The sequence below is a fragment of the Dipodomys merriami genome, unplaced genomic scaffold, assembly GCF_024711535.1.
Source record: "Dipodomys merriami isolate MVZ:Mamm:240054 unplaced genomic scaffold, mDipMer1.0.p SCAF_1, whole genome shotgun sequence".
NCBI classification, from domain to species: Eukaryota; Metazoa; Chordata; class Mammalia; order Rodentia; family Heteromyidae; genus Dipodomys; species Dipodomys merriami.
The window spans coordinates 131349655-131595463 of record NW_027202270.1 but is presented as its reverse complement, the minus strand read 5'-3'; the positions used below and the strand labels follow the sequence as shown (position 1 = coordinate 131595463).

The 245809-nt window shown below is 44.1% G+C and overlaps 4 protein-coding genes and 1 long non-coding RNA gene across 8 annotated transcripts; 2 read left to right on the top strand and 3 right to left on the bottom strand.

Moving 5' to 3' along the window:
- Window positions 1–4190: 4190 nt before the first annotated feature.
- Window positions 4191–13505, bottom strand: Ccdc177 (coiled-coil domain containing 177). The gene is made up of 2 exons (XM_070031288.1): window positions 13192–13505; window positions 4191–12302 (listed from the first exon to the last, which is right to left on the bottom strand). Exon 2 carries the CDS (start codon window positions 12272–12274, stop codon window positions 10130–10132), a length of 2145 nt encoding a protein of 714 aa, XP_069887389.1. The 5' UTR covers window positions 12275–12302; window positions 13192–13505; the 3' UTR covers window positions 4191–10129.
- Window positions 11265–140242, top strand: Susd6 (sushi domain containing 6). Of its 2 annotated transcripts, none has more exons than XM_070031311.1 (6): window positions 11265–11357; window positions 87555–87756; window positions 128610–128807; window positions 129788–129926; window positions 133468–133895; window positions 136239–140242. In XM_070031311.1, exons 2-6 carry the CDS (start codon window positions 87636–87638, stop codon window positions 136262–136264), a joined length of 912 nt encoding a protein of 303 aa, XP_069887412.1. In that variant the 5' UTR covers window positions 11265–11357; window positions 87555–87635; the 3' UTR covers window positions 136265–140242. The 2 variants fall into 2 exon arrangements, with proteins under 2 accessions (XP_069887412.1, XP_069887402.1); XM_070031301.1 differs by lacking the exon at window positions 11265–11357 and adding an exon at window positions 35789–35981.
- Window positions 140243–170141: 29899 nt separating this feature from the next.
- On the bottom strand, window positions 170142–176250 carry LOC138832964 (uncharacterized). Its single transcript, XR_011373750.1, has 3 exons — window positions 176103–176250; window positions 173815–173899; window positions 170142–170475 (listed from the first exon to the last, which is right to left on the bottom strand). It is a non-coding gene; the product is annotated as an uncharacterized lncRNA (long non-coding RNA).
- Window positions 176251–176282: 32 nt separating this feature from the next.
- On the top strand, window positions 176283–181085 carry Srsf5 (serine and arginine rich splicing factor 5). 3 transcript variants are annotated; one of them, XM_070031268.1, is made up of 8 exons: window positions 176283–176396; window positions 177257–177401; window positions 177713–177783; window positions 177903–178001; window positions 178264–178333; window positions 179562–179635; window positions 180075–180185; window positions 180291–181085. In XM_070031268.1, exons 2-8 carry the CDS (start codon window positions 177276–177278, stop codon window positions 180559–180561), a joined length of 822 nt encoding a protein of 273 aa, XP_069887369.1. In that variant the 5' UTR covers window positions 176283–176396; window positions 177257–177275; the 3' UTR covers window positions 180562–181085. The 3 variants fall into 3 exon arrangements, with proteins under 3 accessions (XP_069887369.1, XP_069887351.1, XP_069887359.1); XM_070031250.1 differs by having other exon boundaries at window positions 176285–176396; window positions 180288–181085; XM_070031258.1 differs by lacking the exon at window positions 176283–176396 and adding an exon at window positions 176940–177020 and having other exon boundaries at window positions 180288–181085.
- Window positions 181086–184522: 3437 nt separating this feature from the next.
- Slc10a1 (solute carrier family 10 member 1) lies at window positions 184523–200721 on the bottom strand. The gene is made up of 5 exons (XM_070031236.1): window positions 200224–200721; window positions 192546–192756; window positions 189629–189807; window positions 187527–187723; window positions 184523–184906 (listed from the first exon to the last, which is right to left on the bottom strand). The coding sequence occupies exons 1-5, from the start codon at window positions 200577–200579 to the stop codon at window positions 184806–184808; spliced, it is 1044 nt and encodes a 347-aa protein (XP_069887337.1). The 5' UTR covers window positions 200580–200721; the 3' UTR covers window positions 184523–184805.
- Between the last annotated feature and the right edge of the window lie 45088 nt (window positions 200722–245809).

The following is a 245809-nucleotide window of genomic DNA, read 5'->3' as shown; positions in this document are numbered from 1 at the left end:
TACTACAGATTTTGCTCCTTTCTTTCTCTTTTGTTTCTCCCCCTAGGACTTCCCCAGGCAGTACCATCAGAATGCATGGAGCATCGGGAGTGGGACCCAGAGCACAATGTTGGTCAGAGGAGAGGCTCATTTGTAACATTCAAATGGATAGATAAGTAGATGGTGTCTAACTACTTGTTGTTGTTGTTGTTGTTGTTGTTGTTTTTTGGGGGGGGTCCAGTCGTGGGGCCTGAGCTCTGGGCCTGGGCGCTATCCCTCAGCTCTTCAGCTCAAGGCTAACACTCTACCACTTGAGCCACAGCACCACTTCCGGCTTTTTTCTTTTTGCTTATGTGATGCCGAGGAATCGAACCCAGGGCCTCATGCATGCAAGGTAAGTGTTCTACCACTGAGCCACCTTCCCAGCTCCTACCCTTTGAGTTCTAAAATAGCATGGTCTAGTAGCCTAGAAAATTGTATAATGGAAATGATTGTACCCACCTCATAGTGATCTTGTGAAAACTAAGTACTTAAAAATGTTACCTACAAGCTACTCAGGTGGCTAAGTTTGGGAGGATCTCAGTTTGAGGAGAACATAGGCTGAAAAGTTCACAAGACATCTTCTCAATAGAGGGCTGGGGACATGGTGGCATTCACCTGTTATCCTACCTATATGGGATGTCTAATAGTAGATTCTACCCAAGACAGCCATTGGAAAGGAAGCAAGACCCTATCTCAAAAAATAACCAGCAAAATTGAGGCCAAAGGTGTAGCTCAGTGGTAAGAGCAACTGTTTAGCAAGCACAAGTTCACAGGTCAAACCTCAGTGCTAAAAATCACCTGCACAGTGTAAGAACCTAGTAAACATTAGCTATCATCAACCCCTGAAACCCTAGCTTTAGCAATTTATTCCCTTCTGCTATCCATTTTGCTTACCCAGGGAATTCTTTTCAAACTAGCAGATGTTCCTGAGAGGCACATTCTGATTATTTTATTTTGCTGAAGACTCTAGAGGACTCTGTGGCCCAAAGGGATTTCCTTCTAGGGCATCCAAGGGCAGATGAAAGGTGACAAAGTAGGAATATACTGGCAGCTTTCCCCCAGTTGTTTTTTTTTTATCCTCACTGTCCCCATGTGCAGCAAGCGCTAGCACAGCACAGCACACCGTTGTGCATCCCCATACTAGGCTTCTAGACAGTCCTGACACCAACCTCTACACAAAGTACACAGGGGTTGGGAGCCAGGGAAGGAGACTGGGAACATTTGCTGAAGTCTCTTAGAGAAAGACATTTGCTAGGGATGGGTCAAGATAATGGAGCGGGATGAGAAAGGTGATGTACTGAACATCTCCTGCTCTAGTGCTTTCATCAACATCCAACCAGATTGAGCTGGTTCCAGACCCACATCCTCATTCTATGTGGCTATAGGAGAGATGGCTCCATATACCAGAATTCCTGCTAGGTGCCACCACATCTAGAAGTGCCACAACCTCCAAAACAGTGGTTCTTCCCTATCTCTTCCACTTGGTCCTGCGAGGGTGCTATCATAGGATCTGCTTATCACCAAAGACAGTGGCACACCTTCCTTTGCTTCAGAAAAATACAAACATTTTAAAAGCATTATGCCAGCAGAGCACTATTGGCTCACGCCTGTAATCCTAGCTACTCTGGAGGCTGGGATCTGAGGATCAAAGCCAGCCTGGGCAGGAAAGTCCATGACACTCTGATCTCCAATAAACCACCAGAAAACCAGAAGTGGTGGTGCTGTGGTTTAAACTGGTAGAGCACTAGCCTTGAGCTGAAGAGCTGAGGGGCAGCTCCCAGACCCAGAATTCAAGCCCCACAACTGACAAAAATAAATAAACAAACAAATAAATAAACAAAAAAGCATTATGCCACTTTAGTCATCGTTGAGGAAACCATAAAACAAAATGTCCTAAATTATCACCAGATGACAATTTTATTGCCACATAAACAAGACAATGTCCTCCCCCACAGCCACCAATCAAAGACAGCTGCGTATTTCTAGGGCAACCATTATTTTCAGGACCCTTCTTATGGTATGTTTGAGGTTTTCTACACAATGAAGGAAGCAGACAATCCCATAAGGGCTACCATCCAAACCTGGCATCTACCAGCACTACCTGGCTTAAGCTCAACCTACTTCTTTTCTTCTTTCCTTCCAAGTTAAGATCACAGGGTTCATGAATTGAGTGTCACTTGCTTTGTAAGTATTGGCTGACTTCACAGATCCTACCAAGTAGGATCTATTGTCCCCATTTTACAGATGACAAAAGATAATATGGAAGAGTAAAGAATTGGCTAAATCAAGTTATTAGGCCCTTTGGCAAACTCTTTGCTCTGGAGGTGTGGTAATCATGGGGACTGGATATTCAGAGCTTTGTGGGTGTCATTCTGTTACAGAGATGGTCAACCTCTCCTAGTGAGAGAACACATTGGAAAGGTGGAGTGAAGCAGCAACATGAAAATCCTTTGTCACCCATAAGGCTCACTACTGACTGAACAGACACCAAGCTTATATTATAGCTTTCATCCAAAGGCTGCTTCAGGCTATCAGCCTGCTGGAGATGGGGTAAGCCACAGACCCTCATCAAAGGGAGGCTCAATTTCCCTAGAGCTTCTGTTCCCTAGGATAGGAAGATGACAATAGATTCAATCCCTCTACAGGATGCTGATGCTGGAATTGGCAGGGAGTGAGTGCACACCCATGTGTGCTCGGTCGCAGTAGACATGCACTGTCATGAAAGTCCCATGAATTGTGCAAGTATCAGAGCAAAAACATGCTATCACTAATGTCCTAACAAAGAGGACTTTGAAATGAGAGCTAATTTAAAAACCACCCTGGATCATGTTATGTGATCATGAGGGACATGATTGAATAAGTGGAAAATATTAAGCTTCCAAACAGTAATGTGATCCCCAGAAAGAAACAATCCCATGCCCCACATCCCTATACCCGTAACTAACTCTAGCCTTGGTTCTAGCTCTGACCAACTGGAAAGCAAAGCAGCATCAGAGAAGGGCTGGGGCTCACTGGAGAGCAGTTCAAGTAGAAGAACACCTAGCAAGTACAAAGATTTGAGTTCAAACTCCAGTACCCCCCACAGTCCATATAGCTAAGAATAATTAAAGCAAAACCAGGACAGAGAGGGGAAGGTTGCATCCAGGAGCTTTAATAACAGCACACATCGGAGTCAAGGAGGTGTAAACACACAGAACCCAAAGCACATGGTCAGGTGTAATACTCAGGCATATGCTAGACAACCAAAGCCAAATGTGCTACACAGAAAGCTTCAAGAGTTCTAGAACCAAGAGTTGTCTGCTGCTATGTCCCCAAAAGCTTTTTCAAAAAGAATCAAGAATGCCAAGTTCTGCTGAGAGTAGTGGTGAACACTGATAATCCCAGCACTCAGGAGGCCGAGGCACGGAGATGTTTGAGGCTGGCTTGGACTACAACTGATATTTTTGTCTCAAAAATTAAAATAAAAAATAAAAGAGGAAGGAAGGAAAATAAAAAATCAGGAAAAAAAATCAGGCTGAAAGTATGACTCATGTGGGTAGAGTTCTTGCCTACTAAGTGCAAGACCAAGAGTTTAAACCTCAGTATCACCAAAATAGTTATTAGGCTGGCTTCTGTGGTTCACATATGTAATCCTAGCTCCTTTGGAGGCAGATATCAGGAGGATTGTGATGCAAGGCCAGCACAGGTAAAAATGTTAGCAAGATCTCATCTCACCATTAGAGCTGTGTGTGTGTGTGTGTGTGTGTGTGTGTGTGTGTGTGTGTGTGTGTGTGTGTGTGTGTGTGTTAATATATATCTATCATCCCAGCTATGCAGGAGGCCTGAATAGTATGATGAAGATTCAGGCCTGCTGGGTCATAAATTCAAAACTTATTCAAAAGATAACTGAAACAAAAAGGTCTGGGAGTGTAACTTGTGGTTACCTATCTAGCAAGAGCAAGACCTTGAGTTCAAATCCCAATACTTAGCCGGGCGCCAATGGCTCACGCCTGTAATCCTAGCTACTCAGGAGGCTGAGATCTGAAGATCATGGTTCAAAGCCAGCTCAGGCAGGAAAGTCCATGAGACTCTTATCTCCAATAAACCACTAGAAAACTGGAAGTGGTGCTGTGGCTCAAGCAGTAGAGTGCTCGCCTTGAGCTGAAGAGCTGAGGGACAGTGTGCCCAGGCCCAGAGTTCAAGCCCCACAACTGACAATAAAAAGGGAGGGGAGGGAAGAAACATGAAGTTTCCTCATATCCCTCTGCCTAATATTCTTTTAGGACCACAGAGTGGAAACAGTCACATGATCTACATAGCAATCTGTGAGTAACTTTGATAACTTAGAAGCCTAAGAATGGGATATTATGGCTCACTAAACTTCATCAGCTCAGTATTAACCAGAATTTTCTTGGGGGGGGGGGACTTTTTAAAGTTGAAAATGCTTATGAAATGTTGACTTTCTCCTCTCACCAGGAGCAGCTGAATGAGTCTGGAGGCTGTTTGGTGAACTGGGACTCTGCATGCCTGAGGTTGTTCTCTAGGTTTGTGGTCATTATTTAGGTTGCCTCTCTAAAAGGAGGGCAGATAAAAGCCTTGGAAAGTGAATAATGTTGCTCCTTCCTCCCCACTTCACTAATTGAAAGTTGGTCACGTGTGTGACAGTACATATTTGACTTGATCAAGGTTCCTCTGGAGGACAAAGGGCAACAATGACCAGTTGGTGGCTAATTGGCAGATGGCTTGCTACCAGGAGACACCAAAAAGACTTGAATTTAGTGCAAGGGACAACTAGGTCTGCCTAAAAATAGGTACCAGACAGGAAGGTAGTTGAATCCAATATCGGCTCATGACATTTCAGTGAAAGTGATATCCTGAGTCAAAGGTCAATGAGATTCAATTTTACTAATAGTGCCTGGCATGTTGTAGATGCTCAGCGAAAATGTGTTGAACAAATAGTGACCTCCCTATCTGATGTGTTCTATAAAGATTTCCTCTGGTTATCATTCATTTGTCCATCATCCATATGCCCATCCTTTCCACCCAGGAATTATGTACTTACTGTATATGAGGTGCTAAATCATGGCCACAGGGGATTCAATGGTAAGCAAGATTCAGTCCTCGTGTAATCACCTGTTTCAAGGAACTGTCAAGAGGAGAGGGGTGAAGAGGTAGACTTTACAGTATAGCTTAGACACAGACTGTATTCTTTGCTAAGACTAGGATATGATTTGTACCCCCAAATGTTCATGTGCTGGAAGTTTGGTTTCCAGGATAATGGTGTTGAGGTGGCAGAGTCTTTAAATAAGAGGGCAGGCCCCTAACGGAAGGTAATTAGGTCATGGGTCTCCACCCTTACGGATGGACTAACTAGTCTTTCAGAATGGGTTGGCTTTCTATAGGAGTGGATGAGTTCAAGAGTAGGTTGTTATGAAGGTGTTTCTCCCCCTGCTCCCAGCACTTCCCACCCCAATCTCTCCCTTTCTATCTTGCCATGTGACTCTTCCTGTTGTACACCCCTCTGCTAGGTCAGGTCATCCCCCTTTGCAGTCCTCCCCAGAAGCCAAGATGCTAGTGTCATATTTTCATAGACCTCAGAACTATAAGCCCAATATATTTTCTTTTATTTCCCAATTATCCAGGCTTAAGTATTAGAGTAACGCAAAATGGTCTAAAATGTTCCTCTGTCTTCATTACTCCATAGGCTCTACTTCCATTAGTCTACCCATAGTTGGTGTGCTTCTTAAAGGAAATATCCATTTTCTAGTCCAAGTGAAGTGTAAACATTGGTCATTGCCTGAGTAGAACATTGGACTAGCTCTACTGATGATTTTATCTAAAGTGTTTTTATTTGGTCATGGGGCTTGAACTCTGGACCTGGGCACTGTCCCTCAGCTCTTCAGCTCAAGGTGAGCACTCTACCACTTGAGCCACAGTGCCACTTCTGGTTTTCTGAGTGGTTAATTGGAGATAAGAGTCTCACGGACTTTCCTGCCCGGACTGGCTCTGAACCATGATCCTCAGATCTCAGCCTCCTGAGTAGCTAGAATTACAGGTGTGAGCCACCGACGCCCAGCTCTCTAAAGTGGTTTTGTCCAGCTTACATCCTTGGTAACCAAACAGCATTACTTCTACCCCTTTTCCTACTTCACATTTTCTCTTTTCTGAATAAAGGGATGTTTCAAACAGTAAATGTGAAGGACTGTGGCCACCATTCAAGGCTGCAGTTCCAGTTCCTTGGATGGTAAGGAAACTTGCAACACGGTGCTCTGAGATCAATTCCAGGCACCTGGTCAAATGCTGTTTAGGGACAGTTCTTCCCAGCAGAATACATGGCAAGAAACAATCTCTATCCATCATCCTGGCCTCCTTCCAGTATTTCCTCTGTGTGCGTCTGTGTCTGTGTGTGTGTGTGTGTGTTTGTGACTGTGCGTCTGTGTGTCTGTGTAGGTCCTGGGGCCTGAACCTGGGCAATGTCCCTGAGATTTTTTTGCTCAAGGCTAGCATTCTACTGTTTGAGCCACAGCTCCATTTTGGCTTTTTTTTTTTTTTTTTTTTGTAGAGATAAGAGTCTCACAGGCTTTCCTGCCTAGGCTGGCCTTGAATTGTGATCCTCAGATCTCAGCCTCCTGAGCAGGGAGAATTACAGGAGTGAGCCACTGGCACCTGGCTGTGCTGGTGTTTTCTTAATGCATTTCAGAATAAAATTTTTTCCTCTGTTATTTCAAAGACAGTCATTTCATTTTTAAGAATATGGCTAGCTGGCACACACCTCTGATCCTGGCAGAAGGGTACTGAGTTCAAGGGCAGCCTATGCTACATAGTGAGATCCTGCCACAACTAAACAAAGCTGGGTGCTGGTGGCTTACATCTGTAATCCTAGGTACTCAGGAGACTGAGATCTGAGGATCATGGTTTGAAGCCAGCCTGGGCAGAAATGTCCTTGTGAGACTCTTATCTCCAATTAATAGCACAACACTGGAAGTGGTGCCATGGCTCAAAGTGGTAGAGCACTAGCCTTGAGCAAAAGGAGTTTAGGGACAGCACCTAGGCCCTGAGTTCAATTGACTGACTCCACGATTGACCCGTGTGTGTGTGTGTGTGTGTGTGTGTGTGTGTGTGTGTGTGTGTGTGTGTGTGTGTGTGTGTGTGTGTGTGTGTATATATGGACTTAACAAAGAACAGAATATACAGGTAGATCTATGTTCTAGTGGATGTTCTGGAACCTAGCAGAATCATTCCTTACTATCACTAGATTTGATTTCTGGTTTTGCTTTAATTATACTTAGCTATATGGATTTTGTGTATGTATGTATGTGTGTGGTTCTGGAGTTTGAACTCTAGTCTTTGCACTTGCTATGTGCTCTTCTACTTGAGCCATTCTGCTGGCTTTTTGTTGGATACTTTTCTTTTTATGTAGGGTCTGGCCAGCTTGGACTGTGATCCTCCTATTTGTGCTTTCTCACCATCACAGGGATGACAAGCACACCATGGCCAGCCATTGGAGTCTCAAACTTTTTCTTGTGGACCTGGGATGGCCTCTGATCTTTGTCTCCCAAGTAGCTCAACCAATGTTATTATACTTGGCTTTTTGGATTCTTTAAAAAGTGATTCATAAGCATTTGCATTTATGTTTTTACATAATTACTCTCAGTGCAAGTCTTTACAATTTGGTGACATTAAACCTTGGCTTTTGTCAAGTCATATATGACCCTATGATCTTCAATATGCTTTTCAAACTTACTCCTATATGACAGTATGGTCAGATGACCCTTCCTGTCTATGGTGAGTGTACCTGTGGTTCCAGAGTGATAGAACTTGGGAGTGTCACTTGTACATTTTCACAGTGTTTATATGAAAGGAGGTCAGGAATTATGACCTCCATTCCATAGGTGGGGGAAGTAAGACGTAGAAAGGTGATCTGCCAAAGTCACCAGGTAAATCAGAAAACAAACTTGGAAAAATCAGAAAACTTCCAGTGCCTTATCCTAAAAAGCAGATTGTCTCCTCAAGGAATATACATACTTGGAAGTAGTTCTGAGGGTGGAGCTTTCTATTAAAGCTTCAAAAAGAACTCAGAAACCACAAGGTAAAAGGACCAGAATCACATTAACTCTTTAGTTAAGTGCTCCTGACTCACAGACAATACCAATTGATACAGCTCACTGATAACCAGAAGAGAAAAATTCACCCATTCAAGAAAAAGCCTTTGTTCACAGCTCCTTTCCCGGTTTCACATCTCAAGTATAACATCTAACATGTAACATTCTTCTACACATCACTCCTTTTACATGTGTTAGTGATGGGATGGGGATAGACAAGGGCTGTGTGTATGCATGCATGTGCACACGTATGCATACATACACACACATACACATAAATAACCAGTCATGTTAGGGACAATTCTGTCCAGTGGAACACATATGAAATATGTATAATGTAGTTCTCTACCTTGATTTTGCTTTCTTTTTGGTAATTTAAAAATATCCTGACCTTGATTTAATGTCAAAAGTGATGTTCTTATCTTTTGATAAACATAGCTTGGGCTAACTTCTCTTCAAGGAAGAGAAGCCCTCTCAGGGTTAAAATTACCTGGTGATAGCTGAACCTTTTGGGACATGAGTAGCCTGGTATTACAAGTGCTTCCCTCCAGAGCTAAATGATCATCTGTGATGCACCGTATGTCCAATGCAGGATCCATATTCCCAGAAACAAACTGATAGCAGTCTACCTGCCTCCCAACTCCAGGTCAAGAAAGGCACAAAGAAGACCAAAAAGTAATACTGAAGTGGTGCTTTGGATCCAGGAGAACTTGAGGTACCAGAAAAGGAGTTCTAATGGGCCCATCTGGCAGATGGGAAAGTTGAGGCACCAAGAAACCACTTACATACTTTGTTATAGACGAGGGGGTCTGGGAATTTTAGGGAAAGACCTTCTTTTTTCTTGGGAAGGGGAAACACACTACCAGCAATAGCAAGCACAATTCTCAAGAGAAAATTCCAACCCTGTTAGCCACCACAAGCAAGCAGCCAAGGATCACTTAATCAGCCTCTGAGTGTGGAACTGATTCCTTCACAGAGGGAATCCTTTACTCCAAACTCTCTGGGGCCCACCCTCAAGACTGCATTGAGGGCTGGAGCTTGAGGCAAGAATGGCCTGGGCAGGCACATAAGGTAGCTCTTCACTGTCTATAGGAGCCAGCCCACACTGGAAGGTGAGCATCAGATACTGCCTCCTCTGAAATAAATCACCCTGCAAGGACGCTTCATGGGGTAGAACACTGCTGCCTAAAGAAACCACCACTCCAAAGTCTGTGACTTCCATTAAAGCTAAACAGTATCACCAAACCAATCCATTTCCTGTGCCACATGGAAGAATAGGAAAAAGGGGGAGGGAGGGAGAGAGAGGGAGGGAGGGAGGAAGGGGGGGAAGAGAGAGAGAGAGAGAGAGAGAGAGAGAGAGAGAGAGAGAGAGAGAGAGAGAGAGAGAGAGAGAGAGAGAGAGAGAGAGAGAGAGTGACCATTATCAGCAGATGATTGTCTACAAAACCAAGACACCTCAACTGGAAAACTATGGGAACTGGATAATTGCTCAGATGTCCGATTATTGGACAAGCATACAAAGCCAGTCGCCTTTTCCATCACTTGTGCATGGCCTGACATTTTTCAGGAGCTGTGCTTTTTTGGGAGGCCTCAGGCTTTGTACAATTTGTTCTATTTTGAAAGATGGAAGTGAGTCACAGAGATGGCCCCTCGGCTGCTACCACTCAAAGTTGTCTCAGACACCCAAATCCGAAAGATGCCAGGGGCAATCGCGAGCAGAGATTTTTTTCACCTCTGTGCTTTCTCCTGGGAAGCCCCTTCCTCCTCCAGAAACTCTTATTTCAACCCAAAGACGCATAGGGGAAGAGGGTTGGCAACGGTGGATGTTGGCAGATTGTCCCTCATCATCTCCAAATTTTGTTTTTTCTTTAAAAAAGGGGGCGGATTGAAAAGTTACTCCCTTTGCTTCATTGGTTAGAAGCCTAGAGAGTCCATGATGCTGTCCCTAAATTGGGCTCAAAGTGGTCAAAGTGGTCGGGAGGGCCCATCAAGGTTGTGTGTCCAGTCTGGCCGTCCCTCAGCGGTAGTCATTTGCGATCCAGGCTGGCATGTAGTTGGGCCTCCCGCACCATGCGGTCAAAGGAGCGCGTGTTGGTCTCCTCGCGCACCTTTTCGCGCACGTGGAAGGAGGCGCGGGCAGTGGAGCGTGCGCTCTCCAGCGCGCTGCGCCGTTCCCTCGACAGCTGCTCGCTGCGCTCCAGCTTGCGCCCAATGGCCTGGAGCAGCTCCCGCCGACGGCAGTCTTCATCCCTCTCCACTTTTTCCTTGTTGGCGCGCTGAGTCCGCTCTTTCTCCAGCCGGGTCTGGACCACGCGTCGAGCCTTCTGCTGCACGGCCTCTTCGGCCACCTGCGCTGCGTGCTGCAGTCGTCGCTCTCCCGCTCGGGCCAGCGCCTCGAGGTGCGCCTGATGCTCCCGCTCTTTGCGCTCCGCCGCTTCCTTGGCCCGTCGACTCTGCAGCTCCTCCCGCCGAGCCCTCTCTCGAAGCTCCCGGGTACGCTGCTCAACCAAATGCTCATAGTTCTCCTGCGCGCGGCCCAAGCTGGCCTCCAGGGAGCTCCGCAGACCCTCTCGCTCCTCGTGCTGCTGCCGTACTCGGCCCCGCAGCAGCGCCTCGTGGCGCGCCCTCTCGGCTCGACTCAGCTCTCGTTTCTCCCGCTGCACCTGGCCCTCCTGCCGCTGCTTGGCGCGGGCCGCGCGCTGGGCGCGCTCCCTGCGCACCTGCTCGGCCCGCTCGCGCCCTTCCTGCAGGCCCTCTTCTCGCTGCTTCAGGTTCTGCTCTTGATGCAGCTTGCGCAGTCGGTCCTCCCGGGCCGTGCGCTCGGCCCGCTCCCGCCGCAGCAAACCCTGGCGCTCCGCTAGCTCTCGTCGCCTCTCCTCGCTGCGCTCGCACTGCTGCTGTCGCCGCTGCGCAGCTTCGCGCTCTTCTCGGCCCCGGCGACCGCGCCGCTCTTCCACCTGCGCCGCCCAGGCTCGGCGGCCTAGCTCCAAGGCGCGCTGCTTCTCTCGCTCCTCGCGCTCCCGCCGCTGCTCGGCGCGCACGCGCTGCTGCTCCCACTGGCCGTGGGCCGCGGCGCGCTGCTCCAGCAACAGGCGCTCCTCCTGGTGCCGCGCCAGCATGAGCGCCGCGATCTTCCGGTCGCGCTCGGGCACCCCGCGTAGGCCGCGCTCGGCGCGCACTTGGCGGACGATGCGCTCCACATGCCGAGCGGTCTGCGGAGAGTGGCTCAGGTCACCGAGGCTGAAGCTGCGGCCGGTGAGTGGAACCAGGGTAAGGGCGGAAGGGCGGCCCAGAGGGTTGGGTGCGGAGGACGCTGAGCCCGCGGGGTAGCTGTTCCTGGCCGAGGCTCGCGGAGGCCAGCGAAGCTCCCGAAGGCTCTCTCCACTGTAGGAGGAGGACGATGCTCCGGACTCGGAGCTGAGGGCACCATCCCGCCGGCGGGAAAGGGAGTCCAGAGAGTGACTCTTCCTGCCTGTCCGGGACCCCGCGGGTGGAGGTTGGGTCCGTCCGGAGGAAGGATTTGGAGAGGTCTTTCGGGAGGCACGCGGCGCAGGCGAGGCCGGGAGGCTGGCGCTGCTGCAGCTACTGCTGCTGCCGCCGCCGCCGCCCGCGCTCGGGGCGGAAGCCGAGGCCGAGGCGGCGGCGGCGGCCGCGGAGGCTGCGGGGCCCAACGGCGTGAAGAGGCGCCGCTTCTCCTCGCGCACGATGCGCTCGCGCTCCGCCCGGCACTGTTGTAACTTGGCGCGGCGCTCCGCCTCGTACGCCTCGTACAGCCCGGTGGCCACCCGCATGGAGCGCCCGGGGGCCTCCCGCACCAGGTCGGCCAGCGCCCGCGGCAGCAACTCCACTGGCTTGACGGCACAGCGGGCACAGGCCTCCAGCGAGCGGGGACTGGTGAGCACGTAGCGGCTGCCCTCGGCCTCAGGGCAGTCGAAGTTGAAGAGGTCGAGGTGCAGCAGCGGGGACTGCTCCCGCCGCCCGCCGTCGGCAGCGGCAGCGCACGGGACTTCTGCCTTGCGAGGCACCCCCGCCGAGGCGGAGGCCGAGGCCGAGGAGGCCGCGGGCTGCTGGGCGTCCTGGGCATCGGGAGGCACAGACGCTGTGGCCCCATCCCCTTCCGAGCCACCCGGCTCGGCTCCCTCTTTCTCCTCTTCAGGCACCGGGTCCACCATAGTGGAGCCTCTTCCCTTGTTGGAGTCTCTGGGGATGACAAGGAGGGACATAGAGGAATCCATCTGAGTGCTCTTACCCCCCTTTTTCAGCCATCTTCATCCTCCCCAATTTAATCCTCTTTAGGATTAGGCCTGATGAAGCATAAATCCTAAAACAGACCCCCCCCCCATTCCCAACCCGGGTTGGGCGGTGGATGGAGGGGATATGGAGGCTTGGAGAGCAGCCTCCCATCTCCCTCAGTACTGGAATGCGGGGCCCGGCGTGAGGCTCCCACGGCGAATGGCCCGCTAGATGCACCCCCTCTTCCTATTGAAAAGATCTCGGTGCAGCCCGCAGCCGGGGAGGCCGGCGCTGGAGGATTCCCGGGAGGATTAGCGTGTTTGTTTGCAGCTTAGGCGGGCTCCCGAGGATGCAGCTGTTGGGGCGGAGGAGGGAGAGGAGGCCTGTTCATCTAAAAGGGCATTGCAGTGAGGACCCTATTTGGCCTAGAAAGAAGTTTATGGTTGATTTTCCCCCCCCACTGCCAAAAGGGACCGGGTGTGGGGCCCACGGGAGATGTAAAGGCTGAGAGGAGTCCCCGAAGGCCCTTCTGGGAGGGGTGATGGATTCTTGCTCCTGCCTCTCGGGCCGGGCTTGCTCTGAGCTCTGCCCGCCTCTTCCACATGCACCCCCCCCCTTCCCGCACCGGCTGTTTGCGGGGAATGCAGAAGGCGCCTAGATCTTCCTAGATGTATCCGATCTCCTTCAAATCTGAATTGCAATCTACCATCCACCCCAGTGAGGACTCGGACACCTGCCCCCAGATGCCCACCGGTTCCCTCACCGCATCTCATGGGGGCGAGGGGGCTCCTAGTGCTCATCCAGCCGGGCCTCGCCAGTGCCCGCAGCTGCTAGGTCTCCAAGTGGGTTCACTTACCCCAGGTCCAGAGCTTCGGCCCCACGCCCAGGGCTTTTGTTCGCTGCTCTCGCCCGTGCCTCTTCAATCCCTGCGCCGGCGGGGTCGGTTTACTGCCGGCTGCTGCAAGCGGGAATCCAACCCCAGCTGCCACCGCCAGCGTCTCTCCATGGGGTCTGCGAGCAGGGTGCACACACCCCAGACGCTACCTACAGGAGGGAGGGGGAGTGCGGCAAAGTCTCCCTAAAATAACGCAGCTTTGCTCCCTTTGCACGCACTGATTCTTAAAAAAGGAAGCCCGCTTCCATCCCGGCTGCATCCATCTCCACCTCTACGGTGAAGGTACCGCAGGTCTTTCGCTGCCCCTGGCGCCTCCTGGTGGACACTAAAGTGTGTTGGCCTGTTTGTTTAGAGGGCGATGTGAATAAATAAAAAAAATGCAACGGCTATCTATGATATTGATGTATATGTAACATTGAGGTACATGCACATATATCTTCTAACATGCATATCTGTGTGGATACTTACCATTAATAAAAGATCTTTCAGCACCTTAACTGGGTGAAATGAAGGGATTGCTCAGCATGTTTCTCTAGGACCCTGAGAAGCAAACAGACTTGATAGCAAATAATTGGGTAGAAATATATTAACTGATTTAAACTGTGACTTTGTTTTGAAGAAAACTGTAGTTTCATTTTAAACCTGTCTGAATGGTCAAACAGGTTTGAGGCAGGCAGAACATAGGTGACTAGTTAATGCAACATCTTATGATTTACTAGTTTGAGATAAAACTAAAACCATAAAGTGTTTTGAGACATATCCTCCTCCATTCCCCTCCACACCCCATTTTGAGTAGTAGTGGCCATAGGAGATGGATGGGAGGAATTCTCCAAGGAGAGGAAACAAGTGGGCATTGCCCTTAAAAAGCACGATGAGCTATGATGTTAAATTGCTTGACACTGTAGGGAAGCTGTGAGGAGCAAATGAAGAATTTTAAGCAAGAAACAGGCATGATTTTACTTATATTTTAGAAACATAACTAGCAATAATAGGCTAGGAACTAAGAAGAAGCAGAAAGCTCAGTTAGAAGCCTGGTACCAGTGACTCACAATTATAATCCTAGCCACTCAGGAAACAATGACCACAGTTTAAAGAAAAGAGAGGCTGAGAAGTCTGTGAGACTATTATCTTCAATTAACCAGCAAAAAGCCAGAAGTGGAGCTGTGGCTCAAGTGGTAGTATTCCAGTCTTGAGCGAAAAAGCCAAGCAAGAGTGCAAGGAAGGCCCTGAGTTCAAGCCTCAGTATCAAGACCAACTACAAAAAAAGTTAGAAAACCACTGCAGTTAACAAAGGCAGTGATGGGGCTGGGAAGGTGGCTCAGTGGTAGAGTGCTTGCCTTGCATGCGTGAGGCCCTGGGTTCGATTCCTCAGCACCACATAAGAAAAAAGCCGGAAGTGGCACTGTGGCTCAAGTGGTAGAGCGCTTGCCTTGAGCTGAAGAGCTGAGGGACAGTGCCCAGGCCCAGAGTTCAGGCCCCACGACTGGACCCAAACAAACAAACAAACAAACAAAAACAAAAAAACAAAGGCAGTGATGATTGGCACCAGATCAGGGCAGAAAGGATTGGGACCAGTTAGGGAGCTATAGTATAAATAAACGGATTGGGAGGGGAGGGGCATGGAGTTTAGAAATACAGCAAAAGAAGCAGTACTCCAGAATATCTTGGCTCTGGGATATGAGGAAGGGTCAAGGATAGCCACCTAGAAGAATGAGATAGCTATGTTTACCCTACACAGATCTAGGAGGAAGGATTAAGTTGTGGCACCAGGGATAGACAGGTTACTTTTTTTTTTTTCATTGTGGGATAGGGCTGCTTAACAGGTTTCTGGGTAAGTTGTGTCAGTTCTGAACTAGAGCTAGGATTTAGGGCATTATCCAATGTAAGGTTCCTAAGACTGTGTGTGAGATCACCCAGGGAGGAAAAATAGAATGGTAAGAAAGGCTGCAGGACATGGATGGGGCTGCTGAGGGGTAAGGAGTCAATGGAGGATAGCAATAAGGAGGGAGAGGAAAGTGGCCTTGTGTAAGCAGAGCACTTCAGGAGATTTGCCCTATCAAATGGCTTTATATCCACTTAACGGTTAGGAGGATGGGCTTAAGAGTCTATAAATCAGAGTTCAAATCCCAGCCTGTTTGCGAGCTAGCTGTATGATCTAAGGTATTCAACTTCTCTGAATTGCTACTTGTTTGCTATAAAATGGATACAGTACATGTCTCTGAAGATTGTTGAGTGAATCCTTTTATTTCTTTTTTTCTTTTTTTTTGTCGGTCATGGGGCCTGAACTCTGGGCTTGGGTGCTGTCCCTCAGCTCTTCAGCTCAAGGCTGGTGCTCTACCATTTGAGCCACAGTGTCACTTCTGGCTCTTTCTGCTTATGTGGTGCTAAGGAATCGAACCCAGGGCCTCATGCATGCAAGGCAAGCACTGTACCACTGAGCCACCTTCCCAGCCTCTTATTTCTTAACTGGTCCCAATCCTCTCTGCCCTTATCTGGTCCCAATCATCATGGCCTTTGTTAACTTCCGTGGTTTTGTAAATTTTTGTTGTTGGTCCTGATAATGGGACTTGAACTCAGGGCCTTCCTTGTACTCTTTTTCCACTCAAGATTGGAGATTGAATTAAGTGAGTTGAAACATGTCCAACTCATAGTACATTGTACCATTTATCTAGCACTATCATGGAAAGGAGATACTGTTAACTAAATTTCAGGGAAATGAAGAACAAGTCCAAGCTTTCTTCTGGTTGGATTCCTTTGTGCTTATAGATCATGTGTCTCTAACTGGGAGTTAAGTTCCTCTGCTCAACTTGAAAACATTGCCTTCTATTTTTCCATTTGCCCCTGGGAATCAGAGGGTTTCCCTTATACTTAGCTCTTTCATAGAACTGAATAGGAACAAGGATTATTTTCTCCACCAAAGGCATATATTTTGAAGGGCACTCAATGTTCATTCTACACTCCCACCTCCAGGTGGCGCCACAGCTCTGCTCATCTACACATAGTTCTGGGGTCAGGCCTGGAACAACGAATCAAAATTTTAATCCCCAGAAGATTGTAGAGCACAATAAAGGAACTCTAAAAAAAGTTGTTGTCATAGTTTCCTAAGGAGATGGGGGTGTCCAGTTGATGTTTCTGCAGGTGCCACTTTCCAGGCAATACACTGCCCCATGCTCTCTTGCCACCCTAATTTCTTCCTTTGTCAAAACTCAGCTCCAGTGTCACCTCCTTGGTGGAGCCTTCCTTGGTTGACTTTTCAGTTTGTGCTGGATACCTCTCCACTATGCACAGAATTTGGGTAGAACTGCAACATGTAACTTTATTATTTGTGTTCTTGCATGCGTGCATGAGTGGGTATGATGGTACGTGTGCATGTGTGTGCATGTGCTGGTCCTAGGACTTGAGCTCAGGATCTGGACTCTGACCCTGAGCTTGTTTTGCTCAAGAACAGCACTCTACCACTTGACCCACAGCTCTACTTCTGGCTCTTTGGTGGTTAATTGGAGACAACATTCTTATAGACTATCCTGTCCCAGCTGGCTTTGAACCGCAGTCCTCAGATCTCAGCCTCCCGAGTAGCTAGGATTACAGGTGTGAGCCACTGGCACCTTGCTAAGTTTTTAGTGTTTCATTATAGGGAACTTCAGACATAAAAATAGAGTAATCCAATAACTTTCCACAATATCAGTCTGGCTAAACTAGAATTTTCTACCTCTTACCTGTTCACTTGGTAGATAGTGGTCTCCATAAGGAGAGGAAACACATTTGATGACATTTTGTCTGTAGCTCTTGTATAGGGTGTAGGTAAAGATTTGAGGTAAAGAATGGAGGTATATTAATCCCATTTCTCCACTTATGCTTTTCTCCCTCTTCTTCTTTTCATCTATGCCTTAGTCTTTAAGAGGAGACAGTTGTGGGGACCCAGCTACGCTAAGGAACAAGGGAAGCTTACTAGGATGCTGTCTTCCCCCAAAGCTCTGGGTGTTAGAAATAGTGTGAGCTGTGGCTCAAAGTGGTAAAGTACTAGCCTGGAGCAAAAGGGCTCAGAGACAGTGCACAGGCTCTGAGTTCAAGCCCCACGACTGACCAAAAAGAAAAGATATAGTGTGACCCCCCCCACATACAGCTCTTCCCCTCCTCTCCTCACCCCTCTACTCCTTTTATCTCTCCCTCTTCCTCTCTCCCCATTCTCCTCTCTCTTCTCTTTTTTTGAAGTTATTTAACGTCTCTGAGTCTCAAATGTATTGTCCATCAAAATAGGAATTAATTTGCTTTGCAGAGTAGTGGTAAAAAATCACAAACATCTCAGTTGCTTGGTATGCAGTAGGGGTCACAAACATCTCAGTTGCTTGGTATGCAGTAGGATACTAGTTTCCTTTCCTGTGGGTTTTATGTTGATTTCAAAGAATTTACTTCATCCCAGGGGAGGAAAGCTATTACTCTGTACAGCTGGGACAGTGCTGTGGGTCTTTGGGAAACATCAGCTTCCTCTGACCTGGAAGAAGAACTAGATATCACCCTTGCCATATCCAAGCTGTCTGTATATGATGACAGGCCATATTGAAATGAGACAGGGATACAGTGCCCCTATCCTGTCCCGTGCCTCTCAATCTACTTATCCACTCTTCTAGTCACTTGTCCCTTCATGTCCGACTCCATGTGTTTGAAGGCCTACTGAATAGCTCCAAAATCACTTTTTTGTTGTTGTTCTGCTTCTAGAGATGGTGCAGCCCCTACTCTTCCCCCTCTCCCGCCCTGCACTGGGGTTTGAATTCAATGCTTCCTACTTGCTAGGTTGGTGCTCTACTTCTGAGCCAGGCCTCCAGCCATTTTTGCTGGGTTTTTTTTGTTTGTTTGTTTGTTTTTTAGAATAGTATCTTGCTTCTTGCCCAGGCTTGTGCCTGGACTTTGATAGGCTTGTTATTATTTCTGAGTTTGTCCCTCCACATCCAATTTGAGAGGGAACCTATCAGACTTCTCTGTCTGGGCTAGCCTGACACCACAATCCTCCCAATTTTAGCGTTCCACACAGCTTACGGTGACAGGCATGTGCCACTGTGCCCAGTTTTGGGTGAGAAGGGGTCTTATGAGCTTTTTTGCCTGAGGCTAAGTTGGAACTATGATCCTCTGTATCACAGCCTCCTAAGTAGCTAGGGTTACAGGTGTGTGAGTCACCTGTAACAGGTTACAACTTTCACTTGTTAAAATTTTAAAAATGATATACTTAAATATGTCTTGCCCTTTACACTTAGTAAATATTCAAGACATTTCCTATCATTCCCAGCCACTTTAATGGCTGTATAGTACTTCTTGTCAGGGACAGACAGTAATTTAGCTAAGGATTTTAATGATGTTTGATGCATACCACTGATATGTTTAACAGAATCAAGCTCTGATTTATACTATTCCTCTGTAACTCGGCTAAATCAGAATTGAAACCTAGCATGGCTCGAAGCTATGCTTATCTCTGCAGAGATATTCAAAGACTATATAACAGTCTTTGCTTTGGGAAGGGAACCAATTGCTAGAGGACATCCCCTAAAGTCTTCTAGAGAAGATCTGACTGAACATGTTCAGATAGAAGCATCCTCCACAACAGGTTCTTGTGAGTGTGTGAGGTGTAGGGCAAGGCAGAATGGAGGGAGCCATGGCTGGATGACTGAAATGCTCTTTCTAATGACAGTCATGTTCCAACACATTACCACAGCACTGTGCAGACACCAGGCTGATACCTTAAGATAGCAAAGAGATCACTGCATGCATATAGCTGGCTAGGTAAGTAGTTGTGATCTTTGCTGAGCCCTGAGTATCTATCTCTTGCAAGGATGCTTTCTGTAAGTCTTTCAGGTGAGGCATAGAGAGGAAGAAGCTCCTTGCCAAAGTAATGAGGAGAGGTGTGGGCCCATAGGGAGACTTCCTGAGGTTCTGAGGACATCTTGATCAGAGCTGGCTTCAGGGACTCCGCCCCACCTCCAGACTGCAGTTTCATGTGACTCTAGAGTTTGGTAGACTGTTTAGAGTATATGCAACATAGGATTTCTTTACAAATTAAGTTCATCCATAGTGCACTTAAAAATATATTTGTAAGCCAGGCACTGGTATCTCCTGTCTATAATCCTAGCTACTCAGAAGATTGAGAGCTGGAGATCAAGTCTCAAAGCCAACCCAGCCTGAAAAGTCCATAAGACTTCCATCTCCAGTTAATCAGCAAAAAAAGCTGGACTGGAGGTATGACTCAAGTTGTAGAAAACTAGCCATGAACAAAAGAACCAAGCAAAAGTATGAGGCCTTGAGTTCGAGCTCTGGAACAGGTGTGCACATATGTGCTCCCACACAATGTTTTATGAAGCTTCGTTTTAAATGCAACTTCTGTAAAGGAGACCTCAGGCACTCTTACACTGTTTTAACAGGGCTCTGGGAACTGGCTTAGTAAGTTTGTTTTCCATAATCCTCGTCCCACTGTACATTCACCTTTGAGTTAGAAAACACAATAAAGCCGGGCGCTGGTGGCTCACGCCTGTAATCCTAGCTACTCAGGAGGCTGAGATCTGAGGATCGCGGTTCAAAGCCAGCCCAGGCAGGAGAGACCGTGAGACTCCTATCTCCAATAAACCACCAGAAAACCGGAAGTGGCGCTGTAGCTCAAGTGGTAGAGCGCTCGCCTTGAGCTGAAGAGCTGAGGGACAGCGCCCAGGCCCAGAGTTCAAGCCCCATGACCGACAAAAAAAAAAAAAAAAAGAAAACACAATAGAAAACCATTGCTTTTTTTCTACATAAAATGGAGATACGGTGCCATGATTTCCTATCAATAACTGTAAAATCCCAGAAGTCCTAAAAACTGAAAGTTACCTGTCTCAGGCAAGTGTGTGAGGCCTGGCATTCAATCCCCAGTCCCACAAACAAAACAAACAAACAAACAAAAAACAGAGACAAAAGTACAAAAAGGTGTACTTATGGGATATTTGTGCCTAGTAGGAAGGAATGAGCTGGCCACCCTTCAGCTTTCCTTGCCATAGGAAAGAAGTACTCAGAAGCTTCATTAGTGACCATTTTCCACCCAATGATGCCAATTTCAGAGAGATGAGGCCTCTAGGAAGTGGTTTAAGAACCCAGGAGGAGCCAGGTGCTGGTGGCTCACGCCTGTAATCCTAGCTACTCAGGAGGCTGAGATCTGAGGATCATGGTTCAAAGCCAGCCCGGGCAGGAGAGACCATGAGACTCCTATCTCCAATAAACCACCAGAAAACCGGAAGTGGCGCTGTAGCTCAAGTGGTAGAGCGCTCGCCTTGAGCTGAAGAGCTGAGGGACAGCGCCCAGGCCCAGAGTTCAAGCCCCACGACCGACAAAAAAAAAAAAAAAAAAAAAAAAAAACCCCAAAGAACCCAGGAGGAACATGAGATTTCATCTCACTCCAGCATTGTGAGTTCTAACAACAAATGATGGTGGGGATGTGGGGACAAAGAACCCTATTGCACTGTTCGTGGGAATGTAAACTAGTACAACCACTCTAGGCAGCAATCTGGAGGTTCCACAAAAAAACTAAACGTATATCTTCCCTATGACTCAACCATACCACTCTTGGGAATCTGTCTGCCCAGAACATCACAAGCCAGGATACTGTAAAGACGCTTGCACATCCATGTTCATTGCTGTACTAGTTACAATAGCCAAGTTGTGGAAACAGCTCTGATGCCCTACAATAGATGAGTAGATTTAAAAATGTGGTACTTATATGCAATGGAATTTTACCCAGCCATTAAACAGAATAATATGTCATTAGCAGAGAAATGAATGGACCTAGGTAGGACAAATCATGTTAAGTGAGGTAAGCCAAGCTCAGAGACCCAAACAGCTCATGTTTTCTCTCATTTGTGGAAGCTAGGCTAGATTTAAAAATATAATGGGACATGATAAATCATACAAAACTCTAGTCATTCACATACAAAACTCTAGTCATTCACATGCAGTGAGACCAAAGGAGGATACTCACAGGGGAGGAGTACAAAGGCCCCGTGCCTCTATGCCTCTGATCATATATTTATCAAAATGAACTATAAGAAATGGGAACAAGGGGCTGGGAAGGTGGCTCAGTGGTAGAGTGCTTGCCTTGCAATGCATGAGGCCCTGGGTTTGATTCCTCAGCACCACATAAACAAAAGAAATGGGAACAAGTTTTTTTTTGTCTTGTTTGTTCTTTTATCTGTCTTTGGGAAGGTAAGGAGGGTACAGAAATGGAGCGACAAAGGGTGAACAAATAGCAGTGGTACTCACTAGACATTATGTTGAAAATGAACTATATAACACGTGGGTGGGGATAGGAAGGAAAACTGGGAGAGTGAAGGAAGGGGTGACAGTGTCCAAAAAAATGTACTCATTATCCGACTTATCTAACTGTACCCCTCTGTACATTACCTTTATGATAACAATAAAAATATTAAAAAAAAAAAAAAACAGGAGAGGCCAGGCATCAGTGGCTTATGCCTGTAATTCTAGCTATTTAGAAGGCTGAGGTCCACAGGATTAAGGTTCTAAGTTAACTAGGCAAAAAGTCTGTGAGACTCTATCTGCAAAATAACCAGCAAAAAGACTGCCTGGAGGTGTGGCTCGAGTGGTAGTGTACTATCTGAGCAAGAAAGCTAAGGATGAGGTCCTGAGTTCAAACCTTGGTGCTAAAAAAAAAAAAAAAAGTTCAGGTGTTCTGGAGAATTTGCAAAAGCAACCAGAAGTGATAGCCTTTCATCTGCTCCTGCTCTTGAACCCAGTAAAAGAGCCAGTCTTACAAGAGTTGGGAAGGAGTTTGTGGGGGGTCAGAGAGCTTTGGCTTTGAGGGGTTCTGGAGAGAACTGGACATATAGAAGGCTAGGAACAGAGGACCAAGCCTCGAGCTGGCTTTAGGAATGTGTGGTAGGAGAAGCCTGAGGGGTCCTAGGAGAGTTTCACAGCGTGAACCCTCAGGGTTTCTACAAGGGTCCCAGGTCCACTGGGGACAAGTGTGAGTATCCTCCTGATGGAGGCTTCTGAGGCCCAAGTGACCTAAGGGAACTTGGATCCCTGAATTTTATGGGGTTCAGGACTCACTGAATTGTTAATTACATAGTCTTTCTCTGCAGTACTGCTGTGAGTTTTGCCAAATTACTTCTTGTGTTTGTTTTTCTCCATACTGGGGATGGAGCCCAGGGCCCTGTAGGCAAATGCAGTACCACTGAGCCAGATTCTTCTTGTTTTTGAGCATTCATGTCATCAATAATCACAAAACCCATGTCCTTTTCTTAGGTATTTATAGAGCAGTAATTTAGAATAATCTGTGATAAATCCAGACTATAGTACTATAGAAATAGTGTCTTGGTTACTACGATCACAAAATATTTAAATGCCCAATAAATTAGATGAAAAAGATACCTTCGTGGACACTCCCTAACACCAAAAGATATCAAGGTGCATTTCTAGGCACCCTCCCCTTAACTCCAAATTCCACAATATACCGCTAGAATTGAGGACAATTTCTGCCTGAGGGTGAGTATCAAAGTTGAATGTTGAGTATGTAAATCAAATCTGTCAGCTCTTTAAGCTGTGCATTCTTCCATGCCTGGTGGAAGGGCTTGGGCTGGAGCAAGTGTGTGCAGGCCTTCCTTTCTTCCCGTCTTCATTCCTCTTCTCTCCATTCACAGCCCTTCCCCCAGCAACATGGAGATCAAAGTCACTCCTTGGGCCATACAAAGCCTCTGCTGGAAAAGCCACAGAAATGCTGCAGCTCTTGCTGGCTGGGGCTGGGAGTGGTGCCAGGCCAAAGACTGGGGAAGGGAAACTTTCCCAATGCTGGCTTAAGCCTCTGGAACAGATGTTGCTGTGGATTGACAGCATTCAGAGAGCTGGGTGGGCATTAGGCATGGACTGGGGGATTGGAAGACTCCAGAAGCTCTTGAACAAAGACGTGTAGACACTGCACCAATGGAGAGACTGAGGAAGGGTCAGCTGTCAAGGATTCCCAGGGGAATTGCTTTGTTTCCCCTCCTCCTCCCTACCAGGAATTCTAGTGAGTCCTTTCAAATATGAAAGAAAGGGCTCATAACAAGGAGATTGGGGGATCATCTCCCTGGCATCTCACCCACAGAGTGCTGGCTACAGAATCCTTCCTCTTCCAGCTTTGCACTCAGTCTTCTCATTTTTAGAATGGAGTTTGTGAAGGAATCAGGATTTGAGTCACGGTAGAAATAACGTAGGCACCAGACCACAAACCACATCTGCATAAAAGCCTACCTGCTCAGGTGTCTTTTCAAACAGGTGATTTGAGAGACCAGGGAGAAACTTCTTTCCCCACAGGCATGCCTGAAGTGCTGCCTCTGACAATCTGAACCTCTAGGTTGCTGAGATGGAGCAAAGAAGAGAGTAAAAAGGTTAAGACTCTGGTATAGTGCACGATGAGCATGTGGGCAGTACACAGTCCAGTCCCAGCACTAGGATACTATCAGTTAATTGATGATAGATAGATTAGGTATGTAGATAGATAGATGCATACATACATAGAAACTAGGAGACTGGAAAAGACATGAAGAAATGGCCAATTTGTGATTACACTGATCTGCTGAAGGGCAGTTTTAGGGAAAAGGCACATTATTCCATAGTATAGAGAAAAGAGTTCAGATTTGCCATCAGGCAGATGTGGGTTTGAATCCTGGCTCTGACACTTTCTAGCTGGTGACTTTGAGCCTCTTGTTTGACATTTCTGAGCCTCTGTGTCCCATTGCTAAAGTAGAGCTAATGATTCCTGCCACACGGGGTTGTTACCCATGCGGATCTGCTCTTTTAACTGAGACCTTGTGTGTGCACATGTGCCATTTGTTAGACTTCTATGGCCCCAGAGCCCTCACTGATAGTGTGTCTGGGGCCTGGGTGTTGTATTTGCTGAGCCATTTCTCTTTGCTGCCGTTGTTCTTCTCAGCTCAACAGCCAGGCTCCTTCTTGGGCAGTGACTTCAGAAGCTGCAGTGACATTCCCGGAGAGTTGTGGAAAGACTTGAGGTTCATTGAAGGCTTCAAACAGGACCAGCATTTTGAGGCCAGTTTCTCTATCATGTTGTTTCCATTTATTCTTGGCCTTTGAGAGAAGCCTTTTCATCTTTCTAGTTCCTCTGAAATTAATTTTTTTTTCTCGGAAAAGATTTCTTACCACCAAAGAAGGGCTGGGCTGGGGCCCCCAGGCCGCCTTCATGTGCGCAGAGGGAAAAAGGTTGGAGTAAAGACGGGAAACACATCCCTGGGACAGCAGCAGTCACAGGGCGCTACTGGCTACAGGTGAGGGGCCTCATAAGGGTCATGTCCTAAACAATGGGATCAGCAGTCCCTGTGGATGGGCTTTTGGTGACAACAGGGTGCAGAGCAGGCAGCTGTGTGCCATCTGGGTAGGGAGGGGATGCCTCTTAGATCTGAAAATAGACATGTTTTCTCTTCTGGCTTCCCTTCATGCCTCCTGCCCCTTCCAGAGGCCAGTAGATTCTTGGAGTAACAACTATTCTCAGTAAGCCCCTACCTCCTTCTCCTGCACTGCCTGTTATTGCCCAGTACAGGGCCAGCTGCCTGGCATGTGATCTACACAGTTGTAGATCTTGTGATTAGAAGGACGTTGCCTTGGTTTAGTGCCTTCTCATCTTGAAACTTATTTTTTTTTCCTTTTCATACAATGTCTCATGTAGCCCAGACAGACCTCAAAGTCTAGATTTTTTTTCTGCCTCAGCCTCCTAAGTGTTGAGATTACAAGGTAAATACTATAACCATTTGGTCTCTGAACCTGTGTTTTTTGTTGTTTCGTTTTTTTTTTTTTTTTTTTTGTCCAGGTCCTGAGTTTTTGCTCAAGGCTAGTGCTCTACCATTTTGAACCATAACTCCATTTCAGACTTTAGTGTTTAATTGGAGATGAGTCTCTCTGACTCTCCTCCATGGGCTGGCTTTGTACTGTGATCCTCATATCTCAGCCTCCTGAGTAGTTAGAACGTAGGTTTGAGCCACCAATGCATGGCTGAACTTGTGTTTGATAAGTAAAATCCAGTAGATCAACTTTGGGTGTGGGAAGTGAAGATAAGACCATCAGTGATGGCCACGGGGCGGTCAGGGCAGGTACCCAGGGCTTGGTGGTTCAGAGTATACACATATGACTGAGGCACTCTGGAGCACTGGACTCAGATTGGTGTTATCCTCAGAACAACAGCAACAATGACATCAGAGCGAAGGAGCTACATAAGGGGATGGTGCTGGGTCTCCCAGTGGGAAGACTTCTTCCTTGTTCCTAGCTGTAAAAAATAATAAGAGGTCTAAATTTGAGGACAGGAAAAATTAAAAAGTTCATTGTAATCCATGGAAAAGAATGTTTTCATAAGCTTCTGTTAAACAAGTTATTAACAAGCAAGACAATTTCAAAATTAATTTTCTTCACTTGAGAACACAATGAAACAATGGCTAAATAGATGTTCAAATTATGCACAGTAGCTGAAGCCACTTTTAGTTTCCTATATCCTCTAGAAATTATAGGAAATATCAGAAGAAGCCCTAAAAGGCCATTGTGTGCCTGACACAGTTGGCTTACGCTTGTAATCCTAGCTATTCAGGAGGAGGCTGAGATCTGAGGATTGTGGTTGGAAGCCAGCTCAGGCAGGAAAGTCTGTGAGACTCTTACCTACAATTAACCACCAAAAAGCTGGAAGTAGAAGTATGGCTCAAGTAGTTGAGCACCAGCCTTGAGTGAAAAAGCTAAGGGACAGACTACATAGGAGGCTGAGATAGGAAGATCACTTGAGACCAGTAGCTTTTGTTGGGCAACATGGTGAGAAGCTGCCTGTAATCCTAGCTATGTAGGGCTCTAAGATCTAGGGGATTGAGGTTTAAGGCCAGTCCCAGGCAGAAAAGTCTGTAATATTCCATCTTCAAAATAACCAGCAAAGAGCAGGGCTAAAGCCACGCCTCAAGTGGTAGAACCTCAGCTGAATAGTAAGCTTAGTATGAGGCCCCAAGTTCAAGCTTCAGTTCTGTCAAAACAAAAAACAATAAAAAAAGATTGTTAGGTGCATGGCTTAAGTGGTGGAGTATTTGATTTCAAACTTCAGTACCAAGAACAAAAAAAATAGACAAACCAGAGAGGGAGAGGAAGAGGATGAAAGGAAGAAAAGAGTAAGGAGAAAGAGAAAGCTGGATAGAGCCTTTGGCTAGTGTGTGTGAGGCCCTGGGTTCCATCCTCAGCACCAGAATGGGAGGGGTAAGACTAGCATAAAACTAGTTTATGTCTAGAATTAAATTTGTTTGGAAAAATAGTTTCATGAGATTCATTGATTCTAAATGCATTAAAATTTATATTTGGAAGTGATTTATCAAGTTTTTGGAATGATTTATAAGTATTCCAAGATTGTTTTAGTCCATAGAACATCAGCAACAAAAGTTTAGTAGCAGAAAATGCCTTCACAAAATTAAAACTTATTTGTGCTCTTGCATTTGTCAAGAACAATTGACATTGCTTCCAACTAATTGAAAGTAAGTTCACTAAAATGATAAATTGTGATGACCTAATAACATAAATGTGCAGAAAAATCAACCATAAAAATATTTTAATCACTGGGTACCAGTGGCTCATGCCTGTAATCCTCATGCCTGTAATTGGGAGGCTGAGTCTGAGGATCATGGTTCGAAGCCAGCCCCGACAGCAAGGTCCCTGTGAGACTCTTATCTCCAATTAACCACATAATTAACAGGAGGTGGAGCTGTGGCTCAAAGTGATAGAACACTAGCCTTGAGCAAAAGAGCTCAGGGTAATGCCCAGGTCCCCCCCTCCCCCATGACTGACCCCTCCTCCCCCCAACCCTCCCCAAACATGCTCAGCATGTTTGCGTTTGCTGAAGGAGGAAGAAGTAAGGAAGAAGTAAGGAAGAAGGAAGAGAAGAGGAGGAATGGAGGAGAAAAAGAAGTAGGACCAAGAATAAAGAAGTACTTGTAGTCTATTCCCAATCATAACTCCTCCTCAAGTTAAATATGATCCTGACTTCTAAAGCCTTAAGTTTGCTTGTTTTTAAGCTTGACATAAACAGTAATATAAAAATGAAAATGGCTACTGAACAGTCAAAAAGAGTAAAAAAATCCCTTTTCTAATTTTTCTGGTTTTTGCCACACAGACATCATGTCTGGAACTGAAACTGTCAGAGGGAACAATTTTCTGGAATCTAGCAATGTTTTGCAAGGTTTGAGAAATTCTAGATTAGCCAAATTGCCCCTGGACTTAGACATTCCAACAGTCTTTGCAACCATCCTGGCTCCCGGGGGAACTTACCTCAATCCTGTTTATCTTCTCCAAACAATGTTCTTTGTCTTGAAAGCCTCAGTCTTTCTTATCTTCTGTGGATACTCACCTGCTCTCTTACTTGAGCAGGTGTTCCCAATTTGCAAATCTATTCTGTACCCCGGTTTTGCTTTTATTTTAGCCCCTTCTATGATTTCTTTATGTACAGTGGAAACATACAGTACATGCTTTATTTCGTGTCTGTCTTCTTTCAATCAAAATTCTGTTTATGCAAGGTGTAGTAGTATATGCCTATAATCTTAGCTCTACTGAGTCAAGAGGATCACTGGTTTGAGGCAGGAAGAACATGTGTTTGAGGGCTAGATTGGGCTATAGAGAGAGAGACCAAGTCTCAAAACAGGACTGGGTATGGAGGCTCAAAGGAGTCGAGGTCTGAGGTCTATCACAGGCAAAAATGATGACCTTATAAAAAAGGATTTAGGGGCATAGTTCAAGTGGTAGAATAGCAAGAGGCACTGAATATAAACCCCAGTACTGCCTGCCAAATTCTATTTGGGGAGATTTCCCACATTATGTGAATTGGAAGTTTGCACATTTTTGCCTGCTGTGTAATATTTTACCATATTAATACGCACAGACTGTGTATCGATTCTTCCATTGGTAGACATTTGGGTTGTCTTTTTTGGCTTTAGTGAGTTATAGTGTTATAAACAAAACACTATTGTCTTTTGATGAAGATATACATGCATTTGTTTATTTTCTGCCATTAGTGTATGGGCAGATTCTGTTACCTAAGATCTTCATTTCATGGTAGTAAAGAATGCAGTTAGTAAGGGGATGTTTGTAAATGCTTGCTATCCGAAGGGGCCATAGGTTCTGAGGCTCTCTGGTTTGAATGAAGTGCTTCTTTCCATGGTCCATTTATCTGTCTTAGAAGATTTTTTCCCTGTTGCCCTGTGTGCTGTGCTGGGGATCTTGTGGTTGTGCTCTGTGGGGGAGAGGGTTTGACAATCTTGCCAGTCTAAAGAGCAGAGGCCTGCATTCTCACTCTCACCACTAGAGGTCAGGCATTCACAAAGGCTGAGGACCAACTCCTCACTTCAAGCAGTCTTCTCTCAGACTTCTACACCTTTATCTCCTTTGATAACTAGAGATTCAACTCCATGGAGGAAAAGACAGAAACAAAGAAAGTGCAGGCAGGACTGGCTGCTGTTCAGTAATGGTGGCCTGAGCCCTATCTTTAATTTTCCTGAACTTTAGTTTCCTCATGTACAAAATGGAAGTAATAGATTACTGTAAGGTTTGAAAGCATCAGCAGCAGGGCGCTTGGCAGGCAGTATACATTTAATCCATGAAGCTTCTCTGTGTGGTGTTGACTAACACAGCTGGGGTAAAGCTACACTTTGGATTTCATCCTCAGCACCTTTAAAATAGCTGAGGTTATAGCCTGACTGTCTTAGCCTGTGACCAGCCAAAAAAGGGGCCTGTTCCTTGAGTGCCAGCCAACAGGATCTGGAGCCAAGAGCTAGGCTAGCAAGAGCCTCACCACCAGGCCCTGCTTTCCACCAAATATTGGAGGAGAAGGCCACCCTATTCCTCCGTTCCTCCCACCACCTCCTCTTACAGGAAAATGAGACACTAGGGCCATCTCTTGGACGACAGGCACCACGAGGATGCATTGTCACATAACTGGAAGCAGTATGGGGTATGGGCTTTACTGCCTGGCTTATACTGCCTGGCTTTGAACCACAATCCTCAGATCTCAGCCTCAGCCTGCGTAGCTAGGATTATAGACATTAGCCATGGGTACCTGCTTCTCTTTTCTGAGACAAGGTTTCACTCTGTTGCCCAGTCTATTGGTTGTTTGGATTTTCTGGTGTAAAAAGTGGTTGGAGCTGGGCACAGAGCCCATGCCTGTAATTCTAGCTACTCAGGAGGCTGAGATCTGAGGATTGTGGTTCAAAGCCAACCCAGGCAGAAAAGTCTGTGAGACTCTTATCTCAATTAACCACCGGAAAACCGGAAGTGGCGCTATGGCTCAAGTAGTAGAGCGCTAGCCTTGAGCTGAAGAGCTGAGGGACAGCACCCAGGCCCAGAGTTCAAGCCCCAGGACCGACCAAAAAAAAAAAAAAGAGGTTGGGGGTGGGCAGAGAGGGGAAGGGCTGAGGGTATGCTGGTATGCTTGTTAGGAAAAATGGAGGAGAAAGGAAGGAAACAGGCCGGACTTGATCTTCCACAGGTGAGGACTGTTTATTGAAATATAGCAGTGAGAGGGCAGCAACCCATGGGATCATGGGTATGCAGGCGGTGGAGCCTGAATTGGGCTTTTTATGGGGTCTGAGCAAGGAGGCAGAGATGAATGAAAAAGCCATTAGGTCTAGGGAGGTGGGGGGCTTTTGGTTGGGCCCACAGTGGAATGTTTACAGCCAGGCTTAGGTGGATTGTCCTGCCTGCAGGACAAGCCTGTCCATGCATGCCAGGGCTTTTGCCCGGCCTCCTTATGTGCCTGGGATACTAGGGTGGGGGTCAATCCTTCATATTCCATGTTTAGATACATAAAACATTTGGGCCAAGAGGAGAGAGGCAAGTCCTTTATATAGGGTCTTTGGATACATAAAAAGATTAGGCCAAGAAGCAAGTCCTTCAATGCTCAAGTGATAGAATATATGAAGCCCTGGGGTAAAGTACTGGGAAAAAAAAAAGGCAACGCTGTTACCTAGCTTACCTAGTGTGTATTATGAATGAAAATACTGCCACAGTGTTTATTGCTTCTGAACAGTGTGAGGGAAGGTTGCCCACATTGGCTTGGCTAGGCAGCCTCTAGTGCACATCCAGGGCTGGGATCATAGTTGCTGGTTTGGGCAGGTGCCTTTCTCAGCTCTGACCTCTGCAAAGCCCCCCCCCCCCCCCCGACCAGGGGCCTATGCAGTTTGGGAACTTGGCTCTCCTAGGCCCCCAGAAAGCTCTAAGGAGGAGTGTCCACTGATGGTGAAGGTTCATGTACTCAAACAGCTAGTTCAGCTCAGGATCTTCCTCTTCTAGAATGGGAGTGGCCCATAGCTTAGGCCTTAGAGTCAGTGTGTCTGGCCTTCCTGTGTGGACTTTGACTTTCTGTGCCACTTGAGGGTGGCAGGAAACATCCACCTCACCTGAGTTTACTTTCTTGGGCATTGAAGGCTGCCCAGGAATCTTGAATTAAAACATGAAACCAGACTAATTCCTGTGTGAGACTAGATAAGCAAACATGCTGAGGGACCTTAACTTCCTTATAGGTAAAATTTTTATAGGGCTGTTGTGAGAAGAAAATTCTGGATGTACAAAGAAGCACTTTGAGACAGATCAAGAGAAATGTAGAGACATTTTTGCTATTCTTGTTGGGGGTAGGAAGCACCACATGATTTGTTGGAAAAATTTGACCTTTGGAACAAGCAAGAATGAATTCTGGTTTTACAACATACCTGCTATGTGGTTTTGATGTCATAAATATCTCTCCAAACTGCCTGTGTAAGTGGTGTTGATGATCCAGGACTTGAAGGATTGTTGCCAGAATTAGAGGTTATAAGGATAAAGCTCCTAACAAGCACCTGACACACAGTAGTGGCTGTCATTATTGCTCTTAAATGTAATAACCATGGCAACATAGACACTGTGGACTTATTCTGAGCCTTCACTCTGATGGATCAAGCTTCTCTGCCCTGATACTGGCAAAAGCACACACTCCAAGAGCAATATCTGCCTACTGACTCTTTTCAAAGGAGGGACCAGTTCATCCCACTTTGTCTAGGACTGTCCTAGGTTAAGCTCTGGAAGCGCCATGTGTGAGTAACCCTCTCAGCCCCAGGCAAACAGGGATGGTTGGCATCTCTGCTTGACACTCTCTGGGGTTAGTCGAACCCTGCTGACATTTGCCAGAGCTTTGTTTTGGGGGCTGCAGGTGTAGCTCAGTGATAGTTCTGTCTTAGCCTGCTTGTAGACTCTAGATTCTATCTTCAGCACAGCCTCTCCCCCAGAAAAAAAGAAAAAGATTGTGAAATCTAGGAAGACCCAGCCATAAGCAATATTGGCTGGAAGAACCACCATAAATCCATTTAGAATAAGGCAGGGTCTAAATAAATGAAAAAATAGCCTTTAAATTAAAATTTATTAGGTTGGATGTAAGAAACCAAAAAAATCAGTCATAAAGACTATATATTGAACAATTCCATTTATATGAAGTTTTTAGAATAAGCAAATACAGAGAGACAAAAAGTAGGTTATTGGTTGCTAAGGGCAGAAGATTTGGGAGGACCCCCAGAAGTAACTGTATATAAAAGTGGCTGTGGTAATGGTTTTGCAATGTTTTGAATATATAATTAGATCTTAAATTGTACAAATTAAGTGTATAACTGTATATTTAAACTGCAAATTAGTGGGAGTTATATCTCAAAATTTTGTGGCAATATTAAGGTTGAATTAAAAAAATCATTAAATTTTTAGAAATATTGTCAGGCATGGTGGCTCATGCCTGTAATCCTAGCTAATTAGGAGGTGGGGATCAGGAACATGGCTGTTCAAAACCAGTTATATTAAAAAGTTAGAGATTCTATCCCAGCAAAAAAGCTGGGCATACATGCTTGTCATTCCAGCTATTTGGGAAGTATAGTAAGTAGGCTTGCCATCCAGTCCAGCTCAGGCAAAACAAAAAACAAAAAATAAGCAAACAAAAAAAAAACAAAAACCAAAATTGCAAGACCCTTCTTGAAAAACGACTAGCACAAAAATGGCTGGAGGTATGGCTCAAATAGTAGAGCACCTGCCTAACAAGCATTAGACCCTGAGTTCAAACCTCAGTAACACACAGAAAGAAAAGAAAGAAGGGAGAAAGGAAGGAAAGGAAGGAAGAAAAAAACGTTTTTAAACAATTTTTTTTAAAAATTAAAAACAACTAGGGTGGGTTGAGAAGGTTGAGTGGCAATGCTGGGAGGAGTGACGTTGCTCAACATGCACTGCATTCACAAACTGCTTTTTTTTTTTTTTTTTGTCGGTCGTGGGGCTTGAACTCTGGGCCTGGGCGTTGTCCCTCAGCTCTTCAGCTCAAGGCGAGCGCTCTACCACTTGAGCTACAGCGCCACTTCCGGTTTTCTGGTGGTTTATTGGAGATAGGAGTCTCACGGTCTCTCCTGCCCGGGCTGGCTTTGAACCGCGATCCTCAGATCTCAGCCTCCTGAGTAGCTAGGATTACAGGCGTGAGCCACCAGCGCCCGGCTTCACAAACTGCTTTGTACAACTTACGGGTAATTTTTTTAAATTGGTAATGCTGGGTACTGGTGGCTAGTTACTTAGGAGGCTGAGATCTGAGGGTTGTGATTTGAAGCCAGCCAGAGCAGGAAAATCCATGAGAAGTGAAGCTATGGCTCAAAGTGGTAGAGCAGTAGCCTTGAAGAACAAGCTAAAGGACAGTGCCCAGGTCCTGAGTTCAAGCCCCAGTACCAACACACACACACACACACACACACACACACACACACACACACACATACACACACACACACTTGGCAAGATGTGAGAGTGCATGCCTGCAATCCTAGCATTCAGGAGGTAGAGGTAGGAGGATCTTGGCTAGCCTGGGCCAAATAGCAAGACTAAATCTGTCAGGTGGGGGATATAGCTCAGTCATAGATCATTTGCCTATCACATAGTGCTCTGAGTTTGAGACTCAGTGGCATTACAAAATAACAAACCAAATAACAAAAAGCTAATGTTTCCTTCTATTTGAGCATCTGCAAGTCTAAATTATTCTTAACCGCCATCTTTGGGATATCACTTTAGTGACATAAAAATATCACTTACCCTGAGCAATGGAGGATAAATCCTATTTTTTTATGTTAGAAGACCAAGGCCCATATGCAGATTAATAGGGGGCTTGGCCAGGTCTATAAGGAGAGCAGGAGGACTAAGGAAGGGAGGGGAGAGGCTTGTGATCCGACATTTGCCAAGGTAGAAATGTACCCTGGTGCTGGCAATGCAGAGAAGGAGGAAATAAATATTGAACAGAGAAGCTCAAGTCACACAGAAGGGCAGAAGGAAAAGTCCTAGAGAGGTTGTGTGAAGGCCAGGCACTGGTGGTTCACACCTGTAATCCTAGCTACTTAAGGGGCTGGAATCCAAGGATTAATGTTTGAGGCCAGCCTGTGCAAAAAAGTCTGTGAAACTCTTTATCTCTAGTTAACCAGCAAAAAGCTGGAAATGGAAGTGTGGGTCAAGTGATAGAGGAACAATTTTGAGCAAAAAAGCCAAATGAGAGCTTGAGGTCCTGAGTTCAAACAGTACACACTCTCCTCTCTCTCTCTCTCTCTCTCTCTCTCTCTCTCTCTCTCTCTCTCTCTCTCACACCTTGTGTGAAGGTTTAAGTAGGGTAGGACATTGCAGATAGAAGGAAGAGCAGGCATAGGCTGCGACATGACTGCCATGGCTTGTTAGAGTTCATCAAGAAGGATGGGGAGACTGAACAGGAGGCTATGTGGAGGGGTAGAGATTTGAGTACTGGGTGTAGTCACAGTGGGGAGATTGTTTTCTTTCTGAGGACTCAGGAGTGATTAGCAGAACCAAGTAGGGTGCCAGATTCTTTTGTGAGCTGGGGGCTCACCTGCCTTTTCAGATGATCTGACCAGTACTTATGCTTTTCTACCCTTCTATCCATTTGTCTTCTTCCAATTCTTTTTGTACTCTTTTCCCTTGCTCCCTTTCCTTTTGTTCTTCCTGAACCTTACATCTGCTTTGGGGAGCTACTGCCAGGGTTACAGGTTTTACTAAGCTTTTCTGCAGAGCCAGGCAGTTCTCTTGTTTATCAACCCTCTTAAGGTCTGAGCAGTGCAACCCACGTAGGTCCCGTCTCCTCCTCCCCCCCTCTCCCCCCTCCCCCCTCCCCCCCCCCCCCCCCGCCAGAGGGGGGAAATAAGCTGGAAGGCAGGGAAGGCAAGGAAGAAAAAGCAAAAAGACAAGGCAAGGATAGGCTTGTGGAAAAAGCAGCAATAAGCTGTGGGGTCTAGTAGGGGGAGGACTTTCTTGGTGATCAGTGTGTTTATTGGTGAGGGGGGAAGGTAAAGATCTAGGTGGGGCGGGGGGGGGGGGAACTATTCCTATTCTGTTTGCTGCTTATTTAACATGCTCTGTTAATTCATAGCACTTTTCCCCAATGCCCGGTAGAACTCGAAGTCCTGAGGGAATGTAGTCTTATCAAAAGAAGAAAGAAAAAAATTTCGAGTGAAAAGCTCATGTAGTATGCATGAGTTAGGTAGGCCCTGGTTCAGTCCCCAGCACCAAAAAAAGCATCTGGTAAAACAAGCCCACCTGGTAGGATGACGCCCCCTATCCCACCCCTAGCCGCAGGAGCACTTGAACAAATAAATGTTCGGGTTTATCTCGGAGACAAAGTACAAGGGCCTGGGGCACAAAGATAAAACGCCACAGAGAAACATCACCAGTAAATGACGTAACCATCCAATGAACAAAGTGCTCGCATAAGATATGCTGGAAAGTAGTCCCAGGGAGGCAGAGTTCAGGATGGGAACAGAGCGAGGAACTTGGCCGGGATCTGGCTCCAGAATGGAACTTCAGTTGTTTCAACCTTAAGTGTCCCGAAATAAGACTTCCGAAGACTAGTTAAAATAGAGAGAGGCAGACCCCTGCTTTGGTGGGACTCCAGATCTGCATTTCCACGCTCAGACCTCCGTTAGGGGCAATTTTGAGGTAGGCAGGCTAGGCACCATAATATTGCTTCTTAAGGATGTCAACCTGCGTCTGCGACAGGTCGGAAAGAGCTAACAGGGGAGTCGTGGGCGGAAGAGCACAGCTGTCCACTTCTTTGCAAATGACAGTATTCCAAATAATATCCAAGTGACAATAATGGCCAAAGAACCGACGAACGTACAGAAGACATCTTGGCGAAAAGCCTCAAGTCGGCAACACTGCGGGACCTCACCAGCTCGGTCAGCGCGACTGTCTCTTTAAGGACCCTCCCCATGTCTTCTCCTTCCGCAGGACGTCCGACTAGACCTGCGGCGCGCATGCGCCTGGGGCCTCCCTTTCGGGAGGTCAGCCCCCTCCCCCCTCCCCCCCCTCGGCGGCTCAACGCTGGCGTTTGTGGCGTGCGCGCAGGGCCCCGCCCCTCTCCCCGCCCCTTCCCCTCCTCCATCTACAGGAGGGGCCTCCCCCGCCCGCGCTGTACAGCTGGGCTAGTGACGCTGGCGCCGCCGCCGAGTTCTATTCTCTGAAGCGGGCGACTGCCTCGCCGCCCCGCCGCCCGCCCGCCCGCCCGCCCGCCCGCCTCCTTCCCTCCTTCCCTCCCTCCCTCCCGTTCGCCTCCCGCTCCTCTCCCAGCGCCGACCAGCGCGAGCCAGACAAGGGCAGGCGGGGGCTCGTCCGAGACCCCAGAGGATCGCGAGCGGGCGCGCGCCGCGGCGGAGCGCCCCCCTTCCCGGAGGTCCCCGCGCGGCTCCCTGGTGAGTTGTCACCGAGGCCCGGGGCCAGCGGGGCCGGCTTTGTGTCACCCGCGCGCCGGGTCGGCTGTCAGGGCGAGGGTCAGGCTGAGGGACGCCGGCCCGAGCCCAGCCGTCCTTGCTCCCCGCTCCGGCCCGTGTCATCCGGTCACCAGCGGCGCAGCCCGGAACCCTGAGCGGAGCTACCCCGGCCCGGCGGCCGGAGGGGCCGGCGCCCCGGGGGAGGAGGCCGAGGACTTGAAGGTGTCCGGGCAGAGCCGGGCGGTGCGCGGGGCGGTCGCGGCCGTCCGTGTGGCCGCCGTTCTTGCCTGTCTGCGATGCGAGGGAAGCTGCGGGTCCCGGGCCGGGCCGGGCCGGGCGGTCTCGGGCGGGGGCGGAATTTCCTGAGGAAACCTGGCCGCCGCGGGCGCTGTGCGGGAGCTTTCGGGTGTCCCGCGCCTCCTCCGCTCTGCAGTCTCAACAACTTATTTTCTGAGCCGAAACTTAGGCAAACCACTTCCTGTTTTGTGTCTTTTAATATGCATGTGCATATAGACTTTTTTGACGCCTTTTTAAAAAGAGAAACTTCAAATAGTAGTCCCAGTCTGACTCTTCTGCACAGTTGTGGTTAAGTCCCCCGTAACGGTATTGGAAGGGAAGGGCAGGTAGTGATGGGGACGGCAGGGACTCCAGGAGAGCAGAGGCTGCTCACCGGGAACTTGGGCTGATTATACTGAACTTCAGGTGGCTAAAGAGAGGCCTACTGCTGCTGTTGCTACAGAATTGTTTCTGGGTGACAGACAATGTGCTGGGCTTTGTTACTCTTGCTGAGGTTTTGTGTGCTTGCTCTAGCTACCCAAATACATTTATAACTCCCTTCCTAGATCTGCAGATCGACAATGTCTTTACACTCTCCACAGTGACTAATTCACTTCTTACTGTTTGGATCCCTTTGGCTTTAAAAAAAAAAAGTATAATGCACAACACACATACACTCATACACTCACACACTTTTTTTCTGCTTTGGGAATTCCATACCCAATTGTCACCATTTAGTTGAGGCTAGTAGAGACATGCCCTCCGCACTTAGTTCTGGGTTTTCTGAGCTTTGTATTTTTTTTTAGATGCATATTTAAGCAGAAACAGTTTTTTTTCCCCCAGTGTTAGGGGGACTATCATTACACCTCAGTAATAAAATAATTTGGTAGAGCAAAAATAATAATAATATGGAAATGTTCTTGGTTTACTATGTGCCAAGGTTGTGCCAAGAGTTCCACTTTTGAAAATCTCCCGTAACATTATCCCCGTTTTTCCAATTGAGACCAGCACTGCACAACCTGCCCAAAGTCACAAAGGTAGGTTCTAGAGTCTTCCTAGAATCTTTTCTTTCTTTTTTTTTTTTCTTCCTAGAATCTTTTCAAAGCCATTTCTCATGTTGTAAACATTATATCAAGTTTGCACGCTTGCTTTTTTCATTAATTCAGTTTTACAAATATTTGTGTGATACATAATGTCTTCTCAATACTGAAAAGTTTTGGAGATACTGTGAATAAGATAGAACCCAGTCAGGTCTTCATGATTTACAGTCTTCAATTTATTCTGGCTCATGTTGTTGGCTTTCATTGGTGGCCACTTACTGCTTAAGGAATTTATTATGCCCAGTAAGCAGAGGGACACAGAAGATACTGGTATGAAACTTGCAGATGGGATCCCTGTTTAAAGAGTGACTTTTGGGTACTTCAGTAGAGATGGTACATGAGGCAAATCCTTACCTGCTACATGGAGGGAGATGTCTGGGTGCTTAGCATTAATCCTGACAACAAACCACCATTTCATGACACAGTTGGACATACTTGCTAAGACTAACTTTCTCAAAGCCTAGAAATTGGGTGTATTCAAAGAAGAGTTAGAATGAGGTGCTACAGATGCAGGCTGGCAGGTGACAAGACCTCAGCACTTTGTGGTTTCCTGGCTAGGCTCCATGCTGTGGTGATTGAATTTTGTGCTCTTATGTAATGATGTGTCTTCTGTCTGGGGATTTCCTCCTTGGCTGTTGATGGGACAGCAGTTCCTGCTGCTTCTGCTTCCTCTACTCTTGCATACATACATCCTCCAAAGGTAGATTACTTCTTTCAAGTTCCTTGCTACTAAACAATGTTTCATTCCCTCCAAGCTTGTCTACTTCTCAGATAAAAATTTACCCTTGGCTGGGCTTGGTGGATTCTGCCTGGGATCCTAGCACTAAGGAAGGCTAAGGCAGGAGGATTGTATGTTAGGGTCTCTTTAGGTAGTCCATGGTTGACACAGTCTTAAAACAATCTCTCCCACCGCCCCCACCACCACCTCCACCCCCAATCCTTGACTTTTGTTTCAAACATTTCCTTATGCCTTTCCGTATCCTTAACTTTCATGACACCCAGATTGGTGGTGTGAGGAATATAATCTTTCTCATTTCAGTACTCAAACAGATAAACTGGGAAAATGAAGCAGAACTGGCAGTGCTGGCAGTGAGAGAGCCAGGGAGCCTAGGTCTTTCCCCTTTAACTCCTCATTTACCAAGAGAAAATTCACTATAGGCAGTGGCAGGGTCACAAAGCCCACTTGAACATCCATTGAACTGGCTTGCAGAACTGCTATACATGAAGCATTTTACCATGTCTCTTCTGAGTTGACATGCGATCTCTTAAGCTGAAGATGACAAACAGGATTCATTTTCCCTCATCTATCTGGACTGTACAATTCTTACTTAGGGAATATTCTCTCAAACAGTAGGATGATGGGAAGGAGCAAATAGAAGAAAGAATCCTCTGTTTTGCTGATTACCAGGGCCTAGACTAAGCATCTTGTCTTTTGCTTGGCTTCATTGCTCACCACTGATGTTCTACCACTTGAATCACTGCCTCTAATCCAGCATTTTGCTGATTAATTGGAGAAGGAATATAAAGACTTTCTGTTGGACTGGCATTGAATGGCAATACCTAAGCTTTCTTAGCCTTCTGAATAGCTAGGGTTACAGGCATGAGCCACCAATGCCCACTGTTGTTGTTTTTAAACTTTGAAAGCAAATATTGCTCTGTTGCATACTTGCTATTGAAGATTAGAGCATTTGGGTTAAGGGTAAACATGAAGAAGTGCATATGTGGTACAAGAGTCCTCTAGGGCTGGGGATGTAGCTTAACAGTAGAGTGCTTACCTAGCATGCACAAAGCCTTGGGTTAGATTCCTCAGCACTACATAAACAGAAAAGGCTGGAAGTGGCACTGTGGCTCAGTTGTTAGAATGCTAGCCTTGAGCAAAAAGAAGCATTAGGGACAGTGCTCAGGCCCTGAGTTCAAGCCCCAGGATTGGCAAAAAAACAACAACAAAAAATTCCTCTGGTTTCTCTTTAAGATCACTTTCTTTTTATTTCCCCTGTTCTTGGGCTTGAACTCTGGCCTCACACTCCCATTCATCGTTTTCAGTTATAGCTGGTGCTCTACCACTTGAGCCAACCTTCTACTTCCAGCTTTTTTGCTCATTAATTGGAGATAAGAGTCTCAAGCCAAGAGCTTGACATCATCAGTATCCTAAATCATATTACAGTACAGGAAATCACCGGGTAAAAGGAGAAACCTTGATAGCTTGGATTTCTCTTCCTCTTCTTGTGAAGGAACTAATGCATCTTGGGGCCACACCCTGGTGACCTCATCTAATCCTAGTAACCTTTCAGTGCCCCCAGCTTCTGTCTCTACCTCCAAATAGCATTAAAATACAAATTTGAGGATTAAATTTCTAACATGAGCTTTTAGGAGACACATTTAAACCCTAGTAATCTTGGGAGGCAAAGCAGGAGGATCTATTCGCCCCTCCCCAAATAAGACATATCAGCTTCCTCAAAAATATCCCCTCCTAGTGAAGTTTTATGTAGTAGAATAGATTTCACAAAATACATATTCTGGGGCTGGGAAGGTGGCTCAGTGGTAGAGCGCTTGCCTTGCATGCATGAGGCCCTGGGTTCGATTCCCCAGCACCACATAAGCAAAAAGCCGGAAGTGGCGCTGTGGCTCAAGCGGTAGAGCGCTAGCCTTGAGCTGAAGAGCTGAGGGACAGCGCCCAGGCCCAGAGTTCAGGCCCCTCGACTGGATCCAAAAAAAACAAACAAACAAAATACATATTCTTAGAATACGTTGCAGCAGGGCACCAGTGGCTCACGCCTGTAATCCTAGCTACTCAGGAGGCTGAGATCTGAGGACTTCGGTTCAAAGCCAGCCCGGGCAGTAAAGTCTATGAGACTCTATCTCCAATAAACCACCAGAAAACCAGAAGTGTAGTTCAAATGGTAGAGAGTTAGCCTTGAGCTGAAGAGCTGAGGGACAGCGCCTAAGCCCAGAGTTCAAGCCCCATGATCCACAAAAAAAAAAAAAAAAAAGATTTTGCCACATTGCAATATACTTGGAAACTAGACAAATGAGAATTATTTTTATAATTTTTATTGTAGTTAACTGATTACATAAATTTCACAATATTGTGAGATAGTGACATTTAGTTAAAGTCACAACACATTCTAACCTTCACTAGGCAAATTGTCATTATCGTGGTCTATAAAGTGTGAATTCGGTGAGCTTTGACAATAACTATTTCTTCCACATTGGGTGATATGTACATTTCTTTCCTTTTGTTTATTGTAAGCTCTTCCCTCTTTCCTTCTCATTCCCTTCTTCCCATTGCTGCCCTTGAGTTGTTCGTTTTCATCAATGTTCAGTACAGCTGATGGACCCCTCTGTTGTATATTTTCCCGTTTCCCTCCTTTTTTGTGCCTTCCTAGCTTCCCTCAGATGTGTGCATATATATATATACCATATATGTGGTCAAGAACATGGGGTCATTTAGTAATGATACAACAAAATGAGTGGAGGTCCTTTGTTTTTCGAGTCCCTGTTTACTTTGTTGTATCTCCTTGCATTTTGGATTTAACATTCACATATCAGGGAAACCATGTGCTGTTTGTCTTTGCTCTTGGCTTACCTCTCTCAAAATGATTTTTTTCTAGTTCCATCCATTTCCCTGCGAATGTCATTATTTTATCCTTTCTAATGGCTGTATAATATTCCATTGTATGTAGGTACCACAAATTTTGGGTCCATTCATATGTAGTGGGCATCTGGGTTGTTTCCATGTCTTGGCTATTGTGCACTGTGAACAGTGAGAAATATTAATGTAATGTGGGAAAGTTATTCTCCTGTTAATAAAAGTGAAAGATGCAGCTGGTGGTTGAGAGGTCCATGCTTTGTGATTGGTATTTGAAGCTCTCAGCAGCTGGGATGGGAATCTGAGACCCAGGAAGCAGTCAGGCAAGCCATGGAGTAACTGACCTTGAGCATCAAGATATGTACTGTAGACCCCTCAGATTCAAGGTGACAGCCATTGTTCTCCTGGATGATTGTAAGTTTATGAGTATTTCTGTGTAAAAAACCTTTTATGTGAGAATGTAGAGGTTCTGGAAGGCATCAGTGTCTTCTTGCTTCTTGTGCTCATGTCAGTCTTGTGACTGACTGTATCTTTCTTCTTTCCCTTTTTTTTTTTTTTGTCTTAGAAATCATTAGTACTTCTCTATTTGCTTTCTTATCCTCTGGTTCTCACCTGGGTATGGAGGTCACTCCAGTCTGCTAGTAGTCCTGATAGTGGTACTAAGCTGGGTCACTGCAGCTGTGACACAGGCCAGCTGTGCTACTGTCAAGGCAAAGGGACAATTGAGCCTCTGTGAAGGTACTGGGTATAGAAGCAGCAGGGTGTATAATAGCCATAGTGAGAACTGAGCTGAGTTTCACAGACTCTGGTGTTGTCTGTGATGTGTGCTCCCATCCTAGCTCTTACATCTCTAAAAAGAAAAATAGCCACCCTGGAAACATCTGAAGGCCACATGCCAAGAATTCGTGCAGTACTCCCGAAACAGGATATTACCAAAGCATTTTTCTCAAGCAGAAACAGATGTAGTTGCCTATTACTGTTGCTGGTGTTAGTAGATCCTTTAGATTACCTGATAGCTGTGTACCCTAATGTACTATACCCCCTACACAAGCACACATTTGTATTTTTTGTGGAATCCCATTGCTTGATTTGGGGGCAGTTAGCCTGAGATTCCTAAAGACAGTAGATAGTGGGTAGGCAGACTGTAGAGGTGGTGACTGACAGTTACTTATTACTCAGAAGAGAAGCTTCTCTGGTGAAAAATTAAAATTAAGTGATTCAGGGCTTTCCTGTAGTTGGAGATTAGATATATGTTCCTCCTCCTTTAGAAAGTGATACAAAGGGAAAGAGTCTCTATTCACATTTCTTCTCTGGGGTTTTATTTCTAATCTGCCATTCAGTCCATTGTCAGAATAGCTTGCCTGCACTTTCAGAAGTTTAAAATTAGAGTATGGAATTGCTCTTTACATCGATGACTTTGCTGAGGTTTTCTTTGGCTGGAATAGGCTTTGGCTTCTGACAAGGCCAATAAAATGAAAGTGGCTTCTGGGAATGGGATAGGAGCCTGTTTATCCTATTCTTCCTTCTTTGGGCTGTTTTCAGTTGCTATCAATAAACTAAGTGGGTGGAAATCTGAAAAAGAGAATAAGATGGTTTTGCTTATTTTACATTTTAAATTATAGTAATCTCTGCAAAAAGTTTGAGGGAAGATAGAGAGAGAACTTTTTCTTAGTTGCCCATGTAATGGGAAAAAATTACAGGGATCTTGGATTATAGAAGGGCAAACAATTTTCATGATTCTGCTACACTAACACATTCTTTTTAAGAATTCTGTCTTTTCCATCTTTTTATGCTAATCTGTGCACATTAATTTTATATTTTTTTCACTTAACATTATTTTAGGGACATTGTCTGTTATATCCTTTATATAGCTATTTTAATTGGCTTTAGTATTCCATTAAATAAATGAGCTATGATTCAACTATTTTCATTTATATGTCAACATAATTTCTAAGTTTATTCAAGATTTTTGTGAGGAATTTGCTGTTTTCTTTTGTTACACGGGCCTTCAAAAAAAATGAACCCGCTTTGTTGACATGATTTACATATCATAAAATGTATCCATTCTTTTATACAGTCTGGTGAGAAGTGGCTCAAACCTGTAATCCTATCTACTTGAGAGGCAGATGTCAGCGGATTGTAGTTCAAGGCCAGCCCTGGCAAACGCAAAAAAACTTCATGAGACTCCCATCATATCCAATGACTGTGTGTGGTGATTTATACCTATTGTCCTAATGAAAAAGGCCAGAGGAATGCTCAATTTATAGATCACCTGCTGAGCAAACCTAAGACTTGAGTTCAAGTCCCAGACTGCCAAAAAATAGTGCATGGAGTAACTTTTTTTAGCATATTTTATAGAGTTGTATGACATCATCATATCTGATTTTAGAATACTCTCATCCATACCAGTGAAACCCACAACCCTGGGCCACCTATATGTTTGCCTATTTGGACATCTTATGTTAATAAAATCATGACCTGTAGTCGTTAGGATTATTTTCTCTCTCTCTCTCTCTCTCTCTCTCTCTCTCTCTCTCTCTCTCTCTTTCTCTCTTTCTCTCTCTCTCTCGCTCTCTCTCTCTCTCTCTCTCTCTCTCTCTCTCTCTCACACACACACACACACACACAATGTACTGTAATTACTCATTTTATTGAGGAATATTCTTTGTATAGATATACCACATTTTTTGGGTTAAAATGTTGCCAAGAGCATACTGTGTAAGTTTTTGTGTGCCATGTATTACCATTTTTCAGGAAGATATTTTATTTGTTTTTTTTTTTGGGGGGGGGGTCTGGTCGTGGGGCCTGAATTCTGGGCCTGGGCGCTGTCCCTCAGCTCTTCAGCTCAAGGCTAGCACTCTACCACTTGAGCCACAGCGCCACTTCCGGCTTTTTTCTTTTTGCTTATCTGGTGCTGAGGAATCGAACCCAGGGCCTCAGGCATGCAAGGCAAGCACTCTACCACTGAGCCACCTATCCAGCCCCAGGAAGATATTTTAAAAGCTACACCTGTATTTCTACTTTGATGTTAATATTCTACTTGGCTATGCAGTTTGTTTGAGGAAGAACAGTACTAGAGCCAAGTCTTTTGGTCCTATCATGTTGAAGAATTGCACTGAATTCTTTGGGGGAAAACCTTATCTAGTTCAGCGTTTTTCAAAATAAAGAGGATAAAGAGGGTTTTTGATGTGAAACCTCAGTTCTAAATTGTGCCATTGTGAGTTTTCTGTTTTTGTGACTGTATGGGGACTTGGGCCAAGGTGCTTTCCCTTAGCTTTTTAGGTCAAGGTTGGGGCTGTACCACTTTAGCCAAAGCTTCACTTCTGACTTTTTGCTGGAGAGATAAGATTCTCAAAGACTTTCCTGTACCGGCTGGCTTTGAACTGAGACCCTGAATAGCTAGGGTTACAGGTTTGAGCCATTGGTGCCTGGCTCACCCATTGTTTTTTTGTGTATCTTGGGGCTTGAACTCGGGGACTGGGCACTGTCCCTGAATTCCTTTTGTTCAAGGCTAGCACTTTACCACTGGAGCTACAGCTTTACTTCTGTCTTTTTGGTAGTTTATTGGAAATAAGAGTCTTAAGGACTTTCCTGCTCAGGCTGGCTTTGAATCGTGATCCTCAGATCTCAGCCTCCTGAGTAGGATTTTAGGAGTTAGCCATCAGCTCCTGGGCTCTGTCCCTGAGCTTTTGTTTGCTTAAGGCCTAGTGCTCTGCCACTTGAGCTACAGCTCTGCTTCTGGCTTTTTGGTGGTTAATTGGAGATTCTTACTGGCTTTCCTACTTTGGCTTCAAACTGTAATCCTCAGATCTAAGCCTCCTGAGTAGCTAGGATTTCAAGCTTTGAGCTGTTGGTGCCCAGCAGCCATTATATTTTAAAGAGTGAATCTTACTTGTTTGCCATAGAGCTGTCCTTATCAAATGTAATTTGTAATTCTCAGAAGTGTCCTTGTGAAAAATTCTGTGCCTGGGCTCTATGTACCAGCTTCTGCTAATCCTATAAGTCATCCAGCAAGTTAAGGAGGACCTAGTAGGGAGTGCAATGAAAACGCATTATATAGCCACTCTATGTCTAAAGGATAATACTAGTTAGAACTGTATTTACAAGGCTCTTATGGTGGACCTTGGATATAGCTGAGGTTAAAAATACAGATCAGGCTAGACATCAGGAGCAGCAGATGGTGCTGCTGAGAGTGTCATTTCCTCTACAGGATCTATCCCTGGGTGGTTTTATCATCCCAGCCATCTTACTGAAATAATGCAACAGAGCGTCTCCTTTTGTCCTTGTCCTAATTAGAACTAGCATTTGTGATCAATAGCTGGTCTTGCAATCCCTGCTCCTAGAGTCTCTACTAAAAGCTCTTGAAAGTATACTTGTGCAGATTGTCTTTCATCAAAGACAAAACAAAGAACTTACCTGTCTCTGCATTTCTCTACCTAGAACCAAACCCAAAGATTAGTCCCTACAGGAAGTTTCCTCCTGTGTATATCTACATGTGCACGAAAATGTGTATGAATACAGCCATAATGTCCCTTGGAAAAATTCACTTTCTCAAGTTTTGGGATTTGGAGCAGGCCCTATGGGTTAACAGAATCTAGTCTCAGGTCCTAGGAGCTTTATAGGCTGAGGTGAGACTTTTATCTGAAGATTTAAGTTCTTGAATATAGGTATCTAGATGTTATCAAAAACTTTGTACAACAAAACAAAATATGTGAAGAGAGACTCTGACATTTCATGAGCCTACAGAGTCTCTCAGAGTGGGAAGAAAAGAATGAAAATCATCTTACTTTACTTCTCCATTTTGTAGGAAAGAAAAATGGGAAATGAATGCTCAAAGCTGAGCTTGAAAGGGCCCATGGCAAAGCGAGGCTCTTGATTCTGTCTAGTGCCTTTTCTATGCCAGTATGATCACTTTGTTTCTCCTCTTCCTTAGGCCTGTCCCAGGAAGTGGTCTGGGAGCCAGCAGGGTTTTTCCCTCCCTCCCTCCCTCCCTCCCTCCCTTCTTTCCCTCCCTCCCTCCCTCCCTCCCTCCCTCCCTTCCTTCCTTCCTCCCTTCCTTCCTTCCTTCCTTCCTTCCTTCCTTCCTTCCTTCCTACCTTCCTGGTACTTGAACTCAGGGCCTGGGCACTGTCCCTGAACTGCTTTTGCTGAAGGCTAGCACTTTACTACTTGAGCCACGGCTTTTTCTGTTTATGTGATATTGAACCCAGGGCTTCATGCATGCTAGTCAACACTCTACCATTAAGCCACATTCCTAGCCGTGTGTGTGTGTGTGTGTGTGTGTGTGTGTGTGTGTGTGCGCGCGCGCATGCACGCGCCCCCCTCCCCCCACGTGGCGCTACTGGGGCTTGAGCTCAGTATCTCACACCATTATTTGGCTTTTTCCACTCTAGGCTGGTGCTCTTGAGCCATACCTCCACTGCAGCTTTTGTTGTTGTTAATTGGAGACAAGTCTCCAGGGGTTGTCTGCCTAGGATGGCCTTGAACGTTGATCCTCAGATCTCAACTTCCTGAATAGCTAGGATTGCAGGGTATAAGCCACTGGTGCTTGTCTGTTCTGTGATTCTTTATAGTCAAAGAACATTATCTGACCCCAGTCCAGTGGAATGTCTTGTCATTTTTTCCTCTGGGCCTTCAAATGGGACAATGGCAGGTGCTGTTAGCTTCCTAGGCATAATAGGATTGCTTGAAGATCACTAATTTCACTCTTCCTCAGCATCCCATGAGTAGACCCAACCTTTTCACGGCTGTGAATTTGACTTCTTTATTTTTGTGGAATCTCTAACTATATGTTTCTAATGAGCTAGGAAGGAAACAGTTCATAAATGCTACCATTCCCCCATCCTAGTAAGCCAGTGAGCAGAATTTTGTGTTAAGTGGGTAATGAGGTTTCAGTTGGCATGCTCCGGACATTTCTAGAGAATGAACAAATGGTGTGTTGGCAGGTGCACACCTTTATCAATCTTTGATTTTCCATCTGCCTCTAGGTAGAAACTCTGCCGTGGGAAGGCTATCCACCTCCTTATTTTGCTTGTTACAGAGAAGGACAGCAAGAAAAACAGGCTCTGGTTTTCATAAGAGTTCATTGATCCTTTTTGTCCTATTTACACATACCCTCAAGTCATAATAATTTGTGAGCTGATAATCTGGTTAGGTTGAGACGCTGGGCTAGTGGGAGGTGGTAGGTAGTTGCTACCGAAACCAGAGGCAAGTAAATTTAGTCATTTGTTTGGCATATAGTGAATGCATACCTGTACTGGTTACTAGGTATATAATTGTAACAAAAGAGTGGGCACAGTAACTTGGAGTTTACAGTCTAGGGGATCCCAGGAGTTCATGTGGTATAACACCAAAGAACTCTGTTGTGGGCAGTAGACTCACTCTCTCAGGATAACCTCCATGGCTTTGTGAGTAACTTCTGTGCTCCTAAGCAGCAGTTACTCTGAGAAGAAGGGAGAGGAGGCTTGGAGAAGTATCCTTAGAGAGCTCCCTAGCAAGCAAGCAAGTTGCTTTTGTCTGTAGAGTGGACTAGGTCTAGACATTTCATCTGGTGTAAAGATTCCTGCTGTGATTTTAGACCCTGAATATTCCCTCCTTCCATTAAGAAAGAAGAGAAGGTGAGAGTTAAGTAGAAAGAAATTAGAAGCCAGGCACTGGTGGCTCATGCCTGTAATCCTATCTACTCAGGAGGCTGACATCTGAGGATCGCACTTCAAAGCCAGCCCAGGCAGGAAAGTCCACAAGACTCTTAATTCCAGTTAACCACCAGAAAGCCGGAAGTGGCGATGTGGCTCAAGTGGTAGCGCACTCACCTTGAGCTGAAGAGCTGAGGGCCAGTGCCCAGGTCCAGAGTTCAAAACCCATAACAGACAAAAAAAAAAAAAAAAAAGAAAAGAAAGAAAAAGAAAGAAAGAAAAAATAAATTAGGAGAAGGAAGTACATAGGATCAGTGATGTGAATACCTTAGGGAATCTTTCTTCCTTTTCTCATTGTCCCCACACTTCAATTTTAGAAATGTTGGAGGTATTGATCTTTTTTCAGTACTAGGGATTGAATTCTGATTGATGGCAGCTAGAGCTCTTCCACTGAACTACATCCCCAGAATTTTTGTTTGTACCTACCCCAACTGAAAACTCAACTGGTCCTCCTGAACAATTATAATGTCTGGTTAGAAATGTTGATTTGTAAGATTTCCTTTCTTAATACTGTGTATCTGTGGCTATGTAACTCAGAACAGTTAAAGATTCAAGTTCCCATATATTTTACCTCTGACTAGTTATTTCTGGGCATGCCCAGGTTCTAGGCTGGCATTGGAAATTCCCTGAAACTAATGACTGCCTCATCACCTACTCTTAGTTAGATCAGTTGGCTAATAATTGACAGACCAGATGTAGAAGGTTAAAATATAAAAACTATGGTTTTGGTATGGTGTTGCAGACCTTTAATCTCAGTACATTAGACTACGAGCCAGGAGGATGGCCATTTCAAGGCTAGCTTTGGTTATGTAACAAGACCCTGTCTCAAAAAATAACAACAGAAAAAGTGTGATGTGTGATGGAGGGGTAGGGGAGTGGGGCAAAGTGACATTGAGTCCCTGAACCTTAATGACTAAGAATGAAACAATATTATGAAATTTTAAAATCAAGACGTGTGGTAAGACTTGGTTTGATTGAAAAACAAATGTAAACAAGTTCACACCCAGACTGGTAGCAGAGAAAGAAGACAACTCAAGAACTGTGGTGGCGGGAGGCAAAGGAAAAAAGGAATATTAGAAGTTCTCTAAAATGGTTAGCAAGGCTCAAACTACAGAACTATTTTAAGTGATAATAGTTGAAGACCAGAGAAGTATCTCTGCTTATTTTCAGGTAAATGTCTTTGCATCTAGAATCCTGTTGCTTTTATAAAAACTTTAGAAGACAGGAGTTAAAACTACCTTACATATTTGCCTCTGCAGTTTGGAGAAATAAATATATTTAATGTCCAGTATGAATTTAGTTGTAGACAAAGAAGTACTTAATACAGGATGACTTATTTCCCTCTTTATGTTCAGAATTGAACTTTATAGTGGCACTTTTATTATTTCTACAATTATAGAATAGAATTATGGGCCATCATGTTTTAAAAGCATATTTTGAAAAAAAGGGCTGCTCTGTTAAAATGTTGGTATGATTTTTCTAGGAATATAGATGAGCAGCGGTAGCATGAACAGATTTCAGAGCTGTTGGTATTGGTGTCACTGTGAATATGAAAGATTTTCATAGGGTGAAAGTAAGGTGACAAGGGGAGGAATTTTTTAAGTTGTGCATATGAATTCATTTGTTAATTGAACAGATATTTACTGAATACCCTCTGCCCTGTAGTTATCTCCACTCAGGGATTCTTTGTAACACACAGTTTACACAGTTTAACACTTAATGATGCATTTTTGGGGGGGAGGGGGGTTGTTCTCCATTGGTTGATTAGATTGGTTAAATTGGTTAGATTTTTCTTGTAGATTTCAGATTCCCTGAGGATGGATTATGAAGGCTGGATATACATAATAACAACAAGGATTTCTTTATTTTAAAAGTGATTTCACATAAGACACAATGAACCTTCCACATACTCTTGAGTTCTGATCTCTCTCTCTTTTTTTTGGAGTCCGGTTGTGGGGCCTGAACTCTGGGCCTGGGCGCTCTCCCTCAGCTCTTCAGCTCAAGGCTAACGCTCTACCATTTGAACCACAGCACCACTTCCGACTTTTTTCTTTTTGCTTATGTGGTGCTGAGGAATCGAACCCAGGGCCTCATGCATGCAAGGCAGGGCCTCATGCATGCAAGGCAAGCACTCTACCACTGAGCCACCTTCCCAGCCCATGATCTCTTTTTTCAGTACTGAGTTTGAATCTGTCCCTAGCTACCTTTGGATTCTGAATCTACATGGATAGAAATTTTTTTTGGCTGGTGGTGGGTTGGGGGAGGGAATTGTATCTGTGCTGAACTACATGTATCAACCTTCCTCCCCTGCCTACTGCCCCATTCCCTAAATGATGCAATGTAACAACAATTTGCGTTTACATTGTATTAGTCTTCCAAGTAATCTAGAGATGATTACACACACACACACACACACACACACACACACACACACACACACACACACACATACACACACACACACACACACACACACACACGGGAGTATGCATGTAGGTTATTTGTATATAAGGGACTTCAGCATCCTCAGGTTTTGTTTATCCATGGGATTCTTGGAAGCAATCCCTTTACAGATACCAAGGGGATCTGCACTATAAGGAAGATATTAAGTGGAAAGACAAGATTTTTGGCAACTACTAGGCATATAGCAACTATTGTAATTGTAAAATAGGAATGTTGAGTCAAGCTTGGGCCTCAAATCCTAAATCCAATATTGGTAGCTCATGCTAGGGAACCTCCAGAGATTGTAGACTTGACTTGCTGAGCAACAGCAGTAGAATAGTAGTATTTCATTTCATATCTCTACCCTGTCTCAACACTGTTACTTCAAGATTGTTATGTCTGTATGATTTTGTGTACTGATAGTATGAAAATATGTGTGTGTACCTAATTTTCTGAGGGAAAATGTTCCCATATAATACAAAGGTTTGTAGTTTTACTTTTTGGGGGGAGGTGGGTATTGCCTTAGGGATAACAACCCTACTATCTAGAAATCCATGCCAGTCATTAAATGGTCCAGGTTGAAATAAAGCAGAACAGAATTTTTTTTTTTTTGGTGGTGGTGGCACTGGAGTTTGAACTTGGGGTTGGACCCTAGGAACTTGTACATGCTAGGCAGGCATTCTACTGCTGAGTCATACCCCAGCTAAGACTCATTATTCTAAATACTTTCTGCAAGTATATTCTTACTCTAAGATGGAATGATCTCCTCTGAGATGTTCCCATGATGTTTCCAAAGGGAAACATTTTCATCTCAGAACTTATGAGGACTCCCGAGTTGCCTCCTCCTTTTTGCTGCTTCTAGGAAGAGTCCAGCATTTCCTGTAAGCCAGGTTTCTCTTCTCTGTCACCCTGCCCTTGTTTTCAGAGGCCAGAGATGAGCCTGTGTAGCAAGTAAAGTAGGTTAGAGGCTGAGATCCCACCTTACCCATGCCAGAGTAAAAGGAATATGAAGCAGTGCTAATGTTCTTGGGCAGAGATTTGCTTGCACAACCCATTTTTCCCATTTAGATGGGAAAGTGGAAGAGTAAGACTGTGGGCCAGGTACTGGCGCTTTGCTGTGTTCAGTGAAAATGAACAGTTGTTTTCAGAAGTAGGTACTTAGGTGAGGCAGTAGAGGGCAGTGGGCTTTGGGATCTGAATGGCCCTGCTTTCATTCTTGGCCCTGTTTTCATTCTCAGCTCTGCTACTTACCAGCTGTATGGCCTTTAGCAAATTTAACCTCTTTGATCCTCAGGTTGGTTGGTTGTTTTTGTAAAATGGAAATGATGTTACACTCCCTATCTTTGGAAAGTTTTGCTATGAAAATATTAATGAATACCTGGATAAGGCATTCTGAATCAGAAGGTAAAGGCAGCTATAACTTCTTATACTTCCTTTTTGTGTTATTTGAATTTTGCATTAGTGGTATGTATAATTTGAGTAGTTTATTAAGACTACTTTTAAAGATATCCCCTAGGGGCTGGGAAAGTGGCTCAGTGGTACAGCGCTTGCCTTGCATGCCTGAGGCCCTGGGTTCAATTCCTCAGCACCACATAAGCAAAAAGAAAAAAGCCGGAAGTGGCGCTATGGCTCAAGTGGTAGAGCGCTAGCCTTGAGCTGAAGAGCGCCCAGGCCCAGGGTTCAGGCCCCACGACCGGACCCAAAAAACAAAAACAAAAACAAAATATCCCCTAATAGAATTGTTATGAAAATCAAATGAAAGAAAATATTTAAAGCAGGAGGCATGGTCTGACAACTAGAAGATGTTAAGTTTGGGGAAGAAGTGTTGGGGTTTCTGTTGGTGCATGCCAGGGGTTTGTCTTTTCGCTAAGTCACAACTTCTTAAACTGAAAGTGGAGGATAACATGTACTATGTGCTTTTTTTTTTTTTTTTTTTTTTTGTCTTTTAGTCTTTTTGTGCCAGTCTTGAGTCTTGAACTCGGGGCATGGACACTGTTCCTAAGCATTTCTTTACTCAAGGCTGATGCTCTACTGAGCCACAAATTCACTTCTGGCTTTTCTGGTGGTTAATTGGAGATGAGTCTCATAGGTTTTCCTTCTTGGGCTAGTTTCAAACTGTGATCCTCAGATCTTAGCTTTCTGAGTAGCTAGGATTACAGGATTGAGTCACTGGTGCCCAGAGTACATGCATGGGTTTTGAGGAGTAAATAAGGTGGAATATGCAAGACCTGGTATTTGGCACCTAGTAAATATTCAGTAAGTACTAGTGTTTTCAGCTGTTCTCCTCACAGTTATGTTTGAGTGAGGAAGGAGTTATACTCACTTTAAACTTACTGAAAGTGAGGATCAGAGTGACTAGGTAACTTGTTTGTTTTTTTCATTTTGTGGGGCTTGAACTCAGGGACTTGGGCCCTGAGCTCTTTTGCTCAAGGCTAGTACTTTACAGCTTTGAGCCACTGCTCCACTTTAGGTTTTTGCATGATTAATTGGAGATAAGAGTCTTAGGGGGGCTTTTCTGCTTGGGCTGACTTCAAACCATGATCCTCATCTCAGCCTCCTGAGTAGCTAGGATTATAAGTGAGAGCCACTGGCACCTGGCCTTTTTTTTTTTTTTTTTGGAGACAGGGTCTCACTATATAGCCCAAGTTGTCCTTGAACTTGTGATCTTTCTGCCTCAGCCTCCTGAGTACTGATTACAAGCATGGGCTGTGCCTCACTTCATGCTTAGGTGCCTTTTCTTAAGGCCCCATGTGGATTACAACAGAAATTGGGTTTAAGACTGTCAAGAGTGGAAAACAGCCAATTGGAGGTCTCACTGATGTGCATATAGAAACACTGACCATGGACTTACGATGTAGCAGAGCACTGTTGATCTGATCAGAGAGGTTAACACTGGTCAGTTTGTTTGGTGGAACCTAGGCCAGCTACAGACCACATCCTTGCCCCACTTCCCATGGCAGATGGACCACATCCTGAGTGACTAAAGGGAGGAGCTTGTTTTCTTTTTCTTCTTTTCTTCTATATCTACCTGGCATGGTAAGTTGACAGCTTCCCTACCACTATCTTCATTGTTGTTCAAGTATATAATTGTGAGGTTCAGTCCATTAAGATCTAGCCTTCTCTGTGAAGCTGTCCCTGATGGTAAGGCTACTGTGACATCCATACTGCCCAAACCTGCACAATCTCTTTCTCCTCTATCCTGGCATGTGCAGCTTTTCTGGGGGAAGTTTTCTCTTGACATCCACTTTAATGGTCCCATGACAGTCTACCTGTTTGGGGTCCTGAATGGTGGAGTTGAAGCCATTCTTGGTATCAAATAGGTTCTGAGCTTTGCTGTGGCCTTCTGTTCCATGTATTTACATTTTGAGAAGAAAGAGCCCTTAACAATTTCTGCCCTATGACCGTTTTTAGAGAGCAATAAATTCTTGTCCCCAAGCTCAATCCTGAGGCCAAGAGCGGATTAAGCCCCTGAGCTTCCCACTTTAGGTTTTTACCATAAAATTCTCACCCTTCTTCTTTCCTTTCTCCTTATCAGACAGTTCCACATTTGCCCACTGTCTTCCTTCTTCACAGGGGTCATGAACATTTTACTGATTAGGAACAAATACAGACAGTGTAGTGCCAAAAGTTTTACCAGTCTAAGTATAGTAGACTCATAGAAGCAGTGTCTTTTTTGTTGTTGTTGGTGGTGGTTGTGGGGCTTGAACTCTGGGCCTAGGTGCTGTCCCTCAGCTCTTCAGCTCAAGGCAAGCACTCTACCACTTGAGAGCCACAGTGCCATTTCCAGTCTTCTGGTGGTTAATTGGAGATGCGAGTCTCACAGACTTTGGTGCCCGGTGTGGCTTTGAACTGTGATCCTTAGATCTCAGCTTCTTGAGTAGCTAGGATTACAGGCATGAGCCACTGATGCTTGGCAGCAGTGTCTTTTTATACCAAATTTTGCACTTGGTGATTTTCATATTGTTTACATTTCAAATGCACTTTTTTCCAAATTTTCATTTGGTGGTGGTTGGCAAACCACATAAGGTATTTTTGTTTGGAATAACTCCTTGCTCTGGGTACTGGGTTCCCCATTAATTATTCCCCTCCAGGGTTTGAAAAATATGACAGGCTACCCTTGAATCACACCATTTTTCATACTTAGTATCATCCAAGTACCCTCACCTCTTCAGACAAGTCTGTTCCCGCTTTTATTTTTTTTATGCTGGGCCTGGGACTTGAGCAAAAGAGCTCAGGGACAGTGCCCATGCCCTGAGTTCGACTAGTGTTCTACCACTTGTGCCACAGCTTCACTTACAGTTGTTTTTGTGGTTATCTAGAGATGAGTCTCACAGCCTTCCTGCCTGGGCTGGCTTCAAATCACTATTCTCTGATCTCAGCCTCCTGAGTAGCTAGGATTATAGACATGAGCTACTGGCACCCAACTTATTCTCATTCTTCTTGGTTTTCATTCTAGGAAAGATCTTAAAGACATCATAGAAAGGTACCTCTTATTCTTAGCTAATTACAAAATAGAATCTTCAGTGGAGAAGGTACCCTCTCTCCCCCTTTGTAAAAGTCTCTGAAAAACAAATTACTTAGGACCTTTATTGTGTTTCTCTAGTATTCATCTGGTTTTTGAAGATAGTCTTGCTTAACCTAATTCTGGTTTTATGGGTGATGATTGAAAGATTTAGAGAAGGTAATTTAAGAAGACCTGAGTTCTGGTTTTATTTTAAAGCTAATTGTGAGTTTGCAGGAGCAGCTTCAGGATATCAGGGGAGAGGAATGCCACCCTGCCATGAAGCTGTCATCAAGGATGGCACTTTTGGGAACTATATATTGAAGACAACCCCTGGCCTATGTAAAGTCATGCCTGAACCAGATTGTATTTCTTACAAAACCAGCAGATGTTCTTGCTGTGAGAATTAGTTTTAAAAATTTTTGTATGTAAATGTGGAATTAGGAGACATTTGCTTTTTACCTTATAGAGAGACTCAGTAACTCTTATCTTTTTACCTTATAGAGACTCAGTAACTCTTATCTCCTTTCTGATTACTTTTTCTTCCTAAATAGATCAGGTACAATGAACTAGTGTTGGTTGAAGATTCCTAATTGAAGCACATGCTGACTAGAGAGATACCATTGATGATAAAAGTGCTCATCATTTGGGTCACTCCGTTAGGTTAAGATTTTTGGATTTCGCAAATCTGATAACATGAAAAGAGTGACTATATTGAGTAGCCCAGGAAGAGAGAAAAGGCCCCTGGGAAGTTCGACATACAGGAAGTATTAAATGGGTAATACTGTTCTAGGTGCTTTGCCTTGGTGGGGTCTTTGTAGATTAGGACACCAAAGTAGACATATTAAGTACTGTAACGGGCTGTGTTGAAGATTGAACCAAAATTGGAGTGGTTCCAACAATTGCATTTCTTTCAAGGCAGATAGTAAGCATTAGGGAGATTAGAAAGTTGGGATAGGGGATGATGAGATGAGGAGACAGAATATGCCTAGAGAAAGGAAGAAGGGTTAGTAGGAATTACAGTGCAGTGGTGCTTGGGAGTGGGTTGTCTAGGTGAAGGATGTAGAGAGGAAAGGTCAGCAAAATTAAGCTAAATAGAAAAGAGATGTTGAAGCATATATGAGGGGGGTACTCTTCTCTAAGGGATGCTCCCTTGGATTTATTTGAGACCTGAAGCACCAAATCGGTTTTGTGTTTAGGCAGGTGTATTTGAGCCCCCACAGGAAGCATTTTAATCCCTGGTATTTATAGACTGGTCTGTGCTCTACTGAAAAGCAACTCCCATTTAGGAAGGCAGCATTATGTGCCTTTGAAATACCATATTTATGCATTTCCATTTGACCCACTGGGAGGCCTTGGGTAATACCCCATTATCCTTATTTCCTGCTGCTTCAAAGGTCATTTGAGCTGGGACAGTTTTGACATTTCTTTCTCAGTGACCTCTGGCTCTTCCCTTTCTTCTCATGGATGAGTTAGAGTCAGCCTGGGAAAGACAGTCCTCTTGTCTATGTTCTAGTTGACTAGCAGTACCCAGGAAACAGTATGATTCTGGCTATCCCTTAGCCTCTGACCACAAGTTGTTTTGTTTACAGATTGACTCTGTAGTCAGTCCAATTTAATGCGAATTTATTGAGTACCTGCTAGTACATGTGTGTTGGGATTGGTGTATAGAGTTGATGGAGACAGGTCTCAGATCTAATGAGAAAATGGTGTATAATCAGCTCCTCCAGTCTAGCTAGTTCTTTTTCCTTATTACAGGAAGTGTCTGTGAGCTTTTCAGTGTGGTCTAATTTATGTGGTTATTGTGAGGCTTATATGCAGTCAAAATGAATTAAACCTGCTTCAAAAAGCATAATGCTCTAAATGTATGTAAAACTTAGTATTGTAAGGTAGGCTGATAAAAAGGTTAGCATATATTTATTTGTTTCTTTTGAAATAAGAGTTTGGAAATAGAATCCAGGCTGGCCTCAGATTCCTGAGTGCTGGGATTATAGGCATGTATCACCATTCCCAAGTGTATTGAATGTTTTCTTTCTGGTAGCCACTTTCAGTCATGGGGCTTGAACTCAGGGCTTGGGCACTGTCCCTGAGCTCTTTTGCTCTCGAGGCTAGCACTCTACTCCTTTGAGCCACAGCTCATCTTCTGGTTTTCTGGTGGTTAATTGGAGGTAAGAATCTCAGAGACTTTCCTGCCCAGGCTGGTTTTGAACCTCGATTCCTAGATCTCAGCCTCCTGAGTAGTTAGGATTAAATGTATGAACCACCAGCACCTGGTATATGTGTTAATCCTGACAGCAACTTTGCAGAAGTTTTTTGTATCAATCTTACAGTTAAAAGAAGACTTAGAAATCTTATCTATATCACACAGCTGACAAATAGCAGAATCCGGCTGTTCGAACTCTTGACCACACACTGTGCCTCCTGTAATGACCTTATAGAAGTCAGGGAATTGAAATGGTCCCATCCCAAGGGGAGGCAGCAGTCAGGACTTAAGAGAAATCAGAAAGGAGCAGAGGAAGGTCAGCCTGGTGCCCAAGAAAGAATCATTATTTCTGTACCAAATAATTAAATTATTGGTACTGTTTCTTAGTTTGGAACCATCTTTCTTAGAAAGCAACGCAAATGAAATAAATAAGTTGAGCCACGGTGAAAAGACACAGTGAGTTCAAATATGTGGTGGATTTTAACTGATGGGGAGGCAAAAGTGAGGGCATGTTTACTCAGTTTATAAACAAGTGAGGAGACCCCAGCAAAATGCTTTGTCCTCTAGCAAAACCAAAACACCTCCTCTTCTGTCAATTGAGTTTTGAAGAATGACTGAATTTGATTATCAACATGCAATGAACCATCTGTGGCAGTTATTTTCCAGAGAATCCAGGCACATTGTGTGTGTGTGTGTGTGTGTGTGTGTGTGTGTGTATATACGTGTACGTGTACGTGTACGTGTACGTGTACGTGTACTAGGGCTTGAACTCAAGGCCTGCCTGTTGTCCCTTAGTTGTTTCATTCAAGGTTGGTGTTCTGCCAGTTGAGCCACAGCTTCACGTCTGGCTTTTTGGTGTGTAATTGGAGATGAGTCTTAATTGGGCTTTCCTGCCTAGGTTAACTTTGAATTGCTATCCTCAAATCTCATCGTCCTGAGCTTCTAGAATTAGAAGGATTAGTGGCATGAACCACTGGTGCTTGATCAGGCTCATTTTTTGAGGTAATTTCTAGCCACGGAATTTCAGAAGTGAAAGATTTTGCATAAACGTATATACAGACCATGGAAAAGGCAATCTCAGATGAAGGCTGTAAAGAGAGCACTGTGAATTCTGTTTTACTCCACTCCATTTTGTCAATGGCTTTCTTAACATGTGACATGTATTACTGAAAGTGATAGCAATTCAGGGGAATTACCCATCATCTACTGATCTATATTCTGAAGTCTTATGGTAGCTTTAGAAGTCTCCTAGAATGTCACAAAGCAGAATCTCTCAAGTGTGTTTTAACAATTTTCTGGTCAGGTGTGGTGATATGTGCTTAGACATTTGGCACTTAGGAAGTGGAGGGAAGTGGAGGCAAGGAGGATCCATGAGTTCCAGGTCAGCCTGAGCTACATAGTAAAAACCTGCCTCAAAACAAAACAAAACAAAAAAACAAAAATTAAACCAAAAGAAAAAAGCATCTAGCCCCATTGTAGACCTTCAGAATTAACCCTCTCCTGGATGTGGCCCTGGCATTTATATGTTCAGTAGGATTTCTTATGTTTGAATTCTGAAGCAGAGTTGGGAAGCCAAGTTCCCCCTCCCAGGTGCCCCACTCCCAGGGTGTATTGCTACAAACAGTGGGTTCACACCTATAATCCTAGCTACCCAGGAGGCTGAAATCTGAGGACTACAGTTCAAAGCCAGCCCTGGCAGGAAAGCTCATGAAACTCTTATCTCCAGCTAACTACCAAAAAAGCTGGATGCAGAGCTGTAGCTAATGTGGTGGAGTGCTTGTCTTGAACAAAAAAGCTCAGGGACAGTGCCTAAGCCCTGAGTTGAATGAAGCTCCAGGACTGGCATGCCTGCACGTGTGTGGGCACATGCACACGTACTCTCTCTCTCTCTCTCTTCCTTTTTTTTTTTTTTTGGTAGTGGGCTTGAACTCTGGGCCTGGGCGCTGTCCCTCAGCTCTTCATCTCAAGGCTAGTAGTGCTCTACCACTTGAGCCACAGCGCCACTTCTGGTTTTCCAGTGGTTTATTGGAGGTAAGTCTCATGGACTTTCCTCCCCAGGCTAGCTTTGAACTGTGGTCCTTAGATCTCAGCCTCCTAAATAGCTAGGATTGCAGGCATGAGCCACTGGCACCTGGCTTGTTTTCTTTTTAAAAAAATGTATTTTATTGTTGTCATAGAGGTGATATAAAGAGGGGTTAACCATTACATAAATGTGTTAATGGGTACATTTCTTTTGGGACCATGTCACCCCTTCCCTCACTCTTTTCCAGTTTTTCCCTCAACATTCCATTCCTCCTGACAAGTTATAGCATTCATTTTGTACATGGCATCTAGTGCCTGTTTTCTTTTTATGAGAGTGCCTCCTAGATTACAGTTTCTTCTGGTTAGTGTTAACATTTAAAATGCATTGCATTATATGATGTGGAGTAAATTTGTACCTCTAACAAGATTGCATGTTTTGGGTGAGACTGCTTGGTTTGAAATCTTGGTCTTACCACTTTCTGTGAGACTTTGGTTCCTTGCCTAAAAATGGAAATGATAGTAATGCCTTTTTAAGGTTATTGTAAGGATTAAATCAGATACTAGATGTGAAATTCTTAGATTCATGGCCAGTGAATAAGCACTCAAATATCAGTTAATAATAATGATGATGTGATTGCTGTCTGAGATTTTGTGTTACTGGGGTGGAATTTTTTTTAATTTTTTTGTTTTTGGGTCCGGTCGTGGGGCCTGAACTCTGGGCCTGGGTGCTGTCCCTTAGCTCTTCAGCTCAAGGCTAGCATTCTACCACTTGAGCCACAGCGCCACTTCCGGCTTTTTTCTTTTTTCTTATGTGGTGCTGAGGAATCGAACCCAGAGCCTCATGCATGCAAGGCAAGCGCTCTACCACTGAGCCACCTTCCCAGCCCCTGGGGTGGGATTTTGAGCACATCCTTCCCTCTGTTTGTACAACCAGGCCACAGACTTGTAAAGGTCTGTTTGCCATCTCTCAGAGGATTGATCCTTGGAAATGCTTGCAATCACAGATATTCTCAGGTTGCTTTTTAGTTCTAGTTTTCTGAGGCCCCTGTTTGGAAGGATACAGCATGACTTTCAGGAGTATCCAGAATATGTCACAGGTGGGAGGGAAGTACTTATTTTTAAAATGTCAGAGAACTCACCAACTTGTTATTACTAACAATATGTTCTTCATTCAGTCTGGCCTCTTTTTCCCTTATGCTTATTTATGGCTAGAAAAGAGGGCCAAACTGCACTTTTCCTCTGCAAAAATGTACATTTCAAATTTGTTCCTTCTAGGAACTGACTTAGAAGCAAAAAGAGAGAGAGGGAGGTATAGTCTTCCTATGTAGGTAGCCCAGTTTTGCCTCAAAATCACTATATAGCTCCTGTTGTCTTTGAATTCTTCCTGCCTCAACTTCTCTAGTGCTGGAATCACAAGTATGTGCCACCATGTTCACCTTTAGACTTGTTCCTTGATAAAAATAACTAGGAAAACACAGGTTAATCATTCCAGAGAAGGCCTTATTCACCCTGTCTTTGTGCTGCTATTTTCTCTGCTTTAGGAGGATCAAAGATGGCATTTTGGCCAGCTGGCCAGAGGGGCTGTATTTCTGGGAGCTAGGCTGGCCCTCCGGTGGCTCATAGCCTTTCATTACCAAAGCACCTACTTTTGGACAAGCAGTTGGCAATGTCCATGTAAGGACTACTTCCAGTGCTCAGGCTGAACTCTTGTCAGCCTCTTCCCTGCCTTTTACTAAATGCAGCTGGGATAGCACAGACTAGAAGGGAAAACACTTTCCGTGTAAGGATAGCATTTCTCTTATGCCTTTCAAAATGTAATGCTTCTTTTATCTGTTCTTTTCTTCCCAGAAGAGCTGGCAGTAAAACTATAGTACAGGACTCTTGAGATGTGTTTATCCCAGTGTGATGGACAGACAAATTGTCAGTGCCTCCTGTCCTTATCTTCCTATCGATCCCCTTGTAAATGGAAATTACAGGAAATCACAGCTAGCCCATAAAACCACAGTCAGATGGGAAGGATGGAATGTGTATTCCCCATTCCCAGAAACAAGCAGAATGCTGAACTGATTGACCTTAGTTATCACTTGGCACCTGCTGATCCAGACCATTGCATGAAAATACTGGTAGTTTTCTTGTGTTTCTTCTGAGCCTCTCAGTGACTAAATCTGGCTACTTCTGCAGCCTTGCTGACTGGACATTATTGTCCTGTCTGGCTTTCCAGGCTGCTTTTAGACTCTTCTTGCCAGGCTAATCTTCCTTTCACACAATGCTTATCTCAAGGGACTAAGTAAGACAATAAGGCCTATATGTAAAGTGTGGTGGCACTGCTGTCCCTTCTTATGGTGGGTGCTCTTCAGACGCCTCTAGTAGATGCTGTGGAATTGAATTATGTCAACATTATTGATCCTTATTGCCTAATACCCCCTTGGCTGAATTTCTCTGCCTGTGTATCATGGTTGTGTAAACTGTCCTTACTTAAAGGTTCAGCTAGATACTTAATACTTTGTGGATTAACCAGAGTCTGCTAGGTAGCAAAAACTAGAAAACCAGCAAGAACTGTCTTTTGCACTGAAAAATTTAAAAATGGAATTTCTTTTCTATTTGTCCTTGATCTTCCATGTAGTATGCATACTTAAGCATTCCTCCCACAGAAGGAATATTCTCTGTTTATAACCTCCCGCCCCACCCCCCACTTCTTCATACTTTTTCAGTCCTTCAAAGACTTTTAAGTCCAGCTTCATATCTTGCCTTTTAAAGATTTAATCAGTAAATTATCTCTGATTATCTTAATTCACATCAGCTTCTCTGGTCTCCTTTTTATTATTTTATCCACTGCCAGTTTATTCATATTATCTCATTATTTAGATCTCTTAATTCAATAACTATTGAAATAGTTATCTTGTCTTATTGTGTGTTTTGGCTATTTTTGTCTGGATAATACAGCCTTCGAGCCTCCAGAGGTAACAATGCTCGATAGGAAATGTACTCATTACCTTACTCATGTAACTGTAACCCCTCTGTATACTATTTTTACAATAAAAAATTTTTTTTAAAAAGCTCTGGTGGGGTAGGTGTCTCCTTACATTTTGCAAGCTGTATAAGTAGAAAACGGTTAGGAAATGACAAAACACAGGAAAAGGTAAACCATGTGCTTTCTAACATGGTTTTAGGTAGCCTAGAGCAGAGCAGGGGTTGGAGACGGAGTGCTACCGTGGGAACCAAGACCTGAGGGAAAAAACTAGAAAGGGCAGGCAGAGTCAGACATCTGCCCTAAGAGTTTGTCCAAGCTTGAGAGTCTCTTTGAAGTTGTATAGGCTTCACAGAAGAAATGTTTTTATCCTAGAAACTAGGATTTTTAGAGAATGGTGATAAGGACAGATGCTTCTGTTTGAACTGGGTTCTTTGGTGAATCACCCCAAATGGAAGTGTGAAATCTTTCTGGCCACAGGGGAACTTGTAGTTAATGGAATGGACATGTAGAGGCAACAGCGAACAGGCTTGTTAGACTGTTTTGCATTGATTTCTTTGGAGATTTGAATGTGTTCTGCAAATATAGTCATTTTTCTTTGCTTTTATCTTTCTGTCTGTCTGTGTCTTCTTGTCTCTTTTTGTCTCTCTTTAAAGTTCAAATCAGTACGGAGGCTTTGAACTCAGGGCTTCTCACTTTTTTTTTTTCTGCTCAAGGCTGTTGGTATTCTTACTACTTGAGCCATTCCTCTGCTTCTGGTTTTTACTGGTTAATTGGATATAAGAGTTTCACAGACTTTTCTGGCTTTTGAATTAAGATCCTTAGAGCTCAGCCTCTTGAGTGAGTAGTTAGTATTATAGGTGTCAGCTACCAGTGCCCCACCTTTTTTTGCTTCTTCACTGATGGGCTTATATATAGGGTTGTTGCCCCACTATTGTTCTGATGGCGGGATACAGTTACCAACACAAGCACAAATGGGTGATTTCCCAGGATTATGAGCCTTTGAAAAATGCTGTTTGTTTTTGTTTTTTGTTTTTGTCGGTCATGGGGCTTGAACTCTGGGCCTGGGTGCTGTCCTGAACTCTTCAGCTCAAGACTAGCACTCTACCACTTGAGCCACAGCACTACTTCCAGTTTTCTGGTGTTAATTGGAGATAAGATTCTCACAGACTCTCTTTCCCCTGCTGGCTTTGAACCGTGATCCTCAGATCTCAGCCTCCTAATTAGCTAGAATTATAGGTGTGAGCCACGGGTGCCCAGCTTGCTGTTGGTTTTTTAAAGCAATCTAGCCAGGCTACCTGTCTGAATATAGACACATAGTACAATTCTTCTTGGACAGTATCACCCCCTCCCCCTCTCATCCCTGACACAAATTTCATAGTTCATTTTTTATATAATATATATTGAATTCTAGACTCCATTTGTTAACCCTGCCTTCGTTCATTCCCATGCCTCCCATATGCCCCTTCTAAAAAGGCAACAAAAAAACCCAAAAATAAACACTAACAATAACAACAAAAACCTGTTTCCATTTCGTTGAATTCATTTTGATAAATAGTATTTTAGATGTTCAGAGGAGTTACACCTGTGGGATCCCCCCAAAGAGTATCTTCCTCCTTTGGTCTGTTTGGGTATAGATGCATAGAGCCTTGTATAAATTACCATGTCCAGTTGTATTTTAGTTCTAGCTTCTACATAAGGGAGAAAACACAAGTGCCATTTGTCTCTCTGAGCATGGCTTACTTCACTTAACATGATTTGTTCTAGGTCCATCCATTTCCCTGCAGGTGACATATGGATGAGTAAAATCCCATTGTGTATATATACTACATTTGTTGATCCACACATCTATTGTAGGGCATCTGGGCTGTTTCCATAATTTGGCTATTGTGAATAGTGAAACAACGAACATGGGTGTGCAAGTGTCTACCCAAAAGTGGTATGGCTGAATCATAGGGAAGTTCTGTGTTTCATTTTTTGAGGAACCTTCTCACTGCCATCTAGAGTAGTTATACTAGTTTATATTCCTACCAAGAGTGTAATAGGATTCCTTTTTCAGTTCTCAATCATGATGTTAGCCAATCTAACTGGAGTGAGATAGAATCTCAATGTTGTTGCATGGAAATCAGGGTGTTTTTGGTTACCATTTTTTAAAAAATTAGGCTATTATCTGTAGTCGAGGGGGCTGCATGCATGGCTCAAGGGGTAGAGTGCTTACCTTGCAAACTTGAGGCCCTAATTTCAAACTCCAGTACTGGGGGGGCGGGGGAAATGCTGCTCAGAAAGCAAGAAATTCTCTGGAAGTTGGTATTGCATTGCCTTCCGTAAGTCAAGTTCTGAAGTATTAGTATAGAGAAGGCAATCTGGATATAACCAGACTTTCTTCTCCCCTTTCCCCTTTCTCCTTCTGTCTCTCCCTATGATAGCTTTAAAAGAACTTACTTTTAGGATACAAGGTGCCTCTTCTGACTTTTGTATTAGACCAAACACATGGATTTTCAGCCCTTGAGTCAGTTTTTCTGACAGGCTACTTCCATGCCTTGGATATCCCAACCTGGTGTTGACCCTGAAGATCAGGGCCAAGCATTTGTGAAATATATTTTTTTCCTTATGATGCTGGGAATGGAATTCAGGACCTTGTGAATACTAATAATCAAGTGCTTTACCACTTCAGCCCCCATGGTCAGCCTTTGGTGATTGCACCAAAGAGAGAACAGTCAGAGGGAACAGAGGATAACATCTGAGGTCATTTTAGGCAGCAATGATTTCTGCTCATTAGGGTGTTTTCCTCACCCTTGCTTTAAGGTCTCAGAGCTGAGGACCAACAGGCAGGAAGTCGACTCATAAATGGACTTAGCCCTTAATGCTCCTTAGCTTTTTTCTGCAGTTTAATTAGCTAGCCAGGTGTTGACATGTTGCTTGGCTTTGTTATGAGCAGGAGGAATCCTGCAGGCATTCAACACAGTTGAATAATGGTCTTCTCTTAGATTCTATTGAAAGTTTTACTAGAAAAGCAAAGGAGTGCATTCTTCCACTTTGTACATGCTCTGATCCAGAGTGGGTAGCAGCCTTGAGTGCTAGGGCCTACAGTCGACCAAATGTTGTAGCCAGGGATTGAGGTGACTGTATAGACCTTAGGGCTGATGAGATTGACTGATGGCACCCATCCCTGAAGACTATACCAAGAGGATGCAGGCAACTTCTCAGAAGTGACTTGTACTCACAGCTAGGTTAGTGTAACCAGCCAGAGAAGGTGGGCCCTTGGGAGATAAGGTTGGAGAGTCTTAATTCAGTCTGCTTGGTTTGGCACACCTCAGACTTTCTGAACTGACAGATCATTTCTCCCAGCTCTCATGACACCCCATTTTGTTTCCAAGGGGAACTGATTTCTCACAATATTGTGTACACACACACACACACACACACACACACACACACACACACACACACACACACACACACACACACACACACACACACACACACACACACACACAGAGCATCTTGGGTACTGCTGTATGTACCTTCTGCTTCCTTCCCAAAGAGGCATGTAGCCACTGCTATTTTCTCATGATTCATTGCTGCCATTCTGGAGTTCCTGAGGCCAGTGCTGCTGACTTTGTCTGGGAAAAAGGCCTGAACAACAATCATTCCTAAGTTGCTCAGAGCAGAACTAGCCCAGTGAGAAGAGTGATGGGGCTACCACTTTGTCCAAGGGGATTAGTCAGAGATCTGGTCCTGATTGGAAGATAACTGAGAGAACTTTGTTCAATGAAAGGTAGAAGAACTGTGTTTTGATTCAGCCATTCATAAGCTTTGATTCTGTGGGCAAGTCTTGATACTCTCTAGGGCAACAGTTTCCTTTTCTAAAATTTGTTAGGAACCTCTGACATACCAGAATTTGTTCCTGGTAAGGGTGACAGAACTCTGTAGCAGAGTCTAGGCAGCATCTACTCTCTTCTGCTTCCTAGCTTTGACATGTGTAGTTTCACCTTGGATGCCCCCTACCTACCTCTTTCTTCTCTGCCCAGCAACCTTCCCAGGTTAAGTTCGAACTGCTGTGGAACTGTGTGTGGACGTGGGTGCCCTTCTTCTAGGCTGCCTTACTACCCTGTGCTTAGCACTTCCCCATTGCATGGCCATCTGTTTCCTTGTTCATCCCGACCTTACTGTGGAGCTTCCTGTGGATAGAGTGTCTTTTATCACCATTGTTTACCTAGCTGCTGGTGCAGTGCCTGGAATGTGGCATAGACATAGTACCAAATAAATGAATGAAAGACCCCTCCTAGGCTAGCACATCCCAGTGCAATCTGGGAGCTGTGTTGGGTCTTCCCCTCAACATCTGCTTCCTTACGCCTACCTAGGCTCTCCTTCTGAACGCTGGGTGCTACAGAACCATAAATGACGCAGAGCATTGTTGGCTGCACTGTTTTACTGGTACCAAGCGTCAGTGAATTTGCCACCCCAACCTTCCTCCAGGCCAGTCTTGCAAACCTAAGTGGGCCTTGACTCTGTCCTGCTTTTCTTAGTCTGCAGCGCTGGGGGAAGGGCCCACCGGCACTTACAGATTGCTGTGCTGTCAACTGCCTGGGGCTGGGCCATCTTTTGCCTGTGGCGAACAACTTGAGTGGGGCTAAAGTACGGGGTGAGCAGGGCATTGATTGCATGGCATGGTGCAGCCTCCTTACCCTGACTGTTTTCACTTGGAGTGCTCCACTATGTTTCACTTCTTTTTGGTCTTGGTTTTGTTGCAGCTGCTGCTCCCCACTACTTTGCTAGGAGAACCCTTGCTGTGGCTTATTGTTTACTCTGTGTGTGTGCTTTGCCCTTTTGTCCAGAACTCTTAAGAATCTTTATGTAATATAAGACAGCTGCAACAGAAGGGGTTGAGGAACAAAAACACAAACAAAAGAAAACAACAAAAAACTTTAGAAACTTTGGACTTCTATTGATCTCTGTTCAGATGCAAATGATGAGCCTCTTCCCATCAGAGATTATATCTGGGTTCACTGGGAGGTTTTTCATCTCATCTCTTGGAGGAGCTTTGAAACTGTAGGTGTGGGCTGAAATCACCTAAAGAGTTCTAATGGCCAGTGCTTCAAGGCTTACCTCTCTGGCCTTTCTGTGGACCATAGAAAGGTTCAAGGGGAATGTTAACTGTCCTCATTATTCTTGGTAACTAACTCTAGGTTTGGAGGTTCTCAGCTGGTAGCTGGTATGTTGGAGTAAATGCATATAAACGATGTAAAAATGTGGGATTAAGAGAGTTACGGACAGAATTGTAGAGTTTGAACTCAGGGCCTGAGTGCTGTCCCTGAGCTTTTTTTGCTCAAGGCCAATGTTCTACCACTTTGATCCACAGCTCCACTCTGGTTTTTAGGTGGTTCATTGGAGATAAAAGTCTCACAGCCTTTCTTTCCTGCCTGGGCAGGAAAAGAGCTGGAATGGAGCTGAAAGTTTGAATTTGGGGGCTTGCACTTGTCCTACCACCGTGCCAGCCTCCAGCCATTATTTGGTTTCATTTGCTTTTCAGATAAAAGACTTTTAAGTCTGGCCTTGGACTGTGGTACTCCTACCTTCATTCCTAGATAGCTAGGATTACATGTAGCTTCCATCATGCTTGCCTTGTCTTTGAGATAGAGGTCTGACTTTTTGTCTAGGTTGGTTTTGAACCTCAGTCCTCCTGTCTCTGCTTCCATGGTAGCTGGAATTATAGGTGTGAGCTACAACATTAGCTAGACAGATTTTTCTGTTTCTAGAGTTTAAACTTAGGGCCTTTGCATGGTTAGTATCCTACCACTTAGGCTACACCTCCAGCCTGGATTTTTGTTGTTGTTGTTGGCTTGTTTTTCTTTTTTTCTTTTTCTTTTTTCTTTTTGGTTGGTTGTGGGGCTTGGACGCTGGGCCTGGGTGCTGTCCCTCAGCTCTTCAGCTCAAGGCTAGTGCTCTACCACTTGAGCCACTGCACCACTTTGGCGTTTTCTGTTTATGTGGTACTGAGGAATTGAACTCAGGGCCTTAGGCATGTGAGGCAAGCACTCTGCTACTGAGCCTTCCCAGCCTTTGCTGGTTATTTTGGAGATAAAGTTGTATATATTTTCCTACCCAGACTAGATTTAAGATACAGGCTACCTGGATCCCATTTTCAGGATAGGGTCTTGCTTCTTCCCACCCAGGTACACACCGGTGCTGTAGGCTTTAGGCTTCTCCATAGTTGCTGGGATCAAAGAATGTACCATTACATCCACTTCCCTCTGTTGAGACCAAGTCTCCTGGACTTTTTCTGCATGTGCTGGGGCACAGTCCTATGTAGCTTGGGATGACAGGAACATGCTACTGCATCTAACTATGGGTTGAGAAAGGGTTTTATGAGTTTTTCCGCCCAGACTGGCTTCAAATCATGACTCTCCCCTTTCCCAGCCTCCCAAGTAGCTAAGCCACAGAACCTGGCTTCTTGAGATCTTCTTGCCTGAGGTCTTGGCTTTCTGCTCCCTTGCTTTCTTCAGTTTAAGTTCTATGTCCTTTGGAAGGGTGGTATGCATACTCACAGGACTGAATGCTGCTCCTTGTCTATGGTACATGGTAATAGATAAGACCAAATAAAAGTATTTATTTGTTTTCGGTCCTAGTTTGGGGGACTTTTAGTTTGTTTTTCAACTGTACTAGAATTTGAACCTAGGACCTTGTGCTTGCTAGGCTGGTACTTGAGCACACCTCCAGCCTGTTCTGTTATTGTTGTTTTTTGATTTTGCTTTCTGGGTTTTTTGTTTTTGGGGGGCTACTTTTTTTCCAGATAAGGTCTTGTGAACTTTTCTGCTTGGGCTGGCCTTGAACCTCAATTCTTCTACCCTTAGCTTTCCAAGTGTCTAGGATTACAGATGTGAGCCACTGGCATCTGGTAGTGCGGGGATTTGAACTCAGAGTCTTATACTTGCTAGGGAAGTGCTCTGTCATTTGAGCCACACCTTTAGCACTTTAAAAAAAAATGCTTGTATTAGGACTTAAACTTAGTACATGTTACCTGTTACTTAGGCTGATAATCTACCACTTGAGCTACAGCTTCATTTCTGGCCTTTTGCTGTTTGGTTGGAGATAAGAATCTCAAACTTTTTTGCTCCAACTGGCTTTGAATCTCAGTCCTCAGATCTCAGGCTCTTGAGTAGCTAGGATTATAGTTATGAGCTACCAGCACCTGGGCTTTGGTTCTTTTTTTGCTTTAGTTATTTTAAAGATAGGATCTTGTGCATTTTGCCCGGAACTACAATGTTCCTATCTATGTCTCTTACATAGCTAGGATTATAGGTGTATACCATCATGTATGGCTTATTTGTTGAGATGAGTCTCAACTTTTTGCTCAGGTTGGCCTCAAACTATGATTCTCTGGCTCTCTGCCTCCCAAGTAGCTAGAAGTACAGACATGTGCCAATTTACCCAGCCTAACCTAGCATTTATATAGCATTTTAGAGGTAGAAAAAACTTACATCATCTTTTCCAGTCCCCTGATATAGTAGAAAATAGGCTTAGAAAGTTTCATGATATGTCTAGAATCACAGCCAGCAGCAGCACTAGTGTAAAAAGTCGGATGTCTTCATTACCAAGCACTTCTCTCTAAGAGACTATAAACCCTAGGTAGTAAAAGCCAAAGGATCAAAATTTTGATTCCTGTGATGTGAGGAAAATTCTCAGTATGTATACCGGAGTAGATCTCCGATAACTGTCATTTAGCATTTATTCGTGTAGGTGAGTTCTCAACTATAGCACCGTTGACATTTTGGGAAAAGTAATAATTCTCTTAGTTAGCTGGCTGGTGGATGGTAGAATGTTTAGTCATACCTTTAACCTCTTAAATACCAGTGTCCCTCTGCCCTAAAGTAATCAGGACAAAAATTACCTATAGACATCACCAGTTTGGGGGAGCAAACCAATATTCACGAAACAGTGAATTGCCAACTTCATACTTCCTCCAGGAGTGGACCCCAGGCTGGACTTTGAAAAATGGGGTATCAGCCATTCATGGAGATATTTGGCTGCCTTGGGACGATTTGCAGAACTAAGAACTAAATAATTCTCATTCCGTCTTGACTTAGTCTTACCTGGTTCTGTGCAAGGAGGATTGTGTTCTGAAAAGATTTTATCTGAATTTGTAGAGGCTATACACATTAGACAACAAACAGGTATATTTAAAGAGAAAGAAGCCTTATTTCACTTGAGGCTGGTAGGTTACCAATTTTTTAAAAAATTTTACTTAATTTTGTTTTGTGATGGCCTGAATCTTCTGATAGACCTTTTCTAACTCTTTGCCAGTGTGTGAAGCATTATTGTTATAAGATGACAACAGGACTGTGGTCTGTAATATTCTGAGAACATGGGTAAATACCTTTAGTGTGAGCTAAAGAAAGGGACTTTATCTCTTCTCACTTCTCAGAGGATTCTGTGCTGGCAAATGTTTGCCACTGGAGCCATAGCCCTACTTACAGCTTTTTCTTTGATTAGTTGGACATAGGAGTCTCATGGGATTTCCTGCCCAGGAAGGCTTCAGACTATGATTCTTAGCTCAACCTCTGGAGTAGCTAGGATTACAGGTATGACCCACTGATGCCTGGCTTAACACTTTCATTTGTTTGTACAATGTTATTGATCAGTGTTACCTCTTACAATAAGTATTTTAAAGTCAGTTGAATTTTTATCTTGTGCTTAGTCCTAGATTTCCCTAAGAACTATTTGGATACACAAAGTTCAAGCCCCAAATTGATACATGGACACACACACATGCTAGTGCGTGCGCACACACACACACATACATATGCACACAGATACATACATTAGTGCTAGGTGCCAGTGGGTCAAGCCTATAAGCCTAGCTGTTCAGGAGGCTGAGATTTGAGGATTGAGATTCAGAGCTAGCTCAAGCAGGAAAGTCCATGAGACTCATCTCCAATTAATCATCAAAAAGCTGGAAGTAGAGCTTGTAGTTCAAGTGCTAGAGCACTAGCCTTGAGCAAAAAAGCTAGGGGATACTGCTCAGGCCCTGAATTCAAGCCCCAGGACTGTCATACACACACACTCACACACACAAAATACTAGTGATGGGGAGTAGAGCCTCTATTTCCTCCTGGCTTGTATTATTTGAAACAGTAAATCTACTATAATTCTTTGCTCCTCGTATCTTGTGTGTTTGCTTCTCATCCTTCAGTATCCCACAGCTGCTTTTATGGTTTTGCTTTTAGCATTAATGTTCAATACTTTGATTGTGTTCTTTTGTTTATTCTTGTGGTTTGATGAATATATCTAGTATGTATGGTTTTATAGTTTTCATCAATTTTTGAAAATCTTTTTTTTTAATGTTTTATCAAATTTTCCTGAACATATTTCTCTGCTTCCTTGCTTGCTCACTCTCTCATTAGCTCTTTTTTAAAATTTTATTTTTGGTGCTGGTCCTGAAGCTTCTCAGGGCCTAGGCATGAAATTTTTTTGTTCTTTTTTTTTGTTGTTCAAAACTACTGCTCTACCACTTGAGACACAGCTTAACTTCCCACTTTTCAATGTTTAATTGGAGAGAAGTCTCACAACTTTCCTGCCTGGGCTGCTTCTAACTGCTGAGATCTTAGTAGCTAGGATTACAAGGTGTGAGCCACCAGTACTCACTTATGTCTGGTTTGTTTTGTCTTTTTTTTTCCCCTGTGGGAATCATTTTGAATAGTGTCTATTGCTGCATTTTCTCTGTTTTTTTCTTCTGCATTGTCTTATCAGTCCCCTCCTATATACTTTTCATTTTAGATACTGTTTTTCCCTCTAGAATTTCAATTCAAATTTTCTTAATATCTTCCAATTTTCTCCCCATCATATTTATACCTTTTTCTTTTCTCTTGAATAGATATTTAAGAGTTTTGTTTGTTTTTGTGCCAGTACTGGTGTTTGAACTCAGTGCCTTATACTCTCACTTGGCTTTTTTGCTCTAAGCTGACCCTCTTCCACTTGACCCAAACTTTCACTTCCATTTTTTTTTTTCTCTGGTTAATTGGACATAAGAGTCTTAGGGACTTTTCTGCTCGCCCTCGCTTTGAACCATGCTCCTTAAGATCTTAGCCTCTGGGCTGGGAAGGTGGCTCAGTGGTAAAGCGCTTGTCTTGCATGCCTGAGGCCCTAGGTTCGATTCCTCAGCACCACATAAGCAAAAAGAAAAAAGCCAGAAGTGGCACTGTGGCTCAAGTGGTAGAGTGCTAGCCTTGAGCTGAAGAGCTGAGGGACAGTGCCCAGGCCCAGAGTTCAGGCCCCACGACCCGGGGGGTGGGGGGGGTGGGGATGGGAAAGATCTTAGCCTCTGAGTAGCTAGGATTACAGGTATGAGCCATTAGTTTCTATCTTTTTTTTTTTTTTTTTGTCAGTCGTGGGGCTTGAACTCTGGGCCTGAGTGCTGTCCCTCAGCTCTTCAGCTCAAGGATAGTGCTCTACCACTTGAGCTACAGCGCCACTTCCAGTTTTCTGGTAGTTTATTGGAGATAAGAGTTTCACGGACTTTATTGCCCGGGCTGGCTTTGAACCTCCATCCTCAGATCTCAGCCTCCAGAGCAGCTAGGATTACAGGTGTGAGCCACTGGCGCCCGGCCATCTGTTTGTTTTTGAGGCAGGGCCTAGCTGGTCTGGAACTCTGGATCCTCCTGTTTCTTGGGTGCTGGAATTAAATATGTATGTCCCTTTGTCTGGCTCTATAATAGAAGTTTTAAAAATCCTCTTTACTAGTTCTATGATCCTTGTAATTTCTTGATCTGTTTCGATTATTGATTGTTTTTCTAGTTTGGGATGATGTTTTTGTTTCTTTGTATACTTGTTTAATTTAGTTATTTAGCCAGTCCTGGGGCTTAAACTCAGAGACTGGGCACTGTCCCTGAGCTGCTTTTGCTCAAGGCTAGCACACTACCACATGAACCACAGTGCTACTTATGACTTTTTCTGTTTATGTGGTACTGAGGAATCGAACGCAGGGCTTCATGCATGCTAGGCAAGCACTCTACTGCTAAGCACATTCCCAGCCCTGCTTGCTAATTTTTTTATTGGGCACCAGAATAACTTTTATTTACCTTGGTGGGATCTGAAACTTTGTTTTGCTTTAGATATATACTTTAGGGAGGTTTTAAGTCAAGGCCTCAAGCTTGCTAGGCAGGTAGGTACTCTACCACTTGAGTCATGCTCCCAGTCCTGGCTTTGTTCTCATAAGCAGTTCACTTATTTGAATTCGTTTGAATTTCTTTCTCTCTCTTGTTCTTCCTTTCTTTTTTTAAAATAATAATTGTAAGAGACAGCAATAAGAGAAAATTATATTTGTGTTAGAAATATTGTGCTGGAGGATATGGTGAAAAGGACTAGGATAGAGGCAAGCACAAGACCCTGGGTTCAATCACCAGTACTAGGGTAGGGCACAAAGTTCTGTTAGAACAAATTAAAATCATTGATGCTAGTGAGACTAATATGCAAATGTATTATGAGGCAAAATAAACTTTCGGAGCAACTAATTTTATTTTCATTACCTGTTACAAGTATTCCACCTTTCTTAGGACTTATACATATAACCTCACTATGTCTAGACTATTACAATTTAAAATGTGTCTATAGGCAGCATATTATTGCAGCCTTAAAAACCTTCATTTCTTTTTTTAAAAGCTCACCTTTATGATTTGTTGAGGCTGGTACAGGACAGCATTTGATTTCCATTATGATGGTCCTGCTGCAAGGCAAAGTCTTTCTGAAGATTCTACCCAAGATTTTTCTGTTTTGGATAGTGAACCATTTCTGACTCTGAGTAAGCTTGGAAGTTGTGCTGCCCATTTCTTCCCAGTGGTTATTTCCCCAGCTTTGCTAGTTCCTCAGACACACAGATCTACACTCAGCCAAAATCCTTGTCAAAGTAATATAGGAATCTATGCACATCTCTTCAGCCTTTACTCTTTGAAGCTCCTTTCTCTTAGTTATTCTGCTTGGAAATTCTCGCTCTAGATTACTGACTCAACACAGAGAGATTGCTGAACTCTCAGGTCTTTCCTTCCCGATCTGGCATAGAACTCTGTAGATGCTCAGTATATGTGTTGAATAAAGTCAGTGAATTCCTTTAAAAAGTATGTTAAGAATGGGTCTAGAAGCCATGTCTGGAGGGAAATAACAGAATTCTTCACTAATTAATGGTGTTTCTTTCTCATTGGCTATTGCATCACAATGTCTCCCAACATCTTCCAGGATATTTCTGTAACTTTATGAAGAAAACAACAGCAACTCCTCCTCCTCTTCCTCTTCTCTACTCTCTTCTCTTGGAGGGTCTTGCTGTGTAGCCTAGACTGTCCTTGAACTGATCCTCCTGCCTCTTCCAAGTACAGATGAAGTTCTTTTGGTGTCTCTGCCTGAACTTTGACAAAGTTTTTCAAATTACATTTGGAGTCTCTATTTGAAGTTAATGGAGTATATCCCTTTGATGTATTAGGTTAATGGAATTTCTTCTCAGTTCTTGAATTTAGATCCTGTGTGGAGAGAAGTGGTAGTATGGTTGGGGCTAGAATGAACATGTACCCCTTGTTGGAAGACTTCATACTATTTGGGGGCAGGGACTTGGGAGTGATCAAAGAAAAGAACAATTGGCTAGTTCTTACTTTTTGCTTGGGCCTCACAATTACAGAGTTAATTTGAGAGGAAGAGGACAGGAGGAGTCATGGTTTGATTATAAATTAGGAGCATACTGAAACTCACACAAGGTAGAGAATTCTGGATGCCAGAAGATACAACTCTTGTCTGGCTTGAGTATGTGCCTTATTAAGGGCTTATTAAGCTTTGGTAGATGGAGTTCACAAAGGCCTGATCCTCAGGAGAAAATACTCTGGTGACATTTGAGTAGGAAGGAGGGAAATGGCAAGAACTGGGACCGTATTTGTAGAGAACTTTAACATCTGAGAGACGTTAGGGAGATCACTTCTTCAGGCTCTAGAAATTAGGTTGCAGAAGAGGTAGCAGTTTCAGAAAGAAGGTGTGATGTACTAGCTTTTTTCTGTTGCTGCTGAAAACGCCTCTTTTGGTATTGGTCCTGGGGTTTGCATTCAGGTTCTGGGCACTGTCCCTGAGCTTTTTTCTTCAGTTAGTGCTCTACCACTTGAGCCATAGCTCCACTTCCAGCTTTTTTTTTTGGTGGTTAACTGAAGAAAGAGTTTCATTTTTCCTAGGCTGGCTTCTCAGATCTCAATCTCCTGAACAGTCAGGATTATAGCTGGTGCCTGGTTGTTTTTGATATATTAAATATGGTCAGTTGTGGCAATAGAAAACAGACTAAAGTGCACTGTCCTATAACATTTGGTATGTCAAAGACACTGAATGAATGTATTATTGTATCTAAATTTAATTGCACGTAATACCTTGCCTTTGGTAAAGGTAAACACTCCTAATTATACTCTGTCTTTTGGGAATGTCATTGGATCTTGGGTTACATTAAAGTTGTATTAAGTAGACTTTTTTTTTTTAAAGGGGGGAGTACTGGTGCTTGAATTCAGAGCCTTGAGCTGTCATTCTACCACTTGAACCACACCTTTACTTCTAGCATTTTGCTGGTTAATTAGAGATAAGAGCTTCAAGGACTTTTCTTCTCCAGCTGGCTTCTAACCTCAATCCTCAGATCTCAGATCCTGAGTAGTTAGGATTATAGGTATGACCCACTATCCCACCAGCAGAGAGTTCCTTTAAACAAATAGTGGGATTACTCATGATTAAAAATGGGTGGATTGTCACTATGCTTTAACAGCTGCCTGAAGATGCTGGGGAAATCTTTAATGTAGTTAAATGTGAGCGTAGTTGTGTTGGTCCAGGAGTTGATGTTAGTGGCATTCATGGGAGTATGGATGCTACATTGTGGGTATACTTGTTACAGTTCTGTGGATTTACTGCAAGAAATGGGCAAGACCATCCATTGAGGAGCATTGATATGTTTTCTAATTGTCTCATACTACTTCTAAGGTTGAAGATGTATGTTTAACTATAATACTTTACCTAGTTTAATCTCCCTTTTCTTGTTCCCCACAGTTAGAGAAAGAGAAGGAAGGGATATTTAAAGAATCATAGGATTTGATGCCAGAGAAGTTCAAGTAAAGATCATCTGTCCTAACCCTATGTTTTCAGTGATGATGATTCAGTTTTGATGATTCAGTGTGTCAGGCAGTATACTGCTTGTGTACATTTCCCTGTACAGTACTTACAAAGCCCTGTGAAATGGGTATTTTAGTGCCATTTTACAGATAGGGGAACTGGAGGTTCAGGTAGATTGGATAACTACAGTGGAGTTCAAGGAATTCGTTTCTGTACTTACAGCCTGAAGCAGCTATTAGTGAAGAGTTAAAACAGTAGCTTGTTCAAAGTCAGTTTCTCTAGTTAGGAGGAAAAACACATAATCCCAGTCTCTTCCTTGAACTCAGTTTAGCTTTTTTTGACTTGATGATTCATTTTCTGTGGTCATTTTGTCTCATTCTTGTTCTTTGCCCCTTTTAATTTCAATGAAATTGATTGAAACAGAGGGGAGGGTGGTTTAGCGCTGTGGTTTTTGGTGACTAAAAAAGTTTATTTTTAAATAGGCATTCTTCCCAGGCTGACTGGGAATGTAACATAAGGCCTGAGAACCAGGAAGTGACACAGACCTGTTTATATTATCCCACTGGGGGCCTTTGGAAAGCTATCCACAGATGGTAAAAAGTAAACACAACTGTAGCATCTCTTTCCCTTGGGTTTGCTATTTTTGATTTGGAGAAGGTATTTCCTACACAGCTCCTGATATCTAGCTCCTAAGTATCCCCTCCATTGAAGTTATGTAGATATATTTATTCCTTGTTACCAGACAACAGCTTTTAGTGGTTCTATGCAGACAAAATGATCAGGTTCCTCCACCCACATCCTTTTTGGCGAATTGTTCTTTTGAATGTAACTCTTCATGCAAGAACACTGTCCTGGGAGTTCACTAGTGTGCATTGAGTTCAGGGTCAGCTCAAAGCTGTTTCCCTTCTTTATTGTTCCTATCGGAATTCTTTGTTCCTGACTCATTTGCTTTTTCACAACACTTAAAAAAATAAAACAAAACCACTTTAGGGCTCTAGTAACAATTTGAGTGTTACACAGATAAGTGTGTATTTACTCTCTTAATATATTGTGAATTCCTTGGGTATAAGAACTATTTTCCACTTCATCTCTGTGATCATCTTGCATTGAAGAATACAATCAATGGAAGCACAGATCCCTAAGAAGTCAAATAGAGCAAATCAGCTTCTTGTGTCATCGGACAGAGGTGAGGTTTAGTGAAGCTCCCCTTTAAATATAGGAACTCTTCACTTAGGGTTCTTGACGTCAGTTGCAAAATAAGAAATTTTGGACAAGTCACAATGGTAAGAAAACTTGGCAGAGCTTTATTAAGTAAACAAGCAAAGAAACAGACAAACACAAAAAAGCAGACAAATAGAAGAAGCAGAGTGTGGGTGCTCTCATAGTAACACAAAGACACACACACAGACTAGGAGACACCCAGAGAGATCCCAGTTCCTTGGGATGTTGGGTATTTATAGGGTAAAGGCAGGTGGTCTGACATTAAGCTATGCAAAGCTTAAGTGCTTTGTCTTTGCTTTATCTGAGTTTCCAGGTAAGAATGCATCCTGCCATAAAACAGATCCTTATCCTTGAAACAAGGAAACATCCTGCTATCTGCATTTTGGGGGCATCCAACCAGGCAGTTGTGAATCCTTGAACGAGAAATGCATCCCTCAGGAAAGAATGCATTCAGTTGTTCTTTGAAGCAAAGATAGCATTTCTAAGTTTTTAGATACCATATTTCTGAGTTGGCTACACCAGGCCTCAGTTTCCATAAGTTATCTTGCTTCATTTCCCCCAAAATGACTTTTGTTCCCATAATCTTAAGGGAAGTACATGAAGGAATATCTCCTGTATTTGCTATTAGCTGACCATACCTCATTTTTCCTAGTCTATCTGACTTCACGTGGACTTTATATGCAAAGTGGGTATTGAAGCCTGTTCCACTCAGTTCTGGCTAAAAACAAAGCAGAGGGTATGATGAAACATAAGGATGTATCATTGGGACCCAGAACCAATTACAGTCACTTCTGTTAAGCATCTGTTCTGCTACCTGCCAAAACTTTGAAAATTTATACTCTTTTCCCCTCCTGTTTTATATCTGCTGCTTCCTTGCCATATTGTGTTTTCTACATAAATTATCTCTCCTGGGTGTATATTTTCCCCCTTCATTCAACAAGTATTTGTTGAACATTGAATGAGGCATAGTTGGTGGTCTCTGTAGGCATTGGTTATCTGTAGTAAATCTTGTAGTAAATGCTCAGTAGCTTGAGTGTGCTTCATGGAAAGGATGTACTTGATTGTCCCAAGATAGAATTCAGCTTGATCTTTTATTTAGAGAACAAAAGAGCAGTGAAGCTCTTTTCAGCAGGGAAATGGGAAGGGGAAATGTCTAGGTCCTTTGAATGTCCATTTATTTGTAATATAATACAGATATTCTTATCTGTAATACCCGCTATTTAATGAAGTAATGAGTGTGTCTGTGTAGATATATTTCCTAGGTCCCTAGATACTAACAGATATTACTTCAGTCACCAACAGGTATTTATTTAATTTTGGGTGGAAAAAGGCAGTGCTTAAATACCTTAAAAATTTTTTGTAACTGGACACTGGTGGATTACACCTGTAATCTAGCTACTCAGGAGGCTTAGAGCTGGGAATGATAGAGTGGCTTAATAGTAGAGTGCTTGCCTAGCATGCATGAAGCCCTGGGTTTGATTCCTCAGTACCACATAAACAGAAAAAACCAGAAATGGCACTGTAGCTCAAGTGATTAAGTACTAGCCTTGAGCCAGAGAAGCTCAGAAACAGTGTCTAGTCCCTGAGTTCAAGCCCAGAACAGGCCAAAAATCAATTTAAAAAAGGAGATTGAGATTTGAGGATCACAATTTGAAGCCAGCCTACTACAGAAAAACCTGTGAGATTCTTATCTCCAATTAACCAGCAAAAAGCCAGATGTGTAGGTATAGCTCAAGTGAAACAGTGTCAGCCTTGAGCAAAAAAGCCAAACAAGAACATGAGGCCTTAAGTTCAAGGCCCAGTCCCAGCACTCCTGGTGCTGGTTTGTGCTTATGCTGATAGCCCTAGCTGCTTTAGAGGCAGAGATCTGGAGCGTCTGCAGGATCACAGTTCAACCAGAGAAATAGTTTATAATCCCAGCAACACAGAAAGTATAAGTAGGATCAACATGGTCCAATTGGAGCCTAAGCATAAATGTGAAATCCTACCTTAGAAATAACTGAAACACACACACACACACACACACACACACACACACACACACACACACACACACACACACACACACACACACACACACACACACACACACACACACACACACACACACACACACACACACACACACACACACACACACACACACACTTGCGCGCGCCCACAGGGTTGGTAATGTGGCTCAAGTGAAAGAGCACCTCCCTGGCAAGTGTAGGGCTCTAAGTTTAAATTCTAATACTACTAAAAAATAAAAGTTTTCAGAATGTGTTTGTAAAAACAAAAACTAGCAAGTGCACTTGTTTAACTTGTTGGCTGTTCTTTTGTCTGAAGTGACCTTGCGTTTTGAGCAGTCTCAAAGGGATATGTTTCCATACCAGCTTCAGGGGTGCCTAATGGGGATCAGCCCTAGACTGCTAGAACAGGAAGAAAGAGACTTCCCAGGCACTGATTTGAGTGTGCTCACAGGTTCAGATACCATTTATATTTCATGTTTATCTCTTTCCCACCTCACCCAGACCCAATGAGATTGGTATCATTTATCTAGTTTACAAATGGGAACTGAAACTAACTTGTGTTTAATAATATTTAAGCAGTCTAAAGATTCTGGTCCAGTTTGTCCTTCTGTGATCCCGACTTCCCTACTGAGCTGCTTTCTTTTATTACCAGAGGCATGGAAAGTAAAATGTTTGTTATAGGCCAGCCAGTCAGTCCATGGTGTTATTGAAGCTAGGCCAAGAGAACTACTTTCCTGCCTTCATGTTGGAAATTTATGGCAAGCCAAGTTCCTGCTTCCAGTTGCTATCTCCTTGTTCTTTTCCTGAGTCTTTCTTGTTTTGTTCTCTTCCACCCTTCACTCTTGTATATTCCCTTCTCTACTCTACCCTGCTTCTGCAGTACTGCAGTGATCCTTGTCTGTGGATGCTGGTGTTGTTTTTTTGTTTGTTTGTTTTGTTAGATGTTTGTTATTTTTGGAAAGTACTTTAGGAACACTGTGTACGGATGGCCCGTACAAATGTGCTGGTGGATTGATTAAGCTCTAAATGGGAAAGTGGATTTTGCTGCACTGCAGAGGAAGATGCTAGAGATTAGTCTTGGAAGATGAAAAAGGGAAAGGCTGCTTTTGTACATCAGTAACATTTCTTCCTTTTAGTTAGAACTTTTTTTGACTTATTTTCAGGAGAAATACTTTTGGGCCTCTCCTGTTTCCTAGAAGACTTTGAATTCCTTAGAACTGAAAGGGACTTTGAGAGTCCATCCAGGTTCATCCCTGAGCTGACTTGCTGAAAGCTAAACACTGCTCCATGGTGGAGCTGCTGTCTTCAGAGTTCAAAGCCCTGCTGTAGTGGTCTTACTGTTAGATTCTAGAAAGAACCTGAAGGTAGTAATGGAGGAATGTATGATACCCAGAGGGTATGGTGAACAATTCTGGGGAACAGTATAAGCATGTGGTAAGTATCGCCACAGTTCATGAAAACTTCTGACACCCTGTAGTAGCTTTCAGATGCTTTAAAAGCTGAGGTTAGTTTTGTAATTTGGAGGAGGCAAAAATCTCAACATGCCTATAATCCCAGTATTCAGGAGGTGAAACAGGAGTATATTCAAGGCCAGCCTGGGCTATATGGTGAGACTCTGTTGGTATTTGTGCCTTTTGGACTAGGATCTGGAGTCAAAGGAAAAAATAAAGTAATTTTATGCCCAGTAATCTCAATTCCAAAGAAGAATGTGTGGCTGTTTAATCACTCAGATATTAGTAGCACAGTGAAAATAGAGATAATATTCCACAGAGGGAAGAAAATAGACTGCATCTCCAAAACTTTAATTTTGGTCTTCTTAGAAGGGCACAACAGGAAGTATCTAGATGTCACCTTGATTGTTTCAGAGTGAGTGGGAGTAAAGAGGGAAGACATTCTCTAGACCTTGTGAAAAAAGATGAGGAGAACTTAGAAGGGCCTGGGGAGCTTAGCTATTTGTTAGTCATATTTCTTACCACTCCCCTCTGTCTTATCTGAAATGTAATTTCACACCTCTTATCTGAATGTAATTTGCTTGCTAAATTCTGTTTATACTTAAATAACTGATTTGTTTCCTACTATCACATGATAGCAAGTTAGTAAAGATGGTTGATCAAAGTTATAAACCTTCTTATATGAGACTAACCCCTTTACATTCCTCTTTTTCTAGCTTAATATGAAGCAAGAAAAGGATTCAAGTTGATTTTCACTTCCTAGGTTTCACTCCTAATAGATAGATTTGCTTTGGTTTAATAAATAATTTGTTCTAAAAATTACATGTCTGTTGAAGCTGACTGTCCACCAAGCATATGGAAACCAAATCTCAGTCCTTCCTCCTCTTGACTTGATGGAGGAGAACTCAATGTGGCATGACCTTGCACCTGCAGGACTGACATTCCCCACAGTGTAGGCCTAGACAGCTAAGGAAGAGGATGACTTAGCTGCATCCTCAGGCTAGGAGCCCATTTTGAAAGTGACTCTAAGGCACCTTTAATCTTAGCAGGCTCTTGAATTAATCTGGAAGCATCTGTAGCAACAGCAAGCAACCAAACCATATGAACTTTGGGCTTGATTTGCAGGTTCTCCCTAACAGCAAGAAGCCGTTTGTGCTTGGTATCATTTTTCAGGTAGCTCTCTGTTGTGCTGGTTTCTGGCTAAGATTGTAAATAGAAGCACTGGGTCTTACTAGTTATAGAGTTTTTTCTTGTCTTTTGTGGTGTATGAAATCTAGTTTCTGATCTTGCAGTGCTAACAGTCTAGCTCATAGGCCTTTCTGTACCTGCCCACAGTTGGAGCAACAGCTATGTTCATGAGAAAAACACAACAAAAAACCGGAAAGAGTAAATTCAGGTTTTCCATGTCTGTTCCTCATCTGTGTTTTAGAGTGGAAAATGGCTGCTTTAGGAAGACCTAAAGAGAAATCTAGAAGTGGTAGACAATTCTATGGCTGAGCCAATAGACCTTTGAGCCATTTTCAGAACTAGAAACAGAAGCAAAGGGAGTCTTTTTGACCAGCAAGCTGGCTGGTGTCAGAGGTGGAGCTTAACGTAGGCAGCTCAGACTCTTCTCTGGTCACCTTTAAGTTCAGATGTTATCTTCCCGTGAGACTAGTGAGTACTCACTTTGAAAAGGAAGCTTAGTTCTAATTTTCTTCAAAGACTTTTAAAAATACTGAATACTGAAATAAAATGCATTATACCCCCTTTTTGTACAAGTTTGAATATCATTATTTCTCTAAGATAATGAATACTCAGTCTTAATTTGTTCTGAAACATTTTTACTTCCCCTAAGTATGCTAATGCTACAACTTGCAGGGCTTAAAAAAATTATGTTCAAGCCAGGCGCCAGTGGTTTATGCCTGTAATCCTAGCTACTTAGGAGGCTGAGATCTGAGGATTGAGGTTCAAAACCAGCCTGGACAGGAAAGTCCATGAGACTCTTATCAATTAACCACCAGAAAACCAAAAGTAACGCTGTGGCTCAAGTGGTAGAGTGCTCACCTTGAGCTGAAGAGCTGAGGGACAGCGCCCAGACCCAGAATTCAAGCCCCACAACCAACCAAAAAATCTGTTCAAAACAGATTTCTAAAAATGATCAGGTTGCCGGGCGCCGGTGGCTCACGCCTGTAATCCTAGCTACTCAGGAGGCTGAGATCTGAGAATCGCGGTTCAAAGCCAGCCCGGGCAGGAAAGACCGTGAGACTCCTATCTCCAATAAACCACTAGAAAATCGGAAGTGGCGCTGTAGCTCAAGTGGTAGAGCGCTCGCCTTGAGCTGAAGAGCTGAGGGACAGCACCCAGGCCCAGAGTTCAAGCCCCACGACCGACAAAAAAAAAAAAAAGAAAAGAGAAAAAGATCAGGTTTATAGTATTATCCTTTTTGCACAGTAGTTGGGTTCTCTGGGGGGCTTGGAAGGTTGGCTTCCCTCTGTATTATTTCTGAACTTGTAACCCTTAGGGTGGCATTATATAAAGGCTCTTTTAACTATGCTCTATTTATCTTTTCTCTTTCCTTATGCACACTCTTCACTTCTGTCACTGTCCATTCTGTACTTGACCAGGTCCTAGGCTTCATGGTGGAATTAGTCCCTTGGCTAGGGTGTCTGCTTAAGCAGTAAGAGAGGAGTCATCTGTTTGTGTAACAAACCAAAACAAAACTCAGGAGATCGTATATGTACATCCTTTCCACAGTTCTGGCTCCTCCCACAGTATACATAAATTTGGCAAATATTTGTGACCTGCTTGTCAGGTGCCAGGCCTCATGCTAGCTGATGAAGATTCCAAATTGAATATTCACACCTTCAAGGAACTCTGGTGAAGTGAGGAAGATAAACAAATAGACTCTTAAAGGTGCAGTCATAGCAGGGTAATAACCTGTTAAAGGTGCAGTCATAGTAGGGTAGTAGAAGACTAGTTTTTCTGGGGGTGTGCATGGCAGGAAGTGTCAGGAAAAGGTTCCTCCCAGAGATGACCCTGATACTAGGCCCTTAAAGTGATCGTACTCCTGGCAGAGGGAGCAGTTAGGTTCTTGAGGTTTATTTAATGCCACTTTGTTTAGGGAACAGATAGGTTCTCTATAGAGAGGCCTGGTTATATTAGCTTGATTTATATATTTTTCTCTTTGAATTACTAATGTGGGTTTTGGCTTTTTTTGTTTGTTTGGTTGGTTGTGGGGCCTGAACTCTGGGCCTGGGCACTGTGTCCCTCTGCTCTTCAGCTCAAGGCCAAAGCTCTACCACTTGAGCCACAGCGCCACTACCAGCTTTTACTGCTTATGTGCTGCTGAGGAATCTCATGCATGCAAGGCAAGCACTCTACCACTGAGCCACCTTCCCAGCCCCTAATGTGGGTATTAAATATGGAGCTCAAGTGGATTAAGAGAATAAACAGTGAAAAATGTTTTTCTCCTATTAATAACTTGATTCCCTTTCCTAAAGGCAGTAGTTAGCATTTTCTTTATATCATTCCCAAAGTATTTGTCAGTGTATGCTTGTATTTGTTCAACATGTATCCTTTAAAAATATAAGCATGATGAGGGACAGTGCCCAAGCCCAGAGTAAGTTTAAAAAAAAAAGTCTATATATAGATATATGCATGAGTTCTCTATAGTGTTGAGCTCTGATAATCCTAGCACTTGGGAGGCTTGAGTTTGAAGTCAGCCTGGGCAGCACAGCAAGGTTGGGACCAGCTCAGAAAGTACCGCCCAGTTTTCAGGGTAATGTTTAAATCCTTCAACTTATCCCTGTCCCAAGACTCTATCCAGTAGTACTAGCTTGTACAGTCCTCTGTTCCATTTATATTTGGTACTTCCTCTCTCCCACCACTCCCTATAGTCCTATACATCCCTTAGGATTCAATCTAGCATAAGCCCTTCTGGAGTGTAGGTAGCCTTTCCTGACTACCTACACTTGTGCCCAAGACTCCTAAGCACAATTGGATGCTGCCTTATCTACTTGAGTATGTGCCGTGCATATGTTGTTCTTTTTTTTTTCCCCTGGTGCCAGTTCTGGGGCTTCAAAGCAGGGTTTTGTACTCTGCCTTAGCTTTTTCTCTTACTTGTATTGTTTAGAATACTGGTTATAACAGCTGGCACTCTATTACTTGAGGCACTCCTCCACTACCAGTTTTTTGCTAGCTAATTGGAGATAACCAGCAGGCCGACTTCAAACCTTAGTCCTCAGATCTTAGCCCCCAAAATAACTAAGATTTCAGGTATGAGCCATGAGTGCTTGGTACATGTGCTGTTCTGAGTTGTTGCCTTAGGAGGATAATGGATGCCTCATAGGCATTTCTAGTATGGCTGCATCTGAAAAGGCAGTACCATAGGCCGATTGCTAATGTCACTACTCAGCTGGAACCCTGGGCACATCCTTCAGCCTCTTTAGACTTGGGCTTCAGTATCTGTCAATTAGAAGTGTCCCTGTTGCTCAGGTCTTACTGGTAATTATAGTAATCGCAGCCAGGGATTACTGGGGATTCACATATTACATAGGGCCACTTTGTCAGGCATTTTTCCTGCCCTTAATCTTTACATCAATCCAATGAAAACCATATAGTTAATATCCAGAGTTCACAGATGAGGAAACTGGGGCTATGAGGTTCAGTGGCAGCCACAATTGTCTACAACAGAGAAGTATATTTGAATGTAAGCATTCTGACACTCCTATTCTCAGTCACATACACATCCTACACATTTATACATACAGTTTTGTGGACTGTTGGATCCCTCACAGGCTCCTCCTCCAGACCGCTCCCTGAATTAAAGGCTCAAGTTAGAGGGGGTAAAAGCTGGAGACAGGGCTGTGAAGGTGGCTCAGTGGTAGAGTGCCTTGCATGCATTAAGCCATGGGTTCAGTTCCTCAGCACCATATAAATAGAAAAAGCCAGAAGTAGCACTGTGGCTCAAGTAGTAGAGTGCTAGCCTTGAGCTGAAGAGCAGAGGGACAGTGCCCAGGCTGAGTTCAAACCCCACAACTGACAAAAAAAAAAGACCAAAAATAAAAAAAAAAGCTGGGGACAGAAGATGTTACAGTCACAGTTATCAAAGTTCTGACTAGTGTTCTTGGTTCCTGGATAATGCTTACTAAAGGCTCTTGTAGCTGTCCCTCCTTCCAACTGAGAAAACTCATATTGGTATTTGCAGTGGCTTTCTAGAACAGGATTTAAGCCTGAGTCAAGTCATTGGACTGATTAAAGTCAGGTCTTGGTGGTCCCAAGAGCATTCTTTATTAGGTGGCAGATGGCAGGTTCCCTTATGTGTGCATATAAAGCCGTCTTAGTAGAAAAGGAAGTATATGGGATTTTTAATATGGAAGTATGATATTATGTACAATACTGCCTATAAACTAGAATATATTAATAACTGGGAAATGAAGTCAAATAGGTTAACTAAAATATAGTAGACCACCATTGTAATGTATCATCAATCCAACCTTTCCCTAATGGCACATAGAAAATAATGTCTATTATTTGTCCATTTGTCCATTAATTGATTTTATTTTTATCTTATTTTATTTATTTATTTTTGTTAGTTGTGGAGCTTGAACTCTGTGCCTATGTGCTGTTCCTGAGCTCTACACTTGAGCCACAGTACCACTTCTGGTTCTCTGGTGGTTAATTGGAGATAAGAATATCATGGACTTTCCTGCCCAGTCTGGCTTTGAACCTCTATGCTGAGATCTCAGCCTCCTGAGTAGCTAGGATTACAGGTGTGAGCTACTGGTGCCTAGCTAGCTTGATTGATTGATTGATTGTCAGTCGTGGGGCCTGAGCTCTGGGCCTAGGAGCATCCCTCAGCTCTTCAGCTCAAGGCTAGCGTACCACCACTTGAGCCACAGTGCCACTTCCAGCTTTTTTTTCTGCTTATGTAGTGCTGAGGAATTGAACCCAGGGTCTCATGCATGCAAGGCAGGAACTCTACCACTGAGCCAACTTCCCAGCCCTTGATTTTATTTTTTTAAAGATAGTTTCTACTCTTCTGAAGTCAGACTGGGCTGGGTGCTGGTGACTTATGCCTGTAATTTTATCTGCTCAGGAAGTTGATCATAGTTGATCATGGTTCAAAGCCTGGCTGTGCAAGAAACTCCATGAGACTTTTATCTCCAATTAACTACCAAAAAGCCAAACGAAGAGCTATGGCTCAAGTGGTAGAATGCTAACAAGAAAGCTCTGGGACAGCATCCAGGCACTGAGTAAGAAGTCAGTCTGAACTAAAGTGGTAGGATTAATTACCAACCACAGTCTGTCCCATCATTGTCGGGATAGCCAGCAGAATGCTGCGCTTCTTGTCACAGGCTTGTCAGGTGAGCCTTGATTAATTAGTCCATTTTTGAAATTCATTGCTGTGGAGTCAGATCTTCAGAGACTCCTCCAGCCTCTGCCAGGTTAGCAGCAGGCTGTGTGGCCTTGGCTCCTGTGGTGCATTCCTTCTCTAGGTGGTGTATTTCTCCCTTTAAAGCACATGCTTTCTCTCTCCTCCCCACTCCTTTCTCTCTTTTTCCCCTTTGGGTTAGTTGAACTTGTTCTGAGTCCAAGTGGCAAAGGTAGAGCCTGTAGCAGCTCTGTCTCTGCTGGAACCACTGAAGCCAGCAGTGGGATAGAGCTTAAAAGTCTGAAAGTTCCACAATGCCTGACAGACATCAAGTTGACGTCCAGGTGAGCTGGAGCTGACTCCTGGCCCTATCGTAAGGATCTGTCTCCTGTACAGGACTCTGATGGTAGCTGACTGCAGACTTTTGCATTTCCCCAGGAGGCTAAAAAGCCACTTCTGTGCTTGTTTATTCTTTTGACAGCAGGGATTCAATTGTTACAATTCTTTCAACTTTGTGATTATGACTGCCTTACCAAAGTGCATGCTTCCAACTAAGTTCTGACTGAAGTTTTCTTTACTTACCTTCTTGTTTTTTTGTTTTGTTACAGGTGAATCTACTCCTTGGCTGACTTTGGAATTCTTCTGTACTTAAATTTTTTTCTTTAAAAAAAAACTTGGACGGATAAAAGATGTGCCATGGCAGGATAGCACCAAAGAGCAGCTCAGCATTTGCCGTGGCCTCTGTGGGACATGGAGTGTTCCTTCCACTGCTAATCCTTAGTACCCTGCTTGGAGACGGACTTGCCTCTGGTAAGTACAGATCTGTCTTCGGTGTATTGGAGAGAGGGCCTTAGATAGAGGACTCTTTGGCAAGGAGCTGTGGAGAAAGTAGAGGATGTGTGTTGGAGGTGAGGGTGGGGTGCTGTGGTATATAGCAGAGATTCAAGGGAGTTTTACCTCACAGTAGGTAAAGGTACCTGATGGTGATTACATTATTTTTCATTTCCTCAGCAGGCAAGGTCTGGGATCTGAGGCATGATATACAGTATTTGGAATCAGATTACCTGAATTCATAGTTTGTTCTTAGTCTTGTTCTGTTCTATGACCACCCTGAATAAGTCACTTTGTTCCCAAGAGCCTTTATCCTCCCCAGCTGTAGAGATAGTAAGTAGTAAGATAGTAATAGTACCTTCCTCATAGGGGAAGTACTATAGAGGTACTGAGATAATACAGTTAGTACTTAATGATGGTTCACCCTGTGTATGTGATGTGCATATGTGCTGGTCTTGGACTTGAATTTAGGATCTAGGCACTGTCCCTGAGCTTTTTTTGCTCAAGGCTAGCACTCTACCACATAAGCCACATTCCATTGTAGCTTGTTAGTTGGTTTCTTATCTTTCAGTCCTTTTCCTCAAACTAGGTAAATCATTGAGGTATGTGACTTAGTGAAACTAGGACCTGGTAACCAACACAAACATCTCAGGCAAGTCATAGGATGCTATGGTATAGTTTCATCTATCCGTTAATGAAAGGGTTGATCTGGACAAACTTGAAGCTACTTCAAACCCCCTTAGTCTGTACGTCCATGATTTTTAATGATTTGTGCTGTCTGTGCCTTTGACAATGCTCTAAAGACCCTTCTTACATATCTTCATGTGATCCTCCAGACCTGGCATCCTTTCTAAAAAGAATATACTTGGGTGTATCCAGTAGGCGTATGGGTGATATGCTAGAACTGCTTCTCTACCTATAAGTTCTGGTATGATCATATCACTGAGATCAACAGTAATGGTTGGTGCCTTTGCTAGACTTCATTAGAAAGGAGATGGCGATTTCTTGGAGCATGATCTTGGACCTAGATTCTGGAAGGAAACTTTCTTTAGTGGTATTGGTAATAAGGAGTGGCATGTTGTAACTATTGAGTCCCAATAGCTCAGCATTATTTCTTTCATTACCTTTCTGTCAACTTCTACCCACTTAATAGCACATACAGATAACAATGCAAAGCAATTTTTTTCTTCAGAATTATTGTGAGAAACAATAATTGATTTGTTATTGTCCTTTGATCATAGCATTTCCCATCATACACATGCCCGTTTCTTTCTCTGCTGCTTCTCCTAACCCATTCTGATATTAAACTTATACCTCCTTGTTAGGCATGAGGATCCCTAACACTCCTGGACCATGATGGTTAGGATCCCATAGTAATGGGGATCATGGTTGTATGAAGATTTCAAAGGAAAGAAAGACCAGACTATGTCAGTGCACATGTACAATATCAACAACATGAAGTAGGGCTTATATTAAATAGGCCATTTCAAAGCCAGAGAAGGCCTTTAGAAGTTGTAGTTACAGTATCACAGAGTGTAAAGTCTGTCTTTCTTACCATACTAACTCTATAGCAGAAGTTAGCAAACAGTGGTCTATGGGCCATATACTGCTTTTTTTGGGCGGGGGAGAGGGTGGGAGGCAGGTTATCTGCTTTTTAATTTTTTTTTAATTTAATTTTGTGTGTGTGTTAATACTAGGGCTTGAACTCAGAGCCTGGATGCTGTCTCTGAGCTTTTTTTTTTTTTTTGTCAGTTCTGGGGCTTGACCTCTGGGCCTGGGTGCTGTCCCTGCACTCTTGAGCTCAAGGCGAGCACTCTACCACATGAGCCACAGTGCCACTTCCGGTTTTCTAGTGGTTTATTGAAGATAAGAGTCTCATAGACTTTGTGCCCGGGCTGGCTTTGAACCACGATCCTCAGCTCTCAACCTCCTGAATAGTTAGGATTATAGGTGTGAGCCACCAGCTCTCTGAGCTTTTTTTTCTTAAGATGTCGTGCATGCGTGCATGCGTGCGTGTGTGCGTGTGTGTGTGTGTGTGTGTGTGTGTTTGTGTTTGTGTTTGTGTTTGTGTGTTGGGCCACGTAGTTCTTGACCACGGCACCATGATGATCTTTGGGGATTCCGTCCTCCAGAGCTAGACTTGGTGCTTCATGTCGAGAGACAGACTATCCAGCATAGTCCCTAGCATGGTACCTTCCCAAGTGAAGATGTTGAAGTAGGCCAGCATCTTTGGCTCTTGAGTGGTCAGCAGTTACTATAGTAGAGCTAGTATTATATGGGCTTGTGCCACCATGCCTGGTTTACCATCTGCTTTGTATATTTTTGCAGGCTATATATATATTTTTTTTTAATTTTTATTTTTTGCTAGTCCTGGGGCTTGAACTCAGGGCCTGGGTGCTGTCCATGAACTTCTTTTCTCAAGGCTGGCCCTCTACCACTTGAGTCATAGCACCAATTCTGTATGTGGTACTGAGGAATCGAACCCAGGGCTTCATGTATGGTAGGCAAGCACTCTACCACTGAGCCATATTCCCAGCCCTGTATTTTTAACTGAATAGAAAAATTAGAAGAGTACTATTTCATGACATGTGGAAATTATATAAAATTCAAATTTCAGTGTCCATAAATTAAGGTTGAGAGGAAACTAGCATGCTCATGACTATATTGCCCATCGCTACTTCTGTGCAACAGAGCTGAAAAGATATGACAAAGATGACATATCTTTCAAAATCTAAAATATTTAGGCCTTAAAATACTTTTTTTCTTTTTATAAAAGAGCACCCTTCCAATCCCCAGCCAGCGTAGAACAGTTGGTACTCAGTAGGTATGTGCATGAATGGAAGCATTATCAAAGTAGAAAGGAGAGGAGGAAGGACTTCTCAGAGCTATGTCAGACTTGAGGTTAGGTACTTGTTTAGGGCCTTAAGGTTAATGGTAGACTAGTTCCAGAACCTGGCCTAGTACCTGGCATACGGTTGAATCCTGCCTCTTCTAGGGCTCCTCTAGAGAAGCTGTCTTAGTATGTTAGGCAGCAGTATCAGTAGCAGAACATGAGAAGTCTTTAGCCTCTTTAGCTTCATTAAGCTGCTTTACATAGCCATCCTCTTTTTGTTTGTTTGTTTGTTTGAGACTGGGACTCAAACTTGGTATCAGGTAGGGTGCTTTCCTTCCATTCTCCACCCCATTTTTCATCTGCCCATACCTTTCCTACTTTCCACCCAAGGTCTGAAATCAATGATCAGGTTCCAGGCTAGCAGGTAAAGGGATTATTATTCTTTAATGTGGAAAAAAAAATGTATCTGCAGTGTAGGCTAAAACTGAGATGGGAAAGTTGGCTCTGTTGTGTTGTGTTTTCTTTCCCCTCCTCTATTGCAAATATTTCTCTTATCACCCCAACACCCAGGTCTTTTTTTATTCCCATAAAACATACTGGCATGAAGCAAAGTACAGGCAAGGAGAAGGGGATTCATTATTCACTACAGTGATGAGAATGTTTTTTCTTCTCTCTGGAGTGGTTTTCTGTGGGAGAGAGATACCTACCCTTCAGCCTAAAACCTGGACACACCTGTGTAATTGTGACTACCACAAGCAACATGCCAACCAAGCTTGCCAGGAAGCCAAGACTCTTACTGTGAAGGCACAAGGAAAGGCAGTTTCTTTCAGGAAAAGTCTCTTCTTCTCTTTCCTGCATTTCTTGCCTCTTCCTTTTGCTGCTCTTAAACACTCATTCAAGAGACATTTTTAACTGGTGCTTGTAACATACATGGCCTTATTACCAATGGCACTAGTAGACTCTAGACATGTTCATATGACATATAAATTCATGACTATGAGACTCCCACTGGACCATAGGTAAAATGAACTTCCCAGGGGCAATTTGCTGCCATTGTATCTCATCATAAATATCACAGTCACATTCCAGTGAGTCATGAGCTCAGATTGAATAGAAAAGAATCATGTATGAACAGACACTTGAGTGTTCTGGGGTAAAATTATATTATGTTTGGGTTTCAGTTAACATTCTTGTTTCTCCTCTCTCTTCTTCCTCTCCCTCCTCCTTTTTTGTGGGTTGTAGGGCTTGAATTCTGTCTTGAGCCTCTTTATGCTCAAGGCTAGTGCTCTACTATTTGAGCCATAGTGCTCCTTCTGGTTTTTGAGTGCTTTATTGGAGATAAGAGTTTCATAGGGACTTTTCTGCCCACGTTGGCTTTGAACTGTGATCCTCAGATCTTAGCCTTCTGAGTAACTAGGATTACAGGCATGAGCCATGGCACCCAGTGATCCCCTCCCATAGGGTCTCACCTTGTAACTCAGATTGGCCTTCCCAACATGCTAGGACTATCTGTATGCACTGCCACACTTGACTGGTTTTTCTTTCTTTTCTTTTCTTTTCTCTTTTCTTTTCTTTGCCATTTATGGGGCTTGAACTCAGGGCCTGGGCACTGTCCCTGAGCTTCTTTGGCTCAAGGCTAGCGCTCTACCACTTGAGCTATAGCACCACTCTGGCTTTTTCTGTGTATGTAGTACTGAGGAATCGAACCCAGGGCTTCATGTGTGCTAGGAAAGCACTCTACCACTGAGCCACATTCCCAGCCCTGGTTTTTCCCTCCCCTTCCCTTCCTCCTTCCCTCCCTCCCTCCTTCTCTTCCTGCCTCTCTCTCTCTCTCTCTCTCTCTTTCTTTCTCTCTCTCTCTCTCTTTCTTTCTTTCTCTCTCTCTCTCTCTCTCTCTTTCTTTCTTTCTTTCTTTCTTTCTTTCTTCTTTTTTGTGCCTGGGCATTGCCCCTCAGCTCTTTAGCACAAGGCTAGCGCTCTACCACTTGAGCCACAGTGCCACTTCCAGTTTTCTGGTGGTTTATTAGAGATAAAGAGTCTCATGGACTTCACTGCCTGGGCTGGCATTAAACTTCCATCCTCAGATCTTAGCACCTGAGTAGCTAGGATTACAGGCATGAGCCACTGGCACTCAATCATGGTTTTTCTTTCTACAGCTTGGGAATTAGAAGTGTTAGAGAAGCATTGGCCAAGGTTCTTCTTTTCTTGGTCTTTGGGGAGAAATACTAAAAAGATTTTTTTAGGAATAGCAAAAGGAAATATATCTTGTTCTTTATACTTAGTCTCATCATGTAGTGAGAAGATTAGAGTTAAAAATAAAATATTTGCACATGCTACCCAACTTGTCTTCCTAGGACTACCAAGGGACTAGGACCCAGCTGTGTAGCAGCCTCTCCCAGATTTCACAGCTATTTCCCTCTGCCTGTGATCTTAAGAAACCTGCTATATGACCTTAGGCAAATCATTTGACCTCTTCATGTCACCTGTTAAACAGAAAAACAATCCTTAAGAATGTTAGATTAGTGTTGTTGTGTAGACTAATAAAAATGATTGGCAGACATTTAGCAGATAAAACATGTGACGCAATTCTTATATAATAACTACAGAGTTGGTATGTGACCTACTGTTGAATCATGCTGTGCAAGAGACTTCATACAGATAATCTTTGCTGTCAATAAAAACACAAAACAGGAAGTATAAAGTTACTGTGAGTTATGGAGAAGAGATTTGGAAGCAGGTGTCAAATATGACCAGTGAGGAAGGAATGATTACTTCAGGAATTCCCTTTGCTTTCCAGAAAACTCTGTGTACATTGTTTGAGCATACCCAGCTGGCTTGCTGACTCATAAAAACCTTTTGCCTTCCGTCCTTTTCCCTTAAATTTATTAAACAAACTTGATAGTTTCCTTTTTTCTGATTTTTTCCATGTTGCCATGACACATTAGATCATGTGTAACCTCAGTCACTTAAAACAGTTTTAAAACAACAGGGAAATTAGCCAACTGTTTCCACACTACAGAGCAAGAAAGCCAGGTAATTTTTGTTAAAGATGGAAAATTTTGAGAACCAGGTTCTTTGGGAGATGATATGCCTTTGGCCTTTAGTATTGCTATGAAAGAGAAATGTCGTCAGGCGGCCTGGCTTACCTGGTCATCTCTGAAAGGACCTGGAGCTGGAGGGGAGAGGCTGATGGGAAACTGACACATGGGAGCATCATTTATGTGTCAGGCTCTGTGATGTTATCACATGTAAAACTCTCAAAACATGTAGGCAAAGTGAATGAGAAACTGAGGCAGAAAGATGTTAGATAGCTTACTTGGAGACCTGATTGTTAGTAGTAAAGCTGACAAGGATTTGTGCCCAGTCTGTCTGACTCTGCTTTGCTACCTGTGGTCTTTGCTAGAATCATATTACTTGTGCCCAGTTGCAGATGTCTCTGAGACCAATTTCCTGTGCTCTGACCAGTCTTCAGAGAATTATTATGACAGAGAAGTAAAGACATTGGCTGTGTTCTCTCTGTGTGGATAAAAAGGATACAGGAGTCATCGCTGGGTTACCCTTTTTCACTCTGTGGTGGTTTCTCATCCACAGTGGCCCTTGGTTGTTTGGTTCCAGTGGAGGCACAAGGTTGCCAAGGCAGCTAGTTCTATTCTTGGAAAGGAACAATAGGGACCATAGCAAAGTGTTTGCTAAATGAGGATGTAGTTCCAAAACATCCCTAAAGCATCTTCCTGTCAACTGCAATTCCTACTGACAAGTGATGTAATCTCTCCATTTTGTAATTACCTGTGACTATAAAAAGCTTTGGAGGTTGCCGCAGAAGGCTGGATGGGTCATTATTTGGCTTCTTGAGCCCTGGTGTCATGAAAAGACATTGAGAAGTTTCCATCTGCAGACTAATTGGTATGTCAGGTTTAGAAAATGGCAAGTATGTGGCACTGCCCTTGCACTGTAACTTTCTAACAAAAGATATCTGAACCAAACTGAACACTTACTTGGATCACACTTGTATTAAAACCATCTATAAATATAAACTCCCACTTGTTAAGCAATGAATGATATGCTCCATTACCCTGGCCTAACTTGCTAGCTTGGAAGTTACTCTTACCTGCTAACTCTTTCAGCAAAGGAGGATTGGGGCTGCTAAAAGAGCAAATTAGGGTCGATACTCAGTCTTTAATGCAGATGAACTCTGCATTACTTCCTTCACATTCTTCTGTGTTGCACAAGAGCATGAGGCTGCAGGAGATGTAAGCAACCTCCAATTCATATTTCCTGTGCTGATGTGGCTGATGTGACTTGGCCAGTGATCTTACCTACCTTATGGTTAGCTTTAGTGTCCAGAGGAACAGTGTTTCTGTTCTACAATGTATTGTGCACTGCTGACCAACTCCACTAAGCCAGTTTAACAAAAAGAATCTGAATTTTGAATTCACTGGAAGGTGATGGTAAGATTATAATTTTATTTTAAAGAATTGTCCTTAGAATTTGTTTATCTAGCTGTCTCTTGCTCTGTGGAATGAGATTCAATTCATATACACCTTAAAATAGCAAATACTACCTGCAGCTCTCATAGAGCCACTGAGATCTCTAATGTAGCACTGAATTTCATCTAGCTGTCACTTGGTTTCTTCTAACTTTTTTTTTTTCCGGTCCTGGGGCTTGAACTCAGGGACTAGGCTCTGTCCTTGAGCCTCCAGGTTTCAAGGTTAGCGCTCTACCACTTGAGCCACAATGCCACTTGTGGCTTTTTCTGTTTATGTGGAACAGAGGAATCGAACCCAGGGTTTCATGCATGCTAGGCAAACACTCTGCCACTAAGCCACATTCCCAGCCCCTATCTTGTTTTTGGAAAGGCATTGTAGTCTGATTTCAAAGCATGGCCTGTAGAGCCAGGATGTCTAGGTTTGATTGAGTACGGTCATTATTCCTTGGTATTATCCTTGAATAACTTAACTTTACCCTGCATTTCCCCAGAATGGTGATATAATGCAGCCTTCTTCATAAGATCATTGTGAAGGATTTAGTGAAATAACATATGTAATGCAGTTGGACCATTGCCTAGCATACAGAAAAGTAATCCCAGTTCAGACTATTAGAGTTCAGACCCTAATACCATTTTATACCATTCTACACTTCTGACTTTTGTTATGCCACAGCAAATAGGTTCAGACAGATGTGGGAATTAAAAGGCATTCCTTATTCCTTCTGTATCTTAAATTCTGCTTGACTCAATTCAGTAGAATACTGAGTAGAATTACTCTAGATTTTCATTTAGATGCCATGCTCTACATGTACATAAATAGAAAAGGACAGTTAATGCCTTTTTGAGATGTTGGTGCTTGAGTGAGCTAGGTGAGCTAACAGTAAGCCATTCTCTTCCATGAGGCTGTCTTGGTACTTCAGAACTGCTGCTTGTTAGAATTTGGAGAATTATTTTTGAAATGTTACTGAATTTGAGGATAACAAGCATAGTGACTGAAGGATTACATTGGAATTAAAGAAAAAAAGAAATCTCAGCCGGGCACCAGTGGCTCACGTCCGTAATTCTAGCTACTCAGAAGGCTGAGATCTAGGATCGATGTTCAAAGCCAGCCCTGGCAGGAACGTCTATGAAACTTTATCTCAAGTTAACCACAGAAAACCAGAAATGGCACTGTGGCTCAAGTGGTAGAGTACTAACCTTGAGCTGAAGAGCTCAGGGACAGCGCCTAGGCCCAGAATTCAAGACCCACAACTGACAAAAGAAAAGGAAAAAAAAGAAAAAAAAATCTCATCTGTTCTTTCCATTTTGGTTGTCCTTTTGCCTTTGCCCTCCCCCCTCCCCCGCCAACCCTCTCTTAAAAACAGGATCTTGTTACAAACCTAGACTGGCCTTGAACTGCCTCAGCCTCCTGAGTACTCCTGAAGAAGGAGTGCATTACCATACCCAGCTCTTACTACTTTCCTTAGCTATCTTTATCAACATTTCTTCTTTTATGAACTTTTCCTACTTGGATTCATTGGCATTTCCAAGATGGAGGGGTTTTTTCCCATTTCATTTAACTTTTTTGATTTGTTAGCATTGCCAGTAGCCGAATCTTTTTTTTTTTTTTTTTTTTTTGTCCGCTGTGGGGCTTGAACTCTGGGCCTGGGCGCTGTCCCTCAGCTCTTCAGCTCAAGGCAAGCACTCTACCACTTGAGCTATAGCACCACTTCCGGTTTTCTGGTGGTTTATTGGAGATAGGAGTCTCACGGTCTCTCCTGCCCAGGCTGGCTTTGAACCTCGATCCTCAGATTTCAGCCTCCTGAGTAGCTAGGATTACAGGTGTGAGCCACCAGCACCCGGCTAGCCGAATCTTTTAAAGTACAGTTCTTTAATTATTCAAAATTCTGGGTGGCAGTGCAGGAAAGGTAAACAGACTGTCTTTAAGATTTCTTCTTTGTAAAGGTCCATTTTGTCTTTTTAAATTCATGAAAGTATTTTTAGCATTGTAACCTGTAACCACACAGTGGGGGAAAATGGGTTTCAGAAAGTTATGACTGAGTACAAGCAGGGGTATAAAATTTCTGTTGTACCCTTTGTTATTCTGAGTAACAAGTGACACTGAAACACAAAGGTCAAGATCAATTCTTCACGTGTATGTGGACACATGTCTCCTTGGAAAAGGACAGGACCTGTATTTGTTGTCACTGGCTAGAACTCTTGACAGTTTGGCCTTGTTGACTGTGGAATGGCAAGAAGCTTAAGAGAATGTTGCTGAGATATTATGGATCAGACAAGGACCTTGCAAACATGAGAACTGATAGGGTTGCCTGAGCTCAGAGGTAGGCCTAGCACGTTTGGGGACAGATGGGAGAAAAGCCTGTCACTATGTATTGTTGAGTGAGATACACCAAATTCAAAAAGCCAAATAGTGTACAGTATGTTTTTTGTTCATATGTGGAAGCTAGACCTAAAAGATTCTCTCTCTCTCTCTCTCTCTCTCTCTCTCTCTCTCTCTCTCTCTCTCATGGACTGTTGAGCAGGAAAGGAAAAAAGACATAAGGATGAATAATTTTGAAATACATTAATTGCTTATGCCATCTACGTACCTAACTGCAGTTTCAAAGAGAGCTGTTGATCAATAGTTGATAGGGGGTGGGGAAAGAGAAAGCAATAGAGAGAGAGGGTTATTCTGATCTGAAATACCATGGTGAAACCAGCAGGAGGGGAGAAGCCTTGCAGAGAAGGTGAATGTGGAAGAATATTGTTAAAGTATCGTATTTGCATCTATGAAAAATAGAACAACAAAACCTACTGAAATTGTAAGAGGTAAGGATGAGAGAGTGATCAAGGAAGTACGTTTGATGTGTGTGTGGAAGTGTTACAACAAAACTCTACTTGTACAACTAATGTATACTAATTTTTTAAAAAAAGAAAACTGGGGGCTGGGAAGGTGGCTCAGTGGTAGAGCGCTTGCCTTCCATGCATGAGGCCCTGGGTTCAATTCCTCAGCACCACATAAGCAAAAAGAAAAAAGCCAGAAGTGGCACTGTGGCTCAAGTGGTAGAGCGCTCACTCGCCTTGAGCTGAAGAGCTGAGGGATAGCGCCTAGGCCCAGAGTTAAGGCTCTACAACCGGACCCACTGCCCCCCCGCCCCAAAAAAAAAGAAAGAAAGAAAACTGTGTCTCTGTTCATCTTACTATTCTGGAGTTTGTATTGCAAAGGACCCAGTAGTGTCTTGAGCCAGTATAGCCTACTAAAGGCTCTTTTTTTTTAATTTTTTAAATTTTTTTTGTCAGTCGTGGGGCTTGAACTCTGGGCCTGGGCGCTGTCCCTCAGCTCTTCAGCTCAAGGCGAGCGCTCTACCACTTGAGCTACAGCGCCACTTCCGGTTTTCTGGTGGTTTATTGGAGATAGGAGTCTCACGGTCTTTCATGCCCAGGCTGGCTTTGAACCACAATCCTCAGATCTCAGCCTCCTGAGTAGCTAGGATTACAGGCGTGAGCCACCAGCACCCGGCTGGGCTCTTTTTTTTAAAGCAAGGTATTTTCTTTTTATTATTTTATTTTATTTTATTTTATTTCATTGTTACTATAAAAGTGATATACACAGGGGTTATAGTTACATAAGGTAGGCAATGAGGTACATTTCTTTTTTTTTGGGTCCGGTCGTGGGGCCTGAACTCTGGGCCTGGGCGCTGTCCCTCAGCTCTTCAGCTCAAGGCTAGTGCTCTACCACTTGAGCCACAGCGTCACTTCGGGCTTTTTTTTTTCTGCTTATGTGGTGCTGAGGAATCGAACCCAGGGCCTCAGGCATGCAAGGCAAGTGCTCTACCACTGGGCCACCTTCCCCAGCCCTACATTTCTTTTTAAACTGTTACCTCTTACATGTTTTCTCCCAGTTTTTCCTTCCTGACCCCTCTCCCTCACAAGTTTTTTTTTTTTTTTTTTTTGGTCCAGTCGTGGAGCCTTAACTCTGGGTCTGGGCGCTGTCCCTCAGCTATTCAGCTCAAGGCTAGCGCTCTACCACTTGAGCCACAGTGCCACTTCTGGCTTTCTTATTCTTTTTGCTTATGTGGTGCTGGGGAATTGAACCCAGGGCCTCAGGCATGCAAGGCAAGCGCTCTACCACTGAGCCACCTTCCCAGCCCCACCAGAATCAATTCTAAATGTAAGGCCAGATACTATGAAAATATTACAGGAAGGGGCAGAAGAAATACTAAGGCTCCTGGGCTCAGGTTTAGGCTTTCTAAATAAAGATCCAGAATCCCAAATAAATCAAAGACTGGATAAATGGGATTACATCAAACTGAAGAAGAGTTTCTGCATGGCAAAGGAAAACCCACTAAGGCTCCTTGATAATGATACAGTCTTTCTCACTTGCTGATCCCTGGCCTATGAAGTTAAATTGGAGACTGCTATAGGCTATATGGCTTTTTGTCCTTACACAAGAGACCATGTTTGTATCTGATGTCTCTCAGTTCTGTTCTGTTCTTGTCTCTTAGTTCTATATGTGTTTACACATAAGGTTATTGAAGGTAGGACAGGCTATATTGCCTTTTGCTGTAACCAGATCAATAATTGTCCTCAGCAGACCCAACAGATGTGCTGGGGAAAGTGCCTTATGCATAGGGTTACTCAATGGAAAGGTTATACAGGTTATAGCTTGTCTTCTATGCGAGGAGAAGCAGGACCAACTCCAGAGCCCTGGGAGCAGTAGCAGCCTGGAAGCTTTCCTGTTGATTTATGGCTCCTCCTGGGATCCTGTTCCTACCCTTCTGGTAAGAGAGTGGAGAAGCATGTGAAATACCTTTAAGGCCTCAGGGATGCAGGTGGTGGGGCTCTTTTGCCAGAAAAGGAGAGGACCCCAGAATACTGCCAGAATCCAACACAGAGTGCTGCTGACTGACATACTGAGTGAGGATCTTAGAGCCTAGGATGGGTTCCTGTGACAAGAAGGAAAAAGAAGTCTGCCAGCCATCATTGCCTCAGGAGCCTGGCAGAGTGAAGGTGGAGGAGTATAGATGGAACTAAATGGAAACCATTCTGACACTGGAGAATTGCTTAGGAGAGTTCAGCTTGTAGGAGTTTGGCTTTATTTTCTCACCCATGCATTTGCAACCATAGGTCCCTCATTCTATTGTGTTTCCTTATCCTCTATCGGTAAAAGTCAGGACTGATGGAACCTCCCTATTCCCCTTTCCTTGAAAATTAGCATCTTCAAGCTATTCTTGTCCGATTTTTCCTGTGGCTAGAGTGCTACTTCTTCCCCATCACTCTCATGTTCTTCAAGGCCCAGTTTAGTCACTTCTACCTGTCCTCTTACGCCTGCAGTTAAAATGGGCTACAGAAAGAAAGTAGGCTTTGTATAGCTTCTAAATCCTGGTTCTTTCTCTAGGAACATCAGAAGTTTTCCTCAGAAGATGATTCTAACACCTAGACTCTTGCTGTCTTTAATTTGAATGAATTAGCCAGCTTAATAAGATTTTAAGGAGTTGCAGCTTTGGGAAACTTCTGTTCTGCACATCCTAGTACATAAATCAAATTCACTTCAAACTCTGGTAACCCATAGTTGCCAGAGTTGCTGTGGGACAGATTGAGTTTGGTCTTTTCCTAATCAGTATTAAGTCCTTTAGCAAGAGTGTGCTGACTTGAAGGGCAGGAAGGATAGTGGTATGTAAATGACATGGAGGATTTTCTGAGAACTTAGTACTAGAATGATTCATGATGGAAGCTAACACCCAGTCAGCTTGTGAGTAGAGGACAGCAGTAGCCAGGAGCGGTGTTCTGCCCTGGGAAGAAGGTGGAGCTGTGATTTAGTGGAGCTTGATTGTTCCACAAGGACTTGGTGAGCTCCTGCTGCCACTACTGTGAAGCTATATTAGTACTATGTTACACCTGCTTTGGTCAGAGAAGTCGTGTGCCTTACACTGGAATGCACCCAGGAGGGTGTCCCTGGCACAAATTGGGATGCTCATGGAAGGCTTTACTGAGGGAGGAAAGTCTACACTGAGACCTGAAGTTAAGGAGTTAGAAAGCATGGGAGGTAAAATGGCATAGGAAGATTAAGAATGTAATCTTTTGCACCAGATTGTTCTGATTCTTAGTTCTGGTATGAACTTGTTGTATAATTATTTTGAGGCAAGTTTCACAAAATCTGCCCTCAGTGTTTCACTCTGGGATGGTACCATACATACCACATAGGATGGTGATGGTGGTAGTGTTTGAGATTAATTGCTTTTATTAAGTTATTGTATAGTAACTTGCTGTAGCAAGCACAGACAGCATGGGACATTGGCAGAGAGAGAGAAGAGTTAGTGTAGCATCTGCTCTGCTTACCTTTCCTTGAACTTGCTTTACTATTTCTGTTGAAACTTTGGAACCATTTGCTCTGGTGGGTGAATGTGGTTACCTCCACCTTGATATTCAGAAGTTGGGATTTCCTAAAAAGAAAAATGAAGTCTTATCTTAGCCTGAAAATATAGGGATTTAGGCTGAATGTTGCCAAAAGAACTTTTAGGGAAAGCACTCAGAAGTTATGCTGTGGGTGAAGGTAGTCTTTCTCCCCCCCCCCCCCCCCCCCCCCCCCCCCGCCAAGCTGAACATCTGAGTTGGGGAAGACAGGGAAAAGAGAGGAGGAGAAAGTAACTGCTGAAATATTTGAAGGAGTAAAGGATGCAAGAAAAACAAACATTAGTAGATCCAGGAAATAAATGAGTAAATTCAAGTAAAGAGAGTTAGCAGAGGATAATTTTAAATACAATTTATGGGAGAAGATTGGGGATGATAAGAATGGTAGGTAAGCCTCTGTTTGCACATAGAATGGGAAGTGACAGGATAAGTGACTGTCAGGAAAGCCCAGAGTTCATGCTTCTGGAAATACTCTTGCCTCTGCCTCATCAGTCCCTAGGAAGTGTGTTTGACAAGGACCCCATATTTCTCTGATGTACTGCAAGGGGTCCCCTGTGGTTCTTAGTTGTAGCTGGTGTCATAGGTTCCATGGGGAGAGAGAGAGAGAGAGAGAGAGGGTGTGTGTGTGTGTGGGGGGGGTGTGTGTGGTGTGTGTCTGTGTCTGTGTGTCTGTGTGTCTGTGTCTGTGTGTGTCTCTGTGTGTCTGTGTGTCTGTGTCTGTGTCTCTGTGTGTGTGTGTGTGTGTGTGTGTGTCTGTGTGTGTGTGTGTGTGTGTGTATCATCCACTGATTGGGTGATTGGGGGAGGAAGAAAAGTAGAAGAGCAGCTGGCCTCAGGGGCCTGTGGATTTAGTCCAGGATTTATCATCTTGAATCAACTGGGGTAATTGGAGAAGTTGGGGTGAGGGTTGTGTGATTTGATGTGTTTTGGGGTTCAAAAAACTATTGTGATTTTCAACCAGTGATGTGTCTAGGGGTTTAGAGTGGCTTTCAGCAAAGGAACCCATTCTTTTTCCTGTTGTTCTCAGTACCTTATTGTTAGGCAGTTCAGAAGCTTTGCAGTTCAACTAGCCTCAACTAGCTCTTTTACTTGCAGTAGTAGCAGACCTTGGCTTTGCAGGAGTAGTTAAGATTGTGAATAGAGGGATTAGTGAGATTATATAAAAATACAGGTTAAACTGTAAATGTATATTGCAAATGACCTTATACGTCACCTTGGACATCTCCTCCTTCTACTTATTCTGTCTGTCCTAGGCAGAGTAAGCTCTAAAAGCCTGCTTTTAGGGAGTCTTTCTTCAACTTGAGCTCTGCAGTATAAGCAGCAGGAACCTGAGCTGGGGTCCTGACCATCAGCTCCAGCACCATCCCCAAAGAGTACCTCACTGCTTAAGGGAAATGATACTCTGATCCCATCATACTAAGACAATTCCTCCTCCAGAGTCAGAAACTTCTTGCTTGTTATTTGCTTTTCATTTTCATGTGTGTGAGGAATTCTGTTGGTAGGGACTCTGTTTCAGAATACCATCCAAAGACTGACTTTCCAAAAGTAAAAACTTAATTGTGCTTCTTTCCTACCACTTGCCTCCAGAGACAAATGCTTTAGCATTCTTTTATCATATCTCTGTCCTACTGAAGATCATAACACTTAATGCAAGGCTTCACCGGCTGTCTAATCTATTCTAACTTCTAAAGTGCCCAGGATTGGTTTTCCACATTTCTTACTAGTAAATTGCTGTTTTCATAGTTGGCTTGTATAGTGTTGAAGTGATCGGAAAAAGGGAGTGGTATCCAGGACTTTCTTTTTATCTTTTTCTTTTTTTCCACAAACCCCAGGCAGTACTAGGAATTGAACGCTGGTCTGTGTTAACTAGGCAAGCATTGTACCACTGGAACCATGCCCTCAATTCTTTTTTCTTCTTAGTTTTTAGATAGGACTTCACACTTTTGCTTGGGCCAGCCTTGGACTGCAATCCTCTGCCTGCCTGAATAGCCACCGTCACAGACTTTTATCACCATGCCTGGCAGCTTTCCTGCAGTTTCTCCTTTCTTAATGGGACTTGCTTGCTACAGTTGTCTTCCTCTGTCCTAGTCCCCTTCCATCCTTCCTCCATCCATCTTCCTTACTCACCATAATTCCTCAGCACTCTGGCAGACCTGGTCATGTGTGTTGGGTGTGTTAGGGGTTGAGGCATGCTCAAAATCATCAAAAACCCTGTGTGAGAGGTCCCTCCAGGGTTCTCAGTTCTTCCCCACTTCTCTTCTGTCCACTTTATCCTAGGGTAACAGTGAGTTGCAGAATGTTTTATCCTAGAGGAGTTTGCCACTTACAGGCTTAGTCTGAACCTGTTTCTTTCTGCCTTTGTTTCCCTCTGGTGCCTGATGGTGTTTATATATACAGGGCATTAGCATGCTTGCCTCAGAACCATTGTCTGGCCCTCTCTTTCCAACCTATGTCTGAGGGGGAAAAAGGAAGATTTCCCAGCCTTAGTTAATTGTCACATAACTTCCCTGATCCAGCCTGGGCAGCTTTCAGGCAGTTCAAGCACTAACTAGCCTGAAGTGTCTGTTGAAACAAGGAAAGACTGAGGTTGATTTAATTCATTTTAAGTAAAGTCCACCAGCCTTTTGATGTTTCCATTAATTTCCTTCCTTCTGAACACTCTCCTATTAGCAGTAATTGGAATCCTGACTGTTTTTCATTTCCCCCACCACACTGCTTTAATCTGAGGCAGCTGGATACTGTAGTCTGCTTTTTCATTTACTGAAAGAGCAGTTTTAAGATGATTTTTAATGACTGGCTTTGGGAGTATTTCCTAAAGCTAAGACTGTTGCTGTGTTCAAGTTCACACCCACCTGAGGCCTCAGTCTTCTTCACATTGTTCCTATATGACTACTTATACTTGTAGTTCTTTGTAGTTCTTTGTAGACAGATAGGAAAGGGTCCCCATAAGAACACTTTTTATCCCAGGCTGTATATCTACAAGCTTTTCAATGCTCACTTTTATCTTTTAGCATTTATAGACTTCGTGGGTATGCCTGACACTGTTCTAATACACATAGGTTCTCTAGTATAAATTCCTGGTCTGTGTGGGAGTACAGAAGCCTAAGCAGATGAGATTCCAACAGGATGATGGCTACACAGAAACCTTAGGACCTATAGTCCCTGGACATTCTTTCTTTGTCGGTTTTCATAGTTGCAGTTCCTGTATCTTACCCTTTTTCTTCTTTGACTCTCAAATAAAGTAAATAATATAACCAGTTCTTGAGGCCAGAAAAGTAACAGCTAATCACCACTGACAAGCAGTAAAGCAGTTCTTGTATATCATCATATTATCTTCATAATCAATATGTCGCAGCCCATAAAGAACAAAGCTAGGATTTGAACCTAGATCCTCCAATTTTAAATAAAAAAAATTAGTAGTAGTATTAGTATTTTTGGTGCTAGTACTGGTACTTAGACGTAGAGCCTCTTGTTCTTGCTTGATTTTTTTTTTTTTTTGCTTACAATTGGTTTTGTACAACTTGAGCCATACCTCCATTTCCAGATTTTTGCTGGTTATTTGAAAATAAAAATCTCTCAGTTTTGCTTCCTGAACTGTTTCTGAACCTCAATCATCAGATCTCAGCATCTTGAGTAACTAGGATTATAGGCATGTGCCACCAGCACCCCGCTTCAAATACTTTTTGTAGTATATTGCTTGGTCTGTTGGGGTTTTGGGGGGTGGTACTGTGGTTTAAACCCAGGGCTTTGGGTTTGCAAAGTAACCACTCTACCATTTGAACCATATCTCTAGTCCTTCTTGCTTTCCTTTTTTTTGTAATAGTGTCTTGATTTTTTTACCCCAGCTGTAACCCTCCTATTTCATCCTCCTGTCTCAGCCTCTAAAACTGCCAGGATTACAACTATATTATCATTCCCTGCTCTCCAGCTTTTCAATGAAAATTTGTAAGCCTTCTCAAAAATACTTACACAGTTTAAATGGAACATTTTCCTATCTAGCCTTATAATTTGTGTGTATATGGGGGTGAGAGTAGAGTAAGCAGGGATTCAGCTACAATCTCGACCTGCTTTGTTTTTGGTGTTTTTGTGTGTGTTTGTGTCTGTGTACGCGCGCGTGTGTGCGTGTGTGTGTGTGTGTGTGTGTGTGTGTGATTGGTCGTGGAACCTGAACGCGGCCTGGGCGCTGTCCCTCAGCTCTTCAGCTCAAGGCTAGCACTCTACCAATTGAGTCACAGTGCCACTTCTGGCTTTTTCTGCTTATGTGGTGCTGAGGAATTGAACCCAGGGGCTCATGCATGCAAGGCAAGCACTCTACCACTGATCCACCTTCCCAGCCCAAGACTTGTTTAAGAGAATCTCCTGGCATTTTCTAGAGCACAGTTGTCCATCCCTGTGATGGTGCACATTATCATCTTGAATCCTTGGGATCATTGTTTTTGTAGCTTGTGTCCAAAGGCCCAGAGCCCACCAATGATAGAAAACCCAGAAACAACCCTGTATACTAACATTCTTACTCCTGGTGGTATTTTCATTGAAGTAGATGGGTAGATAGCCAGCCAGTTTGTGTCTCCCTCCAAGCAAAAAATAGCGCTATTGACCATGCAAGGCTTCCTCATCTCTTGGTGGTTTTCTTGTCTCTACAAATCTATCATGCTACCAGAGTAACTAAAAATCTCATATTTGACATGACACACACACAAAAAAATCTCAGGATTCACTATAAGACTTACGATAAGCTGGGAGCCCGTGGCTCACGTCTGTAATCCTAGCTATTCAGGACGCTGAGATCTGAGGATCGAGGTTCAAAGCCAGCCCAGGCAGGAAAATCTGTGAGACTCTTATCTCCTATTGGAGATAAGAAAACCGGAAGTGGTACAGTGGCTCAAGTGGTGGAGCACTTACCTTGAGCTAAAGAGCTGAGGGACAGCACTCAGGCCCAGAATTCAAGCCCCATGACCAACCCCTCCCCCCCCACCCCCAAAAAGAGAGACTTATGATAAAAGCATAAATCATAGCAGCATACCCTCACCTGTGCCCTCAGCTTTTGCTCAGTTGCTTCCCTGCTTCCCTGCCTTATCCTTTGTCCCTGGAATCTGCCCAGGCACTGCATTATTTACTCATACACCATGTCAAGAACTCCCAGTAGTTTGCTTATACTAGCCCCTCCAAATCAAATGTTATTTTTCAGTTGTCTGAGGAACTCTGTTTTGTCTCTCAGACCCCACAAAACTCAACAAATATAAAATTTGGGGGGGGGTTCTGGTTGTGGGGCCTGAACTCTGGGCCTGGGCACTGTCCCTTAGTCAGCTCAAGGCTAGCAGTCTACCACTTGAGCCACAGCGCCACTTCCGGCTTTTTTCTTTTTGCTTATGTGGTGCTGAGTAATCGAACCCAGGGCCTCATGTATGCAAGGCAAGCGCTCTACCACTGAGCCACCTTCCCAGCACCAGCAAATATAAATTTTAAGAGGAGGAATCCCTTATTCTTTCTACCAGCTTAGCCTTTCCAAGTAAAATGAAACCTCCAAGTTAATATCTGTGTCTTTCTTTCTAGCTGATATGTTTTTCCACAAGTTCCTATAAATTACTTGTGGGGTTGGCCTCTGTCATTTTGCATTTCAGTTCTTTAGTAGCTGTAGGAAAGGAGGGAGGGTGTGTGTGAGTGCGTTTGTTTAAGAAGCTGATACAGACACCCTAATAAATTGCTCTCTAGAGTCTGACCCAAGATTTACCGTTCAGAATGAATGTAGAAGTGTTCCTGAAAGCCAGGCACCAATGGCTCACAGCTATAATCAGGAGGCTGAGATCTGAGGATTGTAGTTCAAAGCCAGCCCAGGCAGGAAGGTCCGGTCCGTGAGACTCTTTTATCTCCAGTTAGCCATCTCCAGAAGTGGAACTATAGCCCAAGTGCCAAGTGGTAGAGCACTAGCCTTGACCAACTGGCACCAAAAAAAAAAAAAAAGTTCCTAAGGAAGACCCTGGCTTTCTTCTGTTGGATTATAACTAAGATAGAATGGAGTCAGGGTTTATTACTGCCATCTTTACTAGGAGGATGAGCCTGGTTAAGAGGAGCAGCTTGGAACTATAGGTCTAGATCTCACTTTGACTAAGACAGGCTTATCAACTATGTAAACTCAATTCCCCTTTATGTTAGTTCTTAGGTTTGTCTGAGTTGTTTAGCCATCACCTGCAACATCATCAAATGAATACTGTCAAGACTATTAACCAGAATTGTTGTTTAAAAAAATTGTCTCTTAATCCATTTTGTCTGCAAGGGAATGGTGCACTTAACAGATGACGGCAATACTAGACCTCCTTTTTCCAACCACCAATTCATTTATTGCTCATTTTGAAAAAGAATAAATTGCCGGGTGCTGGTGGCTCACGCCTGTAATCCTAGTTACTCAGGAGGCTGAGATCTGAGGATTGCGGTAGCCTGGCAGGAAAGTCCATTAGACTCTTATCTCCAATAAACCACTCAAACTGGAAGTGGCGCTGTGGCTCAAGCGGTAGAGCGCTCGCCTTGAGCTGAAGAGCGCAGGGACAGCGCCCAGCCAAGAGTTCAAGCTCCACAACCACCACCAACAACAAAGAATAAATTGACATCTTCTGGATTTAAAAAGTAGTATCTGAGGGTTGGGAATGTGGCCTAGTGGTAAAGTGCTTGCCTAGAGTGCATGAAGCCCTGGGTTCGATTCCTCAGTACCACATAAACAGAAAAAAACCTGGAAGTGATGCTGTGGTTCAAGTGGCAGAGCACTAGCCTTGAGCAAAAGAAGCTCAGGGACAGTGCCCAGGCCCTGAGTTCAAGCCCCAGGACTGGCAAAAAAAAAAAAAAGTAGTATCTGAGTTTACTGCTGGAACCCAGAAGTTACTGCTTATATTACTGTGATCAGGGAAAAGCTAGGATTTGATTACACAACGCTTTTCAATCCCTGCAAACAATCTAGATGGAATATAAATTTTCAAGTTCAATGGAAGGACTTTGATGCACCAAAAAGTAGGGTCTGAACCCTCATAAATGTTGTAAACTATGTTAAATATTCTGTTAAATGCTATTGGAATATTAGGTCTTCATGAAACTTCATAGACTTGACAGAAGTTTCCTTAATTGGTCATGTTTTCCTTCCTTCCTTTCTTCCCCCTTCCCTCCTTCCCTCCATACCTCTTTTCTTTCTTTTTCTTCCTTTTTTTGGTCGGGGGCACGGTGGGGGGGAGCTTGAGCTCAGGACTTTGACACAGTCCTTGAACTTTTTAATTCAAGGCTGATACTCTACCACTTTGAGCCATGATGCCATTTCTGTTTTCTGGTGGCTAATTGGAGCTAAGGGTCCACAGACTTTCCTGCCCAGGCTGACTTTGAACTGCGATCCTCAGATCTTAGTCTTCTAAGTAGCTTGGATAATAGGTGTATGCACTACAGGCACCTGGTGATGATGCTTTTCTTTCTTCTTACTTGAGTACTGGTAGTGTTGTCCAATTTACAATAAGTAATCATTTTAACAATGAAATATGAGAAATCATATCATTCTGCATACCTAGCAGAATGATAGGAATTTTCCTCCTTCTTCTCAAGTTTTCATGTGTCTCCTCCCATGTGAAACATAGGTACTGTGGTATATGTAACAATAAATCTTATAATGAAACCAAATGTATGAAATACAAAATTTTAAATGAGGGTATGGTAATTATGAATTTTACCACCTTCTGAGAAAGTAACTGTGCATTTATTTTTAAATAGCAAGTGCTTTGGTGGTTGTATTTGCCCCCACCTTTTTGGGTCACATATGTGAAAGAAAGAGAAATTAGGGAGCTAAGACTTCCAAGATGGAACATTTGGTGGGGCTTGGGACTTTAGAAACTAGGATGGGTTTCACATCTGGCCAGATGGAACTACCTTTCTTTCCCTTGCAGCTCCCTTCTGTTCCTGCATGGAAGCAGGCTTTGCCAAGCATGAAAGGCCTAATGTCATTCCTTTTTCTCTGCCCTGGCAAGGAAGCTATTCTGTTTGTTCCAAGAAGCCATTTTGCACTTGGGGAATTTTTTCTTTTCTCTTATGGGAAGTTGCTTCATCATTTCCCAAAAATATACGGTACCTCTTGTTTAAACAGAGCGCCTATCAGGAGCTCTAGACCCTGTTGTGGGGGTGAGGTATTGTGAAATCCTTTGTTCAGTGCTTTGATGCAAACTAGAATGTGGGCTGTGTGTCAGTAAAAGTCTCAGAGCTGTCTGAGACAAGCAGAAAGGTCAGATAAGATGATGTTAGGCAAAATGAATCCCAAGATAAGGACATAAGTGTTTTTCTTTTTCTTTCTTGCTATTGTTTCTAACGTATTTATAAGGTGATTTTTTTGTTGCTTTGTATACCCCTCCCCCAGGGTATAACCCCTGTTTTCACTGTATTTGATATTGGTGTAATTTGGGAAGGGGAAGGAAAAAAACAACTTGTTTAAATAGGGATACAGGTGGACTAAGTACAACAATGAGACGTACAAGATGCTATGTCAAAAAAACGAACTTTACAACTTTGGCTTGGGGGGTGGGGTGTAGTCGTGGAGATGGGAAGGCAGGGATGGTAGGGGAAAAACAAAGGAGGAGGCAACAATGCTTGATAAGAAATGTACTCATTACCTTGCTCATGTAATCATAACCCCTCTTATGGTTTTTTGTTTTTTGTTTTTTGTTTTTGTCATGGGGCTTGAACTCTGGGCTTAGACGCTGTCCCTGCACTCTTCAGCCCAAGGCGAGTGCTCTACTGCTTGAGCCACAGCGCCACTTCCAGTTTTCTAGTGGTTTTGTTGGAGATAAGAGTCTCACGGACTTTCCTGCCTGGGCTGCTTTGAACTGTGATCCTCAGATCTCAGCCTCCTGAGTAGCTAGGATTACAGGCGTGAGCCACCGGTGCCCAGTTTGTGTAGTATTTTCACAATAAAAAACTTATTGAAAAAAAAAAGTCTCAGAGTTGGCCAAGACTTGGTCAAATAAGGGTGTTAGGAGGAGAGACTCCCTGGGACGCAAGAGCTAAGGCATTTGTGAGCATTTGGTGTTTCCATATTATAAAAAATGCTAACCCTTCTGGGCAAAGGCTCATTCCATTAGGTGCTTGTCCAATAACCTTATTTTTATGTGCCTAGGATAGTGATGGTGGGTGCTTTGCCTTTTGAGAAGCTCATAGTACCCTGGAGATGAAGATTTAGAAGTGGTGATCACAGTGAATGGGATGTAACTATTTGCCAGATTGTCTTGACATTAATGGTTAAGTTCACTGAGGAAGGAAGTTCTGCCAAAGAGGGCATTAAAATCTGCCTTTGCTGTTAGGTTGAATTGATAGAAGAAAAAGTAAAGGAGGATGTTGAGGAAGAGGGAAAGAAAAAAAAAAAAAAACAGTTGGGAGAGCCAGAAGACTGAGCTGAGACCATTCATGATCATGATTTCCTATTTATTTATTATTAATAATTATTTATTTATTTTTGTCAGTCATGGAGCTTAAACTCTGGGCCTGGGCCCTGTCCCTGAGCTCTTTAGTTCAAGACCAATGCTCTACCACTTGAGCCACAGCGCCACTTCTGGTTTTCTGGTGGCTTACTGGAGATAAGAGTCTCATGGACTTTCATTCCCCCGGCTAGCTTTGAAGCATGATCCTCAGCTCTCAGCCTCCTGAGTAGGATTACAGGCATGAGCCACTGGCTCCTGGTGTTCCCCTTTAAAATTTTTAGAAAAGAAACTGAGTAACTTTGGATTATTATAAGTAAAATAAGAAATTATAGTTTAAAAAATGTTATTCTAAAAAAAATGTTATTCTGCCAGGTGCTATGGCTCACACCTATAATCCTAGCTACTCAGGACACTAAGGTCGAAGGACCATGGTTCAAAGCCATGCCTGGGCAGGAAAGTCTTTGAGACTCCTTTTCCAATTATTAACCACCAAAAAGCTGGAATCATAAACATGCTGATCTCAAGATCATTTTATTTCCTGAAGAAGTATAGAAAGTAAATAATGGCTGACAGAAGGTACTGACAATAGCCAGAAAATGCATGACAGTTTCCATTCTAGCTTCTGGGCCTGGAAAGGGTTGTCACTTCCAATGGACCTGCCCCAAGTGACTGGCACCAGACCTATGACAGCCATAAAAAATGAATGGTTCCTCTTTGTGAGACCAGCCTCTAGCCTGTTGGTAGGCCAGGATGCAGACCAGAATTAGGCTCTCCTGCTAGCCTTGCTACTTTCTGCCATGAGTTTACAGAGAACCAAGGGTTACAGGGAAGAGGTGCTAAGGAGGAAAGTTTTGAGTCTTCAACTTTCACCTCAGTTATTGCCCTTAAAAATAAAGGCTTTCGGGGCTGGGAAGGTGGCTCAGTGGTAGAGCGCTTGTCTTGCATGCATGAGGCCCTGGGTTCGATTCCTCAGCACCACATAAGCAAAAAGAAAAAAGCCGGAAGTGGTGCTGTGGCTCAAAGTGGTAGAGCGCTAGCTAGCCTTGAGCTGAAGAGCTGAGGGACAGTGCCCAAGCCCAGAGTTCAGACCCCACGACCAGACCCCAAAAATAAAAAATAAAAAAGGCTTTCTTCCCATCCCCTCCCCCCAGATGTGTGCATGCACATGTGCATGTATGCGTGTACATGTGTCAGTATTGAGGCTTTAAAGTTAGAGTTTACACCCTCATTTAGTTTTTCTGTTCAAAGCTGGCACTCTACCACTTAAGCCACAGTTCCACTTCCAGCTTTTTGGTAGTTAAATGGAGATGAGAGTCTTATGGACTTTCCTGCCAGGGCTGGCTTCAAACCATGATCCTCAGATCTCCTTAGCTTCTTAAGTAGCTAGGATTACAGGTGTGAGTCCCTGACACCTGGCTTCTTCCCCTTCTCTTCAAAGCTACTTTTTTGGATTTCTGACAAACTATTCTGAGGAATCTCTTTGTTCTGTTGAGCAACAGAGTACCCCTCCAAAACAGGTTTGACTTTCCATGGCTCTGCCCACATTTGCAGAAGTCTTGTTTTGTTTTTTCTTTGTCTTGAAACGGGAACATTTGAGGGAACTTGGCAAGCATTGAAGGAGAAAGCTTCAGGCCCAGAGTTGAGCATGCAGCATGCATACTTTTCTGAGTTAGGTGGTTCTGTTGGGTTTTTCAGGCTAAAGACTGTAGGCACAGATGGATTGGCCCTACAGGACATTATCCACTTGCATGGGGTGCTTGAGGCACATTGGTTCCTTACCACAGACCAATTTGTTCCCAGCTGGGGAAGGGATTTTTATGATACTAGGTCTGCTGCAAGGTCTGGTTGGAGGCATCTACAAAGTCTTCAGGGTCATGATTACATATTTAACAAGTCTTTTCATCAACAAGCCACAGAAGCTGGAGAAATCTGAGATGAGCTATCATCTAAGTAACAGGCTCAAGCAGGTGCTGACTAGCTTGATTTTTCTGGTGTGGCATTGTAAACCTCTGGCTCTTGATCCAGACCTGGTCTCTATAAAATGCATGTGTGTATGCTTTGTCATGGACATATTTCTCATTTTCATGTGAGCCTACCTAAGAATATATTTTCTCTAGGTTTGCCACAATGATTCTAGGCTTGTGGGGCCAGGAGAGTGAGTGGGTGTAAGAAATCTGAGTTTGAATAATAACCTATGAGGTAATTCCAAAGCAACATCAAGCAGTCTACTTCTGAGCATTTGTCCTAGTAACAACCTGTATTCTAATTCACTATAAACGAATTTGAACTTTTGTGTGGCAGCTGAGAAAGAACCTCTTAGTGGCTTTGAGGAATGACCTCTTGCCAGCCAACTGCTATACTCTGAGCAGTGTTGTCCATTTCATCTATGCAGATGTGTATGCTGTGGAAGGAACTTGAATTATTAGAGATTTAATGTGAAAGGTAGAGTTTAAAATGGAAATTGAAATGATTGACAGTAGTTAGAAATTAAAGTAATTGAGGGGCTGGGAAGGTGGCTCAGTAGTAGAGCGCTTGCCTTGCATGCCTGAGGCCCTGGGTTCGATTCCTCAGCACCACATAAGCAAAAAGAAAAAAGCCGGAAGTGACGCTGTGGCTCAAGTGGTAGAGTGCTAGCCTTGAGCTGAAGAGCTGAGGGACAGTGCCCAGGCCCAGAGTTCAGGCCCCATGACCGGACCCCCCCCAAAAAAAAAAAAATTAAAGTAATTGAGAGATTTTGGAATTGAGTAAGCATGCCAGAGGTGGGGAGGCTAAGTGGAATACTCACTGACTTAAAGTCAGTAGCCCTGCCCACTATGAAGAAGGAAACACACGTTAACGGGTGTAATCCTAGCTACTCAGGAGGCTGAGATCTGAGGATAGAGGTTCAAAGCCAGCCTGGGCAGGAAAGTCTAGACTCTTATGGTAGAGCACTTGCCTTGAGCTGAAAAGTGCAGGGACAGCGCCCAAGCCCAGAATTCAAGCCCAACAACCGACCAAAAAAAAAAAAAAAAAAAAAGAATAGTGTCTAAGCTGGGTGCCAGTGGCTCACACCTACAATCCTAGCTACTAAGGAGGCTGAAATCTGAGGGTCAGGTTCAAAGATAGCCCAGGAAAGTCCATCAGACTCTTATCTCCAATTAACCACCAGAAAACCGGAAGTAGTGCTATGGCTCAAGTGGTAGAGTGCTTGCTTTGAGCTGAAGAGTTCAGCAACAGTGCCCAGGCCCAGAGTTCAAGCCTCACAACCGACAAAAAAGAATAGTGTCTAAAATGCCCAGATTTCACTGTCCAGGATTGTGCCTAAGAGGTAAAGCATGATCAGGCGCGCGCATGTGCGCACGCGCACACGCACACACACACACACACACACACACACACACACACACACACACACACACACACACACACAGAGTTTGACTTTGAGGGGCCCTTTCAGGAAGAAAGGAGGAAACTACCTGGAACCGGTTCTGCTATGATTTACAGTCATGCAGGAACAAAACCTCTTTGTAAATGTAAAAGGCTTTTCTAGACTGTGAAAGTCTGTTCCCTAGAGTATATTCCTTATTGACCTAGTGTCCTGTGTATTAATGTTCCCCCATTAATACTCATTTATATGTTAATTTAAATCATTTTTATTCTGCTTAGATAGATTAACTTACGATTTTAAACTGTGAGGTGAGCTTTTATTTTAGAGGCTAGCTTGTTCAAACATGGCTAGCCTTCTCAAACTGAAAGCCTTTGTTGGGGAGGTAAAACCATCTCTGGGGCTGGGAATGTGGCTTCATGGTAGAGTACTTGCCTTGCAGGCATAAAGCCCTGGGTTCAATTCCTCAGTACCAAATAAACAGAAAAAAAACAGAAGTAGCACTGTGGCTTAGAGGGTTATCCTTGAGCAAAAGAAGCCCAGGGACAGTGCCCAGCTCCTGAGTTCCATCCCCAAGACTGGCAAAAAAGAAAGAAAAAGAAAACCAGCTCCTATATTGTGAACAACTTCTTATTCTCCAGCCCAAGTCCCTAAACTTATATTTGTAGAGTTGCTGTATATCTGCTTTAAACATTTTAAGAAAACTAATCAATATCTCACACTGGATACAATTATAATAGAAAAGATTAAAAATTAATTATAGCAGTATTTTGGGCCCCTTCTATGCCTGCCTTGCTGGCCACCACATGCAGTTGATGAGCATATAGTATCTTTCATACTTGCTGTTACAACATGTTAATTAAGAGAATTCAGCTGTGGCACCAGCTGGGGATGTCTGACTTTGTGAAAGATTGCAATTAGATGTTTTATTTTCTATTTTCTTTTTCCCCTTTCAACTTTGGTGGAATGCCTTTGAGAAAGGGCTTTTAGTCTCAGCAGCATAAATACTTTAATGTGCCTAATTATGTAATCATACAGCTATACTCCTCTGTGTACATACATATCATTTTAGAGATTTTTATTCCCTCTTCTAATACATGAAACATCTAGTCTGATTTTTGGGTGTAGCCAGACTTTTCTGTGCATTTAGCAGGAAAAAGAGGAATGCCAGAGGCATTTAGTGACTTTTCTCTGACTGTAATCAACTCTTCTATCTCTTGTCCTCTCAGTGTGGGTATGTCTTTTATCTCCCAAATAAGTAGCAGCTCAGTATTTTTCTAGCACAGTCAGGATAATTTATATAAGATTTGATTTAATTATACTCTATCTTTCCATTAATTTACAAGTACAGTCTTTCAGAATGTATAGTGTTATTTTTCCTTGTCCTGTGTTCCAGGCAGGCAAAGGGCATGAGATGGGAGACGAGAGCTCTACATATAGACACAATGGGGCCCATTGATTTCTGGCATTCAGCTTGTGCATGGAGGGAGGACCTGTGACCTCAGCTGTTAGGACCAGGACCTGAGAGCAGCTGCTTTCTGGGATCTAGTCCTCCAGGGATACACCATCTGTTGCCATGTGAGAGAACCCTGGGAAAGAAATCGACCACAAGACGTCTTTGTATTATTTTCTTTCCACCAGCCTCTCCAGTTCTTTTCTGTCTCCTGTCACTTAGGCAAACCTGAGAAGAAAGATGAATCTGTACTGGAAAACTCATAGTCTCTCCCTTTTCTTCCCCCTTTCCCTACTTTACCACACCAGCTCATCCAACTCCATTGGAAAATAACTAGTTTCAGGTGTAGGCAGGCTGATCTACTTTCCTGGCTTCTTTAGCAAAATTAACACTATAGAATAGGTTTTTATTTTATTATAAACAATATAACCACACATTAGGACTGGAAGAATCATTAAAATTTCATCTCTTGTAAGAGGAACCCAAGATTTAACATTCTTTATGGGCTTGTTTGTGTTGTTTGTTTGCTTTTTTTTCCCTGCCTATCCTGAGGTTTGAACTCTGGGCCTGGGCACTGTCCTAGCTCCTTTTGCTAAAAAATTCTGTACTACTTGAACCACAGTGCTACTTCCAGCTTTTTCTGTGATTTAATTGGAGATAAGAATCTCATAGACTTTCCTGGCTGGGTTGGGTTTGAACCTTGATCCTCAGATCTCAGCCTCTTGAGTACAAGTGGATTACAAGCCTCTAGGATTACAAGTGTGAGCTATCAACACCTGGCTCACATCCTTTAATTTGCATTCAGAGCCTTCCCTGGATTTTTAAATCACTGGGTATCTCCTGCCAATTCTGGATATGTTTGTTACTTCTTCCAAACTACCTCTGGCTTGTTCTTTTCCTAGTTTATCCTTTCCACTCTCCTTTATCTCTGTCACAATTACTTATCTTGTTAAAATCCTCCTTATTCTCCAGTTAGAACTCTGGTACCATATCTTCCATCTCTATTGATCTCTTCCCCTATTAGATTAATGTTTCAGAACCTCCTATACTCCATATTGATTTATGTTATGGTCATCTATTAGACAGGAGAAATAATAGTGTTCCAACCAAGCAGACAAGCCAAATATGAAGCCCCAGCACTGGTGGTAAAGCGGGGGGGGGGGGGGGGGGGCGGAGGAAGGTAGTGGGGTAGGGAATGAATAGATAGGTAGATAGGGTTGGAAGCATGGCTCAAGTTGTATTGTACTTGCTTGGCAAGTGTACAAGCCTGAATTTAAAACCCGGCATTGCCTCTCCCCCCCCCAAAAAAACAATGGATAGAATAAATAGAATCTTTACATAAACTCTGGAAATAAATGGAGAGTAGATATTACTGTCATTATAACCTGATTGGGACTTCTAGTCTATACCCCTAGAAAGATTGGAGTCAAGGAACAGATCTGTAGTAATCTGCTCTTAAGGGGCTGGGAAGGTGGCTCAGTCGTAGAGTCCTTGCCTTGCTTGCATGAGGCCCTGGGTTCGATTCCTCAGCACCACATAAGCAGAAAAAGCCAGAAGTGGCGCTGTGGCTCAAGTGGGAGCGCTAGCCTTGAGTTGAAGAACTGAGGGACAGCGCCCAGGCCCAGAGTTCAGGCCCCACTACTGGCAAAAAAATAAAAAAATAAAATATAATAAATCTGCTCTTAAGTTCTTAGTACCACCAAGACATAGATAGGCAATTGATGCTGGCTGAATTAAGAAATTTTGGTTAAGAAACTGAAATGGTATGCTGTGTCTTGTAAGTACATTTATCTGATTTGGGGAAGGGAAGGGGAATCACAAAATGGTAGACAGAGGACAAAGGATGAACAGTGTGAAAGTGTAACAGTGATACTCACAAGACATTATGTTGGAAATTAACTTTACAACTTGGTAAAGAGAGGGGAATCGGGAAAGGAAAGTGGTAGAAAATGACGGAGGGGGTAACACTTCAACAAGACGTACTTATCACATTACTTATGTAACTGTAATCCCTCTGTACATCACCTTTCCAATAAAATTAAATTAAAAAAAAAGTGAAACCCAGAACCAGAGAGAAACAAGGGAAAACATACAAAAGCAGGACCCATCAGCTGATTAAAATGAACTAAGCAACTCAATGGCAGTGATGAGAGGGAGGGAATGAGTGGGAAAGAGGGAACAGCTGACACTAAGCAAAAGGAAAGAAATGTATAGATCACCCGCCGTCCAAGAAATAACTGTATTATCAAAGCTCATAGAACTCACAAACTCTATAGGCCACGATAAAGTCAATTTGACCCACGAAGGTTAGAATATGTTTGTAACTTTAAGTATCACTACCCCACAATACTGTGAAATTTGTGAAATTTATGTAATCACTTAATCACAATAAAAAAAATTGCAAAAAAAAAAAGTGTAACCAGCTGGGCACCAGTGTCCTACATATGTAATCCTAGCTACTCAAAAGCCTAAGCTCAGGGCTGGGAAGGTTAGTCAGTGGTAGAGTGCTTGCCTTGCATGCATGAGGCCCTGGGTTCGATTCCTCAGCACCACATAAGCAGAAAAAGCAGGAAGTGGTGCTGTGGCTCAAGTGGTTAAAAAAAAAAAAAAAAAAGTTGAGCTCTGAGGACCAAAGTTTAAAGCCAGCTGGGTCAGGAAAGTCTGTAGGACTCTTATCTCCAGTTAACCAGAAAAAAGCCAGAAGTGGAGCTGTGGCTCAAGTGGTAGAGTGCCACCTTTGAATGAAAAAGCTAAGGGACAGCACCCAGACCCTAAGTTCAAGACCTAAGTGCCAGCATAAAAAGAAAAGGAAAAGGAAAAAAAGATCAAAGGGCAATAAGATCTATAGTTATAAATAGTTTGTACTAAAATTTATAATTTATTATCTAATGAAACCATGGTTGGGAGGACATGAGATAGAAGGGAATTTTTGTTTCGTTATCAGGCATTTAGACAGTTATCTATAGATACATAGTGTAGATGAAGCTACACCAGACAATCTCCTGACCAGGACTCGAAATTTACCAGAAGCCAGGCAAGCTGGCACATAGTATAATCCCAACCATTTGGGAGGTAGAAGCAAGGGGATGATGGGGTACAGGCCAGCCTGGGACTACATAGAAAAATAGGGGGAGAGGGCACAGAAAATCAAAAGAAGCCAAAGAAGGTGAGAGAAGCATGGTCCTCATCCTGGTAAATGAAAATGTAGTTGACTCAGTCCAGGTTCACAAATCAGGTGGTTTTTGTTGTTTTGTTTTGTTCTGTTTTGTTTTGAGACAGTCTTACTATGTAGCCTATACTACCCTAGAACTTGAGATCCTCCTGCCTTAGAACCCCAAGTATTAGGATTACAGGCTTGTGTTATGACTGGTTAGAAATTGGTGTTTTGTAGTTGCTGGGAGCTGGGGCAATTATGCCAGAGCGAGACTGATAAACACAGGTTACATACCACAGACAAATCTTAGTCCTTGAAGGTAGGGCACCTTGCTCTGGACTTTGTAGCATGTTAGAATGGATTGTTGCTATTTTAAAAGGCCCTTGAAAGTTTAAGTGTGGCTTCCACAGAGAAAAGCACAGGAAGGAACTCACAGGACAGAGCAAGAAGGAACAATGGGATCTTTACACTGTGTGCAAAGCAGTCTTATGATCACCTCTCTGGCCTCATCTAGACTGAAGGGAAAAATGAATATTAAAAACACCTAGGGGATCTGACTTCTTACTGTCCTTAATCAGCTGATGAAAGTTACACTTGTGGGGTGTGCAAAGCAAACAACAGACTGCTTTTCTGGCCTCATCTAGACTGAAGGGAAAAATGAATATTAAAAACACCTAGGGGATCTGACTTCTTACTGTCCTTAATCAGCTGATGAAAGTTACACTTGTGGGGTGTGCAAAGCAAACAACAGACTGCTTTTCTAGGGTAGCTTCTTGAGGGAATGTGGTCTGAAATTTTGTGGCTTCAGATTGCTTAAAGCAGCTGGGAAGGTGGCTCAGTGGTAGAGTGCTTGCCTTGCATGCATGAGGCCCTGGGTTCAATTCCTCAGCACCATATAAGCAGAAAAAGCCGGAAATAGCACTGTGGCTCAAGTAGCAGAGCACTAGCCTTGAGCTGAAGAGCTGAGGGACAGCTCCTAGGCCCAGAGTTCAGCCCCATAACTGAAAAATTTTTTAAGAACATTGTTTAAAGCAGACAATCTCATCCTGCAAAGGATGGAAAGGGAAGAATATTCAGATGGATGGACCTTGTAACTTTTGACTCCTCTTACCCATGCACTTTGATCACTGTTCTTAAGACTTGTTGGTTCACAAGTGCTAAAGACAATACTGCTTAGTCCTGGCAGCTTCAGCCCTGCCCCCTTTTATTGTCCCTTTCCTATTTCATTGCACTGACTAATGATAGGGCCAGGGCAAAACAACCAGTATATGTCCTAGATCCTGTTTCATTTTGTTTTTCTCCAGAAAAGACTACTCTAATGTCTGTCCCTCTACTACTGCAAGTACTTTTCAAAGACCAGTGATGTTTAAACTACTGCCTCTGTGACTCAGGATCTCTGCAACTGTCCATACCATAATGAGTTACAGAGACTTTCATTTCTATGCAGTTGTCTCGACCTGAGTGAGTAGCAATGGCCTCTTGAGTACTTAGGAGAAATATATACTGTATAGCTCACTGGTGATACATGGCAGGCCCTGTTTATTTGGAGCTTTGGCAGAGATGCCCTAGTGGCCCTATGTATTTTGGGCAGCAGCTAGAAAGGTCACAGCCTGGGGCTGGGAATGTGGCTTAGTGGTATAGTACTTGTCTAGTATGTATGACGCCCAAGGTTTGATTCCTCATTACTACAAAAACAGAGAGAGCTAGAAGTGGCACTATGGCTCAAGTGGTAGAGCACTAGCCTTGAGCAAAAGAAGCTCAGGGACAGTGCCCAGACTCTGAGTTTAAGCGTCAGGATTGGCAAAACAAAGAAAGCAAGCAAGCAAGGAAGCAAGGGAGGAAGCAAAGAAGGGAAGGAAGGAAGAAGAGAGGGAGGAAGGAGAATAGGAAGGAAGGAAGCAAGGGAGGGAGGGAAGGAAAGAAAGAGAAAGAAGTCAGACGCTGGTGGCTCACGCCTGTAATCCTAGCAACTCAGGAGGCTAAGATCTGAGGATTGCAGTTCAAAGTCAGCCTGGGCAGGATAGTCCATGAAACTTTGATCTCCAATAAACCACCAGAAAACTGGAAGTGGTGCTATAGCTCAAGTGGTAGAATGCTAGCCTTGAGCTGAAGAGCTGAGGAACATTGCCCAGGCCTAGAGTTCAAGCACCACGACCGAAAAAAAAAGAAAGAAAGAAAGAAAAGGAAGGAAGAGAAAGAGAAAAGTCATATCCTTATTCTGCATTTCACGGCAACCTTCCTTTCACATTTCCCTCTTAGAAGACTTGAATTCTCAATTCAAAATTATCCCCATGTCTTCCCCCAATTGCAGTTTTGGTATCTGTGATCCTTAAATAGCTCACTTGTGTGTAGTACACAAAGATTGGTAAAGGAAACTAGCCTTTTTCTTCCATCACTTTGGGAAAAAGTAGCCCACTGAGATAGGAACAATGTCCTCTGTGAACAAGTAACTCCCAGTCCATATTCCTCCCCAGATACAAGTGACAGCAGCTTGGGGCTGGGAAGGTGGCTCAGTGGTAGAGTGCTTGCCTTGCATGCCTGAGGCCCTGGGTTCAATTCCTCAGCACCACATCAGCAAAAAGAAGAAAACCGGAAGTGGCGCTGTGGCTCAAGTGGTAGAGCGCTAGCCTTGAGCTGAAGTGCTGAGGGACAGACAGCACCCAGGCCCAGAGTTCAGGCCCCATGACCGGACCCCCCCCCCCCAAAAAAAAAAAGTGACAGCAGCTTGCATCCATATTCTCCACCCTTATGTTAGGCTTTGTAAGTTTGGGGGTGAGGTTTTCTAGTGGCTTGTAATCAGAGAGCTTTCCTATAATAGGGAAAAGGGCAAACCATAACTCAAAACTATACTTCAGTATTTAGTACCTCAGGTCATTACTAAATTTTTCAGAGCCGTACTTTCTTCATCTGAACAAATTGTCATACCACCTTCTTTGTAGGTTGGGAGAATTAAATAGGATGACAAGTTTGAGGTACCAGTGTACCTGTTGATAAATGTTGATTCCCTTCCTCGGTTTCATACTCTTAACCAACATAGTTGTTGACATTTGTTTTAAATTCTAGTGTGTGTTTGCAAGCCTGCTGTGTATGTGTGGCTCTAGACTTGGCATTAGAAGTTACTATTAAGTGGTAAAGGAAATGAAACCACTACTTGAACCTTTGTACCCAGGAATCCAACTCTGTTTTAAACTCTAAACCCTCAGTTAATTATCACCAGCTCCTGAGGTTGGACAATACCTGAGCAGCTGACTGAGGCAGTTCTGGAAGGGCCAACCTACTTCTTCCTGCAGGTGGGGAACTTCACCTAGACAGCTTAAGGAGATGAACATGATGATAAAAATTAATTTCGGGGCTGGGAAGGTGGCTCAGTGGTAGAGTACTTGCCTTGCATGCATGAGGCCCTGACTTCGATTCCTCAGCACCACATAAGCAAAAAGAAAAAAGCCAGAAGTGGTGCTGTGGCTCAAGTGGTAGAGCACTAGCCTTGAGCTGAAGTGCTGAGGGACAGACAGCACCCAGGCCCAGAGTTCAGGCCCCACAACTGGACCCCCCCCAAAAAAAAAAAAATTAATTTCCTCTGCTTTTTCTTAACCCATCTCTACCATTTTCAAGGGAAGTATGGTAATGTTTGTTAACATACAGGAAATAGCCTTACTTTTGTAGCCATCTTGCCATTCTAGAGATTGAAATAGGTTCAGCTTTGTGAGTCACTGTACTGGGAAGTGGGTAGCTTTAGCACCAGATCTAGAGCAGCAAGATGGAGAAGTGTCCTCTTGCTGTCCTTTCTGTTAGCATTCCTAACAGTGAGGGGAGGGGCCTGTCTAGCCTGGTAGGAAGCTAAAAGGTAATAGGCCATATGGGCCACATGGAAGCCATTTGTCACCCAGAAACAGCCTAGGGTTCACAGAATTTTGTTGCTTAGCTGAAGCAAGAGGAAAGCAAAGAAAAAGATTGCCCTATCTCTATCCTGTTTTCTGCTGCCCCTCTCCAAATGCCCAGAAATTTCTGAAACAATCCTTTATCTTTGCTTTTAAGCCTTTGGCCTGCTCCATTACAAAAATTAGGAGAAAGACCTAGTTTACTGTGTGAAATCACATAGCAAAATGTAAAAAGTGTATCAGTGCCTTTTAGGAGCTGGCATCATATAAGACATTTTTACTTAGGTAGTTTTATTACTTGACTTAAGAGTCCCATGGAGCTAAATCTCGCTGTTGAATAAGGCTCAGTGGAGACAGAATAGTTGACAGGCCATAAAACTGACCTCTGGGTCAAACTCAGATTTATCTTCCAATACCCAAGGCCATATTCTGACCCCACATGGCTGGATGTTGTTAGGATAGTATTTTTTGGGGGGGTCCAGTTGTGGGTCCTCAACTCTAGGCCTGGGTGCTATCCCTCAGTTCTTCAGCTCAAGGCTAACGCTCTACCACTTGAGCCACAGTGCCACTTCCAGCTTTTTTCTTTTTGCTTATGTGGTACTGAGGAATCGAACCCAGGGCCTCAGGCATGCTAGGCAAGCACTCTACCACTGAGCCACCTTCCCAGCCCCATAGGATAGCATCTTTTGTTGTTGTTGTTGTTGTTGTTGTGGGGCTTGAACTCTGGGCCTCAGCGCTGTTTCTCAGCTCTTCAGCTGAAGGCTACCATTCTACTACTTGAGCTACAGCACCACTTCCAGTTTTCTGGTGGTTAATTGGAGATAAGAGTTTCACGGACTTTCCTGCCCGGGCTGGCTTTGAACCATGATCCTCAGATCTCAGCCTCCTCAGTAGCTAGGATTACAGGCGTGAGCCACTGGCGCCTAGCTGAGAGTATATTATTTATTTATTTACTTATTTGGTCAGTCGTGGGGCTTGAACTCTGGGCCTGGGTGCTGTCCCACAGCTCTTCAGCTCAAAGCTCACTTGAGCTACAGCATCACTTCCGGTTTTCTGGTGGTTTATTGGAGATAGGAGTCTCACAGTCTTTCCTGCCCGGGCTGGCTTTGAACCTCGATCCTCAGATCTCAGCCTCCTGAGTAGCTAGGATTACAGGCGTGAGCCACCAGCGCCCGGCTCCCAGAGTATATTTTTATAGTTAGATACCAAGTTAGAGAATAAGAAGTAAACCCTGAAGGAAGAATTTCTTTGTTGTTATTTAACTCATCCCAAATCAGAAAACTTTGTGGCCCATTGTCATTAAAAACAAGACATAATTTGCAAGTGTCTAAAATATAGCAAGCACCATGCAGCTACTATCTTAAGCATCTACTCCCTGCTAGATTCTATGTCAAGTACTAAAAATACAAAACTGAGGTGATGGTGGTAGAGTACTTGCCTAACATGAATGAAGCCCTGGGTTCAATTCCTCAGTACCACATAAACAGGAAAATCCAGAAGTGGTGCTCAAGTGGTAGATTGCTAGCCTTGAGCAAAAGAAGCTCAGAGACAGTGCCTAGTCCCTGAGTTCAAGCTCCAGGACTTGCATAATAATAATGATGATGATGCTAATAATAATAATAATAAACTGAGGCAAACAAGCCCCTTCCATACAGTGTGAATAGGCCTTTAGTGGAGAAATGGGGAGGAGGACCACGTGTTTGAAAGTAAGTGCTAAAGCAACAATATGGTAGTAGTCTATAGAGAGTAATGATAGTGTATGGGAACAAAGAAGACAAAGTTACATTTAACATATGACAGACAGTACCAGATACTAGTCCTGCATTATTGAGATTAATCAACATAGAAACTATGTGAAATACGTACCTTTTGTATCCTGCTTCAATGAGCAAATTGAGGAATAGAAGATCTCCCTGAGCTTGTACAATGTAACTAATATTAGGGCAGCATGCAAGCTGAGCATCTAATTCTGTATCCGTGCTAGCAAGCTCTCTGATGTTCTGTCTAGTGATGACTGGAAAGTTGTCCTGGGGTAGGTGGTCTTGGAAACTTGATATGGAGAAGGGTGACTTTGTGTGCTTTCAGGTAGGGATCCAGGCCAAGTAGAGGGAAATACACTTTTCTCCAAGTGATTAAGGACTTTTGTGGCTGTATCCAGGTGACAAGAGCTTCCATACAAACAAAGAAAACATTCTTCCTTCTTACTGGCTCTGAGACTATTGGCTATGAGTAGAGAGTGAAGGACCTTCTAAAACAAGACAGACAGGCTTTGGGCCAGACAGACTCTCCTGTCATTTGCTGATTTCCCAAAGCAAGTTTTAAACTTAGCTTCTCTGAAGAAAATGGGGTTGGGGACCGAGAGGAACAACAAAAAGCAGCCTATGCCAGGGTGATTTCTCCCTGTGTTCTCCCACTCCAGCACCAGTCCCATACCCCGAGAAAGACTTAAGCTACTACTAGTTGGCCCTCTACCCAATGTGTGGGAAGTTCTCATGAGAAAAGGGATTCTTACTGGACAATGGGCTTCCTGTCTGACTGCTTGCAAATGACATGAGAAATCTCTCACTGCAGCCTGTTGTAGACTTTTGACTATTTGACTTGAGGGTCAGGAAGGCAGAAGTCCAAGAGAGCCATGCAAAAGCAGCCCTGGATGTCTCCTAAGTAATGGAACTTTTCCCTTTTTTCCTGAATCAACAGGATCCTTTTCTAGCCCCTCATGTCCTGTGCTCTGTTCAAAACTACATGTCTGCAGGACTTTAACAAGTGAACCTCAGAGAAGTAGTGAGGCTAGTACCCAGTCAGCTTTAGCATGGACATGAGCATGTGCACACATGAGTGCATGTGTACATGCGCGCATGCACACACAGCTTTAAATTTGTCAAATGCTTAAAATAGTAGTCAATGAGCATGAACTGTTATTACTGAGTTTTTAAGGCTTCCTTAGAAAAAAACCTTTTGATGACAATCAGCCAGCCATTCCTCCCCGCTCCCCCTCTCCCCCTGTATTTGTATTTGTCTGGAAGGAGCACTACCTTTCCTTTGAACACAGCATTTATATGTGTGCCTTGGGGAAAATTACCCAAGTCAGTCGAGCCAATGTCCTCGTTTATAAAATGAGAGGAGTACTTGCTTCATGTAGAGCTAACTCAAGAGAATGCTTAGAACAATGACAGTAATTTCCAGTAACTGCTGTTTTCCTTGTTAGGTTCAAAACAACAAACTCAGGTGTAAGCCATTGTTCTTTGTATTCTCCCTGACTTTTTTTTTTTTTTTGCTGGTCATGGGGCCTGATCTCTGGGCCTGGGCACTGTCCCTCAGCTCTTCAGCTCAAGGCTAGTGCTCTACCACTTGAGCCACATCACCACTTCTGGCTTTTTCTGCTTATGTGGTGCTTAGGAATCGAACCCAGGGCCTCATGCATGTAAGGCAAGCACTCTACCACTGAGCCACCTTCCCAGCCCCTCTCCCTCCTTTTCTGTGCCTCTGCTCTTAATAGGCCATTGGGCCTAAAAGTAAAAATTGGATCTTCATATGCCAAGAAAGGATTTTGAAACCAAGCATATAAGGTCTTTTCCTAAACAGTCTTAAGGGGCTCTCAGCTTCAAATGCTATCTTCTTTCCACATCTTCCCCTTCCCCCATCTCTCTCACTTTCTCTTTCTCAGGTAGTACTAGGGTTTGAACTCAGTCTTCCTGCTTGCTAGGCATGTGCTCCCCTGCTGATCTGTGTTCTGGTTATTTTTGAGGTATCTCACTTTTTGCCCCAGTCTGCAGTTGGAGCATAATCGGCCTGTTTTAGCTTCCTATCCTTGCTGGGATGACATCTGTACGCACCATCATGGCAAGTCTTGGAGATTTTTTTTGCCCTGACTGGCTTAGAACAGCAATTCTATCTCAGCCTCCCAAATAGCTGCTAGTATTATAGGCATGAGCCATCCGCCCTTGTTTTTCTTTTGCTGTCATTGTTTTGTTTTGTTTGTTTTGACAGGATCCCGCTACATAGCCCAGGTTGTCCTAGAACTCATGATGTATCCCTAGCTTCAGCTTCCTGATTGCTGGGATTATAGGAATGTGTCACCATACCAGTCCATGTTAGCTTGTTAATCCCAATTTCATGACAATTTTTATGACATCATTTTTATGGCTAAATCATGTTCTGTTCTGTTTATGTACTATATTTCCTTTATTTATCAGCTGATGGACACTTACGTTACTTCCATTTCTTCACAAGTATATATTCTGCTTCAATGAATGTGGGAGTCCAGATGCCTGTTTCAGCACATTGATTTAATTTTCATGTAGATATATATCTAGTAGCAAGAGTGCTAAGTTTTATAGTAGTCCTGTTTCCGTTTTTTTAAGGAATCTCCATACTATTTTCCATACTACTTTCACTGGTGTTTCGATTTTCGATGGATTTATAATGACATAAGCCTTTATCAGGTTAAATACATTATTAAAATTAACTTTATCTTTTAATCTGCCTATAAGAAAACTTAAAATTACCTCTTCCACTTTCCTCTCATAATTTTTGCCTGTTTCTCTTCTTTGTCCTAGGCCCTTCTCTGCCCAATACAGCTTGACTCAATAAAAAAGCTTGCATTTGAGCCATTTGCATTGTATCTCTGATTTATGTTAAAAGTTGGCAGTGTATGTGTCCTCTACAGATTATAAACTCTTGGCATGGCTCTGTCCCATTTACATCCATCGCCCTCCTGGAAAGCTATGTGTAGAGATTGTTTACTGGAATTAGGACCCAGGAGCACATTTAGAGAACCACCTCCACTGTGCTCATGATTAGTGACAGCCATGGAGCTAGGGCTTGCCTCTTTCTAAGGTGTTCCCAGGAAAGCCTTCCCCTAGCCATCCTTCCTTTCAATATCTTTTTTTTTTTTTGGGGGGGGGGAGGGGTAGGTTGTGGGGCTTAAACTCTGGGCCTGGCACTGTCAATGGTAGAGTGCTTGCCTTGCATGCATGAGGCTCTGGGTTCGATTCCTCAGCACTACATAAACAGAAAAAGCCAGGAGTGGCGCTGTGGCTCAAGTGGTGGAGTGCTAGCCTTGAGCTGGAAGGAAGGAAGGAAGGAAGGAAGGAAGGAAGGAAGGAAGGAAGGAAGGAAGGAAGGAAAGAAAGAGAGAAAGGAAAGAAAGAAATGATGCCTATCAGAGGATGTAATGTTCGTGGAGCTTGGGAAACCCCCAGAAAAAAATATGAAATGAGATGAAATGTACATTTTTATTATACCATGGAGTCTTTTCTGGCCTTGATGTCAGAAACAAGCTAATACTTGTCCCTCATGCTTATTAGAGTATTTTATCTCCTCTCACTTTGACTCATTATGTTAGTAGGTTTTATTAAAACCAGAACTCTGGGACTGGGAATGTGACTTAGTGGTAGTATGGCTTGCCTAGTATGCATGAAGCCCTGGGTTCTGTTTAGGCCAGAAGTGGTGGTGTGACTCAAGTGGTAGAGTGCTAGCTTTGAGCAAAAAGCTCAGGGATAGTGCCCAGACCCTGAATTCAAGCCCCAGAACTCGCCAAAACAAAACCAAACAAAACCAGGACTCCATGGCAATAGGCTCAGGATTTTGTTAGAGTCTGTTGTTAAGTTGTGGATACAGTTTTCTTCAGGCAGGATGGGGGTATTATAAGTGTCAAGACTGTTGCCAGCAGACTTCCCTCTCTGCCTTTGACAACCAGAATCCCAGAGTTTGGTCAACAGCCTTCTCTAAGAGAGGGCCCATTGTTCCTCACGTGCTTCTTGTTGAGGTCTTCAGAGCTGTATCACTGGGAAGACTCCAGTTGAAAGCCTCACTATAGTACTACCATTCTGTGTTTGCAGTGTGTCCCTTGCCTCCAGAGCCAGAGAATGGTGGCTACATCTGTCACCCTCAACCCTGCAGAGACCCCCTGACAGCGGGCAGTGTCATTGAGTACCTGTGTGCAGAAGGCTACATGTTAAAGGGCGACTACAAATACTTGACCTGTAAGGATGGAGAGTGGAAGCCAGCCATGGAGATTAGCTGCCACCTCAATGAGGGTGAGTCGTTAAGTAAGAAAGGGGTTGGGGATCTGTCTAGGTTCTGGGTTCTGCTTTCTTTCAATTTCTGTGGATTAGTGTGTGCTACGTACAGAGTGCCCTTGGCTGTACTGCAGCCCTGTAGCCTCAATCCTTTGGGATTTCATGTTTTTGTGAAAGACATTGGGGTTGCTGGTGCATGTCATCTTGCATTCCACTGATCCTCTGAAGGGCTCTGGATGTCTTTACTGAGGCATCTGCCCTGCTATATAAAGTTCCTTGGATGTTCAGGAACTCTTGTTTTCCTAGACAAGTACTGGTGACCTTGGCAACATTTTACTAGCACAGCGAGCACAATGCTAACACCTTCTCTGGGATCTCTCATTTCATTTTTCCTTGAATGGAAAAGGGACTGTTTTGTTATGGAGCAACAGTCCAGCTGGACAGAAGCCCCTCTCCCATCTTGTCTTACATGACAGTAAAAGCTAGATGCTTGATGGGAAGTGTATATTATATAGTCATCTTTAGATTCCATATTTAGGCTTCTGTACCTGAGCATATTTAACTCGGGACACATAAATAGAAGGCAGAAACTAATTTGAGATTTACAACAAAGGCTGAGGATAAAGATGGACTTACTAATAGTTATCCTGTCACATGGGGGAAAGCCTGATGGAACACACGTTCACCAGGGTGCTATTGAGAGTGAGATCAGAGTGGTTAATAAAGGTAAGATCCCCTGGGTTAAATGAGTTTAGTTATAATATGGACCTCAATAGCTGAAAGTGAGGGGGATTTCTTATTCAGGAAGCAGGAGAGGAAACTTTCCAGGAACAGCATGTGTACATATATAGGTTGCTTCATGCTGTCTTCCTGAAAAGACTAGGCTGTGAATTATCTCCATAGCACTGTGCATGGGGTATTTGACTGCATCAGCTCTGGGGCCCATTTTTGTGTATCTGGATAAAAATCTGCATCTGGCAATGACTTGTTTTCCGTAGACAAAGAAACCCACACATCACTCGGAGTCCCTGCACTGTCCATAGTGGCTTCCACTGCCAGCTCTGTGGCACTCATTCTCCTCCTCGTGGTGCTGTTTGTGCTGCTGCAGCCAAAGCTGAAGTCTTTCCATCATAGCAGGTAAACCCAGTGCTGCTTTGGGGTAGGCAGCGCAAGCATCCCTGTGGGTCCAGTCTTGGATTAACTGCAGAAGGCTGGTGGTGTACCTCCCTCTACTGGTCTGTGTGTCCTGGGTAACAGAAGGAGAAGGCCCTGCCATGTGTTAAACTCCTGGCACTGTGCTTGTTGATTCATATTACCTAAATCCTCACAGGAGCATTATAGACAAAACACTGAGGCTAAGGGAAGTTGAGTCATGCATTCAGGGTCATACCTTAGGACAATAGAGCTAGCTGAGTTGTGAACCTAAATCTTCTCAACTCCAAAGCAGTGTCATTTCCTCTTTATCAGTGGTACTCATGGTATTGTTCCAGAAGCATTGGCACTACCAGGAACTTGTTAGGAATGTGTGCTTTTAGGCCCAGACCTGCAGGGATAGGGTTTACAGCCCTCCAAGTAATACTGACACATGCTCATATTTTTGAGCTACTACCCTATATTCCTGGTTCTAATACTTGGTATACCTGGGCCTCTCTGATGAACATTCTGATTTATTTGGTTTAGATAGGACTCTAGCTTTAGCCTTTCATAGAAAGCTTCTCAGGTAGTTTTAATGAAGGAAGTGAGGGTTTTTTGCCCATTTATCAGTCTCCTTTTCCCCAGTATGCACTATCTATGAATTATCCCAGTCTAGGGTGGGTAAGGTGGCAGGTTTAGGGAGGGGAAATAGAGGTGAGGCCCTGATGGGAGTGGCCGTGGCCCTGAATGCATCGCTAGTAGTGGACTTCCCTCCCACATTGTCTTGGCTTCTGCAGCTGTTAGTCTCTCTGTCCCTCTCTCTCTGAGGAGTACATCTTTTATATTTAGTCATAGTTCTACATCAGTCACCGTTGTGGTCCACAGGTGAAGAGGCTCCAAAGTAAACTACGTTTAGTAAAATTCTCCTGGTTTAGAACTTTAAGACAAGGACCAGTCTAAATTTAGGTTTTTTGTACAGTTTGTGACTTTTTTTCTTCCTTTTATTTTGTTTGGAGGGATAATATAGCTGTTATTTTTAAAGCTTGTTAATAAAAGAAAAATAATTCAAAAGGGGGCGTTTACTTGAAAAAAATCAGCTATTTCCACATGAAGTCAGACCTATATAATCTGCATTTCATGTATGCTAGGGAGTTTTATTTCCTCTTTAGTTAGCCAATATGTCTGTTTAAAGTAACCAGTTGATTTTTTGCCTGAGTAGAAGAGAGGTTTGGTTTTTATTATAGACCCCCCCCATTTAAATTTTTTTTTCATACCATGTACATGTGTTCCTTTTTATGTGGTAACAACTTATTTTTGAATAACATAAGGTAGACACGTGCCAGGTATACCACTGCTTCTTGTGCTCCACTGTTATCAGTTTCCCTCCTTTCAAAACCTGAGCATTGGGAATGAGAATGTGGCTTAGTGGTAGATTGATTGCCTAGCATGCATGAAGCCCTGGGTTCCATTCCTCAGTGCCATATGAACAGAAAAGGCCAGAAGTGGCACTGTGGCTCAAGTGATAAAAGTACTAGCCTTGAGCAAAAGAAGCTTAAATGCAGTGCCTAGATTCTGAGTTCAAGCCTCAGGACTAGTAAAAAAAAAAAAAAAAAAAAAAAAAGTGAGGGGCTGGGAAGGTGGCTCAGTGGTAGAGTGCTTGCCTTGCATGCATGAGGCCCTGGTTCAATTCCTCAGCACTACATAAACAGAAAAAAAAAAAAAAAAAGCCAGAAATGGCTCTGTGGCTTAAGTGGTAAAATGCTAGCCTTGAGCTGAAGAGCTGAGGGATGGCGCTCAGGCCCAGAGTTCAGGCCCCAGAAACAACAACAAAAAAAAAACAAACCCCAAAACCAGAAAAGTGATACCTATCTGGGCATTATGGCACATGTTTGTAATCCCATCATTCAGTAGGGTAAGCTGGAGGATTGTAGTTCAAGGCCAACCTGGACTATATCTCAAGCCCTTGTCTCAAGGCAAAAGAATGTTCCCCAGACAAGATTTCTCACATGAAATGGAATTAGAGAAGCCAGAGATATGCTTATCTACACACAGATGTACTGTGTATCTCATTCATATATAGATCAGAAAGATCAGCACTACTAAACTACAAGTGTTGGTAGACTTATGTTTAGGTAATAAAACTTTAAAAAGCAAAAGAATGTCTGGGCATTGTCTGAAATCTCAGCTAGTTGGGAGGCAGTAATCAGGGGGATTGGGGTTAGAGGCCAGTCCTGACAAAAAGCAGCACTTAGCTCAAAAAAAAATTGAATGCAGTAGTACATTTCCTATTATCCCAGCTATGAGGGATTGTAAGCATGAGACTCAGTCTAAAGCCAGCCAGGGCACAAAGCACAAGACCCTATCTGAAAAATAACTAAAACTGAAAGAACTAAGGGCATAGTTCTAGTAGTAGAGTCCCTGCCTTGCAAGTATAAGGCCCCAAGTTCATACTTCCATAGTACCAAAAGGGGGGAATCCAAAGGAGTGATTTCTATGCGTGGTAAGAAAGGAGGAGTGACTGAGACAGGCACTGGCAGCAGCTGGGCAGTGGGCAGTGCCTCACTTTGATAGAGTTGTCTATCAGCGTTACCTTTGAAACAAACCAGTAAGCTGTCTGTAGACTTTTCTATGCATTCTTCCCTCCCTGTATTTGTGTTATAATTAATATTTTTTAAGTTTATTTAAAGGGCAAAAGAAGCTTAGAAGTATGAAATTCTTCTGATTTCCAGCCCAGTATCCCACTTGAAGACCATAGTGCTTTTCTCTTTTGCCCTGTCCCTCTCCCGATTCACCCCCCTCCTCTCACTCTATCTATGTCAGTCTTCTCGTCCAGCTCTTTAAAAGTTTTATAGAGGGCGGTATAATTCATATACCATAGAATGCACCCATTTGAAGTATACATTAAGTGGTTTTAGGATCTACATGGTTTGTGCCATGTGTGTACTCTCTTCTTACCCCAGCTATGCTGAATGAATGGCTGTGTTTGAAGGTCGCTAGGTTCTTAGCATTTGCACAGAACACACGTCCAGATGCCTGTAGTACTCATAGGTTAGGAACACCAGTGTCTGGAAGTAGGTAGACCTGGATTAAAATTCCAAGCCCATGTCTTACCAGTTGTGTGGCTGTGGCCAACTTACTTAACTTCTCTGAATTTTTTGGTGGGTTCAGATGAGGATCTAGTATGATAAATGTTTAAAACACTTAGTTGCTGGATGCTGGTGACTCATGCCTGTAATCCTAGCTACTCAGTAGGCTGACATCTGAGGATTGCAGTTCAAAGCCAGCCCGGGCAGGAAAGTCCATGAGACACAGTGCAAGTGGCACTGTGGCTCCTAAAGTGCTCGCCTTGAGCTAAAGAGCTGAGGGACAGCTCCCAGGCCCAGAGTTAAAGCCCCACAACTGACAAAAACAAAGCAAAAAACAGTGCTATAACTAAAAATATAGTAAGTGCTCAAAAATTGGCAGCTTTTGATGGTATTGATGGTGTTTACTTATCTGTGTGTTTATTCTGGTTCTTTTTTTGTCTTTTCTTCCTCTGATCCAGGCGTGACCAGGGGGTATCTGGGGACCAGGTCTCCATCATGGTAGATGGCGTTCAAGTTGCATTACCTTCATATGAAGAGGCTGTGTATGGCAGTTCTGGTCACTGTATGCCACCTGCTGACCCCAGAGTGCAGATCGTGCTGTCAGAAGGATCTGGGCCCAGTGGGAGGAACCTGCCGAGAGACCAGCAGCTACAAGTCCAAGGGGCCTGCTCCTCTGCCAGTATGGAGGATGAGACTCCTGGCCAGTCAGGACTGTGTGAAGCCTGGGGCTCCCGGGGCTCAGAAGCTGTGATGGTGCATCAGGCAACCACCTCTTCCTGGGTGGCTGGATCAGGGAGCAGCCGACTCGCACACAAAGACACTGCAGACTCTGAGAACAGTGACATACAAAGCCTTTTATCCCTCACATCGGAGGAGTACACAGACGGTAGGTGGTCTGTGCTGAACTTGAATTGTTAGCTGTTTTTCACAGTCCTTGCTGGGAGTGAGAAAAGACTATAAAGCTCTCTAGTAATTCGCATATATTTAACAAAAATATAACAGTGTCCATACTATTAGCATACAAAACAGGATTTCATCCTTAGGGTAAAGTAGGGACACTTTATTGTCATCTATGAATTTTGAGTTTGTACCCTCTGAGATTATTTATGACCATAGGACTTTGCTAAACCAAAGATAGACAGCTGGGTAGGGATAGGGTTGCACCTATTCTATTGCTATAATTTTTATGTTCCTGAAAAGTCAGGAATGACAGGAGACCAGGGGTTGTATTACGGAGAGAACAGGAGTCTGTATGTCTCCCAGAGTAGATAGCTGCTTTCTTCTAAACAAGAGTAAACCAGGTACTCTGATATTCTCAGTTAACCTCACAATGATTCTGAGTGTAGATAATAAATACCTATTGTCCCCTTTACAGATGGGTGAACTAAGGCCTAAGGAGGACAAATCTCTTGCCTTCTGGTGAATGACAGAGCTAGGAAATGAAACCACCTGGTTCTGACTCTAAAACCTGCATTTTAACCCTGCACTACCATGGTATCTCTAGGTAACACTAACTCCTTTGTAGCAGCAAGCCAGCCCTATGGCTGAATTTTTTGCCTCCTGACAGTGGTGGCTCAGGCCTGTAATCCTAGCAATTCTGGAGGATGAGATCTGAGGGTCATGCTTTGAAGCCAGCTGGGGCTAGAACGTCCATGAGACTCTAATCTCCAGTTAATTACTTAAAAAATAAAAACCGAAACAGAAGTGGAGCTGTGGGTCAAATAGTATGGTGGTAGCCTTAAGCAAAAATGCTCAGGGACAGCACCAGGACTTGAGTTCAAGCCCCAGTAGTGCCAAGAAAAAAAAAAAAATTAAGTGAAATCCCAGTGTAGTTGAGGATGCAGACTAAGCCTAGAAGCTCCCTCTGACAGTGGCTTTTTCTGTGCTAATGAGACCTTTTAAGAAAAGAGCCCTAGAAGAAACTGTGCCTCCTGAGTGTGCTGGGTGAAGTACATGTCTATAAGCTGGAAATTTTTGAATGTAGGTCATGTTTATGGTTTTCAGTCAACAGCTTGCTTTTTTTCTTTCTTTTTTTTTGGGGGGGGGGATGTCAGAGGACATGGAAAGGGTCCACTAAATAGTTGATCCAGATTTGAATGGGGGAAGCTACTGACTACCCTGGAGAGGTCAGCCACACATATGAGCAGATATGTCTAAGGACATCATATAGCAACCCTTGTCTCTCAAAGGTGCCATTGAGGTGCCCTGCTCCTCCTCCGCTAACTCACTACCTTGGTTTGTTTTTGCTTTTGAGAGAAGACCTCATTTTGTAGTTTAGGCTGGGTTCATGATCTTCCTGCCTTGATCTTCTACTTGCTAAGGATGCTTGAACAAGCATTTTTGAGAGCCCATCTTGTACTTGGTACTGAATAAGGAACAGAAAACACTCTGCTGCAAGGAAAATCAGTTAATTGGGGCATATATGTAGGAATAGTGGGTATGGTGTCACACACCTGCAATCCCAGCCTTTGGAAGACTCAGGCAAGATCACTGAATTTTAAGCCAACCTGTTACACAGTGAGGTTCTGTCTCAATAATAATAGTTATCATCATCATCATCATCATCATCATCAAGGAGGGATCATAATGAGGCATTCAGAAAACAAGACACATAGGTTAGTAAGTTAGTGAGTACATAACAGGCTATCCCTGAGCTGTCAGGGAAGCTGGGTGCTTGAATCACAGGCAAATACTACCAATTAACGTAAGACTCAAACTGAGAGAAGAAATGTGATTTGTCCAAGATCCCAAAGCTGACAACTAGCTTTAAGGAGGAGGAAGAACTTAAGTATAGTGGAGATGGAGAGGCTAGGAGAAAAATGGAATTGACCGGATCAGCAAAGAGGAATATTTATGTTGATGGAACCAAAAGGAGTTTGGATACCAGGCTGACTGTTGAGGCTTTATAACAAAGGCAGTAGGAAAGATGAGCCAGAAAGGGCTGGAAAAGAGACAGGGAACTGACTAGCTAGAAGTGTATGATTAGGACTTTTTTTGGTGTGTGTGAAAATACCGTACAGAGGGGTTACAATTACATGGACAAGGTAAATAAGTACATTTCTTATCAAACATTTTTGTCTCCTCCTCTGTTTCCCCTTCCCATCTCCCCGCCGTCACCCCCCGCCCCCAATTAGGACATTTTATTTGTTCACACAAACTATGGGACCCTTGTAGTATGGGAAGAAAGCTGTTTGAGTAACCACTGTGATTTTCCTTTGTCTTCCTACAGATATTCCACTATTGAAGGAAGCATGAGGGCTACTGCTGGCCTCTCTCCTGTTTGCGAGGATCCTCTCTGCCCTTCTTCCTTTTCCCTGTGGGTTGGAGCACCTTCTCCACTCCAGTCACCCCACCAGGATACCTAAGCTGCCATCTGTATCTGTCTGAGGGCCTGCAGGCCACCTTGCTGGAAACTCAAGGAAGATTCTTGCTATCTGCCTGCTAGACAGCTAGAGAAGCTGGCTGTTTGCCTGGCCCAGCCTTCCCATCTGTTGGGGACATATTTGAATGTGCTGGATCGAACCTTCCCTTCCCCTGAGCCTCTGGGTCCCTTCCAGCTAGCTCTCTCTGGTGGCAGCCCCCATAGCTGTGTGGGCCTGAGTGCTGCTGTGTTTACTTGTGCCTTTCCCCACCCTGTTCAGTTTCCCTATCATGCAGGTGTGTTGCTTCTACAGGCCTTAGTGGCTCCTGGCCACCTGCATACAGGTTGGACCTGGGGCTGGCATTGCTGCCCCTTGCAGAAGCAGATCCAAGAATGAGAGGTCTTAAATGGCTCTCATTAGGTTCAGGAGTGTGACTCCCTGGGCTTTCCCTGTACTGACTCCTGTCAGCATATTTCTTTGACTAAGGATAGTGGATTTGAAAAATTATGCCAAAGCCATCCCAGCACCCAGATGTCCAGCTCAGGTGCGGGCTCCTGGCTTGATTTGTGTTGAGAATTTCCAAGAAGCATCCAGAAGATCTCAAGGGAGAGAAAGATGTCTGATATCTGTCTTCCTAATATGCAAGTCCTCACTTCCTGCTTCTAGTATTGACTGCCTTGGCTTGTTTGGGGTTTTTTTTGTTCCCTGGATGAAGGGAAGTTGCTTGAGGCCCCCTGGGCTTCATCCTAGACAGCTCTGGTTTCTTTGCTGCCTACAGTGCCCTGAGATTTGCTAAAGTGCCATCAAATGCTCATCTGGGCTTTGGCAGTCCAGGCAGGCTGTTTCTGGGTTTGTGGTGATGGAGGGGAGGCTGAGAGGCACAGACTAAGTCCCCTGGTGGCTGCAGGCAGCTCCAGCCCGGTCCTGAGGATCCTCCTCACCACGGTCATGTGCCTTAGTAACTGTGCCCAGGAAGTAGCCCACTGCATCGCTGCTTTTCCTGCTTCTGCCCTTCCCTATGCCTCTCTGCATGTTGTTGCTGACAGGCCACTCCTTGTCTTCCCTGAACCCTGAGGGATGGGCTGAGAAACAGTCTCCCAGCCCCCTAGCCTTTCTAGTTGAGATAGGCTGATGGTGCCTAGCATCCGGTTCCCAAAGCCCCCTTAGGATGAAGCTTGGAGTATAGGCCCTGAGAGGGGGAGCTGTGGTGATAAGGGAATGTTCCAGTCACTGTGATGGGCCTCTTCGGCTTCACATTGAATGCTAAACTGGTTAGACAGCTGAGCTTCGCCAGGCTGCTCCCATCTCCAGAAGATAGATGTGGCATTAAGGAATGTTTGCTTTTGCTTTTTTTGTCCCTGAGCTCGGCGGGGCTGGGAAACTTAGAAGCTGACCCTGTTCTGCACCTCTGCTCCTCCTGAAAGCCTCTCTGGGACAATAAAAATAAAAGGCCCACTGTATTTTCAGTACCTGACTTAACAGAGTTAGCTCCAGGTATAAGTGGCCTCAAAGATAGGAGAATGGTTTCCTCCCAGCCCACCACCCTCTACCCTCACAACGCACTTTACTCTCTGGTCATCCTGGCCTCCTGCTTCCCTTGTCTTCTTTCCTCTCAGGGTAAGGGCTGTGCCTGCTGTGCCTGCTGGCCACTCCCACATGTCCCCATCCAGGAATCCTGTCTCCTGTGCCCAAAGTCCAAGCATGGTTGGCTAGGAAAAGGGCTAGAAAAGGTGTCGAACTCAAGCCTGGAGAGATGTGAGACTCAACTTCTTAGTGGGAGCTGGCATAGGCCCATCTGGGAGAGTTCCAAGGACCCAGCTGTCTTACCACACATGGCTCTCTTTCACCTTCATAGCACCCTTCCTCTTTCTCCTAGAAGGGAGCAGGGAGAAGTGGGGAGCTGAGCCTTCCATGTACATTCTCCTATCTTCCAAAACCTGGTTTCTATTCTAGAACCGTTTTAAAATGGAAAATCCTACTACCCTTTTCGATCTCTAACCTGGGTGTTTCCCCCTAAGAGATTGCACTTTGTTTCAGGTTTATTCAGCCACATGGGCTTGGCCTTTGATTACATGAAGCTCCTTCCTTTCCCTGGTGCCTCCTCCCATCTCACCGTCTATTAAACTGCTCTGGGGATTACAAACCCTGGTTTGTAGATCTGCGAGGGAGTAAGAAGTTGGTACAAATGAACTCCACTACCTTCTCTTTTCCTGGTTTTGAGGAGGCTCACTGGCTAGTGTGGGCACCACAGCCCCCAAGATTGCAGTTGTTTCCTCCCTCCCCACCCCACCCCCACCATTGCCCCAAACAGTTGTTGTTGTTGTCATTGTTGTTTGTTTTGGGTTTTTTTGTTTGTTTAATCACCATCCATGTGCTGCTGCTTCTGGGGCTTTGGGGCTTCATGCCTGGCAGAGTGCTGCGGACTCCACAAATGCCTTGGGATGGGACTTGGCTAGAGAGGCAGGACAAGTAACAAGTTGCAGTCTGTTGGGAAGGAACCTGGAGCAAGAGCAAAGAAACTAGCCACAGCCCAGCTTTTCTGGGCTCACCTCTAGGAGAATCCCACACAAGACTTGTCCAAGAGATGGTCAGCACCAAAGGACTTTTCTAAAGGTTGTTTTGAGTAGGTTTTGTTTTGTTTTTTTGTTTTGGCACAGGTTTTGTTTATGCAGGTTTTATATCTTGGTGACTTAAAGTCACACTCTTAATCAACTTTCAAGGGCCAGAATATGGTGAAAATCACTTAAAATTTCCGTCCCTCCCATGCCTTAGTTTATTAGCAAGTAGTCATTTGTATGTTGTGTTCCTGTTTCACTGGATATAAACTGTGAAATGGGCTGAGTCCTGGCCACTTTGTTTTGTTTTATAAGGCATTTCAGTGTACACTCTACAAGCACTCCATTTGAAAGAAAAAAAAAAAAAACACCTTAATACTATCTTCCTCATTCACCTTGCCCTCCTACGCCCACCCTCAGCTTTAAATTTCTGTGGAGAAGCCAGATGGCAAGACAAAGGTATACTTTTCCTGCTTTATGAATGGGGACTAGGGATAGATGGCGCTCGGCCTTTTTCCTCTTAATCCCATTGGAGCTCAAACACTGGCTTCCTGCCTAACAATGTCACCTCCGTTTCTGGGAACATCCTTGCATAGAGAATGGAATTTAGGGCAGACATTTTGAGGTTCCCTCCCCCCATTTCCTCTTCTTAAAGAGCAAAGAGGGGCAACAAGGAAGTGGCATACAGTTGTCGAGGCTTATTTCCAGATGTGTTTGCCAAGGGCAGCAAAGCCAGGGTTTCTCTCCTGGGGCCTGCCAAGTCTCCTGCAGAGCTTGGAGAATATTTTGCTTGTCAGATATTTGGGTTGAGTGCTATGATTTCTGGCTCCTTCGAAGGAGAAAGGTGGTTAGCTCAGCTTTACTAGCTTTACTTAATTTCCAGTTTAAAGCAGTAGAATTTTGAACAAAGCCCCCAATGGTGAGCCCTCTACCAAGCTGCAGAGCTAGCCAGAAAGGATGCTAGGGCCAAGCTCTTGGGTTGCTGAGTAGGAAAGGGAGAGTGTCCTGGTTTGTGTGGTAGAACCCATATCTGCCCTGGCTTCCTTTGGTTGTTGCACCACTATGGGATTCTTTGCAGAATGGTACTCGCCTCATGGATTAAAACAACACGTGCAGAAATGACAGCGCAGGATGTCACTCAATCAGTTTGGGTTCGCTTTATTTTATTTTATATATATATATTTTTTGGTATCCTGTACATTGCAGTGGGTGTGAAGATAGTATTTTAATATTTGTACAAAGTTTAATTTAATTTTAATTGTTCTATGTATATAACTGCATTTCTAAATAATAATAATTAAAAAATTCTTATGAAACCAGCTGTGGAAGATGTGATCCTTCCAGAAAGTTTTTGTAGAAACCCTGTGTTGAAAAGTGCATGTAGACAAAAGCTCATGAAATGATGAAACAGTAACTGTGGGGGAGGCTGCCTGACAAGACGGAGGAATCAGCCAGGAGGTGTTCAGGGCACAGAGATGGTGACCACCATCATCAGTAGAAATCTGCCGCTTGTTCTGGTGATCTTAAAGTGCCAGCCACTGTACTCAGACTCTACAGTAACCTGGACATTGTAGTTTGGGCCTGCGTGAAATAACACATTGGCTAGGAGGTCAGTTACAAGTGTGTGTTGATGAGAGGATCAGGGACATACAAGGTAGGGTGAGGCTGCAAGAGAGCACCCCTGGCTGAAATGTCATCTGAGTTGAGAGGCAAAGGGCCAATGCAGAGAGTCTTAAGTGGCATTGCTACCTGTTGCAGGTGCAAGTGGAGTAGAGTACAAACTCAATGGAAGCAACCAGGAGCCTACATTAGGGGACAGTGATTCAGAAAGAGCTGGGGGTCATAGGGGGGAGGATGGAAAGTGAAGACTCTCTTCAGCCTAGCAGGGAGATTTGCACTGTACCCTAAGGCAGTAGGAAGCATCTTGGTGTTTTGCAGCGGAGTGTTTCACTATGAACTATAGTGTGGGGGGCATCTGCTTATGAAGAGTGGATTCAAGGGGATATTGTAAGGGAAGCCCATGTAAGAAGTTATTGGCCTTGCTGAAGACTATGATGGTTTCTACTAGGGTGAAAGCAGGATGGAGAGAAGTTGGTGGATTGGAGAGGTATTAAGATAGAATAACAGTATGGTGTCTGGATGTGAAAGGAAAAAAGCATCATAAGGTCTCATGAATGTCACTGCTAGCGGTGCAGAAGAGAGTTTTTTTTTTTTAAGCAAATGGCAGCAATAGCTGATGTAATGGTTGGTTCTAGGCACAGCTCTTAAGTTCTTTGTGTACATAAACTCATGGTATCTGCATAGCAACTCCACTAGGAAAGACCCCACACTGTGTTCTGAAACAGTTACAGAGAAGACATGGTTCATTCCAGGTACAGCTAGATCCCGTTCAAAAGCAGGTAGTTCTGCTAGAGTGACCATTTTCCATTCATCAGCTACTGCTTTCAGGCTCTCCTCACCAAGGCCCTAATAGAAGTTATCACCACCCTCTACCTTCCTGAGTTTTCTAGCCAGTGAGCTCCAAATAGAAGAAAAACTCATTTCAAGGCAGGGAAATGGCTCTCATGAAGAGTGGGCCATGCACAGTGTGGTGGTGGGGAGGGGGAGGGATGGCTAAGTGATGGAGAATATGATAAGGCATGAGCTCACAAAGAAGCAGGCATTGTTCCTCAGTAAGAAAAGTAGAGAAGGAAAGCCTACTTCAGTGACAGGTGAGCCTGTCAGCTATCACAAGTGCAGCCTCATGTCCCAGGTTAGGAATGCTGGTCCCATACAAGCAGGAGAGAGGCTGGCTCTGTGTGTGTGTGTGTGTGTGTGTGTGTGTGTGTGTGTGTGTGTGTGTGTGTGTGTGTGTGTGTGTGTGTGTGTGTGTGTGTGTGTGTGTGTGTGTGTGTGTGTGTGTGTGTGTGTGTGTGCATGAGAGAGAAAGGAATCCCTCACTCCTGCTCTGTGTGTGTGTGTGTGTGTGTGTGTGTGTGTGTGTGTGTGTGTGTGCGTGCATGAGAGAGAGAAAGGAATCCCTCACTCCTGCTCTGTGTGTGTGTGTGTGTGTGTGTGTGTGTGTGTGTGTGTGTGTGTGTGTGTGTGTGTGCATGAGAGAGAGAGAAAGGAATCCCTCACTCCTGCCCCCCCCCCCAAACCACCACTTCCTATTTTGCAAAGTGGAGAACTGCAAATAACAACAAAGAAGTAACAATCTCAGGTAGGTGTTTGAACTGAGGGCCTTATGCTTGTTAGGCAGGCACTCTGGACCCTACTGGAATCATGCCCCCGCCCCCAGCCCTTTATGCTTTTATTTTCTTGATAGGGTCTCATTTTCTGCCCAGACTAGCCTGAAACACGATCCTCTTATTTATGCTTCCTGAATATCTAGGATGACAGATGTGTCCCCATTGCACCCAGATTTTTACTGATTGAGATGGAATCTTGCTAACTTTTTTTCCCTAGGCTGGCCTCAGAAACACAATCTCAGCCTCCCAAGTAGCTAGGATTGCAGGCATGAGCTACCAGGCCCAGCTTAGTGACAAATACTTATAAGTCCACAAAAGCTATATATACATATTTCAGATAATCCAGAAGGAAAATTACCTATGTGTATGTAGGTAAAAGGTATATCTTTTCTTCTATACCTATTTATATTTTCCTCAAAAAAGAGCATTTATTTTGCAATTTCAAAAATGACAGCATGGTTTGGTGAAACTAGTTTTTTAGGTTTTGGTGGGGTTTTTTGTTGTGTTTTGGTGCCAGCCCTGGATGCGATCCTTGAGCTTTTGTGCTCAAGGCTAGTGTTCTACCATTGGAGCCATAGCTCTGCTTTTGGCTTTTTGGCTAGTTGGAGATTAAAAAAAAAAAAAGTCTTAAGGACTTTTCCTAGAGGGGCTGACTTTTGAATCATGATCCTCAGATCTCAGCCTCCTGAGTAGCTGGGATTACAGGCATGAGCCATTGTGCCTGGCCTTGGTGATGTTTCTTAAGAGAAGAAATGAATTTACTATGACTGAAAAACATAAATGTAGGTATAGAGCATCATATTTTGTAGTTTTTACAATCTATTGCAATCTCACAAAACAACCACACATCATTTTAAAGTCTATATAATGTTAGTAATTAAGAATGAAGGTTATCAAAAATTCTTATGCTTTTTTCCTTAGGATATGATATTGGAAACAAAACTTAAAAAATGTCCATTTTAATGATGTGATATATCTCAAATTGCCCTCCAGGAAATTATTCCAAATTACACATTCATTGGCAGAGTGGTCATTTTCTTTCTCACAATCTCAATAGCACTAGGAAAAATGTGATTTTTTAAAAACATACATGGGGGGGGCTGGGAAGGTGGCTCAGTGGTAGAGCACTTGCCTTGCATGCATGAGGCCCTGGGTTTGATTCCTCAGAACCACATAAGCAAAAAGGAAAAAGCCGGAAGTGGCACTGTGGCTCAAGTGGTAGAGCACTAGCCTTGAGCTGAAGAGCTGAGGGACAGTGCCCAGGCCCAGAGTTCTGGCCCACCACCGGACCCAAAAACAAAACAAAACAAAAAAACATACATGGGGCTGGGAAGGTGGCTCAGTGGTAGAGCACTTGCCTTGCATGCATGAGGCCCTGGGTTTGATTCCTCAGCACCACATAAGCACTGGAAGTGGCACTGTGGTTCAAGTGGTAGAGTGCTAGCCTTTAGCTGAAGAACTTACAGATAGTGCCCAAGCCTAGAGTTCAGGCCCAACGACCCACAAAAAAGAAAAAAAAAAGGCTGAGTTCTGAGGACCATGGATCAAAGCCAGCCAGGGCAGGAAAGTCCATGAGACTCTTATCTCCAATAAACCATTAGAAAACCAGAAGTGGTACTGTGGCTCAAGTGGTAGAGCGGTACCCTTGAGCTGAAGAGCTGAGGGACAGAGATCAGGCCCAGAGTTCAAGCCTCACAAAAAAAAATGACACTGTTTTACTTCACTTTTGCTCTCTGTTCCTGAAGTTGGTTTTTAAAAATACGCTTGCTAACTCACTTTGCAATTTAAAGTGCAGAGTTGCAAGCAAAGTTGCAAGTTTGTTGTAAGGAGTAAGCAAGCGTATTTTTAAACTTTGAGTTAAAAAGACAAAACAGTGATTCCTCCTTTTCCCATACACTGTGTGTCTGTGTGTATGTCTGTGTCTGTGTCTGTGTGTGTGTGTGTGTGTGTGTTCCTACACATCTGTGTGCATACAAAGCCTGCAAGCTTCCAAAAAGGGAGCTCTTACCTCTGGTACTTTAGAGAGAATTACTCATTCACAAAGATTTCCTGGTAGCATTTCTTTCATTCCAATTTGATAAAGAGACGCCATACTTTAGAGTTGAGTGTTAAGAAAACATACTGTCTTGAGAATTTTTCTTGGGAAAATTATCTGAGGTTAGTTTGAATTTAAAAATAAGGAACCAAAGGAAGGGATTCTGAAAGGAGCACAAAGGTGCAATGCCTATGTGCATTGACCATATAAAATAATACTTACCAAAATGAACTCCAAGAAATTGAAAGAAGTAGTTTTTTCTTTGTTGCTGTTTTTGTTTTCTTTTTGTCTTGTGTGTTTATCCGTCTGAGAGGGTAAAGGGCGTTACACAGAAATGGAAGGAGAAAGGGTGAACAAATGCAGCAGTGATACTAGATACTATGTTAAAAATGAACTATCCAACTTGTGGATAGGTATGGGAGGGAAAAAACGGAGAGAGTGAAGGAAGGGGTGACATTGTACAAAAAGAAATGTACTCTAAACCTGACTTCTGTAACTGTAACCCCTCTGTACATCACCTTTAAAATAACAATCCAGTGTCTTAATATTCACCTCAAAGAATACTGCTCACAACAGGTTTCCTTGTGATGCCAAAATAGAAACCAACTGCTGAACACACACACCCAAACTGGACAGCTAGCTCTACCAAGACAGCTTGAATGACTTCATTTTTTTCCCCAATGGAAACGCATCATGAGACTCAACTCAGTGTTCAGAGCAAGAAAGACAATAAACCACATCCTCATTGGTCATTGCTTTCGAATGTCCAGTTTCATAGCTGAGGACACTGGTATGCAAAGCCACAGGGCCAGTGGGTGGCAGCGCTGAGAGGAAATTCTAGGCCCCTTGCCAGGTTCAGTGTGTGAACCGGTCCTACCACCCCCGAGACCAGTCTTCTGCTTGACTTTTGAGTCCAGATCCATCTTCCTCTCCAACCCAGCTCCCCTCTGCATCCAGAGCACTCACTGCACATTGCCCCAGGGTTGGCCCAAGGTCACCAGAGCCTCCAGCTGGTTCCAAGAGGCCTTTCAGCAGAGAATCAAGCATTCTCCAACACCAGTGAGCTCTCCGCTTCCTTGCTGCTTCCTTCAGGCAAGGGCCAGGGCAGGAAGCCTAGAGAAGGAAAAGTGGAGATAGCAAATGAATCCCAGGCTGGGGACAGCTTTCATTTTAATCCCTGCCTCCTCCAGGTTAGATCTGGGCCTCAAGGCTGTGGCCCATCTGAAGCTTAGAACAAGAAGATGCTGGAGTGGAGGGAGCTGCCCACAGAGGAGTGACAGTGTCTGTCCTCTGGACTGGAAGTGGTAGATTCTTCATGAGGGCAGGAGAAGAGGGAGCTGAGAGGTCTGCTAGTTTTATTCTGGCTGGCCAGAAGCAGTGCCAGAAGCCCCATGCAGGTAGTGCCTCGGCCTGGTCCAGACCGGCCCAGCTGCCTGAGCTTTGGATGGAGAAGGGGCCGGGGCGGAGGGGGGGGGGGTCTGGTCACTCCAAGGCAGGAGCTAAGCATGTGCCCTGCTCTCTTGCCACTGGCCCAGACAGGGAAATGCTCTATGCAGGAAGCACATACTCTCAGGTCTGTCTGCAAGATAAGAGATAGCAGAGTACAACTCAGTTGTGCCCCCAGTAGGAACATTGGTCTTAGGAAAATGGCACTCTTGCAAGGTAGGCATCATTCACCTCATTTTCCAGGTAAAACAAACAAACAGCTTCCAATGCAGCCCAAGATCACAGCTAAGATTTGAACCCCAACATGTCACCCTGAACTCTCGATCCTACACTGCTCAGCTGCTTACCTCTTCTACACTCAAACTTTCCTCCCTGGCTTCCTGGTCCCTACCCCTCAGAAACTTCTCCAACACCTGCCCTGCCCTAGAAATCCTCCTAGGAATTCTCCAAGCCAGAGCACCAACCCACTTAAAAGTAAATGTCTACACACCAGGAGCAGAGCTCAGCCTCAATGGTCAACATGGTTCCAGGTCTCTAAAGAGTCTGGTATTTATTCCTGCATTCCACCTGACCCGCCAAGTAAAGGCATGCCCTGAAGAGCCTCTCTATTCCCAGGTCTTGCCCCTAGACAGGATCTACTTAGAGACCTATAGGGCTTTTCTCTTCCAGATACTCAACAGGGAACTCCCTGACTCTGAACATGCCTCTAGACCTCACAGGGTCCTTCCCTGTGAATGAAGTGCACTGCAAGGCGTGGGAAATGTCTCATCCACACGCTGGAGGGAAACAGGCCTAGGGTTTTGGATTTCCCCTGACACCCTAGTGTCCCCAGAACAGGAAATTTCACAATATAGACATGACCCAAGCCATGTGGCTGAGCAGCTTAGCCTTTCTAAGCCCGGGGGAGCAGATGATTCTATGGTTCTCAACTTGACTGGGCATAGTGGGAGATTTGGCAAGTGTGGACATCCCCACAGGAGCACCTCCCGAGGAGCAGCAGCCTGGCAGCCTCCAGCATGGGAGCTAGCTGGCTGAGCCTGTATGCCTGGAGGGACTTGATTGAGGTATGTGAAGGAGGGCCTAAGCTTCAATCCAAACTCATTGTGGGGCTGCCTGACTTTTGGGGGCTACTCTCCTGAGGCCCTGAGCAACTGAGCTCCAAAGCGTTAGCAGGATTTTTGGTGCCGTAGCCTGTCTAATAAGATGGCTATTTCCCACTCTTGCTTCAATTGTTTCATTCACTTTTGAATTTGTTCAACAGACTATTGTTTTGACATTATGTAAAGCCTAGTACTAAGTTTTGAGGGCATAGTGATTCGTAAGACTCATTATATGCTCCCAAAGCATTTATAGACTAATACAGAAGAGAGATTAAACAGCTATTTTAAGGTTACAGCAGGGCTTGTTAAATCTGCTGCAATGAGCCAGGCACTGGTAGTTCATGCCTGTAATCCTAGCTACTCAGGTAGCTGATATCTGAAGATTGTGGTTCAAAGCCAGCCTGGGCAGAAAGTCTTCTCTTCAATTAACCACCAGAAAAGCAGAAGTAGTGCTGTTGCTCTAAGTGGTAGAGTGTTAGCCTTGAGCATAATTGCTCAAGGATAGCACCCAGGTCCCAAGTTCAAGCCCCACAACTAAAAAAATGCTGCAATGACAGATAGGCAAATTGCTTAGAGTGTGAAGATAAAGAGAAACAAATTTCTTTGGGAGGTGAGCAGAGTCCTCAGGAGAAAGTAAGACTTGCTGTGGGTCAAGGTTGAATTATGTTTTAAAGAAGTGTACAGGGGTGCTTGGGTGAAAAGAAGAGAACTTTTCAGTCTATAGAGACACATAGGAAACATGTAAAAATAGGAACAAGAAAACTCCATTTTTTTTATTTAAAAAAGAAAAGAATCAAGTCAGGTGACTGTGATTCAGGCCTATAATCCTAGCTACTCAGAAGGCTGAGATCTGAGAATCTTGGCTCAAAGCCAGCTTGGACAGGGAACTCCATGAGACCCTTATACCCAAATAACCAGCAAAAAGCCAGAAGTGGAGCTATGGCTCAATGTAGTAGAGCGCTAGGTTTGAGCAGAAAAAGTTAAAGGATACTACCTAGGTCGTGAAATTAAGCTCCAGTACTGGCATCCCCCTAAAAAGTCAATTATACGCAATTTCAACCACATACATAACTGTCTTAGTATCTACTCAAATTGAAACATGCAACTTGTGTTTCTAATCACAATGCCCTGTCTTCTGACAGCATCCGAAATCCCGTGGCCAGCTCGTCTCCATTATAAGCCAGCTCATCCACTCTTTGGGGTCAACAACACAAGGGTACTCACTGGTTGCAGCTAAGTTCCCATCACTAACAGCTAGGTGATTCCAGGTTAACCTTTCATTTCTTAACCTTTTCTTTTCTTTTCTTTTCTTTTTTTTTTTTTTTGCCAGTCCTGGGGCTCGAACTCAGGGCCTAGGCACTGTCCCTGAGCTTCTTTTTGCTCAAGGCTAGTACTCTACCACTTGAGTCACAGTGCCATTTCCAGCTTTTTTCTGTTTATGTGGTCCTGAGGAATTGAACCCAGGGCTTCATACATGCTAGGCAAGCACTCTACCACTAAGCCATATTCCCAGCCCTCATTTGTTAACCTTTGTTTGTTTGCTCTGTTTTCCTTGGGGCACAAAATGATACAGCAGTTACACCTAACTATAGCACTTTTTTGTCGCCAAATTATTATTTTTTTCCCCCGTTGTTTGTGGGGCCTGAACTCTGGGCCTGGGCGCTGTCCCTCAGCTCTTCAGCTCAAGGCTAGTGCTCTACCACTTGAGCCACAGTGCCACTTCCATTTTTTCTGCTTATATGGTGCTGAGGAATTGAACCCAGGGCCTGCGAGTTAAGCACTCTACCACTGAGCCACCTTCCCAGTCCCCAAATTCTTCTAATTTTATCAGAGGCATTCAAAAATAAGCAAGCTCTCTTATAAAAATAGACATTTTCTTTGGCTTATCAGAAGGTCTTTTCTTGTATCATAACTCAAGTGCTGAGCATGGTGGCATGTACTTGTATTCTCAGCTATATGGAAAGCTGAGCTATAAAGACTGTAGTTTGGGGGTGGCCCTGGGGAAAAGATAGGAGACCTTATCTGAAAAACATAATGAAAGAATACTAAAGTCTGATGTCATGGGTCAAGTGGTAGAGTGTTTGTCTGGCAAGTGTGAAGACCTGAGTTCAAACCCCAGTACTGCTAATGCAAGAAAGTATTTAAAGAATGATGTGTCTATGTCTGAAGGACACCCCCTTTCAAATGGATTTCTGTGGGCCAAATCAGGGATGATTTGATCATCAAAATAATGAAAACAGTGTTAAAAAAATCTGTTGAATAAAATATGAGACTATGCATCCATATAGCCAAACTTTATGGAGAAGCCTGGCAGATGTCACTTTAATCAAGGGGACAAATCAAAATTGTGGACTACCTCCATAGTATCGCTTTCATGACATTCCTACAGAAATGCAACCTAAATCTACTCATGCAAAGAAAGAAAACATACAAACCCAAACAGTGATCCTTGACAGAACAACTAGCCTGCCATCTCCAAAAAGGTTAAGGAAAGGTTCCAGACCTAAAGAACAAGAAGAAGAAAGAGAAGTATGGCCCAAAGGTCTTAACTGGGTCCTTTGGCTCTAAAAGGGATTGATTATTAGTGCAAAACTTGAACTGGATATGGGAATGGATGGTGGTAACATGTCAATGGTAATTCCCTGACTTGATGGCTGTGTTGTGCTTATGTTCTTACTTGTAGGAACACATTAAACTATTTGGAGAGGATTGGGTAACATATTCTCAAGTGGTTCAAGAAGCTTTCTGTAGGGTTGTGAGTATTTATTCAGTTATTTGCCTCAGTTAAAAATATTATAATGAACCCTTCACCTGATAACTCTATGTTTAAGTCTGTTCCTGTTGCTCTACACAATCTCTTTTTTTTGGGGGGGGGGTCTGGTCATGGGGCCTGAACTCTGGGCCTGGGCACTGTCCCTCAGCTCTTCAGCTCAAGGCTAGCACTCTACCACTTGAGCCACAGTGCCACTTCCGGCTTTTTTCTTTTTGCTTATGTGGTGCTGAGGAATCAAACCCAGGGCCTCAGGCATGCAAGGCAAGCGCTCTACCACTGAGCTACCTCTACACAATCTCTTAAGACTGGGTAATTGGTTTAATTTTTTGTTTTTGTCCTGGGGTTCATGCATAATAGGCAAGCACTCTACCACTAAGCCACATTCCCAGCCCCGTTTATGTTTTTGTTTTCATGAGACAAGACCTTACTGTATAGCCTAGGTTGGACTCACACTTACTCTGCAGTCCAGGATAGCCCTGAAATCACAGTCCTTCTACCTCAGACTCCCACGTGCTGAGATTACAGGCATTCACCACCACAGCTGGCTTTGGGTAAACAATAAGAAATTTACTTCTTACAGTGTGGATTCTGGGAAGTTCAAGATTTAGACCCTGGCATTTCAGTGTCTGGTAAAATCTTTGTCCCCACACCTCTTGTTGAACCCTCCCTTTGTCATAGAAGAATGGTAGAGGTTGCAAAAGAGACAACTACTGTATCTGTGCATGGCAGAGTAGATGGAAGGGCTGATGGTGGTCTAGCTAGTTCTCTCCAGCCCTTTGATAAGAGTGCTAATGTTAGGGCTTAATCACCTCTCACAGCCCTCACCTTGGACCTTTACCTTGGATCTAACCTAGAATTCTGAAGGGACACATACATTCAAATCATAGTATTTCTACTTGCAATAATTTCCTCCACAACAACCTTTGCTCCTCTGTAAGTTATTTATAGCAATGATTTAGGAAAATAAGCATTTGAGAGGAACCTAAATAATAGTCACCATGGGCTGCCTAACATGATATATAGAGATATGAGATGGATTCAGGGGGGAAAATGAGAAAGTAGATTGCGACCAAGCAGCATAATGCACATAAAAACACACACATCCAAACAACCACCACAAAGGTAGAGAGAGAGGCAGGGTGGACAGAATGCCTGATCATGATCTGAGGTTTGAGTTCCCAACTAGCCTGTCAGTTGGTGCTGCAACTCCAGCAGGAATCCCCTTAGCTGATTTATGCCACAAAGCCAGGAAGGCTCAGCCTGCTGGTGCCATCTAGTGTCAGTGAGAAGGTGAGAAGGGCCAAAGTTGAGATCCAGCCTTATGTTTTGGGCAGCTGGGACCTACAGGTCAAGGGATGTGGCCCAGAAGTCAAGGAGACATAGACTCCTATTTGGACTCTGTTAATAGATTATTAACCCTAGCAAATCACTACTAGCAGAGTGGTTTATTGACACACAAACCACGAAATCCAAAATCAAGCGGCCAACAGGTTCATTCCGCCTCTGAAAGCTCTAGAAGAACCTGTTCTTGACTCTTCCTAGCTTCTGGTGACTGCTGCCATTCTAGGTGTTTGTTTCTAAGCACATCACTCAATTTCTGTCTCCATCTTCCAGGTGCTCTTTCCTGTGAGTGTTGTGGCCCAAATTTCCCTCATCCCCTAGGGACACAGTAGCATTGGAGTTGGTCCACCCAGTCCAGTATGATTTCATTTAACTCCCAATCCTTCTGTTTTTACCTCCCATGTGCCAGGATTAAAAGTGTGTGGTAATGCAGGAAAGTTTGGAAAATATAAAAATGAAGGTATCTATTTGAATTGGTATGTGATTTCCCTAATTAGTGGCAGATTCAGGGTATTGTTTTGATTTTTCAAGTTTTACCCTCTATAATCAGGTCATTTATTATGTTTATAAATTTCTAGTATTGTTTACTTGTATGATTTGTTTCTTTCTTTGCTTTGTCAGGCTCACCAGAGGCTCAGTCTTTTTCATTAGATTAGTCAACTTCACTTTATTAATGTGTAAGTTAAATATAGTACAATTCACCCAATTTTATTGTTTTATTGTCTTTTAAGTCATTGTGCAAAGGGGTTGTGATTCAGCATGTCCTATTTGTTGTTGTTGTTTTTTATTTTTTAAGAGACAAGCTTTTACTATGTTGCCCAGGCTGGTCTCAAACTCCTGGGTTCAAGTAGTCCTCCTGTCTCAGCCTCCGGAGCACTGGGAGTACAGGCTGTACTCATTGTGCCTGGCTTGAACTTTCTTGGTTTCTTTCAAAGAACAATGTCTTTCATTTGTTATTTGTTTTGTTGTTTTGGTGGTCTAGAACTCAGGGCCTTGTCTTTGCTGAATAAGCAGTCTACCACCTGAACTATACCCCCGATTTTTAATTTAATTTTTAAATTCGCTTTTTCAAATAACTAATTTTGGAGTTTAAAACTAAAAAGAAAAGGGGCTGGGAAGGTGGCTCAGTGGTAGAGCGCTTGCCTTGCATGCCTGAGGCCCTGGGTTTGATTCCTCAGCACCATATAAGCAAAAAGAAAAAAGCTGGAAGTGGTGCTGTGGCTCAAGTGGTAGAGTGCTAGCCTTGAGCTGCAGAGCTGAGGGACAGTGCCCAGGCCCAGAGTTCAGGCCCCATTACTAGACCAAAAAAAAAACTAAAAAGAAAAAAGAAAAGTTTTAGAGTATGTTTATCCCTCCTTTTTATTGTTTTCTGTTTCACTAATTTGCTGTCTCATTTTAAAAAATTCCTTCCTTGTTCTTTCTTTAGATTTACTGTTTCATTTTCTTTGACTTTATGACTTGGACACACTTATTTTCCCTTGTTGTCAATAACTGCAATGAAAGTCATAAATTTCCCCAAATATCACTTCAGCTTCATTCCATAAAATTTCACTAGTAGCATTTCCAATGTTCAATTTCAGATAAGTGTAATTTCTCCTTTAACCATGAATTATTAAGGAGTAAAACCTTGCTTCCAACTATGGATTAAAATACTTCAGTTATTTTTCACCTAATTGCATGTGTATGATAAAGACTATAAGGAATATATTGCATACAATTTGAAATATGTTGAGATGTCTGTTGTGATCTTACAACAGGTCAATATTCTGTTCTTTTCACATTTGAAGAAATGATGTATGCTTGGCATTTCTGTTCAAGATTTGTATGCAAGGGTAATATTTAGAAGACTTCTTGGCACAGAAGTTCTTGATAGTGTGTGTGTGTGTGTGTGTGTCTCTGTGTGTGTGTGTGTGTGTGTGTGTGTGTGTGTGTGTATGCAGGTCCTGAGGTTTGATTCTCCCTTGGCTTTTTTGCTTATAGCTAGCTCTTTACCACTCAAGCCACATCTCCACTTCCAGATTTTTTTTTTTTGGGTCCGGTCATGGGGCCTGAACTCTGGGCCTGGGCACTGTCCCTCAGCTCTTCAGCTCAAGGCTAGCACTCTACCACTTGAGCCACAGCGCCACTTCTGGCTTTTTCCTTTTTGCTTATGTGGTGCTGAGGAATCGAACCCAGGGCCTCAGGCATGCAAGGCAAGCACTCTATCACTGAGTCACCTTCCCAGCCCCCACTTCCAGATTTTTTGATGGTGAATTAGATAGGTGTCTCAGGAAACTTTCTGCCAGATGGGTTCTTTACCATTTGAGCTACTTGGCTTTATGCTCTAGCAAGCCTGGATTATGATCCTCCTATTTGCACTTCCTAGTATTACTTGATGACAGGCATGTACCAGCGTGCCCAGCCATTGACTGAGATAGAGTCTTGTGACTTATTTTTTCCAGGCTGGCCTTCAGCTATGATATATCTCTGCCTCTGCACTGTTTGTTTTTAAGACAGGGTTTCATTGTATAGCTCAGGCTCTTCCTGAACTCTTGATCCTCTGGCCTCAATTTCCTTAGTGCTGGCATTACAGGTATGTATCACCACGCCCTGCAAACAATTGCTAGCTTACCTACTCAGCCCAGAAGTGTGTCTGTTGCGGCTTTCTCTATGCCCTGGAATACTTTAAACATGTGCCAGGTTATTGTTCATTGTGTTTATTTAATTTTCATGCCAAGATTTCTTTCTGGCTCCATTTGTTTGGTGTGTCGCTTAGGCATATGGTTGTCTTTCAGGGTGAAATTAAAAATGGGCTGAAGTTCACATAGGAGTGGTCATGCAAGGAGATTGGACAGTACTTGTTTCAGAACATTTTTTTTTTTTTGTCGGTCGTGGGGCTTGAACTCTGGGTCTAAGCTCTGTCCCTCAGCTTTTCAGCTCAAGGCGAGTGTTCTACCTCTTGAGCCACAGCACCACTTCTGGTTTTCTAGTGGTTTATTGGAGATAAGAGTCTCACGGACTTTCCTGCCTGGGCTGGCTTTGAACCGTGATCCTCAGATCTCAGCCTCCTGAGTAGCTAGGATTACAGGCGTGAGCCACTGGCGCCTGGCTTGTTTCAGAACATTTGAAGAATTTATTAAAATTTACTAAAACCTTGGAAGTGGGCTGTCTTCCTAGAGGACTAATATAATGCAGGTGCTCCAGCAGGGGGCACACTAAGCATATGGTGTGGAGCTCAGGAAGACTTGGCCTACCTGGACTAGGAAAAAGATGGCCGCTGAGAAATAACAGGAAACGAAAGATTTTCAATGACAGATGGCAATCTGCCCAGAGAGATAGACACACACACAGAGACAGAGAGACACACACACAGAGAGACAGAGACACAGAGAGACACAGAGAGAGACAGGCAGACAGACAGACAGATGGACAGACAGACTAGGGCCAGAACCTTATTTTGTAGTCTAAGCTGGGCTTGAACTCTCAATCCTCCCACTTCAAATTGTGAGTTGCTGGAATCACAGGCCTATATCCCCAGGCCCTGTAGGACTGGGACTTATAACAGAAAGTGAGATGTGGATGGGTCCTCTGACTGGCCCTTTTTTATAAAGATAATCCATCAAGAGTGTGCAAATACAATCACTAGTTTTCTCATCCATGTATCTGTCCATCATCCACTCCTCACTGATGAGCACCACCAAGGACTTGCCAAGATTTGTTAGTAGAAGAACCTAATTAAGGACAGACCTCCTAGTGAGATAATGTCTCAGAATACCTCAGAATACCTCCAGCTTCAGTTTGCTTTTGGAAAAGATTTTGGCAGTCATTTGTAAATATGTTTAATGTTTTAGAAATACCCAGTTGGTCAAAGAAGTCACATTCTCCCTTGTATGGTGGGGGAGGGGTGGACAGCCCCAGATCTATTCCTTTTCCACAGCGGAAGGCCACTGGTGGGATGAGAAACATTAATAAAACATAAACAAGCACCTGTCATGAGTGAATTTTGATTGGCTCCTAGATGGGAAGGGACAATTCTCAAAGACATTTTGTGGACAATTAGGGAAATTCAAGTATGGCAGAATCTGGGGTGATGTTAAGGATAAGAGGACAGGGAATGGTGACCGATTATACTTAGGAAAGTATCTGTGACTTGAACATGGTATAGTCCAATAAATCGACGTGCATTAATTAACTCAGAAATGCTCATGGGTTTCATTGACCATGTAAGTGGCACTTTAATTCCAAGCCTCCTCTGTTTTGCTGGTGGGCGCCTTTGAGTAGCTAGTCTGTCTGTCCACCCAGACCATCCTGGCAAACCCCTTCCCCTTTAGTTACCTAGATAACATCCAGGAAGGAGCAGGTATGCATCCCAACCGTTCTCATCCATTTGCAGTTTGGTGGAGGGGAAGCAAGAAAGATGGGCATGGGCGTACCAAGGACCAAGGAGTGCTCAGTATACTGTAGGCACTCAAAAAATACTCCCTGGGTGGTAACTATTCATTGGACACCCACTATGTTCCAGGCATTGTGTGATGACTTTGGGGTTCTTTAAATCCCCACACAACCCTGCAGAGTGGGACTCATGGTTCTGGTTTTAGAGACTAGTGTACTCTAGGAGGAACAGTGCGAAGGAAAGGGCAGAAAAGGCCAGGACACATAGACCGCAGCTTTGTTCTAAGCCAGAGGTTTTGTGTGTGTATGTGTGTGTGTGTGTGTGTGTGTGTGTGTGTGTGTGTGTGTGTGTGTGTGTCAGGTGTGTGTGTGTGTGTGTGTGTCAGGTGTGTGTGTGTGTGGTGTGGTGTGGTGTGCTGGTCCTGGGGCTTGAACTCAGCATTATTCCTGAGCTTTTTTTTTTTCTTTGCCAAGGCTAGTGCTAGTGCTCTACCACTTGAGCCACAGCTCCATATCTGGCTTTTGGTTTCCTGCCTGGGCTGGTTTCAAACTATAATCCTCAGACCTCAGCCTTCTGAGTAGCTAGGATTATAGGCATGAGCCACCAGTACCTGGCTGGACCACAGGTTTTCATCTTAGGTAGATCAGTCAGGTCTGACCCCAGGGCCCCTCCTGGGTGGGAGGGGGGGGGAGGGAGATGGGGGGAGGGGAGAGGAAGCAGACACCCATCTGAAGCGCCTTTATCTTCCTATCCAGAGCACCTTACCTTCCTAGCACCACCTCTTGCATTTTTTTTTCTTCCTTTAGGACTCAGTACTTTTACTTTTCACAAGGTTAAGTCAGATGTTGGCTTAGTTGGTGATATAAAAAAATACTATCTACTGTGGAACTGAAGAAAGGGAGTTTACAGAGGCTATAATACATTCTGGATCCTAAAGAAAAATCATGGAGCAGTTCACATCTTAATGATCAAGACAGGATTTCCCTTCCACCAAGGAATTAGGGAGGGTGTGGCCAGGATAATTTCAGAGGCACCCTGAACACTCCCTGCAGCCCTCACCACAGAGGTACTGGTTAGCTTACCCACACGGGAGCCTGGAAACCATAGAAGAGCTCCATCTCTATCCAGCTTGGGAATCAAAGCCACCCAGGAGCAACTCCCTCAGGTTAACCTCTGGGCGCTGACAGGTCTGGGCAGCCAAGAGCCTAGAGGAGGCCAGCTGTCTCCTGCTCTGCTTGGCCAGGTGAACAGGAACTCCCTTCCCCTCCTCTCTCTCCTCTCCATTCCTCTCTTCTTTTTCATTAAAAACAAAAAGGGGTAAGCCAAGTGTAGGGGTGCTCATGCCTGAAATTCCAGTACTCAAGAGGCTGATATAGGAGGATCTAGAATTTGAGGCCAGCTTGGGCCTCAAAACCCTGTCTAAAAATTAAAAAAAAAAAAAAAGGATGAGAAAGAAATAAGAAGGGAGAAAGAGAGAGAGGAGGTAAGAGGGAGGGAGGAAAGAAGAGAGGGAAGGAAGGAAGAAAAGGAAGAAAAGGAAAGAAGGAAGGAAGGAAGGAAGGACACTAGCAGCTTATGCCTGGAGTCCTAGCTACTCAGGAGGCTGAGCAGAAAAGCCCAAGAAACTCCTGTCTCCAATTAACCAGCAGAAAGCCAGAAGTGAAGATGTGGTAGATCTCCAGCCATGAGTTGGGGAAAGCTTAGTGAAAGCAAAAGGCCCTGAGTTCAAGCCCCAGTATGAAAAGAGAGCTTGTCTTGTTTAGAGGGACACTGATTTGACGGACAGAGGAAGGAAGTCTGCTGTCTGAGCACACAACAATCACCTTCCAAAACACTCTGCTCTCCACTATTCACTCCAAGTAGTTTAACCACACTTTGCTTCAGTGTTGTGTTTCTGGGGTTCAGACAGCATATATCACTTGGACAAAAAACAAACAAACAAGCAGGACTTCAGCAATGATATAAATTGGATTCATAAATGAAGTGACAAAATGTATCTGAGTTGGTGTCTTTGGAATATTAAGAATAAAAACAATTGCCATACTGTTATCTGGGTGACCCTACTTTGGTTTTGATAAAAGAATAGTATCACATGGCTGGGAAGTTGGCTCAGTGGTAGAGTGCTTGCCTGGCATGCATGAGGCCCTGAGTTTGATTCCTTAGCACCATGTAAGCAGAAAAAGCTGGAAGTGGTGCTGTGGCTCAAGTGGTAGGGTGCTCGCCTTGAGCTGAAGAGCTAAGAGACAGCACTCAGGCCCAGAGTTCAGGCCCCACAACCAACAACAACAAAAATAAAGAAGAAAAAAGAATAGTATCACAGGAGGAGGGGCTGCAAGGAGCCAACAGGTTATCAGTGATGGTAGTGTCCTGGCTCATAATATATGTAGTATTCTTCTACATAGACTATGTGGTATTCTTGCCAACACATACTTTACTTTTCCCCCATGAGGTCCATATTAGAAAATTGAAAGCCATACAACAATCACAATAAATACATTTTTACTTTATGAGTCTTAGTATCATTGCATTTCAAAATACAAAACAGTGGGCTGGGAATGTGACTTAGGGGTAGAGTGCTTGCCTAGCATGCAGGAAGCACTGGGTTCGATTCCCCAGGACCACATAAACAGAAAAGGCCGGAAGTGGTGTTGTGGCTCAAGTGGTAGAGTGCTGGCCTTGAGTAAAAGAAGCTCAGGGACAGTGCTCAAGCCCTGAATTCAAGGCCCCAGGACTGGCGAGAAAAGAAAAAGCAACCCTGTCACTATAGTCAGAGAAAGAAGGTCCTTGAGCTGGTAGAACCTGCCTGGCAAAGAGCTTTGCCCGACTGGTTTGGGGAAGATACTAAAAAGTATGTTGTTTCCTCAGGTGTGGAGGAAGGTGTGGGCTGGGGTTTCAGGTGTGAGTGTGAACTGTATACAGGTGAATCAAAACACTCATAGAGCCTGGGGGATCCTTTGGCATTGTGTGTGTGTGTGTGTGTGTGTGTGTGTGTGTGTGTGTGTGTGTGTTGTGCTCAGGAGACCTTTGGGCTTCTGACGTGGTGGCTCCTTAGTTACTTGTGGGCGGAGATTATGATTTAAGTTTAACCAGGGCAGACATTTCAGGAGACTGCATCTTGACCAATGGCTGAGCACAGTGGTACATTCCTGTCATTCCTCCTGACATGGGGAAACACAAATAAAAAGATTGTAGGATTGTAGCCTAGGCTGACCCTGGCGTAAAACAAGACTATCTCAAAAAAAAAAAAAATAAGCAACACAGCCAGCTGCTGATGTCTTACAACTGCATTTCTTACCTAATTGGGAGGTTGAGACTGGGAAGATTATGGTTCAAAACCTGCCTGGGTAGAAAAGTTTGAGGGACTTCCTCTACCTTCTCAACTCATAGCTGGGTCCAGTGGCAGGCACCTGTACCCCAGCTACTTCAGGAAGCCAAAAATAGGCAGATGGAGGTCTGTGACAGTTCCTGGGCAGGAAGTAAGACCCTATTTCAAAAATAATCAAGAGGCTGAGATCTGAGGATTCTGGTTCAAAACCAATCCAAGAAGAAAAATTCAAGAGACTCTTTATCTCCAATTAACCAGCAAAAGGCTGGAAGTCGAAGTGTGGCTCAAGTGATAGAGCCTTGAGTGAAAAAGCCAAGTGAGAGAGGGGAGCCCTAAATTCAAGACCTAGAACCAACACACACACACACACACACACACACACACACACACACACACACATACACACACACTCCCCAAAACAAAAAAGAGCAAACAAACAAAAGTTCTCTGGACATGGTCTTTTCCTCAGCCCATATCCAGGTCCTATCTTTGTCAGGGAAGTAAAAGTTTGAGTTCTTTGAGTTAAAGCTACTTATTCAAAATGCTATGAACTTTCAATGCTTTCCTTTCTCACAACTGCTTATTTTGTTTTATTTCAAGGGGAGGCTAATTTTGATATATCAAGAAGCTCTGATTAGTAAGCAAACATGCAACAGGTATGTGGTCCTTTAAATCTTCTGTGATAGGCTATACTCATAAAATACTATGAGACTCAAAAGAGAAGTCATTGCTCAAAAATCTGAAGTTTCGTTGCTCCAATCACTTTAATTCTGTCCTCACAGTCCCTACTTTACAAGGGAAGTTTGAGTCAGAGCCATGTTGTAAGTTAGGACCACAAGAAGTTTCAGAATTTTAGAAACTACCCTCCAGGTTTGAGCCTCTCAGTGTCTGTTTTAGTTTCTGCTTCCCTCATCTGGCACCCAGCTCCACTCTACCCATCCCTGCAGCCCATAATACAGTTGACCTTGGCTGGGTAGAGAGAAGAAATGAGCTTTTAGTTTGAATCTCAAACTGTCATGTGGCTAAGTTAGCAATAGAGTGCTTGCCTAACATGCATGAAACCCACGTTCTTTTCTTCAGTACCACATAAACCGAAAAGATCAGAAGTGGCACTGTGGCTCAAGTGGTAGTGTTAGCCTTGAGCAAAAGAAGCTCAGGGACAGTGCCCAGGCCCTGAGTTCAAGCCCCACGACTGGGCCAAAACACACACACACACACACACACACACACACACACACACACACACAAAACAAACAAACAAACAAACAAAAATAGTTACTGAACTTGGGAGATAAGAGTATTGGATTATTTTTCCTCTTCCATGAAACAAGGTTAGCAATATTCATCTCAAAATATTAAAATGCTACTACTACTATTATAATTGTTGCTCTTATTATTGTGTGTGTACACTTGCCAGTACTAGGACTTGAACTCAGAGCATCAAGCTTTCGCTTAGCTTTTTCACTCAAAGCTGGTATTCTACTTAAGCAACACTCCCATTGCTACCTTTTGGTGGTTAGTTGGAGATAAGAGTCTCTCAGATTTATCTGTCCCGTCTGGCTTTGAAAACACAATCCTCAGATCTCAGTCTCCTGATTAGCTAGTATAGGTGTGAGCCACACCAGCACCAGCCCATCTTAGAGTTCTTAAGGGCCTTCAAGAAATGAGAAAAAATTAATGAAACTGTTTTTAGCACTATCTGGCACATAACACACCTTCCATTATTCCTGAATGTTACTAACTTATCTTCCTGTGCTAGTCTTGATGTGGAAAATAGGCATGACTCAGGGAGATAAAATGGTTTTATACATCTTTGCTAAAGCAGAGTCTAGTGTTGGATGGCAGATAAGTCGGTCTGCTCTGCTAGTAGGTTGGTTGGAAGTTTGACTTTAAGCTCTAGTTGGAGGTAGGTCATCTTGAGGTGGAGCTACTTGTTTATTTAGGCTGCTGGCCTAAGTGGCCATGATTTTCTTAAACATCATCCTTATGTTTGAGCTGGGCATGTTTGGCTGACAGCCATGTTTATACCATGTGACCCTTCTGATTGGCCTAAACTGAGCCAATCAGATTTTCCTTGCTAGGGAACTTGAAATTGGAGTAAGAGTTTCTACTTTGATTGTCAGATTTACTTTTGAATGAAGAAGACATAAAAATTGGGTAATATTAGCCAGGCACCGGTGGCTCACACTTGTAATCCAAGCTACTCAGGAGACTGAGATCTGAGGATCATGGTTCCAAGCCAGCCTGGGCTGTAAAAGCCATGAAATTCTCATCTCCAGTAAACCACCAGAAAATCTGAAGTGGCTATGGCTTAAGTGCTAAAGCGCTCGCCTTGAGCTGGAGAGCTAAGGGACAGCCCCAGGCCCAGAGTTTAAGCCCCATAACCTGTTTCTCCCCCTCCTCCCTTGTAATGGGTAATATGGTATAGTCATCTTCTATATAACCTCAAGGAGCAGGCAAGGCCAAGCTACAGGGAGTGAGCAAATAAAATAGTAATAATAAAAAAAATAATAACTGAGAGGACATATGGGAATGACATATTCCTAAATTCCTAATTTCTACTTCTTATTCCAAACATCCTCAGACTGGGTACATTCTTGCCCTTGGATTTCATGATCTACTCATGAAGGTTAATTGTGACATTCTCACATATGCATACAATGTACCTTTCGTCAGACTCACCCTCATCCTTCCCCCTTGTTTCCCTTCTCTTCCACTGAAAAGAATTTCAATAGATTTCATTGTTCTAGTTTCATACATGTATGAAGTACTTCAACCTATTACCCACCTTCGCTCTCCCACTCACACCTATATTTATCCACAATAGGACATGTTTTACATTCCTGTCATTCTTTATAGTTATTTATATTTATTATTTTGGTGATACTGGGGTTTGAACTCAGAGCCTTGCACTTGGCTAGGCAGATGTTCTACCACTAAGTCATCCATACATCCCTATGATTTGCTGGGTTTTTTTGTTTTGGGCTTTTTTGTGTGTATGGTTTTTTTTGTCCATTGTGGAGCTTGGACTCAGGGACTGGGCACTGTCTCTGAGCCTCTTTGTGCTCAAGACTAGTGCTCTACCACTTGAGCTAAAGCCCTACTTTGGTTTTCTGGTAGTTAACTGGAGATAAGAGTCTCACGGGGATTTTTCTGCCTACACTGGCCTTGAACTGCAATCCTCAGATCTCAGCCTCCTGAGTAGCCAAGATTACAGGTGTGAGCCACTGGCACCTGGCTTGCTGGATATTTTTTGGACAGAGTCTTGCTTCATACCTATTGCTCCTGAGCATCCATCCACCTGCTTTACACTTCCTATCATTGCTAGAATAGCAGGTGTATGTCACCATGTTCAATGTCTCTCCATGGAGATAAAGTCTCAGACATTTCTGCTTAGGCTTGTTAGAACCGTGATCCTCTTGATCTCAGCCTCCCATATAGTTTATAGAATGACAAGTATTCACCTTTGTTCCCAGATATGGGTTCAGAAGGAGTCTCATGGACTTTCTGCCGGGTCTAGCCTTGAACCTTGATCTTCTTGATCTCAGGCTTCAAAGTTACCAAGGTTATAGGCTTGCGTCACTGGTGCACAACTCTTTTTTTGTTTTAGTGTATATTAATAGCTCAAACAAGTGTTACATGGTAGTTCACATAAATGCACATATTGTGCTTTAATCAGATGAACCCACCACTCTATGAAACTCTTCTGAGTCATTAATGACAAACCTACCTTTTTAATTGCTGATAATGGATCATATTGTATATTAATCTAATTTTCTTTCAAGCTATAGAAGTTAGCTTAAACTAGCTTGAGCAAAGAAGAAGGTGCTGTGGGAACCTCACGAGATCCAGAATATTTGCTGGAGGTCCCACACCAGAGCAGCTGTGAGTCTTTCAGCCAGAGAAGAGAAAGCTGGCTTCCTTCTAGCATGCTGCCATGATGCTCCTTCAGTTTTGCTCCTCAGTTCAAAATCACAATTTCCGTAATTGAGAGAAACTCATGGATCTCTGAGGAGCCAATTAGTAATGGCTAGCTGGTAGCTTCAGGCAGCAAAACCTAGCTGCTTAACCAGGAAGACAGGATGTGCTGTTCCGAAGACTAGGGAGTTGGAGCTGATCAGCCAACCCAAATGATGTCCCCGTCCAAGCTGGTCTGTGCACGTGTCTGTGACTTGCTGTGAGCGGGAAACTGTGTTTCATTCTGAGACGGGCATAGAAATTTGGAAAATGGTCTGACATCAAAAAAATCTCTAAGTTGCCTCAAAAAGACAAATGGTGCATGTTTTCTCTCATGTGCAGAAGCTAGATCTAAAATACACCAGGACGTGATAAATTATACAGGACTCTAGGTATTCCTATACACTGAGACCAAAGGAGGATAGTCTTAGGGGAGGGACACAAAGGCACACTGCCCTTGTGCCTCTGATCGTATTAAATAGTATTTATCAACATGAATTTCTGAAATTCAGGGGTAAGCTGGGTACCTTCGAGCCAATGGCTCAGCTATCAGAACGTGTCAAGGTTGCCAAATGGCTTCCTAAGCAATGTACTAAAAATACACTTAGCCTGCCGTTAGTGTTTATGTAAAATCAAATGTAAAACATGGTGAAGCAAGATGTGCTTCTGGTTGTCTCATTCACAGTGTGAGCCATGCTGACATATGCAGATACACCAAATAAACAGTAAATACAAATTGTGCCAGTGTTCTGTCTGAATTTTAAGTAAGTAAATCAGCATCTTGTAATCCTTGGTCTTAGTCCTGATTATAAGTAGGCCTTTGCTCAGCTAGTCACACTTGAATTGGCATCTCCACGGCATCCCTGCTCAGGCTCTTCTAGGCTTATGAGCCTTTCTCCACTGGTTGTTGAAAGGTTGTTTTCTAAGACCCATTGTTTTTCTTTTTCTTTTTCTTTTTGTCGGTTGTGGGGCTTGAACTCTGGGCCTGGGTGCTGTCCCTTAGCTCTTCAGCTCAAGGCGAGTGCTTTACCACTTGAGCCACAGGGCCACTTCTGGCTTTTTCTGCTTATGTGGTACTGAGGATTCGAACCCAGGGCCTCATGTATGCAAGGCAAGCGCTCTACCACTGAGCCACCTTCCCAGCCCCGACACATTGTTTTTCTTTTGTGCCAGAACTGGGGCTTGATCTCCGGGCCTCCTGTTCTCACTTAGCTTTTTCACTCAAGGCTGGCCCTCTATTACTTTAGCCACACCTCTACTTCCAGCTTTTTGCCATTTGATTGGAGAAAAGAATCTCACAGACTTTTCTGCCCAGGTTAACTCTGAACCACAATCCTCAGATCTAGCTTCTTGAGTAGCTAGGATGACAGGCATGAACGACTAACACCGAGTTTAAAAACATTTTTCCAAAAAAATAAACAACCAAAAAACATTTTTCCCCCCAGGCAGGATCTTGTTATATAGTCCAGACTGGTTTGCAACTCCTAATCCTCTTGCCTCCATCTCTCAAGTATGGGGATTACAGATATGTGTTACACTGCTCAGTACAAAGTTATTCTTAATCTCCTCATAGAGTACCCTTTCCATATCTTTGCCTAACCAAACTTGGGTGATTTATTGTTTGTATGAACTCAAATGTTACCCATGTGATAACTGATTTTTGTCTAACGTGACTTCACCAATGGGATGTCTTAGAACAATTCTCATCTCAAGACATGTGTCATTTGCACTAATAATACTCAATCTCCAAGCTTTTATTGTTTTTTTTGTTTTTGTTTTTTTGTTGGTCGTGGGGCTTGAACTCTGGGCCTGGGTGCTGTCCCTCAGCTCTTCAGCTCAAGGCGAGCGCTCTACCACTTGAGCTACAGCGCCACTTCCAGTTTTCTGGTGGTTTATTGGAGATAGGAGTCTCACGGTCTCTCCTGCCCGGGCTGGCTTTGAACCATGATCCTCAGATCTCAGCCTCCTGAGTAGCTAGGATTACAGGCGTGAGCCACCAGCGCCCGGCTTTAATCTCCAAGCTTTTAAAATAGGTTGTTTACCTGAGAGGTGCCATGTCCAGGTAGAACACATGATAGTTTCTCATTCCTTTCTGTATTCTCTGTCCAACAGTAAACCATTCCTTTTGGGCTAAAATGGAGCCATCTGGCTTATCAAACAAAATGAAGTATTCTTCACTGTATTGGTTCAGTATGTCTTGTTCCTAATTATTGTGTTATAGAAGAATTATTGTGTTATTTCCAGGATTGGCACTGATTTTTCAGGTCTCTACAATGATCCCATTAGAAATTAGTTTGGGGATTCATGCATTTGAGGCTTCCCTCTTTTTTTTTTTTTTTTTTTTTTTTGGTCGGTAGTGGGACTTGAACTCTGGGCCTGGGCGCTGTCCCTCAGCTCTTCAGCTCAAGGCGAGCGCTCTACCACTTGAGCTACAGCGCCACTTCAGGTTTTCTGGTGGTTTATTGGAGATAGGAGTCTCACAGTCTCTCCTGCCCGGGCTGGCTTTGAACCGAGATCCTCAGATCTCAGCCTCCTGAGTAGCTAGGATTACAGGCGTGAGCCACCAGCGCCCGGCGAGGCTTCCCTCTTAATAGCAAAGATTTGAGAATAACCAAGTAATGATTCAGTCTCTAGTCCCTGACAGTGGCAGTGAGGGGTGGCGAAGGCTAGAGGGTAGTACTGGGGGTTGGCTTTTGGATAGCTGTGGCTCTTGTCCGGTTCTATCTTTCTGTGTCTCTGGTTTGCGCATGTCACCCTCCTCCTCCTCCTCCTCCTCCTCCTCCTCCTCCCCTCTTCTTCCTCCTCCTCCTCCTCCTCTTCATCCTCCTTCTCCTCCTCCTCCTCCCCTCTTCCTCCTCCTCCTCCTCCTCCTCCTCCTTCTTTTTTAACAAATACCCTTAGTGGTTTGGTCTTTGGAATTTTTACATTTTACCTGCAGAGGATTTGCGGACACAAGATAGACATTTCCATTTCTTTAAGCCACTGTCTTGTTTCTGTTACAGCAGCTTAACCTCTACTATAATTTTTGTTCTTTCTGACTAAAGTGACAGAACATTTATCTAGCAAGCATGAGACCCTCGACAATCCTCAATACTGTGGAAAAAAAGAAAAGAGAAAAAGGAAAAGAGAGATTAAGAGAGAGTAATCTGTGTGTGTGTGTGTGTGTGTGTGTGTGTGTGTGTGTGTGTGTGTGTGTGTGATGTTTATATGGTAGCTAAAGTGTTGATCCAGGTTTGGATCAAATACATTCCCTTATCTCACTTAAGTCTCATAATAACTATGAATGAAATTTTGTTACTGACTTACTTTTCACCCAAAGATCCAACAACAGGACATGTCTGCAGTCACAGATCTACTCCTCAGAGCTTGGAGCAGTAAGTGTTGATTCCATCTCTGGATGTCTAGCTCATAGGCTCCATAGCTTCTCTGGTGTGATTCAGCCTGTGAAGTCATTTGTAACTCAGCCTACACGCTTTGTTCTCTGTAACCAATGGCTTATGCTGAATTCATTTACACATGCTCTGCCATACTTTTGTAACACAAAAACAAAAATGTGGGGCTGGGAAGGTGGTTCAGTGGTAGAGTACTCACCTTGCACGCATGAAGCCCTGGGTTCAATTCCTCAGCACCACAGAAGCAAAAAAAAAGTCAGAAGTGGGGCTGTGACTCAAGTGGTAGAGCGATAGCCTTGAGCTGAAGAGCTGAGGGACAGTGCCCAGGCCCAGAGTTCAGGCCCAACGACCAACAAACAAACAAACAAACAAAAAAACAAAATGACTCACACTTGAACTTACTCACCAGTAATGGGAAATGCTCTCTCTTGACCTAAATAATAAACCTTTTTTTTTTCTCTTGTCAGTCGTGGGGCTTGATCTCTGGGCCTGGGTGCTGTCCCCTGAGCTCTTCAGCTTAAGCTAGTACTCTACCACTTGAGCCACAGGGCCACTTCTGGTTTTCTGGTGGTTAACTGGAAATAAGAATCTCATGGACTTTCCTGCCTGGGCTGGGCTTTGAACTGCAATCCTCAGATCTCAGCCTCCTGAGTAGCTAGAGATTATAGGCCTGAGCCACTGGCGCCCAGATCATAAAGCTTTCTGATAACATTTTTGAGTTACTCTTTGGACTCTGGGAAGAAAATCTTTTAGTACCACAGAGTTGCAAAAGATGTCCTGGCTTCAATTCATTATTCCACCATTTCCCCGCTATGTAACTCTCAGCTTTGGTTTCAACATTTTTTTTTAAAGGAGACTATTAACAGACATTAGAGAGTTGTATAAGGGCTTAAATGGGCGAATAAATCTAAAACCTCAAGCACTATGCTAGGCGTATAGTAAGGTGAATGGTAGTTTTTATGTAATGATGCCACTGGATTTTGCAATTAGGATAAAGGTGACCTTTGAGAGGAGTGGAGGCCGAATGGCTGTCAGCAAGTGAGAGCTTGAGAAAGTGCATCTAGTGGAGTAAAGACCACTTAACTGCTCTGTTAAGAATATGACTTAAGCCGGGCACCCGCGGCTCATGTCTGTAAAGCTAGCTACTCAGGAGGCTGAGATCTGAGGATTGCCGTTCAAAGCCAGCCTGGGCAGGAAAGTCCATGAGACTACACTCAAAACTGGAAGTGGCTCCGTGACTCAAGTGGTACAGCACTCGCTTTGAGCTGAAGAGCTTAAGGACAGCATTTAAGCCCAGAGTTCAAGCCCCATGACTCCCCTCCCCCCCAAAAAAAGTGTGACTTAGAAAAGGAGAGATGGGGCAGTCTGAAGGTGATACGTGTTAAGAGGTTTTGGTAGGTTTCAGTTGTAAAATGGAAACCAAACATTTGAAAGCTTATACAACTTGTGGATAGGGAAGGGAGGGAAAAACTGGGAGAGAGTGAGGGAAGGGGTAACATTGTCCAAAAAGAAATACTAACTACCTGACTTACGTAACTGTAATACCTCTGTACATCACCTTTTAGTAATAATATATTTTTAAATGAAAGACTAAAAGTAATAGAAAAGGTAGGATTGAAGATAGAAAAGAATTAGAGAGATGAGTGGAATCTGGTTCATCAAGAATCAAAGTGGAGGCTGGGCGCTGGTGGCTCATGCCTATAATCCTAGCTACTCAGGAGGCTGAGATATGAGGATCGCGGTTCAAAGCCAGCCTGGGTAGGAAAGTTCATGAGACTCTTATCTCCAATTAACCACCAGAAAACTGGAAGTGTTATGGCTCAAGTGGTAGAGTGCTCACTCTGAGCTGAAGAGCTCAGGTACAGCACCCAGGCCCAGAGTTCAAGCCCCATGACCAAAAGAAAAAAAAACAAAATGGAGGTTGAAGTATGGCTCAAGTATAGAGTGCCAGCTTACCAAGAGGAAGGCCCTGAGTTCAAACCTTCAAAAACAAATACAGCAAAACAATAACAATATTCCAAAGTCTTAGAACCAGAAATTTTGGTATATTCCTTTCAATCCTAAGACTCAGGCTAAGGTAGAAAGATCACAAGTTTGAGGCCAGCCTGGTCTACACAGTCAGAATCTGTCTAAAAACAAACCAAATAAAACAAACCCCAAACCAGAAAAATCAAAACAAAAGCCTTGGGAAGACACTGAATTTTTTACTTTGAGACAATTGAGTAAGAGATGATGGGCGAGGGTATAAATACTTGAGGATGGAGGTGAGAGGGCAGCCTGATCATTTGTTTTTTGTTGTTGTTGTTGTTGTTGTTGGTCGTGGGGCTTGAACTCTGGGCCTGGGCATTGTCCAGCTCTTCAGCTCAAGCCTAGCACTCTACCACTTGAGCCACAGTGCCTGATGGTTAATTGGAGATAAGAGTCTCATGGACTTTCCTGCCCAGGCTGGCTTTGAACTGCAATCTTCAGATCTCAGCCTCCTGAGTAGCTATGATTACAGGTGTGAGCCATTGGTGCCGGCTTTCACTTCCATTTTCTAAGGGAAGTGCCAAGTACCATGTTAGCTAAACTCCAAGGTGACCTCCAGTCACCCTCAACTTCCTGGTTCTCTCTGTGTAGTTCATTCCCATACTGGACCAGAGTTGGGCTGAGCACCCTATAATATTTGCAGGAGCTAGGTAGTATCTGTTGAATTGTGTCTTGCAAAAAGGTATAAGCTGAAGTCTTAATCCCCAGTCCCATTGAATATGACATTTGGAAATACAATCTTCGTAGAACTCATCACATTTAAATGAAGTCTTTAGAGTGAACCATAGTCTAATATGACAATACTCCATATTTAAAAGGAGAAATTTGGACCCAAGGACAGATATGCTTAAAAGGAACATAACACGAAGGCACATGGGAAGAGTCATTTGACTGTCATAAATCTATAAATCAGGATTGTCAAAAAAAGTGCCAGAAAGGCAAGAGAAGATCCTCCTCAGAGTGATCAGAGGGACTGTGACCCTCCTGGGACTTTGCCTTTGGACCTCTAGCTTTCAGAACTTCAAGACACTGAATTTCTGTCTCAAGACACCAGTTTTTCTTGCTATGTTGTAGCAGTCCTATGGAATGAATATACTACCATAGGGTATTAGTATATTATTCCTGAAAATAGAATGTAAAGGCCGTAGCTTCCATTTTGGATGCATTCTCTTTAGATAATCCATTGTGGGCTCAGCCAGCTGCTATGGAGTGAGGATGATATGGAGATGTCTGTATGGGAAGGACCTCGGCTATAGTCAACAGCCAGCATGGATCTGAGCTGAGTCCAATACATGTTATATGATTGAGTTTGGAAGGAGATACCCCCAGCTGAGACATCAGATGAGACTTTAGCCCTAGCTAATACCTTGGTTACAGCTTTAGGAGAGATTCTAACCCAGAACCACCCAGTTATACCATTTCTGACTACCTGACAAGTAGGAACTGTGAGATAGTGTGTGTTGCTTTATCTTCTGTGTATAATAATAGAAAGATGGTAGCTTAAGAAAGAAAGAAGTTGGCTCAGTGGTAGAGCGCTTGCCTTGCATGCCTGAGGCCCTGGGTTCGATTCCTCAGCACCACCTAAGCAAAAAGAAAAAAGCCAGAAGTGGCTCTGTGGCTCAAGTGGTAGAGCGCTGGCCTTGAGCTCAAGAGCTGAGGGACAGTGCCCAGGCCCAGAGTTCAGGCCCCACGACCGGACCCAAATAAATAAAGAAAGAGAATGTAAAAAGAAAAGAAAGAAAAAAAGCATGGAATGGCTGATGAGATAGAGGCAGGAACTGAACGACGTGGGTTGCATTAGTATTTGCAAACAAGTTGGGAACCACCTGACTAGGTACTAGTTAAATATGTGGACTCCTGCATCTAGTTCTTTGGGAAAGCAGTCTTGAGAATCTGGACTTGGAATAAGGTTCATATGGCTTGTTCAAATAACCACTGAGTTAGAGGATTGAGAGGAAAGGTAAAAGTGGATCAGGGGATACTAACACTGAATTTAAAATTAGGGTGTTAATTTATAGCACAAACATTTCAAATATCATGCTATGGGTTTATAAAGAATTTCTAACTGGAGATCATGTTAAGCAAGATAAGCCCAGAAACATAAATATTGTATTTTTGTATATGCAGAATCTACACCTAAAATGTATAACATGTTACGACTGTAAAAGTGTGACCCAGGCAACAGCATATAAAGCCACCTGGCACAGGTGGATTTAATGGCATTGAGAAACATGGATCTTGGCACTCAAATGAAAGCATGGTCAAGTGAGAACTTTGTCATGAGGTAGGTTCTAGCACTGAGTGGACATCATAGAAGATCTCATGCAAACCTGAACGAAACACTAGATGCACGGGGCGACTGAGGTATGGCATGCAGTTTCTGATAAAGGTTTTTCATTTTTTTTCTTTTTTTTTCTTTTGGTCGGTCGTGGGGCTTGAACTCTGGGCCTGGGCGCTGTCCCTCAGCTCTTCAGCTCAAGGTGAGCGCTCTACCTCTTGAGCTACAGCGACACTTCCAGGTTTTTCATTTTTTGTAAGTAGATATATGCTCTAGAATAATGAAAAATGTATAATACATATATTAACAGTCACTTGTAACATCTATATTAAGTGCTATATATATATTTGTGTGTGTGTGTGTGTGTGTGTGTCAGTCATGAGGCTTGAACTCTGGGCCTGGGTGCTGACCCTCAGTGTGCTCTACCACTAGAGCCACAGCGCCACACTCTGGCTTTTTCTGCTTATGTGGTGCTGAGGAATCGAACCCAGGGCCTCATGCATGCAAGGCAAACACTCTACCACTGAGCCACCTTCCCAGCTCCCATAAGTGCTATATTTTTACACATCTGTCAGCACAGTAGATTTACTTACACAAGCATCACCATAGACACAAGAGTATTGTATTGTGCTTTGATGTTGTAACCTCACTAGGTATGAGATAAGCTCATAAGATCACAGTTGCTTATGTGGTTCATTGTTAATGGAAATGAAATGCTGGATGTACTGTACAACTATAGTGGGTTCACACGTATTTTAAACGTTATGCAGGGGGCTGGGAAGGTGGCTCAGTGGTAGAGTGCTTGCCTTGCATGCATGAGGCCCTGGGTTCGATTCCTCAGCACCACATAAGCAAAAAGAAAAAAGCCGGAAGTGGTGCTGTGGCTCAAGTGGTAGAGTGCTAACCTTTAGCTAAAGAGCTGAGGGACAGCACCCAGGCCCAGAGTTCAGGCCCCACGACCAGACCCAAAAAAATAAAAAATAAAAAATAAACGTCATGCAGGTTTTTATAATTAGACAAAACACCAGTGTTCAACAATAGAAAGACTGTTATGTAGGGGTGAATTTAAGTAAAAAACACATCATTTTTAAAGCATGTATTTTTGACAAATAGTTTAAGGAAGCTTATTCTTTTGTAACATCTTCAGAATCATAAGCAGGAAGCAAGGAAAGGACATTTTTTTTCCTTTGAGATTTTTGGATAGAAATTATTAAGCATCTGGTGATATTTAGGAGATTTTCGGAAAAACAGAATATCTGATCAGAATGAATATTTTCCCCCAGCATGTAGTAGTGTGAGGTTAAGTGGAAAAACAGTAGGTATTTGACTGTACACTTAAAATATAAATACATAATAACAAACTATTCGATAAAAACTCTGATACCTAATTATATAAACGATTTATAACTTTAAAGTACAATTGCCTTATAGAAAAACAGTGAAACAAATAATGCAAAGTAGTTACTTGCTAGGAGTTAGGAATAAGGATTTTTAAAATGTCATATCTCTGTTTTGAAAAAAAATTGATGTATTACTTTAGTCCTAGGAAGGAAAACATGTATCAAGGCTTGTGGATATAGCTCAGTTGGTAGAGGACTTCCTAGCATGCAGAAGGCTCTGGATTTTTTAACTTGAAAAACAGAAAAACAAAACCAGAAAAACCAAGCAAGCAAGCAACCAACCAATACTGCAGAAAATGAAAAAAAAGTCAGAATGTAGCAAAAATATGATCAGGATGCTTTGGTGAGATAAGATTGGGAGCATTTCCCTCTCTTATTATATTTTCCTATCCAACATTTTTTCTATATATTTCTCCTTATGAGAATCAAATGTGTTATTTTAAAATAAAGATCAGATCCTGTTTACATGCTTGCAATTTTATCTCAAAGAGAGATTTAGGGGAGTATCCATAGAGTAGTTAAGTCTAGGAATCTGTTCAGGGGATGGCAAACATTTTTTGTAAAGAGCCATATGGTAAATATCTTCGGTTTTGGAGACCACATGGCCTTGGTCACAGCTATTCAGCCCTGTTGTTGTAACATGACAACATATGTAGACAATAAGCAAACAAACAGGAAGACCTGTGTTCTGACCAAAGTTAGTTAATGGATACTAACCTATATGAAATTACTGTTCCTATAATTTTTGTGTCTTATCAAGTATTTTTCTTTTGATCCTACCCCCTAAACAAAAACTGCTGGGCGCTGGAGGCTCACACCTGTAATTCTAGCTACTCAGGAGGCTGAGATTTGAGAACCAAGGTTCAGAGCGAGTCTGGGCAGGGAAGCCTGTCTTTTATCTCCAATTAGTCATCCAAAAGTAGGAAGTGGAGCTACGGCTCAAGTGGTAGGGCACCAGCCTTGAACAAAAAAGTTCTGAGTTCAAGCCTTAAGAGTCCAGGCTCTGGGCTGGGGAGGTGGCTCAGTGGTAGAATGCTTGCCTTGCATACCTGAGGCCCTGGGTTCGATTCCTCAGCACCACATAAGCAAAAAGAAAAAAGCCGGAAGTGGTGCTGTGGCTCAAGTGGTGGAGCGCTAGCCTTGAGCTAAAAGAGCTGAGGGACAGCGCCCAGGCCCAGAGTTCAGGCCCCACCACCGGACCCAAAAAAAAAAAAAAAAAAAGAGTCCAGGCTCTGCGTTCAAGCCCCAGGACTGGAACAACAACAACAAAAACTATTTTGGGGTCATATAAGAACAAAGATAGGCTGGTCCACAGGCTATAATTTACTAATCCTTAAATTAGATGAAATTAGGATTGTATAACTGACATATACCAGTGAGGCAGAAAGTTCCTAGCAGATAGGGACTGTGTTTTTCTTTTCTTTTCTTTCTTTCTTTCCCTCCCTCCATCTCCCTTTTCTTTCCTTCCTTCCCTCTCTTTCTCCTTCCTTCCTTCCTTCCTTTCTTTCTTTCCTTCTTTCTTTCTTTTCTTTCTTTCCTTCCTTCTTCTGGTCCTGAGGCTTGAACTTTGAGTCTGGGCTGTCCCTGAGCTCTTATATGCTCAAGGTTAGAACTCTACCACTTAAGCCACAGTGCCACAATGGATTTTTCTGTGATTTAGAGATAAGAATCTTACAGATTTTCCTGCCCTGGCTGCCTTCAAACAGAGATCTTCAAATATCAGCCTCCCAAGTAGCTAGAATTGCAGACATGAGCCACTAGCATCTGGATTTTTTTTTTTTGGGGGTCAAATGTGAGGCTTGAACTCAGGGCCTGGGTGCTATCCCTGAGCTTTTTGGGTCAAGGCTAGCACTCTACCACTTAAAGCCAGAGAACCACTTCTGTTTTTCTGGTGGTTAACTGGAGATAAGAGTCTCACAGACTTTCTTGCTTGGGCTGGCTTTGAACTGTGATCCTCAGATCTCAGCCTCCTGAGTAGCTAGGATTACAGGCATCAGTTACTGGCATCTAGCTTGTGTTTATCTTAATCTGTGATCTCTCTGCATCTTTTTCTGTTTTTGCTTTTATTTTTATCTTTTGTCAGTTGTGGGGCTTGAACTCAAGGCCTGGGCGCTGTACCTGAGCTCTTTTGCTCAAGACTAATACTCTATCACTTTGAGCCACAGTGCTACTTCCTGCATTTTTCTTTACGTTTAAGGATTTGCTACTCACTTGTATGTTGTAGGAAAAGGATGCCACAACATTTTGTTCCAACATCGATAAAGGAACAGAAGCTGGAAAAAGTGCTCATGCAAATCTAGGTGTATAAATAGAGGTTTTTCTGTGTTAGTTATTTCTGGCATGATGAATAACATTTTTAATGTCAGTGATGAAGGAATTATAAGAATATAAAAAGGATATTGTAGGATCAGGTTAGGAGGGAAGTAGTTCTGCTTTTGGGAGATGACTGTTTATTAAAGGAAATAAGTATACAACAATCTTGAAGGCAAATGATATTTATCATGGAAAAAACTACAGGAGACAAACACTTTAAAATACCATTATACATGATTATAATATCAATATACATTGTTATAATTTTCACAATCCTAAGGAAAAATTCTTTTTGGAAACATGCAAACTTTTAAAACTGTGGGGCTGAGGAGGTGGCTCAGTGGTAGAGTGCTTGCCTTGCATGCATGAAGCCCTGGGTTCGATTCCTTAGCACCACATAAGCAGAAAAAGCTGGAAGTTGCACCTGTGGCTCAAGTGGTAGAGCACTAGCCTTGAGCTGAAGAGCTCAGGGACAACGTCCAGGCCCAGAGTTCAGGCCCCATTACTGACCAAACAACAACAACAACACCAAAACAGAAAACAGTTGATGAAAGAATTAGATCTGAAGAAAAATTATACTTTAGAATAAAGGTAGGAACTTTTTCTATAGTGTACTACATCTTTCTTATTTCTCACTCCCCAAAAACCTTTTCCATGACTTTTATCAAAACAAAAATAGTGGTGAGATCACAAGTAGTTGCTTCCACAGTCAACACAAAATGTAGAAAATATCTGGAAGACCGATTTGTTTTCTAAGTATGCAGAAACAAATGTAGTTGAGTAAGAACTGTTTTAGGACAATTTGTACATAACAAATGCTAATGCTTATCAAGCCAACAGCTGAATTGTTTTTTTTTCCATTTAAAAGATACATGTCCTCTTTTAAATCTATTTTTTAACTCTCCACACCACAGATATTTTGTTGTGCATCTACTGGAGCTGCTTCTATTGGCACATTAACTGTGAATGGACAAGTTCATCCCATACAAACTGTTGGGTTCTCAAGGGCCCTGAGCCAGAATAAGGACTGACTACTATGGGTCCTCAACTACTTTATCTCTATAGAACTACAGGTCTACAGGGCCTCGGTTCTGGGCACTTCTTTACAAAGGAATGCTTTGGGTTCCACCAAAAAGCATCAAAGAAAGGAACATTTCACCATCCTTATCTTTATGCCTACCTAAGTTTCTACTAATTTCTACCAATCTTACTAGGAAATCTCTGGAGTGAAGCCTATGGAGTGCTGTGTTTCACACCATGAAAGCACCTTCTCCATTTCAGAAGAATGGTAGACGTTCATGTTACATTACAGAAACCTGAACAGGGAGGATTAACAAAATGCCATTTGGACTTAGGCATCTTGAAACCTGCTCCAGTCAGCTTAGTTCTGTAGAAATTCAAAATCTGTATTCGGATCTCCATCCATCTAGCTGCAGTCCCAATTGCAGTATTTTATCACGAAAAAACCCTCCATCTGAAGAAATAATCCAGTTCCTTAGACTCTTCACTACAACTAGGGCATACATTGAGCACACAGCACCTTGGCCTTGAATTGCACACAAAAAGTCAGGTATTTTTGCGAAGCTTGTGTTTCTTTTTGCTGAGCAATCTTCAGGGTATCTAGAAAAAATGTTAGAATCAAAAGAGGTTCTGGGCCCAGCGCCAGTGGCTCACTCCTGTAATTCTAGCTACTCAGGAGGTGGTGATTCTGGGGATCCAGTCTCCAAGACTCTTATCTCCAATTAACAACCAAAAAGCCAGAAGTGGAGTTGGGTTCAAGTGGTAGAGCAACAGCCTTAGGTGGAAAAAGACTAAGGGATAGGTTGGAAGCCAGTGTCTCATGCATGTAATCCTAGCTACTCAGGAGGCTGAGATCTGAGGATCATGGTTCAAAGCCAGCCCTGGCAGTTAAGTCCATGAGACTTATCTCCAATTAACTACCAGAAAGCCAGAAATGGAGCTGTGGCTGAAAGTGGTAGAGCACTAGCCTTGAGGAGAAGAGCTCAGGGACAGTGCGCAGGCCTTGAGTTCAGGCCCCATGACCAGCTCAAAAAGATGAGGGCAGGCTATCGTTTGTCCTAAGGTATTTTTGCTCTGGGGAGGTGGATGAAGCTGACCAGAACATACAACAGTGAACCTTGGCCACCTCCGCCCCCATTTCCGTCCCTCCCTCTAGCTCCACCCACCGCGGCCGGAACATCGCTGACTGGGTCACGGTGAGGAAGCCCCGCCCCCAGCGACTTCCGGCCCCGCAGGAACTTCCGTCCCGGGTAAAAACCGGGCGGTGTCCCCAAGCCTTAGGGGCGGCCCCGGAAGTGACGCAGAGGGACGACTTCCATTTTGTGGAACGCCGGAGCTGCTAAGTGCGTCAGTTGTGGAGAGACGAGCCGAGCTGTGTCCCGGTCTGTGGGGAGGCAGACGGCTCCGTCGCAGACTGCGGGCCTCTCCAGGTCTCCGCCGCCGAGGACCGCGTCCGGCAGGTAAGGGGCCCGCTTTGGGGGCCGGGATCGCGGGTTGAGACTTCTCCCCGGCCGCGCTGGTGGCGAGTGGCCGGGGCTGCTCTCCCGGCGGAGGACGGAGTGCAGCGGGCGCGGCCCCCCGTGGGCCTCGCTTGCGGGGCGCCGGCCGCGGGAGGCGGCGGTGTTGGCGGTGGTTGGCACGGCGGGGCCGCGCGCCCCTCCCCGTCGTTGCCAGGTTTAGGTGATCTCCCGTCCCCCGGGGCCCCCGGCGCCGTTAGGGCTCGCTGCGGGCGGGCCCCGTGAGCGGCGGCCGTGGGGCCGGGCGCGAGGAGGGCGTTTGGCACGCGGACTCCTCCCCCGCCGCTGTCTTTGCAGTAGCCATTTTGTGGCGCCCGGCGCCCGCCGGCCCGCTCGCCCGCTGCCCTGTGCGCTTGCGCGGCGGTGGCGTCGCCGGATTCCGTCTTCCAGCCCCCTGTGACGCGGCGCGGGGCGGGTGGGCGGCGACGCGCGCGCGGCCGGTCGCCATTGGGCCTGCCTGGCGGAGGGCGGGGTCGCCCCGCCCGCACTTCTCGGTTTTTCCTAACTGCGGCAGATGGGAGGGGGCCCCGGAGCCGAGCGCAGAGTGCGGCTGCGCAGTTCCCAGAGGTGGCAGTGGGCGTTGCGGTGGTTGCGGTCTGGGACCCGGGAAAGGGGGAGGAGGAATCGGGTATTTGACGCTATCCGCCAGGGTCCTGGCCTAAATTAAGAGGCTTTTCTTGGTAGTCCCGTTTAAAATAGCTCTGGGTAAACACTTAGGTAGTTGAGGTGTTTTGGCCGCTTGGCCAAGGCGTTCCTCATAGCCATTCATTGGTGGTGTTTGGATTGAATTTGTATCCCAACAGGAAATACTAGCCGGACATCATGAGTGGCTGTCGGGTGTTCATTGGGCGGCTAAACCCAGCGGCGAGGGAGAAAGACGTAGAAAGATTCTTCAAGGGTTATGGACGGATCAGAGATATCGATCTGAAAAGAGGTTTTGGTTTTGTGGTAAGTATTTAGAACTGGGTAAGGTATTTCTTGTTGGGTACCAGGCAGTGCTCTTGTTGATCAGTGTTTTTGATCTTAGCATTGAATCCAGTCAGAATGTTTCCAGAAACTTAAGCGATCGTGAGGTAGTAAATTTTATAAGGGGTTTGAATAACCTGATATCTGACTTGGTAGAAACCACTCCCATTGAGTTATCTGTGTCCTGATGTTGATTCTTTTTCTCCTGACTCAACGTTTTTGGTGCTCTTAAATATGTTGTAGTACTGTTCATGTTCAAAGCCCCGCCTAAGCATCATATACTTACATTTTAGGAATTTGAGGATCCAAGGGATGCAGATGATGCTGTATATGAACTTGATGGAAAAGAACTTTGCAGTGAAAGGTGAGAACCTTATGGGGTAATAGAGCAGATCATCTAAGCAGAATTTTTTCTCAGTAGATGCATATGGCACAAGTATACAGTGCTGTGTTCTTTTTTTTTGCCCTCCTCCTCTCCTGTAGGGTTACTATTGAACATGCTAGGGCTCGATCCCGAGGTGGACGGGGTAGAGGACGTTACTCTGACCGTTTTAGCAGTCGCAGACCTCGAAATGATAGACGGTATGTGATGGGTCAATGGATAATCGATAGATAATCATTCCTACAGATGCAATTAAGGTTTAGGAAGCATTAGAAATACAAAAAAATGGTTCTGGGACCCACTAATCTGTTCCAGTCTGTATTAAAGTGCTATTCCTAATGAGTCCATGATAATAGCAAACTCGGTGGAAGTTATTTGAATCACTTGGCATCTCTGAACTTTCCACAAACACATGAAAAGTAACTGAGTTTTTCCATTGTGAATATTCATTTTCTTCTTCAGAAATGCTCCACCTGTAAGAACAGAAAATCGACTTATAGTTGAGAATTTATCCTCAAGAGTCAGCTGGCAGGTTTGTTGAAATTCAGTTTTGAGTTAATTCAAATTTGGATTTTTAAAATGTTCATGGGTAGTTAATAATTTTTAAAATAATTTTTTATTAAAAGTAGTTAAATATAAATTTAATTAAATTAATGGATTTAATTGATGTAGTTTTAAATTTTAATTAACTGTAACTGGGGGAATGTTTTAAATTTTAATATAAGTGATCTAATGTTAATGTTTTGAGGATATTTTTTCATGTTTTTAAAATCAATTTTAACCAAATATTAAACCCTTTATTTGCCAGCCTATCTGTGTCGTTGGCCTTATGACGAGGAGTGCCTGTGGGTTATCCTAATCGTTGTCTTGGTCACTCTTGGTTGGGCCTGGTTGACTTTGCCAGTCAGCTCCTACAGTGATCAATTGGCCACCTCTAGATCTGTGTTTGCCGGTCTAGACGTAATCGGTGCACTTACTTGAAGTGCGGGTTGCAGCGATCCCAGAGCGCTGATAACGTGATCTGATCCCTAAGTTGAGAGCTGTCTTCCTGTAACGCTTCCGAATAAGAGGTCCTGGTCGAAAAGAGTTGAAAGATACGAAATTAGTTGGTCGTTGGAATCCTGATCGCAGTAAAGTGGTCCCTGGTAACTGCACAAGAGTAAAACATGTCTGCATCGCCAGTAGTCTGCTAATAGGGAGGGCTGTGCGATTAAAGGCTTCCATCGATTGGGTAGTATCCTTCAAGTGGGTGGCGAAGAGCCAGTCGGGCTTATGTCATGAAGGTTTCTCCGACCGATTAATGGTTTGCTGCTTGACTAGCCTAGGGAAATATTAATAAAGGTAAAGTAAAATTTTTTAATGACATATGGGGCACAAAATAACTGGTGTCTTTGTAAATGTTCTTTTTTTTATATAAACTTCTACTTTAGTCTTTACTTTAAAAATATGTACTGTTCCCTTTTTTGTTTTGTTTTCTGTTTGTTTTTTTTTTTTTCTTTTTGTACTGAGCTCAGTATAGACTAATACTCTTTAATGTTAAAATCTAAATTTCCTCTGGCATTTTGCTTAAAAGCAATATGCTGTATGATTATTTCGTGCCCTGACATAATTTTTGAAATCTGATAGAATACAAGTGTGGTATATGCCATGTTTGTACTTTATCTAACAACTTCTCTTTCAGTAGTCTTGTTTTTTACCATGTGGTTGTTTTTTGTGTCACCTTTCCTTTTCTCTCCTTAACATGATTGTCTTGTGTTAAGGATCTCAAAGATTTCATGAGACAAGCTGGGGAAGTAACCTTTGCGGATGCACATCGACCTAAATTAAATGAAGGGTGAGTATGCCCTGGAACTTGTGTGTCTTTTGAAACATACTCAAGATTTGCTTTGAATGTTTCTGAAGACTTAAATTTGCACATATTTGATGGATAGTTTCCATCTAGGACAGTTTTGATCACTAGGCACAATGTTTGGAGACTGTCACAAATGGTTATTGGTACTACTGGCATCTAGTGGTTAGAGGCTTGACATGGTTATGCATCCCACAATAACAGAAGAGTTCTTCACAGGAAAGAACTAACTGGCTCAAAAGGACAGCAGTACCAAAACCTTTCTATGTATGCCATGTTGTCCACCAGAAAAAAGATTTAATAGAGTGATAGTAAAATGAGTTATTTTAGACTGATGTGTACAGTGGTAAAGATGCTGGGGGTATTTGTGTTTTAAAGTAAATAGGTTATTGTCATTTCTCTTCTTCTCCCTCCCCCATTTCAGGGTGGTTGAATTTGCCTCTTATGGTGATTTAAAAAATGCTATTGAAAAACTTTCTGGAAAGGAAATAAATGGAAGGAAAATTAAGTTAATTGAAGGCAGCAAAAGGCACAGGTATCTTTTAATATTTTTAAGGGAAAGTTATATTTAGTGGGTTTGTAGGACCTGTTATGTAGGCTAATTTTTTCTTCCCCCTTTTTTTTGCCCTTTTCATAGTAGGTCAAGAAGCAGGTCTCGATCTCGGACCAGGAGTTCCTCTAGGTCTCGGAGCCGATCTCGTTCCCGTAGTCGCAAGTCTTACAGCCGGTCCAGAAGCAGGAGCCGGAGCCGGAGCAAGTCTCGTTCTGTTAGTAGGTCTCCTGTGCCTGAGAAGAGCCAGAAACGTGGTTCTTCAAGTAGATCTAAGTCTCCAGCTTCTGTGGATCGTCAGAGGTCCCGATCCCGGTCCCGGTCCCGGTCGAGGTCCAGATCAGTTGACAGTGGCAATTAAACTGTAAATAACTTGCCCTGGGGGCCTTTTTAAAAAAAATTCCCAAACCATACTTGCTAAAAATTCTGGTAAGTATGTGCTTTTCAGTGGGGGTGGGATTTGGATGGGGTTGGGTTGGGCTGGATTTCTTTGTAGATGTGGACCACCAAGGGGTTGTTGAAAGCTAATTGTATTAAATGTCTTTTGATAAGCCTTCTGCTCACATTTTTGTGAATGTCTGAAGTATATAGTTTGTGTATATTGACAGAGCTCTTTTATAACTAAAGCAACATTAATTTTTTTGTACTAGAAAAAATTTGAATATTTTAGTTCCTGTTCAAATATGTTGATTAAGAATTAGTTTAATACCTCAATTAAACTAATTGTTGGCTTTGGACACTTAAAAGAGCTCTAAATTTGCTTGTATATAAAGGCTTGAGTTTTCCTTGTTTGGTCAAGGGTCCTTCCACCTACCTATTAACAGCTGCAGGACAAAAACATTAAAGCAGCTGTTTGTTATTGATAATAAAATATTATAAAAAATACTTGTGTCTCTGTGAAAATGTCCTATATACTATTTTACCATTCTTTTCTACATCTATCACATAAAATCCTGATCTTTTATTTATTTTTTGTCGGTTGTGGGCCTGAACTCTGGGCCTGGGCGCTGTCCCTCAGCTCTTCAGCTCTTCAGCTCAAGGCTAGCACTCTACCACTTGAGCGACAGCACCACTTGTGGCTTTTTCTGCTTATGTGGTGCTGAGGAATCGAACCCAGGGCCTCATGCATGCAAGGCAAGCGCTCTACCACTGAACCACCTTCCCAGCCCATCCTGATCTTTTAAATAGTACTTAAGATTCTATATCTAAATCAAAAGTGTAATAGCCCTGTACTTTGAGCCATCAAACTGAAATGAACTTTAGTTTTGAATGCTAGCTCTCTCCCTAAGTGTCTTAGGTACCTAGGCTTCAATACTGAACATAGAATCTAATAAGACACCTCCCCCTTTCTGCTGTGGGGCTTGAATTTAGAATCTGGTTTTTTGCTCAATACTGGTGCTCATTTGAGCCCATAATCTTTCTCAGCCCACTCTACATTTCTGTCTTTTTAATGGTTAATTGGAGGTGAGTCTTGCAGAGTTACTTCCTGGCTGGCTTCAAAAAGTGATCCTTGCTGGGTGCAGATGGCTTATGCCTGTAAGCTCAGGAGGCTGAGATCTGAGGATCATGGTTCAGAGTCAGCCTAGGTAGGAAAGTCTGAGACTTTATTTCCATATTTCCAATTGACCACCAGAAAACCAGAAGTGTGAGTCAAGTGGTGGAGCACTAGCTAACCTTGAGCTGAAGATCTGAGGGACAGTGCCCAGGGCTCAGAGTTCAAGCCCCATGGCCAATACTCTTCCCCCCCCCCCCCCCGCCCCCAAGAAAAAAAAGATCTCTTAGCCTCTTGAGTAGGCTCACATGCATGAGCCACCAGTGCCTTAGCTGAGTTCATTTCTTTGGTCCTCTGAACTAATAAGGTTTCCTACTTTAATGTTTACAAGTGTTGAGAAGGGAATATAACATTCTCTTTGGAAAATGCCAGAGGTAAAAGTAATTCAAAAACAACCCTTCTGGATGGTTATCCTGAATAAACCTGATAAAGGACATGAGGACTTGGATATAAGGCTAAGAAATGTAAATGGTCTTATGGAATGGTATGTGTAGCCTTTGTTTTATGTTCCTTTCATCTTTTTCTGTTTGGTGGTACTGGGGTTAGAACTTGGTCCTTTACATGTTCTATACTCACTGAACCACAACACCCCATGTATTGTGGTGATTTTTGAGATAGGGTCTCAATTTTTGGAGGGGGAAGGGTCTGGTCGTGGGGCCTGAACTCTGGGCCTGGGCGCTGTCCCTCAGCTCTTCATTCAGCTCAAGGCTAGCGCTCTACTACTTTAGCCACAGTGCCACTTCTGGCCTTTTTTTTCTTCTGCTTATGTGGTGATGAGGAATTGAACCCAGGGCCTCAGGCATGCAAGGCAAGCCCTCTACCACTGAGCCACCTTCCCAGCCCCTAGGGTCTCAATTTTTGACTGGGATTACCTGGATCATAGTTCACTCTCCTAGCTGACAGGCCTGTGTCAACATGCCCAGCATTTTCTGTTGAGATGAGGGCCTGGAACCCAGGCCCACGGAGGGCCGTGGTGTTTGTGTATAGGCCTGGCCACTAGCATTGGGTTCTTTATGGATAGTTTTAGAGTGATCATTTTGACTTCAACCATAACTTTCCTCAGACTAGTTTTTACATAATTCTGTTCTGGGTAACCAGGTTTGGAGCAGATAGCAGCTGGATGCTAGAGAAAACAGTTCGAACAAACTGCACAAATACAATGTGTAAAAATATAGGGAGATCTTGGCAGGGTGCTGGTGACTACTCAGGAGGCTGTGATCTAAGGATCACGGTTCAAACGCAGCCTGGATAGAAAGACTCATCTCCAATAAGCCACTAGAAAACCGGAAGTGGCACTGTGGCTCAAGCAGTAGAACTTCCCTTGAGCTGAACAGTGCAGGGACAGCGCCAAGGCCCTGAGTTCGAGCCTGACAGCAACAAAAAAAAGGGAGATGTTTAAAAACACTTGGATGGTATAGTGGTCCCAGCCCAGTAATCTCAGCCATACATGCTAAAATGTTAAAAGACATTATCTCAAATACAAGCTGGGCATGGTATGTACTGCCAGTTTTGTGGGAGGCAGAGGTAGGACTGCAGTTTGAGACAGTCCCTGGGCAAAATGGAAGACCTTTTCCTGAGAAAAAGGACTGAGGAGTGCTGCTTTCATTGCAAGCCCCAGATACAAAATGTATAGATTTTATGAGAAAAAATTTTGAGTATTTCCAAGTATTCTTTGAATCAAGTATTCTTTGGCAATCATTTAGAGTTTTTAGGATGCTTGATAGCACTGAAAAGTAATGAATGTGCTGGGTGCCAGTGGCTCACACCTGTAATCCTTGCTACTCAGGAGGCTGAGATCTGATCGTGGTTCAAAGCCAGCCCGGGCAGGAAAGTCCGTGAGACTCTCCACTAAACCACCAGAAAACCAGAAGTAGTGCTGTGGCTCAAGTGGTAGTGCTAGCCTTGAGCTGAAGAGCTGAAGGACAGCACCCAGGCCCAGAGTTCAAGCCCCATGACAAAAAAAAAAGGCTAGAATACTTAAGTGAACTGCTATTTCTTATTTAGTCATGGTAATTGTTCTGATATTCAAGTATCTGCATTTTATTAAGGCACTACCTATTTTGAATTTGTCAATTGTTTTTACATTTTACGAATCTACTTTTGCATGTTTGATTTACCAGGGATTTTAATCTGAATGGTGTAAAAGGGAAGAACATTTGAACTCAGGGCCTAGGTTCTGTTCCTGAGCTTGTTTTGCTCAAGGCTAGCACGCTACCACTTGAGCCACAGTTTCACTTCTGGCTTTTTACTTGGTGGTTTATTGGAGGTAAGAGTCTCAAGGACTTTACTACCCAAGCTGGTTTTGAATGGCTATCCTCAGATCTCAGCCGTCTGAGTGGGATTACAGACATGAGCCACTGGTGCACAGCCTGAACAGTTTATTTTTGTTGTTGGGAGGGGGGGGTCCGGTCATGGGGCCTGAACTCTGGGTCTGGGCGCTGTCCCTCAGCTCTTCAGCTCAAGGCTAGCATTCTACCACTTGAGCGTCAGCCCCACTTCCGGCTTTTTTTGCTTATGTGGTGCTGAGGAATCAAACCCAGGGCCTCATGCATGCAAGGCAAGCACTCTATCACTGAGCCACCTTCCCAGCCCCAAGCCTGAACAGTTTTTAAGTTGAGTTTCTGTAGTGTACTAATTTCCTTTTGGGTGACAAAATTTGAAGTGAGGTTTGGATATTTGATTAATCTTGGACCATCCACTTACTGATTAACTCTGAATGCAGCATGACTTTTAAAAACATGACTTTTAGATACTTATCAGGCACTGTTGCTGAGATCCAGAGGCATAAGACATTTATTTCTGTGTTGGTAGAGTTCATAATCACTGAATAGTCCTTTTATTTCTTAAACTCGTACATATTCTGAGTTGGAGATGGGTGGGGCTTCCTGGTAGATGGCCTTCTGTCCTTCTTCAAGGGTTGATGATTCTGTAGAGAGGTTTCTTGGAAGTGCTGTACAAAAGACTCAGGCAAGCTGGGGGTTTCTGTTTTGCTGCTCTATCACACTTGTTTCCTATGTGCCATTAGGCTACAATCCATGCCATGGTGGTGTGGGCTAAGCTGTGCTAGAAGACTCCTCTTTGAGACTGCCATTACCCAGAACTTGTGGAATTGCTTCTTCAGTTGTGGCAACCTTATAGATTACTTTTGTTTTCTCTGTGAAGTAAAAAAGGGTTAAAGGTAAGGAGGAAGAGTAACAAAGTAACACAAAGCTTGTTCAAGCTGAAAAGCACAGGAATATGGACCTATTCCTAAGATGTGCTATATGTGTCTATTTTTTTTATCCTTCCCATGATTCAGTTTTGTAGGATTTGCTTTCCTCTTAGCCTCTCTAGTGATAGTACTAGTTAGTAACATACCTAATAAATCATCTCCAACTTTGTATGTAGAATAAAGCAATAGGAAGGTGAGCTCATGTAAACGCTGTCATCTGCATTCTGAAAGAGTGGGTTGAGAAGAGCTTTCGGGGCATCTGACCAGAAAAGTTTAGAAACAGGCCCCACAGCCTGGTTATCTGGCTTTTCTGCCTTCTGAAAGTAGAAGCCTTTGAAAGTTGGATTGACAGGGCCCATCTTCCAGTTCAACAGAAGGGCCCAGAAGCCAAGAGCACACATACTTTTCTGATCTATACTCTGAGAATCTGGTTGGGCCACTGGCTGAAAAAGATGCACTACTTTTACTTAGTTTTGCCATTATAGTCTTTCAAGGATTACAGTGTTGATGTCTTAAGAGCTGAAAACCCAGGTAGTAAGTATCCTCCTTTCTTGTGTGTGGTGTTAGGGGTTGAACTTGGAATATTTCTCCAGTGACCGTCAAGTTCACTCCAGGCCTTTTTAGAACAAAAGCCTGAAACCTGGTTAATGTTTCAAGAAATTTCTCTCCCATTCCTTTTCATTTTGAACTAGGTGAGAATCTCTCAGGCAACAAATCTCCATTTTCTCTCAGTCTTAGGTTCTTTGCTAAAACTTCTGTAATGAGGTTTGGTTTTGACTGTTTGATAGCCAAGGTTGCATCTTAAGTTAAATCACAAAGGGAGAATCTACATTTGCTAGTATAAATTCCATAGTCCCCAAGCAAAGGATTGGAAAAGGTCTTGAAGAGCCCTCAATACCATGGGAAGTAAGGGTCAGTCAAGGAATTGGGTGATAAGGAAAAATATACTGATTTAGAGTTAGGAAATACTGAGATGTTAAGCTGAGTACTGGGGAATCCTAGATACGTAGGAGGCTGCAATCAGATGATCAGTGTTCAAATCCAGCTGAGGCAGGAAATGAGACTCTTAGCTCCAATTAATTACCAAAAAGCCAGAAGTAGAGTTGTGGCTCAAGTGATATACTTCTAGCCCTGGGTAAAAAAGAGCAGCACACAAACTCTTGAGTTCAAGCTCTGGTACCAGCACCAAAAATCAACAAAAACTAAACAAGCCAAATGAATTGGTTTGAAAAGACATGGTCTGAGGATATAGCTCTTACTCTGGTAGATCACGTGCCTTGCATAGGTGAGGCCCTTTGTTGAATGCCTAGCACTTGAAAAATTGCAATCTAAATGCCCTTCTAAAAAGTAGTGCTAGGCTTTGCTGAAGTTATATATATTTTCTCTCTCTCTTCCTCTCTCCCTCTTTCCTTCCTTCCTTCTTCCCTTCCTCCCTCCCTCCCTCCCTTCTTTCTTTCTTTCTTTCTTTCTTTCTTTCTTTCTTTCTTTCTTTCTTTCTTTCTTTCTTTCTTTCTTTCTTTCTTTCTTTCTTTCTTTCTTTCTTTCTTTCTTTCTTTCTTTCTTTCTTTCTTTCTAACTCTGGGCCTGGGTGTTGTCCCTCAGAGCTTCAGCTCAAGGCTAGTGCTCTACCACTTGAGCCACAGTGTCACTTCTGGCTTTTTCTGCTTATGTGGTGCTGAGGAATTGAACCCAGGGCCTCATGCATGCAAGGCAAGCACTCTACCATTGATCCACTTTCCCAGCCCTGAAGTTATATTTTTAATGAACAGTGAAATATTAATCTAGCAGTAATCCAATTATAAGTCATCAAGTTTATTGTGATATAGCTACTGTTTTAACTACCTGGTGTTTACTGTATAACCAGAAATGAACCCATTTTTTTGGATTTTGGATTATAAGGGTTGCATTTCTTTAATGTATTTTCCACAGTGAGGAGAAGGATAATAGTGCTAATTCCAGCTCAAGAACTCAGTCTTAAAGAGTACAGAAACATTCTGAACTGTGAGTAGATGGCTTTCCCTCAATCTCAGAATTAATTGTCTCATGTCCAGGGCAGTTGTGTTCTATTTCCTGAATGAGAAAATGGCTTTTGACAAAGCAGCCAAATGCCTCCATCCCATGAGATAACTGAGTCCATCTGAAGGTTGTTTTTTTTTTCCCCCCAGGCTTGGGGCTTGAACTGGGTGCTGTCTCTGAGCCTTTCTGTGCTCAAGGCTAGCACTCTGCCACTTGAACCACAGTGTAACTTTTCCTTTTTTTCTGTTTATGTGGTGCTGAGGAATCAAACCCAGGGCTTCATACATGGTAGGCAAGCACTCTACTGCTAAGCCACATTCCTGCCCCCCCTGAGTTTTTTACAAAGTCAGAAATGATGGAAGTCAGTAGGCTTTTTTTTTTTTTTTTTTTAAGATTATATGCACTTTTTTTCTTGGTGATACTTGTTTCCTAGTGTCTTGATAAAGAGTTAAAAGCAAAATTCTAAGAGCCCTTGCTACAAACTGCCTTGTTGGTAAGCTCAGGTCTAATATGGAAGCAGAATTTGAAAGGGGTTGGTAGTACTCACCTTCGGGAGCTTTGACTTTCTCATAGCACCGAAAGATAACAATGATGAGAAATGCTTCAGCAAGTTGGAAAATCATATAGAGGAGAGGAAAGAAGAAAAGTGGACCGATGACTTCAGGGGGAAAAGTCACATTAAGGATGGTAGAACAGAGCTGGATGTTTTGGAATCCTGTCTCCATGCTGATGGTGCGTCTGCCCCTATGTAAAAGAAAAAAGCCAACAATCCTGTATGTGCTCAGAAGGAGGGCATAAGGGAGCCAACTGTGTTTGGATCTTTGGACCTAATGTGGTCCAATGTAGGAAGATGGAAGGATTGCTTTCTTTTGTTCTTGGGCATTTTTTTTTTTTTTTTGCCAGTCCTGCGGCTTGAACTCAGGGCCTGGTCACTGTCCCTGAGCTAGCACTCTACCACTTGAGCCACAGCATCACTTTCAGCTTTTTCTGTATATGTGGTACTGAGGAATTGAATCCAGGGCTTCATGCATGCTAGGCAAGCACTCTACCACTAAGCCTCATTCCCAGCCCCATCTTGGGTGATTTTTTTTTTTCCTCAGAGCTAAGGACTGAACACAGGGCCTAGTACTTGCCATGCAAGTGCTCTTCCACTGAGCTAAATCCCCACCCCCATTAGGAGATTATTAAAGTTGGACTCAGAGCCTCACACATAAATGCTAGATGCTCTACCTCTTGAACCATTGCCATTGATGATTTCTGAGATAGTGTTAATTTTTTCCCCATGGGGCCAGAATCCTCCTGTTATTCCTGGACTACTGTTCTTACTTGTGCTTCCTTGTGTCATTGGATTGACAGATGTGTGCCAGTGTGCCCAGTCCAGAATTGGCATAACATGCAAGTGCCACTGCTGCTAATGGAGTCTCAAGGACACTTTCTTGCCTGAGCTGGTCTTCCATGTATTGAGATCCCCTAGTGTTTGCCTCCCAAGAAGCTAAGATTACATACTTTTTTTTTTTTTCCTTTTTCTTTTTTGTCATGGGGCCTGGGTGTTGTCCTTAAGCTCTTTTGCTAGACTAGTGCTCTACCACTGTGAGCCACAGCTCCACTTCCAGTTTTTGAGTGGTTAATTGGAGGTAAGAGTTTCATAAGGACTTTTCTGTCGGGGGGGGGGGGGGGCGCTTTGAACTGCCATCCTCAGATCTCGGCTTCCTAAGTAGCTAGAATTACAGGTGTGAGCCATGGGTGCCCGGCTAGTTCAGTTATTTTGTTATTGAGTGTTGGTCATGGGCTTGAACTCTGGGCCTGAATGCTGTCCCTCAGCTCTTCAGCTCAAGGCTAGTGCTCTACCACTTGAGCCACTGTGCCACTTCCAGTTTTCTAGTGGTTTATTGGAGATAAGAGTCTCATGGACTTTCCTGCCCAGGCTGGTTTTGAACTGCAATCTTCAGATCTCAACCTCCTGAGTAGCTAGGATTACAGGCATGAGCCACCAGGGCCTGGCTGGTTCAGTTTTTTTTAGGGGGGGGGCAGGGTAATTCTAATATTTGAACTCTTACATTAATATTTTGTCTACTAGAGCTGAAAAGTCCTTATATCGCTGGGCATAGGTGTGTTGCCTGATGTTCCTACACCTTGCCTTCAAATCAACTTTTCACGCAGCAGCCATGTTTGTGAATTGACTGGACTGTAGCCAAGGACCACAACTGCATCAGCTTGGATTACCAGAGTTGAAGAGAACTATCCCCCAGGGGTATCCTTTGTCAAGACTAAAGCCTGGATAGAAATGGAGGAAAAATGGGAAAGGAAGTAGGGACTATTAACAATGGGATGAAGCCACCTCAGTACTATTAACTACCAGGGAATTGGACAAGAGATGGGATCTAGATTCTGGTAGGGGTTGGACTTTGCCATTGGCTTTTGCTGTTTAATTAGACCTTTGGTATTGGCATTTAATTTAAGCTTCTATTCCCTCTCTTCCCCCCTCAATATTTCTCACAGTCTCTAATTCCTTGTTTAGTTGGTGGCGCTGAACATACTTCTAGGAAAATGCTTTGCCCAGATCTTGGGTTCCTAATTCCTTGTCCTTTTTGTGAAAGACTAGGACAAGGAAGAAACCCACGGGACAGTGAGATCTAAGGGAGTACCTACCGTTCATCAACGCAGAAGAGAGCAGAGAGAAGATAGCCCATCAGGAAGCCAATGAAAGGCATCAGGGAGGAGGTAGTCAGCAAAGGTGGTGTCATGGCAAACAGGATGCTATTGCCCACGCTGATGACAGAGAGGGCTGTGACGGCCACACAGAATATGAAAGTGATAATCATCCCTCCCTGGACAAAAGGACAAAAAGAGGCAATTAGGAGGGTGGGAGTAGGAACAGGGGTAGGGGATGTACAGGTGGTGAATGGAAGTGTGTGTGCTGGTTTCTGCAGTTTGAACTCTGGGAATCATTTTAACATAACAATGGTGTTTGAAGTGGGTAGGAACAAGAAAAACCTTTTGTTTTTATTTTGTGATAAGCTTTTGCTGTGTAGCTTGGGCTGGCCTTGAGCTCACAGTCATACTTCCACTCTGCTGAGATTGATCAAAGGTGAGTACCACCAAGCCCGTTAGCTAGCACACATAGAGGACAGAGATTTGGCTAAACTTTGATCACAGCACTCTCAGGCACAGCTGCTTTTAACACCTCTCCAGACAAACAGATTTTCAGTGAGATATTATAGTTTAAAAGGAATGAGACTGCTCAGACCTCCTGTAAAGTTGATGTAAATGAGAAGTTTGTCATGTTTTCAGGGTCTATACACATATTTTACAATACCATCCTTGTTGCAAATAGGGAGCTGACATTTTGAATTGCTCCTTTTGAATTCTTAATTTTTGCTCTCTACAATGACAAAGTAAATTTTACTCCTGTCCAAAAAGGAGAATGAGTAATCTAGACATACTGGACTACAGAAACTGTGCAACTAAAATCCTTCCTCTGTGTGGTTATTCACTGTCATTCCCCTGTGTCCTTGTACTCTTAAGGACTACATAATAGTGATTATAAACACACTTTGGCATGGTTCAGGTAGGAAGGCTGTCTCTTGTCAGTCTAAGTGTAAAGTTTAGTCATATCTCTGAGTGAGGTTGATGGCACCGGATCTGGCATGTAAACTACTGTGGCTACCCATAGATAAAGGAGAGTCCTGTCATTCCTACCATCCGGAAAATCTACCATGTCTGCCACCTGCTGAGATAGTGATCCTGGGTAGCTGCTGCTTCATAGCCCACCATGTTTTATACTGACTTCACTGTGCCATCACAGCCAAAATAAGTGTCCATTCAAAGGCACCAATCCATTCACTTGCCTATGATCCCTGAGATGGCGTTGCTTACATGACCCAGGCCCACACAGGTTGGTGAGTGGTAAAACTGGGCAGATCTTGTTTTACAGGGATTTTGTAGGATTACAGAGAGAAGCAGTTGCAAGGACAAGTGTGAGAAGACAGAATCTGGGAGCTATAGAAGGTACAAATTTAAGGAAAAAATAGACCAAAGTAGGTCAGAGGACAGTTTATCAGTGTACAGCATGTATGGGGGGGGGGGGGAAAGCTAAGCTAAACTGGTGTAACTGGACCCTTACTAAAGTGGTTCATGTTTATGGTGAAAAGTGGCTGCTTGATCATGTCATGTTCTGATTCAACTTAGCCACATAGTCTTTAGACAAACCATTGATGGCTAACTTAAAAGTTTCGTAAATTATTTTTCAAAATGGAACTTCCTTAAACTTGTATCTTGGCATATTGAAGTGTGCCCTTCTGCCAGGAAAAGCAACTGATGATTGAACAGAAACTAATTGATGATAACGGACCTCTAGAATGTTGGGGGCCAGGGATGTGGAACATTCTGGATGGAACAGAGGCTGATGGGGCTTCAAGCACCAAGGTCAAAAAAGTTGGTGAAGGTTACAGTCTCAGATTCTTCTGAGGGTGGGGTAGTGATGTTAAGCTCTCTCTATGACTCCAGATCCCCTGTGGCTTTAATTTACTCTTCTTCCATCGCCTGAAATGTTGAAATGTTCTCTGGTGCTCTCTCTATTCTGTCAATCAGTCAAGATTGCCCTGATGCCCTGTGTTTGGCCTCCTGATATTTGGCTTACCTAAATCCTAACATTCCTGCTTGGTCTAGTTCAAGATCCTCTCCCCAATGAGCCTCCTTGACCACCCTGGCTCTCAGTAATTTCTTTCCCTTCTGCCTTGGATCTCACGTCTCATGCTGTCTCACATTCTGTAGATAACCAACAGCAGAAAGTCTAGCATTTAGAAGAAACATGATACAAATTTATTGTAAAAAGTTATTCTTTGAAGTCGCATATAGTGTTTTACTTTTTTCTCCTTCAAAAGTATTTTCAGGGGCTGGGAAGGTGGCTCAGTGGCAGAGTGTTTGCCTTGCATGCATGAGGCTCTGGGTTCGATTCCTCAGCACCACATAAGCAGAAAAAGCTGGAAGTGGCGCTGTGGCTCAAGTGGTAGAGCGCTAGCCTTGAGCTGAAGAGCTGAGGGACAGAGCCCAGGCCCAGAGTTCAGGCCCCACGTCCAGCAAAAAAAAAAAAAAAATTCATGCACATTATGATCCCACAAAGTATTAGAGGTACCAAGAATAGACCTCTAAAAAAACAGAAAAAGAAAGAAAGAAAGAAGGAAACTGACACAGCAGCCTGCTTGCTCTACTTTGGTGGAATTTCCCCAGGGCCCAAAGGCTTTGTCCCTAGAGTGTGACACTGTTGGGAGGTGCTGTGGACTTTTAAGAGATGAGTTCTCATGAGAAGACTTTCAGTCACTGGGGGTATTCCCTCAGCAGGGTTTGGGAGACACTGTCCTCATTTCTCTGTCTCCAGAATGTGAGAACATAAGCATGCTTCTGTTACTCGACACCTTTGTTAGATGCCCAAACCAATGGTGCAACCTTACATTGGACTTGAACTTCCAGAATTGTGGTCAAAAATAAAACTCATTATAGTATAGCCATTGCTATTGCTCCCATCCCATGATGCTCTGTAGTATAAACATGACCCATAGGTTCTTACCTTCATGATATAGGGTACATATTGTGGTCGTTTGGTTTTGAGGATGATCCCAATGGTGCAAGGAATGAGAACCATGACTAGTGATATCATGATGCCCTTATAAGGTATTTTGTCCTTTAGGTCTCCCTCATAGATTCCTCTGGAGTAGACGTACAAAAGCAGAGGCATCATGCCCAAGGCAAAGAAGGTAGAGCAAGTGGTCATCACGATGCTGGGTGGGTGACATGAGAAGTGTGGAGAGAAGCCATGAACAGACTTGAGTGCTTGCTATGAGCTGGGTAGGCACTATGCTAAGCACTTTACGCTAAACCATTTGAACAGTAAGTGTACTTACTTTTTTTTTTTTTGGTCGGTCCTGGGCTTGAACTCTGAGCCTGGGCGCTGTCCCTGAGCTCTTCAGCTCAAGCCAAGCGCTCTACCACTTTCTGGTGGTTCATTGGAGATGAGTCTCACGGACTTTCCTGCCTTGGCTCATACTTACTTTTTGCTTATAATAAAGAAATTGAAGTCTGAAAGAATTACGACTTACCAGAATCGCACAAGAAAGTAGCTGAGGCAGGATTTGACCTATGATTGTCCAACTGATGTGAGCATACATGCTTAATTGAGGAAGGAGTTATTCTTATTTTCTGTGTAATAAAACTCTGAACACCTGCCATGCGCATAATCCATTTTGAATATAATTGTGATCCTATTACCCTGACTGTGGAATAGCATTTGGCCCACATTGGCTAGATGTCTGCCATGGAACAAAGGGACTAACTGGATGTAAAGCCGTCGCCCAAATGGAGACAGTTAGCATCAACTGTATCAAGTGTGTTTTGCCACTTGGGAAATTTAAGAGTGAGACACAGTGACAAAGTGCTTGCTGTTTGGGAATGTTAGAATGGGCACAATAGACATGAAGAAGCCAAAAAGCATATAGAGAAATCAGCTGTCTGTGAGTGCTTGCAGTAATTGCCCGACAGTCACAAGATCCTGGTTTCAAAACCCCAATACTACCCAAACAACAACAACAGCAACAAACCCCACCAAAAACCAAACCCACCATAATTAGGACTATAAAAACAAATAACATCCATTCAGCAGAAAGTATAATTAAAAAGCTAGAATAGTAGACTAGTAGAGAAGACAGCAATTACCCAGATTAAAGAAAAAAAGATAGCCAGGTGCTGGTGGCTCACACCTGTAATCCTAGCTACTCAGGAGACTGATATCTGAGGAGCACAGTTCGAAGCCAGCTTGAGCTGGAAGTAAAGCTGTGGTTGAAGTGGTAAAGCGTTTCTTGAACAAAAGAAGCTCAAGGACAGAGCCCAGTCCCTAAGGCCAGCTCTCTCTCTCTCTCTCTCTCTCTCTCTCTCTCTCCCTTTCTCTCTCCCTCCCCCCCCCTCTCTCTCTCTCTCTCTCCCCCTTTCTCCCTCTCCCTCTCTCTCTCTCTCTCTCTCTCTCACACACACACACACACACGTATAATTTCATAGTTGTAAAACAATAAAGTTCAATATTCTTTAGCATACTAGCAACAGCATGGAAATTCCTAATGCTAAAGAGATTATTAAAAATTGATAGCAGATATTAAATGGGAAGCAATTGAAGGATTACCTTTCCTAAAGAAATAAACACTAAATGTTATCACCTCTTTTATAAATTATATCATGTATAGGCCCTCACTAGAACAAAAGAGAAATAAAGAATGTAGAGATGAGGAAAAGTTTCTATTTTTTGCTAATGACAGGAATGTTTATAGTTTTTTCATTATGCTAAGAATCCACAGGATTCCAAACATCTTAATAGAAAATAAGTTGGGACCTGATATACTATGAAAAAATAGCAAATAATTGTTTTAAAAAGATATATTCAGAGGCTGGGAAGGTGACTCAGTGGTAGAGTGCTTGCCTTGCTTGCGTGCATGAGGCCCTGGGTTTTATTCCTCAGCACCACAGAAGAAGCTGGAAGTGGCACTTGGCTCAAGTAGTAGAGTGTTAGCTTTGAGCTGAAGAGTCGAGGCACAGTGTTCAGCCCCAGAGTTCAGGCCCCATGACCACCACCACCAACAACAACAAAAGATATATTCAAGCTAGGAACTGGTGGTTCAGGCCTGTAATCCTAGCTATAGAAGAGGCTGATATCTGAGGGTCACGGTTCAAAGCCAGCCAGGGCATGAAAGTCCATGAGACTTTTATCTCCAATTAGACACCAAAAATCTGGAAGTGGAATAGTGGCTTAAGAGGTAGGGCACTAGCCTTGAGAAGAAAAGCTCAGGGACAATGTTCAGGTCCTGAGTTCAAGCCCTAGGAATGGCACACACACAAGACATTCAAAAAACCACAAAATCTTCAGATCTAAATGAGATGGGAGCTCTTTAATGAAGAAATAAAACATCATAGAAAAGTATGAAAGAAGGCCCAAGTCAAAGCAAAGCTGTACTAAATTCATGGATGAATGGGAAGACTCATTATAGAGATGGTATACAAATCTGTGTATAAATGCAATGCAAATTTAATAAAAATTCCATAATTTACTCGGTAGACTTGAAAGCTGATTCTAAAATTCAAATGAAATAGCACAAAGGCAAAGAATAACTTTTCAAGAATGATAATGTAGGATGACTTTATATTTCAGATATCAAGACTTAGCCATCATGATTAAGAAAGGGTGGTAGTGTCATGAATATAGCCACACAGACCAATAAGAGAGATTTCAGCCTGGCGTTGGTGGCTCACACCTGTAATCCTAGCTACTCAGCAGGCTGAGATCTGAGAATTACGGTTCAAAGCCAGTCAAGGCAGGAGAGTCTGTGAGACTTTTTTTTTTCTTTTTTTGTTTATGTGGTGCTGAGGAATCGAACCCAGGGCCTCAGGCATGCAAGGCAAGCGTTCTACCACTGAGCCATCTTCCCAGCCCCAAGTCTGTGAGACTCTTATCTCCAATTAACCACCAGAAAACAAGTGGCGCTGTGGCTCAAGTGGTAGAGCACTAGCCTTGAGCTGAAGAGCTGAGGGACAGTGCCCAGGCCCAGAGTTCAGGCCCCACAACCAACAACAACAACAAAAAATTTGCAAGGATAGCAGTCTACCTTGTTTATGGTATATACACATGGGATAATAGTTTACAGGAATGCTGAACACAAAGTCACAGGAGGTGCTTCCTTTGGGGTGCAGTAGAGAGGAGTGAGATTGAGGAGGGGGCCTAGAGGGCCTTCAGTGGTAGCTATTGATCTCTTTGTACAACTCCTCCCCTCCCCCCCCCCCCCCCCCCCCGTAACCTGTTTGTTTGTTTTGTGTCCTGGAGCACCAAAGTTGTGCTTGCTTTGGCCTGGTGTGCTAGGAGTTTTGGAATTTGCTCTGAGACTTGGTGTGCTTGTCTACTTAGCTATGGGAGAGTCATGTGCCTACATCCCCATGTTGGGAACTCGGCCCCTAACTTGATGGTATCTGTGAGTGTTCTGCTTCTCAGTGTACTGAGGACAACCACAGTAAGTAACTCAGAGATTCGTTCCCGGGTTGGAAACATAAGTCATTTTTTTCATTTTTCTTTCATCTGTAAGTTCTTTTTATTTCGTTTTTGAAATATTTCCTAGGCTGGCCTTGACCTCCTGGGCTCAAATATCCACCCACTACAACTAGCTGGAACCGCTACAGGCCTGTTCCTGCACAGGTCCTGAAAGTGTTGACAGACTCTGCTTTGGAGTGTTAGAACCTCTGTTTAAGGAACTGGCTTGTGCCCCTGTTAAGGGAGAGATTGGAGGCAGAAGCTGAGGGATGTGCAAGGCCCCTGCCCCTCCACCTCCCAAGCCTTTCTGGTAAAGTAGGAAACTTCTGGGAACCCCAGTGGCTTCCATCTCATCTTGGTTAGCCTTCATCCCTGGGGTGACCTGCAGAAACCCCTGGCTTTTTCTTTTCTTTTCTTTCCTCCTTCCTTCCTTCCTTCCTTCCTTCCTTCCTTCCTTCCTTCCTTCCTTCCTTCCTTCTTTCTTTTTTTCTTTCTTTCTTTCTTTCTTGTCAGTTGTGGGGCCTGAACTCTGGGCCTGAGTGCTGTCCCTCAGCTCTTCAGCTCAAGGCGAATGTTCTACCACTTGAGCCACAGCACCACTTCCGGCCTTTTCTGTTAATGTGGTGCTGAGGAATCGAATCCAGGGCCTCATGCACGCAAGGCAAGCACTCTACCACTGAGTCACCTTCCCAGCCCTCCTTGGCCTTTTATCCAGACCTATGGTCCACCCAAGTGTTGGTTCTAGTTTCTGCTGCAGACCTAGTGGGGTGAGGGGAGTGAAGGAGCCCGAGGGACAGCTGAGGATGGTCAAAGGTGGCCAGGTCCTGCTGTCAGTCTCTCCTCTGACCCAGACAGCCACACTCCCTTTACCTTGGAGGGCATCTTCTCTTGCCTGTGTGTCTTTGAGGGGTGGCTATGCCTCCCTGCTTGTGGGACCCACCAGGTAGCCCAGCCTCCTTGATGGTCTGTTGCCCTCAGACTGTGAAATTGGGGGTGGGGGTGGGGCAGCATAGCCATGGGAGAGGGCCTTGAGCTGACTCTAGATAACGTCTTCACAGATTTGGGAAAACGTTTGGGAAATAGATGGATTTTTCACTTCCCCCCAACTCTGAAGTGGAATTGTTGTGCTTCAAGAAAGGTCTCAAAGTGGACCTTGGGCCTTTGGCCATGTATTGTTTGCTTTGCATCATCCTTTAAACAGACTTAGATGGGTTTGGACATTTAAAAATTTGGAGATTGCAACCAGGTGCTGGTGGCTCACACCTGTAACCCTCGCTACTCGGGAAGCTGAGCTCTGAGGATCGTTATTCAAAGCCAGCCCAGGCAGGAAAGTCCATGAGACTCTTTTCTTCAATTAACCACTAGAATGCTGGAAGTAGAGCTGTGGCTTAAAGTGGTAGTGCACTAGCCTTGAGCAAAAAAGCTCAGGGACAGTGGCCAAGCCCTAAGTTCAAGCCCCATGACCACTACTACCACCAACAAAAAAAATTAGGAGATTCTATTCCTGAAAAGCAGAAAGCCTGAGAGAGTGAGGGAAGAGGTGACATTGTCCAAAAAGAAATGTGCTCTTTCCCTGACTTGAGTAACTGTAACTCACTGTATATCACCTTTATGATAATAATAAAAATTAAAAAGACAAGAAAGGCAGAAAGCTGTGGCAGCTGTGCCCTCCTCCTGTTGAATCTCTCCATTTGCCCTGGTCAGCCCCCTTTGAGGCTGGCAGGCAGCTGGTCCTGAAAATATTTGAGTAAAAGCCCACGCTCTAGAGCCAGCCAGGTGTGGAGCAAAGATGTTAAGCCCTCCAAGATTCAAGATTCTGCATTGCTAAATGCGAGTAGTTATTTTATATTTCCAGGGTACTGTCTGAGGGTCAGGTGCCCTTATGCAGGTAAAGCATGTAGTGTAGACTCATCACTGTCATTATTATACATGTAGCACGCTGATCCAGGTGAACTCAAATTGGAATTCATACTGAGGCAGTAGATGAATGTGGGTGCTAAGATTCCTGCTCTCCCAGTGGGGTCTGAGGCCCAGGTCACTTCTTGTGGAGAAATGACGGTCATCAGGTACCTGGACAAGGAGGCTGAGCAGCAGAGCATGGAGGATCTTATGGAGGACTGCTGCAGTGGGGGGTCTCAAGCCTCAGAAATGGAGGTGCTGTGAGGCCGCCTCAGTATTTACTGGCAGGGAGGCCAGATTATCTGGTAACTCACACTTAAAAAAATAAAACTCACCCATCACTCCTTCACCCTGCTAACTCTGTTCTACTCAGTCACGATTCACACATTCCCCGGGGAGTCTCTTCCCTCCCACCTGACGCTGGTTCTTTTTTCACTGGATTTGAGGTAGTGTCTGGTTTGCTTAGACTACAGAGGCTGGAACAAACCTTATCCAAGGCCCAGATCTGTGAGCGTGGGCTTGCTTTGCAGCAGGAAGGATTTGGATTGGACAGAGGGAAGAATTTCCTAATAGTGAGGTGATCCAATATTGCAATATATTCCTAGTCCCCTTGGTGGCTCTCTGCCCATCCACTGTATTGAGTAGGTAGAGAGTCTAGACCACAGATTCTGGCTAACCATGGTTATTTCATTTAGAAATTTGCAACACCAACACCAAGAACATTAATAAAGTAAAAAAGGACCCAAGCAGTAGAGTACCTGCCTACCATGCTCCAGGTTCCTGAATTCAATTTCCAGGGTCATTAGGAGAAAACAGCGTGTGCTAGGGGCTGAGAAATACAGTTCAGTGGTAGAGTACTTGACTACCATGCATAAGGTCTTGGGTTCTATCCTCAGCATCACAAAAATATTAAAAAAAAATTGATCTCAGAATCCTGCATCACTAGGATAGAGTTTTTTTTTGGCCAGTCCTGGCGCTTGAACTCAGGACCTGGGTACTGTCCCTGAGTTTCTTTTGCTCAAGGCTAGCACTCTACCACTTGAGCCACAGTGCTACTTTCAGCTTTTTTTTCTATAAATGTGAGAATGAGGAATTGAACCCAGGGCTTCATGCATGCAAGGAAAGCACTCTATCACTAAGCCACATTCCCAGTCCCACTAGAATGGATTTCATGGGTACTTTTCTTCATAAAGTTCGGCTCTTTGTAAAGTTCTCTTTAGCCCTGGCACAGGCTTCTGGGGCAGGTGTAAGATAACCTCTGTGGGAGGTTCAAGGATAGACTCTTGTCTGTTTGGAAGGACAAGCTCTCAAGCAGCACCCGTGAACATGTGGCCCAGGAGATAAGCCTCTCAGGTTGCTGCTCAGGCTGCTTTGGGCAAGGTAGTGGATGGTCTCCAGACCAGTTGGGTTGAGGTAGGGCCCAGCCCCACTGGGCCTGTGCTGGGATCACAGTGTTTACCTTGCATGACTTAGCAGGCAGGTGTCACTGCATCTGATGGTGGCTGAGGCATCTTAGAGGGAAGGAGATACATTAGAGGACTTGGGGAAAACTTTTGGAGTTCTTGCTTACTCTTTAGAACTTTTATTTTTGTCATGGGGCTTGAACTCTGGGCCTGGGTGCTGTCCCTCAGCTCTTTAGCTTAAGGCGAGCTCTCTATTGCTTGAGCCATAGCACCACTTCTAGTTTTTTTTTTTGTTTTTTTTTTTCTGGTGATTAATTGGAGGTAAGAGTCTCATGGATTTTCCTTGCCAGGGCTGGCTTTGAACCATGATCTTCAGATCTCAGCCTCCTTAGTAGCTAGGATAACAGGCATGAGCCACTGGCGCCAAACTAGTCTTTAGAATTTTGAGGTGCTCATTTGGTTCCAAATCTTCCTGATATCCCTGGCCATGTCCAGTACCCATCTTACCCCCTTTCAGATCTCTAGTCTCAGTGCTGACACCTTACCCACCCACTCACCCAGTTACATCAGTGTCGTTCTTCAGGGGCTCATTGGTTGATGTCAATACTCCTTTGAAGCAATATTCCTGCCACACTTGTGATGCCTCTGGGAGATCAACTTTGCCCAGGAGGCCCCTGAACCAGCTTAGTGCCTTTGGCTTGGTGCTTAAACCAAGGGGAACCCTATCCCCTTTACCTAGTCCAACATAAGCTCTTGGCTATAAATGCCAGTCCCCACCCCAGAACCCACTTCCTCCCCGCCCCCCCCCCCCAGGCTTCAGCCCAATTGTGACATTTCCACAGTGGCCTTGTCCAGAACTGCTATCTTCTTAACCTTAGTCCTACCTGAGGTTCATGTCTCCTTTCACAGCCAGGGTGAAGATATTGGACAGGCTTCCTCCTGGTGAGCAGCCACAGATCAAGATAGCCAGCGCCTCAATGTTATTCAGCTTGAGGACCTTGCCAAGCACAAACGCAGCGAGGGGCATGATGCCATACTGGGCCACCAGGGCGATGATTGCCCCCTTAGGTTTCCAGAAGTGAGCCTTGATTTTGCTGAATTCCATGGTGCAGCCTAGTGAAAGCATCATTATCAGCAGCATAAGCACTAGGATGATGCTCAGGGCCAGGTCAGTAGGACGTTTGCCAAAGTCAGGCGGCAGGGAGAAATTGAAGTGGGCAGACACATTGTGCAGCTCCATTGTTCCAGGAGACAGTAATGATCTTGTGTCTTGTTTCCACCTTTGCTTGTTGGATGCCTTCTTTGAATCACCTCTCTGGACAGAATTTCTGACAAAATGTTGCTCTGGTCAAATAGAAGGATTATGCAATGAACACAGCTATGTGGCTGTGACTCTTCAGGGAAAAGAGCCCAAAACCTTATCTATCTGGCTTTCCCTACCTCCCTTAAATTCTCTGACCTCTGCCACTCTGCCAGGTACTGCTCGCATGCCTCCTTTACCATCTATCTGGATATTTCTGGGACCAGGGGCCTCTTTCCCTCCCCTGTCCGCCTCTGATCTGGCCTTACTGGCATTAGTCCTGAGATCAGTCTTGGTCCCAAACCAACCTGGTTCCAGCCTTTCTCCTTGACCGAGCACCTGCTTCCTGCTCAGTCCCAGACACCTCAGGTTCCCCACTGAGAAAGCGCCTTCCCCATGGTCAGTGGATTACCCATTTGTCCCCAAAGACCACATGAGAAGTATCATCTTTGGATCTTCCTTGTAGGTGTCATAGCCCAAGATTTTAGGACAGGAGGGGGGCACAGGGTAGGTGGTATTACTGCTTCCAAGATAGGGCGTGTCTAGTACAGTCTCTAGGCGAAAAGGATGGCATCACCTTTTTCCTGTCCTGGAGAATCTTGTCTTCTTCCCACACCCAGATGGCACAGGTCTAGGTGGAGCACTGATGGTTGCCTGCAAAGCTTCCTCCTTGGGCAGCAGATGGGCTCTCAGAAGCTTTCCCCAAAGGTTGGCTCAGTGAGACCCAGGTCAAGGGAGTCTGGTTTGTGCATGGGGATACCCATTGTTTGGGAGCCTTGTGGAGAAGGAAGCAAGAAGACACAAGCTTTTCCTTCTGATTTGTCTACTGCTCTGTTCTTGTACCGAATCTGTGTATCTCAGGTTGGAGCCAGGCTCACAGAAAACCACAGCAGCAGCAGCAGCAGCAGCAGCAGCAGCAGAGAGGCAAGAATGGTTCTCTTGAGCTTTGTTCTTTTTGTCCTTGTTTCTTGCTGCAGGGGTGGACAAGGAATGGGTCCTACAGAAATATGGCTACCTCTTGGAGTGGTAAGAGCTACCATTTCCTATTTACTGAGGGAGGCTTGGTGTATAGGACTCCATGGGGGAAAACAGATGTATGAAGCACTATGGGGTAAGAATTTTTTATTTTTCACTTGGTGTGAGAAACGATCTGAAAGTTTTCCAAAAATCTAACATAGCTAAAAGATTGGATTCCAGGATCTTTATTATTCCCTGTTGCATCATGAGAAGAATGGGTGACCTGAGGTTGAAGTCCCTTTTCCTTTTTTTTTTGTTGGTCATGGGGGCTGAACTCTGGGCCTGGGCACTGTCTCTAAGCTCTTCAGCTCAAGGCTAGCACTCTACCACTTGAGCACCACTTCCGGATTTTTCTGCTTATGTGGTGCTGAGGAATTGAACCCAGGGCCTCATGCATGTAAGGCAAGCACTGTACCACTGAGCCACCTTCCCAGCCCCTTACTCTGTCTTCTTAATTACCTTGTTTGTGAGGTTTGGGACATTAACTGGAGAAGTCTATGTGGTTAAATATTGGATCCAAGCCAGACACCGGGGGCTCACGTTTGTAATCCTAGCTACTCAGGAAGCTGAGATCTGAGGATCAAGGTTCAAAGCTAGCCCAGGCAGGAAAGTCCATAAGATTCTTATCTCCAAAAAAAAATCTACTCAGAAAACTGGAGGTGGTGCTATGGCTCAAGTGGCAGAGCACTAGCCTTGAGCTGAAGAGCTCAGGGACAGCACCCAGGCCCAGAGTTCAAGCCCCACAACTGACCCTCCCCCCAAATATATATACATATATATGTATATATACATACAAATAATCCATATATCCATATGCACACATATATGTATATATGTATTTATACATATGATCCAAACTGTCCTAGACTAAATCAAGCAACACAGCAATTTCACAAAGGCAATAATGGTTGCATTGCAGCTCAGGCAAATTTTAGTGATCAAGTGTCTCCCCAGATTCTTGCTGATGTGTGAGCACTATCAAGTTGCCAAGCAAGCCACTTGGGTTGCCATTTGTAAATGTGTGTGTGTGTGTGTGTGTGTGTGTACATATGCACGCACATGCTCCAGTACTGGGGCTTGTACTTAGGACCTGGGCTAAGAGACAGTTTCTTAGCTTTTTCATTCAAGTCTAGCACTCTAGCAACTGAGCCATAGCTCCATTTTGCCTTTCTGGTGGTTAATTGAAAATAAGAGGCTCATGGACATCCCTTCCTGAGCTGGTTTTGAACCATGATCTTCAGATCTCAGCCTCCTGAGTAGCTAGGATTATGGACATGACCCAGTGGCACCTGGCCTCCTAGCTGCTTTTTAAGGTAGGGAGTAGTGTCTTCCAAGAAGGGTGTCTGTGTGTCCCAGGACCCGGTGCTGACAATAAGCATATGCCCAACTTTCACAGACTATGGAAGGAACAGTCTTCTGGGGACATTCCCTTTGTTCCTTACCACTGGGGTGTTTCTTCATGGTCACCCCCACTGCCCCTGGAGCTCCTGTCTGCTTCCCTGTCACACGAGCATGTTTGAATGACTGCAGAAGACTTGGCCCACGTATGAGACTGGGTCAGTTGGGTGCTGTAATGGGAAGACTGGTGGGTGGAGGGCCCTAGGCGGTGCCTGATTTGATGATTATGAACTAGGAGGGTGTGGGAAGGGAGCCCTTTGTGTTGGTCAATGTTACCTGTCACGTGTCATGTCAGTGACATCCTGATGTGTAATATTGGGCTGCTCTATCCCTTTTAACACAATTGCTATATTTGGGTTGAGGATTGAGCCTGGGCCTTCATGCATGCTAAGTACATGCTTCACTACTGGGCTGCATCACCAGCCCATACTACTCCTTAGTCCCACTCCTACCTTCTCTCTTCTTTTCTTTTCTGGTACTGGGGCATGAAGTCAGGACTCCGCTGGTATTCTACCACTTAAGCTATGCCTCCAGCTTTGCTTTTTGTCATTTACTTTAGAGATGGAGTCTAGCAGCCTTTTTTTTGGGCCGTGGGGGGGGGGAGGGGCTGGCTGGCTTAGAATTACAGTTCTCCAGATCTTAACCTCCTGAGTAGCTAGGATTATGTGTATAAGCCAGTGGCACTCTCTCTGTTTCTGTCTCTGTCTCTCTTTGTCTCTTTGCCAGTACGCAAGGCCTGGTTGCTGTTCCTTAGCTATTTCACTCAAGGCTGGCATTTTACCACTTAACCTACAGCTTTCCTTCTGGCTTTTTGCTGGTTAATTGGAGATAAGAGTCTCACAGACTTGCCTGCTCAGGCCAGCTTTGAATTAGGATCCTTAGATCTCAGCCTCCAGAATAGCTGGAATTACAGGTGTGAGCCACTGGTGCCCTGTTCCTTATTTCTTTTTTTTTAAAAACATTTCCTTAGCACTCAGTCACTGGCTTTATACTGGGAAAGTTCTTTCAGTTATCTTCCTGGAATTCTTCAAGTTGTTCTCTTGGTTTCCACCCATTTTGACATGGAGAATGGTTAGGCTATAGGGCGGAGGTGAGCTCTGCCCTCAAATAAATTGATCCCTTTGCAAATTTAAAGACCACTCTGAGGTCAGTCAGTCCAGAGCAAAGTACACTGGAGGACAGAGGGCATCAGGTCCATGAGGTCTGAAGTCCTTTCCAGCATTGATTTCTTTCATCTTGCTTTTAAATCAACCCCCAAACCAAGGCCCACTACAAAAGCTCTTCTTAGAGGTGGAACATAAAGATAAACATGAGAGAGAAAATAAAAATCTCACCACCAACAGATAAGTACTGTTTGTGTTTTAGCCTGGTAGTTTTTATGGAGTTGCCTGGAGCCACTGGTATTCTGGAAGGCCTCCTGGGTGCTTCTGAAACCTAGCTATGTGCTAGTGAGCTTTGACTCTCAGAAGTAGAAAAGCCCACAAGCCAAGGGACACCGTGCATTCACCCTTGGTGGGCTGCTCCTGTGGTTTAATCTGTATCTCTGAACTGCATACACATCTGAAGCCGGAGGCCCTGCAGGCCCATTGCTCTGGATGGGTGCGCTCACCTTCCTGGGGATGTGTCACACAGCTCAGTGGGACTTCCTGTCCTCACCATCATTACCACCACCACCACCACTACCATCATCGTCATCATTTGAATTGGTCCTAGGGCTTGCACTCAGAGCCCTGGGCTCTGTCCCTTAGCTTTTTTTTTTTTTTTTCTCAAGGCTGGTACTCTACCACTTGAGCCACAACTCTACTTTCAGCTTTTTGCTGGTCAAGTGGAGATAATATCTAATTTCATGGCCCTCCATTCCCACTCCCTGGCCCTCCAACTGGCAAATCTCAGTTTTTTGAGTAGCAAGGAATACAGATGTGAGTTGCCGGCGCCTGGCTTCATTTGTCTCCTTATTATTGAGAAATGAAAAATACCTCTTAATTGGCCTTCCTTTCAAGAAGTAGCAGGATTATAACTTTGGATGCTGCCTTCTATATCTTCCCCATCCTGGGCTCCGCCAGAGGCTGCATTCTGCCTGTCTTGGGCCTGGCTGGTAGTTTCTGTCACCTTTGGGAGGAAGATTCAGAGATATCTAGAGAAAGATTCACTCAGCTTCTAAATGAGACTCAAGAATGGGAAGGAGGGTCTGCGAATGTGGCTTAGTGGTAGAGTGCTTGCCTAGCATGCATGAAGCCCTGGGTTCCATTCCTCAGTACCATATAAACACAAAAAGCCAGGAGTGGTGCTGTGGCTCAAGTGGTAGAGTGCTATCCTTGAGCAAAAGAAGCTCAGGGACAGTGCCTAAGCCCTAAGTTCAAGCCCCAGGATTGGCAAAACATAAAATAAATAAAAATAAAGTTTAGCCATTGATGTCTGGGTACCTCTAAAAAATAATAATAATAAAAGAAAGAGAATGGGGATGGCTTGACCCCTGCAGGTCAAGAATACAAGAACCCTGGTTTTAGAGCATCTGAATGGCAGAAGGGATGGGAGACATAAGGTCCCTGCTACTCTATTTCCTCCTTCCCACTTGGGTTCGGGATAGTCACTTAAGGAAGTCTGGGAACTCTGGGGCTAGCGTGGTGCTCCCTTTCAGGCATGTCTTGGGAAAGTTGGCTGATATTGTAGAGTCCCCTCAGGACTCAGCCCGTCATGTAGAGATGGCAGGGTGGACATCTGGGGGAGAGGGCCCTAGTGGACGAGTCCTCTTGGAGAGCACTGTGAGGCAGTCACAGCTCATACCTTTCACTGGTTGTGAGGGGTGTGTGACCGGGGGGAGGAAGAGCAGGTGTGGACAGATTGAGTGGGAAAGAGTGTTTCTGAGCAGAGGGAACAGCCATGCTACAGCGGCTGGGCTGGGGTACACTGGATAACTGGAAGGCACCATGGGGCCAGACCTGAAGCAGCTACGTGGTGAGGAGGAGAGGGAGCTGAGTGACACTGGCCAGAGAGAGGACCTTGGATTTTATTCTGGATGATAATACCCTGACGGCTGTTGTGGTGGTTTTTCTTTTGCCAGTACCAGAACTTGAACTGAGGGCCTAGTATTGCTTGCTTTCTTGCTCATGGCTGGCATGCTACCACTTGAGCCATGCCTCTAGTCCAGAATTTTAGGGTTAACTGGAGAGAGAGTCTCAGGACTTTTTTTTCCCAGGCTGGCTTTGAACTTGATCCTCCAGGTTCTAGTCTCCTAAGTAACTAGGATTACAAATGTGAACCACCAGGGCTTGACTCCACTGGAGGTTCTGAAAAGAAACGTGACGTGATATGACCTGACAGTTCCACCCTGGCTGCATTTGTGTGCAAAAGATTTGCTCCAAAAGAACAAGACTGGGTGTGCAGACCCACCATGATGGCCAGTAACGTGGACTAACCCCCAAGTATGTTGAGTTGAGTCAGACACCAGGCCCTGAAAAGGAAGGAAGGAAGGAAAGAAGGAAGGAAAGAAGGAAGGAAGAAAGGAAGGAAGGAAAGAAGGAAGGAAGAAAGGAAGGAAGGAAAGAAGGAAGGAAGAAAGGAAGGAAGGAAGGAAGGAAGGAAGAGCAAGATTGGAAGCAGAAGAATGATCATGATAAACCAAACTAGAGATGCAGTGTGGGAAGGCAGCCCTGAGCCTCCTGCTGGCCATGAACTCTTGAAATGTAGATGTGCTGAAATGAAGTATAAGAAACGCGCTCAGTACAAAGTTTAGTACAAAAATAAGGCAGTAAGAGGTCCCATGGGCAGTTTTTACAAAATATTGATACACATTGAAATAAATGTTTTGATTATGTTGGATAAAAGATATGCTTCTAAAATCAATCTAGCTTGCTTGACTGATGGTGTGCTGGTCCTAGGGCTTGAATTTAGGATGTGGGTGCTGTCTCTGGGTTTTTTTCTGTTCAAGGGTAGTGCTATATAATACTTGAGCCACAGTTTCACTTCTAACATTTTTTCTTCCTTTTTCATGATTATTAAGTAGCTGCACAAAGGAGTTACAATTCCATAGGTCAGGTAATGAGTACAATGCTTCCCATTGGACAATGTCACCCTTTCCTTCGCTTTCCCCTCTTTTCCCTTTCCTATCCCTGTCTGTAAGTTGCTCAGTTTGTTTTCCACAGTGTCTACTTAATATCGTGACTGCATTTGTTCAACCTTCCTTCCTCCATTCCTGTGCCCCTTGGCTTTTTCAAAAATGATTGTTAATTGGAGATAAGAGTCTTACAGACATTCTGCGGTCTTCAGATCTCATCTTTCCCAATAGCTAGGATTACAGGCACGAGCCATGGAGCTTGGCTCATTTGACTTTTAAACCATGACTTCCAGAAAGCCTGAAGTTACCCTGCTGCAGGCATTGCCTTTCTGTCGGAGGGAAGTGAATGACTATTGTACAGCAAAACCACTGATTCTGAAAGGAGAGCTGTGGAAGGGGGAGAGGACTTGGGGCCAAGCCAGGTTTGGGGTTTTATAGGGATGAGGAAAAGGAATGCTGGGTAAGAGGCTCTTGGAGTTGGCTATTTACAGTTGGGATGGGAGGAAACAAGAGAGGGCAAACACGGAGACAGCTCCTGCACTTAGGGGAAAGGAAGCAGACCATGGGAGAATGAAGGCCAGGAAGGAGCTGTGCTATCTGAAGACTTGGAGAAGCCTGCTATGTAAAGGTCAGGCCTGGATAATGACCACCGCCTGCTAGTGTCCAAGAACAGGAGGCAGAAAAGGTTGCACTGTGTCTTTGTTTTCCGGTCCCAGCTCACTGTTCCCCATGGTTACTGCACATCCTGGGGGACAGAGACTGGGCCATCGGGCTGGGGATGGAGACACCCCCACATCCCTTCTGATTCTCCTCTAAGGGCTGGATGCCTTGCTGAGTCTGCTGAGCCAACTCCATTCCAGTCTGTTCTACACTGTGTTGTCTTCATGGACTGTGTAGAGAGCTCTGCTCAACACACACACACACACACACACACACACACACACACCATTTAGTAGAGAGCTCTGCTCAACACACACACACACACACCATTTAGTAGCCCCTCTTGTGTGCCACTGGATTGAAATCCAAACTCATGTACAAGACGCTCCACGATCTGGTCCTGTTTTGAAACCCTTCCTTCCTCCTGCACAGCTCAGCTCTCCTCGGAGGGGAGAATTTCGTCCCTCTCGGAGTGTTCGCTGCCTTTATGAGTGCACAGTGAAGGCGAGCAGGAAACATCTGGAAAGGCCTGGAAACCTCACCGCCCTTCCCAGTTCTTTGTTTCCTGGCTTCTCTACCACACAAGAGCACAGGTGGGTCTAGGGGTACCAGAGCAGCTCTCGGGGAACCTCTGGGCACCCGTACTCCTGCCAGATGTGGGCACAGGACGCAGGTTTTGCTATGAGTGGCGGAGGCACGGCAGAGTAAGGAGGTGTCTGTCCTCGGGGGCAGTGTCTAGCTCCACCACCTCCTGTCCTTCCAAGGCTGACCTACAGCCTCGTCTTAATTCTGTAATGGCCCCTTTCTTCTTGGAACAAGCCCTCCGCCTTTTGGTTAAGGCCCCTCAAAGTTGATTTCTGTGGCTCTCAGCTGGGCTTGGACTGGCACAAGGTACACAACTATTCCTGAACTATTGGTAGGACAGGTATGGTGGGAACAGTACATATTTAAAACTCATCCTTCCACAAGGGGTGACATTATCCAAGATGAATTGTACTTATTATCTGACTTATGCAATTGTAAACCCTCCATTCAACATCTTAATAATAATACAGGGCTGGGAAGGTGGCTCAGTGGTAGAGCACTTGCCTTGCATGCATGAGGCCCTGGGTTCGATTCCTCAGCACCACATAAGCAGAAAAAAAAAGCCGGAAGTGGTGCTGTGGCTCAAGAGGTAGAGCACTCGCCTTGAGCTGAAGAGCTGAGGGACAGCGCCCAGGCCCAGAGTTCAGGCCCCACAACCGGACCCCCCCCAAAAAAAATACAACTATATTAATACAAAACCCTTATCCTTCCTCCATCTTCTCTTTCTTTCTTGGTAGTACTGGGGTTTAAACTCAGGTCTTCACAATTGTTCGGCTTGCTAGGATGGTGCGCTACCACTTGAGCCATATCTCCAGCCTGTTTTTTGTGTGCTAATCCTGGGGCTTGAACTCAGTACTGTTCCTGAGGTTTTTTTGTTGTTTATCTTTTTGCTCAAGGCTAGCCCTCTATCACTTGTGCTGTACTTCCACTTCTGGCTTTTTGGTGGTTGGTTAGAGATGAGAGTCTCACTCTTTTCTTCTCAGGGTATCATTGAATCATGATCTCAGATCTCAGCCTCCTGAGTAACTAGGAGGTATGAATCACAGGTACTCAGCACTCCAGCTGAGCTTTTTGCTAGTTATTTTGGAGCTGGAATCTCTTGGCCTTTGAGTAGTTAGGATAACATATGTGAGCCCCCAGCCCCCAGAAGTCTTCTCTTTCTTCATCTGTATATTTGGGTACATGTTTTATTATTTGTTCTACTATTACTTATAGGCAGGAGATATCTCATGATAAATATAACAAAGACTCACTGGAATGAGCTGGAAATCTAGAGTCAGTTACCCAAGGTTTCCATTAGTAACTCTGTGTAGATGGAGGGGGGGAGGGAGGGGAGTAAATGAGTTCTGCTCGTACTGATTCATCATTTTGGATCAGTAATTCAAGTCTTTGGCAGTACCCAGTTAGATCTGGAAAGTATTTCGGTGACCTGGAAACACAATTTGCTCAGTGTGATACTAAGTCAAGGACGGTTAGTGGAAGCCAACAGACATTCTGAAATCTAATAACCCTAACAAAGTGTTACCAGTAAGGAATGCTTTCTTATCTGTGTTGGGTTGTGGGCACCAGCATGCTCCTTCTGATGTGTGTGCTGATACTGGAGCTTGAACTCAGGACCTTGTACTCTCCCTTAGCCTTTTCACTCAAAATTAATGCACTGACCATTGAGCCACTTCCAGCTTTTTGCTGGCTAATTGGAGATAAAAATCTCACTGACCTTTCTGTGGCTTCAAACCAGGAGTCTCAGATCTCGGTCTCCTGCGTAGCTAAGATTACAGGAGTAATCTTACAGGAGTGAAAAAACCAGCGCCCAACTCATTTAATAAAAATTGTCTCTAAAAAAGTTGCTTGAGTTAGAGAATTCCTAAAGAAAAAAAAGAATAAAGAAGAAATACAAGAAGGCTGTGATAGTTTAGTGACTGAAAAGAAATTTTTTTTTAGCACTTTTGGACATTGCTTTTTAGCTAAGTACTTATTAATGATTAAAGCATTGTGTGGTTACATGTGAGAAATTCCTTATTTGAGCAAAGTTTTTTTTAATAGTATTAGATATAATATTAGAGAATTTCTACTCCAACTAAATATATATTGAACTCAAAATGGAGGGATCTTCAAGTTATCATCATCTCCAAGAAACCCTGCCATCGTGGTGGGCTGGCCCACTTTTATGTTCCCCGGAGTTCCTAGGACACTGCTAAGCAAATGTTTGTGCTGTGAGTGGTAGTTCAATTCAAGTTTACTGGAAGAATCAAATCAGTGGATATAATCTTAGCTGCTCTTACCAATTCTGCCACTAGATGGCAGTAAAGCTCCTCTGATGGATTGCCCTGTCCTTGGTTTTGCTAGGGCAAAGAGGTTTGGAGGTTAGGGGTGTGAAGGCACAGGTGGAAAACAGCACCTTTCTAGAAATATAACTCATCTTTATACAATCGACAACTTCTTCATGCATCGTGTATACACATACCTTTCTCAATAACTTTTCTATACCTTACATCACTGCGCATCCATCTCTTTTTGGTGCTGGTACTCACAATCCTGCTTGGCTTTTTCACTCCAAGCTAGCGCAACCCAGGCACTTGGGCCACACCTCCACTTCTTTTTTGTTGGTTAATTGGAGATGACAGTCTCCCAGACTCTCTTGCTGGAGCAGGCTTTGAACCATCATCCTCAGATCTCAGCTTCCTGAGTAGCTAAGATTACAAGCATGAGCCTGTTCCATCCACCTTTCTCCCTCAAACTTAAAAAAAATTAAGATATATTTTAAAATCGTCACTATAAAGGTGATGTACAGAGGGGTTATCGTTTCATAAGTAAGGTGATGACTACATTGCTTTTTGGTGTCTCTTGCTTACACAGTCCAAATCTTATTTTTTAAACTCCAAGGCTTTATTTGGTTTGTTTAAGGATTCAGTCTTCTTCCTTTTCTCATTCAAGGAATACCTGTATTTATTGATAACCTAACTATAGGTAGATATTTTTATATGTTTAGTTCTGCGTGTGTTGTGTGTGTGTGTGTTAATGATGGTTGATCCCACAACCTTACATGTGTTAGACAAGTACTCTACCACTGTGTCACACCCCCCATTCATTTTGTATTGTATTTTGAGACAGGGTCTCACACTAAGTTGCTCAGGCTAACCTTAAACTTGCAATCAATTATGTTGACTCAGTCTCCCAAGCAGCTGGGGTGATAGATGGGAACCATCACACCAGCCATTGTGAACTATTTCTATTTCTCACAACCTTGTGAAACACTTGCCATTAAGCCCATGTACAAATGAGAAAACTGAGACACAGAGAAAATACTTGATCCTAGAACAAGATAGTGGTGACTCATAATCTATTGACACCCCCCCACACACACACTTTGCATTTATCTATCATAGGATTTCTCCGCCTTGGTGCTGCCTAATTCCTTGTCGATGTGAGCACTGTAGGCTGTGTATTGCCGGATGCTGAATAACATTATTGGTCCGTAGCTACTAGGTAACAGTTATGGCAACCGGGAATATCTCTGGTCATTAGCAAATATCCCCTTGGCAACACAACCATCATCAGTTGAGAAACACTGCTGAGTAGAAGCATTGGCTAAGTTTCTCCTTGCTGCAGAGTAGTGTTGTCTTAGTGCAGGAAGATAGGCTCTACCTACCATCTACCACAGTCAGAAGTCCACAGAGCCAAAGACACATGCCTGCCTTCAGCTTCCCTACTTTTCTACATAACATCTATCTTCCAGGGCCTACAGGGGATCTGTGGCTGCCAGAGCATTACACTTCTACCCCTGACGCAGTCTTCTGAGGGCAGGGGGAGGGGTTAGAACTGGACAGGTGAATTAGGTTGTCTGTTCTCAGAGGTGCATGCATGGGCCCCTCTGGCAGAGAACAGTGGTGCTGAGAGAAAAGAGAGGTGTGGTGCAGGCTGAGGGCTCCCACGTGTATCTCCATTCAGCTTGCACGTAGTAGGGACCTCCACAGATGGGGTAGTGAGGGAGAGTAGGTTGTAGCACACATGAATTTGACATCGTATCATTGTGAAGACCTCAGAATTGCCATATTTGACAATAGAGAAGTGTTCTTTGGGCTCCAGGCTTTCTCCACAATCACTTTTTTTTTTTTTTTTTTTTTTTTGGTAGAGAAACTTCCATTAAATTTACTTTTTTCTTGGTGGTCATTTCCTACTAAGGAATAGCTACTTGATTTTTTTTTTCCTCCTGGAAAAGCAGAAAGGAATCAAATCCGTGAAGGCTCAGCCAGGATCCCAGCAGCTGAGCAGCTGCCTGCCGCAGCCTTTCAGCAGAGGGGTCATCAGAACTCTGGTTCTCTCTGTCACCATGGAAATATCCAGTCATTCTCACCAAAACAAGTTGATTGTAAGTATATTTGGTCACAAATAATATGGGTTTAGCGGGGTGCCGGTGGCTCACGCCTGTAATCCGAGCTACTCAGGAGGCTGAGATCTGAGGATCATGGTTCAAAGCCAGCCCGGGCAGGAAAGACCATGAGACTCTTAACTCCAATAAAACCACTAGAAAAATGGAAGTGGTGCTGTGGCTCAAGTGGTACCGCGCTTGCCTTGAACTGAAGAGCACAGGGACAGCACCCAAGCCCAGAGTTCAATCCCAGCCACGACGGACCAAAAAAACAAAAAAACAAACAAACCAAAAACAAAAACAAATAATATGGGTATGGAATTCATTTCATTCCATTCATTTGGAATTACTTAAAGTTCTAAGTCTGTCTGTATCTCTCTTAATGGGCATGTCTAATTTTCCTTTTATTGTTTGGACATGATTAAGAATACATGTTTACCAATGGAGGAGAGGTTATTAATTTACATGATGGAAACCTTTGCAATCAATAGCCACCTTAAAACGATAAGACAATATTAATTTCTACTAATAACTATTCTGAATGCATGTAATATATTGGTGCTAGGTTAACTGGATAATAACATATGCTTTGACTTGTAAAGATGCCTGTCATGGAGCCTTAATATAAAAAATGAGCTCATGGTGTATTTAATAGTCATAGATGTGTGGTAAGATATTTATATAAATGAAGCTGGGCACCAGTGTCTCATGACTGTAATCCTACCTACTCAAAAGGCTGAGCTCTGAGTATCATGACTTGAAGCCAGCCCAAGCAGGAAAGCCAGTGAGACTCTTTTTTTCCAGTTAACCAGCCAAAAGCTGTAGTTCAAATGCTAGCGCACCAGCCTTGGGCCAAAAACAAACAAAACCTCCCCAGACAGTAAAGGACATTTCGATTAAGAAAACATTTATAGAGTACTTCACTTATTTTGTAGTTATCTGCATGTTTAGAATTTCTTTCTAGGATTATGGCAACATTTCCATAAATATTCAAGCTCTTCCTCCCCCCCATCCTTATATTAACTGTGATGTTTAAAATAATTGTAATGCATAGTTCAACACATTTCTTGTTTAATTGTAGGCATTTCATAGATAGTTCTGGTTGCTGCTGTAAATTTCTAACCTGGACATGCTGGCAGCAGGTTCTTGGGTATGAATTCTCCGCTCAGTTGCTGAATTGGAGGATGACATTTTCTTAACATCTATTTAAACGGTTGTTTAAAGGGGTTAGCATTGAACGCCTCAGTTTACCAGCACACTGCGTCTTGATCAGCACCCCCCCACCCCCCAGCCCCAGCCTGGCGTGATGATCACGCTCAACCATGTCAAAAGGAGTTGAGCAACCAGCGCCTCCACCACGCTTCAGCCCCATCTCCACCGGGGGAGGAGCTGTCAGGAGCCAGGGTAATCCCGGCGCGCCGTGGCCGGGGGCCGCCCGGTGCGGGCCGTGTCCCCACGGCGAGCAGCACCGGCCCGCGAGGCCGAGGCCGAGGCCGCCTGCCGCCCCGGGCGCCCCGGGCTGGGCTGCGAGGCGCTGCACCGCAGCCCACGAGGTGGTGCGGTGTCTCCAAGCCCTGCCCGCTTGGCAGCTCCGCCCCAGCGGACCCCGGGGACCTACGGTCACCAGCTCCGGGGTGGCAGCCCGGCGTCCGGGCGCTTCCGCACGGCTGGAGCGCAGTACGTGCGGACCAGCGGGCAGCAGGGGGGGGGGCGTGGACAGCGCGGGGGCGTGGACAGCGGGGGGCGTGGCGTGGCGTAGGCGTGACCGGGGCGTGGACAACGCGGGGGCGTGGCTGGAGGCGGTGCGGGGGCGTGGACAGCGCGGGGGCGTGGCTGGAGGCGGTGCGGGGGCGTGGCCGGGGCGTGGACAGCGCGGGGGCGTGGACAGCGGGGGGCGTGGCGTAGGCGTGGCCGGGGCGTGGACAGCGCGGGGGCGTGGCTGGATGCGGTGCGGGGGCGTGGCCGGGGCGTGGACAGCGCGGGGGCGTGGCTGGAGGCGTGGTGGAAGGTGTGGCGGGGCGTGGCTGGAGGCGGGTCGGGGGCGGGGCGCCGCACAACCAGCTCGCACAGACCCTTCCTTTCTTTTGCTGTTTTATGGCTACTGTAACTTTTTCTTTTAAATTCATATTTTATGCTTGGCTGTCACTTGCTCCAGGGTGTGTGTGTGTGTGTGTGTGTGTGTGTGTGTGTGTGTGTGTGTGTGTGTGTGTGTGTGTGTGTGTGTGTGTGTGTGTGTGTGTGTGTGTGTGTGTGTGTGTGTGTGTCACACCCTGCCTTCCCCCCCTTTGTATCTTTTTATTAGCATCCACCAGCTGTACTAGGGGGTTCACGGTAACATTCCCACACACGGGTACATGCCACGGATCCCATCCACTGCGCTCCGAGCACTCTCCCTCATTCCCTTTCCTTTTCTTAAAACAATTTTAACAGGTTTCACCCGTCTCTGTGTCCCCTCCCTCCTTCCCTCCCTCCCTCCCTCCCTCCCTCCCTCCCTCCTTCCCTCCCTCCCTCCCTTCCTTCCTTCCTTCCTTCCTTCCTCCCTCCCTCCCTTCCTTCCTTCCTTCCTTCCTTCCTGTCCCCCCCACCCCCATTCTTTAAGTTTTTTTCTATGCTGGCACTGGGGCTTGATCTTAGGGCCTGACATTCTTGTTCCCCCCACCTCCCCGGCTCTGCCACTTGAAGGATACCTCCACTTCTGTCTTTTTGCTGATTAGTTGGACATAAAAGAGTCTCTAGGATATCTTCTGGGCTGATTTTGAACCTTGATCTCAGCCTCCCAAGGATTATAAGCAGGAGTCACTGGCACCCGGCCTTTATTTTTTCTTTTTCTTTTTTATTGTGAAAATACTGTACAGAGGGGTTACAATTACATGGGCAAGATAAACGGCCTTTATTTTCTTTACTGATCATTTAAACTGAACTTTTGGAGAGATTTAATGTGTTCACTAACTGGTCTACAGCTTGCCAGTTTGATAGTTGGTTATAGAAAGTGGAGTGGAGCAAGGTTAAAGTTGAATGGAGCAACAGGAAGCTGCCCGGCCAGGAAGGATTTCCAGAGGTGAAGACTGGGCCCTGCCTTGAGATCTCAGGTGCTGGAGGTACGTCAGCTTGTTGCCTTGTGTCTAGTGTTGTGCCAGCATGTTACAGTCAATAGGAAGAGTCTGAGAACAACACCCTTGACTTGACACTAACTGGGATATATTAATAGTTACTTCCCCTTGTGTAAATGTTTTTGTCAGGGATGCTGGCAGATACCCCCCACTCCACCCCTACTTTGCCTTTCTGTTGAAATTCTTTTAAAGAGGAATTTAAAACATCTATTAACATAGAAAACTAGTTTGTTGAACTTGATTTCTTTGTTACTCAACTTCAATAGCTATGAATGACCAAGGTTTAAAAAAATATGTTATTAGCTTTAAGCAGTTATACAAAGGGATTGCCATCCAACCAAGCAATTTATGAAGACAGGACATCTTGATCAATGCCACCCACCTCTCCCACCCCACCTCTTCCCTCACTTTTAAAATTTGTTGGTCATTTAGCAAAGCAGTTTGTGTGTATGATACATCTTGATCTGTGTCATCGACATCTTCCCTTGTTTTTCTCTCAACTCTGTGGTATGTACGATGAATTCTTGTCTGCATTCTCTCCCTTCCCCCTTCGTTCCTCTACCCTTCTCTTCTTAGCCCACCCTCCCCCATCTTGCAAGCATTCATTGTTTTGGTCTGGGAATGTGGTTGAGTGGTAGTAGTGCTTGCCTAGCATGCATGAAGCCCTGGCTTCCATTCTTCAGGACCACATTAAAAAAAAAAAAGCAGAAGTGGCGCTGTGGCTCAAGTGGTAGAGTACCAGCCTTGAGCAAAAGAAGCTCAAGGGCAGTGCCCCAGCCCTGAGTTTATGCTGCAGGACTGGCAAAAAAAAAAAAAAAAAGTCTAGAAAGTATCAATTTCCTGGTATATATTTTGCAGGGCTCTGACTTAGTCTTTCTAAAGACTATACTGAGCTCTCCATAGCTCTATTATACTTCATTCAATGATGAAGCTTGTGGTTTCTCTACTCTATTACTTTCCCCACTTCCTTATTTTCAGGCAATTTGAAAGCATTATATCATGTGATGACATGATATAATATTCTGTGATGAATCGCTGAAAGGTAAAGATTCTCAAAATCCAATGCCATCTCCACAGGTAATGTCACAAATAACTCCTTCGACACTCAGTGTACACAGTTGCCTTGTCTTATAGTTTTTCCAGGAGAGCATGGCATCAAGTCAATGCTAATCTGTATGTTCCATAACCATTTCTGTATTTTCCCCTCATAGTTTTTTTTCTTTTTTTTCTTTTTTTGGGTCCAGTTGTGGGGCCTGAACTCTGGGCCTGGGCACTGTCCCTCAGCTCTTCAGCTCAAGGCTAGCGCTCTACTTGAGCCACAGTGCCACTTCCGGCTTTTTTCTTTTTGCTTATGTGGTGCTGAGGAATCGAACCCAGGGCCTCAGGCATGCAAGGCAAGTGCTCTACCACTGAGCCACCTTCCCAGCCCCTCCCCTCATAGTTTTGTTGAAGACAGTTCTTTGTCCTGTAACATTCCTATTGGAAGTTTCTTCTTTTATGATGTCATCACCACACTGTTGCTTGACAGGCTCCTCTGTCTCCTGTGTTTCTTTTAATTGAATCTTGGACCCTCTGTCTCCTGTGTTTCTTTTAATTGAATCTTGGAAGCTGGGCGCCAGTGGCTCGCACCTGTAATCCTAGCTACTCAGGAGGCTAAGATCTGAGGATAGCAGTTCAAACCAGCCCGGGCAGGAAAGACCGTGAGACTCTTATCTCCAATGAACCACTAGAAAACTGGAAATGGTGCTGTGGCTCAAGTGTTAGCGTACTAGCCTTAAGCTGAAGAACTGAGGGACAGTGCCCAAGCCCAGAGTTCAAGCCCCACGACCGACCAAAAAAAAAAAAAAATTGAATCTTGGAAATGAAAGTCAGATTCACTTCAGAGATTGTTTCTCCTGTTCTTTTCTTCTTGCTTTTTTTCTTTTTCTTCTAGATGATCTCATCTACTAGTTATACTAAGTATAAATGTTATAGGAAACCTTACTTTCCATTTGTTTTCAGTATTTATTTTACAGTCTGGGGGTTTGGAGGTAATGGATTTGCTACACAAGCACTCTACCACTGAAACTTCAGGTTACTTTAACTTTACTTTTAACTTTAGGTTACTTTTCAGATACTTGTATCCTATGATGCTTCTACTATGCTTCCCAAGTAGCTGGGATTACAAGTATGAACTACCATGTCTGGCTTGTTTGAGATGGGGGATTTTGATAACTTTTGCCTGAGTTGGCCTCTAATCTTTACCTCCAATCTTTGCAGCTCTCCCAATCTCTGCCTGTAGAGTTGGTGGAGGCTTATGACATTGTGCTGGGCCTATTTGCCAGTTTTAAGGGTGATTATCTTGTTCCCTAAAGGTCACCAGTGATTTTCTTGTCATTATGAATTCATGAGTTTTATATATATATATATATATATATATAATATGCTTCAATATATAGCTATTATTGCTATTATTATTATTATTTGTGTATATGCCAGCTTGAAATTGGTCTGGGTGCTGTTCCTGAACTTTTCCACTTGAGGCTAGAACTCTACCACTTGAGCTACACCTCCATTTCCACATTTTTGTTGGTTAATTAGAGATGTGTCTCATGTTCTTTCCTGACCAGGCTGGCTTCAAAAGTGTGACCCTCAGATCTCAGCCTATGGAGTAGGTAGGATTACAGTTGTGAGCCACTGGTACCCAACTTATCATCGTTTTTTAAAAAATTATTTGATTTTTCTAATCCATCTTTGGCCAGTGAAAATTCATGCAGGTTGGCTCTGAGTCTTTTTGATATAATCTTGGTTGTCTTTGACAGTTGCCTTGCTTTTTGGTATGGTTAAATATTTCAGATTTATTTTGTACCCTTCCTGCCTAGGAATTGGCATCAGATATTACCCAAGAGTACTGATTTCTTTTAATGGGAATAATATTTACAAATCCCAATCTGTGTGCTTGGGTACACACTGCTGTTGAGCTGGTGTTGCCAGGGCTTTTGAGTAAGAACTAGAGAGTAAACCAGTTTGTCCATGTGTGTATTTAAGCTGAAATTAAATTAGTTCATATGTAGACTTTTGAAAATACAACATTAATTTTTTTAATGTTTTTTAAATACTGTACAGAGGGGTTACAATTACATGGGCAAGATAATGAGTACATTTCTTATCAAGCATTGTAGCCTCTTCCTTTGTTTCTCCTTCCAATTCCTTCCCATCCTTCCCCCATCCACGCACCCAATCCTCCTCCTCCCTCCCTACCAAAGTTGTAAAGTTTGTTTTTCCATGTAATGACTTGTACATCTCATTGTTGCAATGGATCCACCTGTATCCCTATTTAAACAATTTGTTTTTTCCCTTCCCCTCCACAAATTATACCAACCTCAAATACAGTGAAAGCAGAGGTTATACCATGGGGGAGGGACATACAAAACAACAAAGAAATAATCTTATAAATGTGTTAGAAACAATCACCTGAAAGAAAAAAAACATTTTAATACATATCTTAGGGTTCATTTCCCTAACATCAACTTATCTGAACCTTTTCTGCTTGATTCAGACATATATTAGTTATTGCAAATAAGGGAAACCATGGGACCTATGTTTCTTTGGGCCTGGGTTACTTCACTTAATATAATTTTTTCCAAGTCTTTGCATTTCCTAACAAATGGGGCAATGTCATTCTTTCTGATGGAGGCATAGAATTCCATTGTGTGTGTATACCACATTTTCTTGATCCATTCATCTACTGAGGGGCATCTGGGTTGGTTCCATATCTTACATCATTAATTTTTTTTATCAATATCACTTCATTTTTGGTTTTCAGTGACACTGACAAGTTACTTATTTGGTTTGTTTCATATCACACACATACATATACACATTAAAGAACAAAAACATATATATATATATATATATATATATATATATATGCACCAAATTTCAAATTCTGAAAACCATTTAAAAGGTTGTTGGTTTTTCTTGTTGTTCTTAGGGTTTATTCTATTAGAATGTATGCAGTTTTTGTGTTGTCATTTGGAAATATTTTCCCTTTGTGGTTCTTCTACCTACTGAATGTGTAGTTGGGTTCACTCATTTCATTTTTTTGTTGTTGTTGTTGTTGGTCGTGGGGCTTGAACTCTGGGCCTGGGCGTTGTCCCTCAGCTCTTCAGCTCAAGGTGAACGCTCTACCACTTGAGCTACAGCGCCACTTCTGGTTTCTGGTGGTTTATTGGAGATAGGAGTCTCACGGTCTTTCTTGCCCGGGCTGGCTTTGAACCGTGATCCTCAGATCTCAGCCTCCTGAGTAGCTAGGATTACAGGCGTGAGCCACCAGCGCCCGGCACTCATTTCATTTTATTAATGATTTTTGGACATTATTTTTATTGACATATATTTTTGGTTATATAGATAAATAGTTTCATTCCATAGTCAAGTTTTTTTTTTGTTTTTTTTGGGGGGGTCCGGTCGTGGGGCCTGAACTCTGGGCCTGGGCACTGTCCCTCAGCTCTTCAGCTCAAGGCTAGCGCTCCACCACTTGAGCCACAGTACCATTTCCGGCTTTTTTTTCTTTTTGTTTATGTGGTGCTGAGGAATCGAACCCAGGGTCTCATGCATGCAAGGCAAGCACTCTACCACTGAGCCACCTTCCCAGCCCCATAGTCAAGTATTATAACTGAAGGTATAGTGAAAGAAATCTGTTTTAAATTCCAGTATTCTTGACTCCATTATCCATTACCTCTTAGGTAATTGTTTAAAAACTGTTATGATTTCTCCTTTCACTTAAAAAACCAGACAAGTGGCTGGGAATGTGGCTTAGCCGGAGAGCGCTTGCCTAGCATGCATGAAGCCCTGGGTTCCATTCCTCAGTACCACATAGACAGAAAAAGCTGGAAGTGGTGTTGTGGATCAAGTAGTAGAGTGCTAGCCTTGAATACAGAGAGACTCAAGGACAGTGCCCAGGCCCTGGGTTCAAGACAGGCAAAACAAAACAAAACAAAACAAAAAACCCCAGACAAGTATATGTATTCATAGTCTACTTTTTTCTTTCCTTTTTTTTTTTTTTTTTGGGTCCGGTCGTGGGGCCTGAACTCTGGGCCTGGGCGCTGTCCCTCAGCTCTTCAGCTCAAGGCTAGCGCTCTACCACTTGAGCCACAGTGCCACTTCCGGCTTTTTTCTTTTTGCTTATGTGGTGCTGAGGAATCGAACCCAGGGCCTTGAGCATGCAAGGCAAGCACTCTATCACTGAGCCACCTTCCCAGCCCCTACTTTTTTCTTAAAACATGGTAAAAAGCATGCTATGTAAATTTCTTCAAAGTCTCTTGTCTCTTTTTCATGCCTCTATACATAATATAGGCTCTAAGTGTGTATATACATGTATATATGTATAAAATTTAGGAGATTAAAGTTAGGAACTCATGTTCACTAGGCAGGTTCTCTATTACTGCAGCCACACCCATAGTCTTTCAGTTGGTTTTCAGATGGGATCTCACCCTTTTTCTTGGGCCACCTGATGTTCCTACCTTTGCCTCCCAAATAGCTGGAATTATAGGCATGTGTCATCACTCCTGGCCATGCAACTAGCATATAACTTTCTTCCCCTGGGCCATGACTCTGTACTGCTGTCTTTGTGGCCACCAGATTATTAAGTCTGAGTAGAACCAGGTAGACGAAGGTCTACCTTTCCTGGTCGCTTCTTCTGTCCTCAAAACACTTTACCTTTTGCTGTTTGCTTCTCTGTTTATTTAGACTCCTTTGCCCACTCAGAGGAACAAAGACCCAGGAGGGTTAGATGTTGAAGAGGATCCCAGAGTTAAAAAGGAGCAGAGCCAGAATGAAACAGAAGATCTGTTTTGCCTGGGAGTCTGTCCTCCAAATCCCTTTGCCTTGCTGGTCCTGGGGACAGGTGCACCTGTAGGAAAGGCCATGTACCATCACTGGCGCATCTATAGGCAAGACCGCGGACCATCTTCCATCCAGTTCCTGGTCCCCAAGCTTTGGTTCCTTTTCCAAAGCCCTCTCACGAAGGGGTCCCTCATCCTCCTTTTATCCTTACTTTAAATGCAGAGGCCAGGTCATTTCCTCCTTGCCCATCTCCTGCCATCAAGCCCAAAGGAGCCCAGTGATGGATGGGCAGGGAAAGCGGAAGGAGGAGGGAACAGGAGGGGAGGTGGGAGGAGGAGGCTGCAGGAGTGAGCAGAGAGGGACCTACCAGAGGGTGAGCAGAGAACCAGAGCCACAGACCTTAATTTAATCACAAGGCCCCACGCTCAATTAAGCAGACACAAGGGCTCTGAATGAGGTCTGGGTGTGGTGGGGGTGGCGGGGCAATCAGCCGCTGCAGTTCCTGGGAAAGCATTAATTGCGGATGACAATGTGTAAACAGCAGGGAAGAATGGAGAGTGCAGGTGTGAGTCGCTGGGCCCCAGCAGGCTTTTCACACGAAGCCAGCCCTACTCTACTGCTCAGCTCCCAGACCCCCAGTTAGAGGAGCTCTTGGGAAACTGAAGGGTATTGGAGCTTGGTGGAGACTAGAGAGGCACTGGAAGGGTGGAGGCCTAGGTAGGGATGTATAGGGGTGTGTGTGTGTGTGTGTGTGTGTGTGTGTGTGTGTGTGTGTGTGTGTGTGCGCGAGTGCGCACACACACGTGCCAACTGGGGCTTGAACTCAGGTCTTGGATGCTGTCCCTTAGTTTTTTTTTTTGCTCAAAGCTGGCATTCTACCACTCCAGTCACATCTTCACTTCCAGCCTTTTAATTAGAGACAAGAGTCTCGAGGATTTTTCTGCCCTAGGCTGGCTTCAAATTGCAATCTTCAGATCTCAGTTTCCTGAGTAGCTAGGATTACAGGTGTGAGCCACAGGCAACTGGCATTGGGTTTGCCATTCTTGAGGTAAAGAAAGAGTCGGTAGGAAAGTTGGAGGAGTTCCCAGAGGCCTGGCTCTCGCCTCTGTCTCTAGAGACTGGAGATGAGCTGGGAGAAGGCCAGGCAATACTGTGGCCCCCAACCTGATCCGAGTGGAGAGATGTCAGCAGTGGAGGGTTGCTCAGAGATGAGCCCAGAAAAGAGATTAGAACATCTTTCATTGGAGGCTCTCCAAACTCCTTTCTGAAGCTGTCTCCACAAAGCAGATGTAAAAATGGAGGCCCACAGTATAGAAGAGGGGCACATGTCTGGCTCAGTATACCTGGTGTCTGGAACTACCTACGATTATACCTGGCAATCTATTATAAATGGCAAGATGATGGGATGGGGGTTGTTGTTATTACTGCAGATGCTACTTATTATAACAAACTTTTATCATGTACCAGGCACTGCATTCAACACAGTCCTTATGTAAATATGGGCATGCTTCATGTGTAGGTTCTTTCTCTTGCTGTCTCAGCCTTGTTGTGACTCTGGAAAAGGTAATGGTCCCATTTCTCTTCCTTCCCATGACTCTAGAACAATCTAGACCCTAAGGAGTCCCACCAGTAGAGGCTTTATCCTGAAGGCAGTGGACAGGATCTGTGGACTGTTCCGGAAATCTGATTGTCACTGATTGTTTGGAAAAGTAATATGCGCCACTCTTTGGTGCCTCAAAGTGTGGAGGAGTCGTCACCAACCAGGCAAGGAACTAGAGGAATCTGACCTGTGGACTTAGGGTGGGTTAGGGAGGAGATGAGTTCTCAGGACTGGGCGGCCCTGGGGTTCTGAAGGCTGGATGGCAGTACCTGTATCTGTGTTGGTGGCAGGGGACACAGACTGAGGAGCAGGCTCACAGGAGAAGACAGTAAGGAGGGTTTGGAATGACCTTCCTGAAGATGACTGAGAACTCAAGGCTGTAATAGGGAGGACCAGAAAGCCAGCGAGAGACCCAGGAGAAAGAGCATGAGAATGTCTGAGCCCAGCATCTATTGACAGGCAGAAGCACTGCACTGAGCTGAGTGTACCTGCAGGGGGCGCTGCTTCTTGCTGAGGCCGAGCTCCCTCTGAACACACACAAGGCCACTGGGTGGTGCAAAGTGGTGATGACAGGCTCAGAAGAGGAAAAACTTCAAGCTGGCTCTAAAAATATCTCATGCACAATACACAAGTGTCAGTGGACTTTTCCTCATTGATTTGCTTTCTTCAGGTACCTGCCAGTCCTTCCTCTGACTTGTTTTTATTTTACTTTTTAGAGAGAGATTACCCCTCCCCTTTCCCCCACCTCTCCAGGCAATTGAACTGGTTAAAAACTTAAGTGTTTTCCCAGTCAAAGAAAGATCAGTTGTAACCCAGAATTGAGAACCTGGGGTAAGAAATGATATTATTAGCTGGGGCTCTGGTGACTTACACCTGTAACCCTAGCTACTTAAGGGGGCTGGGGTCAGGAGGAACACAGTTCAAGGCCAGCAGGGGCAGAAAAATCCTTGAGACTCCATCTTGAGGTAAGCTGGACACAATGGTGCATGCTGATTCTAGCAGCTACACAAGCCAAGTGGATTGTGGCTCAGTTACATGCCTGAGCAGGAGGGGAGGCCCCATCCTAAAAAAACAATGAACAACAGGGCTGGAGGTGTGGCTCAGTAGTATTTCACCAGTCTACTAGCAGTCCTGAGTTCAAACCCTAGTTCTCTCTCTCTCTCTCTCTCTCTTTCTCTCTCTCTCTCTCTCACACACACACACACACAAACACAAAGTTTTAGGTTTACAGAAGAAAATGGTGAAAATATTTGAGTTCTCATGTACTTGATTTCCACGTTCCCTGTTATTATTATCTTATATTAATATGCACATTTGTCACAACTAATAAAGTAATATTCATACATTGTTATTAAATAAAGTCCACATTCATTCAAGTGTTCTTGAGTGAATGCCTCTTTTCTGTTCTATGATACCTCCAGGATACATATTACAGTCAGTCATCATGTTTTGTTGGACTCCTGTTTACCTCGGATGGCTTCAAACCGTGATCCTCAGATCTCAGTCTCCCAAGTTGCTAGGATTACAGGTGTCAGTCACTGGTGCCTAGCCCAATCATTTTTACATTGTGTGTGTGTGTGTGTGTGTGTGTGTGTGTGTATGTGTGTGTGTGTGTGTGTGTGTGTGTGTGTGCCAGTCCTGGGGCTTGAACTCAGGGCTTGAGTGCTGTCCCTGAGTTCTTTTTGCTCAAGGCTAGTGCTCTAGCACTTTGAGCCATAGTGCCACTTCCGGTTTTCTGGTGGTTAATTGGAGATGAGTCTCACGGACTTTTCTGCCCATGCTGGCTTTGAACTGCAATCCTCAGATCTGAGCCTTCTGAGTAGCTAGGATTACAGATCTGAGCTACCAGTGCCTGGTTTACCTTGGTTATTTTTACATAGGCTTTATGATGGGGCCAACCAGGGCTATCGAATGTCTTACTTTGCTTTCCTGTGTTGCTAGGATGCCAGGCCTATGCCACTGTGCTCAGCCACTGTACTTCTGCTACATCTGGCATAAGAGGTGAATGCCACCACCCCTGGCCATTGGTTGAGTGAAGTTTTAACCGGCTTTTACTCCATGATCTCCTGATCTCTGCCTCGCAAATAGCGAGGATGACAGTCTTGAGCTACCACTCCAGGCTATGATGCCATTCTTAACCAGTGGCAGTTATGTCCTTCCCCTTGTAGAGTACAGTGTAAGTTAGTTAGCATTCTTCTGCATAGAAGAAAGATTGACTCTATACTAATTTACTCAATCACTTATTTAACATTTTAGTTTTTTGAGGTAGGGTCTCTTTATGTAGCCCAAGCTAGCTTTGAACTCACAGTACTCCTAACTGAGCCTCTGAGTGCTGAGATTACAGGCAGGCACCACCATACCTGGCTTTTAATTGCTTATTTATCTAACTGTAGGATCCTAGATGAAAAAAAGTACTTTGGGTTGTTATGCAGTGCTACTTTATTTTGCATTCAAATTGTTCCAGCTTTGGGCTCCGGGAGATCATTCAGGTGGACTAAAATTCCTCCTTTGGCATGTCCAAACCATTGTGGGCATCTGGGCTTTTCAGTTGATATGTACTATCAATTCCTTTCTAGTTGAAGTAAGTTTAGGTCAAGGGATCTGTCACCTGTAACTAAAAGAGTCTTTGATGTCCAGAGAAGAGATAGCTCGTAAAATTTATTACTTATTGAAAATGTCACACAGTACTCATGTTTTTCTGTCAGTGCAGCTGAATGACAATTTTATGCTGAAAAGCACAGATTCTCTCCTTGGCTTCTGACCATTTTGTTAGGCACTGGCATAATTTCAGGGGGTGATATGTGACTCAAATTCAAGCCTGGAATCTCAAGTCTGGAATCATAGGCAAGTCACTTAACTTCTGAACTGTGAGAAGAGAGACATCATCGCTGTGATGTAATGCCCAGGCCACCATTATGCTGACTGCTGGGGGAGTATAATGAAGCCCCCATATTAGTGCTGTCAGATAAAACACAGGACCCCCAGTTGATGTGGAATTTCAGATAATTGATGAAGAACTTGTACCGTTGCTTCAATGTCACATAGGAATATACTTTTTTTTTTTTTTTTGTCAGTTGTGGGGCTTGAACTCTGGGCCTGGGCGCGGTCCCTCAGCTCTTCGGCTCAAGGCGAGCGCTCTACCACTTGAGCTACAGCGTCACTTCCGGTTTTCTGGTGGTTTTTATTGGAGATAGGAGTCTCACGGTCTCTCCTGCCGGGGCTGGCTTTGAACCATGATCCTCAGATCTCAGCCTCCTGAGTAGCTAGGATTACAGGCGTGAGCCACCAGCGCCCGGCAGGAATATACTTACATTAAGATTTGTTCATTGTTTAAGTAAATTGCATAATTGATGTCCTGTTCCTTTCTTGTTTGTTTGTTTTGTGTGTGTGTGTGTGTGTGTGTGTGTGTGTGTGTGTGTGTGTGTGTGTGTGTGTGTGTGCGTGCCAGTACTGGGACTTGAACTTAGGGCCTAGGGGCTGGCATTAGCTTTTTCTGCTCAAGGCTGGTGCTCTACCACTTGAGCCATAGTTCCACTTCTGATCTCTTGGTGGTTAATTGGAGATAAGAGTCTCACAGACTTTCCTGCTTGGATTGGCTTCAAATCAGGATCCTCAGATCTCAGCCTTCGGAGTAAGTAGCTGGGATTGTAGGTGCTTGGCCATGTCCAGTATTTTTATTTGCTAAATCTAACAAACCTACCTCAAATACCAATCCAGCCCCAGTTTTAGGTTCTTTATGGTATAAAGGGTACTCCAAGAACTGTGACTCTGCAACTTGAATTTCATGAGTATCAGCTGGACACTGGTGGCTCATGCCTATAATCCTAGCTACTCAGGAGGCTGAGATCTGGGGATTGCTGCTGGAAATGATTCTGGCAGGAACGACTAGGAGTCTCCTATCTCCATTTAAGCACCAAAGAGCCCAAAGTGGAGCTGTGGCTCAAACGGTAGAGTGCTAGCCTTGAGCCAAAAAGCTCAAGGACAGTACCTAGGCCCTGAATTCAAGACCCAGGACCAGCACACAAAAAATAAAGGAATGGTATTGAGTCATATGATACTCTAGGAAGAACAGGACTTTGTGGCCAGACTATCCTGAGATTAATTCTCTGCTCCACTCCTTCAAGCAAGTTCTTAAGCCATCTGCTTCAGTGTTCTTACTTAGTTGTTCAAGGAGTTGATAATTCACAGATGCCATTATAACGACACATTCTCAGGGTCTACGATCTTACGGGGACTTGGTCAGTGGTGGCTGCTGTTGATGGCACTCTTGTCTGGACAAACATACCAAAGGGTAATGGTAAGACAACTCCTTCACTCCTACTATTCTTTTCTCTGGGCCAATGGGCATGTTGAGTCCTAGAAGCTGGTGTGTGTGTGTGTGTGTAAACAGAGCAGGCAGGCACACAATTTTGACAGCTACAGTTACTGAGTAGTTAATATGTGCTGAGCAGTTTTACGTTCTTCTCACACAATCTTCCCTTTCCTCCTCACGGCTCCCATGTTGAAGGTGGAGAGATGCAGGCACAAAAGGGACGAGGAAACTTGCCTGGGGTCGCACAGAGACACAGAACAGCCAGATAGCTGTGTCCTACTCACAGGCGTAGGCCCTCGCATACCTCATTGAACCCAGTGCTTGTAACAGCCCTCTGAGATTGCATCTTCTTTGTGCAGCAGAGGACTCTGAGGTTATACAATTTACAGGCCGTAATTTACAGGGCCCCGCGGCTTCACATGTGAATTTCCAGCTGCAGGTGCCTGGAGGTGTCAGGCAGGAGAGGAGGGGGGCAGTGGCGACCTTTCCCCTCTGGGGCAGCCCTCGGAAGAGGTGGATGGGTTTGTTTTATGCCTTTGATTTATAAGAGGGTCAGTCTTCCACCCAGCTGTCAACTTGAGGAAGGAAGCTACTTGAGGATTCTGTTTTTTAAAATTGCCTAGTGAGTTGTAACTCACAGTGGGTGAACACCACCCAATTCCAAACTGGAGGGACCATTGTGGATTATGGCACAAGGCTAGGCTGATACATTTTGCAGTTGCTTAAAAACATCACATATTTAAGAACAATGAACATTAGAAAATGCCTCCAGGTATACATAAAAGCAGGAGATAGAACTGTCTACACAAAGGGATCCCGATTAAGCGATGGTAATTTTGTTCATGACTTATACATAGAAAATAAAAGGAAACATTCCAGGAAGCTGATGTGTGCTCTCACCAGGCTGGGAAAGACAATTTAAGTTGTCTTAATTCTTCTGTTATATACATTGCCACAGGTCAAATAAGTTTGTTGGCTTTTTATTTTTATTTTGGCCAGTCCTGAGGCTTGAACTCAGGGTCTGGGCACTGTTACTGAGCTTCTTTTGCTCAAGACCAGCACTCTACCACTTGAGCCACATCACCACTTCCCTCTTTTTTCTGTTTATGTGGTACTGAGGTACTGAACCCCAGGGCTTTATGCATGCTAGGCAAGCACTCTACCACTGAGCCACATTCCCAGCCCCTATTTTTTAATTTTTTGAATTGTATAACTTTGGCATTGGAAGACACCAACCAAGGAAGCATTCAACCATCACATTTAATGAATGAATGCTGGTACTGGGGCTTGATCTCAGGGCCCTGAGTGCTGCTTTTCCTTAGCTTTTGTGCTCAAGGCTGGTACTCTACCACTTGAGCCACAGCTTTCTGGTGGTTCCTTGGAGATCAGAGTCGCACAGACTTCCTTGCCCAGGCTGGCTTTGAACTGTGAACCTTACATCTCCTCCTCCCGAATAGCTGGGATGACAGGCAGTGAACCATAGGCGCCTGACAAAACCATGACATTTGAAAGAAATGAGGTCCAGGTCCGGGAAGGAGGCACAGGTTGACCAGCAAACCACGTGCATGCGCCTGCCCGGCTGGTCCTAGGCCTCCATGTGCAATTCTGCAGGGGCGTGGGGAGCACACACCTCTCCCACGCGCGAGGGGGGGACCTGGGTGGAAGCGTGGGGTGCTCCCTCCCCTCCCCGCACAGCTGGAGCAGGAGGAGGAGCCGGGAAGGTGGGGAGGGGAGCTGGGTGGAAGGGAAGATTGGGGAACCTTTCAGCAATAGAAACCAGATGAGCCTTTCAAAGGGGAGCAAATTCTCCACGGCGCGCTCCTTTGTTGGGGTCTGGGAGGCGGCGGCAGCTGCGCCCTCGGCCCCAGCCCACGGCCCGATGGGGCGGACACGGATAACTGCATTAGATGCACTCAGCTCTTTTCAATAAAACCCCCTTGACGGCGGCACAATGAGGCGGGGAGGGGTGGGGGACCAGACAGCAACGCCAGGCTGGGCTGGGGGGCGCCCTGCCTCCAACCCCCCAGCGGATCACACACTCATTTTTCAGGCTCAGCTCACTGACCTTGGGCTGTGGCTGGTCTCAGGGCCAAGGCCACCTCGGGAAGCCTGGAAGCCCCACTGCTATCCACGCGCGCGCGCGCGGGGGTCCCTGCGCGGCCCAGGACCGCAGATCCGCGGGTCCCCGCAGAAAGCGCACCTGGGTTGCTCTGACCCCCGCTGGAAGATAAGGAAGGGGTCCTGAAGGCTGTCCCAAAGGGGTTCATGAAGGGTCCACCCTTCGTGTTTCCAAACATGGGGCGGGGGGGGGGGCGGAGCAGGCCCCTGACAGCGCTGTGGACCAGGTAATTTCAAGGCTGGAACATTTCATTTGTGAATGTCCAAATGCCACACCTTTGACTGACTCTCATGGAACTATCCAGAGCATTCTCCTAAGGTATTTTATTTCTCTGAATGAATGAATGAATGAATGAATTTTTAGAGAGACTTTCGTGTGTGTGTGTGTGTGTGTGTGATTGCTTTAACTGCCCATGATGAGGTCCATCCTTTGAGGTTCACAGCTGTGGAGAGCGAGGCTCGCTGAGGCTGCAGACTTGCTGAATTTTGCAGTCAAAAGGTGGTGGAGCTGGAATTTGAACCCAGGTGTGTTTGACTTGAAAGCTGGGGTGGGGGTGGGGTGCCTAGGTCAGTCTTGTGGCAGGGCAGGCTCTGCAGACAGTTTGACAGCACCCCTGGCCTCTGCCCTCTAGGGGCAGTCACAGAACTCATGATGTTGTAGACACTGTCCTGTGTCCCCCAGGAGGGGGCAGGGAGTTGCCCCCAGTTGAGAACCATTGGCATGCATGTCTTGTTTGGGCTCAGCCCCTTCCTCTTGGGGAGCTTGTGATCTAGCTATGTAGAAATCTTAAAGTTCAGTCTTAAAGTTCAGTCTTGTGGTTTGTGGTAGATGTGAGTGTGGTGGAAATCAGACACTGCATGCCAGAACCCAAAGTAGTGCTTAGTGCTAGAGTCTGTGTGTGTGTGTGCATGTGCACGTGTGCACATTGTGTGTGTGTGTGTGCATGTGCACACACGCATGTGCCAGTCCTGGGTCTTGAACTCAGGGCCTGGGTGCTGTCTCTGAGCTGTTTGTGCTCATCGCTAGTGCTCTACTACTTCAGCCACAGCACCAACATGTGCCTTTTTCCTAGTAGTTTATTGGAAATAAGAGTCTCATGGACTTTCCTCCCTGGGATGGCATGGAACCATGATTCTCAGATCTCAGCCTCCTGAGTAGGTAAGTTTATGGGCATGAACCACCAGCACCCAGTGCTAAAGGCATTTTGAACTCCACACTCGTTGGGTTGAGAGTGGCTGCTTTTTCCCATTTTACTTGAACTCAGGGCCTGAAGCTCTCCCTTGGCTTTCTTGCTTTACCACTTGAGCCACCCCTCTAGTCTGGCTTTTGCACTGGTTACTTGAAGCTAAGAGTCACATGGGTTTGTCTGTCCTGGTTGGCTCTGAACCAAGATCCTCATATATCAGCCCCTGAGTAGCTAAGATTATAGGTGTGGCCACCAGGCCTGGCTGCTACTCCTAGTTTTCTAGGCCAAGGCTGACACACAGGGACAGGTGAGCCAGCCCTTCCTCCACTCACAGTTCCAGATACAGGAGTGGCCTTGGCCACTGGAAATGCTAAAACATCAGAGGAAATAGTGGTGATGGTGGCATGAAGGAAGGGAACATCACTGCGATACACAGGGAGCCTCAGTCGACAATGCAATTGGCAGGGAGAGGACATTGTAGGGAGTTTGCTGCTGGCCCATCATGCTGGGAGGAAGATTTATACTGACTTTCATATTTGGCTGCATCTTGCATGTGACCACACCTCCACCTCCACCTCCACCTTTACTGTGGCCTGCTGTCTCTGTAGCTGACTGGATGCTTCACTCCCCAGGCCCCAAAGCCCACCCCAGGCTTTGGGGCTACACTGACCAGAGGCCCATTTCAGTTCAACGGACATACATCTATTTGTTTTTTCCATTCTGGCCTTCCAATTCCCCACCTGGTGGAACTGACCTGCTGTGGATGCCCTGGACCAAATGCATCTCTGCGACAGCATCAGGTCTATGGGGACTTGAGAGGCATCAAGGCTTTCCAGGCTGTAGTCTGGTTCCAGCGTCCCTGATGTGGCCTGCACATCATCGAGCATGTGCAGGGGTGAGGGGCTCAGAGACTTGGGGATGGGAACATCTCAAGCATAGAGGAAGTCCAAGTACTGTGGCATGTTTGTAATTCTAGCCACTCAGGGGGCAGAGGTAGGATTGTGGTCTGAGGTCACTTGTGCAAAAAACATGAGACCTTATCTAAAAACAACAACAACAAAAGCAAAAAGATTGTGTGTGGGTATGTGTGTGTGTGTGTGTGTGTGTGTGTGAGTGTGGAGGTTCTGAGCTGAATCCCAGAACCACACAAATACAAAGAGTGCATAGAAAGGAGGGGCTAGCAGAGTTAAAAGACATCTGGAGAGAAAGAGAAATGAGAGATTGAGATAGAAGGGGTTGGGTCAGCACTTCAGATGATGAAGGGCTAAGGATTTCTTTCTTTGGGACATCTCACAGATACATTTACCCACGTCATGTTGGCTAATGTGCTGTTCCCAGTTCCCATCTAACACAGTCTGTTTACATTTACACGTGCATTCAAGTAAAGCTGGCTAATGAGAACCATGAGTAGGCCCAGGACATGAGTCTTTCGGAGCTTTTCTTCTTTTATCAGCACTCCTGATTTATAAATGAAGTTCAACGACCCTCTTCCTCCCCCAGACTTCGGCTGAACTTGATTGTAACAGAGCTCACAAACCTCCAACATTTTAAATAATTCATTGAAGCATTCCTTATTGGCTCAGCCTTATAGCGGACTTGAACACATCACCAAGTGCTGGGTTAGGACTTTTGGCTTTTGCTTTCTGAGCCCATGCTGGTCTTGAACTCATGGCCTCAGACTTCTAAGTGGTGGAATGACAGGCATGTACTATCGCACCTGGCAGGACTTTTCATAATTGAAGTTTATCTCTGTAGCTCTTTCTCTCCTGAATGAGTCATTGAGGGTAGTCATAAAAACCTAGATGTGCATAATACACTGCCTCATGCTATCCCCAACACTTAGTTTACTTTGGCATAATAGACACATCTTTTCTGTTTCCCCTCGTAGACAATCATGCATATTTGATGGCTATGACTGCTACAAGGACTTTTTTTTTTCTAAAAAAGACTCGAAAACAAGTGTGTGAGAATGCATGTGTCCCCACCATATGTAGCTGCCTTCTTTTCTTTCTTTTGAGTGTCCCTCCCCTGGCTGGTTTCCATTTGCCCTCCTTTTGCTGAGATAATTTGCACTCTTCAGCTTCATTAGCTGCAACCCCCCTCCTGTCTTGGGACAAAAAAAATGGGGCCAAACTCTTCAAAAGAACACATGGAGACCCCATTAATGATGGCCCTAATTGTGCCAATTCAAACCCCTCAATAACTCTAATTAAAACCTGTCTTGTATCAGGCCATGAATGGCAACACAGCTGCCGCTCCAGACAATCGCATAACAGAGTGAGGAGGAAAAGGGTTCTCTCTCTGCAAATGGTGGTGGTGGTGGTTGTTATGGAAAGGGTCAGTGGAGGAGGATTAAGACAGGGGTGCAGTCAGAATGGGCAACCTTGAAAAAGTCTTCCATGTCAGGTCACAGTTTGAAGTCAGAAGACCTTTAGCTTTTCCCCTTAGCTTCCCCCTTCTCTCCCCACCCCCCAGCAGGAACACCTGCACACTGACTGGAAAGGGGCCGTGACCACCAGACACATGGATACCACAAGTTGACTAAAACATCTGAAAGAAGGAGGGGCAAACCCAGCCCCCCCAAACCCCCCAAAATCTTAACTAGAAAAATCACATACCCAAAACTAAAGACTCCCCCCTCCCCACCCCTGCTTGCAACCTTGTCTTTCAGTATCCAGCTGCACTTTGCTGGGCACCATAAATAACTCTGCAATTACATTAATTGGTTGCATATTTGTTGACACTGAAGGAGAAGCCTTTCTCTGGGGAAGGTGGGTTTCAGCTGCAAGAGAACACTCTTCCTCTCTGCCACACCTCCATGTCTGATTTCCAGCCTCTTAGTTGAGATTTTCTACATGTGGGGGAAATGTTGGGCTGACAGGCCCATTTTTGGAATCAGGTTTGATAGCCAGACTGTTGGCTGTCCGTGTGTGTGTGTGTGTGTGTGTGTGTGTGTGTGTGTGTGTTGGTACCAGGGCTTAGAACTCAGGGCCTGCTCACTGTCCCTTAGCTCTTTTGCTCAAGGCTAGCACTTTACCACTTGATCCATAGCTCCACTTCTGGCTTATTTTGCTAGTAAATTGGATATAAGAGTCTCACAATCTTTGTTTCCCAGGCTGGCTCTGAACCTGGATCCTTAGATCTCAGCCTCCTGAGAAGCTAGGATTACAGATGTGAGCCACCAGCTCCTGGCTGTCCCCTGGCTGTTCCTAGTATGGGAGAAGTGGAGATATGTTCTGGAAATATGTGATGGAATTTACTTTCTTCTGGAGGCAAGGAATACAACAGGCTTATTGATAAGCATATTGCTTTGATTAAATGGGAACTTGGTAGACCTTTGCCTGGATATTCAAGCCCATCTTTGATTCTTCCAAAGGCTTGGCTCACCCTACAGGGTATCTTGAATTCCATTCCTTTGGAAGCAATTACGATGTCAACTTGTTCACTCTTGCCTCCATCTCTGAGCACAGACTGGAGAGGTCTGCTTGAAAACAAGAGCTCTGTTAGTTGGAGGACTTCACAGAATAGGACGGAGGTTGATGAGTGAGGGCTGGTAGTAGAGACGGAGCTCCAATCAGAAGCTCATTTTTGGCTGAGGATCAGAAACTCGGGATTCATTTTCCCTCAGTTGGAACTGAGATTGGGGAAATCCCTCTGGGGTCCTGCCATGTGCTGGTAAGCAGGGGGGGAGCATGCCACGTGCAGGGGAAACTTGCCTTGGAAGCTGTCCCCTCCACAGGCCCTGTGGAGTGGGATGCTTGGGAAGAGGGCCAAGTTTCTTTGGTGCATCACTGTGTCCTCAAAGTACCCAGCATGAAACTGGCACATGGAAGGGGCTCAGCTAATACAAGCAGATGAATGGTTGGATGATCGGTGAAAGGAAAGATGGATGGAAGGTAGGAAGGATATATGGATGAATGGACGGATGGGTGGGTAGGTGATGATGAGAAGATGGATGCAGAATGACTTTCTGAATCTGGGCCTCTGATTTCCTCACTGTAAAGTAAGGGGAACATAGTCCTAGACATCAGCAGAGGGAAGTTGGCTTGAGAACTAAAAGCCAGGGCAACACTGGCCTCTGGCATGCTCTTACCCTTAGGAGTTTTTCTTCCCTCCATTTGCAAAGCTCTTCTCCCAGACTTCTGTGTGACTTTGCGCCCCGTCCCCCACTTTCAGATCTTTGAATACACTTTTTATCAGAGTGGTCTACCTTAGGCATCTCATTCAAAATAGCAACTTCCTCACCTCTCTCCTTCACCTACTTTATTTTTTCTTACAGTGCTTCCCACCCTGGGCATAAGGTAAGTCAGATGATTTATTATCTGTCTTCCTTTATTCCTTTTTGAGATGTATGAGAACAGGAACTTTTTTCTTTGCCAGTCCTGGGGCTTGAACTTAGAGGCTGGGCAGTGTCTGAGCTTCTTTTGCTCAAGGCTAGCACTCTACCACTTGAGTCACAGCACCACTTCCAGCGTTTTCTGTTTATGTGGTACTGAGGAATCGAACCCAGGGCTTCATCTGTGCTAGGTAAGCACTCTACCACTAAGCCACATTTCCAGACCCAGGAACTTGTTTTGTTCCTTGCCATTTCTGCACGTGGAACTGTGTCTGACGTAGAGTAGATGTTCAGTATTTATTGAATGAGTGGATAGAGAAAGAAGTGAGGATACTTCCTGATCAATTTCAGGAAAAAGAAAGCCTGGCTGGGCCTGAACATTTGTTGTGTCAAGTTATGCCATGATTAAAAGAGTGGCTCTTCTTTCCTTGATTTCCAACCTGAATCCTTAGAATACTGGCTAAAGCTGTAGCTTTTGGAGCCAAATAGATGTGAATTCCAATTCTGGCTCTACCTCCCAATGTCAGTGCAAACCTCGAAGCTCAGTTCCTCATCTGAAATAAGAATAATTGTTATGGGGCTGGGAAGGTAGCTCAGTGGTAGAGTGCTTGCCTTGTATGCATGAGGCCCTGGGTTTGATTCCTCAGCACCACATAAGCAGAAAAAAAAAGCCGGAAGTGGCGCTGTGGCTCAGGTGGTAGAGCACTAGCCTTGAGCTGAAGAGCTGAGGGACAGCGCCCAGGCCCAGAGTTCAGGCCCCACGACTGGACCCCCCCCCCAAAAAAAAAGAAAGAATAATTGTTATCTCCTAAGACTGTTGGGTGAATGAACACACTAACTGTAAAGTTCTTACAATTCTAAGCACAAAGTAGGTGTTGGAAAAATGGTGGTCACTGCCATCGTGGTCATGGTTACCATTTTATCTTAATGCTGAGACTCACCATTCCTCTTTATCTGATCGGGGGGGCAGAACTATGAGGGGAGGCAAAGACCAGGAGTTAGACTTTTGTTTGGAAGCAGTTCCCCAGCTATCCTACTGAAAGAGAGGGAGCCAAGCCCTGCTGTTTGAAACTTGCACTTAGTTGCCAGACACATAGCCTCATAGATACACAAGGACCACAAATTCCTCACTAAGTTCCCTCCAGCCAGGAGAGCTGGTGCCAAGATCTCTAAATGGCATTTGGGTCATTACGACCTTGACAAAGAATCTGACTCATCTTCAAACTAGAATGGACCTCTATCAAGGTCAGAGCAAATGCCCTGCCTTCAGAGGCTGAATAGATGAGCCAAAAGCACACAAGCTGGCAGGATGCTAGTGGCTTACACCTGTAATCCTAGCTACTCAGAAGGCTGACATCTGAGGATTGTGGTTTGAAGCCAGCCCAGTCAGGAAAGTCTGTGAGACTCTTATTTCTAATAAATTCAGAAAAAGCTGGAAGTGGTGCTGTGGCTCAAGTGGTAGAGCACTAGCCTTGAGCACTAAGAGGCTCAGGGACAGTGCCCAGGCCCAGAGTTCAAGCTCCAGGACTGGTTTAAAAAAATAATTAAAAAAAGCACACAAGCCTGAGCCTTGTTCTCAGTTTTGTTAGGGTATAGTAGGTGATCACACCCTGTCTCTTACCACTACCAAAAGCTGGCTTCAGGAGCGGGAAGGCAGAGTGACACTGGACTGGGTAGGATGTATGGATCTGTGACTTTTCTGGAACATGTCAGGCAGCCTTGTCCTATTGCAACTATCTGCCCAGGTGCCATGTACTCAGTCATATCATATGACTGCGTATGTACACTTATATACACGTGTGGGAGCATGTGGGGTACAAGTACAAACTGCCGTCACCTGCTTTGGGAGAGCTGGAAACAGTGTGGCTTTGGAGCAATCTTAACTTCAATGGCTAATTCTGACTTCGCCATGGAATACCTTTGGAACCTGGTAAGTCACTTCTCCTTAGAAGCATCAGTAGGAATTTTTTTAAAAAGGTCCCAGGTGGGAAATAAAAGGGAAAAGGATATGTGCTTTGGGGAAGGGAATGTGCTTAAAGAGAGAAGTGAAGAATGCTCTCGGAGAGCAAGCTCCCCATACACGGTGTAGCAGCTTTGCCCATGGGTGCCAAATACAGATCCCTGGATGCTCTAGCCCTTCACAGTTTGTAGATGGCACAAGATGTTACTTTGGCTTTGACTCAGAAGCAGGTAAAAGGAAGAGCCAAGAGAGATTTCATCTCTGGATATATTGGGGATTGAACCCACATCTTTATTCATACTAGGCAAGCAGTCTGCAACTAAACCATATCCTCAACCCACAAAGTTTTCTTTTGATAAGGGATTCTAAGGAGTGGTCACAAAAGAGCCACCTCAAGACAAATCCTTGGGATGGTGGGAAAAGATTAGGAGAACTCCTAGTTCTTTTGGAAATGTATCGAAAGATAAGAGACAAATGTATCAGGGATTGATCACAGAATAGTTGTCATGGCCTCCTCCTGTCCACACGTAGCGTGCTTCATGCAGGGTGTGTGGGTAGAAGTCCCAGGATCAGGAAGGGCTGGCTTTATCCTCCCCTATACTTTTAGCATATCATGGGTGTCACTGCATAGTTGGGCTCATTAGCATATTGTTTAGTTCTTTGTTGTTGTTGGTCATGGGGCTTGAGCTCAGAGTCTGAGCACTGGCCCTTAGATTTTTGCTAGTGCTCTGCCACTTTGAACCACAGTGCCACTTCTGATTTTCTGGTGGTTATTTGGAGATAAGAGTCTCATGGAATTTCCTGCCCATGCTTGCTTCAAACTGTGATCCTCCATCTCAGCCAACTGAGTAGCTAGGATTACAGGTGTGAGCCACCAGCACCCGACCTGTTTAGGTGTAACTAATGACTATCATCATGAAATAGCATAAGAAAAGATTCCTGCAGAAACCGTTTCAAGGTAAGATTTAACTTTCCAGCATGAATATCAAAAAGGTAAAATGATATTACACCACAACAATGGCTGACCTGACACTTCTCTAATTTCTCTTATGAGTTCTCCTTTTCCCATGGTATATGGTAAAATAACAATGATCAAGAAAGAAACCCAGTGGCTGGAACAAATTGAAATGCTCTCGAAGTCTACTTGGAATGTAGATTTTCAGCAACTCTCATTAGTGATGAGTCTTGCTTTGAAATATCACTAAGTGATAAATTGAAGCCTCATGATTAATCAAACAAAAATTTTTCATGTTTATTTTATGTACAAAGTATTTTCTATATACCCTCCACATCGTATGTTCAGAGTTTTTTCCTTCTCAGTCTTACCTACATCTGGAAAAAAAATGAGGTGGCCATGCTAAACAGATTATATCTAAGAATTGTTAGTCACTTTAAGAATGAAACCTTTCCTCAGGTGCTGATGCCTCACACCTGTTAAGTCTAGCTACTCAAGAGGCTGAGATCTGAGCATCATGATTCCAAGCCAGCCTGGGCAGGAAAGTTCATGAGACTCTTTATCTCCAATTAATCACCAAAAAGCTGGAAGTGGAACTGTGGCTAAAGTGGTAGAATGCCAGCCTTGACTGGAGAAAGCTAAGGGTCAGTGCCCAGGCCCTGAGTTCAAGCCCAGTACCTATACAAAAAGAAAGAAAGGTGAAAAAAAGAATAGAAAGAAAGAAAAGAAAAAGAAAACTTCAATAGAAGGATTGGGAGTTTAAGATCAGCTTGGGCTTCATAGGGAGACTCTGTCTAAAAAAAAAGCTTTTTTTTTAATGGTACTACTTGCTACTAATTGATAGATAAATTGTATTTAATCTGTATATGTTGAAGACTTTGCAGTGATGTTATTTTATACCTAACATTGTGGAGTTTCTTTAGGAATATTCCATTCCTCAGAGTTTGAAGTAATCAGAGTGCTCTTCCTTTAATTAGGGAAGAAAAAGAACATTTTACAAGGGCTGAGAAAATGCTGGAAATAGAGGGTATTAAGTTTGAGCTGGAAGATAAGACAGGAAGAAGAGGGCAGAATGGCTTGAGGAGAATGAGAGACAGCAGAGAGGAGGGAAGGGAGGGGAAGGAGAGCTGAGAGGAGGGAGCCGAGCATGGAAAAGGGACCAGGGGGAGAAGGGGGTGGAGGAAGGGTTGTGGGCTCACTCACTGCTTATATTAATCCAATTAAAGTGTTGAAAATCAGATCCCATGTGAAGCTTTGAACATGAATTTTTCATTACAGCACTGGGAAGGGGGAAGGGAGGGGTGAGGAGGAAGAACGCATGGGGGAAGCAATGGAGTTACGGCAGGAAGGCCTCCCAGCTTTCCCCAGGAGACATCTGGTCTGTGTGATACCGGCCCAAGCCTGATCTTCTGCCCCACATCCTTCTCCTGAAACACTGGTCTCCTTCCTTGTGTACCTTCTGTCCGATTTTACTTCCTTTATCCCTTCTCGGCACCATTTTGTTGGTGGGATGCTTGGCGGGTAGGATCAGAAAGAGCAATCCTTGGAAGTGGCCACAGAAAAAAGCCACGTGTGCCATGTCCTCCAGGCAGCCCCCCACCTGTTCATTGGCTTCACCGCGTGGAGAAAGAGAAATAGCTAGGGAACTCCAAGCATATGCTGCCTGCTGGTTCTAAGGTCACCAGGCAGGGAGAGGTGTGCCCTAGATGGAAGGACACCCGCACCTCTACTTCCCTTCCTCACACCCCTTTCCTCCAACTACAGACTGTACTGGTGCCTGTCACTGTGCTAGCAACTCAGTGTCCAGTCTCAAGTGACGTGGCCGTGTGGCTCCCATCTTAGGGCAGATGAGCCAGCGGACAGAGAAGCAGACCAACCTACTGCTCCATTCAGAGTGTCCTAAGTAGGGCAAAGGTAATAACCCACCCATGTCCTTCTGCTTTGCAGTCTTGGTTCATGGCCTTTTGATTAGAAAGCCAGTCAGATGGCAAGCTAGGTAGGCTCTCTACCATCTTTTTAGCTAGTAGGAAGAATAGAGGTGAAAACCCAGACTGTGTTTCCTTTCTATCACCTTCCTCCTGGACTCCCTCCCATATCAAGTTCAAGTTTGTTATGTGCTATATAAATTAAATAAAATATATTTTTCTCTCTCTCCATATCTATCTATCTATCTATCTATCTATCTATCTATCTATCTATCTATCTATCTATCTATCTATCTATCTATCTATCTATCTATCTATCTATTTATCTATCTATCCATCCATCTAACTATATCAACTCTTGCCCCTGTGGCTTCTCTGGAACCAGCTCCCTGGGCCGATAGTGGGATGAACAAGAGGCGCTGGGCCACTGGGGGTCAGGGTTGCATGGGTGGCTCTTTCTTCCTTTCCTCCATGCTCAGTTCCCTCGCTGCACCAGGGCTTCCCAGGGCCGCCTGCTCCCTGGAAGTGGGCCTCCCCCATGTCTGCCTGGCGTTTAATCTCCACCAGGCCTCCCCTTGCCTTGCGCACTGGTTGCTGGTGTGTGGTCCAGCACAGTGATGCACTTTAGCAGCTGGAAACAGCAAGAAGGGAAGTGGGACCTCGAGCAGAAAACCCTGGCACTTCTCAAACAAAATGAATGACTCCAGCTTTTGATCAGTTTAGGGTGGAGGCCAGGAAATTTGCACTTTTTTTTTTTGAGTGTTGTTTGTTTTATTGAGACAAGATCTTGCTATATAGTTTGAGGTTGGCCTTGAACTCTCAGCCCTCCATTGCTTGATGTTATGTGGACAAAGCCCTTTAGAGACTGCTTTTGTGTGGATCTGTGATGGCCCTTTATATAGATGATTACAGTAGCTAGGATGAGGTACAGAGGCTGTTCAGTAGGGCCTGCGGGAGGAGACCAGGCTCTGTGGGTGTCAGGCAGAAATTTGGCCCTTATTAACCAGACCTCTCTGAAGTAGAATTGAGTTAAGTTACTGCCTCTTCTTCTCTCAGGAGCTGGAAGAATGGCCACTTCGGGGACTGTGGTTTATCCTGCCTTATGCTTTTGACTTCAAAAGTGGGACTGAACATTTAAGTTTCAGAAATTGATTTCTATATGAAGTCTTGTTAAGGAAACTTGCTATTTATAGGCCTTGAAAGGCTAAATTTGCAAGAACACTATCTCCCTCCCTGGTCTCCATCCATGGCTCTATCTAGATCTTTAAATACATGATGTCAGAAACAATCATCCTAGTGTAAAACTTCAGGGGGAGCTTTGTCTCCTGCCTAGGATGGCCAGATGTATCAAAGAAAAATATAAGATGGCTGGGTATTGGTAATTAATTTCTGTAATCCTAGCTATTCAGGAGGCTGAGATTTGAGGATTACAAATTCGAAGACAGCCCAGTCAAAAAAGTCTGTGACATTCCTATTTCCAATGAACCAGGCAAAAGCCAGAAGTAGAGATGTGGCTCAAGTGGTAGAACACAGATCTTGAGAAAAAAGGCCAAGCATGAGTGTGAGGCCCTGAGTTTGTCAAGCCCTAATACCAGCACATATGCATGCATGCACACACAAAGACATAGGATGCACAACTGTTTGAACCAAATACAATTTTAGTATAAGTATACCCCATGCAATAAAACAAGATTAGGGACATTTTTAATATACTTGCACTATTTTTTCTCTTTATCATTCAGATGTAACAAGGCATCCTGTACTTGATCTGGTGACTCAGCTCTGGCCCTCTTCTGCATGGCTAGTCAGTTTTATCACGACTGTATCCAAGTACCTGAGCAAACCAGTTTAAAAGGAAGAATTGGCTTGGAGAGAGTGAGAGATGAGATGATATGGTCCATAAATAAAAGTACTTCTTACCTGACTTATGTAACTGTAACCCCTCTGTATATCACCTTTATAATAACAATAAAAAATAGAAGTTTCAGTCCATCATGGAGGGGAGGGCATGAAAAAGCACCGCAGCTCACATCCTGGCTATTTACAGACAGACAGACAGACAGACCACACTAACGGGCTTTCCCTTTTTCCCTTTTTATGGGTCCCAGTCCACAGCCAGAACAGACATTACCCCCTAATTTAAAAGTAGCTTTAAGTATTCACATTATTCACATTGCACTGGGACAACCTGGAAAGTGGATCTCAGAAAAGCTATGAAAGCTATCATCCAGTTTCAGTCATATAGCTTCAATTCCCCATCAAATCCAAGGGAAGATTTGAAAAGAGACTGTCCCCAAACTCATTATTTGGGCAGCTATTCTCCCATGTCCCACTTTCTTTCGAAACTTTGGATGATGGCATCTTCAATTATTCTGGAAACGTAGTTGTTCATATGTTAGCATGAACTTCTGTCTGAGAGGGCATGGCTCAGTGGCTAAGAGCTTTGGCCATGGAGTTCAGTATGACTGCATCCTGCCAAGCAAGTGTCCTTGGGTGCTAATCATGTCTTGTGCCTCAGTTTTGGTTTAGGATATTATAAAACAAATGTTTTCTGGATCTTATAGAGATGATGTGAAGGAGCATTCAAACAGTTTGAAGAGGGGCTGGGAAGGTGGCTCAGTGGTAGAGTGCTTTCCTTGCATGCTCGAGGCCCTGGGTTCAATTCCTCAGCACCACATAAGCAAAAAGAAAAAAGCCGGAAGTGGCGCTGTGGCTTAAGTGGTAGAGTGCTAGCCTTGAGCTGAAGAGCTGAGGGACAGCGCCCAGGCCCAGAGTTCAGGCCCCACGACCGGACCCCCCCCCCCCCCCGCAAAAAAAAAAAAACAGTTTGAAGAAATTGCAGAGAAAGATAATCAAGCAACTTACCAGCTAAGAGTGAGGCATCATTATGGGTTGGGAACCACTACAAATGCTATGTTATTGTTGGCTCACAGTGTCTTAGATTCCATTGTCAATGGATTGATACAATAGAATTTATATGTATATATACACTTATATAATATATATAAATTTATATATTATATATAAACTATGTATATATATATAATTTTTCTGGTACTGGGGCTTGAACTCAGAGCCTCACTCTCTTGCTTGACTTTTTTGCTCAAGGCTGGTGCTCTAGCATGTGAGCCACACCTCTACTTTTGACTTTTTGCTGATTAGTTGGAGGTAAGGGTCTCATGGGCTTTTCTATCTGACCTGGATTTGAACTTCAGTCCTCAGATCTCAGCTTCATGAGTAGCTAGGATTCCAAGTATGAGCCACCAGTGCTCAGCTCATTCTGAATTTGACTACTCTACTTCTCATACAATGCCTATCTTTTGGACACTGGCTTATTCTACATAGCATAATGTCCTCAAGATTTATCTATATTATAGCACAGGTCAGAATCTCCTTAGTTTCCACTTCCTTTCTATGGCTGAATAATACTGATTTTATGTATATGCCACATTTTGTTTGTCTGTTTACCTTTCAATGGGCCTTTAGGTCTCTCCTGCATTTTGGCTATTATAAAAAAAGTTGCTATAAACTTCAGTGTACAAATTTGTCTTCAAGTTCCTGCTTTCAATTCTTTTGGGCATATTCGCAGAAGTGGAATTGCTAGGCCATATGGTAATTCTACATTTAATTTTTTGAGGGATTGCCACACTGCTTTTCATAGCAGCTGTGTCATCTTTCATTCTAATCAGCAATGCAAAAGGGTTCCAATTTATCCATATCCTTGCCAGCACTTGGCTTTTTTTTTTTTGCTGTTGTTTTGTGTTTGAATAATAGCCACCCTGATAGGACAAAGGAAGATGCTTTTAATGACTATATCCATGTAAGACAACAGAGGCTCAGAGAGGTCGAATGAGTTGTTCAAGGACAGCTAGCCCAGACAGCCAGTCAGAGACAGAACTGGAATCAAAGTCTATCGCCATTGTGGTATGTTTCTTGCTTCTAATATGAGCATCCAAATGCAAACATTTCTGTCTTTGGACAGATCTCTAGTTGTGCAAGACATCTGGTGAAGGCACAAATGTAGGAACAAAACATGTTCCTACATGTACACATGCTCTTATTGAAACTACTCTACATGGGAAAGCAGCAATAACAACTTCCCCTCCATTTGCATTTCATCCTACTTAATTTAAAAATAGTCTAGTCTTTCTGGCCACCCTGTAGTCCTTTACCTTGATGTCACTGAGCTTTATTTTCTGCTTGTTTGTTTTCAGGGCTGAGGACTGAACTCAGGGCCTTGACTTGCCAGGCAAGTGCTCTTCCACTGAACTAAATGCACAAGTCCTTGGCTAGCTTTTTTAATAGCCTGCAAACATGATTGAGCCAGTCTTTGACCTTGTTGGGAATGGGAATAGAGAAGCTAAAAAGTAGAAGATGGCCCTCAGATTGCACCATTGTCTTTGAACCAAGTTTCCATGGTAACCACTCTGGTGGAAGCTGAGTCCTTAGAGTGAGGGTCTTAGTTCCACTCCTGTATTGGTTTCCTATTACTTCTATAATTAAGATGAGTTCTTCCAACATAGTAGAGGAAGGATATGGGGTTAGTGCATTCATGTTAGAAAATAGCTCTGCCACGGGGGCCTGTGTGGATACACGTAAGTGTCTCTCTGAGCTCTGGTTTCCTTATTTGACATACAGAAAGGATACAGGGGATTATATGGTTGTCATGAGGATGAAAAGTGATGATTATAAGTGCTTGGTTATGTTGTAAAACCCCAGTAAGTAACAGATGTTAAATAAATGCTAGGTAGGGTGGCTCACACCTGTAAGCCTGAATACTTGGGAGGGAGAGATTGGAAGGATCTTGGTTTTAGGCTAGCCCAGGCAAAGTGTTCATGAGATTCTATATGTCAACTAATAAAAATCCAGGTGTAGTAGTGTATACCTATCATCCCAGCTATGTGAAAATTATAAATAGGAGGATGGCAGTCCAGGATGATCAGGGCAGAAAGAGTTTATTTTAAAAAAATAAGTAAAGGAAAAAGGACTGGAGGCGTGACTTAAGTGGTAGAGCAATTGCCTAGCAAGGTCAAGGCCCTGAGTTCACCTCCCACACCAAGTACATATGTGTGTAATGGGCATAGGAAGACCCACAGGATTTATTTTATTTCTCACTGTTGTCAAGCAGCTGTGTGCATTTTGCTATATCATCATGATCAGCCTGTGTGAGAGGTTAGGCTCCTTGCAGTGCAGATGAGGAGATGCTGATGAAAGGGAGGCTGAGTTCTGGTAAATTCTGCAAGGTATGTGTCCCATGGAGTATGTTGGCTGAATCAGCACCTCAGCTGAATCAGAAGCGGGCTTCTTATGGGGGCGTGAGAGTGAAGAGCATGGGACTTAAAGAGCAGAAGAGCCAGGATGTCATCTGGGCTCTCCTTGGTACAGATACATAATGTGCTCATTGTAGAAAAAGGTATAGAAAATTTCCTTTCCTTTCCTTTCCTTTTCTTTTCCTCTCCTCTCTTTTCCTTCTCCTCCCTCCCTCCCTCCATTCCTTCCCTTCTCCCTCCCTTCTTTCCCTCCCTTCCCTCCCTTCCCATTCTCCCTCCCTCCGTTCGCCCTCCCTCCTTCCTCCCTCCCTTCATTCTCCCCTCCCTCCCTTCCCTCCCTCCCTCCCTTCTATCCTTCCCTTCCCTTCCCTTCCCTCCCTTCCTTCCTCCCTCCCTCCCTTCCTTCCTTCCTTCCTTCCTTCCTTCCTTCCTTCCTTCCTTCCTTCCTTCCTTCCTTCTTTCCTTCCTTCTTTCCTTCCTTCCTTCCTGTC

Bases quoted from the DNA above. Each gene is read 5' to 3' on its own strand.
- Susd6 (XM_070031311.1), top strand. From the start codon at position 87,636: ATGTGCCATGGCAGGATAGCACCAAAGAGCAGCTCAGCATTTGCCGTG. The intron at 87,757-128,609 runs GTAAGTACAGAT...CTGTGTTTGCAG, and splicing joins TGGAGACGGACTTGCCTCTG to TGTGTCCCTTGCCTCCAGAG. The intron at 133,896-136,238 runs GTAGGTGGTCTG...GTCTTCCTACAG, and splicing joins ATCGGAGGAGTACACAGACG to ATATTCCACTATTGAAGGAA.
- Ccdc177 (XM_070031288.1), bottom strand. From the start codon at position 12,274: ATGGTGGACCCGGTGCCTGAAGAGGAGAAAGAGGGAGCCGAGCCGGGT.
- Srsf5 (XM_070031250.1), top strand. From the start codon at position 177,276: ATGAGTGGCTGTCGGGTGTTCATTGGGCGGCTAAACCCAGCGGCGAGG. The intron at 177,402-177,712 runs GTAAGTATTTAG...CTTACATTTTAG, and splicing joins AAAGAGGTTTTGGTTTTGTG to GAATTTGAGGATCCAAGGGA. The intron at 180,186-180,287 runs GTATCTTTTAAT...CCCTTTTCATAG, and splicing joins GAAGGCAGCAAAAGGCACAG to TAGGTCAAGAAGCAGGTCTC.
- Slc10a1 (XM_070031236.1), bottom strand. From the start codon at position 200,579: ATGGAGCTGCACAATGTGTCTGCCCACTTCAATTTCTCCCTGCCGCCT. The intron at 192,757-200,223 runs GTAGGACTAAGG...TCACCCACCCAG, and splicing joins AAAGGAGACATGAACCTCAG to CATCGTGATGACCACTTGCT. The intron at 184,907-187,526 runs GTGAGTACTACC...TTTACTTCACAG, and splicing joins GAAAGTCAAAGCTCCCGAAG to AGAAAACAAAAGTAATCTAT.